Source organism: Leptidea sinapis, chromosome 39, assembly GCF_905404315.1.
Source record: "Leptidea sinapis chromosome 39, ilLepSina1.1, whole genome shotgun sequence".
NCBI classification, from domain to species: Eukaryota; Metazoa; Arthropoda; class Insecta; order Lepidoptera; family Pieridae; genus Leptidea; species Leptidea sinapis.
Window position 1 is genome coordinate 554566 of NC_066303.1, and position 269375 is coordinate 823940.

Genomic DNA, 269375 nt, shown 5'->3' on the forward strand with positions numbered 1-269375 from the left:
TAAAATAAGTAAATACACTGCAGGAAGATCAAAATACGTGTTGATAAAGAATTGGATATCCACCTCGAGCAGGATCAAACAATTTTTGTATTTAAATAACGATCTGTGAGTAATATTATATATAGCTCCAGCTATAAAAAAAAGATAATACATATTCCAAGAATACATTAGCGACTGTTTGGTCCTCAGCCAGACATCTTCTGGAAAACCACACTGTAGACGAACGTCAAATGGGGGGGAATATATCCTTGTCTCGAATAAGGCCAAACAGCTCTTCGGAACACTCATCGTGATAAATGCGGTAGAAGACGCACAATGAATAGATGTCTCTACGCAACGTCAGGTGATCCAACCGTTCACAGAGCACTGGGTCCCCGACAGCTGGAACAGCTCGCGGTGACATGGTTCAAGCTGATATGGAGTGCGCCAGGCCAGACATACACACAGCACAGTAACACATGTATTAGAACAGTAGCATAACTCAGCGGTCTCCTTGAAATATATACCTACGTCTGGGCGGAGCGCATGGAGGTTAGTACATACAAAAAGATCGTGTCGGCGGCGCACAGTCTACTTTTTGTCTATTCAAGATTGCTTAGCGGATGTGTAAATCATGTGTATGTGTGTGTGCGTCAATTCGGACGATCTAGTATGAAGTTAAAGTACTGTTCTATTACTGTACTGTGGCAATACTTCTGAATCCTGGTTGTAAGCTATTATGTTATTATGGACTTCTTTCATTTTCCTGCCCTGTCTTGAAAGTAGAATTCACGCTTATGTTTATAGCACAGTGTGACAGAGAATTCCTTTAGAATACACTATGCAAACGGAGTCGGCGAAGAATTATATCAAATATTACCTCGTATTAATCTTTTATTCATAAAATCGAAACCAAGTCTCCAACTAGACTTCAAGATAATGTGAACATCTGTCGTATATGTTTCGAATGTAAATTGTTCGCTCCGTATATTATAAAGTTAAATGATTCCGCGAAATCGCCTAATTTTACATAGAAGCGACGACCTTTATAGTGCGGAAGTTCCGAATCGCTTTACACGCTTTATAAAGAGTGCGTCTTATCTACGACAAGTTCATGGTCTTTGAGTATTTTCTAGAGCTGTATCGGAATGATGTGAGTAGGGTACTCGATGGTTCTTAGAATTTTAGAAAGTTTAAGTCTTGATTTAGTGCAATTACAAGATAAAAATATAATTTTTAATGACAGAATTTTAAAGACAAGGTTATCACTTCGTAGCATTTCAGGACGAACACAACCGTTGTATTGTCTTATAATGCTTTAATCTATGCATTTTTCCAGCTGAAAATTTAGTCTTAAAGTACACTAGAGAGCCCAATAATGAAAATATGGCGATAATATATTTATAAATCATTATTTAAAACATATAAAATTTATTTTATGTATTTTCTGTCATATTTACGTACCCGTTTATTTTACACAATTATTTTAAAAACAACAAATTTTATCCCAGCGGATACTCCCAGGAGTACCGCTCGCGCCTCTCCCTCCCCAATAGAGATATGGTCACAATTCATAAATTTTTTACTTAAAATAGGTTTTGTTATGATTTTAACTATTAAATGGAGGCGATTAAATATCCCGCAATTTTTCATTTCAAATTAAATTAAGTATTTTTTATTCACAACAATATTTATATTCACTCACTGAACGTCAAAATCTACCACCCGTTAGAACATTTATACTTCAGACCTGACATGCACGTGTCTCTATCAGCTAATTATATCGGGAACCCTTTTAACCTCATATACAGCAGTCTACTAACTGATCCTTTAATGTGAGCGTTCAATTGTCTTTTGAAATTAAGATTATATATGTATGTATACAGAATAATGTAACGATAGCGAAATTAAGGAAACACACGTTTTCAAACAAACAAATTACATATTTAAAAAAAAAAACTAAATTTTGATCATCCTTAAGTGGGCGCTACTCACCTACGTTCTGGATGACGGGCCCGGCGTGGGACAAGTAGGCGTTACAACTCTATATTATGGAATATTTAATTAATAAGGTGCATTTGCTCTGTGCTTTCCTGGGACATAAAAATAATAGGACAGTCCCAGCCCCCAGGGTGTCGTAAGAGGCGACTAAGGGCCAAACCAGTGAGAGGCTTTTTATCAACAACGGCAGCGCGACGCAACAATGTGTAAGCATTACTGTGTTTCGGCCTGAAGGGCGCCGTAGATAGTGAAATTACTGGGCAAATGAGACTTAACATCTTGTCTCAAGGTGACGAGCGCAATTGTAGTGCCGCTCAGAATTTTTGGATTTTTCAGGAGTCCTGAGCGGCACTGCATTGCATTGTCTCGTCCCTTAGTGTCATAAAAAAAAACATTCAAATGCGTTCATTTAATATTTTCAATACTTTTTGTACTTACTACTTCTTTTTATATTAGTGTCAATAAACTTCGAGTGGCTTATTTGAGCGTTAGCTTGCAAAGCAACCTCCAAGGTCACCAGCGCCGTCGCGGTGAGTAGAAGAACTATGTTTGACATATCTTATATTCACTGGAGGACGTTCGGAGTATGATCTGCGAAATACAATTAATAGATAAATAATAAAGTAAAGTAATATACAAAAATATCTAAAGTTGTGTCTAAAACAATATCGATACCTCAGTGCCAAAGTGTAATAAAACTGAATTTCAGTAAGTTTGAGATAACTATAATTATTTCATAAGCGATAACCCATCATTACCACAGTGAAACAAGTCCATAAATGAATGTAGTTTAATTGTTACTTCCATTATTTATTTATCAGTCTACAATATATTCGTTTCAAACAGTAACAACCCGTTTTTTCTAATTGGCATCTTTTGAACTGAGATATGGAAATCATCATCATCATCATTTCAGTCGGAAGACGTCCACAGCTGGACGAAGGCCTCCTCCAGAGATCGCTATTACGATTGGTGCTACGCTGCCCTCATCCAACCTACTCCGGCGATCTTCGCCCGATCGTCGGTCCGTCTTGTGGGGGGCCTACCAACACTACGTCTCCCGGTACGTGGTCACCATTCGAGGACCTTACTGCCCCACCGGCCATCTGTCTGTCAAACTATGTGCCCTGCCTACTACCACCTCAGTTCCGTAATAATTTGGGTTATGTCGATGACTTTGGATCTCCTACGGATCTCCTCATTTCTGATTCCATCTCGCAGGGAAACTCCGAGCATAACCCTCTCCATTGCCCTCTGAGTATTGAAATAAACCCTTAGTATAGTAAGTACTTCACAAACCGTCATTAAATTTTAAATAATAACCAAACTGTATGTTGTCGATAACGTTTTTTCATCTCATCAAATATAAAAATATTTATTTTATCATTGATGAAACTTTTTTTCATCAATGATTGCGGAACAAATATGCAGCAAACACACTAACATTGAATATTAGGGTTCCGTACAAAATAACGAAAACAATTATTAAATTATTCATAAATTAATAGTAGACTATTACCGTGTTATTTGTTTTAGCTTTTTTCAATCCGTGCCCGACACCAGTAATAATATTATACTTACAGTTTCTTTTTATCACCAGATTCCACATCTTATACATTTACAATGCTGGTTAACTGGAATTCGTTTATTAATTTTTTATTGGACGTAATAAAAGTCTGTAGACTCCGATAGTTTTGAATACATATTATATAGAGATAGCAATTAAACGATAATTACACTATCGGTCTATTCTATTCATAATGACTTATTGGAGGTTTAAAACATCGCTAATATATATCTTAAAATATTAGCGCTTACCTAACGCTCGTTATCTCTTCGATAGAAGACCTGACTTTTAGTACCTAGGACCCTTCTATAAACCTATTTTAAGCCCTCGATAGCAAAGAACATGAACGAAATGAAAAATAGGAAAGAACGTTTTTCGATGTCAGTCAGTTCATAGCTGTTATTAGTTATCATTACCGACCTACAGCACCTGAGTAATTAAACGGTACAGAGACTAAGCTTCACACAACCACGCGAATAGGTTGCACTACTACAATGATCCGCGGCATATGTGAGTGTCCACTGGCTTATTGCGTATGCGGCAAAACTGGTCTTAATCGGTTAATGATCGCAATGTATCATAATCTAACTATACCAAATACTTCAATAGATAATTAAATATTTATATTTGAGTTTAAGTTCAAATATTGCAAGTAAAGTTTATAACACTTCCCGATAACTGTTTGAGCTTAAATTTTGTACACCTACATAACTTCGATGGCAATGCAATAATATGATTGATAATGATACGAAGTAATTATATTATTATACATAATCTGACGCTGCAGCCAGGACTATCTCTTCAATACTCTTCAAATACTTTTTAATGGTTAGTACATTAGCATGGTCACGACATTTTATGTTTAAGTTTAGTTATGATCACGTTTTTTTACGAGCTGCTGTTGCAGTGATGACTGTCACCTTACGAGAGAACTCCTTATTAGTTAGTAGCAAGGATGCGAAACTGTACGTTTGGCAACATTGCGTAGTATAGAATCGTATTATTTATCGGAGGTTTATGAAACGATTATGAATCAGGAACTTTATCCAACTTTCGATAGGCTTCAAACACGTTTTAACTAATATAGGTTATACCTTCGACAAGCGTTTCATTATGACTAGTTGTTTGCCCGCGATGAACTCCCTAAACTGCTGAACCGATTTTTATCAAAGTTTGCGCACTGTATGCAATTTGATCCAACTTGAGAGTTGGTTGATTTTAATATCAAATTTTATTTCTGTAAATAGTTCTGAAATCAATTTTTTGAGACACAATTTGACAGTTTTGCCGTGATTATTTCAGAACAAGAAAAATCTAAATTATTGTAATGTTTGAACTTCTATAAAATTTCGTTATAAACAAAAAAGATTTTATATTTGGATAAATTTTTACTTATAGCTGACCCGACAGACGCTCTTCTGTCAATAGAAAAATGTTGTAAGTATATGGGAATAATGTAGTTTAAAGCCATTGGAAATGTACAATCAAAGTTAATGAGTTAAAAATGAATCAAAAACGCATTTTTGAATGATTTTATAACATGCAGTTATAAATTATAAAATGGTAAGGATTAATAACAACTTTTACAATACCGCTTTAAATTTATTGCCAATTTTTAAAAGTATAAAAATGGATATAGTATGTAATACATAAGAGAAAGATATATGCCATCGCGGACTTTATTTGTAATAAATTATTTTGTTATATCTCAAAGGGCTTTCGTTAAAAGCTCCCAGGTGGCTTATTTTTTTGACACCTTCCACTAATATCATTAATGTATACAAAATGTATACAGAAACTTAACAAATTATATATTAAAATCTTCCTCGAGAATCATGCTATGCATTGCTGAAATCATGCATTATAATCGGTCCATGAGTTATTGAGTTTATCGCGAACCGTCGCGGGATGGAGTCCACATTGCACATAAATTGTGTTTATAAATTTAGTTTGTGTAAGTAATCCCACAAGTAGGGGCTTTCCCTTTAAAAAAACACAAATTGTTCAGCTTAATAGCACATAAAACTCATAATTATTGTTATATTTAAATAACCAAAGTTACAACAAAAAGTATTAGATAATAATATTATGTTTCATACTCTGCGACGTTTAAGAAAAATAATATAATATGTGATGTCCAAATAATATAATATGTGGTGGACTATCAATAAGTAAAATGATAATCTTTATAACGTTTATAACATTTTTATGTATTTAATTTTAGTGTTCTGCTAGAAATAATCTTTTTATTTCTCAATTCATTTTTGTACATGAAGGAGTTAAATCAGATTGTAATTATTTTGTTTACATAGGACAAATTATTTGTTTGTTTCCTTTATCTAAGTAAAAATGGAAAAAAGTAATGGAAATTTAAAAAAACATTATTTGAAAGCGCGTGATAAATATATAATAAATACTTACAGTTAATTAATATGTCAACGTACGTTCTGTTGTTGACACTGAATAGTTCTCTCCGTTCTCGTACAACTGTTATCAACTGAACACTGAAGTACGGGACAACCCCTTTTATAGTGAGCTTGAGATCAATTTACACGGGTTGGTTTTCCCGATGGAATTATTTGACTGCGATATCGGGATATTTTGAACTGAACACTTCTTTAGCCGCGTCGGGCACTTTTTGGTAGGGATAAATTTTGAGTTCGCGTCACCGACATGCTCATGACTGGCGCACGCAATAAATAAATAAAAAAAAATTTTGAAAAATATATAAATATAAATATAAATAGACACGTTTTGGAAAGGTGAAATCTCGTGAGTTCACGTCACCGCAACCCTTATAGCAGTATATCTGTAGCTATACAGCTGCCGTATTGTGTAACATTAGTGCTGTGTATATGATATAAGTGAAAAGTTCAATGTGTATATTGTATAGTGTGCATTGTTGAACGAGTGTTCATGTTTGATAAATATATTATTGAAAATTAAATTTAAAAATAAATTAAAAATCAGTAATTTAATACTTTTTAAACATTATGAAATTTCTAATTTTAACATTAAAACTTCTAAGTTGTCACTTCTATCAGCAGTCTCTACAACTGCCAGTTTTTTTTCTTAACAAAGTGAAAACTAATAAATATTGTTCCAAAACGGAATAATGCCGTATCAAATTATGTAGGTAATACGTATTGTCATTATTCCTTTAAAATTTCATTATGTAAGAGAAGGTCGTCCTAGCCTTTGCCTGATGTTAAGTGATCACCGCAACCCACTCAACTCAGCCACAACACCAGAGGAACCACAGGAGCGTTGTCGGCCTGTTAGAAAAGTGTACGCGCTTTTTTTATGGTACTCATGTCGTATCGTATCGTATCCTGCCAACACCGCACAAGGATCTTTATTCCACAGCATGGTTGTAGATGGGATTTCTTGAAAATTGCACTGTGGAGTAACGCTGGACATCCAGCTACCAGCTGGGGATGATATCCTATTTTGTGACCGGTCGTCTGCGGCAGGAATTTGCTTATACAGCTCTTCGGAAGACTACCCGTGGTGGAATACGCCCACACTAAAGCGACGTCTCTACGCAACGCCAAGTGATCTAGTCGTTCACAGACGACTGGATCTCCTACATGCCTAGCAGCCCCGCGTTGCTCGTGGTTCAAATGGTTCAAGGTGATGCTGTGAGGGTAACGCAGACCAGAGCCTGCTCACACAAGAGAGTATTTGCTATGTTTCGTGTAAGACTACACTTGTTCTTCTACAATTTACACTTGAAAGTTTAATGGTGATTATACAAGTATTGTAATTCTAAATAATGGCAATTCATATGGGGGGTATCTTATGAAAGGGCTTCATTGACACAAACTTTAACATGTATTTTTATTTATTTTTATCATATTGAATAGTTTTCCATTTGTGACGAACATTGAAAAAAAAAACAACACTTTCCCTTTTTTATAAGTATAGATCTATAGAAATCTAATTAAAATGTGCGGAACCCTCGGTGGACGAGATCGACTCGCATTGGTCCAGTTTATTTTTTTAATTATTTAGATACTTAGCTTTCCTTTCCATTTGATTGCTAATCTGTCAACATATAATTTATCACGTGGTTTTAAATATGGCCGATGTCACGACGTAATGTAAACACATGGTCAGATTTGGTGCGGCCGGACCATAGAACGGTCCGGTGGTCGCCTCGCACTTCGGTTCGGTGTTGTACTCGGTACGTTCCGGACGGTAATAATAATAATTGTGTGTGATGGACAAGGCAAGCTCATTCCACTGTTTGGTTGTAAGTGGTTTATTGCCCTGTGCTTCCCTGGGGCATAAAAAGAATAGGGATGTCCCAGGCCAAAGGGGGTCGTAAGAAGCGACTAAGGGCATCTACCAGTAGGAGGCTCCCTTGCACAGGTACTAGAACGACGCCCTTTTCTGCCGTGATACAATAATGTATAAGCATTAGTGTTTCGGTCTGAAGGGCGCCGTAGCTAGTGAAATTACTGGGCAAATGAGACTCAACATCTTATGTCTCAAGGAGTACTCTACCAGATGGAGCGATCAAGTGAAAGGGTGAGTTTAACTAAGCTACCATCGCTAAGTTTTGCTCGGTTGTCAGAGATGCAGTGGACAGACACTAATGGCGGCAGCTCATGAGATGTGTCACAGTACCGCTAACCTCCGCCGATGATAAGCACGATCCTCAGTCACGAGGGAGTGACCACAAAGAGAGCCTCCTTACGGTATATTGTTGATACATACAGTGTGTATATATATAATTGTAACTAGAATTAGATTAATTAATCATATTAATTAGATTGTATAAAAATACGCTATTATTTTGTACTTTTTAGTGCATTTTGTATCTATTGTTTTGGAATAGTTTTTCTTGAAGCCGGTAGTTCTTTTTGTTAATTTATTGATTTTTTGAAGTACACTAACTAATAATTTATCTCATTTTGTGTAGACCTACAAAATTTTGCAATGCAGTAATGAACGTAAACGCATTGCAATTTGATTACAGACAGAAATTCTGTCACGGTTCGCAGGGATTACGACAATTATTTGACCATAACAACGTTACGGCAGGTGACTCAAATATCCGGATAGCATAAAAGAGAGGCTGAGTTTTGTTAATTTGCTCCTAAGAATTGAAGAGTTCCGTTACTTTTTTATGGATCCCTTTATCAGACTCTAAACCTCACCAAACTATCTTTGAAGTACATCCTTTCCAATAAAAAAGAATCATCGAAATCGGTTGGCGTGATAATGAGTTATTTGTTGCGCACATACTTCTAGAAAATTTAAGACTTTTATGGTTTTGTCTGACCTGACAATGGAATCCATGAGATTCCATTGTCAGGTCAGACTTGGACTATTGCTAATTGCAATGGTCACGGGAAGCACCAGCTTTCAAACAGTAAAAGAATCATCTAAATTGGTTCACCCAGTCGAAAGTTGTGAGGTAACAAACATAAAAAAAGTACCGACGAATTGAGAACCTCCTCCTTTTTTGAAGTTTGTTAAAAATAAATTACGACAGATTCTCAGACTTGCCAAATATACATATATATATATATATTAAATTATAACTGAAATGTAACGTTTTAATTAATTAAAATTAAAAGTTTTATTTTCATATAGTTTTATATAATTATATAAAATCATTACGCAACAAAATTATAGTAATTCAAATCCCTACCCTGGCTTAAGATAATATGATATTAAGTGAAAGATGAACGCGAAGCAGTTGTGTTATAAAATATAATTAAGAGTACTTACATGAACAGTATAAGAATCAGATCTGACACTGCTAACAAAAACGTACACAAAATTACAAAATGCAATCAATAATCACGCGATTGACAATAGATGCAACCCAACAATAATTCAGATTTGCAATAACCAAAAATGCTGAATCAATATAACACCTATTTAAACGAAATAAGATTTAATGTAAGTCCTAGCACGTGTCAGACATCGCGAACAAGAATTTGATTACTACGAATTTATAGTTACGGTGTACGCGATCAGCGGAAATCAGTACTCGGTAGTATTTGGCGATATGAGTTTAGAGAATGACGCAGATTCAATGGAATCACATTCAATTGGTACGAATTGGTTATTAAAAGGTACAGGAAATTAGTTCTTGCAAGAATGTAATTGATTGTAATGGGTCAGGCGTTTTCTCGTTTAGTACAAATATACAAAATGCATAGGGCTTTCAATTGAACGCTCTACTTAAATCGAAATAATACAACAGTCAGCCTTGGGTAGAAATAAATATGCAAAGATTTACATGGCGATTTGCGTTTATTTACTATAAAGTACACACATACTTAAAAATTGAAGTACTTTTTTTAAGTTTCAAATTTCTTTGGGAATATGATTCTATAATTGAAAAGTTACTATTGTAGCAAGTTTTACTTATTAAAAGTTGTTAAATGAATGCTGAATGTTCTCCAACTAAGATAGAATTTTAAGAATAATAAATTATAAAATAATAATCAAGCTTATTTTGTTGCATGTTCTATTGGTATCATTTCTCATTTGAGAAAAAAAGTTATTCATTGCCCGCATCGAAAACATGCAAAACAATTTAAGCGGATATATTATTAATGCGATTTACGTTATTCGTGAAACCTAAATAGGTATTTAATCTTCATCTCGATTTTGATTTTCTGTGATGTATTTAATCAACAATCTTTTCAAATGGATAATAACCCCTGATCCAATGTAAGAAGTTTTTTCCGTAACAAGCCACTTTGTATATCTTCTGTCCCGCGCAAGTTTCCGAAGGTCAGCCTTCACGGTTTCTTTCAGCAATCATCGTCACATAAACTGTGTTTTTCCAATTGATCGAATCAACATTTCGATCTACTGCCCCAACACATCGTCACCAACTCTATTGGCCCCATCTCATACTAAGAGTCCATTAATAAGGCATTAACCTTTATCGATACTATTTCCACGTCAAAATCGCATGATATAGTTACAGTCAGAAAGCAATTAAGGCTTTAAGAATGGCAACTGGTTATTTTTATATATTCAAATGTCAAACCGAATACGGTCCATTATTTAGCAAATGTCGGATTGATATTCTTCTACCTCCATTTTAGTGATGTAATCTACATAAAAATGTTATTGTTTTACATATTTACAGATGTTTTCAGTTTGTTTTTTATTTATATCCATTTCAACATAAACAATGGCAGTGGCTGTTAAATTTAGTCATTTTACTCGCTATGAAAATATGCACACTAAACAACAAAAATACATTCTGTTGACAAAAAAACAGGACCTAAATAACCAAACCTTTGTAAGCCACAAACACAAACCCCTCGCGGACTTTCCTTGACTTTCTTTATTCAAGAGTTAATTTCGTTGTCAATTTAGTGCTACGTCTGATTCGTTATGTTATTTGATTTATTCAGGATGTTTACAAATGTGAACAAATCTATTTTATAGCTCGAAAGTAAGTATTCAGCCAGAAAGATGCCATCTAAAGTAAACTTTATTCCTGTAGAAAAATATAGACAAAAAAGTTCTTATTTATTTTACAAAATTGTTACAAACATTAAAACTACATCAACGTCAACACTCATCCATCATCATTAAAAGTATTAGAAGTAACGTTTAATTATCTAAATTTGTTCGAGTGACGACATTTGGGCTACCATTTCCTTAAAACCTACGAAAAAAATAATCTTCGCGGTAAATTTCAAGTCTTTTTTAATTGAAGAATTGAATTGTAAGATATTGGCAAAGGTTTTCGTTTACACGTTGAGTTTTATAAAACCTAGCCACATCGCAAAGGGCCCATATCAAAAATATGACTGCCGCATCACACACGTGTAGACGATCGCGATGTACTTTCTGCTTTTGCGCATCAACTTACCAACCTACTTATAACCAAGGTTATGTTACAGTCAGCTTAATGCAGGGGCTCTCAAACGTTTTTACCGGGCCTTCCTGTATATAAAATAAAAATTTGGACACTTTTACTATTTGCATATATTACGAATAAAAGTTCATACCAAAATTCTGTCTGAAGAGTAAGAAATTTAGATGACAATTGACGTACAGGTAGACAAAGATCTTAACTGACAGATGGCGTACCAACTTAATATTGTATATTAAGTACGTACTTAGAAGTGTGTTGTTAATAGTGATGATTTGCGATACTCAGACGTGGTCACTCAGAAAGCAATATGCTTGAAGTTTCACTACAAGTTCGAATCAAAAATGAGAAGATAAGAACATAGCCCAAAAGATTGCAGAACTGAAGTGGCAGTGGGCAGGACACATATGGTAGGTGTGCATATTTTCATAGCGGGTAGGACAAGATGGACCGATGATTTGGTCAAGATCGCCGGAATACGTTGGATGAGGGCAGCGCGCGATAACAATAATAAATACCTAAATAACCGTCAGACATAAGACATTAAGGTCTATAAAGCGTTAAGTACGGCACTACTAACGAAAAACATAGCTAATAATTAATAAATAAATTTAATGGATGGTGTGGACCAACGAGCCGATGACCTGAAAATAAGTGATCACCGCCGCCTCCTCTTCCATACAAAAACCGGCAGATTATTTGTTTACTTTGGCAAATCTTTACTTGCGTCTGGAACTCGCATGAATTAATCTTCACATTATTCCTAGAGGAAGTTAATACAACCTCAGTACTCGTTTAAAACGATTTGATATTTAAATTCAAATATTTTTATTCAAAATAGGATATGAAATCACTTATTAAAAGTCAACATCTGTTATTATTTAACTTATTGTGTGGTATACCTACAGTCCTGGAAGCAAGACGGAGTCCAGATTATCTGTTAGGGTTTCATGTACCTGACACCTTCTACACAGTTGTATTCATATACTATATTATGCAGTTCCTCTGTATCGCAAGTAAGTCGCCATTGACTTAATAAATAGGCATATCCTTTCCATTGAGAGCGTTGCCGGCTATTAGTCGTAATTGGGATTTGTTTAAAGATTGGTCTCATTTCTTGTATTTGTTTAACTTTCTTATGTATCTGTATATACTATGGCACATTATTTTATGCAAGTGGTGACCCAGCATATTTTGTTTTCCCAATTGTTTTCCCATATGAATGAAGTACCCCGCGCTCGCACATTGTATATCTTATAAAATGTCATTGACTAAATTATTTGTATTGAGGATATAATAGGTATCAGGTAAGTAAAATATATAGGTTCTGGATAAGTGATCACCAATATATAATATATTAAAACCTTCTCCGAAACACGTTGAATTTTATGGTATACGTTTTATTCCGATCAGCTAACGTACTAACTTTTGGCAGAACTTATAACCGAAGGAAATAAAATGGTTCTCTTTGTATTTGTATCTAGATATAACTGGTATATGATCGTACTATTCAATGCAAAATTAAATAAATAAAATATTTGTATCTAAACTAATTAATCATTTTAATTATAATTCAGTTTTATATTAAAAAAGGCCCTCTGTGATTCTTGCACCCGTTCCTTAGGGATGATTTTAAAATCCTTTAAGATTATTTGTATTAATAAATTCATAAAATTTACAACTTTGTATTGATTAGTTGCCCTAATCTATAACTGTCTCCAGTTCAATTCTCAGCAGGTCCAAACATATGTATATATATTAATAGAATAATAAGAATTCGGAAAGTATTAAAAAGTAAAAATTCACCACAATAATATATAGATAAAATACTTTTATTCAAAATCTTTTCAAAGTACTCTCCACTATCCTCAAGTGTCTAAGCCAGTTTACGCACACATTACACATTCTGTCCTCCGCAGACATCTCTCTCTACGGCCTTCTCTAACGCTGTGAGCGCATCTTCGGAAGTGAACTCGTGAACGCGTGCTGCTTGTGGTGCCAGGTCGACCTGTTATAATTAATAAATTATTGTATTTGTTAGATGCAATTACTAATAATTGTAACAATGATCACGACTATTATGTTCACAAAGCATCCTTACACAAACAATGAATTCAAGCTCTAAAGGTATTTTTTTATTATTTTAACTCAATTCATATATTGAATGCAGCATCTTAGAAACCATATATGTATATTAAAGCAACACTCTATTTTATTGAAAAGAGTATCCGTTGAGTTTCTTGTACGTTCTTCTCTCGATTTGTACTTTTTCCGAACATATCATAAATTCCGTAATTTAAAAGAAATATTTGTAGTCACGATTCAAAAGCGCTTAGTATAAACCTAATTGAATAAAATTTATTTGACTTTGACTTTAACAATAGCCCGTAGAGCCCGGTATTCGGTCGCTCATGGCAGTGAAAACTTCTGACGGGCATTTTGTAGTAAACCATTGGGCATTAATGCAGCTTTGTTTTCGTGATGGAATCGATACCAGTTCTTCTATGTTCTAAGGGTTCTTAGTCGCTTCACTTTGGTAGAAAAACACTTCCTTCGTAAATAACATTATTCAAGAAAAGAATCGTATTACATTTGAAGAAAGAGATGATTGATCAGGTGCCCCGTTTGTTCGTTTATTTATAAAAAAAAGTGTTATTGTTTTATACACGCTACAACCCTAGGAACCCCCGAGTACCTTGTATTATAACCCCAAAAATATCAAAACATATATTATCATAAAATATGAATTTACAAAAACACCCAGTGTGTTTGCTTCATATTATTATAATGCGATTCAGAATCAAACCGGATACTTTCGGTTTGCGAATAATAAATATCATCCCAAGGTCGGATGGAAGAAAACTTTTAGCTTACTTTGTAACTGTGGGAAAAATAACACGGAATAGAAATGATATAAACTATAACCTTTGATCAATTAAACGTATAGATAGACTGCGACAGCTGGGAAAATGCACGCACACTTAAACAAAATGACATATGGATCACGAGTGTAACACGTAGCTTGTCACGCACACTAAAGTAATAAACCTGGCCTGTTTTCATCGGTTACCTAGCAGCAAGAGACTCTATCTCGATGTATAAATTAAGTAAGGTCATCAAATTGTTAATTGTAATGTTTACAGGAGAAGACTTTTTTTTGAACAAAAATCGACTTTATCTTCTTTCATGATCACACAGGAAACATTGTACAGCCACGACAGAGATACCAGATGAAAAAAATGTTACCAGGTAATAAATATTAAGTATTAAAAATTACTGTTGCCTTTTTAATAGTAATTTTGAGATTCACAATCAGGTTACGTTTCCATAGCAACAACAAACTCCTTATTGTTTCTGATATTCTAAATGCCCAAAAAATAACGAATATAACAATAATGTTTAATTATATAGAGTAGCACTGCAGTCGACATTACGCCACAGCATGCGGACATGAAATGAAATAATACATTAGCTACACATATTATAATTAAATAGTCACAAAGTAAAAACCGTATTCTAAAAACAATCCCGACTCAAATAATACTATGCTTCTACTCCTCTACTTTTATCTGTCATCACGATCCCAGCCTCGATCACTAATATAAGAACCTACTTGATTGAGTCTTTGAAAAAGTATATCATTATGTACTGTAAGGCCCAAAAAGCATTGTTACCGTACCATAATGTCGCCAAAAAAGGTTGCACAGTTGTTTTGGTGCCACAGACAACTAAATCTAGGTTAGGCATGGTAGGTTCATATAAGTATTAGGTAATTCGTAGTACGTACTAAATTACTTTATTATTTTCATATTTAAATCATTAGACTAATCATTTAAATGTCAACTTCAGAAAAAAACTTGTAAATATATTTTACCGTGATGCTGCTCGGTATATTTTGTAATTTTAAATTTTCCGACGTTGGCTGTATGGTTGCCATTATTTGAAGGAAAAATAAAACCACTCATCAGAGATGAGTATGTATACAATGTGAAATATCACATTGTATACAGTCTAGTACAAGTCAATAGACTTAACTCTCTAGATCAGTGTGATCAAAGTTTAAGTAGGAACCAACTTAAAGGCCTTGGACTAAGGCTAAAGTACTGTTTATACCTAAAGCAGGCAGAAAGGACTACTCCCTGCCACGCTCTTTCAGGCCCATAAACCTTACCTCCTTTCTCCTGAAGGCTATCGAGAAAGACTTGGATAGGTACATAACAGGATGTTCCAAGCCTAAAGCCCAATCACAATTCTCAATACGCCTATTATAGAGGAAGGTCTAGAGAAATGGCTCTTCTACAACTTGTCGAGACAAACAAGTAGCACTTTGTGCGTTCCTAGACATTGAGGATGCTTTTGATAATACACCGACATACAAACTAGTAAAAGGACTAATTAACAAAAACGAAGACTCCAACACTGTCAAATGGGTTAGGTCAATGCTCACTAGCTAACAAAGTGTCAGTTAACGCAGGAAAGGCTGTAATAGTGCCGTTCACCAGCAAAAGAACGCTCAATAAACTGAAGTGTCCCACTCTGAACGGCTTGACTTTAGAATTCTCAGCTTAGGTGAAATATCTGGGGTTCAAATTCACACATCGACAAAACAGTTAAAAAGCCAATAGCCTTGGGTGTATATCGACGTTTGGTAGGGACACTTGGGAGCACGCCCAAAGCTCCTCCTATGGCTATTCACAGCAGTTGTGAGGCCTACAATCACCTATGCCTCCATTATCTGGTGGAACAAAGCCAGCTAGAAAACTACTGCAGACAGGCTAAACAGCCTGCAGACACTTGCCTGTATCTTGGTATCCGGAGCTATGACGTCCACTCCAGGTGCGGCCATTGAGATTATGCTTAACCTACCGCCACTTCCACTGTTTCATACACGCCCAAAGGGGGTCGTGTCACTGGATATCGCAAACACTTAGGACTCTAGAAGATTCAGTTTTACAAGACTACATACTACGAGTAGGCATGATAGCAGTTTAAATGACTCCACAAGTAACAACTGCAAAACACTATATTGTGGAACTACCTTCTAGGGACGACTGGATGAACAACGAAGTCTCGTGGAAGGACGGGAGCCTCTTATGGTTTACCGATGGGTCCAAAATTGAAAATGAAGTTGGCTGTGAAGTCTATGGAGAACGCCCCGGGTTTAATCCAGCATAAACCTGGGGAGATTTGCCACCATATTTCAAATATAACTCTCTCTACGCTATTTTAGAATGCGCGGAAATCAATATCCAAAAAGGCTTCTTCAACCAAAACATATACATTCACTCAGGCAGTCACGCAGCACTGTTGGCTTTAGACGCAGACTTGACGGCCTCAAAATGTATACTGAGTGCCTAAATACATTTTTTTAATAAAAATAGGGATGACACAAGCAGGAAGTTCAGCTGATGGTAATTAATACGTAATATCCATTACAATGCAGTGCAGCTCAGGATACTTGAAAAACCCAAAATGCTGAGTGGCACTACAATTGCACTCGTCACCTTGAGACATAAGATGTAAAGTCTCATTTGCCTAGTAATTTCACTAGCTACTTACTGCTTCACGGCAGAAATAGGCGCCGTTGTAGTACCCATAATCCAGCCGGCTTCCTGTGCATGAAGCCCCCCACAGGTATTAGGTTTAAAATATAAAGTGATTCTCAGATGAGTCGCAGGGCATGCCGGAATCATAGGCAATGAAATGGTCGCCAGAGCTGGAGCTAAAACAGTCCAATACGATCTGGAACCTATTTGTGGACTGCTTAAGAGCGCCATACGGCACACCCTGAGGAACCAATGTCAACTAGAAGCACTTAAGCGCTGAAGCAAATCAACAGGTTTAAACCATTCTAAAGCACTGATAAAGGCATTCAATAACAGAAACGCGAATGAAGCTCTATCATTTAGCAGGAAAAACCTATGCATACTAACCAGGATGCTAACAGAGCACTGTCGCCTAACTAAGCACCTCAGTGTGGTCGAAATAAAAAACGAAAGAACTTGAAGATTTTGCCTTTAGGCTGAGAAACGCCTCTTCATCTCCTCTGCAATTGCGGCGCACTAATGCATAAGCGGAACAGAATTACTGGGCAAATGAGGCTTAACATCTTATGTCTCAAGGTGACGAGTGCAATTGTAGTGCCGCTCAGAATTTTTGGGTTTTTTGAGAATCCTGAGCGGCACTGCATTGTAATGGGCATGGCGTATCAATTACCATCAGCTGAACGTCCTGCTCGTCTCGTCCCTTATTGTCATATAAAAAAATCATCCTTGGCCACTAGAAGATACTGCGGTTCGTAAATGCAGCAGGGCTAGACAACGAGCTATAAGTATGATTGGCGAACACAATAGTTCAATTCTGGACGCGGTGCTACTAGGACCTTATCTGGACTAGCTTTATAGCCACCCTCTGGAAATAATAATAATAAAACTTAAAGGCCGGAAACGCATCCCTCGCACCTGATTTTGTGGATGTCCACGGGCGGCTGTCTGAACGCTTCTCATCACGTAAACCTCTTGCTGGTTAGCCTCCTCTTAATTAAAAGAAATCAATAGCCACAGCGACAAACCAAATTGTGCAAAGAAAAGTCGAGTCATCTCAAAATCATTGATATTGCATGCTAGTTTGTCATTCCCATTACAAGAATTCAACGACGTTCTACACATAGCACATAATATCATTCGCAGTCTAATAGTGGAACGGCAAAAGTGTGCTTAAAGACAATGTAAGCACACTTATCTCCTTAGTCGTGTGTCAACTGTCACTGTCCGAATCGGGTTCAAAATTCAATATACGAAACCTGAACTGAATAAATGTCTTACATTGTTGGTCATTGATCAAGAATATTTTAAGCAACTAGAGTAAGTGAGGCAATGATGAATATATACGAGTTGAAGTTTATATGGTGTAATTTGTGGCGTGTTCCATGTGTGTGATTTGTCTATAATATGTATAGAAAATCAATGCAATTATTTCATAATTTTATTAATATTATAAGTTCTAGCCTAATAATGTAAACAGTGTATTTTTAGCGTCTACATCACAATAATTTCTCAGTATAAATTGTCTGTTATTACTGAACAAACCGTTACTATTAATTAATAGCTGTTATAGCCCACTGCTTTTGATCATTAGTAGCTGTTTGTCTGCGGGGCGCCAATTATTGGAGATAAACAACATTATTATGACAGATAACAATGAAGTTGGATCGATGTCACCACAGGATTACTACTTGCGAGAAATTTGTTTTAGAACAAGTTCTCAGTTTGAAGTGAACTTGATCATTCTGTAGTGTTTTCACGTGGAATAGAAGTGAAATGCCCTTCAATACCCTACCCCTCAAAAGCTTTCTACCAGTGAAGACCCTGTATAAATTGGTCAACCTGTTTCAGAGATTTTTATTCCTAGGGGGTTGATGTCTAGAGTGGTCGTGATGGATACTTCCAGAGTCATTTGAAAACACTTCGAGTGTCACTGCCAACCACTGCCGACCTCGTACATTAAAATAAAACAAAATCAGTTTAATCGTCTACGTCCTTGACGTAAATGACAATTACGAATGTCAAACATTTTTTCTTTGTACCATAAACATAACAAGTGGGAACTGTACTCTCGAAATTGTCGACGAGTAGGCAGGTCCAATTTCGCGAAAGAGGTCACTCGTTGAATCCAAATCGGATGTGTAGTGTTCGGGAAGCTCCGTAAAATCTTCTCGTACTAAATACCACAGTGTCTGAGGACGAAGGTTTTCAACCAGTGTGTGTTGTAGACGTAGTCGCTAACTATGGGCCTCATGAGAAAGCGCATGGTCGCCCAGAGGGCAATGGAAAGGGCTATGCTTGGAGTTTTCCTGCGAGATCGAATCAGAAATGAGGAGATTCGTAGGAGAACTTAAGTTACCGGCATAACCCAAATAGGTGCGAAACTTATGTGGCAGTGGGCACATAGTTCGACGGACAGATGGCCGTTCGGGCAGTAAAGTCCTCGAATGGCGACCACGTACCGGACCAATGTTGGTAGCCAAGATTGTTGTAACAAGATGGACCGACGATCTGGTCATGATCGCCCGAATTAGGTTGGACGAGGGCAGCGCAGGACCAATCATCGTGGAAATCTTTGAGGGAGGCCTTTGTGCAGCAGTGGACGACTGATGATGAACTAGGTGTAGCCTGTACTATGGGTGTTAGGCAACCATATACTTAATACAACGATGGAACTAATATAATAAATACACATGAATTCATAAACTCCACTGTCCTTTGGAGTCGGTTAAAATTTGAGAGTAATAACTGTATTTCACTAGACTGTGACGTCAAGAGATAATCTTATTAAGTTTGTTAAAGAGGCTTAAGATCAATTAACAATGTATGATTAGATCTCTCACTAGAGTAACAAATTAGTCAGCGATCCGTCTGTAGTCTAACCATATTTTTTCTGAATTTGCAACTGAACTAAATCTGTTATCGCAATTAAGTACCCAATTGTATAAGTAAAAAACTTAGGTAAAGTCGCACATAATATCGAGAGGTTCAATACGTCGTCCGCTAGGGAACATGTTACCGTTTATAAACTTGAAGATACTTATTCTAATGCTTTCCCGGCTGGTAACGCTACGTCCCTGCATTTTAAATCTGTTATATCTTTGAATATTCATTTAAATTACATGCTATAAATTGCCATAATAATCTATATTAAACGAACAATATATTCAAGGGTCTTAATTGGATAAAGAAATAATGCTTAAATCACTTCGTAAATAATCAATTATTATGTCTCGAAAAAAGTAAAGAACTAAAAATGGTTATTGTAGGTTATCCAATAGAGAAAGACATATTATAATATGTATGACATATAATAAATGGTATACCATTGCACACTTTTTTTTGAATTTTTAATTGTGAGCATTAACTTAGTTGTTCTACAATGCCATGTCCAGTGTTACAAGGCCAAAATCAACCTTACTGTAAGTCGTTATGGAGTTCCATTGATTATCATATTTGACAACGAAAATTATTTGACCATAACGACGTTACGGTAGGTGACCCAAATATCGGGATAGCATAAAAAAGATTTGGCCTAGTATCGTTAATTTGCTCCTAAGATTTGAAAAGTTCCGTTACTATATCATGGATCCCATAGTCAGAACCTAACTAAACACTCACCAAACTTTCTTCGAAGTTTATTCTTTCCAATAAAAAATAATTATTGAAATCGGTTGATGCTATATTGAGTTATTCGTAAAGTCGCGCACATACTTATAGCAAATTAAAGATATTTATGGTTTTCTCATTGTTGCCATTGTCAGACCTGGGATTGCCGAATTCGACGCGGGAAGCACCAGCTTTCAAATAAAAAAAGAATTATCAAAATCAGTTCACCCGGTGCAATTTGACAACAGATTTGACGTAACAAACATATAAAAAAATACATACCGACGAATTGAGAACCTCCTCCATTTTTTTGAGTCGATTATAAATACACCAGGCCGCCTTGATAATTTTACGGATCCCTAAAATACCTCAGTGTATTTAAATGGTGCTCTGTTTCAGCCGCGGCGTGTTAATGTTTCAAACAAATATCCGCTTCAACTATTCACACATCGTGAATGGTAACAATATAATTGAATTAATACATAATATTCAAATATCTTACACATTCTTCACGATCTTGGCTCTCGGCTGGTTGATGTTTGGTAAGAGCAGCTTTCGACACTAACCCAAAACTTGTGTGTTCCAGTCGGGTAACTGGAAAGCTGCTCATCGATTTTGATGACGTCCTTCGATTTTGCACGGGCGATTTTTGCGCTAAAAGAATCTGGCACGGTTATATTTCCTCTTTAGAACTTCGCAGTTCGGATCCTTTGTGCCCAGCGCCACAACCAAAGTTCAATACGCCTGTTTTTTGCAGTCAGATGCTGCCTTAACTGACGCATTGAACCAGGGCTGTGATCTGCCACCTATCGGTACTACAAGGCTTTGTATAAAGATATCCATGCCCTGCAGTATCAGATCGGTAACTGCAAAGGCGTAGGCACTGGGATCATCCGAAGTGAAACAAACCTTGCCTCAAGAGTAGGATTTAAAAAAAGGAACACATCCTATCCCAATCTGCTGACTTGTAGTGCCAAACGCGGCGGGTCGGTGGTGGTCTGCGACGTGAGCGTTGGATAAGCACTACACTCCTGACCAGGCAATGTTCGGACGTCCCGAGAGGTGTGTCGACAGAGACATGGTAACTATCGGGATGTGTAGACAGCAGAAGGTCTAATAAGGACGGCATGTGGCTATTCACATCCGGGAGCCGCGTTGGCGACTCAAGCAATTGGGACAGTCCAAAATTATGCACAGATCGCCCTGCGTAGTCTGTGGGTACGTGACCCAAGCCATTCGGCATTGTGCCCTTTGAAATCACCCAAGACTACGATATCAGCGGAGGGGATTGAATTGCACGTCGTGAATTGTCCCTTGAATGCAGCCCATGAGATGATCCGTTTCTGCGTTACCACTACGGGACCTGTAGACACACACATAGATGCGGACGCGGTCCTCTAAATCTACGCGGAGCCAGAGAGTAAACAGGTCCCTACCCTCAAAATTGCCAAGACGGCGATGGCAGATATTATCAGAATCAGAATATCTTTATTCAATAAAATCTCGGGGATCACATTGAATCGTCACAAAATAAATTATTCTAATAAACAAAAATACAAAGTTGTATCCATAATTATACTATTGCACTATATTATACAAAAACTAGTCATAGCTCTACACCGGTTTACAAGAACCTAAGGTATTGTCAAGCTCTCATTGCGAGATGGAGCGACATCTGGCCAGGCTATCTTAGCATCTATAAAATCATCTATTCTATAATAGGCTTCCTTAATTAATTGTTTTTAATATGAGATTTGAAATGACGAATTGATAGCTCTGCCACTTTTGATGGGAGTATGTTATAGAAACGCACAGAGCTTTCCATAAAAGAATCGTTAAGTTTTTGTAGTCGGTATCTGGGAATCAACAATTTATTCTTGTATCTTGTATTAATGTTATGTATATCATTTCTTTTCACCAGATTATCTTTGTTTCTATGCGTGTACAATAAATTTTCATAAATATATTGGGAAGTTACTGTTAACATATTTATATCTTCAAAACGGTCACGCAATGAGTCGCGAGATTTCATATTATATATGCCACGAATTGCCCTCTTCTGTAAAACAAAGAATGTATGGATAGCTGCCGAGTTACCCCATAGCAGAATGCCATACGTCATAACACTATGAAAGCAGGTAAAGTACACAAGTCTAGCCGTCGATTCGTTAGTTAGTTGTCTGATTGTTCGAACCGCATACGCTGCTGAGGCAAGTCTACCTGCAAGTGATTCTATTTGGGGACACCATTTTAGTTTTGAATCAATGTGAAACCCCAGAAATACTGTAGAATCTACAAGACTAAGTGACTCCTCCTTGAGTTTAATATTAGTTGGAAATTGTTTCACATTTGGCATAGTAACACAAAATGTTTTATCGGCATTTAGCAGAATATTATTTATATTAAACCAATTTAATATACATGAAAGTGATTTGGTTACATCATCAAAGTTTTCTTTCGATCTATCCACTTTGAAAATTAAGGAAGTGTCATCAGCAAAAAGGACTATGTCGCACAAATTGGTAGATCATTGACATACACTAGAAACAAAAAGGGACCCAAGATAGCACCCTGTGGAACACCCAGCTCAATACATGACCAAAGACTTCTCACCGCCAACATCTACAATCTGGACTCTATTGGATAAGTATGATTGTAAAAGATCAAGAGCTTTGTTTCGAACTCCATAATGTTTTAACTTAGCTATGAGGGTGTTATGGGTAACGCAATTGAATGCCTTTGACAAATCACAGAAAACAGGCCTGTACTATGTGTTTAAGAAGCGCGATACCGGCATCAGTTGTTGATCTACCTCTTCTAAAACCAAATTGATTGTTGTGAAGAAGCCCGTGTGTAGTGAAGTGAGATGTAGGCTGAGTCAACATTAGTTTTTCAAAGACTTTACTTAGAGCGGGCAGAATAGAGATAGGCCTATAATTTGCCGGATCATTATTATTTCCTGACTTAAATAAAGGGATTACCTTGCTATATTTCATAAGATCAGGAAAAACTCCTCTGTCAATGCAATTGTTAAATATAACAGCCAGACAAGGAGCAATACAAGCAATAATGGCAGTCGAGACTATGGTTGAAATTCCATTTATATCTTCAGTGTTTTTGATATTTAGTGATTTAAATGTTATAATAATATTGTCTTCACTGACATAGCTAAAATAAATGTCTCACATTTTGGAACTGCATTTTCCAATGATGTAGTTGCTTTATAAGCTGAAGAATTCAATGATTGTGTTACAAGTTTGGGAATACTAGAAAAGTAACTGTCAAATATGTCTGCAATATCCCTGTTATTGGACAAAATATTACCATTTATTTTTAATTTTATGTCATTGTTTCTAAATTTGGATTTACCTGTTTCACTATTAATAATATTCCATGTTATTTTAATTTTATTGTCTGAATTAACAATCTTCTTATTTAAGTATATTGACGTTGGTGTTCGGCACACCTTTTTAAAGATTTTGCAATATTTTTTTAAATACTTGATAAATTGTAGATTGTGAAGCATACACTCTCTATCAGCATATAATTCATATAATCTATTTCCACTCTTGTATATACCTGGAGTAGCCCAGTCAGAAAATCCAGTTTTTGGTTGAAATTTACCTGTTTTTAATTTAAATATCTCACAATAATTCTGGTTAATGATAGAAGAGGGAGATGAAAACATTTCGTTAGGATCATCCAAGCATGGCAATAGTGATATTTCTATATTTATGCTTCTCTGAAACGACTTCATCCTGCTTTCTGTAATTGGGCGATAAGTGTATTTATTTGGTTCTTGAGAGTCAATAATTATGTTATGTTGAAATATAACACTTTGACCATAATGATCTGAAGTAAGTTTCTTTATAATTGATTTACTAATAGGTGCATGGCTACAGAATACATTGTCAATGCAATTCGCTGAAGATAATGTCACCCTGGTTGGTTCAGTGAACAGGTGATTCATGTTAAAAAACTTAAACAAGTTTATCAACCTCTCAGACAATGTATTCAACGGAATATCTATATTAAAGTCTCCAAAGACTATAATAATTTTGTCACGGTTAAATAATTTCAGTAGAACTTCTTCCATAATGGACTCAAATATAGCCTGGTTAGCATCGGGGGGACGGTAAACACACACAATTATATGTCGTTTTAACTCCACACAAGACAGCTCAACAGTCCTCTCAATAGCTAGACTTGTAATATATTTACGTTCCTTACATTTAATATTATTCTTTATGAGAATCAAGGAGCCACCGCGAATAGTGGAACTACGTTTGAAAGAACTAGCAATGTAATAGTTATTGAAATGAGGAAGTAACTCATTTACCACAATCCAGTGTTCAGTAACACACATAATGTCAACATTTAAATAATTTAAAAATAATTCTAATTCTAGTGTTTTGCTGGAAAGGCCTTGCAAATTGTAATGAACTATATGTAATGTCCCTGGCTTTCCCATTGTCAATGCAGTCAGTTAAAATTCTTGTAAATCAACTTCCCTGATTTTACATTCTTATTAGTACTAATAGACCAGTGCCGAAGCCTTTGAAAATGATAAAAAGTGAAACAAAATCATAGTAAGATGAAACCCATTGGAAAAAGACGAGAATATAACAAAAATTAAGGGAAAAATAAATTACGGACGATCTGAGTCGGGAAGTGGAAAAGGGTTTAAGGGTAAAAAACGGTTTATTTCGATTTCCGGCAAAACTACAAGTCCTATGGCAAAAAGTTAATTGGCAAAGTTGTAGGTAATAAAGAGATCTACAACTTTTGTAATCACACTTTTTTCACATAACCTCAAAATTTAGGTGAAAAATTCAAAACACCAAGTTTTTGGTTTTTTATTTATAACTTTTTCAAAAAAATTTTTTTTTCTACGAAATTTGGTGAAAACTTACCTTATTATGTTCCAAATACACTGTAATTTATTTGATTTAAAATATTTATTTTTTCGCCTTATTTTAATATCAAAAAAGCACCCTAATTTTCAATTGAAAATTCTAACGTCAAGATATCAGCTTTTTTCAAAAAGTTTGGGAGCTTTTTGTTCGTTGAAATATCTACTTTCTGACGGTATAAAAAAAATATAAATTACAATTGTAAATGTTCGGAAAATTTAAGTCCAACAAAAGGCATTTCATAAAGAGTTCATACCTGTTGTTTCGTAGCAGCAAAAATATGGATGAAGATTAATCAAATATATTTATAAATGTAAAAAGGATAATGATTCAGTGTTAAATTAACCTTTTTTTTCAATTTTATGGATTTTCTAATCCATATTTTTGCTACTACTTAATAACAGGTGTGAATTCTTTATGAAATGCTTTTTGTTGGACTTAAATTTTCCGAACATTTACAATAGTAATTTATATTTTTTTTTTACACCATCAGAAAGTAGATATTTCAACGAACAAAAATCCCCTTTACCAATGGGTTTCATCCTACTATAATTTTCTTTGGTTTCAAAAATTATCGACCCTGGTCTATAAGACTAACTACAGATTTGTATGTATTCAGTGTCATATTGGTTCTGTTAGTATCTAAAATATTGTTTGCTAACAGTTTAGCAAGAATAATTTTATTTTTTTTACTGAGACATACAGTATTGTTTGTCATAAAACTATTACTATTATTACTAAAATTATTAGTATCAATAAATAAAACATCTCTATGACGACGTGTCATGTTGTAAAATAACATATTAAAATTGTAAATTCTACTATTTTCTTTTACATTAAAAGACTTTGAGTAAGGGAAGGAACATAGAATTAGTTTCCCTAGTCCAGATTCTACTTTTCCTAATAGGCAATCTACAAGTCTAATTAAATACTCTAACTAAATTCACAAATTTACTCTAACCTTAATCAACCTCCCTAATACTTACTTATTAAATATAATACTACAACAATAACATTCACGATTTTAGCAAGTGAGTAAGCCTTTCATTAGCTACCTGTCACCTTTTTTAGAGATTGTATCGACAAGGGTTTACTTCCATATTTCAGTGACTATTCACTAAGTACGAGTGCTAAGATAAACGCGTTAAAAAGCCACAGATCTAAAAAGACCCGAATCAAGAAACACCGCGCACACATTTTTCGTAGGTTAGGCTGATCCACCAGGCTCTGAGGTAAAGGTTCGGTCGGGATCACTTACAACCAAATTATGAATTGAGCAAAAGCATATAAATTTTACAGTTTTTCTAGGATGAAACGACATGGGCACCATCAAAGTATAGGTGTAGACATCCCTGAAAGAACAAACGGAAACAAAGAGAAAAATTATAATTACTACCTAATTAATACATTTTATTTTATAAATGTTTTTACAACTGTCAAAACAAAACTATATCGTATTAAAGTACTTTTTTCAGTATTTCTTATACTAAAAAGGTTTAAACAGGCTTCGAGATATAACTATAAATAAATTAAACTCACAAAAAAATCCGATTATGAATTACAAAGTCAAACCTTCTAACATTTATCTCTACTCCTCTAATAAGGTTTAGTGAGAAGAAATCTCAATAAAATTATTTTTACCCATTTACCAAATCTTAATGTGATGCATAGATGCAATAAAACATGTAACCTTTTGACTTTTGCTAGTGAAAAATAAAAGGTATATAAATAAAAATAATTCAAATATGCATACAGCAGAGACTCATACACTTTATTGTATATAAATCCAGTGTTCTGATGTATGTTTCCAGTGAACACCTAAACTAATGAACTGATTTTAATTGGGATTACTTATTGGAGTGCAGTTTAGTCCTGTTACTTGAGAGATAGGATTGTTTTTATTTCAATTTAGGACCCATACTTATTTTTATTTTCATTATTGGTATTGTATGGACATTTTTTTATGAGAGTTGATAGTTCTGCCGTGAAACAATTTAATTATGATAACAGGGAGCATAATATTTTACGAAATATTATGAAATATTAATGACAAAATTCATAAAAAACAGTATTTTATTTATAATGTACAGAACAACGTCTGTCGGGTCAGCTAGTTTATAAGTACGAGTAAGTACTAGGTGACCCGACAGACTTCGTCCTGCCGCAATCGATAAATAAAATACCTAAACTTTTGTATAAAACCGCCGCAAACGCTACGTCCCGCAATTTTTAAATCTGTAATATCTTCGAAAATATTCATTTAAATCATATGCTGTAAAGGGCCATATAGATCTATATTAAATCAACAATGTATATAAGGTATTTAATTAGATACGGATTAATGCTGTATTGGTTAAAATCGCTTCAAAAATTAGCCATTATTTGTCGTAAAAAGTAAATGACAAAAAAATTTATTATGGGATATCCATAAGAGATAGACATAACCCATAGCGGAGTTTTCTGTAGATCTTTCCAATGTGTACAATACTTAGTACATTATTTTGATGAATCTCGTAGGGTTCAGCCTGCGTTTGCAATGTAAGCGGAAAAAATGTTATTATTTACGACATCACATTGGAAACCTCAAAAATAACTGTATTTCTCCACAATAATTATTATGGATGTTATTATACATATAAAACTTCCTCTTCCGCATCAAAATCCGTTGCGTAGTTTTAAAGATTTAAGCATACATAGGGATATAGGGACAGAGAAAGCAATTTTGTTTTATTCTATGTACCTACCTACTTAGTGATTTATTTAAATAAAACACTTTTTAAAGGATTAAAACGCGTGTAATTGTAACTGTGTATTTTACATTCGATTTTGTGTAAAAGTTACATTTTTATTTCTTTTTAGTTAAACCGACGTTTCGAGACCTTTCCAGGTGAAATTTTAAGGGGGGTCCTCTTTAAGAAGTGTTTTATTTACATGTGTAATACTAGCGGTAATCAAAGAGAATACTATATATTTATATGCGCAAAAATCAAAATTTGAAAAGATTTTTAAGAAATGTATACATAGATCTCTAGATCACTTATGTAGAAAGACTGTGACAGCTGTGGAAACGTCAAAAAAGATCAAGGTTGACACTAGACCTCTATTTTGAGCAATGCACGCAGAATAACACAAAGTTACAAATCGAGAGTGTAAGACAAATCTTGTCACGCACACTAAAGTAACAAACTTGACCTGTTTTCATCGGTTGTCTAACAGCAAGAGGTGCTGATCTAGATGTATAAATTATCTAAGCCTTTATCGATCTTTCAATTGCCATCAAAACCAGAGGTTTCGGTGACAGAAACTACCAGTTACCCCAAGCAGAATCACGGAAAGATCAGCTGTTCTAAACATATCAGCATAAACATAATTAATTATAATAACTGTGTTTATTTATCTTTGACCGTGCTCCATTAATCGACTAAAGCCGACTTTACCCAATGCCCAGAGGTGTAATTTGGCTTCTGGCATTATCCTGAATAAATCCTACAAACACTCTTTTTATATATTTATACAGAGTAGATATAGAGTGATCTAAGTGATGTTAGCGTGGGTTTATTCATGTCGGAAGACTGAGTAAAAGTAGGTTGCAGATACTTATAGAGCGTAGTGGAAGTGTGGGAAAGTCGAGTTAGAAGTACACGATATGATTATATAGTCAGGATGTAAGAGGCCAGACCAGCCTGTGCATTGAAGCGGAGCGAGGGACTAGTGCGGAACAGAGTTGCAGACTGTCTGTTCACTGATAGGTACTGTAACACTTTGTGACCCTTGATGACAAACAAATGTTAACGTTTCCATATACTACATTATGAATATGGATCTTATATTAATGTCATCAATACCATAACATGTAAAAAAACAAGTCTCACAACTCATTTCTTTTACCGTAAAATATACCGTAAATCAACACATGATATGGGATGATGATATAAAGAAAACTAGTGTTATTTTGACCAAAGGACAGTTAATGAGAAGAACTTGTAAAAGAAACTGGAGGAGGCCTATGTGTTTCTATCAGAAATATTAAAAATCTCACTGATGTTAACACAGAGAGATTGATTTATTTTAGTTTTTTTGCACAGCATACGCGGTGAAAATAATAATGCATAAGGAATTTTGCTAAAGGGGAAAGCAGCTCATAGTGAAACTATCAATAAACTAAAGAGAATCCCTTACAAATCATTTTAAACAATAAAGTAACTTTACAGTAGCAACCGGCAACCCAATTCCTTAATAATATAATTCCTATATATATTGATAGTTTATAACAGAACAAATCAATTAATTCAAATTAAAAAAAAATAGTTATTGCAAAAACGAGTCTCCGTAAAATACGAAACTCATTTGTATGTCTCAGTGTCTCAGTGTGCTGTTCTATAATGAAATTCCAAATAATATAACATGAAGACCCATACAAACCCACAAAAATATATAATATTTATTATTTTTAATAACAGTTTTATTTATTTATAACAGTTTTTAACTTGGAACTTGGTATTATATTTCTTGCAGCACTTCACAAACAAATTTGTTAAGTAATCTATATGATTTAAAAGAGTGGACGTTGAATTTCTTGTATTTTTCCTATCATATGGTGAATTTAGCAATTTAAATTTTATATTTATAGTGACAATTTAAAAGCTCTTAGTTAAATTATTTTTTTATTACTTTATTTTTCAAAGGCGTCTCCATACGAAATCCGTGATAACTTTGTTTCGCCTTATTCCTGCACAGTAATAATTGGAGTAACAGATGAGCAAGCGAGACGAAAGCTGGGAGAGTTGAATTTTTGTTGTAAATACTGTAGTAAGGATCACTTGGCTGGCACCAGCACGATGGACTGACCAGCTTAGAGGCGAGAAACTATCCCTTAAGCTTTATGACATGGTGAGGATTGAAGGACTGCTTTCCTGCCCAGATTACAAATACCTACCACGATCAGTAGTCGTGATGGAAACGAACAAGAAGAAGATGATGAAGGCATTGATCAGGGCTAATGTGTAAACATTATTGTGTGTCGGTCTGAAGGGCGCCGTTCCTAGTAAAATTACTGACCAATGAGACTTCACATCTTATATCTCAAGGTGATGAGCGAAGTTGTAGTGCTGCTCAGAATTTTTGGGTTTTCAAGAATCCTGAGCGGCACCGTATTTTAATGGGCAGGGCGTCAGCTGAACGTCCTGCTCGTCACGTCTCTTATTGTAATATAATGTTGTATCATAATAATATTACATGTAATGTACTGTTTAATAAATGAAGGAAAACATAATCCCAGTCGGCATGATAGAAACTTCAAGTTTAGGTCGTGGTAACGGAATTATCATTTACGCAAATATTTTATGAATTCATTTACATGGACATAATATTCTAGGACAAATAAAGGTTATATTTTGTCCTGAAATTCTGAAGAGTTGAGCCTATTGAGTTCAATTTTACCGAATTCTACACGTGGAGGCTACAAACTATCAGCTATCTGGGCTTCACAAATTGAAGCCGAAACATGCAATCCGCAATTCACCACTTTTATATTTGTAAGAATATACATATTATAAGGATAAGAGAAAACTTTTTAGATATGAATCTTATTAGTTTAACGACAGATATGAAAATGTCAAAAGGTTCGAGAGCTAATCTATCGTAACACACAGATAGAAGCATCACGACACACCCACGCTTGTAACTAGTGACGTACTGTTATTCGATAATTTGTAACATAGAAGAAATCTCAAGTTTATAAAAAGGAAATAAATTGATCAAGATTCTTATTTGTAGTAGCTAATTATAAACTTAATTTAATTAAAAAAATATTAGCAACATAAACACTGATATAAATATATTATTAAAATAGTCTCTTTTTATATAAGAGGGGTAAATGACTGAGAGGCTCATGGAGAGTGGTGAGGCAGCCGCCCATGGACATCCGAATCAACAGGTGTCAAGAGATGCGTTGCCGGCCGCAATTTGATGGCTTTTTTATCAAACGTTGGTATAGTTTTAGCGGTTATTCATTATAGTTCAATAATATCTTACAGGATGTCTGTCGTATTGAATAATTATGAACTTTCGATATATTGGCACTATTGCAAGTAGATGCCGTGAACTCAAATAAATGGTGGGTCCATTCACGGTAATATTTTAGGGCTTTTATTATCTTAAAAAGTTTTTAAAAGTGAACAGTAATAAAAAATCATTACATAATAATATAAGGGACGAAAATATAACAAAAAAAAATGAAATACCGATTAAGTAATCGTTTATATTGTATTTCATTTCATTTACAAGCACTTAATATGTAATTATTAAAATAAATTTATTATTATATTATTTTAATAAGCCCAACACAACCAGATTAATCAAAAGCTATGGAGCAATATACACATAAACCCAGCGTCATTTTTTTCAAGTAGATGAATATATGAGTATGGTTGAATTTCAATATGATTGAAAGAATTATTCAGTTAGGCGAGGAAGAAGAATGGTTAATTTGACTGTTAGAATTAAACATAATAATGAAATTGTTACATAGAATTTATAACCACAGGCTTTGATGAGTGTTATTCACATAATAAAATACAAAAACGCAATTTAAATACTGTTGTAACCGAACCAAATCAATTTGAATTAGTCACAACATTTTATTTAAAATTAAAATTTCTTGGATATGATGCAATATTTGTCGATAAAAGTACAGCCCTAGTTATAATAATGTTGATACTACATTCTTAATGTTAAGCTGCAAACGTAACTGATAAAATAACTTCACAGTATATTGTGACATTGGTTGTCGCGCACGTGGTGAGCGTTCGTCGAAAAAATATATCGATAACCGACTCTTATCGCGCCTCACTATAATTTAATCCGAGCGGGATCTACCGCGTGTTCCTTTTTTAAATTTCGCGCTTTGTCTAGGTTTTTTTTGTTTTGTTCCAGTTACATGATTGTGAACCTTTGAGACTATAATAAAAAAAAATTCCGCCAAAAACAAAATGATAAATGTGCATCGGTTACAACATTATATGTACTTTGCCATAAAGTAATTGTTTTGAAGAAAAAAAAAACACGTGCTCCATCAAGTGGTGTATCAAGGTAAGCGAATTTACTTTTCTTTTTTATTGATCGTAATTCCATAATAAATTTAATGACAAACTTTTATACGCCAACTTTTTTTTTCCAAATCGTCATCTATTACCTATTCGCACCAAACTCGCACTAATAATTTACACAAATAATTCTAACATTTGCAACGGAGTGCCCTTAATATTATTAAATGTAAGTTTAACATTTGTTAATATTAAGTATGTTTAGTTGACTACTGCTTATTCGTTTCTTATTTCTAGTAAAACTGTCCCAAATTTAGCACCATAGAATTAGGTACTGTCGTGTTCCCGTGTGTTAAGGAACTCTTAATACATTTTGAAATTATATACAATATGCGTCCGCTTAAATCAGACGTCCAAGCAAAATGTCATGAAAATTAATTGGTTAGCTTAACCTTCTACTCAAAAAACAGACAGAAATATTTTAAGATATTTTATATGCGTTCCACACTAAATAGAGCCTGAATCTATATTTCGATGGTGATTATATTCGACCTCTAATTTCAGACGGTCACATAAAGGATGCACGGGATGAACTAATATAAAATACATTAACGATTAATTTTAATTTATTTTTTTATTAACAGAACAGGAAGAGAGATGGACCAAGATATTTCCCTTGTGGAATGCTTTGTTTGTTAACAGCTATACATAACCAATTTTACTTATTCAATTAATAATAGGGGTTAAAGTCCGAAATTGCCGTTTTATTGTAAAAGGTACTTCGAATTAACATAGAACCTTCATGGTTTGAGATTTTAGACTTAAATTTTTTTCACATGGCACCTTTGTAGTTCTTCTTTTAAAAAAAGACGTGTGGCACTTGGGGATTGATGCGGTAAAGCTATTGCATAGCATTTTTTATCAACTTATGCAATTATAATTATTTATTTATGCAGTATTTTTTTTTTGATAAAATTAATTTTAAAAAAAGCAAACGGGAAGTGGGTAAAATTTAACTTGCAAGATTTGATTACAGACAGACAACGGGACAGGTGAAACTAATTAAAAATGCTAGTCATAATAATAAAAATTAAAAAAACGTGATACAAAAAAAAACAAAGAAATTAAAAACAATCAAGATGTACCCCAGGCTCGAACGTGGGACCTTCTGCACAAAAAGCATGCGTGATAACCGCTGTTCCACAGCAACTGTAATGACCGTGCCAAAATATCTATATACATCTAGTAAGTAAGTGTTAGGTTATTATCGTTACGGAATTTCTGGATTCGGTCTCCACGCTCAAGGCCCGCGATAGAAGCTATGCAATAGCTTAAAAATATTTATCATAAACATTCGTATATCTACTTTCAGTTGTTTTTTTAGGTTAGACTAGAAAGATGAATACATCGAAAATTCAAGTGATTTTTGAATACGATTTCCGACGCGAAACTAACGCGGCAAAAAAAAGCTCGCAATGTCAATGTTGCGTTCTGAGAGGGGGGACTGCTCATAAACGCACCGTGCGAATTTGGTTTAATCGCTTTCGTCTGAAGACGAACAACGAATTGAAAGAGATGGTGGAGGCCGTTCCGAGCCAAACTACCCAGAAATTAGCGGCATGGTTTAACATTATCTTAACAACAATATTGACTCATTTGCGTCAAATGAATAAAATAAAATTATGAAAAATGGGTGCCTAATGATTTGACCGATCTGCAGAAAGAAAGGCGTATTGAAACTTGTGTAGCCTTGTTGAAGTGATACATCAATGAAGGAATATTGGATCGAATTGTGACATGTAATGAAAAGTGGACTACAAAATAATAAAAATAACCGTAAGCAAAAAATGCAATGGCTGACCCCAGGTTAAACGCCGCAATAGTGTCCTAAAGAAGAGCTTACCAATAAAAAGGTTGTTCACTGTAGCTTTCTCCGATCCGGTCAAGCAATAACCGCAAATGTCTACTGTGCCGAACAATAATATTGAAACAGCCCCGACTCATGAAGCGATCTTTACCATCATTGCTCATGATAACGCGAGACCTCACACAGTTCGAGAAACCGTTTTAACTCTACAGGAACTGCAATTAGAAACCATTCGTCACCCTCCGTATTCACCAGTCCTTGCTCCGACGGACTGCCATGTTTTTTCCTGATTTGAACAATTTTCTATGTGATAAAAAGCTTTCTTCTTAGGAGGCAGTACAAAATGCTTTCACACAGTTTGTCGTAGATTACCAAAGTTCTATCAGAAAAGGATAAAGGACCTTTCCTATTAGATGGCAGCAATATATAGACAATAATGGTAAGTAATTATTTTGATCAAATAAATATGTTATGTCAGGTTCGAATCCCGGTAGGTGCAAGCATTTATATGATGAATATGGATGTTTTTTTCCGAGTCATGAATGTTTAAATGTATTTATGTATGTTTATGTGTATGTTTATATGTACTTATATATGTTTCAGTAAGTATATTGTATTAAATATATCATTGTCTTGCAATCCATAACACAGGCTTATATATGCCTAATTTGGGGCAAGATAATTAGTGTAAAAAGTGTGTCAATATGTTTAAAAAATAAACGTTAAACGTAACGAAAACGAAACGTTACGTAAACGAAATTTCAATTTTCAGTACAAACGGCAATTTTATATTTTAACCACTAATATTTAATGCAAACGTAATAACAATATGAATAAATGAAATAAAGGTTTTCATTTTCATTTGATTTAAGTTTATATATATATACGTATACATGTAATATGCTACGGAAGGCGTAGCCCAAAATGTTTAAAGCTTTTTGGTTCAGAGGGTATGAAAGGTAGGTTTTAATTTGAACTTATGTCGTCTTTATAACTTAATCTATTGGCTTATGTAATATAATTCTAAAATAGATGATGTGGAAGTACACCTTATAAATCGAATCAAGAGGCATTTATGTCATAGTAACCTTTATCACACGAACGATGTTTAATAATTATTTTGGATTTCGTAACACATTTTATTTGTACATCATTTGTTTTCCGTGATAATGACGTAATAACAGCACATGCATTGTTTAAATACGTTGTACGTTCATTTCTTACAGTACCTACGAATATCATTATCAATCTGAATGTACGCAAATAGATTCATTTTGTAGTTGAGTTATAACCTATATTACTGGGCAAATTAGACTTATTCTTTTGTCTCAAAGTGACGAGCGCAATTTTAGTGCCGCTTAGAGTTTTTAAAATGGAAAAATGGTTAAAATAAGTATGGCTTTTTCAAGAATCCTGAGCGGCACTGAATGGTAATGGGCAGGGCGTTTCAATTATAGCAATTAGCTGAAAGCCCTTCTCGTCTCGTCCCTTATTGTCATTAAAAGAAACGCTAAACATGAAATGAGTTTATTGGACTTAATAAATTAGAATATAAGGCACTGAGTTAACGTGTAAAGTAACTGTAATTATATAAAGCCTTGCATTCACATTTCAAGTGTCATGAACAACCGTAGTTATTGCATCAGTGAGTTTCTAGACATTTCTATTACATGTTTAGTATTTAAAATATACAAGAACTATGTCATCTATCAGTACTTTTGATCACCTACCTACGACGTCCTTATATTGTATCGAGATATTTATCTAATTCGAATTTTTTCCCTTACTGCTTTGACGCCAAAATGAGAAAACTCAATGAACAATCATATAAAAATGACAGATTCCAAATTCAAATGTAATATTTTGTTTATTTTTAAATGTAACAGTATTTATGGGCAGACTAAGTTTATTAAATAGGCTAAGTTTTTAAATGATTTAAAAGATGTCCTGGGAGTTTCATGTCAGTTCTTCTCCCCATGTCAAAGCCCCTTTAAGAACTGATGTAGCTTCACGATTTTACCAAATGTTGTTGCAGTATGTTATGTTATTTTCACTCCCTATGGTAAATATATTCTTCTTTCTATTAGTTTGAATATTAAACCGCTAGTGGCCAATTAAAAGTGGTCACACATCGGGCTGTCAAATGGTCTAAACGATTGTATATTCTAATTCTATGAGCTACACATCTTCTGTCACACTTTCGGCCTTTATATGCAAAACCTGCCTTGAGACACACACATACAAATAATAAGTTATTTAAACAAATATGGCCTCTTACCCCACTTAACTACATCACGCCACTTCTTTCCAAGTATTGACATAAATATGCCCTCATTATAATACGATGACGCTTGATTCAAGCTAAGCATTTGCTTAACAATATCGCGCCTTTGAAGGCTTTGCTGAGAATTACTTAGTTAGAATTATTAACTTAAGCAACTGAAGCAATTTGTTATTTAACAGGAAATTTTAGTGTCCATTTTTCCATACAAACATTCAAGTCTAATACATAGTTGTTAGTATATTATAATATCTTGTAAGATGTCGTGAAAGACTCACTTTGATGGATAATTTTGACTTTTGTGTGGCTAAAATAATACAAAGTGTATCTTTACAAATATACAAAAGTTTAAGAAATCATAAGCTCTTTGAAAAAGTAACTTTTGGAAACAAGTTACTATTCCATTAATTAATACTTAGAGGGAAAAATTTGTGAATGTCTGCCCCTTACGACCTTACGAGGTGCGTGTAATTTAGTTCTTTAATTTTGTTTAGTAACTAAGTCACATGTAATGTTATTTTTATTATAAAAAAAATTAAGAGCTGGTTTTTTTCTGGTCACCTGCCTGAGAATCAGCGCTGTTACCTTATTATACCAACACAGCGTGAAGCTGAGTCAGTCAATCTCCTTTTGATAACAATCACTACACTACACAGTAGTTTAAAATAAAGAACATCACTGTAATATTATACATATAAATTTACGTTTTTTTTTTTGTTTTTGTAAATTTATTGTTTTTTTTTTCTCTAACCGCTTTTGCAGCTCTTATTTACTTCTATTAATCTATGTGGCTTGTTTTGTTATAAATAAAGTTTGCATTCATATAATATGTTTGTTGGTGATCGCTTATCCGGAACCTATATTATTATTGTATCTCTGTTGGAGATGTTCTTCTCTCTCACACTTTGTTTGTCTATACGCTAGTATATTGTAACTCTAGAAGCTCAGGCTTTGAAAAATGGAGACCTGATATGTTTGTATTTACTCTGGCTTCAAGAATCAGAAACATGATAATAATACAGGACGACACCACTGCTTTTGGCAGTAAAAGATGTGGTGGCAATAGTGCCCCTGAAGAAATCGAATCAGATCAAATTTAATCAAAGTTATACATTTTGAGAAGAAGTGGCAAGAAACTCATTGCCATTCTCTTCATAATCACAATTCTTTATTAACTAAACCTTTATCCATAATACAAATATAATAAAAATTAAATTAAATAAACAATATAAATAAAAAAAATATTTTGGTCAATCCAAATGTGCATCCTTAAGCGGTCATAATATTATACGTATTTCTATAAAGTAGTTTAAATACAGAAAAGTTTCCATGAATTTATTTATTTATTTGCATGTAATCTACAGCGTCACAATTTATATACAATATAATTATAATATAAAATAGAAAAATAAGGCCAAAACTGATTACAGTATATAGGTATTAAACAAAAGAAGTAACATTTTATGATTTAAACAAGCCAGAATAAAAAACAAAATATTTACAATTACTATAATAAGCTACTTAGAAGGTAAACTTTACAAAATAAGGTTACAGGAGTGTGTGTGCGTGTGTGTGTGTCCAGACGTTGCAGAACAGAGTTTTGTGTGTAGTTGGTGTTAGCTTTTGGTACAGCCAGAAGGTGCGTGTGAATGATGGGACGTTCAATGAAAAACTCGCTAATAAGGAGGGACAATCAGTTTTACCATTTAGGATTGCTTGCAATAGCAGCATATCGCTTAGCTTTCTGCGATTCTCTAAAGTGTCAATTTCGTAGTGTTTACAAGCTTCTTCATAGCATGAAAAGTTTTTAAACTTCTTGAACGCTAGATACTTTAGGAATTGCTTTTGTATGGATTCAATCCTTTGTGTGTGTGTGATATAGTAAGGTGACCAGATGTTACTTGCATACTCAAGTGCACTGCGAACATAACTTAAGTACAGACTTTTTATGCACTCTATGTTGCTGAAATTACTTGTTACGCGCTTGATGAATCCTAGCTGTTTATATGCTTTATTTGCTACGATATTAACCTGGTCGTTTATAGAAAGCTTAGTATCAATTTTGACCCCCAAGTCTCTAACAGAGCTCACTTTAGATATTGATACGCCGTTTATCTTATAATCGAAAAGTATTGATTTTACTTTACGTGTCGATGTTATGTAGTGGCATTTTTTAACGTTAACGACAATCCTATTATTACTATAATATTCAGACAAAGCATTCAGGTCTGTTTGCAACTTGTAACAGTCATCAATGTCACGTATTTCGAGGAAGATTTTTTTGTCATCAGCAAACATTAAATATTGGCTGTGAGTAAAGCAGCTTCCTATGTCGAATAAATAGGCATTATACAAAACCGGGCCTAGGATAGAGCCTTGTGGCACACCTGATGGTATTGACACGAAGTCGCTTCTGGCGCTACCCGTCACAACAGCCTGCATACGGTTCGTGATATATGAGGTGACCATCTGTGCAGATTCCCACAAATTCCGAGTGTATTTAACTTCTGGAGTAATATTATGTGATCCACGCGATCAAATACTTTTTTGAAGTCTGTGTAGATTACATCCACCTGATACCTCTCATCCATGTACTTTAAAAAGTAACCGGTGAATACTGCCAAGTTAGTCACGGTGGAACGATCCTTCATAAAACAATGTTGTTCGAAGGGGATAGACCTAGCAATTGCTGGGGTAATGCGTTTGCAGATAACTGTCTCAAATAGTTTGCTTATCCCATTAAGGATTGATATTGGCCGGTAGTTCTCAATTTTAGTTTTTGATCCACTTTTATGAATGGGAACTATTAAAGCTTCCTTCCATTTATCAGGGAAGGCACAGAAAACGTTAAGGGATAGATTAAAGATTATGGAAAGGGGCTTAGCCAAGGAAGAAGCACATTTATGAAAAAAAGTTGAGGGAATGCCATCGCTACCGGCTCCCTTATTTGTATCCAATGACTTTAGCAATTTGAGAGTTTCATCTTCTCGAATACTAATATTGCATATCGCTTCGTTGTGTGTAATGTTTGTGAAACTTGGCGTACCGTTTGAATGAGCTGGTTTTACGAATACGCTTTCAAAGTATTTACTAAAGCCATTGGATACTGAGATTTCATCGGGATAAGTAGATTGTCCCAACGTGAGTCTTACAGGGTACCCATTGTTATTATTTTTCAGTGATTTTATTTAGGAGTAAACGACTTTAGGATCTTTACGAATATAATCTTGCATGCGCTCTGTATAATCTTTAAAGCACTTCTTTTGAACAATTTTTTGCCTTCATCAATCACAAATTCATCATAGTCGCGAGGATTGTTAGTTTCCTTCCGATTTCTATGTTTTTTAAGTTTTTCCTTTATTATGTGAATCAGAGATTTTGAATACCATACAGGGAATTTAGATTTGGACTTAACTTTAACTGGGATGTAGTTGTCTATAGATTCTTTTGAGCAAGCGTAAAAAATATCGGTAATGTCGTTAATTGAATCCGCTGATAGAATTTCGTCCCACTTAATTGAGGACAACGTATCGTTTATTTTAGTGTAATCACCTTTAAAAAAATTTGGGCCTTTAGTAGGTTTACGCTGAGTATTACGAATTAGCAAGTAAGACAGATCGAATTCAAGGCATGGATGGTATTTATCTTCAAAGACAAGAGGCAAGGAGCAGTGGTGAACTTCAAAATCGATGTTACTAAACAAGAGGTCCAACGTATTTTGTTTGCAATTACAAATTATATTCTGCTGTTTCAGGCCTGCCAAATTGCATATGTCGTAGAAATTCATAAATGCATTTTGTAATTCTACTGAACCTCTGCTCTGAATAGCTGGCCCGGACTGCAAATTCTTAGAAGCACATAATAATACTCCACCGCCTAATGTCTTTTTGGAGGTTTCAGGATTTCGATCATGACGCAAATTATCGTATCTACTATCGCAAATTTCACGGTTGTAGATACTACTAGTTAACCATGACTCTGTGATAAGGATTAAACTAAAATTATGATTTTGAATATTAAGACGTACTTCTTCAGTTTTGGTACGTAAGCCACGCACATTTTGATACAAGACACTGAAAGGATTAGCGCCCGTGAATTTTGAGAATGTACCTAATAATGTAATTAATAATATAATATTAAATCTTATTGCTTTAATTAAAATTTTCTTGACGTCAATAAATTTTGATGTTAATTATAATAAGTTGGTATTATATCAGCTGTCTTCAAGCTCTATTTACAAATATAATATAACATATGGCTGCTCAAAGACAGACGAAAATTTCGGCATGTCCCAGCCGAAAAAAAATAATTATAGCTAAACTTAACCACATTATACTGCCATTTACATTCCATGGCTTCCCACATAATTAACAAAATAATGCCGCTAAAACCATTTTTAATGTAAAAATAGCAATTAATTGATTTTATTTCTTTAATAAGATCAACAATAATTTATCTATCTGACTATGTGTTTTTACATCATTTATATCCACAATATAAATCTTATATATGATTTAACACTGATATTTTAATTTTTAGGCCCATACATGTAGTAGAACATACCTACGCGCTTTTCGCTTAAGACATGCAATAGAAACTAGGTGACAATATCGACCCAGCGTTGGTACATGATGCTGATGCCGTTATGACACGTCCCAAACCTGGATATGAACGATGAAATTATTTTACGTTGAATGGCGTTCAATGAATCGACCCTAGCCTTTTTAGATCAATATATTATACAGCTTCATCATTTTACAATTTATTCTAATTACAATCTATAATAATATTAATCTTTATTTGCATTTATTTTATTTAGATTACGTTTTCTCTTATTCTACCTACAAGACATGCAAATATATGTAGTATAAAATTTTACTTTATACAAAATTGAACCTAACCATTAAGTATTATAAACTTAGCAATACAATTATAATTCTAATAAAACATAATATTAATGTCAGATCTATATGTCAATTTTCCTTAAATTTAAATAGTTAATTATGGAAAGCGATACAAGATAAACACTACGCCGTTATTAATTACACCAGTAAGTTAAAAAGAAAGAAAATGTAAATTAATTAATAAACGAAACTCCTGAAAGAATAATTAAAAATTTTGTTTAAGCCAAATTAATTGTAGGTCAGCAGAAAATAACATAGAAATTTTTATCACCTTGAGATCGAAATATACGTTTTAAGTGGCATAGACAGCAAACAACAGCAAATTTCAAGAGACTGTAGACTCAAGTATATGATTTTGATTTGACCTTGATACTTCCACGAGTACCCAGATAATGGTTGACAGACAGACAGATGGACGGGCGGACAACGAAGCAGCGTCCGTTGACGACCAGCCAATATAATACAACCTGTGTCAACATTAATGTTGCAGTTGTAAAATATAATATAGTCCGCTGACAGCGCGGAGAAGAGAAACTATGCGAAGAGAAATACAATACTTAGTCATCACAAGCGATTTTATAAGTATTAATAAAAAAACATCACATCGCTGCATCAACTTAGAACTTAAAGAAATGACTTCCTCATCCGCCCATTACTCCTAACCTTGACTCGTGTGGCTATTAAAACTGCGATGCCCAATTATAAAACCTTTGTCACTGAAATATTATATTATAAATAGGTATATCATCAAAACTGATCGCATCATTCTTGACATAGATATTACAATTTTTTTACAAATTTGTCACGTTCAGAATAAATTACTGAAAAATAAATATGTCACACAGTATGTTATAGGAAACCGACATCTTAGTTCATCGATCACCCTAATATACTGCAGTCAGGATGTTTTGTAATGTGGTACTATTAAGATCATGTTGACTCTGTTACGAGGAGATTTTGATACCTCTTAAAAATACATATATTTCTTAACTCATTCTCATATAACTCAACGAGCATAGTATACGCCACCATCATCATAATTTCAGCCGGAAGACGTCCACTGCTAGATAAAGAACTCTCTCAAAGTATACTTATATCATATTAATAACGTTACAAAATAGATGTCGTATGAGTCATCAATGTACTTGTTAACCATCTCAAGAGATAATTACATGAAGAAATAGGTAAAATATCTTCTTTATAAAAGTATTTTCGTCACTTTTTTCATGCAAAGCATGAGCTCTTTGAACACTTAATATATAGCGGTTGTTCTTATCAATTTTAATGAAGTTTTTATCATTCATCATAACCCTGTTCACAAGAACGAACAAGAAACCATTACAATTATCACTAAAGAACAATGCAACAATGTCTGGAAAACATTTTATTTTACCATTTATAATCATCTACTAGTTTTCTTTTAACAATTAAAAGACTTCAAAAAAGGAGGAGGTTCTCATGTTTGTTACTCAATATCGCGCCAACCGATTTCGATGATTCTTTTTTAATTGGAAAGCATACACTTCAAAGATAGTTTGGTGAGAGATTGGTTAGGTTCTGATAACGGAATCCATGACAAAGTAACGGAACAATGTCTGTAATCAATTTGCAAAGTACTTACGTTCATTGCTGCATTGAAAAATTTTGTATATTTACACATATTTAAACAAATTGTTAGTAAGTGTACTTGAAATTCACTAAAAATCATAAAAATAACAAAAAAACAACCGCCTTCAAAAACACTATTCCAAGACAATATAATATATAATGTGCACTAAAAAGTATAAAAAATAATTGCGTATTTTATACAATCTAATTAATTAATTCTTCTTTTAATTAATTTCTTATTCTAGTTAAGATTATTGTAATTTTTGGAGTCGGTGTCATCCAAGATAGGTTTGTTACTACATACATAGTTATAGGTGAGATGTGTTAGAGTCGTGAGGAGGCGAGAGGCGAGAGCGGGTTGCGGCGGAATGACACCGATTCCAAAAATAACAATAATCGTAACTAAAATTAGATTAATTAATTAGATTGTATAATTATACAAAATTATTTTTATACTTTTTAGTGCACATTATATATATTGTTTTGGAATAGTGTTTTTGAAGGCTGTTGTTTTTTTGTTAAAAATTTTTTTTAATCAACAATTTAATACAGATTTCACAAATTTGGAGTTATAATCTTACTTATACTAAATAGCCGAAATCAACAACTAGTTTCAACTTTATATATAATATTTACTAGATATAATAATATTTTAAAAAAGTAGAAAACACTTCACACAAGGGAATGTGATTATTTTATAGATACTGACATAATTCTAGATTGGAGTATAGCAATAAGCCAGTAAAAATTTAATGACTTTAAAAAAAATGTACTATACAAATTTATTTAAGGATGGTTTTGTAATTATTTTATGATTGAGGTTAGGCACTAGCTGATTAAAATCGATAGTTTAATGGCCACAATACTATGGCCTGGCGGAAGGCGTTATCACATTTCCATTAACGTTAATTTCCCGTTTAAAATGAACGATTGTGGTAAATTAAATCATTTTGTCAAAAAATTCATGATTTTTGATTATTAAAACTATTTTTATACTTTTTTTAAATAATTGGACTTGTGTCTATCTTTTGCCATAATTGTGCACTTTATTCTTTATTATTAAAGATGTTAAAGTAAGTCAAAAATCTACAGGAGGCAGAGTCAGGGTTGCCACTTCTGACTTATTATCATAATAACATTTTACATGATATATATTAATGATTAAGAAAATTGAAATAATTTCAATTTTCTTAATCATTAATTATTTTTATAATACATAATATGTGAATGTTTGCTTTTGTGTAGGAATTAAGATATGGTATGGTGAATGGGCTTCCGTTTCACATTTCACCACTTAGTTGAGGTCAGTTTAGGTACACACCTACCTAGGTTACGATCGCTAGGGGTTGACGCTTGGGGCTATCACTTCAGAGTTAAAAAAATACTGTTTACTGTCCTGTCACTATAGTTCGGTAGGTGTTAATGTAAAAAAATTAATAAGTTAGTGACTTTTTAGTAAGAAGGTATTAAAAATCGCCTGGAAGACGTGCTCTGCAAAATTCAGGAAACGTCGGGTTAAATAAATAATATTTGAAAAAAAAAAATCTGTTGATGAATCACACCGATAACTAACTGCTCCTATGCATAATTAGGTATTAATTGCAGTATGATTCACAATTATTTAAACTACGTGATAATATGTGAATATTTAAACAGTTGTGTCATAGGTGGCGTCATTTTAACTATGTATTTATAATTAAAGTTATTTAATATATTTATTGAACTAAAACTTCTTTACGCACGCTTCACTTGGAGAGTATGCTGGTAAGTGCGGGATGAGAGCGTTACACGAACGGTGATCTCTTGACAAGGATAGTATTCTGGTGAATGCATGATGACAGCGTTACACGAACGGTGATCTCTTGACTAGGATAGTATGCTATATAGTATTCGTGTAAACGAACGGTGATTTCTTCACTTGGAGAGTATGCTGGTGAGTGCGTGATGAGAGTGTTACACGAACGGTGATTTCTTGTTTATTTCGTAATTTAATTTCGTTCTTGAACAATTTTATAAATTAATATTTTGTTTTACTTCAGTCGTGTGATCTAAAGGACATCATCGTAACTATATTTTTTTATAATCGCCCGAACTCAGATCGACCGTAATTTATTTTTCCTTTGATTTTTATCATATTCCCCTCCTTTTCTAAGGGGTTTCATCCTACTGTAATTTTTTTTGGTTTCAAAAATTATCGACCCTAGTCTATAAATAATAAAGTGATTTTTATTTGATTATGAAGACCTTTGTTTTTTCCTTCGTATCTTTGTATAATATTGGTTAAACGTGTTTTTGTCGGAATGCTCTGAACTCCATGATTCTTCAATCAACACCACGCGGGCTCGTCATTATATAAGTAGATGAGAAGTCTCTACTGACACGCGTCTTACCTAATCCTTTAAAAAGTATTTTCTATAAATGTAACACACGCTGTGATTAAACAAAATACTAAATATAGTTTGCTTTTGTAGCTATATACGAGGGCAGCACTGAAAATTTCGGGATACAAGGAAGTGACACAACATTATTATTTAAAAATGTATTTATTGCTTTTCGAAGTATTCTCCGCGAAATTTGACACATTTTTCCATCCGATGGAACCAATCATTGAAGCAACCATTCCATTAGGAAGTTGGGGTCTCCAAAATTGCCGTTTTGTAGGCGTCCACAGCTTCTTCAGGTGATAAAAATCTCTGACCACGCAATTTATACTTTATTTTAGGGAAAGTATAGAAATCATTGGGGCTTAGGTCGGGGCTGTACGGTGGATGGTCTAACAATTCTATGTTTTCTTGCTCTAAAAACTCTTTTGTTCGGTGCTCGGTGGGAGAACTCGCATTTTCGTGATGGAGGATGATGCGGCGGTTGCAGTTCTCTTTACGGAGTTCAGAAACGACATGTGGCAAACAAATGCTAGCATAACATTCTGCATTAACCGTTCTTTGTCCCTCAAGAGGAATAGTTGCAACATGGCCGCTTTTGGAGACAAACGTGACCACTTTTTTATTGCTACACTCCGTGAACGAACAATTTTTGTTAGCTTTAACTCATTTTCGAACACCCAAACTAGTGACTGGTTTTTTGTTTCGGGTTCGTACGCGTATATCCAGGATTCGTCACCTGATATGATGTTGTATACAGCATTTGAGCATCCTGCGTGGAATCTTTCGAGAGTTCTGACGCACCAAGTAACGCGAGCCGCTTTTTGTTCTTCACAGAGCAAATGCGGTATCCATCGGGAAAACAACTTTTACACCTAATAGTTCATGCAAGATCATTTGTATTTGACTCATGCCAATGTCTAAAGTTGCTTGCACGGTATGTCACATGTCGATCTTCCTCAATCAGCTTACGCACAGCTTCAACGTTTTCTTTGGTGACTGCAGTTTTTGGACGACCTTGACGGGGATCATCACTAAGCTTGACACGTCCACGTTGAAATTCAGCAAACCAGCGATAAATTGTGGTTTTGGATGGGGCTTCATCACCAAATGCAGAAATCATCCGGTCAACACACTGTTTTTGTGTTAAACCACTTCGAAAATCATAATAAATCATCGCTCTAGAATTTTCTCGAGTCAATTCCATTTTCTCAACGACTGAACAAGTTTGACAAGACCTTGTGACAAGACCGAGAATCGTTTTTTAAATAAATAAATGGTATTCGATTTTTAAAACCAATGAGTTTTCAGTGAAAAAGATTTTAATATGACAGGAACAGTGGAAATATTCCATTCCCGACACTTTTAGTGCAGCCTATGTATACACTGCATACACATAATTTGTTTAAATCTCTCCATTTGTAAATTGCGCAATAATTCACATCTTTTGTCTTGGATGTGTACGACGCTTTATATATCTTTTGTGTATTATAATATTAGCGTGATAAAGTTAACAGGCTGTTTTAGTAATAAATAATATAAATATTAATGTGATTGTCTACAACTCCTCCAATGGCCAAATCAAAATATTATATTCGTATTTATTTAAGGAAAAAGCATCTAAATTGAAACAAAAAAATTATTAAGAATTTTGTGTGGTAAAGGTTATTATAACATAAATGACTTTCTTAATGATACCACAGATTGGGAATGAAGCAACTACCGTCAGGCTATAAAAAAAAATATATAAAAAAGAAACCCGCTGAGTTTCTTGCGCCGGTTTTAGCCATCAATTTTCGAATGGGTGGTAGTTTTTGATATTTAGTAGGTGATTTCACATACTATTTTAAATATAATTATTTGATTTTAAGTTTAATTACACCCTTAACATCTAATGACAGAAAGAAGAGATGCCAGGAACGAAAGAGAAATAAGGCGTGTGAATGTATATTTTTTTTTCAAAATGTTCTGTTCAGTAATGATGATCGATGTCAGAACAACAAATATTTTTTTAAGCACTATGTGCTCTTGAATGTACGCGGACGAAGTCACGGGTATCAGCTAGTAAATAAAACAAATAAGAGTGTTATTTTCGTAAATTAAATATTTTTATTCGAAATTTTGCTGTTTGTCGTTCTGTCTGTTTGTTTGTGTCTTACAATCTCAAAAACGGCTTAATTGAATGCGTTTTGACTGATGTAGTGTGCCATGCTCCCGTACCATTTAATATATTTTGTTTCATTTCAATCAGCTTAAAACCAAATGGTTGAGTTAATATAAATTACACGCCAAAGTCTACACGCAATGTCGTGGGCTCCCGCTAGTCTTTTACTAGTAATATGTAAACACCCTGTATATAAGATATATCATAGTGGGTGACCAAAGTGACAGGAACGGATGAGACGTATTGTAGCCATGCGGCACATTCGTTTAGCACATGTATTTTTTATAATACTTTCTGCGATCCAGTTGTAGATATTATTTTAATTCGCTCAAGGAGAGAGTTACTGCAAAAAGCCACCAACTCTTTGCAAAAGCGACAAATTTATAAAACTAATCTTCATCAAAATGATCTACAAGACAAGTGATCTACGAGTCTTCCTAGACGTAGTTTGGTAGTACTAGTAAACAAAATATTGTCACTTTGAGACTTAATATATTCAAAGTCAAAGTCAAATAAACTTTATTCAATTAGGCTCAAACTAAGCGCTTTTGAATCGCCAGTATAAATATTTCTTTTTAATTACTGAATGAACCATATGTTCGGAAGAAGTAGAGCTCGTGAGAAGAATTATTAGTATTTTACTGAGTCTCGTTTTTGTAATAGCGATAGCGAGTCTTGAACGTCACGCGCGGGATCTAATCAGACCCCACGCGTTGTTTTTTATCGGTATATTTTCAAATTGACTACCTTCAATTTCGCGCTTCCAGCTAATCTACTACTACTACTAGCTAATTGAGTCAGTGCACTACAGAGTCTCTCGACGGATCACAGTGATTTTTGAGACTCAAAAAAGTGACATTTGCTTCTTATTGAATGTATTAATTCAATAATTCATTACACATGCACTAAAAGATCTTCAAATGTGTCAATTTAGAATACTTTATTTTTGTAAAAATCTTAAATCTTAAAAGTAAAACTTGTGAACTTCGAGGTGAAAATACTGAAAAAATAAAGAAAATTCGTCAAAAAAACTGTTCATAATTGAGTTTTGTTTGTATTGCACGTATAATATTATAAATCATTTAATCAGTATATTTTTTTCTAGCTCTAAGTAAAACCTGTGTCTTGTATTAATAGATTCCTTATTTCAAGGCTTATCATCCACTAAAATATTACTTTTAACTTGAGCATAGGTTTTGAGAAAATATTTTTGAACGAAGTTCCTTATGGGACGATGCGGAGGGGTACCCTATCCGGGAAAAAACGTCCGGAACGTAACTCCCTTCATGTACGTCGAAACGTTGCTACGCGACAATATCTTGCTGGTTAATCTAATATATAAAATTCTCGTGTCATGGTGTTAAACTTTGAACTCCTCCGAAACGGCTTGACCGATTATCATGAAATTTTGAGTGCATATTGGGTAGGTCTGAGAATCGGACAACATCTATTTTTCATTCCCCTAAATGTTAAGGGTGGTCCACACAATTTTTTTTTTTAATTTTTTTGACATTTTTTTAAAAATTGTTTGATTATGAGTCAGCATTAAAAAATACATACATACAACTTCAAATTTTCACCCATCTACGATCAACAGTTACTTTTGTATCGCGATTTTAATATCGGCAATACAACGTTTGCTGGGTCAGCTAGTATTTATATATAAATAATTGACAAGTAACAATTACGCCAAAGAAGTTAACTTCTTGCGTACATACATTAGTATACACATACTTTTTTTTATTTTAGACAGAGAAATTTAGTGGAAAATGCCTAGTTTTTTAGTAAATAATAAGGAACTTTGTTCCTATCTGGTATCCCACGTGACACCACACGGTTTTTTTTATGTAATGGGGTCAAAACTCCACGCTTGGGGTTGTCACAAATAGGTCAATTGGCTGTTTTATAATTAAGTACAATTTTATTCAGCGGTATTATTGAAATCAATCACGGTACATTACAAAATGTAATTTGTTGAATCGCAAACAACGAAGCTGGGATATGCAAGGTAAACATTACATAAAGTTTGTTGGTAGAGGTAGCCGATTACTCAAATAAATTATCTTTATTTGTTTCTTTTGCAGAATTAGTTTAGTGTAAATCGAATTATGAGTCGCCAACTAGCACACAACTCCATTGCACAAATACTGCAGAATGTTAGTGATTCTGAATGTAAAGAAATTTGTGACAAGCCTGAAGAGAACACTGGGTGTGTCTGATCACTGTTTTGATAAGGTCCGTCCATCGCGTGGGTGAGCGTCTCTCGCTCTTTTCCCCTCCACCTTGCCCTGCACTATCAACCGCTCAATCGACCCTTCATTTCTGGAGATGTGACCAAAGAACTTCAGAATTCGTAGTCGACGATAGCCTTTCTTATATCTTCAGTTCTTTTAAGATGGAATTGTTGGTTCGGAAAGCCGTCCAAGGGATCTTCAGGAGTCGTCTCCAACACCACATCTCTGAGGCATCAATTTTGCGGCGGTCTTGAAATCTAGGGGAGCAGGTTTCAGCCCCGTAGAGGAAGATTGGAAACACAAGACACCTCATAAGTGGAACCTTGGTGGTTTTGGTGATCCTTCTGTCCTTCCAGATCTTATTGAGCTTCTCTACCGCAGATCTGGTTATAGCACATCGCCTTTGGATTTCCAGCTCGCAACCTCCGGTATTGGAGATAGTAGAACATAGGTGTAGGTTGGCACCACCTCACAGTTGGTATTGTATTGAAATTCCACCCTGTTGTTATTTACGCGGTCTACTATCATCATCTTAGTTTTAACTCTGTTGATGGCCAGTCCGAATTCAAGGCTGGTTATTTCCAAACGTGTTATTTCCAATATCCTCCTTTGATTGGGCAAGTAGTGTAGTGTCGTCCGCATATCTGAGATTAGAAATTTTGCGCCCTCCGACAGATATGCCTTTATCCCAGTCCTCGAGAACAATCCGCATTATGTGCTCGGTGTAAATGTTAAATAGTAAAGGTGAAAGGATACACCCCTGTCGAACGCCACCCTCTGTTTTGAAATTTGTCGAGTCTATTTCGTCCACCCGAACAGCTGCTGTACCATCTATGTATAATCTTAAGATCTTTGTAAGATCTTAAGATTTGTGATAGTACTCCCATTTGTGATAGTACGTGCCAAAGTTTTGTCCATTTAACAGTATCAAATGCTTTCCGAAAATCAACAAAGTAGATGTTTGGAGGGGTACTGAACTCCCTAGCTTTCTCTATGATTTGACGGATCATAAGTTTTTACTCTCGTGTTCCTCTACCTTTAACGAAACCAGCTTGTTCGGGTGCGATTTGATGTGACAAATAGACCTGAAGTCTTGTATTCAAGATGTAGAGTAGTACCTTACTGGCATGGGATAAAAGAGAAATCAGTCTATAGTTATTGCATTTTTTCGTAGAGCCTTTCTTATGCAGCGGAATGAATAAGGAATGTGACTATTATATTAGCCAAGAGCCTGTTTCCCAAATTTTGCAGCAGATGGTGTGTAAGACCTCAATCCCCATTTCTCCCATGGCCTTAAAAACTTCTATAGGCAAGTCATCAACTCTCACGGCCTTATTGCTCTTAAGACGCAGGACTGCAGCACGTACTTCATCTTTCAATATTGAATGTTCTTTTTCATCAACACAAAATACCGCGCCGATGTCGTTCTGCATAGTGTTGCCATCGGAAAACAGTGATTTACAGTAATTCTTCCATATAGTAACAATTTCCTTTATTTCTGTTATTGTTACACCAACGGAGTTCTCTATAGCCCAGGTTTTTGGCTTAAACGTGCGAGTTAGATAGCGTATCTTATTATGGAGATCCCTTGTTTCATACTTAATGGAGTGCTGTTCAAGTTCTTCACATATCTTTGCTAAAGCACTGTTTCGATCGCGTCTACATTCAGCCTGTATCAAAGCACTTATTTTATTAAGTTCAGATACTGTTGCTCCACTGGCTTTCAAACTTCTACGTTCTTCCACTAGCTTCCATGTCTCTTTTGACATCCAATGCTGTCGTTTGGCGTTAGGGTTTTGTGGTTGTGTCTCAGTAACTACCTCTTTGATAAATTTCTTTGCGGATAGCCATAAAGAATTGGGGTCCATTGAGTCCGTAGTTCCTGCCAGCCACGTGCTATGCTTTGGTACAAGTGATTCTGTGAATGATCTTTTATCTAGTATTTCTATTCTCTTTGTATGCTTAGTTGGTCTCGCATTCTGCAACTTCAATTTCAGTTTGCCGATTAATAGTTGATGATCCTAGTGACAGTCAGCACCTGGCAAGGTATGTACATTCGTAACTGAGCTCCTCCATCTAGATCTTATTAGGATGTAGTCGATTTGGTTTCGGTGCTTACCATCAGGCGAGACCCACGTGTATAACCGTCTTGCGTGATGGTTGAAAGCGGTGTTCATAATAGTCAGGTTGTTATTCGCAGCAAACTCTATCAGTCGTTCTCCTCTTGAATTCCTAACACCAAGTCCATATTTTCCAACAATATTTCGGAGATCAAAATCATTTATGGTGGTTCCAACTTTTGAGTTGAAGTCTCCGATGATGATAAGCAGTTCTCGTCTAGGTATCTTAGTTATACAGGTTTCGAGATCATTATAAAACTTTTCAACATCATTATCGTTGGCATTGCTTGTAGGAGCATAGACCTGGATTACGTTCAGTGGAGCTGGTGATGCATATAGTTTCATGGATATTATTCTATCACTGACGGGGTAATATCCTAAAACAGACCGATTCAGTCTTTTTGGAACTGCAAGGGCAACCCCAGAGTAACTGCTTGTTTCATTTCCGGAGAAGTAGAAGGTGTATTTTTCGGAGTCACGGTGGCCACTGTTTTTCCAGTGTGCTTTACTGATTCCAGTTATTGTCATATTACAGCGCTCAATTTCATTTTCCAGAATGTGGAGTTTCCCGTCTTCTAGGAGTCCTCTAACGTTCCAGGTACCAAACCATAGTTGTTTGCGTAGGCTAATGTGTTAATCTTCCAGTAGCATATTTTCCATGGGCAGCCTCGTTGCCTGCTACACCATGGCCGGTAGCCAATTTCCCATCCTGAGCCCCGGAAAATTCAGGACGCCGGTCGCTACGCGGGTTGCTAGGCAAACATTCTCTTTTGACAACTTGTATATTCATCTTTGCAACTCTCATGGGACAGTAGCCGCAGTGGTTTCCCGTTGCCTTCTGCGCCAAATATTTTTGGGGTAATTTATACTCCAAGGTCATTGTAACCTCTACCAGCCAGTTTCCTGGCCAGGTGTATGGATATACCGCCGTCGTCTGTTGTCTAGCAGGGGGTACCACGAGCAGGTGAGGTTGGCAGTTGGGGCCGATTACATACTATCATCGATTTCCCCCTTACCTCCCACTTAGTTAAGTACCTACCAGAAATAAATGTATGTACGAGAAGTTTGCTTACTAAACTAGGTATTTCACAATTATCCCACTTCCATGCTGTCACCGCGACACGCTTCATGTGGCATGACGTCACAATCCAAAGTGTTCAAAGTCCACGCGGAGCAGAACAGAACTGTCGCCAGGCAGTCTGTTTTAGATTTAATTGATTGCTCGTTCAGTGGTTAGATATATCTAGTTTAACAGCTGCTCGAATATATTTGCGTGCCACGACTATTTGATTATAATAAAATAATGTATTATAATACTATAATATTATATGCCATATTAAATACGATTGTATTGATTGAACTCGCAAGCTGTGTTACCGAGTACCTGTACATCATCTCTCTAGGGCTCATCAACTTCGTGTCGTACAACTGCTGGCATGCGCTCTCCAACTCATAGGATGGTCTCATCTTACAACCAAAACTTCCTTGAGATTGACATGCTTGTGTACCGGGCTATTAATAGGTACAATGAGGCATCCTCTGTTTGTGACAGAAAAAGATCTGGCCGTCCACGTAATGTTCGTACGAAAAAGGTGGACAAAGCAGTAAGGGAAAGAATTCAAAGAAATCCTGACCAAAAGTGTCATTTCTTAACTGATAATTTAAAAAATAATAGCAATTAAAAATCGAAACCTCTACTGAAGCGGTACGCAAAGGGAGGTCACAGAAAAATTTTGTTTACGCATGAAAAAATGTTACAATTAAGCAACATTTAAACAAACAAAATGACCGTATTTAAGCTCAAAGCTCTAAAGAAGCTTTCCCATGGAAAGAGTGCGTGTTTCTATTGATAACTGGCCTGAAAATTTTAAAGGACTGTATTGCAGCCAATGGAGACCACTTCAAATTTGCTATTTATATTTTAATTTGTTTTATATTTATGCAGTAAAGTAATACTATAGTTTCAGTATTTATGCCAAGTCTAGGTAGGTATATATATACATGTGTATTTTAAAACCTTTGTGATTAGTTGATTTTAGTGAATTTATTCTCCAACACAAATAAGTAATCTGTGGATAACGTAGTTGATAATACATGCCTTTATATTATGAGAATTGTAATTATTTTGTTGTTCCCATTAAAATAAAACGAACAATATATTTTTTTATGACATTAATGAACAGTCCATTACAATGCAGCGCCGCTCAGCTTCCTGAAGAACCCAAAAAAAGCCACCGCCTGCAACTTTATAAGGCGCAAATTCGGCCTCACATGGAGTACTGTTCTCACCTCTGGGCGGATGCTCCCCAGTACCAGCTTCTTCCATTTGACTACATACAACGAAGAGGGGTTTGAATCATCGACGATCAAGTCATCTCCGATTGGCTTGATTCTGGCATTGAGTAGAGATGTGAGTTCTCTCTGCATCTTCTACCGCATTTATCATGGGGAGTGCTCAGAGGTGCTGTTCGGGTTGATTCCAGCGGCCGAATTCCACCACCGGACATTACTTGCAAAGTACCATCCGCATCACGTAGACGTCTGGCATCCCACAACCGCGCGTTTTGTTAGTAATTTCTTGCCTCGCACAGCCACTTTGTGGAATCAATTACCGGCTGCGGTTTTCCCGAACAGATACCTTACATTACATTATATTACATTAGGGACCTTCAAGAAAAAAGCATAGTTCCCACCTTAAAGGCCCGCAACGCATTTCTTGACACACCTGTTGTTGCGGTTGTCCATGGGAGGTTGCCTCACCTCTCCCCACCCCGTGAGCCTCTAGCCCGTTTGCCCTTTAAAATATATTTTTTGAGAATTATAAACAGTTATCATAAATAATTGTGATTAAACTTCTTATTTCACACAGCCATTGGAATTAATTACCGCTTGTGGTTTTCCTGAATATAAACTTAAAATAAACTACGTTTAAAAAACCAACATCAAAAACTAAAATAATAAACAAATAAAATATTAAAACACAATTTTATGAACAATGCGGGACTCAAACCCACGACCTCTGGCGTTCCGTGCCAGTGCTCTGCCAACTGAGCTAATCGTTCGAATATGTAACCGACCGACGATGTAAAGTAGATCCTGTAGATGAAGCCACAACCTGAGAGTTGATCAAAGCATACAAGATTTTATGACGATACATCACTCGAACGGTTCGAGTCCCGCATCGTTCATAAATTTTTTTTATCAAATTTATTGTAACAATACATTGCGTTTGTGTCACACAGACAAAGTACTTGAAGCGTGCGGCCCCGATTGAGGAGGACATATTCCTTACCATTTCTTTTTATGTAAAATATCAAGAGATTAACACAGGACATCTACATATTACAAAACATAGTCATCCGCTGCGTCTGTCTGTCTGTTCGCGATTCTGTTATACTCAAAAACTACTGCACTGATTCTCGAGGAAGGTTTAAGTATATAATTTGTTAATTTTTTTTTATACATTAACGATATTTGTCGGAGGTGTCGGAAAAAAATAAGCCGTCTTTCAATTTTTGTGGTATAAAAATAGATGACGACCGATTTTTATCGTACTGCAATAATTATTGTATTTGATTGCCATCTCGCAACCCTGTTGTGGATCTGTGCACGGAAGAGAATAATATAATAATCACGATACAAATATAGTTGTGCATTGAAGTGCGTTGAAAATTTGAAGTTGTATGTATTTTTTATGCTGAATCATAATAAAATAAAAATAAAAAATTTTGTTAAATAAAAATATTTAGGCTTGGGTTACCCTAATCAGTTAGGGGTATGAAAACTAGATGTTTGCCGATGCTCAAACCTACACGATATGCACACAAAATTTCACACAAATCGGTTTTGCTGTTTCGGAGGAGTTTGGTAATAAACACCGCGACACGAGAATTTTATAAACTAGGATGCCGCAGTCAAGCAATTTAGAATAATTTGTAAATCATCTTTGTTTTTAATTAAAATAATTGAATCAAGTCGAAGCTTTCTATTAGTTCAAAAATTTGATCTCTACACATGTATTACAAGTATATATTAGTTTATTACTAAAGAATAAATAAAATAATAAAAGATGCACTGATCTGTTGCTATTATAATTGTAATAAATTACAGTGACAATGGGCCAATCATACCACATTGACATCAACATTTGAATTAATAAAAAAAATACTGAACATCACGCTTTCTATTGAAATTGGTATTCCAATAAAAGCAAAGTTTGCTATGACAGGATCCACCAGTGACACCAAGCAGCATCTTTTCACGAACATAGACTAGAATGACCCACCCCACGACCAAGCCATAAGAGGAAATTTTTAATTATCGAATTGTGTTATTAAATGGATGAAAACCGTCTTCATATCCATTACTCTTCTACGACTCTTTCCCACTCAAACAAAAAATCAACCAAGTAATATATACCCATATATTAAATTTAATATATCTTATAAATAAAATGATAAACGTTTCATTTGTGCGCGCATTACGGAATTCTCAGACACTTGGCCCATACATATTAAGAAAAAAAAATTTGCGATATCTTCATAAAGTTTTAAGAACAATTTTTTTATAAGTACTACGTGCTTAGTCATGTCCGTACGCGGACGAAGTCGTGGGTATCAGCTAGTTTATAATATATCTCTCAAGTTGGATCAAACCGCACACAGTGGCAAAGTTTCAGTATCGGTTCAGTAGTTCAGGATTTCATCGCGGACAAACAACCTGACACGAATTTTTTTTCATAATATAAAGACAGGTAGGCAAATGTTAAATTTATTTTGTATTATAGTTAGGTAAGTGTTTATGTGCAAATTTAATAGGTCATTTTTATTAAAAAAACGTTTGCGTCTCGGGACGCCCGGAAGGAGCGTAGGACTTATATTAATATAACTTGAACTATTGAATATTGAAATAATTTAAATTGAGAAAAGTTCAGGTTAATTATTAATTAAATCTTTTATTGTTTATACAATATATTTTATTCTTAGTTACAATTCTTGAATATGTGCATTACAATTTTGTGAATATACATTATTAGTATCATTGTTGAAGCCTGTAAACGTAACAATTGGTAAGAGTGAGAGAGGAGGAGCCTGCAAACCGACAGATGTGCACCGTAACCGTTACTGTGTCCGTTGTACCGTTGTCTGTGTGACGCAAACACAATGTATTGTTACAATGTTGCACATAATGAGTAAGGCGCTTAGGAACAGTTGCATCGCGGGCGGCCGATTGATTGTTACCAATTGTAGCCTCATTGATTCAACTGCTAAAGGGATTGCTACGAACTTTTAACCTTGTGACCGTTGCAGTATGTTTTGACTTACGACCTATCGCAATATGTCTAGGTTCTTATGACACGCTGTGGCGAATCGGAGTTCAGTAAAATAAACCGTGTGCGTCTCGACACGCCCGACAGAAGTGATCACTTAACTAATCTAAGTTGCTTAAGAATTATACTTTATACTTAGTTACAATTCTTAATTATATGCATTACACTTTTATGTATGAACTTTAGTAGTATCAATATTTAATCCTATAAAGGAAATATTGGTTAGAGTGAGAGAGGAGGAGCCTGTCTACCGTTGCTGTAAGAGAAAGGGAAGCCAGATAGACTGGCACCGTAACGCGTTAAGTTACAACTTACGAAGTGGTTCACCCTCCCATAAGAAGTTATCACTTAAGATCATTACGAATACGTGTTAGTCGCTATCCTTTTGCGTCTCTATGAGGGGGAAAAAGTAATACATCTACAGGCATAAAAAAGGTCCACGGTCCCACGTCGTTGGGCGGGTCTTTCTCCTCTTAATAATATAGTCTAGGGGAGCGATGACTGGGCATGGTTCGTGCTCGTGAATCTAAATGCTGTTATCGTCTTGTTATAATTAAAGTAATTTTATATTTTTAAAGTTATAAATACCTTTGTTATCGTTATTATAATGTTTACGTATTAAAACTACGAGTTTTTATTTAATCTAAACTGACTCGTGTCAGTCTACGAGCATTTGATGTTTGAGAATTTTTTTGTATTATTTTAAGTAGATGGTAATTAAAATTATTTGTACAATAATGAAGCTGTAAATGTTGATTTGAAATAGTGTATCATATATTTTTGTTTATTTATGAAGGTCTAGGGATCGAAGTAGCGTCTAGATGATTTTTATGTCAATAAATATATATATAATATATAAATTGTCACAGTAATCAAAGATCCAACTATACTTTCGTCATATTATAAGTTTTGACATTCACTACTTTATATTGTAATTTATACAATTAAATGCTAATACAAAAGTAAGGTGGTACTTATCACAAAAACCAAAACGTTGTAGTAAGGACTTTACTTTTAAGTGAACCAATTTTAAATTATATTCATGTCCGTAGCCACTATTAATTTGAAAGGAATTGTCAAAAACTGTCAGCCGTAGGAATATACCTCAAAAGTGAAAAATATAGTCGAAATTTTTTGAACATTGGGTTTTAAAGTAATATTTAAAGATTTTTTTACAAATTATATATATTATGAATGTACTACTATTTTTTAATTATTTATTGTTTTAGAATGATTCATAACGCTATGGATAAAAACATTTTTTCACTGATTATTGATCGGCGAATACTAATTCCCTTAAAACGTTTTAATTATCAAAATCCACCATCTCCTGTACTATAGAGTTAAACGATCGAAAGTACCTAATAGTTATTAAAAGTGTATGCAGCAACGGACGTATGTGTGTTAAGTGAATGCTGCCACCGCTATGAGTGTGGACTTAGGAAAAAAAGTAGTTTTTTAATCTCTCACGTTTTTAAACACGCAGTTCAATTTTATCGGATTTCTCTCTACAAAAGTCTTGTGTATCCCAATATTTCCAGGGCGATATGACATAGTTATCCTCACAATAAGCCGTAAGTTTGTTATAAAATGAATATGTTCATCTGAGCAATCTGAAGCAATCCTAATATTCATCCAAAAGAACAAGATGGATGAGTGGAGGTCATCCTTAGGAGGTAAGCTTCTCAAAGAACTTTCTTCAACGTAAAATTGTGTGGCAATCTTAATCAGTGTCTCTGGAACAGTCCAAGTTAATAAATACACGAAACACAATTTATTTTATTTATATTCACAAAGTAATAAGAATAATTATAAAAAAAGGGTGTATAATATAACGAGTCTTCCCATAAATACTGGAACAAAGAAAAAAAAATTCTATTGCAAATAACATTTATTACTTTTACAATGTGTTACTTTAATACATAAATATAAATAAAATTAAAATATAAAAAACTTATTCGAAGGGGACTCCATTGGCTGCAATGCAGTTACAATTCTTTATTAATATTTTATAATAATCTAGCATTGAAAAATACATACCCTTCGATGATCAACTCCTGTTTTTAATCGTGATTTTTATATTCTTCAGTTCGATCCACAGATCCGCAATAGGGTTGCAAGATGTCAATCGAATACTTTTTTTTTTTGGAATAGGAGGCCAAACGAGCGTACGGGTCACCTGTTGTTTAGTGATCACCGCTGCCCACAATCTCTTGCAACACCAGAGGAATCATAGGAGCGTTGCCGGTCCTTAAGGAAGGTGTACGCGCTTTTTTTGAAGGTACCCATGTCGAATCGTCCCGGAAACACCGCACAAGGAAGTTCATTCCACAGCTTTGTAGTACGTGGAAGAAAGCTCCTTGAATACCGCACTGTGGAGGACCGCCACACATCCAGATGGTGAGGATGATATCCTAACTTGTGGCGTGTCGTGCGAAGGTGGAATTCGGCGGCAGGAATCAGGTTAAACAGCTCTTCGGAACACTCCCCGTGATAAATGCGGTAGAAGACACACAATGAAGCGACGTCTCTACGCAACGCCAAGTGATCCAGCCATTCACAGAGCACTGGGTCCCCGACAATTCGAGCTGCTCTGCGTTGCACGCGGTCAAATGGATCGAGCAGATACTGGGGTGCGCCAGACCAGAGATGACAGCAATACTCCATGTGTGGCCGGACCTGCGCTTTGTAGAGCGCTAGTATGTTAGCCGGGTTGAAGTATTGCCGTGCTCTATTAATGAGAATGCAGTTCGGATCCATTGTGCCCAGCGCCGCAACCCAAGTTCGATGCGCCTGTTTTTTGCAGTCAGATGCTGCTTTAACTGACGCATCGAACCAGGGCTGTGATCTGCCACCGATCGGTACTACAGAGCTAGGTATAAAAATATCCATGCCCTGCAGTATCACATCGGCTACTGCAACGGCGCAGCCACTATTGGGACAGACCATACGCCAATGCAAAATTATGCACAGATCGCCCTGCGTAGTCTCTGGTGCGTGATCCAAGCCATTCGGCATTGTGCCCGTTGAAATCACCCAAGACTACGATTTCAGCGGAGGGATCTTTGCAAGCACGTCATCAATTGCCGCTTGAACGCAGCCCATGAGATGATCGGTTTCTGCGTTACCACTATGGGACCTGTAGACACACGCATAGATGCGGACGCGGTCCTCTAAATCTACGCGGAGCCAGAGAGTGGACAGGTCCCTACCCTCAAAATTGCCGAGACGGCGACAGCAGATATCCTCCCTAACGTACACACATACCCCGGCATGAGGCAAAAAATTGTGCTCAATTTTGTACCCGGAGTACGTTAAATATGACGTATCGCTAGGTTGAGATATTTGCGTCTCCGTGAGGAAACACAAGGCCGGCTGCGCCGCCTCAAGGTGGTGGTGGACGGCGTTTAAATTGGAGTGAATCCCCCTGATATTGCAAAAGTCCACGTTGAATGTGGAGCGGGGTGCCGTGGTGTTACTGCCTCGTTTGTCCTTGGTCATGTGCGGTTCTGTGCCCTCCCGAAGGGCAGCCTGAGCTAGAGTGCTCGGGGAGGGATTCTCCGGCTCAGGTAGAGCCGGTACCCTCCTGGGGTAATTTCTTTTTCGAGACCGCTCTCATATTTTGTTGGTGGGACGGGGGGGGGGAAGGGATGGCCTCCGGTCCTCGACACTAACCTATGCGAAACATAGCGGCACTAGGCCGCTTCTTTACGCCGGTATTCTGTGCGAGTGTGGTAATTAACCCGGATGAGTTTGGCCCGATTGTGCTGACGTCAAAAGATGGCAACGTGACTCTCCCACTTCTAAAAAGCCCTTAGTCGCCTCTTGCAACACCCTTGGGCCTGGGACTCCCCTATTCTTTTTACGCCCCGGGGAAAGTACAGGGCATGTATCTAATTGTGGTATGATAAATTTTCATGTATAGTTTATAATGAGAATTTACTTTAATTATATATTTTCTCAATATAAATATTAGTTCAACCCTTGGCGGTCGATATCTAATGAGATATCCTCGCCAGGTGAATTTACCAATCAGTCGTTTCGGTATGAGTTCACCGAATCGAAGTACATCTGATTTAATGATCACACATGATATCTGCACAATCATCAACTCGCAAAATACTCTCATTGACCACATATTTCCAATATACCTACCACATATATCGAATATACCACATATTTCCAATATACTACATAATATATCGATGTACACACACAATACAAAAACTTGAATGACTGACAGAAACAGCGACTTTAGCAGATACTTTAGATAGAAACTGTCATAACCATAATGTTAACACAAACATAAACTTATAACGCCTACTACTCGGCTAAGTCAAGTTAGTACTTAAGTCTTTTGTGGGGCGTTGTATAGGTATGCTTTTAAAACAAATAATGTTTTTAATCATTTGTTTTCAACATAATTTGGGTTCCAAATAATGTTCAAAACAAATGTATTACGAAATTCAAAGGAATTGTAAATAAACATTTGGTTGGTAAAGGTTACTATAACATAAATTACTTTTTTTAATGATACCACAGATTGGGAATTGAGCGACCGCCCACAGGCTATGAAATAATAAATTTTATTGTACGATTTGACATTATAATCATATTTTTATATAAAAAAGGAAGCCCGCTGAGTTTGTTGCGCCCGTTCTTCTCAGGTCATATGAGGCATACATTTTGGAATGGGAGGTAGTTTTGTGATACAACACTAACTGACAATAAGTGATTTATATCCTATTTTGAATAAAAATATTTGAATATGATACCTCAGTTGTATGCAGGGGACTTGGCGTTATATAAATATTATGTCGTTTTAGAAAGTTAAAGTTTGAGATGCCAACAAAGCTGTGAATTATCCAATTGAGTTTTTGAATTCATTAGATATGCCAGGCATGCAACCTCACCATTTACTTTTGAAGGTTGGATCTCTAGTTATTTTGCTTCGTAACTTGAACCCACCACGGCTTTGCAATGGCATATGATTGGTCGTTAAAAAATAAAGAAAATCGTTATGCGACTGCGACGTGAAAATGTATTACTGCGACGAATCTGTATGTCTGTATGAACCAATATTGTACCAATTGAATTCAATTCCAAATTAGATTGGCATTCGAAAATTGCAGTGGGGCCCCCATATTGAAGGATTGGCGAATAGGCTTAGTTCTGCAGCATATGCGGTTAAGAAAATTAGATGGTTAACTGACATAGATACGGCGAGATTAGTATACTTTAGTTATTTTCATAGTATTATGTCCCATGGTATATTGTTATGGGGCAGTGCGACCGATATTAATACTATCTTTGTGCTGCAGAAGAGGGCTATTCGCGCGATTTATAACCTAGGTCCTAAAGAATCATTAAGAGAAAAATTTAAAGAAATAAACATTTTGACTGTTGCTTCTCAATACATTTTTGATAATGTTTTGTATGTTCATAAGCACATTGAGGAGTTTTCTAGAAACTGTGACATTCATAATGTTAACACGAGGAACAAACATAAACTTGTTATGCCTACTACTCGGTTGGGTCGAGTTAGTAAGTCTTTTGTTGGGCGATGTATATGCTTCTACAATATGATCCCAAAAAATGTACAAAGCAAATGTGTTACGAAATTTAAAAGAATTGTTAAAAAACGTTTGTGTGGGAAAGGTTATTATAGCATAAACGAATTTCTTAATGACACCACGGACTGGGAATGAAGCGAACACCCTCAGGCTCTTTAATTATAAATGTTTATTGTACGATATTACATTGTAATACATATTTTATATTTAAAAAAAAAAGCCCGCTGAGTTTCTTGCGCCCATTCTTCTCAGGTCTGAGGCAGTCTCTTTTGAATGGGTGGTAGATTTTGACGTTCAATAAGTGATTTTAAATCCTATTTTCAATAAAAATATTTGAATTTGAATTTGAATTTGATTATACATAAGTCACGAGGCCAAACGTTGTCTGTATGTGGCTTAGATTTGAGTACAACATGGTTTTTCCACCGACAACTATATGTGGTATGTTCTCGCGTGAGAAAACCATCCAGTTTATTTGTATTGGCTAAAGACGGACAGATCAAAAATATTGTACACTTTATTGCGCTGAGAGATTAATCTTTGTTTATTTTTTAATTGCCATAATTATTAATAGAAATATGAAAAACTTTTTTCGGTGTATAGAGAGAGAGAGAGAGATAAATAGCTATCAAGACTTGTAATTTTAAATGTATTTGTTGCTTTAATAAAGAATAATTAACTTTTAATTTTAACTAACTTTAATTAAATATTAACTTAAATAAAATATACTTTCATTGACAGGAATACTTCATTCCTCTTTCAATTATAATTACGTCCCACACACACTTATAGTGTTAGCTATTTTTTATTGAAATAAAGAAATATTTTCTATAAATAATGGCAAAATAAGCAAACGATTTTTGTTGGATATTGTTAAAAATAAAGTAAAATCATTAATTTAATTTTATAAATGTTACAATGCAATGCACTTTAACCGCTAAACGTTTCCTCGTAAGAAGCCAATGTTTTACTCAGTAGTCATAAGAATAATTTAATCAACATTTATAAATCATCAAACGGTGGATAAAATATTTGAAAAATCATTGAACAATATCGGTATCGTATAGAAAGCTAGTCTCGGTGTTGCCATCCACAACTCAATTACACTTGCCTGGTACATATTTAAGTCAACACCATGGTCTACGTGGTCGCAGTTCGCACACATTACAAAACGTGAATCTGCCAATCTCGTTGATACAAAAGGATGCCACGCGTTGTCACGCAGTAATGCGTCATAGATAATTTGCGTTCGAAAATTGAATTGCAATATTCTATTTCACTTTTATAGCTAACGGTTAATGACGTCAAGTTTTGTTACCACTCCTATAGAGGCCATGATGGCAGCTTTGCTTATCAAAGAGTGTAATAGGGTTTGATTATAAATTTATGATTTTTAATAGAATTATTGTGATTAATAAGATATATAGGATGCGCTAACAATAACACCACTTTGAGTGATTGACGTCACGGCTCACGTATTGGTAGTAATATTTTGTTACGTGTTTTCATTATTTTGTAAGGTATGATGACATTAACGAGCGTTGTGGCTCGTCACTTGAGCCGAAATACATCCACTGCTGGACAAAGGCCTCCCCCTTATCGGCCTCCACGACAATCAGTCCTGCGCTGCCCTCATCCAACCAGATCATCGGTCCACCTACCATCACTACATCTTCCAGTCTGTCGTTGCCATTCGAGGCTTTAACTGCCAAAACGGCCATCTGTCCGTCGATATATGTATCCCGCCCACTGCTACTTTTTCAAGCAAAGTTTTTAGGTAATAACCAATTAGGTAGTAACCAAAGTATAGAAGAGGAATCTAAATTTGTATTTAGGGCCAAATAAGTTAATTTATTTATTTAGGGTATTAAAAAAAATAGGGTAAGATGGGAGAACTGTAGATGGCATTGAGCACGGAAAAGTGCCAGCTAAAATTGACCGCAATAATCAAATATATTCTGAAAGTTTTCAGCGTACATATATTTACTACCCGGCTACATTATCTCTTGAGCTGACGTCCGCGTCGATGACGTCACATCGTCGTTCTGTTACGGTATGTAAAACAAGCATCACTACGATATTATTATTACTAATTTAAATTAAAACAAAATTGTATCATGTGAGGTGTTGTGTTGTGATGATGATTATTATTACAATTATTAAAAAACAATGAAAAAATCTGGGTTAAGTAAAAAGTATTTATTTTTCTGTTAGATCTATTATTATTACAACATTGTTGAACACAACTGTATTCCAAATGTTTTAAGTTTTCTTAAGTGTGAGTTCCGCCAAAATTTGTCTTTAAACAATTCGAGACGTGTTTCGCCTCTAAACGAGGCATTCTCATGACATATTGACTCGCCAAACTCTGGCACGAGACTGATATTATATTCAACATTAATTGTTGACATAGTGGTGAACAACGAGCCGATTTGGTTCTGGGCGTTTTCATTAACAGTGTCAATTTGTTTTTGGGACCTACTATTACTACCCTACTACTACTGGTAGGTACCCGTGACATTACAATGTCACATAAACCAGGTCGTTAAATTGTAAGAAATAAAGTCGATTGACAACCTACGGTTAAATGATAATATCACTAGTGAAATGATAATATCACGGCTTTGACAATATACCTGCGACATATACCTACAACGTTTATATATATAAATTATTTTAGGGCTCAGCCGTTTTTTCTCCGACTTACTTTTGTTATTCCTACTACCACGAAAAAGCTCAGTTATGTTTCGGGTTAATATAGTATATTACACAAACACTTCATGGGGCTTTCTATTGGTAAGAGAATTTTCAAAATTGTTTCAGTGGAGTCCAGACTCCTGAGATAACCCCCACAGAATCACAAACTTTACCTCTTTTATTATTAGTATAGATTATGGAATGGGTGCTAGTTTTAGTGGTTTAATAAGTACTTGTAAATCCTATTTAGCATAAAAATATTTGAATTTTGAATATAGAATATCACTGTTGCGCGGCGAAACGAAAAGAGCAAATATTCGAATCGGAGGACGAAGGATAAGTTTATTTCGAACAACTTCGAACGTGACCTTGAACTCTTTCAAATTCTGTGTAATTCGACTGCAAAAAGCAACTTAAACGATGACGTTGGTGTATTACGTCAGCAGTCACGACACAGTGTCAAAGATAATTGCAGCAACATTGAGCCAATTGTTATCGGCAGTCACTTATCAATTGTAATACTTAATGGAACTTATCGAGTACAGACTCTATTGCTGTAAAGCTTGATATAATAGTCTTACGAACTTACAAATAAACTTAGTATAAATTTATAAAAGACAATCAGCTCAACGGGTATTCATTTTGAGGATCGGCCAACTAAGTTAAAGAAAGAAAGAAGTCAAAGAAAAAAGATGATTGCCTCATTCTTTGGTCGGAAAGGTCATTTCGCGACAGTTGTGCTAGAAGATGGAAGGACAGTTACTGCAGACTGGTATGTCAATCGCTGTTTGCCTGTTGTCTTGGAAAACATTCGACAGCAGCGGCCTCGAAGCAGGATCCTCCTTTACCACGTCAATGCTTCAGCGCACTCCGCAAAACGGACTATTGAATACAAAAAAAATACAAAATCATTTATTTCGCTCTTTTCATGTACAAATTAACATTTTATACTGACCCCACACTAGGCGTTGCCTGTCTCGTGGGGAAAATAGTAGAATTAACTGAAAATAAAGATAAACAAGCTGATTACTAAAATTTAACTTATCATATAAAGAAATAAACTAAAAGTAATAACTATACAAGTATTAATTGTGTGTATATGTACGTGAAAGTGTGTGTATTGTGTATATGTGTATGTATGTATGTTTTAGGATTGTACCTTAAGAAGATTTTCAGTTTCCATATAGGATAGTTGTATTAAATATTTTGATAGAAGCTCTTTAGCCTTGAAGATGGAGTGTTCTTTAAAATTTCCTAGCTGGACCAGTTTATTATAAATCCGCGGCTACAAAAATGTTGTAAACCGACATGCAAAGGCAGTTTTGACAGTAGTAACAGGCAATTAATTGTAAACTTGGTTTTTAAGCAATGTATTGTACTCTTTTGAGTTCAGAGCTATTTGTGAACATTTGACTATTGCAGGTGTCGCGATAATGAGTCATCCACCATACAGTCCTGGCCTGGCGCCCTGCGACTTTTATTTATTCCCAAGAACTAAAGATATAATTCGAGGTATCCGCTTTACATAGAAGAGACCCCTAAGGAAGAATGGGCCCACTGCTTTTCTCAGTGGTTCCATCGAATGCGACGATGTGTAGAGAGGAACGGATATTACTTCGAAAAACAATAAAAGTATTGGCAACTTTCTCCTCCTCAGATACTTATACTATCCTCAGATATATCACGCGACGTGGAGAGCATGCCATAGAGAGACTTGTTGTTGAGGGAAGGGTCAACGGCAGTAGGACGCTCCCCTATGCGCTGGACAGACCAGATCAAAGCCCTAACCAATACTCCCCTCAACACATGTGTCAGAGAAGCAACAGCCAGGGATAACTGGAGTAGAATCGTTTGTCATTCGACGTGACCCCGACTGCTCTGTCAAGAGTAATCCGACGAAGAAGAACGTTTTTCATTTTCTAAACCTTTTCAGTGTTACCTAGGTATAATCGATCAACGGTTAGCTGAGTGGAAGAGCGATCTGACGGAACTCTAGAGTTTGCGGGTTCGAGTCCTGCATAGTTCATAAATTTTAGTTACAACTTTAATATATAATACATACTCTCAACTGAACGGCCGGCAACGCATCTCTTGACACCTGGTTTGTCGAGCTTGTCACTGCTGTATGCGTGAGTGAACGGGAAACCAGACTGACTGGCGCCGTAATGCGTTACGTTACGAAGCAGTTTATCCTCCCAAAAGATAACATTTCAAAAATGCCTATTTGGAACGATAAGACTCAGACGTAAGAGAAGATCGAGGGCATACAACTTATCTTGCATCTCGTTTACAATCAAATTTCGTTACACTCATAAGCTTATTCATTAAAAAGCCAGGGGTCGCTACACTCCCAATCTGTGGTATCATTAAGAAAGTCGTTTATGTTATACGAGTAGTACCTTTACCACATAAACGTTTTTAAGCATTCCTTTGAATTTCGTAACATATTTGTCTTGTATATTTTCTGTGATCATCTTGTAAAAGCAAATACATCGTCCAACAAAATACTTAATTACTCAACCGAATAGAAGATAAATGTTCCTGGTGTTAACATTAATAATATTTTCACAGTTTCTAGAAAATTCGCCAATGACTTTGACACACAACATGATCAAGAATAAACTGAGATCCAGCATACAAATTCTTATACTAAAATTGTTTCCAGGAAGTACCGTGAGAATTACTCTTACTTAAATCTGAGTATAGCTGTAACTAGCGCGAGCTTTGTCAGGCTTCTGGAAAAAGCGGGACATTGTAGAGCATATAGGCTTTTAGATTGTGTCCTGTCTGCAGTATGTTCACCTTTTGTTGGATTGTAACTTTAATTTAAAAATGTTGATAAGCTTTTATATAGTTATATTATATATATTTTATATAATTTTTACCAATTACTTTATTAAACTTATTATTAATAAAGTATCTATTAAGACTGATTCGGCATTTAATTTTAAATTACATTAGAATTTAACAAGGTTTAGCAGTAATAAGGGAAGCTTGAATACTGAGACACAAAATCCTCAATAACGAGCCGACATTATCTCAGTAGTCCGGCCTTTTTATCCAAATGTTCGACCAAACTGGCTGCTCTGTCCGGACATTAGGTCTGGCCACCTGGCAACCGTAGATGTGCCTACAACAGATGATGCCAAAAGAAACATAATAACTTTACTGAGACATATTAAATATGATCATTATCATTATGGATAGATCATATACAACAAGATGTATTCAAATCAGACAGTTTTTTCAAATAATTCAGCTTAATAATATTATAGTAGTATTATATTATTATAAATACGTAATTTATATTACCTTGTATTTACTCGACTCTACTAAATAGGGAGCAAAGCTTATCAAGTCTTGTGTAACACAAGGTCACAGAACCTGTTTTAGAAGCTTACATCATAGTACGAATTTCTTTTGTGCAGTGTCGTGTTATAAAAGAAATTGCGTGCAAAACAATGTTTTGTTGTTTGCTTTTGTGGTTCTTAAAATGTTGTTTTATAATCCTAAAGCATGACAGAGGTTCCGTAGCTTAATTATATTATTTTGAGCCTTAAATAGTGTATTAATCCGGGTTTAATGTAATTAATATTAGATTTAAAAAAAAGTATTTTCCGGAAATAAGACGATAATATATTTATGTGTGTTTTATTAATAAATGAATGTATTTATATACCTACCTATGTTATATCTGTTGTTTATATTAACAGTCATTTATAATGATACTGTGAAAAACAATAGTATTTTATGCAACAGTTGTTTAAGAACTGTCAAAAAATGTAACTGGTGTGGGTTGCGTTGAAGAATGACGCCACGAGCGTTTTTGACCTAGTTATGTAGCGTGTCGTATACAATAATTTTTCTACGACTTGGTAATTTATTTTATTAATAAACAAACTAATACTGTCAGATTTCGAGTTACCTCTTAAATGGGCGGGAAGTGTATTGTATACATAGATACTTATTAACAAGTTTTGTTTCTTAAGTTGACATTAAAATGTTTAGTCTAATGACATTGAAAAAATATGTATGTAATATAATATGTACTTTTTTTTTTGCGCCCAAGCAAGGGAAAGGGCTACCCTCCGGGATAACGACGGGAGGGAGGTGGTGAATGCTCATGCATACCAACGCAGCCTAAGTCTGCGTTGGTTATGTGGGACTCACGTGAAAACCTAGGTGCCTACCCACTAAACACCACCTGCAGTTGGCTTTGGGCAGGTGCCCTCTAAGCCTACATCGAAGGCGACCTTCTCTTGGGGAGAGAGAGGCGCAAGCGGCACTCCCTATGGAGTTTCCGCTGGGGTAAATATGTACTACGTATTACCCAATATTTATATGAACCTACCATAGCTAACCTAAATTTAGTTATCTGTGGCACCAAAACTGTGCTTTTTTGAAGATTTTGTACTGTAATAGTAGGTAATTATAGTACGCTAAACAATGTTTTTTAGGCCATAGAGTATAGACTTTTTTGACTATAGAATAAAGCAATCAGCCTTTCAAATTGAATCGTAGTTTTTATTTAAAATCTACAATTACTGTTATATTTTTATAGTTCTTAATTAGAATAAAACTTAATTGATACTGTGAAAATAAACTAAATAATAATACTCATAAACACAGTTCCATGTTGAGTAAAGAAGGTTTAATTCGATGAATGCATTGCTTTGCTATTCTCCCGCCAACTTCGAAAGCTGTTTTAAATATTAATCTATGCAGAAAACTCGACAAATTTTATAGAAAGCAACTGTAAAGAATAATGTAACCTTCGATTAAGGATTGGTCTCGACTGTTAAACTTTGCTAAAAATAATAATACAAGAAATAACAAAGACACTGGCATCTCAAATCATCAGTAGGTAAGTATTTTGTAATTTAATAATTTCAATGAAAAATAACACGATCCGTATGTTACAAAATTTGCAAGAGACCGTTGAGTGTCAAGTTGCCGCGCACACAAGCATCTAATAGTTGCCGTAATAAAAAAGCTAGTAGTTCTTAGGTAGTGCGGTATCTAAATGGAGCGCAGCGGAGATCAATCCTTAATCTAAGGATATAAAAATGTTCCAATGGTAAAGGAATATAGAAAAATAAATACAAAACGTAGTCACTATGTAACTAACCAGACAAATTCATTATTTCGTTAAAACAGTTCATATTATTGTCATTTCTGGTAAATTGCTAGTCATTTCTGCTCCAAATAAATCGGTACTATCCAGTTCAATCCAAATCCAAATCGTAACCGATAATACTGGCCGCAACCAAATTTTAATTCGATCAAGCGGTTCGTACTATACTCCCATCTGTTCTAAGACGCTTCCTTTTTAGTTTTCCGTAAGCTAAAGTTGACGTCCGTCACTCAAAATATCAAATCATAATGTGGTGAAATATGATGGAACGAGATGTTTCTGAGGCTTTTTGTAGCCTAGAGGCAACGTCCTGTACACCACACAAAAAATGATTAAATTACTAAAGAACTGTACTGCATTTGCTATTTCGAATAACTTTACTGAGTTTTTGACTAGGAACCTGTTAATTTGGAAATAGCAATACCCAAAATGGCGGCTACTTTTGATATTCACTCTGTTGCTGAACAATTATTTATGCTTAGATCATTTATACGTCTAAATAGACTGTGACAGCTGTGAAAACGTCGAAAACAGGAGGTGACAGTTAACCTCTATTTTGGGCAATGCACACACATATACACATCAATTAAATCAAAATCAAATCAAATCAAAATCAGTTTATTCAAGTAGGTCACGAAAATGACACTTATGAATGTCAAAAAAAATAAAATATTTTTCTTATTGAATCTACCGCTACTTCGTAAAGGGTTGAGCTAATGAGAAGAAGTAGCAAGAAACTCATTGCCACTCTTTTATATCAATATTTACAGATCATTTCAATTACAATATAATATGTAAAATGATGCAACAAACATTCGCAAGTGTAAGATGTAGCTTGTCGGTTGTCTAGCACCAAGAGGCTCTCGACGTATAAATTACTTATTATACATATTAATATTATTATTAATTATTATATATATTATTTTATATTAATTACTTACTATAATTAATTTTGATGCTGGATTCTGGACTCTGGAAGGACGTAATGTGGTTTTTATTACATCTCTAATATATTTTCTTTATCTCTCAAATTTGTGAAGTGGTGTACAATCCAAGCCGACTCTGAATTTCTTTTTTTAAATAACTATAGCACCTATTGGGAACCCTAACTGACAATCTACAAAACGACTTTCATTGGCACTCGGCCTTCGAACGGAGCATCTGCTTGCATTCCCGCTTTTTTTTTCACTTTTTTCTTTTTCCGCGATGACTCATATGACTGCGGTACTCGCAAACAACCAGTTCAAGTTTTTATTAATTGATCTGTAGGCTGACTCAGAGTTGTAAAAAATGATTATGTAATTCCGTGATGCTTTATCTGACAAATTATTTCATTTCTCTTGAACGAGCGCTGGTTTTTTATGGGAGTTTTTTTTTGTATTTTGGATTAAGAGATGACGTAAGATTTACCAGCGATATAATTTGAATTTATAATTTTTTGTAGAGCCTAGTAGCTAGATAATGTGGCGAGTTTTTTTTATATCCGATTTGTAATAAAGTGTATAAAGCTGTATAAGTGCTTTTTAATATGATAAATTAGTGATTAGATTTCATTAATTGTATATACCGTTATAGTTGATTTTCTTAGCCTTCTTAGTATTTTTTTGCCGTTAATTAATCCGTAAGATGTTAGAGGCGTAAAATATGGCGGATCCTCTTGTTATGCTGTAAGCTTAGATAAGATTTGTCTCAGTCAATCAGAAATGAGGAGATCTATAGGAGAACCAAAGTCACCGACATAGCGCATAGCTGCTTACAAAACTGAAGTGGCAGTGGGCAGGGCACATAGTTCGACAGACAGATGGCCGGTGGGGCAGTAAAGTCCTCGAATGGCGACCACGTACCGGACGACGCAGTGTTAGTAGGCCCTCCACAAGATGGAACGATCTGGTCAAGATCGCCGGAATACGTTGGATGAGGGCAGCGCAGGACCGATCGTCGAGGAGATCTTCAGGCGAAACCTTTGTCCAGCAGTGGACGTCTTCCGCTGGATATGATGATGATGATGGTGACCGTGATCAAGAGTATTCAAGATTTGTATTCAAAATAGTTTTAATTGTTATGAGTAACAGCTGTTTCTTATATACTCTACGTGTTGCTGCGGTCAGATAATATATTGAATTTTATTCTAGGATTGACCCTACCTAACAAACCACCTTAGCCTCTTTTTTATATCTACCTTTAATATACTAAAAAAAGAGGATTGCTGAGTTTCTTCCACCTGATGCGCTGGATTCCCCGGGGCCATAAAAAAGCGAAGTCTCAGGCTCAAGGGTGTCATAATTATCTATACCTTTGGGAGGCTTCTTTGCACCGGATGCTGGCTAGATTATGGGTACCACTAGCTACGGCGCCTATATCTGCCGTGAAACAGTAATGTGTAAGCATTACTGTGTTTCGGTTTGAAGGGCGAGGAGCTAGTGAAATTACTGGGCAAATAAGACTTAATATCTTATGTCTCAAGGTCGACACCTTGAGACATAAGATATTGTATGGCCGCTCAGAATTTTTGGGTTTCTGAATGAGAATCCTGAGCGGCACTGCATTGTAATGGGCAGGACATATCAGCTGAACGTCCTGCTCATCTCGTTCCTTATCTTCTAAAAAAACCACAACGGCTCCTTTTTCTGCGGTGAAATAGTAATGTGTAAGAATTATTATGTTTTGGTCTGAAGGGCACCGTAGCTAGTGAAAGTACTGGGCAAATGAGACTTAACATCTTGTGTCTAAAGGTGACGAGCGCTATTGTAGTGCCGCTCAGAATTTATGGGTTTTCGAGAATCCTGAGCGGCACTGCTCGCCTCGTCCCTTATTGTCATATTGACCATTCTACTCAGGTATGATCCATAATAATAAAAGAAAAGAAAAGGGTATTTGATTTGTGTGGGTCAGAAACGGAAAAATATATACTCGCAAAGACGAACACTCTTTATCAATTCTCATTAAAACAATGAATCACTTAACAAATTATGAAACTGAAAGTGACGCGATCATTAAAATATGACAGATTAATAGCAAAAAAAAATTCAATATTTAGAAAGTAAAAGGAACAAAACATCCAATTAGGTATAAACCGAATCTCATTAAATTAATTCGTAAAAAGAGAAAATCCGCAATCGTTTCAAAACATATATAAACCCAAGAGATGAACTTGAACTCAATTTACTGAAAAAACGTGTTGCTTCATTACTTAAAGCCTGTTAGACTCTAAACCTCAATTTTTCCTGACTTGTGGAAGTTAGCAAATATAGTTCCTATATATACAAAAGGACCATAGAGATAACATCAAAAACTATCGTTTCAATATTAAACACATTTTCCAAAATTTTTGAGCGACTAATTTTATCAGCAGTAACTCCCTACTCAAGTAATATAATAACAGACAATCAACATGGTTTTTTAAAACATCGCCCAACTACATCAAACCTACTTCAATTTACAAACTACCTAAGTAAAAATATAGATAATGGTAATGAAATTGACTCTATTTACACTGATTTTAGTAGTGCATTCGATAAAGTGAACCATGAGATACTACTAATAAAATTAAAACATTATGGGTTTCATGGAAATCTTCTGAATTGGTTCAATTCTTTTTCCAAAAAATTTGAAAAATAGGACTCAAAGAGTTGTTCTGGATGGCTATAAGTCCAATGATTTCACTGCAACTTCTGGCGTTCCACAAGGGTCCCACTTAGGACCGACCCTATTTTGTTTTTCATAAAAGATATAGCAGGCCATATAAGTCATAGTGAATGCTCAATTTTCACTGACGATGTCAAATTATATCGTACAGTAAGCTGTGCCAGAGATGTACACCTTTGCAACGCGATATTGATTCCAATTACAATTGGTGTTCAAATAATAAAAAAAGATGTGGTGTCGTGGGACACCAGGTAGGAACGAAGTTCCTTCGGCTAATGTAGAATCGACACAATTTGTAAAAAAAAATCGTGTTCAATTTTATGTAGGTTTTCTTGATTTTTCTCTTAAATTTTGCAGATTACTTTTTATTTAAGTACAGGAAAGTATTTAGGAAATTCAGTATTTTAGGAAATAATAAATTACGTAAAATAAAAAAAAAATCGTAATCCAAACTATCAATTAAAATAACAAAATATGTCTCTTTATTTTTGTTTGACAACATAAAATTACATACAAATAGGTATTATACACTACTCGCTTGTGTATACGACTGTCGCGCCTGCGCACGTCTCTTTTAACGGTTTTATTCCACGGACTTTTTCTTACGGTTTTACTATCACATTTTTTTCAGTTCGGTCCCGCAGCAAAATCCCTATCTCCTCCAAGCCTGCCGTAAGGAACTTCGTTCCAAAATGGAAATCAATGCGAACAAGTGCTCATACATTAAATTCTCCAAGCGTAAAAAAAAAATTGTCTCCTCTTACAAAATTAACAAGGAGATTGTAAGTCAAGTAACAGTCGTTCGTGATTTGCGAGTACTATTTGATTCCAAGTTAAGTTTTGTCAATCATTATGATCATATTATTATAAAGGCATGGAAAATGTTAGGTTTCCTAAAACGTAACTCTAGGGAATTTAGAAACTCATATCTGTCTATTTAACACGCTTGTTCGAAGTACTTTATCGTTAATAACATAATATGGAACCCTTTCTATAAATGCCACATAAAACGCATGGAAAAATTTCAAAAATCATTTACAAAATTCTTGTCATTCAAAGATGCCGGCCTCTCAAATCGATCACGTTACTGACAGATTAAATCATTTTAAGATTGTTTCTCTGTCCAACAGACGAAAGTTTCTGGACCTTTGCGGCCTTTTTAAAATTATACACGCATCCTTAGAACCTAACATAATATCTAACTTAAATTTCTCCATTCCAAGATGTTTACCAAGACAACCGATTAATAAAATATTTTCAAATAATTACTCTAGAACGAATGTGTAACAATACGGTCCTTATAATAGAATATATACAACATTCAATGATATCAACGATCATGTCGTTGACATTTTTCACGCCACGTTTAAGTCATTTAGAAATAAAGTTTTAGAAAAAATTATGACCACTGTAGATAATAGTTTGTATTAGATTGTTAATGACTTATTACTTCTAGAATTCTAGAATTAAGATTTATTACTAAGTTAGTTAATTTTTTCATAATTAAAATGTTGAATGTACCTGATTGGAATAACCAACCTAGAATTAGTATGTAAGTGCAAATCAATTGTTAATGTTAAGTTGAGTTATTGTTGGTTCATCTTAAATAAATAATGAAATAAAAAAGTAATAAATTTCTAATGGGTGGGAGTAATAAATATTAAGCTTCATTGAGCTTTAGCCATATCTGTTGTACTAACAATAATGTATTAGTTACAATAATAATAATAAAAACATTAATTTCGGATCACTTCACTATCTTTGTTAGTACCTATATAGTTACAATACGCTCAGTATTTTTTTGTATTTATGAACATTATGACCACATAAAATTCAACAAAAGCATCACAAAGTTCCTAATGTCAGAAAAAAAATTGATCTCAGTTTTCGATAATTGCCTGGCAACAGCCAACAACGTACTAGTGTTGTAATGCTTCAATATCGACAAATATCCTAATCAAAAATTAAAGTTTTCTATTCTTTTTACATTTACCGCCACTTCGGAAAAAGGTTAGCTCTTATGAGAAGAAGTGGGATGAAACTCATTGCCACTATTTTAAATCAACATTAAAAGCTTCATCGTTTTACAAATGTAAAGTTTTGCATGAAACATTCTCAAACGTCAAATACTCAATGCCAACACGGGTAATACAAAAATTAAAAATAAAAACGTGCCGTGTTTGTTATACAAAAACAAAATAACGAAACCTAGCGACGCCCGACAGAAGTGATAACTAAAGTACTTATAACTTACTTACGTAAAACTGAGCGTTGTATTTGATTATGTCAATTGTCTTCATTGTCAATTGACATGTGAAATAATGCTGAGCGACGAATACCTGCTTTTTTCTTCTCACTCGTTATGATCGCTTCGTCATGTCATTAGACTCTGGTGCCTGTTCATTGCATCTCTGACAACCAGAACTTAGCGCGCTTCTTATATTACATAAATATAAAAGTCTTCTCTTATATTACATAAATATAATAATAACGCAAAATTGCTATTTTAATAACTGATGCAAGTATATTAAAAAAACCTTTGATCACTTATACGTCTAGATAGACTGTGACAGCTGTGAAAACGTTGAAAACGGTTCGAAGTTAGTCTCTATTTTGAGCAATGCACGCACATTAACAATTAGCTTGTCACCCACACTAAAGTAATAAATATGGCCTGTTTTGATCAGTTGTATAGCAGCAAGTGGCTCTATCTAGATGTATAACACATACACTAAACAAATTTGAATTAATAATAGCGTAATGTTTTTTTTTATAAATATAAATTAATAATGATGAAAATAAGATAACAATAATGAATTTTATTGTAAAAAAAGCGTGGGGTTCATGGTGTCAATAGTAATAACAGATAATATTATGAATAGAAAGATTATCGTTTTGAAAATATCTTAAAGATCACCCCACCCTTTTTTTTTAAATTTTTTTTTAATTTTTTTCTTATTTACATTATTATTAATTTATATTTATTATTTCTTTTTTCAATATTCTTGTTTAAAATTTATTTAATATTTTTTTGTTTTGTTGTCTATAAAAGAGTGTTTTTTTAAGTTTCTGTAAACTATTATTTTTATAAGAGCACGGTATCTCACTCATCAGTTATTACAATAGCGAACAAGGCTCTTTGCTCAGAAATTGTAAATTTAAATTCTTGCTTATTTTTGGAATCGCTGTCCTTCCGCCGCGACCCGCTCTCGCCTCTCGCCTCCTCACGACTCAAGCACATCTCACCTATAATTATGCATGTAGTTACAAACCTATCTTGGATGACACCGACTCCAAAAATTACAATAATCGTAACTAGAATTAGATTAATTAATTAGATTGTATAAAAATACGCAAATATTTTTAAACTTTTAGTGCACATTATATCTATTGTTTTGGAATAGTGTTTTTGAAGTCGGTTGTTTTTTTGTTAAAATTTTATTTTATTTTATGATTTTTAGTGAATTTGAAGTACACTAACTAAAAATTTGTCTAAATATGTGTAGATATACAAAAATTTTCAATGCAGCAATGAACGTAATGCTTTGCAATTTGATTACAGACAGTTAGAAATTCTGCCACAGGTCGCACCCTTACTGTAAGTCGTTAAGGAGTTCCATTGATCATCATATTCAACTACGACAATTACTTGACCATAACAGTGTTTTGGTAGATGACTTAAATATCCGGATAGCATAAAAAATAATCGCCGAGTATAGTTAATTTGCTCCTAAGAATTTAAGAGTTCCGTTACTTTGTCATGGATTCCGTACTCAAAACCTTACCAACTATCTTTGAAGTATTTTCTTTCCAATAAAAAAAGAATCATCGAAATCGGTTGGCGCAATATTGAGTTATTCGTAAATTTATCATCCACCTTGCTATACGTATGTATAGCAAATTTAAGACTTTTATGGTTTTCTCATGGATGCCATTGTCAGATCTGGACCAAATTACAATGGGACCACACGGAAGCACCAGCTTTCAAAGCCAGTCGAAAGTTTTGAGGGTTACCCTTTGTTAAAACATAAAAAAAATAACGACGAATTGAGAACCTCCTCCTTTTTTGAAGTCGGTTCAGCATTCATTTTTCAAATCAATAAAAATATGTCGCACAACTTGACGCGTGCCGGCAAGTAGTTCTATGTTTCTTTTGACACCATGGCAATATTATGACGAGAAGACTACAATACGTAAGTTTTCATCCCTACTCTGTGCTGCAAGTCATAGACTTAGACTATAATAGTTGATGAATAAGGATAAAAAGCCTACCGTGGCTGATTGTTTATGACTTGTCCCAATAATAATATCTTTTTTCTATCTTGCTGCAATCCCGCTACAGATGATCTTTTCTCTCGTACGCTGTGTGTGTAATAATTTAATTTAATTATAAATTATAAGTCTTTGGCTTTTATTATGTTCTAGTGCATAACTAAGGGTTAAAACGTAAAAAAAAAAATTATACGGGTAAAGTCGAGGGCAGCCGTTCATAGCTGTCGAATATCGATACAGTCTTGCCGACATCACTATCATAATATTAATGCTCACCTAATTACAGACTTACTTTTATAAAGTAGCTATTTTGCTACATTACTTAAATTACGCTAACATTAAACCGAACCAACTCTTAATTATATAAACCGTAGAGTTTAATGTCGAATAATTTCATAAATCGTAAATCAGTTTTATAGCGTGAAAATAATATTTTTTAAATAATTATTGATTCAGAGTAATTTAGGTATAAACTGATTTATGGTCTTATAATTATTATAAGAAAACTTGTTCTCAAAGTTTCGATGGAAATTATATTAATATTATTATGTATTAAGTAAGAGATCTGGTTCATTGCCTGTGTACGTCTAGAAGAAGCATATTATATAAAAATTTCTCGAATAATTATTCAAAAACTCGGTAAAAACCCTTGCAGCAATCCACGATATATTTATATATGTGTAAGTATACATCCCTTCTTCTTCGTCGGATTACTCTTGACAGAGCAGTCGTGGTCACGTCGAACGACGAACGATTCTACGCCAGTTATCCCTGGCTATTGCTTCTCTGGCACATGTGTTGAGGGGAGTATTGGTTAAGGCTTTGATCTGGTCTGTCCAGCACATAGGGGAGCGTCCTCTTGACCTACTGCCGTTGACCCTTCCCTGAACAACAAGTCTCTCTATGGCATGCTCTCCACGTCGCGTGATATGTCCGAAGTATCTGAGGATACGGGCTCTGACTATAGATGAAAGCCTTTCTTTCACCTTGAGCTCTTCAAGTATCGAGACGTTTGTGCGGCGTTGTGTCCAAGATACTCGTAGCATTCGTCTCCAACACCACATTTCTAGTGCGTCAATCCTTTGTCTCTCTCGTTCTTTGACTGTCCATGTTTCGGCACCATATAGTAGTATGGGAAACACTAGAGATCTTACTAACTGCTACATCCCTACTCTGTGCTTTTAGTGTATTATTATCATCATTAACGTTAAAGCAGTTTAGAACAGAGCAGGGGTAATATAAAGAATTTGTTATATTTTGATAACCCTCACTTCTAGGATTAATACACAAATAAAATTTGTTAAACAGAATTTTATGAACGAAGCGGGACTCGAACCCGACAAGAACGACATTTCAAGTCAATTTCCTAATATGCAAATATTGGGGTTGAGCAGGTTATCAACTGTAAAGTAGATTCTGTAGATGTAGCCACAACCTGAGAGTTGAACAAAGCATACAAGATTTTATGACGATACGTCACTCGAACGGATAGCTCAGTTGGTTAGAGCACCGGTACGGAACGCCGGAGGTCGGGGGTAATATATTTATCTACAGAACTGAAAATCATTAATAATTTTTATATATTTATTAAAGTCAAATGCTAATAAGGTGACCTTGAGTGCGTAGTTTCTACAACATAATCTTTCGGTACCATCGGTACCGAAAGAGTGAGCTATGCGTTTGGTGTGTCTTTCCTGTGAGCTATGCGTTTGGTGAAACCCAATTTTAATTTGAAATCCTTCTATTTTTGTTATGGCAGTACCACTGAAGATTATTGTCAAGAAAATTTTGGACATCACACTTGCCGCGTCTCATTGAGTTATAAGATATTAATTCTTAGTAGCTCAGTAAATTTTCTCTTTGAACTGAAGCAGAAATAGTGCTTGCATAATACTTACTGGTTGACGGCAGAAAATAGCGCTGCTATCGTCTTCCCATATCAGCATTCTGTGCATAATAGTCTCCCGCCGGTCACGTTGTTTCTACTACAGACCTTTTAAATGAAAAGAATGAACAAAGTGAATATTCCAGTCATTATAGTATGTTCACCTCGGAATTCCAGATACCCATCTGTAAGTCTGCAAATACTTGTATATTTACAAATATTTATAATCATTGATTTATCGATAGTTCATCAACTATATATGGTGCGTTTTCGACCGGAGGCACCGGTTGATCTGAAGTGATGCTGTGAGCGCGCGCTCTCCGCCCTCTATCTCGAAAACGGTTCATCGTATAAAAATTTTTTTGAAACAAAATTTGTAGAGAATTTTGTATTCTACTATATTGATACTGAATACAAATAGGAAAAACCCATAGGAAATGAGATATTTCCAAAAAAAACGTGAAAAACCGATTTTTGTGACCTTTAACCTTGAAATTTGATAGTTGCTTTCACCCTACTATATGTATGTTTTGAGACAACTTTTAGGGTGTCAATATACAAGTATTTACAGACTTACAGCTGGGTATCTCCAATTCCGAGGTGAACATACTATAATGACTGGACTATTTAGTACGAAGCGCTGTTGGAGTATACCGCCAATTAATTTTATTTTCTCTATGTAAGTGCTTCTTTATATACCTACAATATTAGCTGTGGAGTTTTTTTTTTTACTAATCTGATCGGCTGCTCTCGTCGTTCGATCCTATATACAGGGCTCAGGTATATTTGAAGTACTTTACAAGGTGCAAGTTTGTCCCTCTTATCTGTATTCTTAATTATAAACCAAGGTATTGGAGGGTGTCGCCTGTTACTTCATAAATGGGCGGACGAGTGACGTTGTCGAGACAGGATATTATATAATTTGCCACTGCTGTGAGTCAAGCGTCTTTCATTTATATTCTTGTACGTCATAATGGTATCACACAGACAAATAACAGATTATTATTTCAATGATAAATATTTATATTTTTCTCGTAGTTATGAGCTCAGAAGTACGTTTTCTATTGTAAGCTTACTTTTGTAGTGAAACTCTTAGCATGGGATCTTTGTAATTCTGATCCACAACCTTATTGTTTGCGTTTGTTTGGGTAAAAAGGACTCGATTCAACTAAACAAACGTAATCAGTCAATGCAAAATTTACTAGAGTAATTTTTTCACAATCATAATTACCTATAAATATTGAAAGTGTATTTTATGATTATAGAACAAACAAGTTATATATATATATATATATATATATATTTGGTATTTTAATAACCTCGTCTGCATGGAGGTTTCCCTTCAGTGTTGTTTGGCATCATCAAGATTAAACAGTGCTGAAAATAATAATAAGAATAAACGACAATCTAAAAACAAGACCATTAATTTAATTAATTTAATTTTCAATAACAATTCCTCTTCGACAAGTGAAGAGTTCAATATTCAAGACAGACGGGCAGAAACGTAGTATTATATAAATATGGTCATGATTTTCATAGATATTACATACACTAGACATACTATATTTTTACCCTCGCATAAACTTTTGTTTAGCTTTATAATCTTGATTTGACCTGTTTAAGTGTATCCTTAGAATTCCACATTTCCTCTTTACCCTTATTCCCCGTATACCCTTTTCAACAAGGATTCTACATCTTATTTAAGACAACTGTATGGATATATATAAATATATTATTAGTCTAAACAAGGCCAAAATCATTAAAACTAAGCAAGAAAAGTGACTAGAACATGTCAGTGTAGCAATTGTGAGAAGATTACGCGAAATTAGCTCAAATGGAAGCGTAATTGGGGCTCAATAATCAACAATTTCTCTTCGAAATACAACTAAACAAATCCGCTTAGGGCCAGTACTTATCATGTTTGGTCTAAATGTAAGCATGTGGCGTTTATAATAAATACATACTTATAATCTTAATTTTACTTCTTTTATTATTATTGTTATTACATAAAATCCGAACACTTGATTTGAACAAGTCTTTGCAGTTCTGTCAAAAATAAAAAGAGATGCATTTATGCTATTAATATCGAAATATAATCCAAAAAACATGCAAGTATGCAAATGCAGAATAAAATCTGACATTTATGACGTATTCTTTGATGAGCGCACAATACTCTTCCGTTTTCTAGGAATCGATAAGCAGTTACAAGAGCTGGCATTTTTTTATAAATGATAAAGACATGCCTAATCGAATAATAATAATAATCTTGTATAAAGTGTTTAATAAAATATTACTATTTATTAATTGTTATTAGTTTAGAGCAGAACAATAGAGAATAATATTGGAACTGTTAATATTTAGCAGTAGTCAACATCATTAGTAAGAAGAAAGATATATTTTCAATTTATCGCACAAAAATTATTATTCGAAAATACTTATTTCGTCAAAAAGTATAAATCCGGTATAAGACAAAAATTAAAAGTTCGTTACTTAAGTCAAACTACTAACAAGTTTGACAAACGCTTGTATCACGCGACCCGGCCGTATAAAAGAAATCTTCAACTCTAGTTAATCTCTAGTATCTGTTTGTGTGTATAGGAGTTTCGTCTTAATAATTATGGTACCGTTGTGCTATTTTGCTGTGACATAATAATGAGTTTGTGGACTGTATTAATTAGGTAAGTACAATGGCCAGATGTTTCGAGAAATATCTTATAATATTGTTGGTGACAAATCATTTCATATGGGGATTTCGATAGAAATATTAAAATGCATTCGCCATTGCTAAGACTTGATTTTAATACAAAAGGAATAATTATGTAAGTGCTACTATACCTAATAGAAGAGGTTTCTTGAGGTTTTCTAATTCCTCTGAATAACACTCAAAAATATAATTTTTGACCTAAATAAAGTACTTGGGGAACACCAGCATTCAAGTTTTGTTACCCACTTGCAAAAACTCTCCGGAGGACTGTTATTATACATTTTCGAGAGATCTTCCCTATGCCATTCTAGATCAAAGGCAGTCGTTAAATCAAAGCTAACTGCCAGACTTTTTGGCCAATTGAGAACAATGACCAACGCTACGGTAGAAGGTATACTAATTAATACTTATCATTTTGCAATTCTCTACTAGGTTATGATAGACTTTAAAAATGTTCGCGTTTATTTCATACAAATGGAAATAAATTACTTCACATGGTCAAAGCTTTATTGTGTTCATGAAATATGCAAATAGTCCATATTAATTATGCCTTGTATAATTGTAAAGACAGTACCTGATATCATCATCATCATCATCAACAACAGCCGGAAGACGTCCACTGCTAGACAAAGGCTTCCCCCAAAGATCTCCATGACGTTCGGTCCTGCGCTGCCCTCGTCCAACGTATTCCGGCGATCTTGACCAGATCATCGGTCCATCATGTGGCGGGTCTACCAACTCTGCGTCTTTTCTGTCCATGGTCTCCATTCAAGGACTTTTCTGCCCCACCGGCCATCTGTATGTCGAACTATGTGCCCTGTCCACTACTACTTTAGTTTCGCAATACCTGATAACATTATTTTAATTCAAAATTTTAACCCGAGCAAAGTCAGGCAAATAGTAGAGTATAATTTTTCCAAAACGTTAAAGTTTCCACGAGTCATTTATTCTGTAACTACAGGATGCAGGTGGAAACTGAATATTATTAAAAATGTAATGTTATCTAGGAATGTCATATCTATTGCTTCTGAGAATGAATACCTTCTCACTGTGAATGAGTGAGTGTGACCATACTTTTCGACAGCTTAGGACAATTTATGTGGTCTAATTACAATTATTTTTATGGACTCAAATATCTAAAGTGGAATCACTACAAGAGTTAGATAACATATTATATACACGCATGTCTCCCAGATGGCTGACTGAGAGATCTGAATATAAATCAATCTTGATTTAAACCCCTGACTTTCTAAATTTGCGTTAAATTATATGCAAGTTTCGTATTTTGTGCTCTTGAATTGGGCTTGTCTTATTGCATCACTCTATGAATTTGTGCATTATGGCCAATCTTTTTCACTTGCTGTCACTTTAAATGGAACCCTTGTACTCCATCTGCCCGTCAGTCTATGCGTCTGTCTGTCAGAGGATTATACCTCATAAGCTGCAATATACAGTTTTGTCAAAGTTTAATTTATTCTGCTGCTATATCGAAATATTTTGAAAACCATAACGGTGAATTCCGATTTTTTTTTTTATTCTTACAAAACTTAGCGTCCCCTCAAAAGATAATATCATGATCCTATCATTTTATATTGATAATATGAATATTTATATGATTTTTATATCTAGAATCTCTTATCCATACATTGATAGCTTCACGTTCTCACAAAATACGGAAGTAGCCAAATGATGATTGTAATTATAACATAATATAATAATAAAATATACTCTATTAACTATTTTTTATTTCTATTTAGATATTCAACAATTGAGTGGTACATGTGTCTATCTTGTGAACAGACTTAATCATAATAATATCATTATCATGGCATATAATTTTTGCAACTACTAATAGCAATGCATTCACTTAATAAGAAACAAAGAGTTGAAATGAAAAAATATATCTGAACGAATGTATTCTTAAAAATATCGTAAATTTAATTTTCTTTACAAGACAAGCTACGAAGCACCAGTATCGTAGTTTTAATTCATGATAAGTTATCAGTCCGTTGACTAAGAATTAGACTGCGTGGATGATGATAACCTTTTCATGATAGTAAATTCTAGTGGATTTTATCAGTAAGTTATTACGTGCATATCAAATATTGAGATATCAAGTATTAAAGGGGTTTGGTCTTTAGAAAGTACCGATGAATGAAGACTAACTGCACAAATTTATCAAGGCCAGGTAAAGAATATGCGAATAATAAAGCTTATACTAAAAGATTAATTCATTAATAAGACGAACAGCCTAATGTAGTTTTTTTGGTTAGTGTGACATGGGAACTTTGAAAAACGCATGCAAGCGGCAGAATTGATCTTGGCAAATAATCAAATTGTGTGGCAAATGGTCTGCAAGCACTGATCACTAACCCGTATTTTTCTACATTTCCCATCATAAAAGTTCCTACCAATATACAGGGTGTCCCGTAATCAGTGGACCAACGGGATACCCGTGATAGGGGTGGTCATCATCTATCGAAAACACCAAATTTTACTGTTCTAGGGCCAGTAGTTCAAAAGATATGATTTTTTAAGCATTATTTTGAAAATTCTACCCTTATCAACACAAAAGTTGAAAAAAAATATTTTTTATTTTTATTTTGCCCTGTTTCTTAACTTAAGGTGGCTGAGGAAACATGTGTCTTCACAATTAAATCCATTTTTGTGAATAAATATTGCCAAATTAAAAATTAAAAACCAAAACATGCGCAAATATCAAATAACTAAATTTGCAACGTGATGTTTGAAGCAAGCTAGTGCAAAAAAAATGTATGACAGCCTTGCGGACCATTATTTAAAAAACATCTGCAGTTCATACTGATTCCAAAAAGGTATAATTAATCATTATTGTGAAACAATAAAAGACAATAATTATTTTAAATCAACATTAGATAGCAATTTCTTGGCGGAATTTACAATAAAACAAAAGTAAATAGTTAGAATTTTTTTATTTATTTCTTATAATAAATGTTCGAAATGTCTTCCTCTTACTCTAAGGCATAGCCGGCATCTTCTTATAAAATTTCTTTTTAAACTTTTTAACGCCCTTTCATTATTTTTGACTTTTTCACTCACCACATTCAGTTTTTGTCTTAGCTGTCTTTCGTTATCGTTAACGGTTTCATATACGGATTCTTTAAAATATCCCCATAAAAAATAATCCAATGGATTAAGATCAGGTGATCGAGCTGGCCATGGGATTGTACCTCCTCGTCCAATCCACCTACTTGGGTAAGACTCGTTTAAATATTCCCTCACTTGTCTGCAATAATTAATAATAAATAATAAATAATAATAATAATAAATAATAATAAATAATCGTTGAATATGATAAGGGTATAAACTGTTTCTTTTTAAAATGCGATGTACTGTTGTTTTTGCTATACCAGTACGTCTTGAAATACGACGAACACTCGTAGAAGGTTCTTCTGTCACTTCGGCCAGTATTTGAAGTTCATCGACTCTTCTAGGTCTTCCCACGTTGTTTGCAGCTCCGGGAATTCTGCCTTCTAAATACGCGTTATTTACACGGAGAAAAATTCGATGATCCGGATAGCGGTCGCGATTAGGATAGCGCTCACGATACGTACGGGCTGCTTGCCGAGCGTTTGCATTACACAGACCGTAAATAAAATACATCTCAGCATATTCACGAGGAGTATAGGTATTAGGCATTTTATAAAATCCGGGCAAACAGTATCCAAATCACAAAGACAAACAAGGTCCAATTCAAGCGTCAGTCACCAAAAAAAAGAGTCGTAATGGTAGCGAAGTAAAAAACACGTGTGCAGCTACGAGCTATGAGCAAGTCTCTGATGAAACTAAGAATAATTTGAAAAATTAGGGTGTGGGGATCATAGGCGTCGGCCAATAGGACCCCGTAAACGAAAAAGGTACCTGAGCGAGAAAGAGATAGCATATTGTGTTATCTCTCTCTCGATAACAAAATAATTCTCAGAATAGATAGCGCTTAAATGTTTCTCGCAATTGGAGTCTAAAATTGGATATTAAGTTATTTTTTTTGTAAAATGTAATATTGTTATACCTTTTTGGAATCAGTATGAACTGCAGATGTTTTTTAAATAATGGTCCGCAAGGCTGTCATACATTTTTTTTGCACTAGCTTGCTTCAAACATCACGTTGCAAATTTAGTTATTTGATATTTGCGCATGTTTTGGTTTTTAATTTTTAATTTGGCAATATTTATTCACAAAAATGGATTTAATTGTGAAGACACATGTTTCCTCAGCCACCTTAAGTTAAGAAACAGGGCAAAATAAAAATAAAAAATATTTTTTTTCAACTTTTGTGTTGATAAGGGTAGAATTTTCAAAATAATGCTTAAAAAATCATATCTTTTGAACTACTGGCCCTAGAACAGTAAAATTTGGTGTTTTCGAGAGATGATGACCACCCCTATCACGGGTATCCCGTTGGTCCACTGATTACGGGACACCCTGTATTACTAAATATGTGATGTTATGATATCATTAGATTGAGTAAAAAAAACCAATGATTATTTTTACGCATTATTTGTGTGATAATTAACTAATTATTATAGTCTTGGCACGGTTTTTAAGATTTGTCATTTTATGCAAAAATGATTCAAAACTTAAGAGCATCATTGCCGCAATAGTAATACTAGGGATGGTACCGGGACATTTAAACATTCCTTTACTTTATTCAACTTTCATTACAATTAGGCTCCAAACTTTGATGAGATATTATCAAGTAGTGCAATGTACAATTTGATTCAGTCTTAAAACAGTATCATTGCGACTTCTTATTATACAATAAGTCGTTATCGCTAATAATTATTTAGGTTATGACGTCAATGTATGCCACTGTCATGAATTAAAATATTATAATAATACTGTACATCTATGTATATTAAGAATAATATGTTGTGAAAAAATTTTGGGGTAAAACTTTTTCAAGCGTGATATTCTAGTAAATCACAGATTTCGAGGAGTGATCAAACTAAAAAAAATTACTTGATCATAATTCTAGTTGGGCTATATTTTTCTATTTAATTGTTCGATTTCATACACTACTTTTGACATGATTGTTTCTTAAAATTTGCTTTAAGAGTGGTTTGCTTTTTTCAAAATCGGCTGATACAATATGGATTTGTAGTTACATAAATCTCTCATGCAGCTTGTTTAAGCATCCATTTGATGTATTTTCGCAGGGTCAGATTATTTCGGTAAAGATTACCTTTTGACAAGGAGAAGCTATGATGCTCTTATTTGTCTTCATCGTTGAAATATATAAGTCAAGTTACATCGATTGTTTATTGTTGAAATTGTTATGTTATAAAAAATAAAAGTTGCACTCTGGGAGTGCCGGCAGAAGTGAAAACTTGAACATTAACTTTTTATTATTTTTATTAATTTATTTATTTTGGAATGGTAAGGAAATAATTTCGCACGAATTGCTTTATATCAGTATAATAGTACTAGAATATATATGGTTAAATACAATATTCAAATATTACGCTATCGTACACAAAAATGACAATTTATATTACATATAAAAAATTTAACATTTCAGAACTATTACAATTATTTTACATTAAAAAGTATCTCGCAGAAAAATCGAAATTTAACATTTTATTCCCATCCCAAGAAAAGTGCTCAACGCCGCTAAAGAAGTTTTTACTTCAAAAGAAAATAATAATAATCAAATAGAGGTTCAATAGAGGAGAAGTATGAAGCTCTCCAGCGCATAAAATACGGCTTTAGTACATCAGCTGCTCAAAGATATGTATGCTGCGCTCTTTGATGATACCATGGAAGAAACTTAGCACGAGACAGTAGCTAAAGCTTTTATAAGTAACTAGTCTCAACAGTTAATATTTGTTTACTTGATTTCATTCCAGACCAAGGAATGAAAATCTATTAGCCACATAATGATCCGATGATCTAAAGTATTTTAGTCTTTAAAATGATTTTGTCACACATAAATATGCCCCTGAAAACAAAATATCGATATGCATACGTAAAATACACAGCCATATAGACGACACTGCCTTGTGCCTATCTTTTTAAATTGCGTATTAAATTTAAAGTGGTGATTTTAATGACACACAAATTGTTATCGGAATAATCGGGAAACATTAGCTTTAGATAACGATATATCTGAATATAAACAAATGCCATCATAAATATAACTTGTAAAAAAGACAAGTCTCGCAATTCAGTTTTCTACGGTAAAAAATTGTGAGATCCATGTAATACCATTTCGGTCAATTTATTCAGTCCCTACTAAAGGGCCCTTCTGTCTTAAGTTATTACATAATTAGATAACCTAACAACATCTCTTAGTGACCATATCAATATGGAAAATATATTATGTTTTAAATAAATAGACTAACTCGGCCATCTCATGAAAACACAATGCATCTTTTTTTTTAATTAAAAACACAAACAAACAAGTGATACACATTATATATGCATAATTATATGCTTAGTGTATTCTGCGTACGTGAATTCTATATTGAAACCAAAATACTGTGCGGCGTCACAATTGCGTTAATCACTTTGCGACATAGATGTTGAGTCTGTTTTTAGTAATTTACCAAAATATGGCCCCTTCAAACTAAAATATATGCATGCACATTATAGAAAAAGGCACCACTATGGGACCCACCTACACTGCGACCTGTACAAGAAGTTTCTACTATTTAAATTATTATTAGAACAAGTGCTGATCCGGCAAACTCATAAATCGCAATACGTATCTCTAAGTCAAAATAATAATAGATTCCGGAGAAGTCATAAACAAACCCTTTAATACTAAAACCTTCTGCAAAACACATGGTAAGCATTATTCCGATCGGTTCAGAACATTAGTTATCTCTCTATTTATAGGTATAGATTAATAAAAATGATAACATAAGTAAGTATATAATATGTAGGTATATACTATTGCACTGTTTTAGGCTCATAAAGAGTTATCCTAAAAAAGTCGTTAAAAACTAAAAGAATGGTGTTCCTAGTTAGGTACTAGAGGTTACTCTACACGTGGCCGGCGTCCCTATTCTGACGCAAGTCCTCGCTTAATGGCGTCAATTAACAGTAGGTTGCGTCATTCATAGTCAAAGGCCCGTTGGTCGAGTAAACGTGCTACTAAGACCAGGCTTCATCTCCTCTGCTGAACTTAATACAGGGCTTACTCCTTAAGTGTGACCATGCCGGGTATTCCGTAACTACATATTACAGATATCAAAAACTTTATACTGATACTGAAAGTACCTTACCAGTAAAAAAATTACATCAATAACTTTTTAAAAATTATTTACAAAATAATGTTAATGTTGTTACATACATGTATGACATTAGAAGAAAGGTCATTGTATCGTACAACAAGCACGTCACTTTGAACATCTGCTTTGAAAACAACAATTCGTGCTTCTTAAAAAGAAATTATTATTTTATTAAGTTAATTAACAGTTTCCTTTAAGAACAGTACTAGAAATAATAAATAACCTTTTAAAATAAGCAAACTAAAACCTTTCTACTAATCTCATACTAAATGTATGAGAATGTTTAAAATCAAAATTTTGAATTGTTTTTGATTTTTAAAATATTATTGCTATTATTTTACGGATTACGTAACGCACTTTCCATATAAATTTAAAGTGTTTTGATATCTATAATAGTTACGTAATCATCGCCTGGTCACACTTAATAATTATGATGTCACTTTTTTTGGTGGTGAGTTATTTCTCACATCTTATATTAGCTAAATCTGTTTGTAAACCAGCAAAGGACTATTCCATATTAGGATTAAGAGATCCAACTCGCCTTCTGATGCCATACTGTAGAACAGGGCTTCATCAAAATAACGCAAATGTTATGTGTATTAGGGTCTTTAACCACCTTCCAAAGAATATTAGAGAGATGCCTAAAACATTAATGCATAAAAAATTAAAATTATGGTAAATAGGTAAATGCTTTTATAGTTTAAAGGAATTCTTTAGCCAAAAATAATAGTATTTAAATGTAATTTTTTGAGAGGTACCTACAAACTAATGGTCCGGTCAGTCCATCTTGTGGGGGGCCTACCAACACTGTGTCTTCCGGTTCGTGGTCGCCATTCGAGGACCTTACTGCCCCAACGTCCGCCGTACTTTGTGACCTTCCCACTGCCTTTCAGTTTCACCATCATTTTGGCTATGTCAGCGACTTTGGTTTTTCTACGGATCTCCTCATTTCTGATTCGATCTCGCATAGAAATATATCCGATCATAGCCCTCTGCTGACCTTCTGAACGACACTGAGCTTTCTCACCATCCATTCTTTTTATTACAGTAAAATAGTGGACTCATACGGCCATATCATATCTAGACCAAACTCTTCACAATCAATTTTTCAGTACTCAATGTCAATTTTTCCAAAAAAGCCTTAATAGCAAAATAGATAACGTTTTAAATCATGATACCTCGGATCGGAAACAGTTCTTAAAACAACATCAACTATTGTTCATCTGTGATCAACTTACTAGAAATGCATATCCTCGAATGTCTATGCAATTAACAATCTCAAAACAATTTCAGCCTTAAATCACAGCGTTAGACTAGTTTTATCAGTGCAACAAATTATTATTAGAAACTCCATTGAAAATTAACTCTTATATATTTGCACATAAGATCGTTTTTTAAAGACATTGATGTTGTCGTCTCGCCGTCTCTTCGTGTAATGGGTCACGTAATCTTAGTAGCTAGCTTGTTTCCATTGTAAAACGATTTTTAATATGACAATTAGGTGCCATAGTATGATAAACATTCATTAATACAGTTTACAATTAATAAGTATACAAACTCAAACAAAAGGAGTTTTTACAAATTGTATCCAGCGTGGCGCTGGCGATATTAAATTAACAAACGGGTATCTAACATTAATCGTAAAAAATAATTCTAAGATTAAAAGTAAATAATTAAAATTTTCAAACAAATCATATTATATTTAGTAAACAAAATTTTAATCAAATTTAAAATTTAAATAAATAAAACTCTCAGAAACGTACTTGACTATCTTTCTTATAATCTTCTGATCGTGAATCAAATTAATCAAGTTAATCAATTACGAAGACTACTTACTTAACCTTTTTAATAACATCTCCAGGTCAACAAGAAATGTTCCCGTTAAGGTTCCATCCTCCATCAACCGTTTCTCACCTTCTTCGTGTGATTGCCCAACTTCATCTAGGTCTTATAATATCAAATATCTTGGAGTCTATATTGATGATAAGCAATTAAACTGGAAATTTCACCTGGAAAAAACTCACCTCGCGTATACGAAAATTAATAATATACATATATAAAAAGATAAGATCATCCGGTCATAGTGATAAGCTAAAATTAATTTACTTAGCTATCTGCCAGTCCATCGTCAGCTATTGCATTTCAATGTGGAGGTGCCTCTAAGATCAGATTTCTGAAACTAGAACGGGCACAAAGAGCTGTCAATGATCAAGGTAATGATAATGATGATGCAATGACGTGTAAACCTCTTACATACTCTAAGAGTTTGCTTTACAAAGAATATGGAGATCTGACCGTTCGACAGCTCTTTATACTTCATTGTTGCAGATTGTTCCAAAATTATATTATGGAAATTTGATTTATGTAGGTGAATTATTATATATATTGGTAGTGTTATTTTATTGTTACCTTTTTGCTTTCTGTTATACAATTAGTTGCTGATGGATCATTACCTTAGTAACCTCTAGTTTACCTAACCTCTCAACCTTATTATGGTAATTTAGTAAAATATTATTATAAATATTCCGTTCAGTATTGATATAGTGTTTGCTCTTCAAAAGAGAGTTGTTCGTGCTATATATCAGCTTGGTTATAGACAGTCTCTCAAAGAAAAAATTATAAAAATAAATATTATGACTGTTCATTGTCAGTACATATTTTATGAAAATTAAATATACGTTCACAAAATCGTCACCTTTTTGCTCTTAATAGTGATTTTCATTATTATAACACTAGACATAAGGGAAAATAATGAGCTTTTTACTGTTACACCATAAGTACACTAGCATTTGATTTTGAATTAAACGCTTGAAAATAAATTGTTTAAAAATCATGTTAAATGTATATGAAAAGAATATATAAATTGTTGGGGGTGTCCGGGAGAGTTTACCCGCCTTCGACTAAAATACTCCTAAATTTTTCTTTACCTACAAATCGCTATTTTCTATAAGTTTTATCATAAGCTGCATTATTTCGCTACATTTTATCCCAATAAAGTTTGATACATAGTAAAAATAATAAAACAAAAATTAAAATTACTGTCACAATTAAGACAAAATTTAATTCAAAACAACATAATTAAATCTACATCACTTCCTTTTCTTAATTGTAGCAATCAGGATAAACAAACTGTTCTGATGTCAATCTTTGGACACTCCAACGCAAATTTCATGGACATATTTGCCACAAAAAAAATTTTTAGTTCTAGTTTTAGTTTTTCCGAGATATCTACCAGGACGAAGATTTTTTCTAGTTGCAGCTTTTGAAAATGGACGAATCATTTAATTTGAGTAAAACTATTTTTGGTTTCGTCGTGACTCAGAATCTATCATTGTCATTTGACTATTCTGGATATCCAGATCTTGAGATGTAGAAGCTACCTCTGCTGATTGTCTGAATATTGCAATTGCTTGCTCCAATTCCTCCTCATTCGAAATTGATGGTGAATTGGCTCTAGGCGCCGCAGTTTCATTTATGAATGCTGATGCTGATGTATAAGACTCTGACTGACGTTGTACGGTAGAGGATGAAGGTCATTCGATCTAGGTCACATCTGGAAGTAGTTCTGCAGCTCCTGAGGGCAAAGCAATTGAAGAAACATCTAGCTCTTGAAGTTCACTACTCATTTCCTTCCATCCTTCATCTGTAAAGATGTCGGCTAAAAACCTGCGACATAATTGTTCTTACAAATGGGTATATTGTAGATCTTAACAGTTCATCCTGGGTTTTTCAGCATCCATTCATTAATTGCTGAATTATATCTAGTATTTTATTTATTATATTAATTAATTTTGCGTATTTGACAACTTAAACTTCTTTGACGTTTTCGAAGAAATCAGAAATATTTTTTCAATTAAACCTGATTGATCTAGAAAAGTTGGTTGCTTCTGGGGTTCTTAAACTTATTTCAGAGTTTCTTGTCTTAAATCCTCTGAATCAATCATTGCGCGTACAGTTGTAGGAAGAAAAAAATATTATTGTAGGAGAACGGGAGAGATTACCCTGGATAAAGTCTCCTCCCAACGGCAGGGTAATGTCTCCCACCCCATGCCAAGCTGTCCATTAGTACATTTTTATAAAAAACTATGACACTCAAGTAAAAGCTGTCTGCCGCGAATGTTACTAGGATAACTATACTAACAGTGTGTATAAATGACATGCTGAAGTATATTCACAGTAAGCATCAGAAATCAAAAATCGAAAATTGAAAAATATTACAAACCGAGCATGAAATTGTCTCGTCACTTCTCGCTCCTAAGTCAAACTGCCGATTGCAAAGGCGCCGCATGAGTGAGATGGGAGGCGTCTATGGAGTCTAAGAAGTATGGTAATGTCGCAATATCCAGTTCCACAAAAATTCTATGAGCAGTGGCTATTGTCTCCCTCCTGCTAAACTCTCCCGGACTCCCTCTACTCATAATTAATTACAAATTTGATACTTTAGAGTACTCATTCAATTAAAATTTTGATATTCTAAAGTACTCTTTTTCTAAATTATAGTTACAATCATTTTGTATACATTCTCAGACCTTCAAAATTATTACAAAATAATAAATAGCTTCATATTACCAATAACAGAAAAAAAGTTTTAGTTTTTATATAATCTCAGTGTTTACTATATATAACAGACACATCTAAGTGACACAATTAAAATTAAGTAATAGGAGACTTACTAAAATAAGTAATAAAAAGTTCTCCAAATAATATAAGTTTCAGGTTGCGAAGAAATAAATTTCAAATCTGTTGCTATGCAAGAATGGAAACGCGCTTTGAATCTAGGGCGAAGGGACTTTTTCCTCAATAACTCTATACGTTTTTATTTAAACATGCTAACCATTTCTTATCTTATTACTAAGAGTATTGTTTCCTGGAAAAAACCTTTTTGGACCACACCCGCGCCTAAAAGTTTCACCGCGGGAATTATGATGATTAAAATACAAATTTTGAGGTAGATATTAATGGAATTCTGTGCTGCCTTAATATAAAGTTCAAAAGAAAAATTCGTTTGGGATTAGAAGATTTATTATTAAAAAAATATTTCGAGTTAATCTTGTCGGTAAGAATAGGGCCTTCCTATCCCTCCAAGCCCCTGGGCATGTTACCACACGAAGACGGCTAGATGCGTACCACAGCTGTGAGGTTTTCTGTCACCAAGCAATATTTGTACTATTTTTAAATCACGGTTTAAAGACAGACAATAATGTTTGGTGCTGTTCTGAAACCATTAAATAAGAAAATATCCATCCTATACCGACGCCGAATTCCTCCTTCGCACGACACGTCACAAATTAGGATATCATCCCCACCATCTGGATGTGTGGCGCTCCTCCACAGTGCGGTTTTCAAGGAGCTTTCTTCCACGTAACTACAAAGCTGTGGAACGAGCTTCCTTGTGCGGTGTTTCCGGGACGATACGACATGGGTACCTCCAAAAAAAATGCGTCCACCTTCCTTAAAGGCCGTCAACGCTCCTATGATTGCTCGGGTGTTGCAAGAGAATGTGGGTGTTGTATGTGGCGGTGATCACATAACGCCCAAAACTTAAAAGTAGAAAACAATTTTTTCACCTCTTTTTTTTTTTTTTTTTTTTATGGAATAGGAGGACAAACGAGCGTACGGGTCACCTGGTGTTAAGTGATCACCGCCGCCCACATTCTCTTGCAACACCAGAGGAATCACAAGAGCGTTGCCGGCCTTTAAGGAAGGTGTACGCGCTTTTTTTGAAGGTACCCATGTCGTATCGTCCCCGAAACACCGCACAAGGAAGCTCATTCCACAGCTTTGTAGTACGAGGGAGAAAGCTTCTTGAAAACCGCACTGTGGAGGACCGCCACACATCCAGATGGTGGGGATGATATCCTAACTTGTGGCGTGTCGTGCGATGGTGAAATTCGGCGGCAGGAATCAGGTTAAACAGCTCTTCGGAACACTCCCCGTGATAAATGCGGTAGAAGACACACAATGAAGCGACGTCTCTACGCAACGCCAAGTGATCCAGCCGTTCACAGAGCACTGAGTCCCCGACAATTCGAGCTGCTCTACGTTGCACGCGGTCAAATGGATCGAGCAGATACTGGGGTGCACCAGACCAGAGATGACAGCAATACTCCATGTGTGGCCGGACCTGCGCTTTGTAGAGCGCTAGAATGTGGGCCGGCTTGAAGTATTGCCGTGCTCTATTGATGACGCCCAGCTTCTTCGAAGCCAATTTGGCTTTGCCCTCCAGATGGCCACGGAATTGGCAATCGCTCGAGATTTCGAGACCCAGTATTCCGATACTAGGCGCGGCTTTAAGAGAAGTGTTCTCGAAGAGCGGTGATACGACAAATGGGGTTTTTTTAGTGGAAAACGCGCAAACTTGAGTCTTCTGGGGGTTAAATTGGACAAGGTTCAATTTACCCCATTCCGCGACCTTCTCGAGAGAGGACTCGATAGAAGACACAAGTTTCTCCCGGCACTGGTCGACGATTTCCCGAGAGAGACCTGCATGGCCCGTGTATACGGCATCACCAGTGCTGTCATCTGCATAGCAATGCATGTTGGAGGTGTCCAACATATAATTGATATGCAGAAGAAACAGCGTAGGAGATAGCACACAGCCTTGGGGCACTCCAGCATTCACGGGCTTCGGGTTCGAGCAATATCCGTCGACAACGACCTGTATGCTACGCCCAGTGAGGAAGCTGGAGGTCCACTTGCACAAGCTCTCGGGAAGCCCAAATGATGGAAGTTTTGAGAGGAGCGCCTTGTGCCATACACGATCAAAGGCCTTCGCTATATCCAGGCTAACTGCCAGGCCTTCCCCCTTGCTTTCAATAGCCGCCGCCCATCTATGTGTTAGGTATACCAGAAGATCACCTGCCGACCGTCCATGGCGAAACCCGTACTGTCGGTCGTTGATCAACTGGTGACCCTCTAGGTATACTAAAAGCTGGTGGCTAATTATGCTCTCCATGATTTTGGAGAGCAGGGAGGTGATAGCAATAGGCCTGTAGTTCTCCGGATCCGAACTGTCTCCTTTTTTTTGGATCGGATGGACAAGGGCTGACTTCCATGAGTCAGGGACTACGCCTTTGGAATAAGAGTGCCGGAATAAACGCGTTAGCACCGGCGTCAACTCAGGGGCACACGTTCTAAGCACGATTGGAGAAATGCCATCCGGCCCGCTCGACTTCCTGACGTCCAACGAAAACAGAGCTCGCCTAACAGTTTTCTGTCTGAACTGTACTTCAGGCATAGAGCTCTGACACCGCGGGATGGTCGGCGGTGTTTTTCCGTTGTCGTCAAGAGTCGAGTTGGAGGCGAAAAGAGCGCACAGGAGCTCGGCTTTCTCTTTTGCCGTATGGGCCAGGGTGTCATTCCTCATGTGCAACGGCGGCATGGACGGCTGGTTGAAGTTACCAAGAGCAGCTTTCGACAACGACCAGAACTTGCGTGTTCCGGTCGGGTAACTGGAAAGCTGCTCGCCGATTTTGACGACGTGCTTAGACTTCGCACGGGCGATTTGCCGCTTAAAAAATCTGGAGGCACGGTTATATTTCCTCTTAAGAACTTTGCAGTTCGGATCCTTTGTGCCCAGCGCCGCAACCCAAGTTCGATACGCCTGTTTTTTGCAGTCAGATGCTGCTTTAACTGACGCATCGAACCAGATCACAATCTGCCACCGATTGGTACTACAGAGCTTGGTATAAATATATCCATGCCCTGCAGTATCACATCGCCTACTGCAATGGCGCAGGCACTAGGATCATCCGAAGAGAAACAAACCTTGCCCCAAGGGTAGGATGCAAAAAAGGAACGCATCCTATCCCAATCTGCTGACTTGTAGTGCCAAACGCGGCGGGTCGCTGGTGGTCTGCGACGTTGGCGTCGGATAGGCACTACACTCCTGACCAGGCAATGGTCGGACGTTCCAAGAGGGGCGTCGACAAAGACCTGGTAACCATCGGGATGTGTAGTCAGCAGAGGATCTAATAAGGACGGCATGTGGCTATCCACATCCGGGAGCCGCGTTGGCGACTCAACCAATTGGGACAGACCATACGCCAATGCAAAATTATGCACAGATCGCCCTGCGTAGTCTGTGGTACGTGATCCAAGCCATTCGGCATTGTGCCCGTTGAAATCACCCAAGACCACGTTTTCAGCGGAGGGGATCTGTGCAAGCACGACGTCAATTGCAGCTTGAACGCAGCCCATGAGATGATCGGTTTCTGCGTTACCACTATGGGACCCGTAGACACACGCATAGATACGGACGCGGTCGTCTAAATCTACGCGGAGCCAGAGAGTAGACAGGTCCCTACCCTCAAAATTGCCGAGACGGCGACAGCAGATATCCTCCCTAACGTACACACATACCCCGGCATGAGGCAAAAAGTTGTGCTCAATTTTGTACCCGGGGTACGTTAAATATGACGTATCGTTAGGTCGAGATATCTGCGTCTCCGTAAGGAAACACAAGGCCGGCTGCGCCGTCTCAAGGTGGTGGTGGACGGCGATTAAATTGGAGTGAATTCCCCTGATATTGCAAAAGTCCACGTTGAGCGTGGAGCGGGGTGCCGTGGTGTTACTGCCTCGTTTGTCCTCGGTCATGCGCGGTTCAGTGCCCACCCCAGAATACGAAGAGCAGCCCGAGCGAGAGTGCTCGGGGAGGGATTCTCCGGCTCTGGTAGAGCTGGTACCCTCCTGGGGTAATATCTTTTTACGGACCGCTCTCATAATTTGTGTGGGGGGGGGGAGGGGGAAGGGATGGCCTCCGGTCCTCGACACTAACCTATGCGAAACATAGCGGCACTAGGCCGCTACTTCACGCCGGTATTCTGTGCGAGTGTGGTAATTAACCCGGACGAGTCTGGCCCGATTGTGCTGACGTCATAAGACGGCAGCGTGACTCTCCCACTTCTAAAAAGCCCTTAGTCGCCTCTTACGACACCCATGGGCCTGGGACTCCCCTATTATTTTTACGCCCCGGAGAAAGTACAGGGCAAACTACTCTTTACCGCAATAATGGTGCCTTGGGTACATAAAAAGGCAAAAGTCGTTGTTGCTCACACACACACACACACACAGTCAACAACAAATAAAAACATGTTTAAGTTATAATATTATTTTGTTTCATTAGCGCGAGTGTTTCATTTTGAAATAAAATACTTTTTAAATGATGAAAACGTGTGTACTTGTAACTGTATTAACATTATAACAGTATTTTAGTCTACCCGAATACTTGCTCTGTAAAGGCCACGAAACGTCGGGTAAAATAAAATTATTATAACAAAAATGTAACTTTTACGCAAAAACCAAATGTAAAAATACAGTTACGTTAATCCCATTAAAAGTATATTATTTAAATGTTTAAATAATTAATGTTATTCTTACAAGTTTTTTTTTTCGCAAGTGAAAGCAGATAATTTTGTTTCTTGTGCCTTTGAACCCCTTCGTAAAAGCAATACTTCACTGACATTTTTTAATTACTATAAAAGTCGAAAAACTAAAACCTCTTTTGTTTTCGTCAGTGTTAAAGCACATTCATCATTAGGGCGGATACACACGTAACGAAAGAGAAATAGAATATTATGTTTAGATCGTTTGCCCACGTTCCTTTTATGTGGCTGTGAATGGAACGTGACGCCGTAGTAACGATAATAACGGTAATGTTGCATCAGATATTGTGAAGCCATTCCCACGTGTGAATCTACTTTTTTTGTCCTACTTATTGCGTCCGATCCAAGCAATCTATCTGGTTTATGGCTCGTCCTAAGAGAATGTTTAATAAAAATACTTTAGATAATTTATACGTCGAGATAAAGCCTCTTGCTATAAGGCAACAAGTGACAACGTACCAGGCTTATTGTTTTAGTGTGCATGACAGCCACGTCTTACAATCGCTTTGTTAAAATAGAGACTAACAGTTCACCGCTATTTTATAGACATATTTATAGCTGTCATAGCCTATACGATAATTATCTAAGAAAAATACATATAGGTGTGTGATTATTTTTAATAAATATATGATTCTTAATGAATGCCTTCCTATGAATGTATGCTTCTAGAGCATTGCAATTGTTTTTGAGAAAAAATTTATATTAATAAATACGAGTTGGGGTTACAGGACTATTCAGGAGAAAGTCCCGCGCAACTTTGTGAGCACAGTTTGACTGTGAGATCCAAAATAAGATATAGATTTTTCTCATGAAAAATAGCATATAAGACACAATTTTCCGCATTTATGTAAAAGCTAGCGATAAACCGACGCCGACTCCGATAATGATCGAGTGATTCTCTGAAGATTGACCACTTAAAACAACGATGATCAAGTCATCTCCGATCGGCTCAATTCTTTGGTGTTACGTTCAGATGTAGGTTCTCTCTGCATCTTCTACCGCATTTATTATCACGGAGAGTGTTCAGAGGAGTTGTTTGGGTTGACACCAGCAGCCGAATACTACCACCGGACATTACGTTGTCGTCTGCAATTCTAAAAGCTCGTATTGCGGGAAACTTCTTGCCTCGCAAACCCACTTTGTGGAAATAATTACTGGCTGTTGTTTTCCTAAAACGGTACGACTTAGGAATCTCCAAGAATAGATCATAGATATGGACATCAGACGAGCGGTTGCCACACCACTTCCCACGACATGAGTCTCTTGCCTGTTTGCCCCCTCTTATGGAAAAAAGAGAGTGTGGTGGCCTTTCACCAAAAATACATACGCTAGTTTATCCTTCACATAATGAGTTTAAGCCTAAAAGCAAAACTCTAACCTTTGTCCTTCAGGTGTACAACTTTATATCGCTCAATCGAGACGTAACAATGTTCTCTGACAGTTTACTAAAACTATGAACGATCATTGAAACTTTCATAATTCATCACAATCCAGATGTTTCCAATATTCAGATTTATTGAGAGGGGAACAGAAGGTTATAATACAGTAACTATGAAATGTTTCATATTTATAAGGGAACATTTAAGTTATGCCGCGTTTGTAGGACAAATAGTGTAAGTAGGGTTGTCATGTGTAAAATCTAACGCACGTATTAATGCTGTTTTGTGAAACGAGATATGATAGTAGATTGACTGCACTAAAACATACATAATTATCATGATCATATCTGGTATGAAAAAATAAGCTGTACGCTCATAAGTTTCAAGTGATTTAACACATATAGAGGTCACGTGGAAAAAGGGGTAAAGTTTAAGATTAGTCTTTATTCTCATTGCCACGTAATGGAATATAAATGAATTTTCGTGAACATAATATAACGCCTTATAAGAATTCTGACAAGTCTGCAAATACCCCCTGTGGAGACCTAACATTATTTTAGGCATAAAAATCTTCGTTAAAAAAACTGCTTCACTTGCATTTCGTGGTAGTAATAATAATAATAGCAATATTGACATACTTTTACACAAATTATCTTACCGCAAATTGAGCAGAGCCATGAGTCCTGTACCCAAAAACAATATATTCATTACAATATACATACTTAAACATACATAAATACTTATAAGCATTCATGACTCGGAAACAAACATCCACATTCATGACATAAATGTTTCCACCTACCAGGATACGAACCCGGGACATCTAGCTCTGAAGGCAGGGTCACTAACCACTGGGCTATATGGCTTTATGGTAATTTAAACAAAGCCCTATTTCATTAAGCCTGATGCAAACATCCAGCACCTGACTAAAAGCCACAAGACTTACGATTATAAACATGTAAATGTATGGTTTGTTTGGTTCGTTTGTCGTCCTATTCCATTCAAAATTCTCTCCTTTAGTCCTCTTATATAACATAAATACTTTGTATATACTTCGAAATAATTTTATTTTTAATAAATACTTGCAAAAGTTTTTTTAAAATCACGCTGAGATCTGGACAGAAGTGAGAATAAGTTTTAGGACTAAGATCACTACGGCAATGTTGCGATTATCGTTACGCTGACACCCTTATTAAATTTATGGGCAAAGGTTAACTACCGGGCCTACAAAAATCAAATTACATATATGCTACTTGTTCTAGAATAACAGAGGTTTTAGAAAATAATTAACCTTAGGCGGTAGGCTAGACGCTACTTCTTGGAATATCTGAAAATAAAAAGCCCTGAATTATAGCATCCATAAAAAAACAGAGTGTGATTTTGGACAAATAAGAGCAATTCCAAAAATAAATAAAAAAAACTTCGTTTAAAAAAACCGACTTTAAAAACTCAGAAGTATAAATTAACTTAATAGAGGTTTAATTTAATACACCTCTTATGCAAATATTATACTTTTAATATGAATATAATAATATTATTTGTATGTGCTACCTATTGATAGGTTTGAAGTCGGTGCCAAGCCAAATGATATAGCAGGTACCTACACTCGCCACGCGTGACTTTCAACGGGCTTCGCCTAGAACAGTGTTGCCCAAACTTTTTTAGGCCATTAAGATTACTAAAATTGTTATGCACCCCATACGTCATTTTTAACCTTTAAAAATGCTAAGATAGGCCTACGAAAAGTCCCGCGTGCGTTAACGACTAGTGCTATGTATGACAGGTAGCCTATGTCCCACTTTTCAGCAAACGGGTTAGTAAAAATAATAAATAATCAAACTAAATGAAAACTCCTAAAAAGCAGTACACAAACTTAAATAACATCATCCACGTAAATAAAAATATTTATAAAAAATGTTCAATAACTACTGGGCCAAACTATGTAAAATTTTTATGGGACCAAATGGCAAACATTCTGCATCAAACTAAAGATGAAAAATCACGGAAATCAGAGCATAAATCTCAGCGTAATCGGTGTACATACATAAAAAAGTACCAATCGAATAGAGAACCTCCTCCTTTTCGAAGTCGGTTAAAAAAGAATTGATCACGAAGTACTTAGTAGAAATAGAAAATAATTATTTAATTTTTTAATCAATGTCTATAATAATTATGACAACTTTAAGATATTTTTTTACAATTTAATCTTATTCATTCGCTACGGCGCCTTCCAGACCGAAACACAATAATCCTTATATATGGTGCCCATAATATATTGCCTCTTACGACGTATATTACATATACCCCTTAGTCTCCTCTTACGACACCCTTGGGCCTCGGACTTCCCTATTTTTTTAATGCCCCGGGCAAGGGCAGTTTTATAACAATGTGAGTAATGGTTTCCATATGCGTAGAAAACAAACAAAAAATTGATTTTTATTTATAAAGATAGAAAAACATAGGTAGGTTATAATGGACACTATCAACCTTATTTTGAATCCATGTGAGAGCACTATTTCGAAGCACAACCTGAAAAGTCAATGGGCAGTTGCGTATCATTTCCCATCTGGTGAGCCTCCTCTATAATATAATATAAATAATCTGAGACATACAACAGTATCAGCTGTACAAATTTCAAATGTCTGCAGACACAGTGCAGATATTTAAATAGAAGTTACTCGGAACCAATAATTTTTTTAAAAGTTAGATCACCTCCAAATAAAAACAAAAAAAAATATATAAAAATATATAAATATATAACAGTATTTGGAACGTCAATCGAATCTATAAATTGCAGTTACAGAGTTTATTAAATTGACTGAAATAAATTTAGTCTCACAATAATTGGCTGCTTCGTTTAGATACGTGTCCAATAAAGGCGAGTATGCGGGATAGTACTAGGGAAGAGATAGGCACACTAGATAAATATCACTATGCATGCTAAAATAAAAAGTTACGGTAAATATGGTTATATTAACAAATCATAAATGATACTAAAATAATCCCACAACCAGAAAATACTTGGATATAATAACAAGCATAGAGAAGTCAGTAGAAATATTAAAATGGACTAAAATAGAATGCCGAGAAAGAGAAAAAGGTATAATTAAGAGCTTAATCCATTTCGTTGATTATCAAACATTGTGGTCTCATAATGATTGTGATATGATTCACGAACAATTTGAAATGCTTTCCATACCTCCCCAATTAGAAAGTTATTAGCAGATTTATTGCTTTATTTCCGGCGATTTTGTGACACATGCATTCAGAAGTCCAAGGTTGCTATTAAATTGCAATGTAATTTTTGACGAGAACAATGTCTTTTTATTTGCTTTAATAATAGGAAGCAATTCAAAAAATTCAATAAAATAAAATCAAGGACTACAGTTTTGATGTTGTAATTACATATCCTTACATTACATTGGCTTACGCCGTTTTATTAAAGTATAAATAAATAAATAAAATAAAAAAATATCCATTTCTCTCATCCAAAGTTAGATTATACCTATCACTTTATAGATAAATAATGAAATAAATCGTTACTTTAAATGAGGACTATAATCTATTGCGTCCAGTAGAGAGGTAGGCTCCTCTATTTTAAGGTAATTTACTGTATTACAAACATCCGCTAAGAAGCTATCGTCTTGAAGAAGCTAACGATACTCTGAATGTTTCAGTTACAAAAGTTGAATTATCTTGGTTGCGTTAATCAAATATTAGTGTAAGAAAGTGATAGAGACAATCAAGGTGTTAAAAAATGTATGTTTTTAATTCACATAGTCAAATAAAAAATTAGAGGTTACTAAAATTTAGAAAACGCATCTATGCAATGTAGTTATTACCCATAAAACCATAGTGTAGAGTGAAGTGGTTCCGGAAATGTTAAGGAAGACTCAAGAAGCGTCAGAATATCTGCGGCTGAAGTAAATATTAATTATTTCTAGCTCTTTGAACATAACGAGGAATTACATTTATTATTGCTTAAATAAATTTAAAAACCTATATCGGTAAAATACTGAAAGATAATAGACTTGTAACAACAATACCACAGCATCATACCGATTTTGTGACAATTACGGACCTAAATTATTGGTAGAGTTTTATCATAGTTTTATTTAATACCTATTGCCTGCAGAGATTACGATTCGATTTGCTGCAGACCTGTTCAATCACATTATCCCTTTCGTTCAAGTCTCTTATTCTGGAAAACTTGACGAAACTCCTATTATATTATCAATCCTATGAATGTATTTATCTCTACTCACGTACGGCAATCATTCTCAATATTTGGATTGACAATTATTACTCGATCAATGTAGTTAGGTAAATTATACGTTTTTTCCAACGGTCGCTTTTTATATACGATTTCTTGTCCTGTCGGCATCTTATAGGGAAAATTATCACATTTTATGAAAAACACACTTAACTTCAATGTGACAATTGTTCCCTGTTTCAATTTCAAGCCGAATTTTGTAATTAATAGTAAATTTGTTTTTATAAATGATCTAAAGTATCTATATTTTTTTAATAAGAACCAGATTAAATTTCCTATGCTTCAGCATATAAATATAAAGTCTAGATACCTACTAAACATCTATTCATAAAATGATTCATAGTTATGAAAGTACGGTCTTTAACGCGTGCAATCTCGGTGTCAATTTCGTGGGTGAGATACATACGAAATGCCTCTGTATGAATATGTCAAAGAATTACTATAAGACACATGTATATTTTTGTTTTTAACTAACAAATAAAATAAAACCATTTATTTTCATTTCAAGTATTCAACTTTTTCAACATTTTGTCGAAATAAAGGTCTGTCTATAACAGAAAAAAACACAATATAGATAATTTGATAGATTGTTTCAATATCGTTCAGACGCATTATCTATTCCTAAATCATCCAAACTATAAGCATGTACACGCATATTGTATCTGACAGAAATGCCAAAAGATTAAATCATTTATACGTCTGAATAGACTGTGACATCTGTGAAAATGGCAAAAAAGTTGTGGTTGGCTGTTAACCTCTATTTTAAGCAATGTACGCACACAATCACAAAGTGACACCCAAATCGCGAGTGTAAGACTTAGCTTGTCACGCACACTAAAGTATTAAAGCCTGGCTTGTTCTCATCGGTTGTCTAGCTCAAGATGCTCTATCTAAACGTATAAATTATCTAAGGCCAAAAACAGATTTTTTATAAAATACGAAACTCGGGTAAATCCTTTTCTTCTTATAAATTCTTTTTATTGCACACCGGACAAGGACTGATTTCGATAAACTAATGCGTTTAACACCGCCGTCAACTCAGGGCACACGTTCTTAGCACGATTGTAGAAATACCATCCGGCCCGCTCGACTACCTGACGTCCAACGAAAACAGAGTTCGGCAAACAGTTTTCTGGCTGAACTGTATAAGGGCATACAGCTCTCATACGGCGTGATGGTCGGCGGTGTTTTCCGTTGTCGTCAAGAATCGCGTTGGAGGCAAAAAGAGCATAATAGATCGGATTTCTCTTTTGTCGTTTGAGCCAGGGTGTCATTCCTCATGCGCAACGGTGGCAGAGACGGCTGGTTGAAGTTACCAAGAGCAGCTTTCGACAACGACCTGAACTTGCGTTCCAGTCAGGTGGGGGATATCTGCTCGCCAGTTTTGAAACCTAATACCGACGGTTCCTAAACTCAATAATGTTTAATGTCGTATGCAATGTTAACAATTGAGTAAGTGACGGGCGATTATCGAACCGGGGGCTCCGTGGTGAGAATCAACGGTTGAACCTATTGAGCCACCGGAGCTTTGACATCTAGGCTTAATTTAAAGTAATCTTAAATTAGATATTAGTTATTAAGCGCAGCCGTAAGCCGGTATTTTAGATATAGATTAAACAAGCCAAAAGTTCAGAATGCACATGTCTGAAACACGGGTTCAAGCTCCTTAGCCAATAAATATACTGATTTATATGTTTATACTCTAGTCTCTCAACACGGATAAACTATTTACCTGTGAAACACATGTTAACCGACATAACAAATAAATTATCCAATATAAACAGGCAGCTGAAAATGCGTGTGTATTCTTGAAAGATTTGCAGACATAAACTTATAAAACGTTTTTTGGATCATGACTTTGTTATGCGATCAGATATTTTCGATCACGATACAATAAATATTATAATAAAACACTTGTATCCACTTCAATAGAATATATACATAATAATTTAACTATAATCACAACTACATACAGAGTATCACTAACTGATTTTAACACTAGGGCAGTCGGGTGACCAGCACGTCTGACACTTTCGACTGCTCCAAAAGAAGTGCCTAAATGCTGTTCTAAAAAAGTTCTAAACAGTAACCATACTAACCAACTTGTTATATTAAATTGATAAATCCTCGCTTCTGGCTTGCTACCAAAATTTATGAACTATGCGGGACTCCAACCCGCGGCCTCTCGGGTTCCGTTTGTACGCATGGATTGTAAATTGTGGAATATCTTGTTCAACTCTAGTTCTACTAGTGAAAGTTCCAAAAGTTAGAAAACAGTTTTAGTAAAAATGTAACGATATAAAGCACGCATTAAATCTGTTTAAGAATACGGTTGACAAAGCTTGTTGTACAGTAACTATGCGTTGTTCATAACTACATAGACAAGCCCACAATATTAATTTATGACCAAAAAATTTTCTGTTAACGTTAAATTTGACTTGAGGCTTAACAGTGTAACAGCTAATAATATAATATAACCCAGCCTACTGTTATTTAGCTTGCCCTATTTGATTTAAGTTCAAATTTTGTAATTTAAATGTTACCCATTTCCTGTTGTCAGATTGATCTAATATTTGATATTCACCTATATTTTCGTTGCCACTACTATATTTATTAGTTCACAATAAACCAATATTTATATTTGCAATACTTAACATGATTACACTAAAACTTTGACTATGAGGAGGTGTACCAACAATACTGGCAACACTTCCGCGTGTGATAGCTAGGCTGATCTGTTGGTCGAAATAGCTGACAGAGCTTGGGTTTCCAGTACATATACTCATAAAACATTGGAGATTTAAAGGCAGGACCGTCAGAATGAGTACATTTTATCTAGTTTTGAAAAAAAAATATTTTTCTCGTACACTGTACCACATAGAACTCATTTTTTGTTTAAGGATAGGTTAAGTTGGGATCTCTTAGGAATATTTCATCCCAAAAATTCTCAATGTCTCCCTCCTTTACTTTTATTTCAATAGCATAGCGCTAACAAACTGCACATCCTGTTTGCTCACTATTCCTTGGCGGAAGAAAAAAGCATCGTTGTGATACCCTATGTTGGGAAAACTTACGCATTCTAACCGGCACACTAACGGGGCACTGAAGATTAAAAAAACATCTTTCAATCCTAGGCCTCAGAGATTGCAGATCGAGTTTAAGGACCGTCCGCATCGTAACGCAGAAACGGATCATCTCATGGCGGATAAACGGCAATTGACGACGTGCTTGCACATATCCCCTCCGCTGAACTCGTAGTCTTGGGTGATTTCAACGGGCACAATGCCGAATGGCTTGGGTCATGCACCACACACGTTTTGTCGATCCCATTGGTTGGTTTCCGACCATTGTCTGGTCAGGAGTTAAGTCCCTACGCGTGTAGATTCTGAAATAGTGCAGATGAAACCCCATAACACATCCTCTCTGAATATCATCCTTTAACGCGTAAACGTAGCACCTCTTTGGAGAGATCAATTCTTCAACTACTAGAGATACGTCAGCTTACTGCAAAAGATATAAGATTCATGAAAATAATCTTAGCAGTGAGCTATGTATAAGAGTAGCTATCACAATAAAATCACATTGGTCACATATAACAGGGCTACCCCGAACATTAATAAAGCAGCCCATACCATACCCATAGTGCCGGTATTTCGTGAAAAGTGGTCCACTACTGTTAAACTTGTTGTCTCTGTACATATTTTCGATGTTTTTTTTAATTTACTGTGCCAGTTTTGTTATTATCAGCGTCAAACACTATAAATATTTTTTGAGAAACTAATTCGCTTTTATTGATAAAATCATTCATATTCACGCAAAAGATAACGCAAACCTAGACCTTGAAATCTGTCGCGACTGTTCTAAATTACATAACGTAGTTTGGAGCAAAGTCTACAGTTCGAGGTGTTGAAGATTTACTACTGTTCCGTCGGCTTCTAGTTTATTCGCTATAACAGATTCAGTTACATAATCTGTTTGGTTTTATTTCAGACTATCACTGACACGTAATTTGGCATGAGTTATTGACATTGAAATAACACACACATTAACCAGTGCGAGGCTCCTTTGCACAGGAAGCCGGCTAGATTATGGGTACCACAAAGGCGCCTATTTCTGCCGTGAAGCAGTAATGTGTAAGCATTATTGTGATTCGGTCTGAAGGGCGCCATAGTTAGTGAAATTACTGGGCAAATGAGACTTAACATCTTATGTCTCAAGGTGACGAGCACAATTGTAGTGCCGCTCAGAATTTTTGGGTTTTTCAAGAATCAAAGAAAAAAACATAAAAGTTGTTTTTCTTGGATGAACACTCTTTTTCCTTCGTCTTTTGTTGTTGGATTATCATTTTTTTTTGTATTTTCTGCAATAAAACCAGCTTAAGTTTTATGTTTACTGGGCCAGACCAGAGATGACAGCCACATCCAAATGTGACCGGACCTGTGCTAGAATGTGGGTCGGCTTGAAGTATTGCCGTTCTCTATTTATGACGCCCAGCTTCTTTCATCTGGAGTGGCAATTGTTCGAGATTTCGACTTAATATATTTTGTCTTAAAGAGACGTCATCTAAACTATCATATATCTAACTATCTATATCTACTCATCATAACTTTATTCCTGAGCGGCAATGCATTGTAATGGGTAAGGCGTATCACTTAACATCAGGTAAACGGCTCATCATCATCACCACTTTTTCTCTTGAAGAAATTTGTCAACATGGAAAATCGTCTCCTAAAGACTAGAAGTACTATTCGCCTTGGTACTTAAACTTTCCGAACACAAAATAAAAATCTGGACATAATGAAACTAAGCTGGAGCCACGTGACTTTGTTACTACAAAATCATTCACAAACGTGATCGTCTATTCATTACCATCTTTTAAACTTTCATTCTCATTATAATTTCTTTCTGCTTAGAAATCTTTGGTGTCGTATTATATCGATGAGGGGCCAAATCTTGCAACAAAATGTTGCCTCTATAAATCCCACTGAGCTGATTTTTTTGTACTTGATTAAAACATGACGTTGCATTTTTATGATAAGCCTAGCCTAAGTCGATATAAAGCATAAGCTCCACATAAAGGATCTTTTAGTAACCAGTAATACGTTGTACCCATTTTTCATATACTAGGGGGAGAACGGGCAAGAGACTCATGTACTGAAAAGTGTTGAAGCAATTGTCTGTGGAAAACCGCAAAAGCAGAAGAGATGTGTAGCCGGCCTTTAAGTCGGGAGTATGATCTATGCTTGAAAGTTACTAAGTAATAAGTACGAAGAATACTGCAGCGGTGATGGATTCCACAAATCGGCTCTGCGAGGTAAGTAGCTCCTCGCAGTACACGCGGTTGTATAATGATTTGATAGATGATTGCGTAGACCGAGCTTTATGACCCGGCGCCGAGTCTTGCTGGAAGGACCATTCTTGGTAATTGAACATGTTGTTAAGGGGCTTCACTACCTTCTCAAGACTGGTATCTTACCCCACCAAACCATCACTGAAATCGGTATCGGTAAAGCTTTCTTAGAGCTTTGAACATTAATACGATCATTTTGTTTGTTAAAAAGTTGCTCAATTGTAAAGAAAATCCCCTAAAGTAAACAAATTTTTTCTGTGACTTATTGCGTGCCGCTTCAGTAGTTGTTTTGACTTTACCACCCCATTATTTTTTAAATCATGGGATATATCAGTTAAGATATCACCAGTACGTCTCTTATAGGCTTGCAGTCGTAAGTAAACTTTTAAATACACGACATGATTCTAGGTGCTATCTTCATCTCTATCTTCATCTTTTGCTTTCAGACAGGATTTCTTCGAATTCTTTCCCTTACTGCTTTGACCACCTTTTTCATACGAACAGTACGTAGAAGGAGAGATTTTTTTTGTTCCCTTGTCACCAATACCAAGCATATGGAGAGTTTTCAAAATTTCATTTGGCTCCATACCTACTTTGTGTAATGCAATAACAGCTATTCGGTTCTTTTTATCACTCCACTCCATTTTAATATCGCAAAATATTGTACAATGTAGTGGCGCCAAAATGAGAAAACTAAATGAACAATAATATAAAAATGACAGATGTAATATTTTGATTTTTTTAAATTGTAACAGTATTTATGGCCAGACTAACTACATTTATCCCTTATACTCTTGGTGAGATAGCTAAGTACCTTTTTGTGTAAATGAATGTACATTTTACGAATTTTACCTTTGATGCCATTGAAACAAAATGAATAATAACTGGATTTTTCTAGATAATCTAACAAAAACACATTGATAACCATCCAGGTTAATGAAATTCAGTGCGTGACAGAGTTTCTTACGAGATTCACAGAAATTCTTTGAATTAAATTTTGGGGAATGAAATACGCACTTACACGATATTTGTTCTAAAGCATTGACAGTAGAACTCTAGCGAACGAATTTCTATAATATGATATGTAAAGAGCAACCATAATACAGTAGTAGAATAGTAGTTTAACTTCATACTAGAGCGACTGAATTGATGCACACATACACATGATTTATATGGCGGCTAAGCAATCTTGGGGAGACAAAACTATTGTGTGCCACGCCGTACGCTGCCGAGACTGGCCGTCCGCATCGTCAATGTTTTTACATGTACCAACCCTAGTGCTCCGTCCAGATAAATTTCAAGAAGACCGCTGAGTTACAATACTGTTCTATTACTTGTATTATGGAGTAACTCTTGTTATACTTCACACTCTAACGATTTTGATATTACTACGTAAAGGGGTGGTTTTTATTAACAATCGTGCCCTCAGTATGATCTTCTACCGCCATCACCAAAACACGTTTCCGAATTATTCATATGTACTTTTTAAAATAGAATTTTATGAATACCTATGTGACCGTGTCCGTACGAAATTATCTCTATTTTCATATTAGTTCATGTAAACAGAAGAGGTGTAATTCTTTACCTGTTTTATACCTGCCAAGCCTTGATATTTTCAATTGGTATGTAGTTTGTCTCTTAAACGAATGAGTGCAATATTATCATTTTTTAATTTAAATAATTTCATTTCATTTTACTTAATAAAAAATGATAACAATATAAAATAGTCTGGACCATTTAAAAAAAAATAGTCTTATAAATTGATGAACGCCGGCTACACGCACCAAAAATTGTAACGTTCCGCCCGAGCCGAGCGTGTGAGCGAGTGAGAGGAACAAGCGATACAGGTGCGCGATCGGCTTGCGACGCATCTAGTTCTCTGATTATTGAAAAAAGTAACATCGGTCAGCAAGTGCAGTGATAATAGAATATGTTACAGTTTTGACTAAAACATTATTATAAGCATATAAAATTCTCATGTCTGAGGAATTCGGTAGTTTATGACTTTCAATTATTAAATGATTTAATATCCAATTTTGAATAAAGATATTTGAATTTGGATACAAAAAAATCGTTTCTACGCTTAAACATTGGAGGATAGTTTAAAAACTTCATGAATTAATCGAGCAGTATCCGGCTTTGAACTATTCATTATAGAGCGCTGTTGACTACGAAATTGGGAATTTAAATTCTAGGTAATAGCCAAGTATGGGTTTGTTCCGTAGTCAAGTTAGTTCCTCAAATTTTACATCATTTTTTTTATAACAAAAAGAGACGAGACCAACAGGACATTCAGCTGATGGTAATTGACACATTACTGCTTCACGGCAGATAAAGGCGCCGTTGTGGTACCCATAATCTAGCCGGCATCCTGTAAGAAAGTAAAGAATCCTTCCACTGGTAAATGCCTCCTCTTACGACATCCTTGGGCCTGGGACTTCCCTTTTCTTTTTTTTGCCCCGGAGAACCACAGGGCACTATGATATGTAAATTACTAACATTTCTAAACATGCTTATGTTTCTTTCACTCAATTTTAATTTAATGTTATTGTTGTTAATTTAATTTAATTGTTGTAGGTTGTAACCTCTTTTTGTTCTTAGTTCTGCTCACTTGTGATTTCAAACATATAAAACAGTTTTAAAATGAACAAAAAGTGATTTCGTTAATATTGACCATCAATAATATGAAGCATTTTAGTGCAGCTTATGTTTATAAGTAAATAATGTACAAGAACAAGTTAAGACATTATGGAAAGGTATGAAACGGTAGTAACAATGTTGAAACTGAAGTGGAATATAAAATTGACTTGCAAAGAAAAGGGAATTTAAATGGACATATTATATAAGAATAAATAATTTCGGATACTGATGTTTTAATTTCTAAATATAAAGTTGCGAAATATGTGACATCACACTAGTTAGTAAGGGGTCTGACAAGGACGGGGGAGTGACGTAGTGTATGAATCGCTACTCACAGTAAAATAGCTTATTTCGCTTTCATGTTATTTTGGCTTCTGTGGAAGTGGTCTTAAGATTTTTATGTAATAATTTTAGACTTATACAAACGTAGCGATATCTTACAAAGGATCTCGATTCGAGATTTAGAAACGGTATCAGATCTGAGATATTTACAATTCAAATCCCTTTGTGTTCAGGGATTTTTGCATGATTTGAATTAATGTCTCAATTCAAGTCCTTGCAGCATTAGATAATTTATACGTCTAGATAGGGTCTCTTGCTGTTAGACAACTGATAAAAACAGGCCAGGAAAATTAGTGTAGTGTGCGTGACTAGCTTAAAATAGAGGCTAGTTCTAAACACATTTTCTTCTACTTTTCACAGCTGTCATAGTCTATCTGGACCTGGACGTATAATAAATGGTGGAAGGTGGCAGCTGGCATAATATTATTAGCTCACTCAGCGATTAAGGATTTTTGGAGGTTAGCGTCAGTTAAACGATTACTTTTAGTTATAATCAATATCAAATACGTTTTAAGCATTTCCGTAAAATTGACATTTATGTATTGCAAGTTATTGTTACATTTAACCGTTAATACACTTGGATGTTGTTGTTACACTTTTAAACTCTTTAATTTTATATGATGATTAATGATTAATTTCCACTACAGAAATCTACAGAAGAAGTTAATAGAAATGTTATATGTGTTAATTAATTGTGAAACGACTCTCGTTCATATAATATATATATCGCAGATATATATATTATATTATACTGATATTATAATTAACGTCTATCACCCGTGGTACGGTCGCGCACGAGGTTGTCGTACTAAAGTGAGTTAATTTAAAAAAAAATAATTAAAGCTTGTATGTACGTTTTACAATATTTTGTATCCCTATAACTTTATCAGGGATAGCACATTATTATTATTCCAGTTATTCTCATTTTATACACAATCATTGCTTTATTTGCATCAAAATTAAATTATAATATAAGTTAACAAAACAATGTTAATATATAACAATATTTACAAGACTATGATCAGATTTTATACTATTTATTTTTATTATATTTAATATTTTAAACCTATTTTAATTCCGCGAAACGCAAAATTAAAATTAGTTTTAAATCGTTTTATGAAAATCTGTCTCCATACGAGTAAAATACAAATAGTCTATTTTTTTGCGTCCAGACAAAGGGAAAAGGCTACCCTCCAGGATCACGACGGGAGGGAGGTGGTGAATGCTCATGCATACCAACGCAGCCTAAGTATGCGTTAGTTATGTGGGACTCACATAAAACTTAAGTGCCTACCCACTAAACACCACCTGAGGTTGGCTTTGCCCTCTAAGCCTTCACATCGAAGGCGACCGTCTTTTGGGCATATATTCCAGTGGATACGAGTATATGCCCATAGGGAGTGCCGCTTGCGCCTCTCTCTCCCCAAGAGAGAGTCGCTACTAAGATTACTTATTAATAAGTTTGCGTCATATACAGATAATGCCATCTATTGTCAACACGCTGAATCTTATCAAATATTATATAATTCTGTTTAGTTTCAAAGTCCAAGGCATGCCATTCACTCAGGATTAAAGGCCCATTGGACGTTACATTGTAATTGAATTGTTAATAAGAATATTGGTTCAATTTTATTTCGAGTTCATATTTAAACTAAAAAATATTCAAAATGTTATTAAAATCGCTTTCTCTCAGGCCATAGGATACATAATAGTATATACGTATGTTGTTTCTAAAATATTAGCTGTACCCGGCATGTCGTCCGTCTCCAAGGACACTCTATTAACATTTCGTAACGCGTAGGGAATAAACATACAAAATTTAATTTGTATTAACGTGTAAAGAAGATAATATATATATAGAGTTATTATATCGCATTTCTACCTACATAATAGATTTTATTCAGTAGACATTTAAAGATATTAAGCCTCATAACTCAGCGCTCAGTTTTTTCCTTGTACAGCACAGCGGTCAAGTGACCTCTACTAATAGAATGACGTTTGATGCGGGTTCAGTCGCCATTCAGACACTGAACGTGCAACGCGAGACGAAAAGCGGAAAAATCCAATTTGTTCCGTTTTGTGGTGAAAAAATCGAACAGTTGTTTTTAAACTAAACCTTACAGAAATTAACCAGTACAATTGACTTATTAGTCTATTAAAACATGATATTGTATATAATGTTATATTGTATATAATGTTATATTGTATATAATGTTACCAAATCATGAGAATAACTGCTGCAACATAATTATCATTGAACTTAGTCAATGTCATGTCCACTAATATGTTTGTCTCATTTTATAAATGAAATAAATATTTATCAATTTTCAACTTTTGAATTTACGTAATATTACGAATACCGGTTTATTCGATTATACGACGGTTTCCTTCAGTTTTCCTTAATTATACATATTAAACCAAAATCTTTATGGATCTTCGGTTATAGAACAATGCTCGGCACTAGCGTTAAAAACACCATTTTGTTAATAATTTTCTTTTTTGAACTGAAGTCTTTGGAGCATGAAGGTAAAATTTTAAAAAGTCAAACGCAATAAAGTGACACGAAAATGTGGGACGTTTTTGTCCAAGGAGAGGGAGGGAGCGATTGAGAGAGAGTGAGAAAGGGTGAATGTAGCATGTAGCACTTAGCGCCGTTAGTAAGTAGAATATCTTCCCTACTAGCGTTCTATCAAACAGGTTAAGAGCGCGTCCGCTAGTAAGTAGAAAATCGTCCCTAATAGCGTCGTATATAAAATGTATATATGAAAAAATAAAACGCCTTAAATGAAGCTTTGATATAAAAGCTGTCAGCAAAGGAGGGATTGATGGTGAAAAAACACACGTACGTAAGTCATGCGTAAGTCTATCAATGGCTAGTTGCGGCCAAGACTTGTAATGTACTTTTATCAAATAATGTGCAGAAATTAAAACTACCGTTTAGTTTGCTCTTGCCGCCTCTTGTATTTCAGATGACGTTAATAATAATGAACTCAGGGTGTCAAATACAATTACTTTTCAAAATGAACAACGAACACAAACTACAATATTTTTCTCGCGTTACAGTGTTCATTAGTTTTTTTTTTTTTTCAATTACCAACTTTCTATTGGCGAGCAAGTTCCAAACTTAAATAAAACCTTTGTTAAATAACCTATCAGGCAGCCAGTAGAGGATTGTTCAATTTTTAAATTACGCGACAGATATGAGTTCACAATGTAATTTATTTCATCGTTAAAACACAACATATTATATATATTTACATACAACTATTGCCGGCTGCTGCTTGCATGTGTTTGGTTAGTGCAGTAATTTCCAATTATCTAGAAGAAGATTGTTAAAATAAAGCTCAAAATTTCAAGCATGTCTGAAAAAATGTTTTTATAGAATTTTCGTACAAAAACCTCTAAATAAATTTTTCATAGATAATCTATGCGCTATTCACATTTTGGTAACTCACCAACAGATTGCGTTGCACAATTTCTGGTTATCGTTTCAAAGATTTTCATGAAAATAAATTATGCATTAGAATTAAGAATGATATAAAAAATAAGCAGTTATTATTTTTGTTATTTTATTAAATAAAAACCTAAAAAATTAAATTTAACATGTTGCCGAAAATATACATTTTTGTAAATGTATCTGAATTTTACAATTTTTTTTATATATTTTCAACATTTCAAAAATAGGTGACTGTTTACAACTTGTCAATCGAATTCAGTCAATACAATTAGCTTTAAAATGGTACGATTAAGCAAAAATGAATATTATTGTTGAGAAGCCGTGAGATGCTTGATGACAATTGTTATTAATTTTTTTATGGAGAGATTGAAGTAAAAGTTATTTTGAAAATATCTTAATTATTGCAATCATGGTTTATTTTTATTTGTATGAAATTGTTATTCTAAATAACAATTTCATACAAATAAAAATGGCATTTTTTTCTTATTTATTTAATTATAAAAGTACGGACAGTTGGTACATAAATTATACATCTCGCCAAACTCTTGCAACAGTTGATAAATCAGTTCTAAATGACTAGAGTCTAGCTAACGAAAGTTGGCACTGGAATTATTTGCAAACTTTTACAATATGGCATCTCTAATATAACGTCAACGACAATTTAACAAACAATATCGCTATTATTTAGCATGACCATTTAGTTTTGATATTATATTATATATATTGATTCTTATTCGTGTAAATTCAATTGAATTAATTACGGGCATACCTTCTTTTTATAACAAATTTTGTCTTGACAAATTACGAACACAGCAAAACGACGATTATAAATGCGACACGTATTGATAATAATTCGGTATTTAGGTATACCCCACCATTTTAAAAATGAAAATGATTTATATTTCATTTCAAATGTAAAAATAACGTATAAATACGAATTTCAATAAAACAATTTTTATAATTCGTAATGGTTAAAAATAACAAGATTTCCAATTTATCATTCATCCCATTTTGGAATTATTCCAACTCCTTAATATTGCTTCAGTATATGGTACCTGACGCAAGAAAGAAACACGAAAATATCATATTAATACACAAAAATATCTTAAAATATTAATAACAATAAAGAGGTTTTTAAATTACATTAAGTGTTACTCATAGGTAGAACCTATCGATTTGATTCCTCGAACTTATGAAAATCTAAAACAAAATATAAAACAAAATATAAATCGCATGTCTATTGGTAATATAAATTTAGCTATTTTTAATAATAGGCATTATAATTGTCAGGCATTATGAAATCGTAACATAAAAATTCAGAGTTATTTCGGTTTATTTAGGTGTTCGTAACAATAGTATCAACTTCGGTTATTCATTGTATATCCAGTGGCAATGCTACGAACAGTGCAGTCACTTAAAATAAATAAAAAAACACATTAACGTTGATATATTATATTTAAAAATAGTACTGAGGATAATGACCCCTGGATGACCTTTACAATTAAATTAATTAGTCTTTCTTCTGACTAACAATTCGATATTCTAATATAATATATTACTTTATGCTATTCCCATAATATTGAAAGTGTGAAAAACATCTGTCGATTTCTCGGCATAGCCTTATAAAGCATCGTGTATCGTAATGCATTTATATGATCTGCGTACGTGACACATAGCACACCGTTACTCCTCTACGGCAATAAGTCGGAATATGGAAACTTTTAAGTAAGTTGATAGATAGAATGAGACTGTATTACATATAACAAACAGATTTAAAAGTAAAATTTATAAAAAAAAGTCTAAAGCTTATTTATTATTTTACTTTATGAGCAGTCTGACTTGAAGCGACAATATGATACTGGATTTAATATATTATTCAAGACAGGCAATATGAAATTAGCGTATTAAATCATGTTTTCATTTTCATCATAATTTAGCTTAAGAAATAACATTTTACAATAATCAAGGAGATTGTCCAAAACTGTATGGACCGCCGCCTAGACTTGCATCAAATTCGTAATTCTTTTAGACGATACGTAAACATTCACTGATCACCTCCCAGATATCATTTTTGAAATTAAAACCCGGGTGTACATGTTATTTTATAAAATGTAATATAACCTCAAAATCAAAGCAATTCGTGTGACGTCCAGGTAATTAATAGCATAGATTACTTGTTTATATTCAATGATATGTTGACATAAGTGAACCTATAAACTACGAAATGCTTTTCAATAAATTAATTTCATGACATTTTGAAAAGAATTTACTGGACCTACCAAACTAAAGACTGCCTCATTACATATTTACCTACCTACGTAACATACTTGCAGATTTAGTAGACTTTCATTATGTAAATACAAATAAATTACGCTACACTAAGCTGTGGAATAAAACACATTGGTCATAAAAAAAAATATATTTTATTATTAATTCGGTAAACAAGGAACATTTTTATGTGCAATAATATTTATATACTTGAATAAAAATACATTTATTAGGACAAAAATGTTTTGGGTTGCACTATTAAAAAGGTAGTGAGTACAACTAAGTATTTCAACATTTGGAAATTTTATTACAAAACCACACAAACTAAATAAAAGAATTGTGTGGTTTTATGAAACCACGGTAAAAGTGAAACTTTTTTTCACATTATAGACATTTAACTAAACATTTTGGAATAATATTTACATTAAACACTGACAAAAACAAAACAGCGTGGAGCACTGGCACAAATGAGTAATAGTCTATACACTACTGGATCAGCTGCTGCGAACTATAGGCGCCACCCGACCGTCACGCGACATGCAACACACAGACGAAAAAGTTTGAGACGATGTTATTAAAGTTTCACTTTAAAATCAAAATGTCCTATCATAACTATTCCTAAATTATGCAAATAAGTCATTTTGTAAATAACGAAAACATCGATTCGAATCAATAAATGTCAATAGTACATAAATAATAATCATTTCTTAAACCACAACACTAAAAGAAATTGATGGGTTTATTTCCGTCACGGCCGAATGAATGCCGAAATGGGCATTTCCCTTTATAAATAACATTAAAAAATAAAAATTAATAAACCGTTTAAGATAGGGTTAGGAAAGTATAGTCCATACTTTCTGACACCGTGAAGCTTGTCATAAATCTTCCTCTAGTATAGTATGAAATGTTAACTATATATTCAAAACCAGCTGAAACCCGCGACTTCGTCCGCGTACATACTTGACATCACGTAATGCTTATAAAAATCGTTTTTGTTAAAACTTTATTAGCTCGAAAATATCGCAATATTTTTTTAGATAAGGGCCATGTTTCTAAGGGATGGAACTTAGAAGACTTAATTGAAATCTATCCAGTAGTTTTCCGTGATGTGCGCAAAAATGAAAACCTGTATCATTTTTAAATATATTCATTTGGGAAGTACCACTGTCATTACATAATAACAGGTGACTCTGATACTTAAGAAATAGAACCTGGGGTAATGTGGTTAGATGACGAATACATAGGACGCTTCCCGGCGATCACTATGTGAGTGCCGGCAGACAGGGCTAGGACACTTCTTAGTTTTATTATTAAATTAATAATTTAATATTTAAATAATCTCGTTTCAATCTACTTTTTAATTAATTATAAAATATTTACAAATATGAAAGTCAATTATTATATTGTTCAAAGTTACTGTTTTTTAGAGAGTGAGCTGGTAAATAATAAACATGAATGATTTGTTAATATATGCGATGTTAACATCCCTACACGCGTGAATCAACGCTTGTTGTTGTTGTTCTACTAATTTATTTACTTTATTATGTACAAACAAGAGAATTACAACAAATACAAGAGAGGCTGCAACTCCACGAGGGTGTGCACGGCATGCTTTGCAGAAATATTATATAACTTTAAAATACAATAATTAAAACTAGTTTAAGGTAATGTTATATTATAAAAGAAAAAGAGAGAGATATAATATGTTTGTGCAAATAGACGTGAATAATTATGGTAAGGGCATAATATAAAGATGGCGGGCTGGCGCTCCAAGTGTTACAGGCTAGATAGTTTCAATTTTACTGGTGTCTGGTAATGAACCCGGACGTCTACAAAAGATAGCCAAATTCCCATAGTAAATATATTTTGAGAAGCTCGGAGTTTTTTAATTTTAATATTTCCACGCGAACGATGTCGTGGGCAATAGTATGTATTCTATATATTGAATATTATAAGACTGAGCTCAAACAAGACATCTATTTATTTTAATATCAAATAAAGTCTAACGCATTGAAACCTAAATAAAATTATTTTATATGTGACGCTTTATAAATCTTTGAAAAAAAAATTAAAACATCAAAACTTTGAATTTAAATTTAAATGAAAATAGGATTTCAAATTATTTATTTAAATAGAAATGACAATACCGTTTCGATAAAATCTCGCTACTTCGTATATAACCACAATTTCTGGAAAAAGCTGGCTTGGAATATTAAAAGTTTTGTTTGGTAAAATCTTGATAACTTACATTTTGGTTGTGTGAAAGTTTAAACCTATATTAATTTCTAACTTTTTAATGCTACCACAAGACTCAAATTTATTTGACATCGATCGATTTATTTAACCTTTTACACATTCAATACTTTCAATCTCTAGTTTAGTATATAAAAAAATATAATTTGAGCAGTCTGTGCAATATAGAAATGTGAACTGGATAAGGCCAGTGTTGCCAATATCTGAAATTACCAGTTGCGGTCTTCGCGCGCTTTTTTAATTTGTTATTCATGCTCCGGCTATATAAGCTTTAACCATTTGCGACCCATTTTAGTCCCGGTGTATACTCCCGAGTGGCCGCGCCATTTGAAAAAAGAATAATATTTTAAATTTTGACAGCTCTAGATCTGTGTCTGTGAAAAAAATAACGTGCTACCAATTATTGCTGCATAGAATAAGCAAAGGTTTATGTAAGTATTTTTTTTCTTTTTAAAGGAAAGAAAAAGGCTATTAACTTATTTTAATCGCGATTATAGCTGATTGAATAAACAGTTTCTATTCAAAACCGTGAAAAGAGTCTATGAACTTTTTTGTTATATATTTAATATGATCATAGCTGACTGATTAAAGCTTATTACACAATAGTTCGAATAGTCGAGAATTTTCTAGGAAGACCTATCTATGTATAAATAAATATATAATTTTAGCAAAACAAAATTCTCATATCCAATAGAATTTCTTCTGATAACGAAAACATTTTTTTTTGTGTGGAAAATTACGTAACTGTTAAAACTAAAATGAGAGCTATATTTTAGCTTTTCACATTATATTTTCTAATCGCTTTTATTTTATAATTCAATATTTAAATATTATTTACTTTTTAAAGTTTAAGAGAGGAGGTAAGTTTATTTTAAATTATTTGTAAAACTTTTATTGCAAACTGAATAAATCAAAGTATACTTACTTATATTTTTTTTACTAACTCGTAAATATAAATACAAAAATTTCTTAAGTTCACTACTTTTTTTTTCGGCTGTAAAATGGCCAGTGAGTTTGCATATTTTTTTATGAGAAATAAACTGTTGCATTGCAATTTTCTCAGTAATCGTCTTAGTACGATTCTGTAAGTTGTTTGGCAGTGGTATTTATGTCAACCTATCAAGCAAGAGTTTGTATAGTTTCATCATCATTTCAAAAGCTATACATAAACATATTATTTATTATTAGATCTTCTTTAAATACAACAGTTTGTGATGGTTTTTTTCCTTTTTTGTTTGACGGTAATAACTAAAAATTCGAATTCATATTGCTTTTTTTCAATGATTTCTAATCATTGATGTTTTTAATAGTAGATTAGTAAGGGCAGTTTTCTTCAGTACCGATTTTTTATTTATCCATTTTTTACTTTATACATTTCAATAAGAAATCTATGTCATAAATTTGATAATTTTTGCGAGTATGTATTGCTGTAATATCTATAATCTTATTTTTTAAATGTAATAGTTAATTAATGTAAAGGGCCTTAAAACAAATAATAATAAAATATAATAGTATAAGTACCCTATGGGCTATGGTTCCATGTTGGCCGTCCACAAATTAAGTCACACAAATTATATAGTTTTTTGACTCCGTTAATTTTGTCTTTAGTATTTAAGATTTTATCATGTGACTTCATAATTCTTTTGGTCCCTCTTGTCACACATTGATGGCCCGTGAGGTGCCTAAGAAGCTGGCAACGTTACCTGACGACTGTTTGGTCAAACTTTGTCAAAAGGCCTGTTACGTAGACCTTGGGTCACCTGTCAGATGAGTGAGGCGCCTGGATAATCCTGTTATGAAATTTCTGCTGATAAATCCCAAGGACCCATCGTCTCACCCCAAAGAAACAAAAAATTCTTCCGCTGTAGGCTTTCGACAGTTTCCACCACCGCATCTGCCGCCAAAGATTTATGTTTTAGAATTTCATTAGATTAATTGTAGAATAACTAAGACAATGGGTGACTTAGAACTCCGTTCTTAAACACGATTTATGAATAATTTTATTTAAATTGTAGTACTGGTAACGAGTTACTACGAGAACTACAGAACTAGGGTTTCGGATCGAGTTTAGAAAGCAGCGGTTGCGAGAAAATTAATAAATAAATTATTATTAAATAATAATATTGACAATTGGTGCAACCGTTTTGTCTTTTCGTTTTGTCGTTTGTGTTTTGTTTTTTCAATTAAATTATTGATAATACGATTTATGACGTATTAAAAAAAACTACTTACTAGATCTCGTTCAAACCACTTTTCGTTGGAAGTTTGCATGGTACATCATATATTGTTTTTTTTTGTTGGAATTTGAATTGGATCTAAGAAAACAATTCTCTAGTATTATTTTTATGTGTCTCTTAAGGTTAAGTCTCATTGCTTCTTCCTATTAAGGTTTTTAACCTCCTTGGCGAGTAAAACTTATTTTACATGGCAGCTAGAATATTCTAGATAAAAAAAGTGTGTGTGTACTTATGTATGCACGCAACAAGTTATACTTGTTTGGCCTAACAAAGCAAAAACCCTTAAAATTATTTATTCCTCGTGCTATTCTACCTTTGTAGAAAGAACAATATTGTAAAAATAATGCAACGATGGCTTTGACAATTAATTGTTAAATAAAGAACATGGCTGTAAGGGCTTGAACCCTTTGCCTATCCTAATAATGGACGAAAAAACCAAAAAAAAAATAACGAATGTCGCTAATGTCACAAAATTTTAGGACCTAACTACACCCTGTTACTTTTGTGTTACACTGATGCGCGCGCATCTTAAAATTTCACTCTCATCAATTTCATAACGCGCCTAAATAAGTATTACTTTTTAATGACTGACCCATTTATATCAAATCGGCAGATTAAAAAACCTTATAAAATATGGTCACATTCTAGCGCTCTTCAATGCGCAGGTTCTGACCATTTGACCGCATGCGCCGTCAGGGATCCAGTGCTCTGTGAATGGCTAAATCACATGACCTTGCGTAGAGACGTCGCTTCATTATGAGTATGTGTCTTCTACCACTTCCTGACCTGATTCCTGCCGTCGAATTCCGTCTTCGCACGACACACCACAAATTAGAAATAATCCCCACCATCTGTATGTGTGGCGTTCCTCCACAGTATGGTTTTACAAGGAACTTTCTTCACGTACATCAAAGCTGTGAGAAGATGTACGACATGGATACCTACAAAAAAAGCGCGTACACTTCAACGCTTTTGTGATTCCTCTGGTGTTGCAAGAGAATGTGAGTGGCGGTGATCACTTAACATGTGAACCATACACTCGTTTACATACATCCTCCTTTTCTATAAAAATAGGTATCCCATGATTTATGTAACCTACAGAGAAGCACGCGTTGAAGCTAACCTAACCAAGTTGAACCAGAAATGAAGGAAATTTGGGGCGAAATAATTTATAAATTATAAAATAATAGTTAAATTGTAACAATATAAAAAAAATGGAGTAAAATTTGATACAAGCGTTCCTTTGGGAGGAACTAACGCAGTAGAAACATCTCTCAATAGAGGTGTGTTTGAAGAGAATATTAAAGGGGATAATTAATGCACCCTGCGTTTTTAGTTCTTGTAAGGGCTTCGGTACAAGAAACTTCTTAGAAACTTGAAAACTTAGCATAATGTTACATTTTGTTTTTATTGTCACTTGACAGCTGAAATTATACTGCGCTTAAGCTATGTCAGCCCTATACACGATTCACGTTCTATCACACTCTGCTAAGTTTTACGTAAGTAAGGTCTGAGCAAAGTCTAAGTACGCTCTGTAGATCTTAACGTTCCGACCTAGCGTCTAGCGAGTCTATATTTCTACAATTCTTTATATGATAAAAGATTTTCATCTCAATATTTCATTTGTGTTAACGTGAGATGTTCTAAAATGAGGTGAGCTTATGGCAATGTTATTGCTGTCGTGTCGTGTAAGGCTACGCCCTACCCCGTGTAGTGATGTGTCACATGTTAGATGCAGATTTATGAACGCTGTTAGGGAAATATTATACTTATCACTTATATTTCAGTTATTAAGGAGTAAGCTTCCATAAAGAAGTATTCCATTTCGAAACAACACTTCTTCAGAAACTGCCTTCATATTGAAATGTAAAGTGCGCCTGCGTCTTTTCTTTTCCAAAAATATGTGGGTGGAAAAATTGTACAAAAATCCAATTGTAAAGTTTCCTTGATTTGATTTGTTATGCTTTAGAATATTTTAACGGTGACAATAATTATACCACCATCTTGAATATACCAGAGTACATAGATGACGTCACGGTCGTCACATTAATTTAATTTAAGAATTGTAAATGTAAACCATAGAGAGACCCATTTTGAATTAAAAGAAAACATATATATATATTTCTAAAATATACTGATAATTATTTTTTATTATGTGTTCACAATTGGTGTATAGCTTGTTGCTAAATTTAATAATGTAATTATGCAGCAAATAAATAAAGAATATTTGTCAAATTCAAGTTGGCGGAAAATTCAACAACATCAAAAGCGTATTAAAAAAAAACAAGTGACTCTTAAAAGATACAGCTGTCAAGTTTGAATTCCAACTTCAAATTCAAAAAAATGTTTCCAGCTATGGCTGTTGAGTGACTGCTTATAATCATTCAAAATTATAAAGTACATTTTGTCAGTCTGGAATTCCCTACCGTTTCGCGGAATTCCATTGACATAGAGTTGTCAAAGGAATAGATGGCGCCACAGAATTTGTGAATCGTCGCCACGTGTCTATTGACTTGTGCTTTGATTCTATTCAATGTTTATAAAGGCAGCGAAACATATAGCTGGAGTTTTATAATTGTCTATGTCATCGTTTAATATCATTTCCTTTAAAAATATACATCAACAGTATATTTTACACAGATAAAGTTAAATATTAGTAAACATAGGTTTATTATATTCTTGTATTGCGAATATTTTCCCAATGTATTGCTTCTTCTTCTTTTTATGCCCACTACCCCATTTTGTATTTTACTTCTACTAAAATAATAGTAGAATAACGAATTAGTAGTAGATAGTATTACTATTTCGTTATTAAAGTAATTAACAAAAACTTTCTATACTCCTTCTTCTAGAATTTTACAAAACTTATGGAGCTACAAGTATATTCTACTTTGAGGTCTCAATAAATCAGGTAGTCAACAAGTTCAAAAACGAATTCATTCTTGACAAAGCTCCTAAAATATGAGCGGTGGGTTATTCTATTCGAAATAACGGCTAGAAAAATATACCATAACTATGTATTAGGTATCACATGAAAGAATTGCCATTGCAAAAAAAAATAAGTTGAAAAGTTAATTTTTTGTTCATAATTAACTATGATTTATTTATTAAATAAAGCACGCATACTGTTATTCTTATTGCAGTATCGATTAGAATGTCTGATCAGCTAACATCATTGAGTGAATGCACGTTGCGTATAATAATAATATTGCTATGAAAGAAAACGCGATTGCACGTTGGGCGCAATTTGTGCGTATAGTCTTTGAAAGAATATCACTAATAATACAATTTAATCCAAACAACAACTTTATTATTTCTTAGGACATTATTTTGAACAAAAATGAAAAAAAGTGCAGTAAAATGCAGCAACAGGAATTACACACATAATAATTCATTCGTTACATTTCATCAAAACTTAATCCGAGCGAATCTAACTGACCCATTCACTTCTAGATTACGTTACACCTATATGGAAACATACCTTTATATTCTTCGAAGTAGTAATGACGTCATAACCGTTGAGTATTTGAAATATTTAGTGGCAAAAAATATACAGGTTTCGTTATGCGGAACTTTTGTGAGCTTTGAAAGTGCGAAACACTTCCTATATCGAACAGTTAGCAGTTACCAACCGTTTTTTAGATGAACATTAATCATATCTATGATGTAATCGTTTTTATTTATAATAAAGTCAAGTTTTCCTGTTATTTTTTTAAATGTTAATAAATGAAGCGAATCAAAGAACGTCCGTTTTTATGAATACACATACGTGTAAACAGGTTAAATGTGCTTACCGAGGTCCAAACTTTCTTATAACACCAGAGGAACCCACAACATCATTACCGACCTCTTAAAGTCTCGAATATCAGTTCGAAAACTCATTGGCACGTGGCGGGCGAACATCGAACCGGGGAACGTGGTGAGCTTCATATGTTCTTCTACCTACTGAGGCATTATACGCTTTTAAACTTAACAATGCAATAACCAACTTTGAATTGTAATAGTTATGTAAATGAAGACAAGTTCCTGATTGTCCTCCATAGTTGCATTGATATCGGTATTCAACAACAGATACGCGAATGAAGCCCTGTCGTTGAACAGGAGAAAACTATTCATACTTACCAGGATGCTGACGGGGACTGTCACCTAAAACAGGCGCCTCAGTTTTGTCTGAATAAATAACGATAAAACTTGCAGATTTTTTCTGATGAAACGACTGTTCATCTCCTCTGCGAATCCGGCCCACTGCATAAGCGTAACACTATCCTTGGCGACGACGTACGTCGTTGGTTAGTTAGTTATAAGTATGAGTGGTGAACACAATAGTTCAATTCTAGCCGTGTTGTTACAAGGACTCATCATGACTAGAAAAATAGCCAACCTCTCTAAATAAATAAATAAAATAAGTACCTCGTTGCAATTCTCAATGGTTATGTTGAAAAGTCCTGAACAACAAATAAACGGGAACCATGGCGCCTACCTGCAACCCTTTTCTTTCCAAAAGTGACCACAAATTATCGCCAAAATGCATTTTTTTTCAGAGCAAGTACATAGTTCATTTTATAAATTTTGTATATCTCATAGAGATTTCGATTTGTTCTCGACACGTTACAAATTCTGTTGTAAATAATAGTGATATGTAGTAATTATGTAAATGGCATGTATAACTTGATTATATTATATTATTCTTTCATTATATTTGAACATTAGTATGAACTTGTAATTGGCCTATAATTATACAATTTTTTTGTCATTTTGTTATTTAGCGCTGTAAGCTCATCTGTGAGAAATCAAATGATGTATAAAATAAATGGTTCCTAATTGTAAATCTATGAGAGTTACCTACAGATGATTGTCAAATAACTATTATTTGTTCATCAAAAATTTATTTGTTTACGGATTTCCACTTTATATACTAACTAATAAATACATTTATCCTCCTTTCTGTGGCCCAATATTATTGTGTAAGATTTAAGACACACATTGGTTCATGCGTATTTTTCCGCATTTATAACTAGGTGTGTTACGAACAACTATTACCCTATTACTGAAATCTTTTATATCATACTTTTAAATTAAATTAACGTAATAATTTGTTACAATGACACGTGTTTTAATCTGAATATAATGTATGTTATAAAAATATTATCGAATTCAAGCTAAATTGTGATTTGAATTAATTCGATTCTAGAGAACAGAACAAACTGGACGTGCCGTTTAATAAGTTAGCTAGAGTTAAAACTCCTTCATAGGTCTTGACATTATAAGTTCACGATATATGATTGCTTTTTGCTTAAACGCATCAAACATATCTGTTGGCTAGGAATTAATTCGGCTCCTAGCCAGTACCGACTTACGTAGTAGCTCCGGACGGACCCTCCAAATCCAGTCCTGGTATTAAATTTTATAATAAATCATCAGACAGTATACCAGGACTCACTGAGTACAAATTTAACAAACATATTAAATCTTCTTTGACAAAGATGGCTTACTATAGTATAGTGCCATTAAATAGAGGATAATGATGAATGATTCTCCGTAGGCCACCTCAAATTGTATAATATTATATAAGGTAGGCTAACTTGTTATATGTGTTAAAAGATGTGCTGAGAGTGTCTTATCAGTTCTTCTCCCCATGTCAAAGCCCCTTTACAAACTGATGTAGCTTCACGATGTTTACCAAATGTTGTTGGAATATTTTGTGTTATTGTAACTCTTAATGGAAAATAAATATATTTCTAACTAAACTAATTAAAACATATTTCTAGCGAATTGAGAGAGATTAGGAATTACATAGAAATGTAACAGAAAGAAGACCTACATAAATAATGTTATTATTTTTTTAAATTTGTTGAGTTTTAAGAAAGTAGTCATTTTTAAAATTTCAGTGTTAACATAGCAAACCTTATACTTGCACGAGACTGCATATCGTATCCATATCATTGCTTAAAAATATACAATGGTAATAAGAGGTGCACGCGACAGGACTTTGAAGTCATAAAACCTTCATGCTCATCTACTGTCAAATTGTATTTGACAAGATGTGTCTTAGTCGAATATAATTTTTATAATTTTTTTAAATTAAAACACTAAAAAGCCAGTCAGACAGAAGAAAAACGTAATGCTTTAGAGGTAATAGATGACATAAAGCCACGGAGATCAACCTTTTTTGAAGTGCTGATAAATTGTGTACATTATTTTACGTAAATACTTTGAGTTTTACTTAGTTTTGATTAAAAAACGTGTTCCATATTAATGCTATTTTCTTTTTTTTTTCAGTTAAGCCATACCGAAGAATCTCAATCTACAGAATGTATTTAGCGTTTCTGGTTGCCGCCGCGGCGGTGGTCTGCGGAGCTGCCTCGTCGAACGTCAATAGACATATGAAACTACTAGATGTGGACAATCGCATACAATCTAATTGTAAGTATACATACTATTATATGTACTATTTGTATGAAATATATTTGTTTTAATTTAAAGAAGATGTAGTCAAGTGTTTAAATATTCGAGAGTCCCAACTAAAATTATAATTAGAACTTAATATATTATATTTGTTTGGTCGTCATAGGAAATCAGTTAAAATAAAAAACTGTACGAAATGGAGAAAAATATATTAACTTTGATAAATTACAAAGTAAGTAGTTTTTACATGTATTGAAAATCATTTCATATTTTTCACTGCTTATACCGAAACTGAAAAACTCACTATGTAGTTTTAAGTCTTTGAATTAGCAACAAATTTCTATTACATTTTTATGTTAAGAAATTGTATATAGAGGCCTCTTGATGTTAAGTGATCACCACTGCCCCAAATTATCTTGCAACACTAGAGGAATTACAGAAGCGTTTTCAGACTTTTAGAAAAGCGTACGAGTTTACGCAAAGGACACCCTAAACACAAGGTAAAATAAGTAGCTTATTAACTCGTATTGATCGTAGTAAATATGTGAGAGTTCATAAAGAAACTTGCTTTCAGTAGCAATCTCGCGAGTACCACCGAGACGCTCAATTACCTTCACGAAGCGACCTCCGGCCAAGCTGGTCCACAGGCCTGGCTCCACTGTTGAACTGACTTGCGAAGCTATCGCCGCACCAGCGCCCTCTGTGCATTGGTTTAGAAACGACGTACCTGTCTATGAAGTAAGTTGATCTATGTATTTGAATAATTCCTTTTTTGCTTTAGATTTATGTTTCACATAATTAGATAGAACAGCCATTATAAAATCATAACCAATTCAATGAAAAGTCTGGATAAAGTGGTAAATAATGTTAAACTTACGAAGTAATTAATATTTAAATCAATTATATACACGAGTTTTAACGCCTTTTAAAAATTATATGTAGACCTACACTAATTTGAGAAGTGATAATATTTAATGGTAAGGCGTTAGAAAAAAATAACACATTGCCTTTCTCATGGCCATGCGTACTTTTCCCAATCTATAGGTATTTGACTATCAATTAACTCCAACCAACGTAAATGTATTTGTATGAACCGGAGAATATAAACATTTAAAGTCAAAAGTGTTGATAAAAATATTCTGCAAAGGTACCTACTCTTTCTCTAAACAGATAAAAAGAGTTAGTTTAAATAAACGTATTAAGTAGAGTAATCTCATTATTTGTATTTATAACATATATCCTTTAGGGCTCAATAAGAAACACAGTAGTATTTTGTGTCGCGAGAAAAGTTAAAAAGCGAACTCAGTCTAAATTTAACAAAAGTGATTGTAAACATAGTGTTTTATTTTGTAGCACATTGTCTATTGTTATTTACATGACTAACAGTGAATCCGTGGAGATATTGTGTTTTAACACCGAACAATTTCGTACAACAAAATTAAATTTACCTTCAAATTTTAAATAATTATATAAACAAAAGCATTTCAGTACAAAAAAATTACCGAATTGACAAGTCAGTGTTTTTTTTTATGGCTACTGGGACCTTTAGTCAAAAATAACGCATAGGCATTACGGACTACAGCCTGTCTAGTGGAGTTACGAACTTTTTATTTTTTTTTGCCACAACGACTACATTAGTGAGACCAGCAGCGCAATTAATTACTACGCCAGGTAATAAATTATAATCTTAATACTTAAAGCAAGATGAACGTTATACGCTCACCTGGAGGGACGAATACGCAGTCGCAAACGGACCTATCGAGAATAAATGATAATACTAATGAATCACCGCCCTCTCCCGCATCAAGTATTACTTTTCGTAAAAGGAAATTTGCCTACATCGACCAATACAATAGTTCTGTCTGTAAGAAGGAGATACAAACGGTTCGTGACGAGATATTGAGCATGAAATACATATTAGAAAAATTTACAGCCGTGCACAACTCACAACAAACACCTTAAAAACCATCAGTTCAAGTATTTCGGAAATAAAGGATGAATTAAACAGTATCAAGATATCGAACTCCAGCTTGATGGCAGATCAAAACAAAGGTCCAAGAGTTGGAAAATAAACTTGACTTGAATTATCTCAAATACCATGCTACTGAACATTATCTACGGGAGCTACAAGATCGCAGCAAACGTGCAAACAATATTATCATGGCCGGACTTATAGAATCCAAGAATACCGACAGCAAAGCACGATTATCTGATGATGAATCAAGATTAAGGGATATACTTTCCCGAGTCATCAAAGACTGCCCAAATCCCATAAAATATCCCGGCTTGGCAAATATGACTCAAACAAAACGAGGAGTATTAAGATCTACTACGACTCACAGCTTACTCCCAAACAGCTACTACGAAACAAGGAGAAACTGCCTGATGGTATAAAAATATACTCAGATCAAACACCACAGCAACAAAACTATCTCAAGAAACTAAAACTAGAGCTAGAAAAACGTTTGGGTCAAGGTGAAACTAACTTGATAATAAAATATATAAAAGGAGTTCCCACTATCATTCAAGATCTAACAAAAAACTAATTAAAAAAAACTCTAATTTAAATAATACTTCTTACGAAATTATAACTAATTATAACGACCTCACGGCTCACAAAAGTCGACTAAATTTTTTCTATGCCAATGCACGAAGTATATGCAAAAAAGGAAAACTAGAAGAACTCAAATGTACCCTCCAGGCTTTGCCTACAAAAACCCATATCATCCTCCTAACTGAAACTTGGATAAAATCTCTTGATCAAGCACAAAGACTACAATTAAAAAATTATACGCACTATTACAACTACAGACATGACAAAATAGGAGGAGGAGTCTCACTTTACGTTTATAATGACTTGGAACATAGTTTGATAATGTCCTTATACAAAAATGGTAATAATTATTTATGGGTCCGATTACAGAACTACGCTTTAGACGTAGGAGTAATATATTATCCCGGAGACACAGACTTTAAAAATTTCTTGGAGGACTATGAATCACAATTGCTCCAATCCAATAATGCTATGGTTTTTGGAGACTTCAACACCAATCTATTAGAATCAAATACATCAGTAAAGCTATATAAAGAACTGGTTTACGAATCTGGTTTTAAAATTCTAAATAAAGTTGAAACTAATTATTTTACGTTTGCACAAATCTGAAACATGACCATTTCCACGTATCACTTATAAACTCTTCCATGTCAGATCACCGGCAAATGTATGTAGAAATGAAAAAGTTTAAAGCTCCAAAGAAACGAAAACTGGAATATAAAGCTATAAATTATAAGAAGCTATACAATGCAGTAGACGGAGCTAACTTAGACCAACACCAATATTTCACATCTCTTTTAAATGAAATAAACGAACAAGTGGAGGCAAGCAAGGAATATAAAACTAGATTTCTGAACTTACCAAAAGAGGAATGGATAACGAGAAATGTTATAAATAGTATTCAAGAGAGAAATCTACTTTGGACTGCATTACAAGCTGACCCTGAAAATGAAGAGTTAGTCGATGAATATAAGAAACAAAGAGCCTTGACAGCGATTGCAATAAGGAATACAAAGGATAGTTACTATTATAAGGAGTTCCAGAAATGCGTTAAAAAGCCAAAAAAATGTGGCATTTGATCAACAATCTTAGTAAAAACAATCTTAAAACTGTGATAACTCCCTCAAAGCTTGTCATCAACTCTAAATTAATAACGGATTCTATAGAAATTTGTGAAGAATTTAACAAATACTTTTCAATAACCGGCACAATTCTGGCAAATCAAATTCCATCTCACTCTCATAACACGCAAAAAAACATTACGTCTTGCTCAAGTGCAGACACCACAAAATCATCACTTTTCTCCCTAGAGCCTTGTAGTGTAGATGAAGTCAACCAAATAATTGATCAGCTTGACCCAAATTGTATTACTGGTGTAGATGGTCTTACTACAAAAATGCTTAAATGTTTTAATGATCTCATGCTTATCGGCATCTTTCCTGATAGTCTGAAAATTGCGAAAGTTTGTCCTATCTATAAATCTGGCTCAAAATCGGAACCGGGAAATTATCGACCTATATCCGTTCTGCCCGTACTATCTAAAATATTAGAAAGAATACTCCATAAACGATTACAAAACTATCTTAACTCAATAGACTTTCTCACCAAACATCAATATGGTTTCAGATCACAATCCAGTACAGTATCTGCTACTATAGATTTAGTTACTAAAATAAAAACAAACATTGGCCAAAAAATATAGCTCTAGGGATTTTCATCGACTTAAAAAAAGCATTTGATACTGTCAGCCACACACTTTTACTACAGAAATGAGCAAATCTGGGTATTACAGGAATAGCTCTAAAAATTTTTGAATCATATTTGAGTCAACGACAGCAAATTGTCAAAATAAATAATCGTCAAAGTAAGCCTTTATCACCTTTATACGGGGTGCCTCAAGGCTCAATCTTAGGACCCCTTTTATCCTTAATTTATGTCAACAACATTCATGAAATAGGTTTGCACGGACAGATTACGCTTTATGCTGATGACACTTGCCTTTTTAACTTTGGAAAATCAATTAATGAACTTGTTTCTTTGGCACAGGTCGATCTTAATACTATTTTTCCATAATTTCAAAGTAACCTTTTAAATATAAACATATCTAAAACCTCGTACATTATCTTTAAAACAAAAAACAAAACTATTCCTCCTTTCATACATTTAAGAATAAATAATCAACAAATCAAAGAAAAAAGAGAAGAGAAATATCGAGGCCTCATTTTGGACAGTGATATGGCATGGATTCCACATATCGATAAAGTAAGAACAAAATTATCATCTCTAATTGGTATGTTGCGAAACATTGTCAGATCTATTCCACGCCGTGTCCGATTTACAATAATTTATAACTCAATAGTTAAACCACACCTATTGTATCTCATAGAAATATGGGGTTGTATTTCAAAGTCGAAATTAGTTAAACTACAGACAACACAAAATAAACTAGTAAAGCTACTGTTTCATTATCCCTACTTAACTTCAACTGAAAAAATCTATACAGAAACAAAAATTATGACAATCAGACCATTATACACACACACTACATGCATACTCATTTACAAGGTTTTAAATAAAAATCTCATAATCAGAATCTGAGAAGAATGGTCACTAGAAAGTCAGTTTATATATATAGTTCATTTATGTCCCATATAAACGTTCTTGACACTTTTCTCCATTATTCCTAATTCAAAATATTTTCATAAGGTCAACATTTTATTATCTGTGTCTCTCTGTTTTTGTTTTTTTTCATAGGTTTATATTTTTGTAAGCGCTAGAGTACTTAAAAATGTGTTTAAAGCAGCTTAATCATATAGCCTGCGACCAGAGGTCAGTTGGCCTATTTTCGTAACAAAACAAGAAAAGATCGAAACGATCTTATGTCAAAAAGTTTAATTTCGTATTCTCGTAACACAAATGGACGGCTCCGATCCGATTGTGATGAAGTTACGTTCCGATTTCGAAAAATCATTTGTTGCGGATTCTCCTAACAATATCGAACGTCAATTATTGTTGGGAGATAAGTATTCTGCAAAATTTTGACGTTTGGTTGTGATGCAATATAAAATAATCATCACTTTATATAGCACAGATAATCCTTTAAATCTTAACACAAATATTTTAGATTTAGTTTTTAACTCCAGATTCTTAGTCAGACCAGTAGCTGTCCGTATCAAACTAATGATTGTCTCACCCGAGTGAGCGAGACGTATGTTGTTTTAGAATTCTTAAATTATACCTCTGTAAGATGTTTTTTTGCCAAACCTCCTCAGGACTTTTAGGAGTCTTACCAAAAAATGCTATATTTGGACAAAATAAATACCTACTGAAATATATTTTTGAAGTAAAACTTACTCTTGTCTTGAAAATATAGTCTAGATAGGTATTATAAGAATAGTAACATAACAAATATTGGGTAACACTTCGAAAAAAAGAACAAAAATTCTGCGCACTTCAATATCACGTCAGCGGCCGATAAAGACTGAAGTCTTCACACCATTTACCGTTAGTATTTGTATGCCAACATCCCACTGTCTATGTTTTTTATTTTACGGATTTAACGGACTTTTATTCCATTATATTTTGAAAGGAAAATAGCACTTTCTAACAACAAAATAAGTCAAGATATCGAAGGCGGTCATGTGGGTTTCGTTGTTGGGCCATAATGTGTACCTACCGGTGGGAACGCTGACAGGTATTTTACAATTTAAACAGCTCTACATCAATTTGACAGTTGAATTAAATTAACATCAGTTTCATGCGTTCATTTCTCACACAATCCTTTTTATTTCCAGTATGACAAAGAATCAAACGAAATATTAGACTCGAATCCAACGTCTCTTGCTCGAGTTTCATCAACTCTGCTACTGTCGCGGGCTGAGGAGACGGCCAAGTATACCTGTCTGGTAGTGTCTGGCTCCAAAACTGCTAGAAGATCTTCAGTTGTTTTTAATATAGGTATGTATGACAATTACTAACAGTAAGCCAGCTTATTGGAGCTAGCAGAAAGATATCGAGAGTATGAATATTAAACTAACTAGCAATATCTTTACGCAAAGGTTATCTAGTCTGATCATTAGTCGGTATAGCTCATTAGTTGAACCCTTTCTCACTCACGGATAAAGGCTTTTCGTATTAAATATTGCTTGTCAAAATTATAAATCAACTCCAAACTCCACAAGAAACAAGAGATATCTGAAAATTTAAAAACCAATGTTAAACGTTTTGAAACACTCCCTTATATCACTCGCTCGCAATCTGATAGATAATTCTGCCACCAACAGAACAAAAAATATACGCCCAAAATCTTATTTAACATGTAATGGATGTAATAAAAATGGATTTATCACTGGACTAAATGGACACTGTAATGATACACTAGCTAATGCCAAGTAATTAGACGAATGCAAGACAATACTTTAAATTTAAAAAAAGAAACCAAACGCCCAATAAGATTCAATAGAAAAAAAAACATATGCTCCCATGGCTGTTGATGATATAAAAATAATTATTTATTTTCAATTTACTATAAATGCTCTTTTTAGTATTCAAGGTAAAAGTTTATTGCATCGCCGTTTGTCGCTTAGCAACAACCGTTTGTCCATTATTATCTCGTCAACATATTTTTTATTACAATATCTCAAAGGGCATATCAAATGCTGATCAATACAATACCATACCATACCATACATCCTTTCTTGATTACAATTTACCATGTCTTCAATATTTACGATTTTAGTGTGCCTTGTTGGTTTATGAAATATTATGAAGTACGTAGGTATTAAAGAAGACGAACCTTGGTCGTTTGTAACACGAGTTCGAATCAGTACTTTTCTGTGAAATGTTTCTTTTTTTGGATTGTTGCTGTAGATGACTGTCAACACAATGTAACACAGAACACGATACCATTATATTTTTATATAATATCCGTTAAAACAGAGAACAATTACGATAAAAACACCTAAATGAAAACGCGGTCCAAATTAACAGGAGATTACTTGACACTAAATTGTTTCAATTCGGTTTCACCGTCCATATATTCAGTCTCTTTCTCATACCTAGGTTTTTATGTAAGGATAGTTATCTCACTCTGACACAGGGTTCGTCTATTACGGTAGTATATTACGTTTATGGTTTTAATAATACAGAATTACACAGTCAATGACGTTCTGTAGGAACACATATAAGGACATTATATTATCACTTGGAGTCTGATAGTGGAATGGCAAAAGTGTACCTAAATACAATTTAAGCACAAGGTAAGCACACTTTTCTCCTTAGTCGTGTGTCAACTGTCACTGTTTGAATCAAATCTGTACTGAATAATTTTTTTACATTGCTGCTTATTCACCAAGAATATTTTAAACAACTGGAGTACTTAAATGTGGCAATGTATATATACCAATCGAAGCTTACTGTGGTGCTATTTGTGGCATGTTCTATATTTCTGCTTTGTTTTAAAACTACGTCATTTGTGTATATTATGAATAGAACGTCATTGTACTCAGTAAATAAAATTGTTCCAGATGGTGGAACTGATCTCTCGGAACGGTCCAAGCTGGCCCCGCTGTCGCCCCGTGTGCTGGTCTGGTACAAGGTCTTTGTCGACGTCATGGGTAGCAACGTTGCGTTGCCGTGCCGCGTCCGTGGCCATCCGCGACCCCATATCATCTGGAGGGACCATTACGGAAATGACGTCAAAAGCGACCCCAGGATGAAGGTACTAATTTTGAACTATGAACAGAGTATATATATGCAGTCATATGACTGTCATATTCATTTACTGCTCCTCTGTCTGTACATTTGGTTCTTCTTCAGTAAGGAGTTGAGCATTGACTGTTCTACCCATTGATTGGCGAATCTATTTATAAGATGCGGAACGTTTTTCTTTTTTAGGTTTTGCAATGTACACTAATTGTTCGCTGCCGCGTTATGAGCAAGTTACTCTACGCGACTTATGGCTTGACTCAACTTTTTGGGTGTAGTTAAGCATCAAAATCCTTTCTAATATAAATTATTTTAAAGAAATTAAAATATATCATAATTTTAAACTAGTTTTTATAAGTTACAGTATTTTTCTACTCGGTCTTTCATATTTTCTATGAGAACTAGAGGTCAAACAAGTGATCACCACGGTCCACACTCTCGTGTAACACCCTCTAGTGTCACAAGAGAGAAATGTTTATATGAATTAAGAAACCGAAAACATATTGGCACGTTGTGGTTTACGGTTTTGTGATTTCAGCAATTATTACTTGCAGTCATTTGAGACCATCCAATCTTAAAGTTCAGGGTGATGTTATCAGTGTTACATCTGCTGCCTTACGTCCCTGAATATATTATCATTGTTATGTGCACATTATGTTACAACATGAAAACAATACAGTAATAGAACTGTACTTTAACGTCATAGAGCGCCCGAATCGACGATTCGACGCACACAAACACATGATATACACTACCGCTAAGCAATCTTGGGAAGACAAAACTACCACACCATAGGCCGCCGAGACTGCTTGTTGTCCGAGTTAAGTTAGCTACGCCGCTCCGTCCGCGTCGTCAATCTTTTTATATGTACCAACCCTAGCGCTCCAGCCAGATGTAGGTATAAATTTCAAGGAGACCGCTGATTTACGATACTGTTCTATTACTTGTATTGTGCTATGATGGATGATCTGAATGTAGCATTATTTGACTCCATAAAAATGTGCGATACTCTATTTCAGGTACTCAGATCTGGTGAGCTGGTGATATCAAATCTTAGCTGGAGTGACATGGGAGAGTTCTCGTGCACCGCTACTAACATGTTCGGCTCTGCTGAAATCACCACCTTCTTGTATCCGGCTAAGGTGAGATAGATTAAAAAATTGCGCGTGCTTCTATGATGACATAAGTGTTAACTTATTACATTATTATTATTTAGTACATTAACTCTGTCATACTTCTCTTTTTTTAAGCCATTTGTTGCCACTGTCCCCAAACAAATAATACGAATAGCGAAGGAAACCCAGATATAAGTGTAACTTTTCACTGACCTCGCAACTTTGTTTCCCGTTACATTATGTCCCAAAATACACCCAATCATTCGCTTCAGGCCGTGACTACAAACATAGAATGAATAATATAGAATAGGGCTATGAAACCCCGATAAAGGTCTCACTTCTATTTCACTCAATTCGCTACGTTGTCATTCGTTAAAATATTATAATGAATTTATATTTTTTATGCTGGGTATGCACCATTATAAATTCAGTTAAGAATTAATTGTGATTCTGTTATGAGAATAAATGGGATTTTGTTTACTGTTTGAAAAAATAATCATTTCTAAAAAAATATCCTTTTTTTTTCAGCCAAGTGACACGAGCGACTAATACCAGTCTTCAATGCGACATATTTACTTATCTGATGTTCCTAATGTAACCGACATTTTACACCGAACGCGTGAACGCTGCGATTTAACGGCAAGATTATTTCTATTTCATATTTATTTTGTCAGTAGTTGTTAAATGTTTTATTAAATATTTTGTAACCAATATTGTGAGTGCAAGTATCTATGCACGTGATAAGCACTTTAATCATGCATTTAAATATTAAATAAACATTATAGTGAAATACATATTATAGAAATAAATATTTACTTTATAACAACCAATCTAGAATATTATTAAAGAGGCTCATTGGATGGAATTTACAATCTTAACGTAGGGAATGTGTGAAATACTTAAAAATTCAAAATAATATCCCAACCTCATCAAAAGAGGCATTACTTTTAAACCATAATAACGATAAAATTCTGTTCTTTACAAATACATTTAAATAAGAAAAGATCCAATTATTTATCCATCCAATAATCGATAGATCAATCAATAGGTACTTTCTATCAGTTGAACCCCATTCCAAGCTATTTTTGTCGAATAGTTTCACAGCTACATTTTATTATCAATGCTGAAGATGTACTTACAATATAAGCATAAGTTACTATTGACATAATTTTGTATTATTACCAATAGCATTACAGTATAAAGTATTAGGTACATAATATACTTGTATAGTATTTTTATTAAATAGGCCTAGTATGGAACTTGAGTGGTGATCCAACCTGGATAACATGATATTATTTTATTTGAGCAACATTATTAACGCTAAATAAAAATTGGAGTTGAATTCAATTGAACACGATGAGATGGTTCAGTTCATATCAGTTAAACATTGGTTGCCAAATTATAAATAAGAGTAATAATTTAACGCAAAAAGATTAAAGTATCAATAGGTATATGACATAGAGCTGATAGTACGATTAAAATTGATATCCAAAATTAGTAACAAAATATTTAGGTCACTCAAGAGTCTTTCACCTGATAGTTCTTTGATGGTAATGTGACAGTTTACAGCGTAAAGTACCGCGGTCACTATTGTTCGATACCTGAAATACGTTTAAATTGGGATAAAATTAATCTAAGAAAAATTTGCCATTGACAGCTCTATTAACACATATATCTCTTTAATTAGACACATGTACATCAATATGTACATGTGTCTAATTCACGTCTCAATAGACGTGTAGAATTTAATTCAACAAGAAAGTAGAGACGACAATAATGATCATTGGAAAGTGTCTCAACGCTTGTTGAATCTCATTTTACGACTTTTATAAAACATCTGATCAGACGATTCAAATCGCAATCGAATTCGTAGTTAATGAAGTAAAAGTGAAGCGTAAGATACTACTAAAAAGGATTTGGAATATACGCCAGTTGCCCTTCGCTATTCCGTACTTCGCCTTTCTGCTTGTACGAACTCACTGATCAAGATCACACTCAAGAACCATGCCCTAGAACCTTATTATTAATTAACAGATATGATTGTTAGACGATGATTAAATCGGATCAAAGTATTAGTAACGGCAGGCCCGTTGACGGTTGAGGCTAAAAGCGGCTTATGTGAAACCGCTCTTCATGTAGTAAGTTATAAAACAATGTAAGAAAATATTTAATTGTGATTTATACTTATGTAGAACTGTGATGAAATAAATACATTTGAAAATTTTTGTTTTATTTGTCTATCGATATAAGTACCGATCAAGTGCTTGACAGACTCACTGACAAAGGGTTTCGAGACCACCTTATAAGTTTTAAATAAAAAACTAATCAATACGTGAACATAAATAAATGTTTTTTTTTAAATCTTCAAAAACTATTTCAAGTTTCAATCAAATTGTATCAAAATAAATTGCATCGAAACTCCTAACCACGTATGCTTCTTATTGGAATTGTTATAAGACATTGTTTTACACATAATATAATATACATAATATCTGTAACTTACAACAAGTTACAATGTTAACTAATTGTTGATATTAAATATTATTGTCAATTCGCAGCTAAGTATAATGCGCACATTTCAGCAATCAACCTATGGTTTTCAAGATTCTCTAATAAATCTCTAAAGTTATATTGGCTGATAAATATCGTGTGTACTTAGGTGAATATGCTAGAAACTGTCATAATCATAATGTTAACACCATGAACAAACAAAAAGTCTTCTTGTGCCTACTACTGGGCTAAGTCGAGTTCGTAAGACTTTTGCGGGGCGATGCAAATAAATTACGCTTATATTACAACAATATTCCAGATAATGTATTATGATATTGAAAAGAATTCTTAAAAAACGTTTGTGCGGTACAGGTTCCTATAACAATAGTGACTTTCTAAGTTTCTCTCTTTTTGGGGACTACAGTCCAAGAATGATGGTCTTAAAGACTTTGATTGTAAGAGCACATGCCTACTATGTACTCACTTAGGTAACTTTTGTCATATCTTGGGGCAGTGTAGTCTAATTGTATTAGAAACGGAACAGGGAAAATATTCGATTTATTAATAACTAACAAAGAGGTCGATATCACTCAACCAATGGTTCCACTTTCACCCATAGATAACTATCACCCCCCATAATGTGATTCTATTTATTTTAAGGTTGTTTCTTATCATATGCCACGGTGTTCAATACTAAAGTATAATTTTCATAAGGCCAATATTGACAACAAGGACCTGAACAATCTTGACTGTCCTACCGACGATACTCATAACAAGCGATGTGGACGAAGCTGTTGATATTTTTTGTAACTCAATTTTTGGTATAATTTAATTATACACTCCTCTGGCAAAGCACAAGACCCTAGTCTACTAGATACCCTGTTTGGTTTTCATCATCCTTAATACACATTGCTAAAAACAAGAAAAAAACATTGGGTCAGGTGGAAGAAGCATAAAAACGCTTCTGATTATGAACAACTTTCTTTATTCAGATCTAAATTTAAATTAGAATGTAACAAATGTTTCAGTACATATTTATCCTCACTTGAAGACAGTATAACAAAAAAATATTAAACACCAGCTGACCCGGCAGTCTTCCTACTGCCTCCGTGGATAAATAAAAGACCTAAACTTTTATATTAAATAAACTTAAAAAAAACAAAAGGAATGCTTTTTTTATTAAAACAAATAAAAAATGCTCGGTACGAATGACATTTTATTATTATTCTCGATTAATTACACATGATGTTGCATATTTACAAAACAGAGTTTTCCTTAAATACTGGCTATTTATAAGGTTTCAATTTGATATTGACTGACACACAGAGTTATAATACAGTCTGTTAATCAATTTAAAGCTTTCTGATAAACTATATTTTTTGTTTTGTTTTGTGGTGCAGTTAAGTTCAGAAATTTTATTTTTTGAAAAAACTTAAGATTTTTCAATCTGCATAAAAATAATCTGATAAATTGTTACAACTGTAGTTAATCTACCTACTATTATTACCTAAAATTAGTTTATTTTTTCCTCCTGAGAAAGTTAGAAAGATATAAAAATTCTAATTAGTTATTAATTTTAAACTATTATTTTAATTTGATTTCTGAACGACGGGGGAGACATCAAAGGAAAAACAAAATCGTTGTTTTTATTTAATTCCGAGCATTTTCATATTTATTCACCTTTTAAACCTTCTCTGGACTTCCACGATTAATTTAAGACCAAAATTAGCCAAATCGGTCCAGCTCTTCTCGAGTTTTAGCGAGACTAATGAACAGCAATTCATTTTTATTTATTTAGATTTTTGGTCATTTATATCAAATAAAAAAACAAAATGTAGTACCTTCCGTCGTACATGCGTTACAAAAATATTTAATCGATTGATCCTGACATAATTTGTAGAATTTTTCTGATATTTTCCACTCTGTTTATAAACCTTCCTCTCTTTCTCTGAATACATGGTCTCTCCCGCCAGAATCAACGGAGAATGATATAACATTAGATTATGTACACCTCACCAAAAATAAGGTTCTAGCAGCATTAAAAACTCTGGATTCATCAAAAGGTACCTCGTTAGAACCGCTAATGCCACTTATAAACCTTTACACTTGATTTTTAATAAATTTATCTTATATGGTGTTTTCCCTGAAGTATGGAAACGTGCAAACATTGTACCAGTTCATAAGAGCGGCTCTAACCATTTCGTGGAAAACTATCGTCCCATTTCTATTTTATGCGAAGTAGCAAAGGTTCTTGAACGGCTTGTTCATAATGAACTTTATCCTGTTGTCCATAGTACAATTTTAGAGAAACATGGTTTTGTTAAAAAGTGATCTACTATTACCAAACTTATTAATTTCACTTCTTTTCTATTTAATAATATGGACAATAACATTCAAACAGTTGTTATTTATACTGATTTTATGAAGGCATTTGACAAGGTGGACAATGACATTTTGTGAGGTAAAATTGCTTTCAAGGCATACGTGATAATTTATTACGCTGGTTTTCTTCTTACGTTACAAAAAGAACTCAAAAAGTAGTTAGTTATTAATGGGTTTAGGTCTGAAAGTATACTTGTCGCTTCTGGCGTACCTCAGGGCTCAATACTAAGGGTTTTAAGCCTTTTGTATCATGATGAAGAGCGCCATTCAGTATTATGCAAGTACCATTTATTTTTAAGATCTGAAGACCATGATAGTAAATGAAATTAATGAGCTACTGTGAACACCTTGTGTTTTATGATGAAGAGCGCAATGGCTCATGCTCAGAATTTCGGGAACTCAAGAAAACGAGTCCTTCCTCACATTACATTGAATAATAAGAATAAATAAAAGAAGTAATTTAGTTAAACTATATACGTCGTTAAACACCAAATTAGATCCAACGAATTATTTGATGCAAATTGAATCGCACATCGATTTGCACATGAAATAACTAGAACAAGTTTCAATTATAGAAAAAGCAATTAAATAAATAAGTCTGCACTTCGCTATCAATGTTAATTAATAGGAATTACTTTTATATTCCTTTACTTTCTATGAAATTGTAAAAAACAATTGAATAATTAATTGAAATCCTGTATTTTTAATTATTTTCAAACTCATCCGTTTACCAGCATAGTTGTAGATGAAATAAACTACAAATATTAAGGCGCTATAGTACTAAAAAGTAACATTTTTAAAAATCTACGATAAATACATCTACAAATACTACGGTTCCAATTTTTTGACATGTTTATCTTCATTTCTTTATCTAAATTATCGCTGTTTTGAAAACACGATTACGAAAAAAAATCTCGATAGATTTTTTTTTTAAATAGTCTTTTTTATTTGAATTGTTTATATTATCATAAAACTATGATAGCTATAAACACAAAACTTATTTTATTCGATAGATTATTAGTGTTTATAAGTTTTCACTGTGGGATTTATCAAAACGCTTTATCAATTATTTTATATTAATTTTTTTCGTAATAAACCAAACGCGACGCCTTGGTTGCATGCACGCACAAGCCAGCAGTACGCCCGTGACCACTGTCAAGGAAGGTATTGTGTTCGTGTCTCTCGGGCTCACGTTACGTAAGATTTTAGCAAACAAGTACAAAGCGGGAATCATAGTAAAAAATAATGATGATGCGACAGCGTATTTGTTGAAATATATAGGTAAATGTAAGTCGGAAAGTACTAAAATAAAATTTACGTAATATTATTTTGAATATTATGCCACGCGGGATTTTTGTATATATGTACTTTAGAGAAGTCAGATAAACCCAAGATGACCGCCGCACAAAATTATGATTTCAGCAATATGGATATCGTGTCCGAGGTTCTCGAGGGTGCAGAGAACGATTTTGTGATCGTTTTTGAAATCCAATATGGCTGCCGTACAAAATTATGATTTCAGCAAGATGGATATCGTGTCCGAGGTTCTCGAGGGTGCAGAGAATGATTGTGTGATCATATTTGAAATCCAAGATGGCCGCCGCACAAAATTATGATTTCAGCAATATGGATATCGTGTCCGAGGTTCTCGAGGGTGCAGAGAACGATTCTGTGATCATTTTTGAAATCAAAGATGGCCGCCGCTCATAATTATGATTTCAGCAATATGGATATCGTGTCCGAGGTTCTCGAGGGTGCAGAGAACGATTGTGTGATCATATTTGAAATCCAAGATGGCCGCCGCACAAAATTATGATTTCAGCAATATGGATACCGTATCCGAGGTTGTCGAGGGTGTCGAGGACGAATTTTGAGCGGTGGCCATCTTGGATTTCAAATATGATCACACAATCGTTCTCTGCACCCTCGAGAACCTCGGACACGATATCCATATTGCTGAAATCATAATTTATTTTATACTTTTACACTATCTTTTAATTGACTTTTTTTGAGTGTATTCATTAAAACCTTGTGTAGTAAGCAAGATATAAGTAAAGCGAGGAAACGTTCATTCTTTATTTCATCACTAACATGATAAATTCTGGGATCTATATCGCTAAAAGAAAATCGTCAGTTAAATCAAAACTTTCCATTCGTATTTAACCCAAGGTTCCGTTTACATACAGGATGCCCATGTAGATCGGTCAGTATGGACAAGTCTGAAACTATAAGACATACAGAGATCTGAACGTACGAACCATCTCACCGATTTTAATAATAGAAAACTGAATTCGTAGATTTAAGAAAAGTGTGTGTGTACTAATGTATGCACGCAAGAAGTTATACTCCTTTGGCCTAACGAAACAAAAATCATTAAAATGATTTATTTCTCGTGCTATTTTACGTTTTTAGAAAGAACAATTTTGAAAAAATCTTGCAAAGATGGCTTTGACAATTAATTATTAAATTGAACCCTTTGCCTGTCCTAATAATAGAAGAAGAAACCAAAAAAAAATAACAAATGTTGCAAACGTCAGAAAATTTTAGGAACCAACTTCAACTTGTTACTTTTGTGTTACAGTGATGCGCGCGCATATTAAAATTTCACACTCATAATTATTCCATAACGCGCCTAAAGAAGCATAACTTAAAACTTAACGTGTGGCTTAAATGCGTTACCGGTTTTTAAATTAGGAGTACGCTTTTAGCTTGACAATCCCTAAGTCGTATCGGTTCTGGAAAACTGCAGCCGTTAATTGATTCCACAAAGTGGATGTGCGAGGCAAGAAGATCATCGCAGCCCGCGCGGTTATAGTAACAGTAGTAGTGAACCAGATACTGAAACAAATGAATGATATTTGTGGATATTTTAATTTTATTTTAATTTATTGAAGTATGCGTTATTTTGCGGAAATCCATTATCATCAAAATGTTGTATCATGTAAATTCCGTTAAGTTTTAATTCTTTAATAAATTCAACACGTTTTTCGCCTCGAGACACTCACTTGATGTTGACTCGCCAAATTCTGGCATGAGACGCATCTTTTGGATTTTAATTCATCATTTCTTATTGCATTTAATGTCATAGTATACTCCATCGATTTTAATGTGACTTTAGATAACAAAGTCACGGGTTACTTGTCAGCAATATGCGACCAACGATGTATGTGAATTTCATACGAATGTGTTGAAAATGAACAAGCATTGCTGGATTAATTTGCAAAATCATTACAAGTTCCCATATCAATACTTAAAGTTTCCATCAGTATTGTAACAATTTTGTCTATACAATAATTTCTACTAGACTAGGGTCTCTAATTCTTAGATCTTTCACTACTGTTAAGTTCTCTAGAAATACACTTGTTATGCTAGGTTATAGTTTATTCTCATAAATTATGTTTAAAAAAACCCACATAAACATGTATTTTAAAATAATTGCCAAAACTTAGGTGGTGACTATTTTTATATATTTTACTTTTTTCAAAATTGTTCTTTCTAAAAACGTAAAATAGCACGAGAAATAAATCATTTAATGATTTTTGTTTCGTTAGGCCAAAGAAGTATAACTTCTTGCGGGCATACATAAGTACACACACACTTTTCTTAAATCTACGAATTCAGTTTTTTATTATTAAAATCGGTGAGATGGTTCGTACGTTCAGATCTCTGTATGTCTTATAGTTTCAGACTTGCCCATACTGACCGATCTACATGGGCATCCTGTATGTAAACGGAACCTTGAATTAAATACGAATGGAAAGTTTTGATTTAACTGACGATTTTCTTTTAGCGATATAGATCCCAGAATTTATCATGTTAGTGATGAAATAAAGAATGAACGTTTCCTCGTTTTACTTATATCTTGTTACTACACAAGGTTTTAATTAATACACTCAAAAAAAGTTAATTAAAAGATAGTGTAAAAGTATAAAATAGCTAAATTCTACAGAGATGCTCACTTTTGGACAAGATGAGGAGAGAAACAATGTTCTCGATAATAGTGTTGATTTATCTCCAAGGTAATAAATAAAATTACTTTTTTATTACAAAATTAATATTTAATTTATAAACTATAACTGCAGCTATGTTAAAATCAATGGATGAATCATCAATGGATTTTAAGCTGAGTTTTTAAATTATTTATATATTTTATATTGCTTTACTTAACCACGAAAATATTATTTACAGTATTAAAACATAAGCAATGGCATAATCTAAGATTAAGGATTGGTCTCCGCTGCGACTAGATTTAGCACCACCTTAGAACGATAGCTATCACGGCAACTTTTAGATGCTTTTGTGCGTGGCATCTTCAAAGTCCTATCCTAGGTCCTTTGTTATTTATTTTGTATACATCCAACATCATTACGACCATTGAACACTGTAACTTCCACATGTATGCAGACGGCTTACAGCTCTATGTCTCTTTTGACCTTTCCAATACCCTTGATGCTATTTCAATGCTAAATTCAGACCTTTCTCGAATATTAAAATGGTCCTCATGTAACTCTTTGGTGCTCAATGCCATTAAAACTAAATATATGGTCTTAGGTACACCAAACCTTATCAATATAGTCTTAAATTACAATTTGGATATCATAATAAATATCCAATTGTTTTTATAGAATTAAGGTTTTATACCGGATCAGACCATATATTACTGAAACATTGCATCTTAAACTTTGTGAGACTTATACTCTCCAAGTTAAACTATGTTGAAAATGTTTACGGACCTAGACTTCAGACGTTCGAGGGATGCAGTACAGCGGGTCCAAAACGCTTGCGCGAGGTTTTGTTGGGACATTCCTCCAGGAAGTCACATAACTCCGTATCTGATCAAACATAAGGTTTTATAAATGGAGTACTTTTCAATGTGGTCACCTCTAAAGCTCCCGCATATTTATATAAAAAATTTAAGTGGTTGAGCAACACGAAAACCTTATACCACACCAGAGCGGCTCTATACGGTCTTTTATCTATTAGTCGGCATCATACTGCTGTCTTCAAAAGAGTTTTAGTTATAATGCAACTAAGTGCTGGAACAATATACCACCACCTCACAAAGTTATTATCAGTTAATTTCTTTAAATTAAAAATGAAAAAATATCTCTTAAATGAATACCAAAGTCAGTATTCCAGCCTTAGTTGCGTTCTATTTGAACTAGAACTAGGAACTTTTAATTTTGTTTTATTTTATTATTTATTATGACTATGACTTTGTTCTATTTTGTAATTACTTTTTATAATCTGTATGTTTTGTTCTATTTTTTAAGTTTAGTAGTAACTGTTTTTATGTTAATTAGTAAAATCAATTTTATTCAGGCGAGGTGTCCCCCTTGAAGTCATGTGTCACGCGGGGGCCACAGAATATCAGCACATGCTGAGTGGCTCCTTTTATTTAAACACCACACGTTTATATATATATTTAAGTTTTTATATTTTTAAAATGTTTCATTTTTGTTATTTGTGTGTGTGTGTTTATAAATAAATATTTTTCTTTCTTTCTTTCATCATGACATTGAAATGATTACTAGTGTAATAAATACAAAATACTTACTGATGATAATTGTATAATACTAATGTCTTTGTTATTTTTTGTATTACGACGTTAACGTTTTTACGTTAACGTCACACGTTGTTAGAGACTGCCTTGAGTACGCCCACTTGGGCGTAGTATTAGTTGCCGCACTTTGCGACTACGCCTGCGGTTTCTATTTGGGGCGCAGCGGTGACCAATTCTAAATCTAAGGCCACAAAATCTCGTAACATGAACTATGATCGGGATAAAACTGATTCCGGAACTACTAAACTGATTTTAATGAACATTTATATATAATAGTACAAGTACGGATGTCTCCATCCTCAAAATCAATTAAGAATTAGAGACTCTTGCCGCCATACAATAAGGTGTAATTCAGATCGCACAGCGCTACTTACCTACATTTACATTCACGTAGAAGTTGCCTCTCTTTCTATCGCGTGACTCTTACATCTTCTGATAACATTAGGGTTGACTTATTTACCTAAAACTGTACCTACCTAGTATAAGGTCATCCTATAAAAAATATTCTTATGTTGTCAAACCTACATTAGTTGCACTTAATACTCCGTAAATGTATACGTTGGAAGACCACGACATAGTTAACATAGTAACTAGAAGTAAACAAGCAGCTATTATGAATGGAAATTTCATAATAATAATAATCATAGTGTACTTAGGAGGAAGCTTAAAAAAATTTGTATCGCAATGACCTTTAATATGCATTGCTCTATTAATGTTTCTCCTTTTTTAAAATATCGGTCGGATCTGTGAAGTAAGTGACAACAAAGCTCGCACGTGCGTCACTGCTCGCTCGTGAGTCCCTACTGGCTGGTCTACTCCGTAGAGGCCGCCGCACGTACTTACGATTTCGATTACTACACGGGGAGTGAGACAAGCCTGGCATAGCGCAGTTTGGTCCAACTTGAGAAATAAAATCGTTTTTTTTAGAATCGTGACCCTCAATAATATTTAGTAAATTTTTTTATGAACATTTATATCTATTATACAAATTTTTGACGCACAGTTTGACAGTTCTGCTGTGACATTATTAACAAGAACGAGAACAACGAAATAATTGTTGATGCAATAAGGAATAAAAAATGTTTTACTTAATAGAAATTATTAGTTTAAATTTAATTTATTTATCTGTATTTTATTATTCATATTCATTCCTTTTTAATTTCCTTTTGAATGTATATAAAAATTAGTCTAGTACCGCGCCCGCTCATTGTATGAAATGTCATTCATTGACTGAACAATTTGTATTACGAATGTATGGTAGGTAGGTTCCGGGTAAGTTACACTATCAACATATTATATACTAAAACCTTCTCCGGAACACGTTGCATCTTATGGTATATAAAATATTACGATGGGTTCCATAGTTCTCGCAGTATAAACGAAGGAAAATCCGGCTCTCCAGTTATTAATATAAAAGTAAAATAGTATAAGTATATCTATGTATATACTAAGATATGCTAGCGTATATACAATCTGACAGCCCGGTTATACTTGACCAATTTGTATTTGTCAATGTGTGCGTGTATACCTACAACATGCTAAGGAGGTAATGCCACGCGTGGCTGACTGTCTACGACTTGTCAATAAAAATTGGTTATAGTAACAATAGTTTCGCTTGCCTTTTCTATCTTGCTGTATTTCTGTAAGAGATTCTCTTTTCTCTTGTACGCATTGTCTGTCGATTTATGCTTATTTTTCCCATGAAAAGCCTTAGATAATTTATACGTCTATATACAGGTGATTTTTGAGAAGGGCGGTGATGGCCATGTCAGAAACTACGAGACTTAGAGGAAAATCGTGAAAGGAGTCATTCCCGTGCTTTATAAAAACCAATAACTGCATATTAAGTTTTTTAAAATTTCATGAAATTCAGACGGAAATCGACCCGAATAATTTAAAAAAAAATACATCCTGTATTATTGAACCAATGGACTCTTTTGCTTTTGCAAATAAATGTTTTACCAGAATTGAAACAAAGTACCAAATTTTCTACGTTATTATTTTTACACGAAAGAAAACTCACCTCCTATTCAAACTTATTGTTAGATATCTATTCAAACTTATTGTTAGATATCTTTTTTTTTCTTGACATTCTATTGAGGATAAATCCTGTCATGGTATCAAATGCAGTAAGATCATTAGAGAGACGCATAAACTTATGCATTGGAGTCAACTGAAATCATTTTTGACCAACTTATTAGTTAAGTAAAAGTGAGATAAGAAATGTAATTTGTAGAATTTTTCTATTTGCTTTCATTTTAAGCAATACATATCTTTGCAAAATTTGATCCTTATCAGCAACAGAGTCCATTGGTTCAAGAATACATGCTATATTCTTTTTGAAAAATTTTGCAGGTCGATTTCCATCAAAAGTTTAAGAAATTTTAAAACAGTAAATATGCAGTTATTTGTTTCTTATAAATCGAGGGCATGACTCCTTTCACAACTTTTCTCTAAGTCTCGTAGTTTCCGACTTGGCCATCACCGCCCTACTCAAAAAACCATCCTGTATAGCCTCTTGTTGCTAGACAACCGATGAAAACAGGCCAGGTTTATTAATTTAGCTACATAATGACAAGCTTTGTCTTACACTCGCTATTTGTATTTCACTTTGTGTTAGTATGTGTGCATTGCTCACAATAGAGGTTAACTGTAAGCCCCAATGTATTTCCACGTTTTCACAACTGTCATAGTCTATCTAAACGTATAAATTACCTAACATTTAAGGCTTTACTCTTAAAATATTGCCTAAAAATAATACATCAACACATAAAGATGACATTGATAACATTATTCATAATTTTTCTTTTTAATGTCGGAGGCTATGAAACCACTGCTGAAGACTTTCCCTACCAAGCATATGTTTTGGTCAAAAGTGGGAGATACACTACGTACTGTGGAGGCTCTATTATCAACGAAGAGTACGTTCTAACAGCTGCTCATTGTGTTCACAGGTTTGTATTTAATTACAATATCTTAGAAAAAAAATGCATTTGATTTTGTCACGTATATTTAAAATGCATCAATGAAAGCAGTTTGTTATTTCTAAGGAATTGTCCCTCACAAACTTTCGTTATAAATTTAATTTAATACATACAGAGGTTAATTTTGTTCAAAACATTTTTGGAACGAAGTTCCTTACGGCAGGCTTGGAGGAGATAGGGATTTTACTGCGGGACCGAACTGAAAAAAATGTGATAGTAGAACCGTAAGAAAAAGTCCGTGGAATAAAACCGTTAAATGAGACTTGCGCAGGCGCGACAGTCGTATACACAAGCGAGTAGTGTATATTTTGTAATTATTTCTATTTCTATGTAATTTTATGTTGTCAAACAAAAATTAAGAGACATATTTTGTTATTTTAATTGATAATTTGGATTACGATTTTTTTTTATTTTACGTAGTTTATTATTTCCTAAAATACTGAATTTTCTAAATACTTTCCTGTGCTTAAATTAAAACTAATCTGCAAAATTTAAGAGAAAAATCAAGAAAACCTACATAAAATTGAACACAATTTTTTTTTACAAATTGTGTCGATTCTTCATTAGCCGAAGGAACTTCGTTCCTACCTGGTGTCCTAAGACACCACATCTTTTTTATTATCTTACAATACATGTAGCTATAGGTTTATGGTAACTAGAATAAGAAACATAAGTTTCAGACTTGATATCTTCTAAATATCTGGAAAATACCGCGTCAATGGTGGTTCCATATTTTGTTGTGGATTCTTGTGGATCACTATTCATTTTCAAATTCAATATTTTTGAAAGAAAAGTTGTCAACCGCTCTGACTTTTTATCAGCGAAGTTGATGTTGAAATCGCCAGCCAAAATAAGTGGAAATTTATTACCATTTGTACTAAGTATTTACTATTTTAAGAATTATCGGCTGAGATAGAAAAACCGGGTTTTACAAAAGAGTTTACATGAAATAAAAGATGCCAAATTATAATTTCTACATTAATGGTACGATAACTTATATCTTAAAGTGCATAGTCATCGGCCAAAAACATTTTTCTAGAGCACCTGGATCTGCCAGCATTTTGTGATGATACTGCTCAGTAGTGCGCAGTGACCCTAAGCCTTCCAAAATTAGGGCATTGTAAGGCTTTGGGCCTTGAATCTAAAATTAGTGCGATTAAACTGTATTTTAACTAGCCTACTTGATTTAATCCGCTTTTGTTGGGTTTTGGAACGAAGTTCCTTACGGCAGGCTTGGATTTTAGGGATAGGGAGTTTGCTGCGCGACTCTGAAAAAAATGTGAAAGTAAAACCGTAAGAAATAATCCGTGGAAAAAAGTGCGTGGAATAAAACCGTTAAATGAGACGTGCGCAGGCGCGACAGTCGCATACACAAGCGTGTAGTGTATAATACCTAATTGAGCACGTCTTTTGTGCAATTTGTGTCGATTCTACATTAGCCGAAGGAACTTCGTTCGTACCTGGTGTCCCACGACACCACATCATTTTTCTTGCTGACAGTACAGCCAGGTCCCGAGTTAAGTTGACAGTGTATGTGGATTGATGCATATGCGATACTCAATAACTCTTGTGATGTTTTGAAATAAATTTATGTATTATATGTAAAATTATGTAAGTGACATTTGAGTATGTTATGGTTCAACCTTTTCCAAAGCGGTGGTAAATGGTAGTACCTTAAAACTTGTCCGTTGAGGCCCGTTGTCATGTTTTGTCTAACAGCAAGAGGCTTCATCTGCACATGTAAATTATTATCGAGTAAGATGTAAAAGTATTGTCATCATAAGTGTAATTTTATGACAAAATTGAATGAATCTGGAGTTGAATGACTTTAAAATATGGCCGTCAGAACTTTATTTGATGAGCTTAACAAAAATAAAAGTGTAGTGTCGAACCAATCTGATGATATTACTTGATTATCCCTAATTTTATCCATTTTTTTATTTTTTTTTTTATTTTTGTAACTTTAACATTTTAACACTGCAGTTGCGCTCGTCACCTTGACACATAAGATGTTAAGTGTTAAGTCTCATTTACCCAATAATTACACTAGCTACGACTCCGTTCAGACCGAAACACAATTATATTTACACATATTAATGTGAAGCATTAGCTTCACGGCAGTAATAGGCCCCGCGTGGCCTGTACCCCCTGTGGTACCCTTAATCTAGCCGGCATTCTGTGCAAAGGAGCCTTCCACTGGGGTTCCAGCACTCCCACGTTTATTCTCAGAATAATAAATGTGTAACATTTATTCTCAAAGTGAAACTTTTATTAATACCCAAAATATGGAATTTGCACGATTTGTCAATAGAGGTACAACACGTCTTAAAATAGTTTTTAATCAATTTTACTTGTTCTATTTATATCTAGTTTCGAAATTTCCGTGAGGACTGGTGTGACAGATATAAGGGAATCTGACGAAGTAAGTTAAACAAAAATAATTATTATGATAGACTAGTTACCTAATATTAAATATATTGTATACATTTTTAAAACGTTATACAAGCAATCACAACAGCTCCAATCGCCCTCCTCCTCTTTAGATATTAAGTCCTTTCAAAAGACATTTAAACAGATAAACCAACAATCAGTCTGCTACTAAGTTTTCCACTTGAACAGCGGTCAAGTGACCTCTACTAATAAAATGACTTTTGATGCGGGTTCAGTCACCATTCGGACACTGATCGTGCAACGCGAGACGAAAAGCGAAAAAAAAGCCGAATTGTTCCGTTTTGTGGTAAAAAATCGAGCAGTAGTTCTAATTAAAGCTCGCTGTAACATAAAATATCACCGGTTAAGTATAGCTTACGTAATAAATATAAATATTCAAACGCGACCGTCAAAAATTGGTTTCAGGGTCATTGTAATAGTCTGTTTTGTCGGTCTAATCTCATTAAATATCCTGGCTTCTTAGACTCGCATCAACTCATTCTTGGTCTCTCATTCAAATTTACTCTAAAAAGCACATACACCCGGTTTCGCTGTATAATTATTATGTGTACTAAATCTATTTTTCTCTTTGACATTATCTTATTAATAAATAACACTAGGTTGAATTTAACTCCATAGTGCCATCCTCTATTCACATTGTTGTTCAAAGTGTTTCTTGAAATAGCTTTACACACCCATCATATTATGGTAATACTTTTCTTTGTTTGCAAATAAACCTGAATAAAAACTTGTCTCTATGAACAGGGAAATGTGCCATAAAATTACTATTTTTTATTCCAAGTATGAGACTTCTATAAGCAAAACGAAAAAGGGTATTGTACTTAATTAAACAAAAAGATACAATATATGGGCTATGAAGTAGGTTTGCGGGTGGGTTTAATAATTCAATTAAAAAACATGAAATCCGTGACGTGGTTATGGGGTATTTTAATATATTTAAACTTCTAATATTAAATTTATTTTATTATTATGCCGCGTAGAATATATTATATTCGAAGATCAACATTATGCACAACAACTGTTTCACTTGCTCCACTGTTTGATTCATCCGTCATATTATTAAATTCTGTAATTACATAACGATTACTTACGTCTAAATTATATTCCCTTAATTTCTGACGATTCCACAGCATTATTCATTTATATAATTTGAAATATGAGCTCAAAATTGTGGATGACCTGATTAATAAATGATTTCTGTTACTTTTTTCATCATTTTATGATTACTTCCTTAAATTAGAGCATTTCCCTGGAAACAAAGTGAAGGGAGGTTCATTCCAAAGTTTGATGGTTTGCGGAAAAAAGTAAGTTAAAGTACTTCATCAACTTATCGACAAATTGCTTAATCTCAACTATCATCTGCTCATTACAATAACAATCACAATATTATATCGTCTGATTTGTAACGTGTGAGAGTTGGTGAAGTCACATTACCACTGTTCTGGACAGTTGTTGTTGATACGCTGCTGCATTCCCTCACTGCACAAGGCATAGTCCCCTTTACGCGCAGGAGGAAAACCAACTTCAAGCCTATTACGGTAGATGGTAAATCACTTGAATAGAAAACAGAAGTGAAATATCTGGGCATAACCCTTGATAGCAAACTCAATTTCCACACACACGTGCAGGAGGTGTCATCTAAAGCCACCAGGGCACTCATGATCTGCAGACGTTTAGCTGGAAGGAACTGGGGGCTTTCCCCCAAAATCCTTCGTGAAATGTATTATTGGTAGCTAGGTCTACTATCACATACGGTTGTGTGGTGCAAATAAGACATCTGCCGTAACGATGAAACTATGCCTTACAAAACTTTTTTTTTTATGGAATAGGAGGACAAAGGAGCGTATGAGTTACCTGTTGTTAAGTGATCACCGCCGCCCACAATCTCTTGCAACACCAGAGGAATCACAGGAGCGTTGCCGGCCTTTATGGAAGGTGTAGCGCTTTTTTTGAAGGTACCCATGTCGTATCGTCCCTGAAACACCGCACAAGGAAGCTCATTCCACAGCTTTGTAGTACGTGGAAGAAACCGCACTGTGGAGGACAAGGCACTGGTCAACGATTTGCATGGCCCGTGTATATGGCATCACCAGTGCTGTCGTCTGCATAGCAATGTATGTTGGAGGTGGCCAACATATCATTGATATGCAGAAGAAACAGCGTGGGAAATAGCACACAGCCTTGGGGCACTCCGGCGTTCACGGGCTTGGGATTCGAGCAAAAACCGTCCGGCCTCCGGCCGTCGACACTAACCTATGCGAAACATAGCGTCACTAGGCCGTTACTTCACGCCGGTATTATGTGCGAGTGTGGTAAGTAACCCGGACGAGTCTGGCCCGATTGTGATGACGTCAAAAGACGGTAGCGTGACTCTCCCACTTTCAATAAGCCCGTAGTCGCCTCTTACGACACCCTAGGGCCTGGAACTACCCTATTCTTTTTACGCCCCGGGGAAGCACACCTCACTCTTCCACCTCTGCACATAGCAGTTACAACTGCTGCCAGAATGGCTTTAATCAGAATTAAAAACAGCTGGATTAGAACGGGTATAAATGCAAACGTGACCTAAAGCTACCACTGGAATGCGAAGTCATTGCCAAAATCAGGCTGGGGTGTCTTAAAACACCTTAACTTAAAGCAGAGGACGTGCCTGGCCTGGACCCACTGAGGATCCTACGCCTTTTGAAAGTAATAGGTCTCGAGGATATAATTTAAATCTCGGCACAGTAACACGTATCCCAGTTAGTAGCCTCAATTCTCCTCCTTAACTTTTGAGTTGAGGGCAGGCGCGCTAGCGCAAAAAGGGAGCACAATAGGTCCTAAGATTTTAGTGCATTGAAATCCCCAAATAATAATAATGACACGGGAGTGGGTCAGAGATTGGAAATAATACTTCGCTTATAGGAACGAGTCTTTATTTGCGTTCACTTTTTCTGAACTTGCACTTGCCGGTCTGCCGCTGTTCCATTTGTGGGCGGCAGTACCTTCAACGCGTCACACTGCACCGAACACTAGGTCTCTTCTATCTTCTTCTTCTTGGAACACTTCCACTTTTCACTACTTCTTTTTTTCTTCTTCTTCTTCTTCTTTACACTTTCGAGTCAGATTTAGAACTGCTGTAGGCCACGCTTAGTACGGCTTATATACCCCCGGATCTATTCCATTTTCAAAATGATTCCCCCATTCCATCTTTAAATTTAAATTGTACTAGAAAATTCTTTTAATAATTTTGGTCCTGCTTACACATTTTCCATCCCTTTTTTTCTGTTCGATTTGATCCTGAACTTACTAGAAATTTCCATTAACTTTATAAAACCCAAAAAATTCCATACACTGGTAGGTGTATCGAACCCGAGTCTACAGCGTCTAAAGTAAACATTTTTCCGCTGAGCTACGAATATTACTGACGGATCAGTTGAAATTAACAATGTCTTGAAGTTTGACAACTCTCGTCATATACTTCAAAGCGTTGCTACGCAACACTACCCCTCCCAAGACATGATCGTCCCGATCATCGTTGCTTCCGTAGTACTTAGCCACCCGATCGACATGTACGATTTTCGGGGGACTTCGAGGGGTCGGTATGGATCCTGAGAGTCACATCATTTATCCTTGTGATTACTTTGTATGGTCCCTCCCAACTTGGTTGGAGCTTCGGAGACTTCCCCTTTCGCGTTACAGGATTGTGTAACCAAATCAGGGTTCCCTCTTCAAAACTAAGAATATTAGCTCTTCGATCGTAGCGGGTCTGCATCCGTTGACTCGCCTTAAGCCCAGTTGTTCTAATTTCCTCGTAGATGTCAACCATCTTTTTCCGTAACTCATCCACATATTCTGTTATACTTTTCGGAGTATCCGGTGGACAGCCTGAGAGTAAATCAGCTGGCAATTTCAATTCCCTTCCAAAATTGGCGTACGCAGGAGTCATCATTGTCGTCTCGTGTATTGCGCTTCTATACGACATAAGAAACAGTGGAATGTACTCATCTCAGTTATCCTAATGACTGTCCACTACTTTTGCTAAATGTCGCTCCAATGTTTGGTTAAACCTCTCCACCATCCCGTCCGATTTGGATGATATGGCGTAGTTCTGGTCTTATGGATTCCAAAGATCTTGCAAACTTCTTGAAATACTTGTGACTCGAAGTTCCGCCCTTGGTCACTGTGCATCTCCAAAGGCACACCGAATCTGCAGAAAACTTCATTCACCAGCTTCGTCGCAACGGTAACTGCTTCTTGATTCGGTAGAGCAAATGCTTTCGGCCACTTCGTGAAATAATCCATCACCACCATTATGTAACGGTTTCCAGCTTTGGTGATTGGAAACGGTCCGGCTATGTCCAGAGCTACTCTCTCCCATGGAGACCCAACATCATAAAATTTCATAGCTCCTCTGCTCCGGGTCTGAGGTCCTTTGACAGCTGCACAACTCTTGCATTTACGGTACCAGTCTTCCACATCATCACGGCAATGCAACCAGTAAAATCGTTCTTTAATTTTTATGAGAGTTCTTCTTATTCCCAAATGTCCACCTGAAGAACCATCGTGATAAGCTCTCAGGACCTCGTTCACCTTCTCCCTGGGAATGACCAATTGCAGATGGCAATCCTTTCCTTGCGGGGTTTCCCATTTCCGGCAGAGCAGCCCGGCATGCATCACCAAACTGTTCCATTGTGCCCAGAGACTCTTAGTAGCCGTACTGTGTCTAGCCACTTCAGACCATTTTGGTTTAAGTGATCCACTTGCAAGCCAATGTAAAAGTGGTTGAAGATCCTTATCATTTTCCTGAGTTCTCCTCATTGCATCATTGCTCCAGTTCTCGTCGATCGAATCTGTTCTGATCAGCCGGATTATAAAATTCTCTTTCTCCTCCTGACGAATGCAATGTTTGCATTCCATCGGAAAAGGTCTTCTAGATAACGCATCTGCATTTCCATGACTTTTTCCTCCTCGATGCTCGATTTCAAAGTCATACTCTTGAAGTTGCTCAATCCATCTGGCCATTTGTCGTTCCGGATTCTTGAATTCTAGTAACCACTTCAAGGCGACATGATCAGTCCTTACGAGGAATTCGCGACCCAAGAAGTACTTTTTGAAATGTTGTAATGTCTTTACCACGGCCAGTAACTCCCTACGAGTTACACAGTAGTTTCTCTCCGGCTTCGATAAAGATTTGCTTAAGTATGCAATTACAACTTCTTGATCTCCTCTCTTCTGAGATAGTACTCCACCGATTCCGGTTTTGCTAGCATCAGCATCCACTATGAATCTTCCCTCTGTGTCAGGATATCCGAGGATAGGTTATTCACATAGTCTTTTCTTCAACTCTAAGAAAGCTTGTTCGCATTCTTCATCCCAGGAAAAGGTTCTTTTCTCCTCCGTCAGTCGATGTAAGGGCTTAGCATAATCGGAAAACCCTTTCACAAAGCGTCGATAATAAGAGCATAGTCCTAGAAATGCTCTCACATGTGTCTTTTCTGTCGGCGTCGGCCAGTCCTTGACAGCACTTATCTTGGCAGGATCCGTCGCAACGCCTTGCTCCGAGATAACGTGCCCCAAGTAATTCACCTGACGTTGAAAGAACGAACATTTCTTTGGACTCAACTTCAAGTTAGCACCTTGCAGTTTTGCGAAGACGTTTTCGAGCTTCTTAAGATGATCTTCAAAACTTCGTCCCATAATGATTATGTCATCCAAGTAGACAAGGCAGGTTTCTCCCAACATACCTGCCAGCACATGCTCCATCAACCTTTCGAAAGTAGCTGGGGCGTTGCATAATCCGAAGGGCATTTTTTTGAACTGCCATAACCCTTTTCCGGTTGAAAAAGCCGTCTTCTCCTTGTCTTTAGGGTCCAGATCGACTTGCCAGTAGCCACTTTTCAAATCAAGTGTAGAGAACCACGTCATGCCACAAAGTGAATCTAATGTGTCATCGATTCTTGGCAATGGATAACTGTCTTTCTTAGTTGCATCGTTCAAACGCCGATAGTCTACACAGAATCTAGTTGATCCATCCTTCTTCTTCACCAGAACCACTGGAGAACACCATGGACTCGATGACGGTTCTATCACACCATTTTCTTTCATATTCCGAATCATGTCTTCCATGCTCACGTGCAAACGGAATACGTCTTGGTCTTTGCCGTATCGGAACAGTGTCTCCTGTGTCGTTCTTGTGTTTCACTAAACCAGTTCTTCCGATGTCCCCGTCGTTCTTCGAGAACATCCCGGCGTAGCGTAGCAGGAAATTTCTCGCTTTTATTAACTGTAGCTTGGTAAGATTATCCTTACAGCCATCCAGAAGTTTCTGTATGTTCACATCCTGGCTTGCAGCTACGGTCTTCCTCCCTTCTTCACACTTTCTTAACCAAGCTATCTCCTCACAAGCTCCTATCACTGTTCCTTTCCTAATGATTTGCTTGTCCTCATGACGATTAAACACGGGAACCATCGCAATGTGGGAGTTTCCCACAACAGTCCTGGCTGGGATCCATGTCGTCTCCGATGTCTCTCTTTCTATTATAGCGCATTTACAAGGTCTTCCTCTGTCATCCGTGTCTGTCAGGACTACCGGGACAAGGGTCTGCGATCTCGGATTTAAAGTAGTGTCTCGTAAGCACAACACTTTCCCAAAAGTTCCGCCTTTTATTGGAATTTCTTCACCTCCATGCTTCAATACACCATGTTTCATGTTAATCGTACACTGATGATTTCGAAGAAAATCCAACCCAATGATGCAGTCATCTGTGATATCCGCGATTACCACTTTTTGCCAGTACAACGTATTCCCGATTTTCATGTCCACGATCTTCTCTCCCTGGACTGGTATGCTCTGGCCGGTAGCTGTTGTGAGTGTTAAGTTTACATTTTCTCGCATATGTCGTCTTCCGATGCTCTCTAGTCTTCTTTGGCAAGACTGTACGTGAGGCTCCTGTATCCAAAGTGAAACGGCAAGATTTTCCATTTATCATTCCTTCTATAACTAAGGTGTTTCCGTCACATGTCTGCTTAACGAAGATCCTTGGGGCTTTGCTTCTACCGGCCAGCGCCCACCCCACTGCCCTGGCCTTTTCTAGTTTTCCTGCTGCTCCAGCGGTGACGTTGAGATCGCCGCATCCTTCCTACCTTGCGTTATGCTCTCACGCCTGGGGCAAGTGCTCCTAATGTGTCCTCGCTCCCCACACCCATAGCATACTGGGCTATATGCTTGCCTTCGGCTGGAATCTGCTGGTACAATTTTGCAGAGTCTCAACGTCCGAGAATCGTGGCGAACCGCTTCCACTTCCAACGCATGTGCCACCGCTTCCTTCAAGCTAGTATGATGACTCAATCGTACGGCTGCTCTTACTTCGGCGTCCCGTATTCCATCGATGAACACTTGGAGCAACATTTCTTCTATTGCAGCTGGCGACGACTGATATGCTTTACGAACTAGCTTCTCAGCTTCCATGGACCACTGCTGCAGAGTTTCGTTGGCCCTTTGACTGCGGTCCTTAACCTGCGCCCGATACACATGCTCAAGGTGTTTATCGCCATAACGTGCCTCCAACGCGTCCGTGTAGGTTACTTCCTCCTTCCCAGCGCCGAGTGCTTCCAATACGAAAAGTGCTTCGTCACGGAGTGCTAGTGTCAGGGCAGAGTGTGCTTCTAGGTCACTCCAACCACTTGCCCTTCTGACCGTCTCTAATTGTAGCTTGAAGGCGGCCCAGGAAGACTTGCCGACGTAAGGAGGTACTTTCAAACTTCTGGTCGATGTGATTCCGCAGGCTGAAGACTCCTTCCTATTGAGCTAATGAATGGTTGCTTCCATCTCCTCCATCTTCCTTTCCACAGTGTCAATCCGGACAATCTCCTTTTCTACAGTATCAATACGGGCGATCTCTTTTTTCTGCACCACGGATAAAATTTCCTTGGAGAGGACGCGCTTGCTCTTGCATCATGGCGGTCATCTGCTGCATGAGCGCGCTGATGTCTACGGCAGGTGTCTGCGGTGCTGACACGGTCGCACTGAGTCCAGAGCTGGATGCTTCTTGTGACTCATCCTCTGCCGCTGCAGCTGCTCCCGCTCGCGTGGCCTTCTCGTTCCTGGGTACTAATGGCATCTTTCCAATCCCACTTCTGACACCAATTGACACGGGAGTGGGTCAGGGATTGGAAATAATACTCCACTTATAGGAACGAGTCTTTATTTGCGTTCACTTTTTCTGAACTTGCACTTGCCGGTCTGCCGCTGTTCCTTTTGTGGGCGGCAGTACCTTCAACGCGTCACATTGCACCGAACACTAGGTCTCTTCTATCTTCTTCTTCTCGGAACACTTCCACTTTTCACTACTTCTTCTTTTCTTCTTCTTCTTCTTCTTTACACTTTCGAGTCAGAACTAGAACTGCCGTAGGCCACGCTACGGCTTATATACCCCCGGATCTTTTCTATCTTTAGCTTTCCTGGTCTTGTCTGGTATTGTTCTCAGTTCATGTGACCATCTTCTGTTTTGGCCTCCTTTTTTTCTGTTTACATTTCTAGGATCTGAGTCTGTTATGTATGTAGGTACTTTATTTGTTTTTACCCTGAAGGGTGTGCCCGTTCTGCGTCATTTTTGTTTTCGTATCTAACTTTATAATTTTTAATTTTTCTCATCTATTTCTGTTTTGATAATATGTGTTTCATTAATGTTCGCATACTCCCCTCCATTGATATTTGACACAACTCGAGTATAACAATTCGTTTTATCTTCATTTCTATATTTTTTATGACAGTAAGGGACGAGACGAGCAGGACGTTCGTAATTGATTCATTGATTGAACATTATTAATTGATACGCCCTGCCCATTACAATGCAGTGCCGCTCAGGATTCATGAAAAACCTAAAAATTTTGAGCGACACAACAATTGCGCTCGTCACCTTGAGACATAAGATGTTAACATTGATGTTATCATTTGCCCAGTAATTTCAGTAGTATTAGCTAGTGAGCAATGGCGACTTTCAGACCGAAACACAGTAATGCTTCCACATTACTGCTTCACGGCAGAAATAGGCGCCGTTGTGGTACCCATAATCTAGCTGGCATCTTGTACAAAGGAACCTCCCACATTTTAAATTATCTATTTACAATTAACTTTTCTAAACTGCTTTGATTAATATTTTTCCACACATTTATTAATTGTATCAATTTATTTGCCTTTATCTTTCGTGATATAACTTGCTCTAGATAAGGGTATTGCTGTACATATTCAATATTATTATTATTCACTACAACTTATATTTTGCTAAAGGTATTAATTTCACTATTTTCAGAAGGCACCAATTGTACCAGGAACATATACTATTCATCCGAAATATAATAGTAATAATAACGACTATGACGCAGCCCTAATAAAATTGAAAAGAAAATTGACATTTGGGAAGAACAGCAAGGCCGTTGAACTTGTAAAATCTGGTGAAGATATTCCTGCTGGTACTAATGTAACTGTTAGTGGATGGGGTAGTACTAGTGTAAGTATTTTTAAGGTTGCGGACCCAAATTGTATCTGACGAAAGCCTATTCTACTCAAATTCTAAAGCCTATTACTAAAATTCTGATGGTCGTTTGTGTCACATACGTAGACCGTTAATATTTGGACAGTCATGTAGACGATGACTCGCTGGTCCATGATGCGAAAGAGAAAACTGATCTCCTGGACTCTCTTTTAGCATCCAACTCGATTCTAGGTGACCACGATGCTGCACTGCTTATACGGCGGTGTTCATTCATTCCGGAGGTAACATTTCAGCATTGCGCCATGCTCACGGTGCTTTTCATCTTTGGTCATTTAAAAACAAAAAGGCTTAATAACATTTTCCAATAGTTCTGTACTCCTGAATTGGCGCTGGTCCTTAGCCGTCTTTCACGCGGTCTTTTCTGGCTCATCAATTTAATTTCAAAATGATGGAAGGTGGCTTTAGTGCACCAGATTCTTAAGAAAGCTTGACTCCCGTGGCCTTCCACCTACCACCCTATTCCCATTTTCTCCAAAGGTCGCCAGCTTTTGAAATACCTAGAGAAGTGTTAGGTTATGTTCAATCACCGGTACGGGTTCTGTCAAGGTCGCTTAGCTGGTGATCTCCTTGTATATTTACAGAGCAAAAAACGAGTCAAAAGAAATGGCGTTAGCAGCGACATAACGAAGGCCTTCGATCGAGTGTAGTACAAAATGATCATAACGAACCTTCCCGGGAAGTTTTGCAAATAAGTAACTAACTTTTTGGCTGATCAGAGCATCAAGTTAATTATTGAAGGTGCATGCTTCGATTTTAAGCACATATACATTGTAGTACCTCAAGACTGTGTGCCATCCCCTACACTGTTAGATTACAGCAAAGAGTATGATTCTTAAACCAACCGTGCCAACATCTCTCGGGATTACATCGACAGGAAATTTTGTCCAAAATTGATACTGTGCTATGCAAGTCAGTCAATTATTCTTGAATATGTACATGAGAATTGTATGTATTTACATTATTTATACAGAATTTTATGTTTCATTATTTAATGCTATATCCATAACAATGCCTCCCCTGCCGTATGCGTAAGAGATAGGAAAGCAAGGCAGACTGGTGCCGTAACGCGTTACGTCACGGTGCGGTTTACCCTCCCATAACAACTTATTACTTAAAAAAATTGGAAAAGGTTTCAATCAAATCGGGTATAGAAATAGGTCCGGTTGAGAGTATAAATAAAAATAGTACGAGAGCTTGAAATGATAGTCAGCTCTCGTACTATATAGAGATGCAAACGTAAGTGGTAGAAAAGTGTATTGGTAACTTCAGTAATTCCTGCGTAAACCCTGGTGTCCGCAGTAATTTTATGATGATGATGATAAATGCACAGCACAGTTATTCTTTAAAACATAATTTTTAATTTCATTATATTTCAGGATGCTGGAAGTGGAAGTAAGATCTTGATGGCGGTGACTACAACAGTGCAATCAGATGAAACGTGTTATCGTTCATTTTTTTCAAGATACACGTCAAGAATGATTTGTACGGAGAGATCTGGAGGAGGATATAACCCTTGCGATGTAATTAACATCAATTTAATATTCCTCTTATTTTTTGAAAATGTGTTTCCTAAACCATGTAGCATCCTGATAACATTATATCGTAAAATGGTTGACGGAAAATTGTTGGTGGTTGGTAACCAACTGGTTGGTCCATGTAGAACTATAGTCTATCTGTTTTTAAGGTAGGCTTACAAAATTGGGTTAATTTTTTCGAAATGTGAACTTTTTATAAAATTTCTAAACTTCAGACCAGGTTGATAGTACCAATAAAATGAATATTGTGGTCGCCAATATTAAAGTTTTAAATAATAATTAATTTAACTTTCTTGGAGCAGCACTATTTCCTGTTTCAATCCCAACAATCTGAAATGATCATTCCTATTAAAAAAATTGAATAGGACAGATTTTTTAGGTTTGATTCTCGTATGGCCTAAGAGTGAATAACACCCTGCTTATTTTTACGGAAGTTTTCTGTTTTCTGTTGCGGTATAGCCCAATAAGATAATTTCCAAATTTACTTGATGTGATAGATAGTCCACTTAAATAAATTTTAGAGACGGTTTTGAATTGCGGGTTTACAGATCGTGCTTGGACTCAAGAACTCTTTGCCAATACGGTTTGGTGGTGTAGGTACTCGTTAAGTTTCGGGCGTTGCCTTACCAGAGTTTCTATCTTTAGTTCATAGTACGCAGCCTTTGGTTACTAGATTTGTAAATCTTGAACCAGGTAACTCAGATATTGCGTATTTGCTGATATAATGCTTGACATCAAATTTCAAATATTAATTATTTTCCAGACGATTTAAAGCATCGATAAGCGTGAGACGCACTTTATAAGTCAAGCCTTTGATAAGTTTTTGATTTTATGTACTGAATGAATAGAGCGTGCTCGTTTTATGGCCACCAATGCCGTGTGGCGTACCTACAGGTATCTTGGATGTCAAGGGCTATTTTGCCTAAGCCGTGCAGGCCGTATCAGTCATCATGCTATCATTAATTATATCATCCACAGGGCATTTGCCACTCTTTATTTAATATATCAGCTATTTTGGAGCCAGATGGTATTACCGTCGCAATGGCAAGCTTCCTCATCGAATGATGCCGATGGGGAAAGGTGCTCAGTGTAATGATTAATATCTATATTATATTCGGATTTAAGGAAAACCTTTCCCACCGGAATCAACGACTGCGCTATTTCATTAATTTATTTCTATCTGTGTTTGTTTAGGGTGATTCAGGAGGTCCCCTTGTTGAAACAGCATCGAAGAAACAAGTGGGTATAGTATCGTTTGGCATCGCCGACAGATGTGCATCTGCCCCGCTTGCGTACATTAGCATGGCCAATCCAGAGATAAGGGACTGGGTAACATCTATAACGGGTGTTTAAAACATAATCTCCCTGACATTCTGGTAAAAGATTCAATAAATAGTTATTAACATTTTATGTGTCTCATTTAGAATACCATCTCATAAATAATACCACAGAGTAAGTCCTTACTGTTAGTGTCCACTAACGTGTTATTGTAATGTGTAAACATTACTGTGTTTCGGTCTGACGGGCGTCGTAGCTAGTGAAATTACTGGGCAAATGAGACTTAACACATTATGTCTCGAGGTGACGAGCGCAACTGTAGTTCCACTCAGAATATTTGGGTTTTTCAAAAATCCTGAGCGGTACTACATTGTAATGGGCAAGGCGTATCAATTATCATTAGCTGAATGTCCTGCTCTTCACGTCTCTTTATTTTTACTTTCATTAAAATTAAACCGTTTGGTGTCGTGGGTCACCGGATAGGAACGAAGTTCCTTATAATAAAAAATATAAATTTTAATTTAAAAAATAGGCAGTTTCCACTAAATTCCACTGTCTAAAATAAAAATAAAGTTTGTATACTTATGTAAGCACGCAAGAAGTTGTAATTCTTTGATGAAACAAAACAAATCCTTAAAATAATTTATTCGTCGTATTATTTATTGGATCTATTCTACGTTTGTAAAAAGAACTAGGTATATTGTAAAAATCTTGGTTTGATTTGGCCTTGTTACCAATGCTCTAAATAAATAAAATAAACAATCAATGTAATTTGTCAGAAATGTGTCAAAATGTCAATAATTGTTACTTGTAAATTATTTATATATAAAAAAGTGTCGTTACAACTTTTGGTCTTAATTTTTCCCTCTAGCCCCCTTACGCAACGCTTGATAAGGAACTTCGTTCCAAAAAAAAGAGGTACTGTCATTTACTGAGTATACTATTAGCGATGCTACCGTAACTGACATAAAAGGAGTGATAGTGGTGAGCGGTAGGAACATAGAAAAATAATCCTGCCACCACAAGCAGCGCCCGTTCACGAGCATGACGCATGAGCCAGCCATCGCCTCCCTCAACCATATTATAGGGAAGGGGATGACCCGTCCCATGTTGCCGCCACAAGCAGTGACATTTAAGCGAGCATGACAAAACCTGTTACGAGAACTCAAGCAAACAACAATAAAAGAATCCTAATCTACATATCATGCAATACTCACCAAATACCTCTACTTACATTTCGACAAATCTGCTTAAACTTGTAATTAATATTATATTTATACTAACAACAATCAAAAGCTCAATCTTTTAGGGTAATCAAATCAAAATCACTTTATTCATACAGGTCAAGGAAATGACTTTTCTTTTTATATCCACCGCCTTTGAGGGTTGAGCTTTAATAAGAAGAAGTGACAAGAAACTCATTGTGACAATCACTTACTCACAAATCATTTCAGTTACAATATATGTAAAGTGATGCAGCAATAATACTCAAAAAAATGTAAATTAGTACGTAAAAACAAGAGTTATTGAGTACAGTCATGGCCGACTACTACTGTATCAACAATAATAGTAGGCCATGGTACAGTAGATGCATCAATCGACACACACCGTAAATAAATAAAGTTATTTAGCGACCATTTTATTAACAATTATAAAAAATATAATTTTTAATTTTAGAACTATGAAGCAGAGTTTCTGGCTACAGGATCATCCTGCCACCGCAAGTAGCGCCCGTTCACGAGTATGACGCATGTGCCAGCCATCGCCTCCCTCGACCATATTTTAGGTAAGGGAACGACCCGTTCCAAGTCGCCACCACAAGCAGTGACATTTAAGGACTCAAAACAGAGAGGTATCGAATCGCACCACTACACTGACACCGCTCAAACACAGACACGTACTTAAAGTTAATTACGGGAATCAAATGAATTTGATACTTTAGCAAGTTTGAATTTTGTTTTTTTTAATACCTATGTATTTTTGATAATTGGTTGATGTATTCGTTTAGTAGTTTAATATTAGAACTTTCGATGGCAATTCTGTCGCATAACGTCGTGTGCAGTAAACGCAGTTTTTTATAAATCCAAGATGGCCGCCGCGAAAAATTATGATTTCAGCAATATGGGTATCGTATCCGAGGTTATCGAGGGTGCAGAGAACGATTTGGGATCATTTTTGAAATCCGAGATGGCCGCCGCGCAAAATTATTATTTCTGCAATATGGGTATCGTATCCGAGGTTATCGAGGGTGCAGAGAAAGATTTTGGGATCATTTTTGAAATCCAAGATGGCCGCCACGCAAAATTATGATTTCAACAATATGGGTATCGTATCCAAGGTTGTCGAGAGTGCGGAGAATGAATTTGGGATCATTTTTTAAATCCAAATTGGATGCCGCGCAAAATTATGATTTCAACACTATGGATATCGTATTCGAGGTTCTCGAGGGTGCAGAGAACGAATTTGGGGTCAATTTTGAAGTGAAACTTCTTTGCCCGCATGAGGGTAAAATTTTTACGGATGAAACGGAATAAAGTGTCACGAAAATGAAGGACGTTTAATCCAAGAAGAGGGGAGGGAGATTGAGTCTGATTGAGATAGAGTGAGAAAATTTGAATGTAGTATGAAGCAGACGGTACCGCTATGAAGTAAAACACCTTCACTGCTAGCGTTGTATCATGTAGGTTTAGCGCGCAGCCGCGAGTATGTAAAACATCTTCCCTACTAGCTTTGTATCGTGCAGGTTTAATGGTAAATAATAATTAGTAAAACATCTAATAATTTCTAATATTGACATAAATCAATTGGTTTAGAGAACAGATTAGGATAATTATTCATATAAACGAGATTTAAAAATTGGTTTTCACAAATAAGTTTCACTTCTGACATGTGTACTTTGTACGCACGCCATTTTATGTGTTGTTTGGTGCTTTGGACGTAGCTTCCCCCCAAAGGACACCTCCCCTAAAAGTGGAGTTGAAAAAAATACTGGAGACTTACTTTGTGGGGTATCGTTACGTCGATTGGTTTTCGAAAGTTAGATTCAGGTTTGATACATGGCATTTCCTTTGGTATTTTGAAAATAATAAGGGATTAAGGAAGATATACGTTACATTTATGTAATAGCTTATACCTTATGATTACAATACCTATTGAAATAACTCTTCTTTACATAATATGGTGGTAATAATTATCAGATAAGAAGGGTAGAGCTTCTTGTGGTTAAAAAGGGGATGATATATTTTTTTGCGTGTCATAAGATAGATCTTTTAAAATCAAATTTCCAGATTTTTTAATTGGATTGGTAACGGAATGTGTTTTGTAAATATTGTGGGTGAAAATTCGAAACGTAAATATTTCTATATGAAGAATTAATTTAGCATGTGGGATATTATTAAAATATTATTGGGGATATATTAGTGGGATATTAATATATTGTATGACAGGCCTTTTATAATATAATTTACGTTTATAAATGAATTCTAATTTTGACGATGTAAATGACACCCATGAAGAAAATTTTGTAGATTTCATAGGCGCCATCATGGATTTCGATTTTGACCCCATATTCGTTATTTATGACCCCAAAAACCATGAAAATGACACCCATGATGAGAAGTTGGTGAATTTGAAATAGGCGCCATCTTGAAATTCGATTTTGACCCAAAATTCGTTGTTATTGACCCCGAAAACCATGAAAATGACACCCTTTTTTATGGAATAGGAGTACAAACGAGCGTACGGGTCACCTGTTGTTAAGTGATCACCGCCGCCCACAATCTCTTGCAACACCAGAGGATGACCCTCTTATAATATAATTTACGTTTATAAGTGAATTCTAATTTTGACGATGTAAATGACACCCATGAAGAGAAGTTGGTAAATTTCATAGGCGCCATCTTGGATTTCGATTTTGACCCGATATTCGTTATTGTTAACTTCGAACCATTAAAATGACACACATGAAGAGAAGTTGGTAAATTTCATAGGCGCCATCTTGGATTTCGATTTTAACCCGATATTCGTTATTGTTGATCCCCAAAACCACGAAAAGGACACCCATGAAGAGAAGTTGGTAAATTTCATAGGCACCATCTTGGATTTCGATTTTGACCCGATATTCGTTATCGTTGACCCCGACAACCATGAAAATGACAAACATGAAGAGAAGTTCGTAAATTTCAAGGCGCCATCTTGGATTTCGATTTAGACCCGTCGTTATTGTTGACCCCGAAAACCATGAAAATCACACCCATGATGAGAAGTTGGTGAATTTCATAGGCGCCATCTTGAATTTCGATTTAATATAGACCTTATATTTATAGATGAACTCATAAATCACTTATTCTTCAAAAAAATACAGTAACATAATTTTTTGAAAATGTAACTGCGTACAAAATATGTAAAGTATCAAAGACAGTATTGTACAGCTTATAAAAAATATTCATGTTCGTACAGCGAGCTTTCCGAGTACGAGCTGCTGCTTACAACCGACACAGTGTCTACCCACGACAGCGGCCGAACGCGGACTGACGTTGTTACTTGTTTCGATAGATCTCTCTGTGCAATGCGTACGGAGTGACAAAATAAAATAACCCTTAATACCACACTTTAAAGCTCATGCTTATCAGAAAAATATATGAATTTTAGACGATTCACCTTTATTTTTTTCTGATATTATTTATAACATATTCATTAATTTATTTCCCGTGTTTTTGAAAATATTATATCTGCTTTCCTTACGTAATTTTTAAGAGACAAAATTATGTAAGTAGTAGCAGAAAACTGATCCTGAATGAAGCCCCATTTCGTCAATTTTGTGTAAAGAGAAAATATCAAAATTTCAAAGCAAAAATTTTCCGCTTATTGGAGATAACGAAGTAATATATTTGTGGCAATTTTTAGTTTTGTTAGATTTAGTTTCATTTCATCACAAACTCTACCGAAAAATATCTTATTTTTGTCGGATTCGTAAACGCGTGCTTAAGCGAGCATGATGAAAACTGTCAACAGAACTCAACCAAATAACAAGTATGTTCATCTACAATATATTCAACAATACTCACTAAACACCTCTACCTACAATTTGACCATTTTAGAGCAATTAATACCCATGCTTTCTTATCATCTAAAATTATTTAGGATTACCTTTAAATTTTAATATGATTTTTCCATAAGTTTATGTTTAATATTGGCTTCGAACTTGTTGAGGTACATTTCCATTATGTTCTCAGGAAGCTTATTATAAAATCGAACAACAATTAGCGATAAATGACTTGTCGAGTTTACTAAGCCTAGAAGTGGGCATTAACAGTTTAATTTTGATTCTAGTATTAATATTATGTTTTTCATATACCTTTCGAAATTGATTGCCATTTTTAAGAACATATACTAAATTTTCATATATATATTGGTTAGAAACAGTACCACTTTCAAATACCACATAGTCTATACGTTCTTGTTACAATATATGTAATATTATGCCGTAGGTATATTGTCAAAGCCGTGCTGTTAAAATTTCACGAGTGATAACATACTGAAACGGTAGATTATTAATCGACTTTATTTCGTCTAATTTAACGGCCAGGTTCTAGTGATATTGTAATAAATCTAGGTTCCTATATCACAAATGAAGTTAACAGTGTGAGAGGTCGAGTGCTCTGATTGGTCAATTTATTTATACACAATTTTCAAAACAATAATAGTAAACATTGGAGCGTGTATGCAATTTTCTAGTACGAAAGTAATCAGTTTAATGACGTCACTTAGTTGACTATGATATTTTTTTAAAGTTTACTTTGAATAATAATCGAATAAGTGACACGAGAGTGAGTCAGGGATTGGAAATAATACTCCCGCTTATAGGAACGAGTCTTTATTTGGGTTCACTTTTTCCGAACGTGCACTTCGCCAGTCTGCCGCTGTTCCTCTTGGGGGCGGCGGTACCTTCAACACGTCACACCGCACCGAACACTAACTCTCTTCTATCTTCTTCTTTTATCACTTTCCACTTTTCACTACTTCTTCTTTTCTTCTTCTTCTTCTTACTTTACACTTTCGAGTCAGAACGAGAACTTACTAGAAATTTCCATAAACTTTACAAAACCCATAAAATTCCATACACTGGTAGGTGTATCGAACCTGGGTCTACAGCGTTTAAAGTAAACACTTTACCTCTGAGCTACGAGTATTGCTGACGGAGCTGTTAAAATTAACAATGTCTTGAAGTTTGAGAACTGTCGTCATTTACGTTGCTGCACGATGTGAAGTTTGACAACTCTCGTCATATACGTCGAAGCGTTCCTACGCAACATAAGTTATATACTGTTTACTAAAATTATATAGGTTAAGAACCTGTATAAGTGTGGTTTTCTTATTGTTATATAGATTATTATTACTATTAATAAATCATTGGCTCGTTGTCTTTCGTTGTTGATCCATTGGCGAGCAAAACAATCTCAATCAAAATTAATGGCGTGATCCCAAGCAGATTGACTTAGTTATTTGGGATTCTGTTACATCAGGAGAAAGAATAAAAAATAAGAAGAAAATAAAGATACTGTTGGGATAATGTTTTTCATATAGTTTATTGTAGGCGGACATTTAAAAGATGTTTATTTTGATAGTCTCTGTTAATGTACTTCCATAGACAATCATGTTCTATACATTGGTTCTATATAACATTGTATAAACTCCCTCCACACTCGCGACTGGACGTATTTCACACCGCGGACTGTACAGGCATTCACAAAGAGCCAGCGAGTATATAACATAATATTATTATTTTATTATGTTTTAAAGTGATAACTCTCACTTCTAGGATTAATACACAGTTGTTACATACATAGCTCAGTTAGTTAGAGCTCCGGCACGGAACGCCGGAGATCGTGGGTTCGAGTCCCGCATCGTTCATAAAATTTTGTTGTTTTTCAAATTTTATTTGTGTAAACATATTATTGTTTTTTCACCTAGCGAGTTTCGAACCCGTGACCTCTAGCTAAGTCACTAACCACTGAGCCAACAATTTTTTTGTTCATTTGTTAAAATTTTCACATTATTAAAATCTAGAAAGAACTTTAGTAGTAGCCACTGAACTGACTCAGACAGTTTGGTACTGAAATGTTGACCAACATATGACTCTGACTGTACCAGCAAGTAGGTAGCTGTTGAAGATACTTATTTGACTTATGGATGGGGTATACTATATCCCCCCATATAAAGGAGTTGGTTTATAAGAAACAACACACTGCACTTTAGGACAACTGTTTAAATTATATTACTGAACACTCCCTTAATATACAATAATTAACACATTAAACAAGTTAGACTAGATAGTATAATTATAATTCTAATATAGAAGCTACTAAGTAAGCGCGTAGGTGCGTAAGCGATAGCGCTTGGTAGCGATAATAAGTGACACAGGTCTTACGTTGGGAAGCCGGCAAGATACTGAAGCTAGTAGCTACAATACAATGACTGACTGCTGCCATTTCTACCGCAAAATTCTGTGACATATGAAATTGTATGAAGCTGCACGCACTTGCACTTATCTATTAATGTGCCTAATTTCATTTCATTACATTATTCTGTCGTCGACACAAGTCGTATGAGTAGTATGGGCGGAAAAAAACCGACATTTAAAAAAAATCAGTATTTATCTTTTAAACTGTCTTAATTTCCGTCCATATTTTTTAGTAAAAAGGTACGTTTTACATTATTTTGTACACCAGTATTATTGATATCATTTGCCACGCCTTAATACTTAATACAATACTTGTTCTGTTGTCCATTTAGATGCGTCTCGGCAGAGAACTGAGCACAAACTGACTTAAATCGCGCGGATTTTTTACCGCAGTGCGTGCTAGTTGAAACTAACTACAAGGATTTTATTCCGCGAAAAAAATCCACTCGGATTTTTATTCGCAATGCGTGCTAGGTCTTACGGTTTGCAGCGGGCTGCGGGACGAGGCGGCGGAGGTAGATAGAATAGCAACTGGTTCGCGGCGTTTTGAATAATACATTCCACCGTGAATAATAAATAAAATATACTTGTAACATATTATTAGATAAATATTATATATTATGTAAATATGAGTGTTACTATGTATTGTGTAAATGTTATAAAATGGATTAGTTATTTTATGTTGTAATTTATATTATAATATATTTAATATCTTGGTAAATAATGTTAAACATGTTGTATACATACTTATATATTATATTGGTGGTGGAATAAAAGAAACCAATACAGACATTACATATAATATTATAAATTAATTATTTTTTACATTTTTATGCGCATTAATAAAAACATGAAAGAGTATTAACACAAAACATCAACGATGTTTTAACATAGTTTGATATTTACAATAATATATAAATAAAGAGAACATAGATTTGAATCGGAGCGCTCCGACACAATACAGTAATAGAATCAACGCACGCACACATACACATGATATACACGGCCGCTAAGGAATCTTGGGAAGACAAAACTATTGAGTGTCACGCCGTACGCCGCCGAGACTGGTCGTTGTCCGAATTAAATTAGCTGCGCTACGCTAGCGCCGTCCGCATCGTCAATCTTTTTAATTTACGAACCCTAGAGTTCCACCCAGATGTAATTTTTCAACGTTCATTTAGCATTCAAGTCTGCTGAAAATTTATATTATTGTATTTGTTGGATGATATTACTTATTATTATGACAGTAATCTCCTGTTTAATTAAAAATTAAATAATGGTCCTCCATTTATGAGATATTAGATCTTTAATTCGCTTTTAATTTTTAACACGAATCATATATTGGATGCAGCACTTTACAAATTATTTTGTTTTGTATATTACAGCCATTGTAAAATTTATTGAAAAGAGTGGTTCTTGAATTTCCTGTATGTTCTTTTTTTGTTATACTTTTTCCGAACATATGGTACATTCAGTAATTTAGGAAATATATAGTGACGATTCAAAAGCGCTTAGTTGAAGCCTAATTTGATAAAGTTGATTTGACTTTGACTTTGATTCAAAGAGGTACATTGATCTGAAATTTTGAATTTGAATATTACATGATTGGTCTGTAAGGTCCCTACGGTTCGTAGGACCAGTTGAGCGACAATTCTTTGCATTGGCCTAGATACTTGATGATTAAGTCGTAATAATATTATGTCGTTTCTTAAGCAATTATTGTCAATATTTTAAGTTAATAAGGTCCAGATCTCGCCAGGTCGGAAGCGTTGTCATCGTAACCTTGGAAGCCAGCCGGCTCCACGGAGATTCTCGGCTTAAATCCTCTTTCATCGGCTTCATACTCCACCACCTTTAAGAAACATTATTTCAGTACAAAAGCAAAGAAAGGTTCAGATTTATTGATGTAAACTTGTTGAGTACCATTTACGAACTACAGAAGTCAATCCCAACAAATAATAAGGCGCAACTTGTTGGATGCTAGTTTAGTTTTCACAGCGATAACAAGATGTCACCAGTTATATAAATAAAATGTAAATTAATTAAACATCTTTAAGGGGACCCTTTCCGGTCCTGTCTATCGTCAACACAAACATGGACGAAGAGCATGTTGTTTCATTCAACACATACCGCCTGTTGGCGACAAGCAAGAGAAAGAGATAACATTGAACGAAAAATAGTGTGAAGAATTTACATAAAACATCTTCCAGGAAGTACGGGTTTATGAGTATTCCTTACAAATTTGTGAAATAAATGTTCATCATATAGAATCTACATTACTTGTGCGAGGTTTCTATTCAACGGCCAACGTTCAAACAAAATTTGTACAAAAAAGCGGATATTTGGAAGGTTATGCTGAATTTGTTTCTTGTAATATATATATTCTGCTTTCCAGAAACCAGGTCCTAGCTGGCACCTAATGCACATGACGATATTCTTTTAAGATACATTAAAACGCCATAAACACAGGCGTTTGAAAGCTTAAAATATAATAATATTATGTTGAACTTATTAATGAAAAGTCACTCCTTGACTTTTACTTGTCTTTTGAGAGTTATTACAGCCGTATACATATTTTAAATAAAACTCATCACTCAAATACGTGTTATTGCCATAAACGGTTAGAGTAAACTGAATGAGTTGGTTACAGCTGACCACAATTTATGTTACAAACAATAACAGTAGTACATTAATTATACTACGTAATAGAGAATGTTCTTAAAATGAAAACAGAGTGCGAAACGGAGACATCTGAAGTAAAACTAGAATGACCGATGTACTTATTGGCACGTGGCCAGATACACTTAGGACACACAGAATAATTTAATGATCTGGACCTCGAGGCATTAGAAAGAGAGGCAGGCCTTGTGGTAGGTGGACAAATGAAATAGTGGCGGTGGCGGGGAAAAGTTGGATAGAGACTGCAAAAACCAAAATTAAATGGAGTTTTTTGGAGGAGGCTTTTACCCAAAAGGGGTCCATACAAACCAGGGATAGTAACTAAAAATTAAGATTATATATACTGTAATTTTTGCATGGAATCAAATAAAACTTTGTTATAACGGCATCTCGCCCATCCAAAAAGTGTGTAACCATATACATTTTTAATATTCATTTATCGTGTGCGCCAGTCATGTGTATGTCGGTGACGCGGACTCATAAGATTTTTCCCTATCCAAAAGTGCTCAACGCGGCTAAAGAAGTTTTCACTTCAAAAATTCTGAATGGCATCACAATTACGCTCGTCACTTTAACACATAATATAACACTTTAACACATAATATAACACAGCTATCTGCATATCAGGTAGGTCTGGTCTGCTCATAAAGTCAGTTATTCCAATAAGAAAATCATACCTGTTTAGTGCCATCGGGAAGAACCACGAAATACGATCCTTCAGCTTTATTCTCTTGCCTTGTTTCCTTGTGACCAAAGTCACTGCCAGATACAATGTCGTTTACTTTATAATCGAAGTCGTAGTAAGCTGGCTCCTGAAATAATAAACGCCTTGCAAAAAAATCGGGCAGCATTTGCATAAAGAAAATATTATGAACTCATTAAATAGAGTTAGATTATGTGGAATAATCTACTATAGTAGATGGGGAAAGAAAAGCATCAAGTGGCTCCGTAATGGAATGTTAAGAGAAACAGACCAAAGACATCTGCAATGTTAGATGTTAAGAGATTCGGCCTTTGAAGTGATAGTGACATGATCATTAATTTGGTTATATATTGTGACTTAGTTCGGTTAGGTTAGTTGACTCTGACCACGGAGCCCCTGGTTCGATCCTCGCCCGCCACCTGCCAATGTGTGATCACTGTTCAATTATTTAATGCAGATGTACGTTTATTCCACACTTAATATCTGTTGGCAACGCTCTTGTGATTCCTCCGGTGATACAATGCGATGATGCGCTGGTGAAATGTCAGATGTAAAAATGAAGGTTGTTACATTGTGCCCAGTTGTGTGTTTCTACTTATAGGTCTATATGTACCTGATTTCGCAGTTCGTCTAAGGCATTCCGAGCATAGTTGTAACCAAGGCTGGACTGAGAGTTATATACATCTGGTGCACCGTACTCCTCTGATGGCATTTTAGAAGCTGATGGGCCATACTTCTCTGATGGGTTTGACCTGTAACATGATATTCAAACAAATTAACATACAAAACAAATTAACGGTTTTTACTAAATTTTCAGTCATATGGCAAAAACCGAGCTTGGGAATTTTCTACAGAATATAAATTAAATTTATTGAAATTCTAACTAGAAATATTGCCAGAGAAAAATAAAGATGAAAAATTTTAGGGCATGGCTTATCTTTTCTTACATCTTGTAAATTGGTAAGAATATGTGATTGCACCAATGATAGACTAATAATAGCTTAGGGTATTACAATTTATTTCTCATGATGATAACATTAAATATGAGTTTGTTTGTGACTCCTCCACGCGTTCACAATACAAACAATCTTGACTTACACAGTGAGGGACACAAGAAAGAACATCAAATACATTTCAATCCGATATTTTTCACGATTCTCGATAAGTTAAGTAAGCAGAATCTTGTTGTGAATAAGGCGTTAGGATTGAAGGAATAATACGCAAAAAATTCAGATGATTCGAACCGTCACATATTAAAACTTACCTTACAGAAGCATAAGACGAAATAACTGCATTCGTACTTTTATCGGGTAAACCGTATTGAGCAGATAAGGCATTATTCCGAGCACTATAAGAATCAAATTGGCTTGGCAAATAGGAAGATTTTGGGCTGGCATAAGATTCAAAGTTTCTTGAGTTTGGTGCACCATATTGAGTTGATAGTGAACGAACTGGGGCACCGTAGCTTTCAGACAGACTTGATCGAGTAGCAGCAGCTTTGAGTCCAGCTCTTCCGTAGTCTGCTCGGGTAGGAGCTCCATAAGAGCGAGATACTGTTGCATGAGATTTCTGGAAACTGGGTGCACCATACTTCTCGGAATGGGAAGCAAAATTTTTTTGCGACGGTACTCCGTATTCTTGATATAGGGACTTTTGGCTATCCAATTGACTCCTATGAGTGTCATAAGATGTTAGTGAAGGATCGGATACGCTATTAAAGTCTGGAACGCCATATTCTTGAGAAACAGATTTAGGGACACCATAACTTTGGGATAGATTGGGACTATTATACGAAGATCGGCCAAACTCTTGCGATAGTCCAGATTTAGGTACATCATACGTTTCTGAAATGGCAGATGTAGAGCGTGTGTTTGGTGTTCCATATTCTTGTAATACCCTGGACTTAGCTTCATAGCCAGAGCTTCGGGAGCCGAAAGCTGGTTGACCGTATTCTTGAGAAAGAGAGCGTTGTTCCACATCAGAATGATGCAGACCTGCTGAATAGCCGTTTCTGAAAATAAATTGATGCTTCAGTTCAAATTCAAATATTTTTTATTCAAAATGGGATGTGATATCACTTATTGATAGTAAAATATTACCACTACCACAATCCAAAATGTGTGCCTCAGACTGAGACGAACGGGATAAAAAATATGGTTACAAAGTAATGTCGTACAATTAAACTTTATATTTAATAGCCTGAGGACGGTCACTCCATTCTCAATCTATGAATATAATCAGAGTGGCAATGAGTTTCTTGCTATTTCTTCTCATTAGCGTAGCATCATAGAAATCGGAATAATAAGACATTTATTCCGATTTCTATGGTACATACTTAGAGTTCAAAGAAAGTTCATTTGAAAGATAATATATTTCATGTAATATTTGCAACAGTTATAGAAGAATCGCACCCACAATCGATTTAAGAAACCTTATTTTGTTATTCTGAAGATCAAAAATAGTTCTTGTATGACGTGTACTAAATTTAAAATTATATATTCGCTGAATGTTAATTTGTATTGATTAAATTGTTTCAGTTCATATCATCATAGTCACCGTCATTCATAATGGTACGTAAATATAAAAGACATACAAATAGAGGTGATAATGATAAAACTCAACTACGTGAAGCCGTCTTGGCAGTGCGTAACGGCACGTTAAGTGCTTATAAAGCTGCATAAATATACAAAATACCAAGAATAACAATAATGGATCACGTACATAAAAAAAGAAGCTCTAATATGATTGGGAACCACTCTATCTTCCGAAGTTGAAATGAGTCTGGCATTGTGTCTTCATACCATGGAAACTTATGGCTTTGGATTGAGAAGAGCAGAAGTGTTAGGTATGGTTATGGTCATTCAAAAATGGGATACCAGGCAAAGATTGGTTTCATTCATTTTCAAAACGCCATAATTTATCGATTAAAAAACCCCAAGCTGTGGAGTATGCTCGTAAAACTGCCATAGATCCGTATATAGTTTACCCATATTTTGATTTCTTAGAAAAAACTATAAAAGAATTAGATTTACAAGATAAACCTCATCTGATCTGGAACTTGGACGAGGCAAGCTTCTCGAAAGACCCATCAAAAACAAAAATTTTTGGTGTGAGAGGCTACGCAGCTACAAGGGTCATTGCAACGCCGGGAAAAGATAATACAACGGTTCTTCTAGGTGCTAGTGCGGCTGGACAAAAAACACCACCACTCATTATTTTTAAAGGTAAAAACGTATGGGATGAGTGGACTTCTCCAGACGCTTCCGGGCACAACATATGCCGCTACTAAGAATGGCTGGATGGAGTCTGAAGTCTTCGAAGCATTTATAAAAAAAACTATTTTGCCTACGTTAGGCAACCACTGCAGCACTTTTAATTTATGACGGCCACTCTACGCATATTGGCTTAAATATCATACAAGAAGCTCGCAGAGCTAACGTGATGATGTTAAAAATACCGGCCCATACCAGTCACATCTTACAACCACTGGATGTTTCAGTCATGAAATCATTTAAGGATCAATGGGATATAATGTTAGTCCAGTGGCAAAGGCTAAATATTTGTAAACCATTGCCAAAAAAGGATTTCTCCAGATTGATTGGATCAATATGGACCAACATAAATCCTCAAATTTTACGAAATGGGTTCAGAAAGGCAGACATCTATCCAACAAATCGAAATGAAATTGAAGAACGGCTATTCGATCCATTACAACTAAAACAGTGGAGAGAGGATCCTCAGATGTTATTATGCATCACTCTTAACAGTATCAATAACCAATTTTGTAGTAATAAAAAACAAATAAATTTATATCTCTTTTGAACAGCTACTTCTCCAAAAAGTACAACGCAGCGAAAATATTTCCAAACCATAAAGACGAAAAGTGGCATCAGGTGCAGAAGTAATTACTCACAATAGTAAAAAGTTCTCTTAAGTAATTTAGCAAGGGACAGCTCTCAGTCAAAACCTTTTACCGCAATAAATAGCCAGGATATGCCTGATTGTTTTGAAAATCACGCACTTGATACCCCTAAAGTTAAAATTACATCCAACGTAATTATAAAAGCCGCAACGACACCACATGAGGATATAAAACCAGGAGCTTCAGGATTAAAATCTGCAAAGAAAACTAAAATTATTAATACTAACGCTACTTCAATTCAGATTCCTGCAAAGAAAATAGTAACAACAGTTAAAGGAAAAGGAATTGGCAAAAAGAGCAAAGGAAAAGAAAATAAAATACCTCACCTAGAGAAGAATGACAAGAATTTGGACCATAGCAAGCACGCGAAAATAATTAAACGAGAAAAACAAATTTCTCGGCCAGTGTGAACATGTAGCAGCCATAGCGATTCTGATATAGTGTGTGTAAGTTCTGATTATGTATATGATGACGATGTTTATTCAGATACGTTAATTAAAGTACCTGATTTTGAGAGTCAATCACATCACTCACAAAGAAAAAAGCAACGAAGAGACTGAAAAAAGTAAGGCTAAAATAGTAGTTTAAGAATCAACTTAAGAAATAAGCGTAACGTTAATAACAATGAAACAAAACTCAAGACACCTGAATACTTATATTCTATAAATGACCATGTTTTAGTACGGTACTATAACAGGAATAAGTGGACATACTATGTTGGCATTATAGAAAATAATCATATTCAAGGTGAAGAGATTTATTATTCTGTCAAATTTTATAAAACTATTAAAAGTCCTAAGCTTTTGTTTAAAATGGCTAAAAGAATAGATCTAGATAATGTGCCCGATGGATCAATCGTCAAAAAGGTCACTTTACATAATGATGAACAAATTTTAAATGCCTTTATTTTGTCTTGTGAAGACGGTGAGCTATATTTTCATTAAAAGAACATATTCAAACAACATACTAATACTTCAAGTAGGTACATGACAGTAAATAGTTACCTAAAATTATGATAGTAGTAAGTACTACATGCCGAGTACAGTATGCAGTCTCGACACAGTTTAAAAATTTCTATAAGTAATACAAATTTTGACTTTAGTCTATTATTTTAGTCGCTAAGCGACCGTTATGTTTACTTAATTTTTTATAAAGTTTTGTTTTTGATATTGTTTATCTTTGATACTTTTCATTTAATATTTTGTTGATTTTATAGTTTCTATAATCAGACTGATTGTTAACTTTTATAAGACTAAGTAGGTAAATACCATTTGTTATTGTTAGGTTTAAAGATTATTACTTAAATAAAACTATTTTCGATACCAAATGTGTGCTATTTTTTATTAAGAAGGTAATACTGGGCTATACCTATAGGCTAGGCTATACCTAACCAAACTAAACTACCTAAAAATGTTGACAACCACAGCTTGTTAAGATATGCCGAAATTGCCCCCGAAAATGATTTTTATTTATGTAATATTACATAGATCTTATTTATAAGATCCTTAAGCACAGAATTGACTGTTTTCTGATAACGCATGTCTTTATTACGTGCTTCCGTAAAACTACAAAGGATTTCAATAAATACTTCTAGTGTGACGGATTTTCCCGATTTCGAAGGGAAAATCCGTCCACTGTTCAAGTTTTAAAAAAAGTTGTATATTCTAGTACTAGTGATAGTTTAATTAAATAAGATCACGGTATTTGAAACTTTAAAACATTATCATTTTCATTGAACCATAACGTTGATCCTAAATCAAAACATTTATCGGAAATGGGCATTCCAATATAAGGTGAAAAAAAACTATGCCGGAATTAGCCACCCTGACTATTTATTTTTCTTGCTATTTATACATTAGGAAGGTTATTAGCGCTAAACTAGAACACGATATAGTATATACTTTCCCATATTATTCTATCGTCAGATAGATAGACAGTTCACTCCTACTGGCAGTTTTGTTGTGCTTCTTCTCATGGTGGTAGTCACTATATCTACCACCAGGTGAACCGCACGCTCTGTTGGCATTCTCTTCCATAAAGAAGAGTGTCTCTGACGTCTACACTACATCAGACACAGACGTGACCGCTAATGAAAGCCGTTCAGAAGCCAGACATGTTCGATGAATGTTTTCAATTGAAACAATTTTTTTGATCGTGTTTCAGCTCTCATAACATGCTCATGAATTTTATGTTAGAAAGAAACCACATGAAAATAATAAACAATGTTTATTTAAGGACTTTTCCTGCTTCAAGTAATTCAAGTCTATCTTGAATTACTTGAAGCAGGAAGAGTGGGTATGATATGCCAGATAATAGTTGTGCGGGAAATACATTTGGAAATGATGCAGTTTATTTTTATCAAGAATATATATATACTGAAACTAAAATTTATAATTGCAATAACTTGAGGGAAGTCGCTCCATTCTTAATGTGTGGTATCATAGAGAGAGTCATTTATATTACTCACCCTATTGGAGCCTCGGCCAGTGTGTGTCCAAATAACGCCAGTGCGATGAAAACCTTCAAAAATAATGCTTTCATTATCAGTCAATATGGATGTTTGAGTTAAGTTCTGAATTTATCATATTATGTTCGGCGAAGTTAAGCTCGTGGGAAGAACATAAACGAAACTGAACGGCCACTCTTTTTAATCAATAAGTATTTTAATATAGCTTTAATACTTAACAAATTATGTAAGGGACTTATGTATAGGATTAAGATAATAATAATGATAATTGATGCATATGTAATATACTAACTACTACGTATAATATGTATCCCATACATGAATAGTGTTCAAAGTTACAAAGCGTTTTAAATATCAAATTTTACATAAAAAGTACTAAAATTCAAAGGTATAATTAATATAAATTATCGAGGCATCCAATACTCGTTTTATTCAATCAATTTTATTCTTTAAACAGTTTCCCATATCTGCCGACAACACCAGAGATATGACAGGAGCGTTGCCGGATTAAGGTTGCACGCGGTTGTTTTGAAGGTACCCATATAGTATCAATATTGATTCGTGCTTTTATGACGATACGTCACTCGAACGGTTAGCTCAGTTTAGATAGCACTGGCACAGAACGGCAGAAGTAGGTTCGACCCGCATCGCTCATAAAATTTTGTTTTCAAAATAATATTTGTGTATTAATCCTAGAAGTGAGGGTTATCACTTTAAAAACATAAAAAAATGTTTAGCTTTACAAGAGCGACATCTCAAGTCAGTTTCCTAATATGTAAATATTGGGGTTGAGCAGGTTATCAACTGTAAAGTAGATCCTGTAGATGAAGCCACAACCTGAGAGTTGAACAAAGCATACAAGATTTTATGACAAGATTTTATTTGTGTATCAATCCTAGAAGTGAGGGTTATCACTTAAAAAACATAACAAATCGTGCTAGGAAATTTGTAACTCGTAGAGGAACGCTAAACATCCACATGGTGAGATTGATATTGTGTTTTATGACGTGTGGTGTGAATATGAAATGCCACGGCCGGATATAGTAATAGTTAAGGCTGGGGACCAAGCCAATAGCTTTGAGGAATTAGGCAGAGCTAGGCTACCTCCGGCCGCGTCGAATGGAGAAGGAGTCAATGACGGCGTTTCGGTCGCGTGACGCGTCACGGATTACTCACGGTCACGTAAATATCCATCCCGACTCTGTGGTAATAGTGATTAATACAAATATTACCTTGAGAGCCATTCTTCGATCGACCTCTGATTACTGAAAATTAAAAAAAATATGTTAATGATTACTGAATTAAGTGTCATCATTTCGGAATAGACGAATTTGATAAACTTTGTTACGTAGATAATTTATACGTCTAGATAGACCCTCTTGCTGCTATTCAATTGATGAAAACAGGACGTGTTTATTACTTTAGTGGGGGTGACATGCAGGATCTTTCATTTGCAATTAGTATAGCACTTTGTGTTATTGTGCGTGTATCTAGTTAACACTGACAATGTTTAAAAAATTAAAAACGGCTTAATGTAGCAAGTTGCCAATACTTTTATTGTTTTTCGAAGTAATCTGCGTCCCGCTCTACACATTGTCGCTTTCGATGGAGCCAATGAGTAAAGCACCGGGCCCATTCTTCTATAGGGGTCTCATCTATGGCATTTTCGTACGTTTTCACCGCATTTTCAGGGCTCGTAAAGCGAATACCTTGAATTTTATCTTTAGTTCTTGGGAATAAATAACAGTCGCAGGGCGCCAGGTCAGAATTGTATGGCGGATGACTCATTATCTCGACACCTGCCATAGTCAAATATTCAATAGTCCGTTTCGCGGAGTGCGCTGAAGCATTGTCTTTGTGAAGGAGGATCCTGCTTCGAGGGCGCTGTTGTCGAATTTTTTCCAAGACAACAGGCAAACAGCGATTGACATACCAGTCTGCAGTAACTGTCATTCCATCTTCTAGCACAACTGTCACGAAATGATGTTTCCAACCAAAGAATGAGGCAATCATCTTTTTTCCTTGACTTCTTCTTTTTGTTGGCCGATCCTCGAAAGGAAACACCCACTGAGCTGATTGTCTTTTGACAGCCGTCAAATAACGGCCTAGACAAAAACACCGGAGAGAATCTTTTTACTGGGTGTATTATTAATTGCTCTTGGTTCTTAGAACCAAGCCATAAAAAGTTTAAAAAAACCGACTTCAAAAACCGAAAAGTATCAAATAACTAAAAATTAAATTAAATACACCTCTTGTGCAAGCCTTTACCTCTAATATTAATAAAATACTATTATTTATTATATGTTCTACCTATAGATAGGTTTTAAGTCGGTGCCAAGCCCGATACAAAATAAAACTTAATATTATAAACAGCTTACTAACTGTTAGTAATTATTAAGGTTGTCTGGCGACGCATGTCCGTCCGCTCGGGTTGTTTTGTTCTAGACGAAGCTATCCCGCCAAAGTCACGCATGGTGAGTTTAATATAATAATAATAATAATAATAAATTTTTTATTTGCGAAAAACTGCCACCAAATTTTTTACAAGTACAATAGATATGACAATTAACATTTTATAAAGAAAAGAAAAATAACAATACAAATGTTTACCTTAATTACATTTGGCTATTACCTAATTGCATCTATTTTGCATCAAACAAAAGAATAATTACATAAATCAGATCATAAATCTCAGAGTAATCGGTGTAACACAAAAAAATAACCATCGAATTGATAACCTCCTCCTTTTTGAAGTCGGTAAAAAAATCAGTGAATTTGAATTTAAAATGTAAAAAGAATTATCAAAATTGGTTCACCCAGTCGGAAGTACTGAGGTAACAAACTTAAATAAAACATACTGACGAATTGAGAACCTCCTTTTTTGAAGTCAGTTAAAAATACGAGCAACGCCTTCGAAGACAAAATAATATATTAGTATTTATTTGGCTTTGGCTGGTGGCGACTATTTTTGTTTAGCACACAACGGGAACATTACTTTGTGATTTTTTTTTAGAAATAAAAATTTTTTTTTGAAAGAATTCGTTAGATTATATAACGTTTCCTCTATAAAAAAAATACAAATAATTCAATTGCATTATTTTTATTTTGACGCGACAAAACCAAACAGTCACAATTTCTCGTACAACTATAAAAAAGCGGTGATATCACAGCACGAACCTATCGTAAATCACGTTTTTTGCTTACAATAACCAAGCTTGTTTATCTAGCATCCCGTAACATAAACCGCATAAGTTATCATCCTTGACTAATGTAAATACAAGAGGATAATATAGCGTCTCAAGTGGAGGCCCGGGCTCGCCGCCAAAACAGCTCAGCAGGTGGCTTCTGCGAGCGTGACGGACGTGTTGCTATATCAGAGATAGTGTTGGCATTTCATTATTATTATTATTTATTATTACCAGCTTCTGTCGACTACTTCGTCCGTGTTTAATACATCACGCTCCCATGGGATCTCACATAAATTTCCGGATAAAAGATATCCATTTTATGTACCTCTCTCAGCGTAAAAACAAATAAAAAAACAAACAATTTAAAACATTAGTTACCCATCAAGGACAGTACTTTGCCTATTTTTACTTCACTTCACTGGTCACAAACAACAGAACAGCTTGAGAGAATATTATTTTAATACGATAGAGATAGTATTAACACAACTAGTACCTACCACAAAGTGTTCAACTACCCTCAAACTGAGCCTTAATTAAACTCTCTGCCTCTACATCAAACACTGAATGGTATCACCATCCTGTCACCACCTATTTATACGAAGCACAATTCGACAACACCACCGATAGACAAATTTAGAAACGAAAATTCAAAACTAACAGCTACATGATTTAAGTCCTTATGCCTTTGTGTTAACAGTACCAATTCATAAGTAGATGGCAAATCTTTGTGACGAAACTCGCGTGAACATGATGTATTGTTAGCTAAATAGCCACATTGATTGACATTGTGTTAAGTTATAGGTAGGCCTTCAAGATTCACGACTCTATATGCTTTAGTATCAATAAAGAAGTTCCCAAATAATATATTATATCGGTCAAGTTTTTTTATTAAGATCATAATGTAAGTTCTACGGGATAACTCTGACTACTGAATGTTGGTACTGGAAAAGGGCGGCCAAGTTAAACAATATAAGCTCAGTATTCAGCTTTCTTCCACGTACTACAAAGTTGTGGAATGAACTTCTATGTGCTGTGTTTCCGGGATGATACGACATGGGTACCTTCAAAAAAAGCGCGTACACCTTCCTTAAAAGCCTGCAACGCTCCTCTGATTCCTCTCGTGTTGCAAGAGAATGTGGGCGGCGGTGATCACTTAACACCAAGAGACCCGTACGCTCGTTTGCCCTACTTTTCCATAAAAAAAGAGACGTCTCACAGTAGGCATATCCTGCTAAAACTACACAACAAAGGCGTCACACAGTAGGCATGTTCTACCAATACCAAAGCACATGCCGCGATGGAAGCACACGTAGCTCCTCACATTGCTCCACGCCTCTTCTGTAGACGGTACGCATCACGCCAAGATAAACAGCAAATGCAGTTTCCACTTTGTTGCACTCCGAGCCAGTGACACATCGTTGGATCCATTTAACATGAAAAAAAATCATTGTAACTTATTTCATCAAATGCAATAAAAACATGTTTCAGTTATCTTCTTGCTCGGTCTAGTTAAGCCTTTTATTAACGATAGCGTGAAGTTATTTTCAAAAAAAATATCTTCTTATAAATTCAAATACTTAATGAGGGTGGCGAGTAATAATTTTCTATACACGGCTTTGTTAACAGTAGTTATTAAACTCTTTTTTGCTTTGAAGGTAGTTTCAAAAGATCGAATAATCGCTAAATTTAAGTCTTAACTAACTAGATAGATAATTATGATTACAGCTGTAAATGTCCAATGCACGCACACTAACACAAAGTAACATATTATGAATCGCGAATGTAAGACGTAGCTTGTCACACTAAACTAATATTCCTGGCCTGTTTTTATCGGTTGTCTAACAGCAAGATACTCTATATGGACGTATAAATTATCTAATAGCTGTAGATACTACGTCGACTCAACGAGAGAATCGGGCAGCGGTAGTTTAACGAATAAATTTGTATGAATAAAGTATTTAATTTTTTAAATAAATCACTTTTCAAAGGATTGAATCACGTGCAATTATAACTGTGTTTTTACATTAGTTTGTTAACATTTATATGTGTTACACTGGCGTTACTCAAAGAAAATACTATATTTAGTATTACTCAAATTGACTGCCTCTTATACGAGTAGGATACGAAACCACTATTGAAGACTTTCCCTACCAAGCATTTGTCAGGTCCCTCTTAATGTGCCGCTTGCCTTAAACAATATAAAACCCAAGAAGCGAGAACGGAAAAAAGGAATCGACTCCGAAAAAATACTGTTCAAAACTATCTCACGTTCTTGTGAGACAATGAAATATCGTGAAGAAGGTTTGTTAGCTTTGAATGACAGGTAGCCTAAGACCCACGTATCGGAACATGGATTGATACTTTATCTATACATATAAATAAAATTGGAGTATCCGTTTGTCATATTGAAATAACCGTTTTTTTACATGTAAATGAATATACTTATATACGGTACATATACCAAAATTAAATTTTTTACAATTTTTGTCTGTCCGTCTGTCTGTTTGTTCCGGCTAATCTCTGAAATGGCTGGATCGATTTTGACGGGAATTTTATTAGCAGGTAGCTTAAGCTTATTTTAGAAAAATTCTTTTATTATAGAATAATAAAGTAATGTTGCAATGGCCACGAAACGGTTTAACTCTAAAAATAATTTATACTCGTATGGCAAAACAACGTTTGCCGGGTCAGCTTGTAGTAAAATACATATAATCAACCTTAATGAAAACTCCTAAAATAGCCGTAAACAAACTATAGTATATTTTTATTTATAGGATATATATCCTCCACGTAATCAAAAATATTCATGACAAATGTTCATCAAATGAAAAGTACTGGGCAAAACTATGTCAAATTTTATGGGATCAAATGGCAAAGATTCCGCATCAAATTAAAGAAGAACTATGTAAATCGGATAATCAATCTGAGCGTAATCGGTGTACGTATATAAAAAAATATCGATAACCTAGTTAGTGTTGTATGGTTGTAAAAATGTGTGTGTGGTGTCGCACCAGAATATCACAAGCCCATCTCCTCCCGTGGGTGACGTAAAAGGCGACAAAGGGATATAAGGAACGGAAGATGGGCAGCATCTTTCGTTAAAGCACACGAGCACAACATCTGCTGTGATCGGCAACCCGCCTGCCAAGCGTGGCGATTATGGCAAACACCCCCAAACATGACGGACGCTACTAATAGCGGGGCCGTAGCCCCGACTCTCAGTCCCCAACGCCCCCGCTCGTGGTAGCCATGGTAGCAGCCACATAAGCGACTACCACAAACGAAGACCATTGGCCCTGGCAACATACAATGACAAGACACGCGGACCGACCAGAAGTTGGAGGAACTGGAGGAAGCTGTGAGCAGATTCGGATGGGATGTCGTGGGGTTATGCTAGATCCGAATATAGGTTAGCGACTCGATAATCCTAAATTCCGGACACATGCTCTACTTCCGGGAGGACGACCAACTGTCCCAGGGTGGTGTCGGGTTCCTCGTTCATAAGTCTCTCGTCACCAACGTAACTGAGGTGGGGAGCATGTCGACTAGGGTAGCGTACCTAATACTCAGAATTACTGAATGGTATTCGTTGAAGGTCATACAGGTTAACGCTCCGACTTTGACACACTCAGACGAGGAATTGGAGTCCATGTATGAGAGCATCTCAACAGCCATTCACACTCCGAAGACCCACTTCAACGTTGTCATGGGAGACTTCAACGCAAAACTGGGCAAACATAGCGGCGCTTAATTGAGAGAGGGGCAATTTGGTTATGGAAACCGTAACGCCCGAGGCCAGATGCTGGCTGCATGAACTCTTTCCTCTTGAAGCCAGAATAACGCAAATGGACTTCGATCAGCCCCGATGATGCCACCAAAAATGAGATTGAATTCATTACGTCGACCAAAAGACATATATTCAATGATGTAATCAACTCAGTGAAAACTGGGAGTGATCACCGCATAGTAAGAGGCATGTTGAATATAAATCCAAAACTGGAGCGGTCTCCACAGGTAAAGTCTACACTCTGATCCGCATCCATCCAGATCCAAAACTCTGAAAACTTTCAACTCGAATTTTAAAACCGCTTCGAATGCCTCGGTGACTGCGTAGTCGTGGACAAGTATATTATTATACTCGGTCAGTCAGATATGAGGCAGCTGTTCAAACGGCTGGATCGTTCCCTCTTAACCCGTACTTTTGAGGGAAGTCGGGAAGATCTACGAGTTATTCAGTTATTCACGACCGCACGGGTACCTGTTACCAACAAGGCTGAAGCCCCAAGATCCAAATTAACCCGAGACTATGCTGATAGCATCCCAGACATTAGCCTGTACGAGATTAGTAAGCATGGCACAGAAGTATAGTGGTGCTGTTCTTCAAAAAGGGCGATAAAATGACAGTGTCTGAAGACAAAGGTTTTCAATCAGTGTGTGTTGCCAGTGATGACTGATGATGATATATATGTTTTAGTTTATCATTAAAATGAATATAATTGTTATAGATGTATCTGAAATATATAGGATTTAATTACAAATAGCTATTTGTAAACATAAAACCGTTATTTATTAAGGTCTGATATTTAATAGACACTGTTTTGACTGTTTGAATGTTTTGAAGATGTTTGATATTTCATTTATTGTTAAAATACTTAATTTAATTTGTAAATGTTTAAATTAATTTATATTAGAATTATATCATTATTCTGTATCAAATCTTATTATTTTATGCAATAAGTCTTTCTTAATTGCATTTCGAATTTTGCTTGCAGCGCCATCTTCTTACTTACTAATGTTTATTCAAATTTAATGAACGAACCATGTCTACTTTTATCAGTTCTATACTAGCAATTGTGAGTGAACAAACTGAGAAATTCTTAGTGTGCTATTTCACCGCGGTGGATCCTGATCGAGAAATCCCTGGCGTAACGCCGACGCAGACGTTGTCGCTAACTATGGGCCTTATGAGAAAGCTCATGGTCGCTCAGAAGGCAATGGAGAGCTATGCTCGGAGTTTCCCTGCAAGATTGATTGCGAAACTGAAGCGGCAGTGGGCAGGGCACATAGTTCGACGGTCAGATGGCCGTTGGGGCAGTAAAATCCTCGAATGGCGACCACGTACCGAAGACGCATTGTTAGTAGGCGCCCCATAAGATAGTCCGACGATCTCGTCAAGATCGCCGGCATACGATGGATGAGGGCAGCGCTGGATCGATCGCGATCGTCGTGGAAATCTTTGGGGAAGGCCTTTGTCCAGCAGTGGACGTCTTCCGGCTGATGGGGATGAATGTAAAACGTACGTTTCGTATTTACATAGATATTTTTTAATCAAAATTTTCACGACTTAAGTCTAAGTAACTTTAAGAATGACTGTTATTAGAAAATAATTTAGGGTGAGATATTATAAATACATGGAATTAGAAGAGGTTGAATTTTTTAATAAGTTAAAAAATAAAATAAGTTCTTATTTATATTGTTTATTTATTTATTACAAAAATATATTAACAAATCGAGAAGAGCATAACTGGCCTTTACTAAACTAAACTTAAGCTAAACATAAATAATATATCAAAATCCATTTTCATAGCCTCTGTCGTTAGCGGTACAACTATTTATTAGTACTAAATTATGAATAATCCAGTTATGCAATCATTTTGTAAAAATAGCTAAATAATTCATCGAGAGTAGATAAACATTATCGCTTTGTGGTAGGAGAGAAGCAAATCCAAGTTTGCCTGCGTCAACGACCAATCAAATCAAATTATTTTAAACAAAGATGGCAGACTATTAGGAAAAAAAAACTCTAATATAATATTTCAAACTTTGTTTGCATTTGTCAGTTATTGGCAAAATTCAGTGAAATATGTTTAAAAGATTACTCACATAATTTATACGTCTAGATAGAGTCTATTGCTGTATTATTATTATTATTGTTGTATATTCTAGACAACCGATGAAAACAGGCCAAGTTTAATAGTTTAGTTTGCGTGACAAGCTACGTCTTACACTCGCGATTTGTATGACACTGTGCTAGTGTGCACAACGCATGCATTGCTCAAAATGATCTTAGTTTAAAAGTCACTAAAGTAAACCATTATTAGACATCCACCAAGAGATGCAGATTGAACCTACATAAGACTTTATATAATACCCCAATGAAAAAGATTTACGTACATTAAGTTACATTTAATAAATTATTTGGGATGGGAAAATCGGGATGGCGCCTTCCTTGTATATCAAACCGTTTTAATACTGATACCCTTGCTGGTTGTATCCTTGTTGAGCGTTCCTGTTGTAGCCATTTTGAGCCAATCCTGTATCTTCGTATGATATTGTTGGCCTGTAACCGTTGGAGTCAGCTACATATTCGACGGTCTGAAACATAATCAAGTAAAACAGTTAAATTAACATTAATAACGTGGACATATAGCTACTTTATTATTAAAACTTCTCTGTGTTACTACACATGTGTGTGACTATATGTTTTTAAATAAAATAATTAAATTATATAATTTATTGTCATTAATTGATTCAATTATTTAATCCAGTCCATTTTTTCTCGCATTTCGAAGTTGTAAAACTTAAGATCTGTTATGGTTTAAGATGCGCGCGCATCACTGTAACACAAAAATAACGGGGTGAAGTTGGTTCCTAAAACTTTCTGACGTTTGCGACATTTGTTATTTTTTTTAGTTTCTTGGTCCATTATTAGGACCAGCAAAGGGTTCAGTATATATGGGCATACAGCCATATTTCTTATTTAATAATTAATTGTCAAAGCCATCTTTGCAAGATTTTTACAAAATCGTTCTTACTACAAACGTAGAATAGCAAGAATAATAAATAATTTTAATGATTTTAGCTTTGTTACGCCAAACAAGTATAACTTCTTGCGTGCATACAGAAGTACACACACTTTTTTTTATAAATTGACCTTTGCAGCTTCATCATTTTTTTGAATAATTACAATTACAATGGAAGTGTAAAGTGATGCACCAAAATAACACAAACGTTTTGAATACCTCACTTGACGATACACAACACTAATGTTGTACAATACGTCCGCTGTATAGCTACAGCTATAAGCATTTCGGTTACGCAAGATCTCACCCTTCCAAAAAGTGTGTGCCTAACTATATATATTTTTGTTTTTTAATTAATTATTTATCGCGTGCGCTATTCATGAGCATGCCGGTGACGCGAACCCATAAGATTTTCTCCTACCAAAAAGTGCCCAACGGGTCTAAAGAAGTTTTCACTTCAATAACTCAGATTGGCATGCGTAATATAAGCTCGGGTTATTATTTACCTGTTTCCTTCCATCAGGCAGTAATACGTAATAAACGCCGTTGGCCACGTCGCCCTGTCGCGACTCGCGGTGACCAAAGTCTGTTCCATACTGGTCATCCTTTACCATGTACTCGAAGTTGTAGTTAGCGGGTTCCTAAGAATACATTACCGATTTTAGTTACACAATTTTAGTTCTTGCTTATTAAAACATGCAACGTGAATAAATCTATCCACATAGTTATACATATTCTGTGTTATTAATAAACGCGAAGTAAAGTTATTCCAAATTTAAAACTTTGTCACAATTTAACACATATTCACGTAGTTTCAAAATGGAATGATCTTTTACTCCGAAACATAGTAACGAAGGCGTTAACATATCTAAGGTTTTATTAACATTTCTAAAAGGGCTTGTAAATAGAAAGCTAAATATTGAAAATAAACAAATGATCATATTAACTCAGGAAAAAATATTGTTATTCGTTATCCATCTTTGCTTTAAAAAGTAATTGTATTTGACGAAACGTGTTCAACTGTAGACACTAACTATGATGAACTAAAGCCACCTGAAACTGTTAAAACTGTTTTTCAATTAAAAGGTCAGCTAAGGTAATTTTTTTTAATTGAGCTTTAATTTCCGTGCATTATTTTAGAAAGGTACTAAACAAGCCTTGCGGGCCTACCATGAACTCTTATTGCGATTCAATTGACAACCTAAAATGAACTGCTTTGCTATTTCGTACCACGACGTGATTAGAGCTATCTAATTTAGGTTGACGTCAAATCAACTGAATAAATCGCAATGATGTCAATTGAATTTCAAAAATGATATCAACTGAATCGCAAACTGATTTAGTTCGTTCATTCATTCGTACCTTGAGGTGTTATTTTAACCTAAACTGGATAGCTTATTTGTCAAAGTGACCGATTCGAAAAAAGTTGCTACTTCCTTAGATGAAAGTGAATCGTGTTGGTAATAACTTTTAAAAAATAGTGAAAACATAGAAAAGAAAAATTATATTGATTAAAGATGAGATGAGAATACTTTATTGGACTTTTTTGTAAAACAAAATACTGAAAATAAATACCAAAAATGTAAATACGAGAGTAAGACGTAGCTTGTCACACACACTAAATTAATAAACCTGGCCTGTTTTAATCGGTTGTGTAGCAGCAACAGGCTCTATCTAGATGTATAAATTATGTAATGACTAACGTATGTTTGCATTATTTATACTTTCGTCGATCAAAGGTTCTTTTGCTGGCCGCTAACTTAATAATAAACATACCATCGCTCTACTTACTCCATTACTTCCGTCATCGTAGCTTCCTTGTCTCCCTTGACCAGAGTATCCACCTATAAATAAGAGAATAAAGTTCATTCATTACAGGAAACCTTACTGGCTGTTCCTCCATACAAACGTTCTCGACTATTTCCTCCGTGATATTTAACCCTAGATCAAAATTATTAAAGTTTAAGCTTCTTTTGGCGCGTGAGGGAAAAATTATCAGGATAGAGTGCGCGCGCAAACCATCACGCAAATTCGAAACCCTGACGTTAGTTATTAACTAGACTATATATACTATACTAAGCCTCTTGTAACACATATTTCTATTGGACCACAACCAATGGACGAGAAAGAAATTTCAATATGTAATTTCAAATTATATACAAGTTTAAAAAAAATCACTCTAATTGAATATAAATAATTTAATAATATTTAATTATACGTTATTTAAGTTAATTACTCGTATGCCATATAATAATAATTTCATTGGTTGTATTTAATACATTATTTATTACTATATTGTTTTTTTACAAACGTAAAATATATTTTTGTTTTATTAAGCTAAAGAAGAATAACGGCTTGTGTACAAACACATTTTTTTTACAAATAAGATCAATATCGTCATTATCTGTGTCTCTCTGTTTTGCTTTTGCTCGTCACCTTGAGACATAAGATGTTAAGTCTCATTTTCCCAGTTAATTCACTAGCTACGGCGTCCTTCAGACCGAAACACAGTAACGCTTACACATTACTGCTTCACGGCATAAATAGGCGCCGTTGGGGAACCCATAATTTAGCCGGCATTCTGTGCAAAGGAGTCTCCATTGGTATACCCATAGTAACCATAGTACAGACTATGCCTAGTCTGGGGCAAGATCGTGTGTGTTATGGTGTGTCAATATTATATTATTGTGTTTCGGTTTAAAGGTCGCCGAAGCTATAGTCCGGAAACTAGGTGCGCGACCGTCCCACGTGGTGACAGACGGTGGCGGCGTAACCCGGTATCAGAGATATCAGCGGGTGGTGTTGCGGGAAGGGCAACGCGTGAGACTGACGTAGCCCGCTACGCTCTGATATGTTTGGGACGTTCGCGCACGTAGTTGTCGGACTATAGTGATATGACTGGGCCAATGAGACATATCTCAAGTGACGAGATTTAGAATATTGGGATAATTATGGAATTCTGAGCGGCTCTACATTATAATGTGCAGGGCGTATCACTAACAATAACATGAGGGGATTTTTGTGTTTGTCTTATGACTTTTTCTCATTAAAAAAACCATCAATATTATTCAGGACTTGGTATAAAAACTAATGCGCAAAATAATAACTTTCTACAAACCTGTGTTCCCAAAACCAGGGACGCCGTATTCTTGAGAAAGTCCTGCCAACTGCATTCTGTCAATGCCCTGGTTGGGTGTTCCGTATTGTGTTGAAGGCTGATTCTGAGGGGAAAGGTACTCCTGCTGGGGCTTACGGCTTGGTACTCCATATTCTGTAGATGGCCGCCGGCTAAAGTTGTTTTTTGGTCGACTGTTGGCAAAACAATGTTTACAAAAATAACTAAAGACTTCTATAAGACATATAAAATGTGGAGTAGCAAAGTGTATTATTTATTTTATGTTATAAATACATTATGTGCAAGTAGCGCTCAATCCGGCTCGAAGGACCAATAACAAATTTGACCTGGATTATAAGTAGAAAATATAGAATTGTACATAATATAATGTGAACTGTTTCTTTGATGTTAGTTATCTACTTAACTAAGGATCAGAATGCAAATTTGTCGTGATACATAAACAATTATTAGCTAACGCATATGTGGAGAAGTGCAAATAAAAGAAAGAATATAAAAAAATATTTAATTATATACAGTTCTTCACTAAGTAACCTACCATTAACTTAATAATTACTTAAGTTTGCCAATGCGTGGTTTTTATGCACAGAATGCCGACTAGGCGGGTACTTATGGTGGTACTTTTCTGCTGTGAAGCTGTAAGTGAAACTATTGTCCTAATGAGTTTGGACATCTTAAAGTGACGAGCACAATTGCGATGCCACTGAAAATTCTGGGTTAATCATAACGTCAGTCTTGATTAACCCTGTTTATGTCAGTCTTGTTTTGTTTGTGCAAGTTTTTTACAAAATATAATAGGGGAGGTTTTATCAGTGGGAGGCTTCTTTCCACAGGGTGCCGGCTAGATTATGGGTGTCACAATGGCACCTTTTTCTGTCATGAAGCAGTAATCTATAAGCATTATAGTATTTCGGTCTGAAGGGCGCCGTAGCTAGTGAAATTACACGTGAATCCTTAGCGGGTCTGTATAGTAATGGGCAAGGTGCGTCTATCACCATCAGCTCAATGTCCTGCCCTTATTGTCAAAACATAGATGCTGACTTCTTTTGGCGTGCAACGCAAGACATTATTATATGTTTTACCATAGATTTAACTTTCTGGGCACACACCCTATGTTACGTAAATGTTTGGAAACCCTTCTGTAGGTTGTGCTGTTTAGTACTCTTGTTTGGCCTCAGCTTCAAAAGAGTATTTTTAATATTGCCTTAGAGAAGGTCTTTGGTTGCCAGTTGCCTTCAATTTTCTGGCGTAGAGTACCCAATTTATATTTTCAGTTCCTGATAAAGTTTACAATTCAGCATCAAAATTAAACTTACCCGATCAATGCTTGAGTCTGTCGCTGCCCAAATCTTGGTGCTCCATAGCTGGCTGACGGAGCCGATAAGCCGTTTTGTGGGGGTAGATAGCTGAAAAAATAATTATTGAAATGTTGCATATTTTAAATCTATCATGGTTATATAGAGATTTTGAGATACTGGAATTTCCTTTATGTTGTTCCAAGGCAATTCAAATACTTGAAAAAAATATCGAAAATGCAATAATTACTGATAACAGTGTGGAAATTGTATTCAAATAGAATCTTAGACTTGTTCGAATGGCCTCTACCAGAAGCGAGATAGTTATTCCATATGAATTTCAATATGAAGATCTGATCTGTATCTATAGAAACCTTTAGGGTGTATCTAATAACGTTTTTAAGTATAAATAAATATGTCACTTTGATCTAGAAGCTTTGTCGAAAGAAGCTCATTCTACAGTATTGTATGTACGTGGAAGAAATTTTCTTGCACAATGTACTATGGAGAAATGCTACGTGTATCGACTCGTGCGCTCTAGAACGAAATTAAATTACTATTCTACTAAATACTGTATTATGCCAATACTGATGAACCGTGAAAGCATGCATGCGATGTAAATAAATAAAGTTAGAACGATTTTGTGAATGTCTAAGAAACTGATCTTTGTATAACCATTTTTTATAACCTATATTTTGTGACATATACTTATCTAAGCATATTTATTGAGAAGATATAAGTAGTTTTAGTTTCCTTACTTAATAAATCCACCATTACCAGTTTAACGTAAAGTTGACCAGTATTTTATAGTAAGCAAATATTATAGTCAACACACTTCTGAAGTCAATTTTCTTTCAAATCTCACCTATTAACTGGGGGCTCTGCAAACGCCGAAGCAATCAACAAACAGACGGACAGTAACTGAAACATACAGAAAATATTTTATCAGTTTTGAATTAAGGATCACTAAAACATCCGGAAACATTATTTGATAATAAATTCAATGTCCGTATGGTTTTCAAACGACTGGGTCTCTACAATCTCGTCCTACTCCCGGGAGCCCGGGCGACCTCTCCTCCTCACGCCACGCGGTCCTTTTCATTTTGTGTTGTAAATTGTCCATCGACTGTCATCGTGTTTCCAACATTGCCAGCCTATCTCCATTTGAGCCTTTTAGCGAAGTGTACAGCATCCTTTACCTTGGTTATTTTACGAATTATTATGTTTCTGTATATCATCTCAGCTATATATTTAAACAGCACCTTTCCATTGCCCTCTGTTTTGTCTTGATTTTGTGTCTTGCCTCGTGATCATAAATCCACGTTGGGCAGCCATAGGTTAGACATGGTAGAATTGTTGTATCTTAAATTATTCTTTTCAATTTAATTGGCAGTTGCGATTTGAGAATCAACTTTTGCGCCCAATGCGTTCTCCATGTACTCTCATCCCTATTTCCTCTATTTCAGCTATGTCTGAAATTTGTTTTCCAAGGTAAGTGTAATTCGTTACATACCCGGCCCTTCGTTAACCAGTACTGGCGTCATCTCGCTGTTTGTCATGATTTTTGTTTTTTCTAAGTTAATTTCCAGGGCTACCTGAACACAAGCAGTCTAATGTTCGTTAATCATGGTGTTGAGCTTATATGGATTCTCAGTAAGTCTTCCATTACATTTTGTAGGACAGCTATAAATAGTTTTAGTGATTAAACTAAGGGACTTAACTAAACCTGAAAAACTAGACGTGACTAAACTAATTAAGGAACCCCTTTGTCTGACTCCTCGGTTGATGATGATCCTGGTGCCCCCTTTATTAGAGTGACACTACTAGTACAATTAAAATATATTTTTTGATAATATTTATGTAACTTGCGTAAGTATTTTGTTTGTTTAATGCTTCCCATATGCTATTATGAGCTATCGCTCATCGCGACTCTATCGAGTCGAAAGGTTACTTATTGTTAACAAAAGTATTGCTATTGCTAAAATAAAACTATTATCTTTACCTTCATGATTTGGCGTAGAGACGTTGAGATCTGTAATTAAACCAAACATGAATTTATTGAAAATGTTTCCGTGTATAACATGGAAATAAATAACGCTAAGGAACGTGCTAGAATTATTTCATTGTTCCTGTTCTGTAAATAATGTCACAGCAGAACTGTCAAAAGGTGCTTCAATATTTGTATCATAGAAATAAATGTTCATAAAAAATAGATATAAAAAATGTAAAGAATCGAAATAAAAACTATTATTTCTCTCAAGGTGGATTAAAATGCACACAATGTGCAAAAATTGATTAAAATTGGTTTCGTACTGTAATATGAATTTTTTATATATTAAGATATAGATAATTTGAAATATTTTATATTCGCGATGTATTCACCTGTTACTTGCAGGACCACAGTTTTTGGATATTGCAATAAATTTGTAGAATTGACACGTGTTTGTATCCTGACTTGTTGATGGACAAATAAATAAATAAAAATAAACTGATCTTGAAAAAGGTGCACAAACAACGAAACATACATACAAACCGACAAACAGCCAAAAATTTTAACAACAACTTTTAGTTAACTTGTATAATTTGCTTTTCATACAGACAGTATTTGACGCTTACGACTTTGAAAATATGAAGTTTGTATCTCCAATCTAATGTAAAATATAATATATTCACTCAAAATGATATTAAATATTTTATAAATACCTTTGAGATAACGTTGGCTGTTATATTAAATGATGGATACAGTTCGAGTGATGGTCAGTAAGGATATCTCGCACTTATATACTAAATATTTCTAATGTATAACTAGATTGTTTATGTGCGCAAGCGCACATCTTGTTATGACTTAGGTGAAGGGTACTCTACTCATGATTAAATATTTATAACGAGTGAAAAACCCGCGATTTCGTCTTCCAATGCATACTGTATATATACTAGCTATCCCGGCAAACGCTCTTCTGCTAAATTTATTGAAGTAGGCGTTCCTTTGCGGAAATCCATAATGATTTGAGTTTTCTTTAGTGTTAATTCCGCCTTAGCCTTAGCTTTAATTAACATTGGCATCATTTGCTCTTTTGTTATAAATTTAAATATAAATTTATAAAAAAAAATGCCAATAAAAATAGATTACGACCGATTCTCATGCCTATGAGATACATAAAAAATTATAAAATTGGATAAATCCAGGGCGTTCCACTTACTACCTTGTTTCGTCTTGTGTCTTTTTTATAAAAAAAATGAAAATCGATAGACTTAGAATGGAAAATTGTAACCAATAGAAAAAAGGCATAAAAAGGCATTTATTTTCTCAAAATTGATTCCTTTAGAATTCTTTTTGATGTCATTTCTAATACTAGATACTACTACCGTTTCAGAAACGGCGAGAAGAAGCGGCGCAACAAACTCTCCCAGTATTCTTTTTTTGTGCTCTTTTTAATATATTCATTTTAATTTGTCAATGTATACATTAACTAGTGGTTTAATATTGAAAATAATAAGGAGCAAAATATGTCTGGCGCAGCTGACTTTTTACGACTTGTCAATCAGAATCGGTAACTGTAATATTATATGAGCTTTCCTTTTCTATCTCCGCTAGATATGTTCTTCTCTCTCGCACGCTTTGTTCGTCAATACGCTAGTATTTTGTGTCTATGTGAAAATCAGCCCTTGGAATATTAAATTCTTAAGTAGAGCTACCATCAGTTGGAACTCACTACAATCGCCAAAACCTAAAATGGCGAAGCGTGCTTTTACGTACTCGGTCGTTAGACATTGCATCTGATACATAATTTAACTACTACTAGAATTTAACACGGCTTTACTTGCGTTAATATCAAAATAACGTACATCGTCTATCTGTTCTATCGGTACACTTTTCAAACTTTACGGGTTTTCTATGTTAAGCTTAATCATTACATTATTTATTTCGCTTTGTACGATATTCGTGGTATAAATTCAAAGTGAAAAATCATTTATTTAATTAGATTCTTAAGACTTATGAACCAATATCTCGAGAACATATGCTCTGAAATTGAAGACCATGCCGAGAAACACCAGGCAGGGGATCTTTTTAAGAAGATCAAGGAAATAACCCGTAAATTCAAGCCATCGTCATGCGTAATAGATGATGAGGATGGAAATACAATCCATGAAGTCAAGAAGAGAAGAAAGATGGAGGGAGTTTTGCGAAGAACTTTATCAGAACCAGTCAAACCGGTCTACACTGGCACCCGCAACACCAATTGATGCAGAACCATCAATACTCCGTACGGAAATTGAATATGCCATCCGGAAACTGAAAAACAACAAGGCTCCGGGACCAGATTGTATCACAGTGGAGGTTCTAAAGGCCCTGGGACTTAGGTATAACCCAACTGCACAACATATGCAACGCAGTATGGCAAACTGGACACTGGCCATCGGACTGGACACACTCGTCTATACTCCCTCTTCATAAAAAGGGCAGTAAGAAACTGTAATAACTACAGAACAATCGCCCTGGTGTCACACGGTAGTAAGATTCTACTACATGTAATCAACGCGAGATTGCGATCCTTACTCGGCTGGCGAATACCGCAAGAACAAGCAGGTTTTGTAAAGGGCTGAGGAACGAGAGAGCAAATCCTGAATCTAATAGAAGAAAAATGCTACGAGTACAACACGCCGACCTTCATGTGCTTTGTTGACTACCAGAAGGCTTTTGACTGCGTAAAATGGGAAGAACTGTGGCATGTACTCTCAATGTCAGATGTTCCAGCGCATCTTGTTATGCTAATACGCAGCCTCTATGAGTCAGGGTATGGCACAGTTACGATTGAGGATGTCACATCGAGCACATTTAAGTTCCAAAAAGGTGTTCGACAGGGATGCGTGATCTCCCCTATCCTATTCAACATATACGGAGAACAGATAATGCGACAAACGCTAGAAAACTGGGAAGGTGGCATTAAGATAGGTGGAGTCATAATATCGTATCTCCGCTATGCCGATGACACCACCCTATTTGCATCATCCGAAGTGGAAATGAAAGAGTTGCCGGACAAGCTATAGGCCACCAGCCTCAGGATGGGTCTGGCAATAAATACGGCCAAAACCAAGGTCATGGTCGTCGAACGCTTCGCAGCCATCCCGCGCACTGAACTCCTACAGAGCTATGAAACCGTGGATCAGTTCAACTACCTTGGCTCAGTGATCACGAACAGAGGCAACTGCGAGATCAAAATAAGGAGGTGATTTGGAATGGCCAAAACAGCAATGACACAGCTAAGCAAGGTGTGGAAGGACAGAAATATCACCAATCGGATGAAAATTGGTCCGCTCTCTTGTCTTTCCCATCGCGCTCTATGGAGCTGAATCTTGGGCCCTGAAATCCACTGACAGGCAACGGATTGACGCGTTTGAGATGTGGTGCTGGCGCTGCATGCTAAGGGTACCATGGACGGCTTACCGCACTAACGCCTCGATCCTTAAACAGCTTAAAATAGGGAGTAGTCCACGTCTATCCACTACCTATCTGCAGCGGATCATGGGATACTTTGGCCACATTGCACGACGGGGTGCTGATAACCTTGAACGTTTGATGGTCACCGGGAAAATTGAGGGGAAGAGACCAAGAGGCCGGAGCCCACGGCGCTGGTCTGACCAAATATCCGAGCAGACTAAACAACCCATCAGCATCGCACTCCACCATGCGACAGATCGAAACAGATGGAGGAAAGCTGTAGACGAACTTAAGCGGAGTCACGATCCTCAGCAATGAGGGAACCACTGTGAAGATGAATGAAATTTGAAATTAATTTTGAAAATTGCTATACACTTACCTCTATTTTTTTTTATGGAATAGGAGGACAAACGAGCGTACGTACTACTTCAGTAGATTTGGGCTTTAATGAGAAAAAATTGGTAAGAAAATTTTCCTTCTCTCTTTTAATCAAATATAAACAACATCAGGAGTTTAAAATATATTATTTATCTTGTATCTTGTATGCCTTATATCTTGTATCAAAAACATAACTTGTAAAAAACTACGTTTAAAAAACCGACTTCAATAACTCTAAAGTATTAAATAACTTATTAAAATTTAATTTAATACACCTTTAATGCAAATCCAATATACTATTAATATTATAAATGTGAAAGTTTGTATGTCTGGATGTATGTTTGAACTTCCTTAACGCAAACACAACTAAATGGTATTTGATGAAACTGCAATAATATAGCTTACACACCAGAATAACATATAGGCTATAATTTATAAAAATATTGTGTGAATTATCTATACATTGAAATAAAATTGGAGTGTCTGTTTGTAATATTGAAATCACCGTTTTTTACTAAATGTATATTATGAATACATATACGGTACATACACCAAAATAATTTTTTTTACAATTTTTGTCTGTCTGTCTGTTTGTTTCGTCTAATCCGGCGACTTTTATTGGCAGGTAGCTGATGTAATAAGGAGTAACTTAGGCTACGTTTATTTTAGAAAAATAAAGCAATATCCAAGAAACGGTCTAACTCTAAAAATAATTTAAATGGCAAAACAACGTTTGCCGGGTCAGCTAGTCTTTAATATTAATTAAATAGTAATATTTGCATGTGCTGCCTATTGATAGGGTTTAAGTCGGTGCTTGCCCGCTTAAAGCGGGATAGCCGCTCAAAGTCACGCGTGACGAGTGTAGGTGCAGGTACCTGCCTTTTTTATTATATTTGGCTTGGCACCGACTTTAAACCTATCAATAGGTAGCACATACAAATAATAGTATTTTATCAATATAAAAGGTATTGGATTTTCATAAAAGGTGTATTAAATTAAATCTTAGTTACTTAAGTTATTTTATTTTTTACTGTTTAGTGTCATTAATCAGGCACACTATAGGATTTCGTTGTCTACTGTTGATTATAAGTCCTTCGTAATGTGCCGCGCGCCTTAAACAATAGTGATCCCAAGAAACGGTAACGGAAAAAGAGATTCGACTCTGAAAAACTGCTGTTCGAAACTCTATTACACGTTCTTGTGAGACAGTGAAATATCTTGAAGAAGGTCTGATAGTTATTAATAACAGGTAGCCAAAGACCCACTTATCAGGACATGGATTAATAATAATAATATATAATCAAGTTAAATGAAAACTCCTAAAAAAGCCTTACACAGAATTCATTGTCTGTGTAAATATTCTTCGTGAACATTCTAGTCACAATGAGTAATTGCATCTAGCAAATACGATGATTTATTATCTGGAACAGGTCGACCTGGCTGGCACCACAAGCAACACCTGTTCATGAGTTGGCATGGACCAGCCATCGTTCCCTTCGCACATATTTGTGGGAAGGAAACGACCCGGTATCATTATTCAAAATCCTTTATGTTTTATATAAATAGATATATTATCCGAAAGTCGGTTCTTTGAAAAGTGAGGAGTGAGGAGGTCAGGTATAATGCAGGTGGCAGGTGCCAGGTGCCGCGTCTCTAGACTGTATACAGTTGTTGTTACGTATGCGGTTGGCGATTGGGTAAAGGATAGTAATCATCACTCCTGTAAGGAACAGTTTCTGTACTTACTCTAGGAATATAAATAAAAATTCAAATTAAATAGTTGATTACGTCCCAACTCTCAATGCCTTATCACGATATAGCTGATTGAATTAAATGTTGTTAAGTCTTTATTACTACATGATTGAGTTTTCTAGACTTCAACTACAACTTCAACTACAAGCTGACAACGAACTTCGTGTAAATTTCTTATCACGAATCCTAATCGTCGAAATGATTCCTTCGCCAACGCAGGTACGCCATACGACACATACATTTTGATCTCAGCCAAAAGGCCAATAAACCATTACCATAGACAACGCAGAAATATGGTCGTGGAAAGAAATCTTTCGGACGAATGTAAGACCCTGCGGGACTCTACCTGTAATGTTCAGTTCTTGTCATGTGTTTGTTATGTTTCCTTGTAATAAATATAAATAATAAGCAGTAATGTGCTTCGAAATTTTCACAATAATTTCGATTTGAAAGTCCGTTCAAGTGGGCTAATTAGACTTGCCACCTTATGTGTCAAAGTAATGTTCACGATAAAGATGCTGCTCAAAATAATGTATTTTTCAAGAAAAAACTTGACAAGTTTTTTAAAGAGTTTGAGTTTAAAATTACTTCTCCCTGTCATGTACTTAATTCTGTTGTAAGAAAAGTAAGATAAAAACAAAATCTTTTAAATTTGGAATAACACATTTTCGCGTATTTTTTTAATAAACGCTTCATATATGTTATTTTAATATACAGATAAAGTTAAGCGCTATTTGTTACCTTGGAGGTGATATCTACTGTAGACAGGTGGTTTTGGAAAAATTATAAAGAGCTCACGAAACGTCGGGTTAAATCAAATAATAATTAAAAGTAACTTTTACGACAAAACTACTGTAAAAACACAGTTACATTTACACGCGTTTGAATCATTTGAAATGTGTTTTATTTAGTATAAATAATTAATATACAAAGAGCAAGCGGGAAAGTATTTGTATTATTAGATTAAACTCAAGATCATAATCCTTTGTAATAATTTGAACACAAACATCAAACTGGTATTGTGTAGTTTATTGATTTGTGCGTTGTGCAAGTTACAACATACTTGATATAATGAGACCGCATAAAGCGATTCTTGCATTATTTGATTCTCTCGTGACTCGTGAGTATACGCACGAGTGCTGTATACAAGTGAAACGTAATTAAGATGAAACTTACAACTTGTTAAGTGTTATGTTGGCACACTGAGCCTATTTCATCGTATAAACCGCACTATCTGTTAACACGTCGTTGGTGTAACCAACTCACGGTAGTTGGACTCCTCTCCGCCCCTTGTCACACAACGTCACACTTCGTCGACCCCCTCCCACCCCCATAACGTGTGACATGTGTTATGGATGGCCCCTTAAACAAAGTGTTAGAAATATATGTATATATATATGTAATGTGTACACTACAACAATATATTAATAGAACAGTAGCCTAACTCAGCGGTCTCCTTGAAATCTATACCTTCGTCTGGGCGGAGCGCTAGGGTTGATACAAACAAAATGATTAACGACGCAGACGGCGCGGAGCAGCTAATATAATTCAGAGAGTGTCGGCGGCGTACGGCGTGACATTCACTAGTTGTGTCTCCCCAAGATTGCTTAGCGGCCGTGTACGTCATATGTATGTGTGCGTGCGTCGATCCGAGACAACTCAGTTCTTTTGGGTCTTCTAATAAATACCGAATCGGTCAATTTATGTAGTCCCTACTTAAGCATCCTTCTGTATTAAGTTATAACGTAATAAATAATATAAGTAAAGAAAAATACAACATTTGTATTAATCTTAGGTTTAAATGGATCAAAGTTGTGTTGTGTCAATAAAAGCGACATATGACAGCAAAGCTTTGCATCCATAAAATGGAATTATTAACGACATGAAACATTGCCTTAAATGGTTCATAATTATATCGCAATGTCGGCATCAAGTATGCTCCAGTTAAATTAAAACCGTACACAAAATACATCACGAACTTAAAGCAATCATTTCTGATGTTACGCAAATTAATCGAATCAAGAACAATGCGTCACTGTTGTTGGATTTTTTAAGGTTAGTGATGGGATTGTTGATGTCGATATTTGTTATGTAATAGTTATTATTTGTGTAAATGTTCAGATATTTTTATATGAATATAGATGGGTGACCTCGTGGTATGTCATTACCGCGGCCCATACTCTCTATTTATTCCACAAGATTCACAAAACTGTTGTCAACCTTATTAGCCGTCGCATAAACGTACATATTTTATGAATTCGAAAACTCAAAACACGTGGCGGGTGAGGAATGAAGTTCTACCCCACCACTGATTATAACAGTTATGTATGTATATAGTAATGAAGTAAACGAAATAAATAAGAGATAATTGCCTCAGAATTTTGTAATATCAGATAAAAATAAATTTAAAAAGAGCTCAAAATGAGTTTTTAAGCAACAAATCTGAAAAAAAAAAATATTTTTTTTTTATATCTGTAATTGTCATTTTCTTCAAATTAAACACGCTTAGACATGCTTTTTAAAATTAGAGTTACAAAATGATACTTAACAATTTATTCAAACAACCTAATAATATTTCAAACGATTCAATACCATCACTATTTTGCAACTACAACGCGCTGTCATGTTCGATTAACTTCAAGATCTAGACGTCGATATAATTTATGCATATCACTTAAATGAGCATCCTCAGTCAAATGGTCTCAGTTCTTTTCTTATCGAATTATTATTCTTAGCGATGGGTTTTTTTTATTTGGATCGTTATTGGATCTTTTCTTTCCTTTCTTATCCATGTTACAGTATCTCTCCCTAACCTACTGCTATCATGAATTGGATAATATCACTGAGAGTAACTAATAAGTAAATGTGTCCCAGATTCGCGCTCCCTTTATCAGGAAATGCGTTAGATTCGGCTGCTATATAACAAGGTGTCGCATTCTTTCCACACCAGATTCATGATGATGATTAAAAGCCTCGATCATGTTTTTATAGTGGGTTAAACGCGGGTTTTGGATCCAGAGATTAATAGATTCTTGTCAACATCCCTATGTTCGGTTGATTTAACAGCACTCTTTAAGACAGCAATGTTTCTGGGACAAATTGAGTGTTGTTAGCATTAGTTCGTGCTAGTTGTTCTCAACGCATTTTTTGCTCTCGACCCCTGTATGTCATTGGTCAACGAGCTGTCTCCATCGGCTTCGTTCCTTCTCCTGGTGGAGTGCGGCGCTTATAAGGATCTTCAGATGATATTACTAGCCTTTCTCATAGAGTTCTCTGGGGAGTCTCAATCCCATTACTTTCTAGGTGAGAATGCTCAGGGGGCATTTAATTGGCAAGGTCACTGAAACTTTAAAATGAGTAGGTTAATTTACCGTCGCCTAGCACTCGGCATTGGTGTACTATTAAATCTGCGTTTACTCCAGATGATGTTGGATGTACACACTACGGTATACACAGCTCAATCCTCCTCCATTCACAAGCCGGGCTAGGGAAGGTCAACAGTGTAGTTAATGTATAAGTGTAGCTCTGTTAATTTCTCCCAGACTATTTATGGTAGTTCTAGGATGTCCACGTGTTGCCAGACCGTTTAATATATTGTGTATAGATGATCTGACAGCCCGGTAATGCATGACTAATTTTGAATTAGTCATGCATTACCATGTGTGCATCAGCCGGTGGTTTAATATTGAAAATACTTAGTAGCCAAGCGTGGCTGACTAATTACAACTTGTCAATCAAGATCGGTTACACTCACACTAGATTCGCGTACCATTTCTACCTTACTGTATATCCGTTAGAGATGTTCTTCTCTTTTACAACAAGATCCCAGAAAATGTTCAAAACAAATGTATTACGTTAGTCAAAAGAATTGTTAAAAAATGTTTGTGTGGTCAAGGTTACTATAACATTATTGATTTTCTTAATGATACCACAGATTGGGAATGAAGTGACCGCCCTCAGGCTATTAAATAATAAGTTTAATTGTGCATTATTACTTTTTAAACATATTTTTGCGATGAAAAAAAAACACCCGCTGAGTTTGTTGCGCCCGTTCTTCTCAGGTCTGAGGCATTCATTTTGCAGTGGGTGGTAGTTTATGACTTTCATCAAGTGATGTCATATCCTATTTTGAATAAAAATATTTGAATTTGAAATAATTAATTAAACATTCCAACGATCCGAAATTCACTCGTATACGGACGTAGAAAAGTTTCCAAGCCTGAATCGAACTCACGCCGCTAGAGAAGCAGACACGTATGATTCCCAACCATTGGGTTTGTTGATGGCTGACATATACAAGTGTTACAATAATATGTGGGTTAGAGTCAGGTGTTTGAAACACGATAGCTCATCTGTTGGTCAATTGGTCGTGAGCTGTGCTTAACTATCGATCACTTATGGAGCGACACAAGCGATAGGCGGTAGCGGGTAACCGCATTCTAATTTAAATCTATTTTCTGTACTTAGAATTTCAATAACTGATGTTTGGACAATTTTTATTGTGATAAATTTTGTAAAGTCCATATTTGGAAGGATTCATTATTTTAACATAGATATTTGTATTTTAAAATTTGTTAGATTGATGGTGTGGTGGACTGATGGTTGGCTCACCAAAATTGAAATTACAAATAGCATAATACAGAAACAGTACGAAGCTTGAAGAAACAAGAGCCTGCATGGGCAATTCCCTAAAAAGGTCCTCGACCTTGCCATTGTGGATAAAGAGCTTATCTTTAAATGGCTGAGTCTTCTCTATTTGCTACACAAGATTAGGCAGTGCTAACGTTTTTTATTGCTAATAAAGTGTTTCTATTTCTATAAATGCCGCTTTTGTGCAAATAAAGACGAAAACATCCAACATCTTCTAGAAGAATGAGAAAATCTCGCCGGGACATATTTTGTAAAAAGACACAATAATTTAGTTCATATTTATTCTGGTAATTGGCTAAGATGATCAAAATCGAAGTGAAGAAGTTATTGTGGCAGGAAGAACTCAAGCGGCCATTTTTAAAAGAAAAAAGTAAAGCTAAACTTATGTGGCAAATCCCTGTGTAAACTGATGTTAAAATCACTCACAATAGGCCAGATCTTATTTACATAGAAAAACCCAACAACCATACTCACCTTATAGATATCTCAGTACCATCTGACTATAACATTGTAGCTAAGAAAAAAAATAGGAAATATCACCAGCTAAAAGTGGAACTCTCCAGGTTATGGAACACGGCCGTCACAACTATCCTGATTGTAGTAGGAGACACGGGTGCAGTGACGAAGAGCCTTAAGCGGTATTGTGATAAATTAGATGCAAACATTATCATCCACATACTATAAAAAAGCAGCATTACATTCTTCCACCATAATTAGTAAGGTGCTTGGGGATACCGTTTTCGTTACACAATCATCGCAGGCACACAGACAACAACAGCACACTCAAACACACACAACGTCAACGTCTTCAAACCATTCATCCACATCTCAATCAACGACCATCCATCATCCCATCAGCACTCATTTGCAAATCTTTTATCCAGATTTGACGCTCATCCTCAAGAATCCACAGATGGACCTTACCAACATTAGCTTCATATTTTAAATGGGGGGATTGAACAGGATCATTACACTAGTAGATTACACGCCGTAGCTAGTGAAATTACTGGGCAAATGAAAGTGCCCTTCAAAATTTTGGGTTTTTCAAGAATCGTGAGCGGCACTGCATTATTATGAGCAGAACGTATCAATAACCATCAACCGGATTTGTCTCGTCCCTTACTGTCATAAAAAATGCCTTACGTCACCCAATCTTGAATCTTCCTTTCAATGTGTCAATCTTAATTTCCAAATCCATGTAATATAGTAAATATTATTCTATCACATACATACAAATACTAAGCTAAAAATAACAATACGTCATATTATTCACCCTCGGAATTGGGAAATACTCATACATACTCGTAGACTTCCTCCAAAGTAAATCTTGAAAGACATATATTGAATAATTATTATAAAAATATTAGTTAAATTAGTTGCGTTATTTTATGTCTTTGCTCAAATTAATTTTTACTCATATTATATTGAATTTTATATATAATTAATAATCTATTCATTATTTGTAATCATTTTCTATTTTTTCTGATGTACGCAAGAATACAATATCTAATAAGAATAATGTTTATATAAACCACCATATTTCGCTTGTAATTTGGACCATATGTAAGCGCAGAGATCGTAATTTCGTAGATCACGATTTACCACGGGCTTGGAATGTTATACATGTTACTGTGAATCCTTAGGGTATATCACCACTTACCTAGCAGTTTTATTTTTGTCGACTTCAAAATAGAAAGGTACAGAACAACGATTCACCTAATGTTAAGTGATCACTATGCATACACGCCTTTTTGAAAAACGTGGCATAAAGATTGAACCGCACTGTAGAGGTTCACTATAGTTCACCTCACCATACATTTATCGTGAGGATGTGAACCAAATTTCATGTAATGGCATTGGGAAAGTGGAATTCAGCGCCTGAAATCCGTCAAACAGCTCTGGGAAATACTTCCTGTGATTAATGAGGTAGAAGGGATCATAATACACTCTGTATTCTTCTATTATATAACTATGAAGTCTGTGTCTGCCCCTCTGGTAGATGGGCGGGGTTCTATGACGTATGATATTATTTAAGGGGGATTGCATAATTTGCTATCCTGTAAAATAAAATTGTTTTAGCATTGTCCTGTGTTTTTCTGCGCAGTTCTTTTCCCAGTAGACATTTAGTTTTGTTAACTAACTCTATATGAGTTTAGATTTTTGATTTGTTATTGACATACCTAACTGGGACTTTTTGTCCTACGGGTAAAAATAAATACGTTTGAATCTTTGAATCATTTCATTTTGATTTTAAAATAAAAGTTATAAAACTTGACCCATCAACGAAAATTGTTAAGTTCGACCGAAAGAGCAACAATCAACAGACACTACATGAAATTGGTTAGAAAATTTTACCCATGCTGAAAGAATCTAGCTGTGACCTATTTTAAATAAGTATACGACTTGAAAACGCGGGTCTATTGCGAAAATAAAAAAGAATTATTATTTTTTTTAATTCCATGTAATAATAATATTATGTGTGACCAATCGAACAGTACCTTTATATTACTCGAATTAAATTATTAGCGATTGAATATTCTGCTTAAATTAAGTATATGTGCTTTAATTAGGTAATCAAAATGATTGATTATAAATAATTTAAAAGGTTGTATAGGATGACTTGCAGGCTTTTAAAAGACACAATTGGATTTAAAGGTCTTACTTTGATTGACGCTCATCCTCAAGAATCCACAGATGGACCTTACCAACATCTTCATAAAAATCTTCATAAAAAATACCTACATTCATAAACCCGGCGATTTGAAGGTATGTTTTTATAGGAGAAAACCCAAGTTGCTTCTGAGACAATGCAATTGCGACTGTCACTTTGAGATATACCTAAAATGTTAAGTCTCATTAGCCCAAAAAACTTCGAACCCTATTTTTATGGAAAAGGGGGCAAACGAGCGTACGGATAACCTGATGGTAAGTGATCACCGCCGCCCACATTCTCTTGCAACATCAGAGTAATCACAGGAGCGTTGCCGACTTTGTAAAAAAGTCCACGCGCTTTTTTTGAAAATACCCAAGTCGTATCGCCATGGAAACTTAATTTCACAGCTTGGTCGTACGAGGAAGAAAGTTCCTTGAAATCTGCTGTGGAGGAACGCCACTCAAGATGGTGATATCCTAATTTGTAACGCGTCGTGCAAGTTCAAATAGCTCTTGGAAACACTCCCCGTGATAGATGCGGTAAAACTCACACAATGAAGCGACATTTCTGTGCAACGCCAAGTTATCTAGTCATTCACAGAGCACTGGATCTCTACAATTTCAGCAGCTTTGTGTTATCTGATCTGTCCATCGCATAGGTGACCTTCCACGGTGTCTAATGCCTTCCACTTTACCCTGGACGAGAAGTCGTTCTATTGACTGGCTACCTCGTCTCGATACGTGTCCAAAAAAGGTGAGTAAGATAAACACTGTTTGATTTTACGAGCAGTTCCCCCAGTATTAAAACATTCGTACGAAGTTCAGTCCACGATACGCGGAGCATCCTTCTCCAACACCACATTTCGAGAGCGTCTATCTTCTTCTTTTCAAACTCGCGCAATGAACACATCAGGTGACCTACAAAACTACGTATAAGATTAGCGTTCGCATAAGCCTGGTCTTTGAGGCTTTTGCAATGGTTCTGTTTCTCCATATTTTGCTCATTTTGTCTTCTGCAGTTCTTGTTACACGGTATCCGCAAAAATGATGATTATATACTTCTACTCGCGTTGTAGGTACACGCTACGTAGTGATCGCTACTTAATTAATTATAATTATAATAATCAATATTTGAACAGACACGTTTTGACACAAAACCAGTTTCTTAAGAGGTAAGAGACTTATTTTCCAACTCCTACTCTGTGAAATAAGTACGATATTTTTCTTTACGTATCAATTGTTACAGAACGCCTTACGATGAAGCGAACTAAATACTCGCTCAACTATTGCAATACATGCATAATGGTCCTGTCAAACAAACGTAACTTTTTTTTTTATGGAATAGGAGGACAAACGAGCGTACGGGTCACCTGTTGTTAAGTGATCACCGCCGCCCACAATCTGTTGCAACACCAGAGGAATCACAGGAGCGTTGCCGGCCTTTAAGTTCTAACTTAAGATATTGAAGTTAATACTTGCAATAATCTGCAATACTATGATCGCATTAAATCAAGATGTGGAACAGTTTGCTATCGAGCGTGAAATATATTGCAAAGTCACGAGCTAGCTCATTCTAGTCGTAAAATAAGCCACATTATAATAATTACTGTATAATTCCCACGAATTCATTTTAATGTAATGATATTAAAGCAGGAAAATTAACAGGTTGAACCGTTGACTCTCACCACGGAGCCCCCGGTTCGATCCTCGCCCGCCACCTACCAATGTGTGTTCAATTATTTTATCTACACCCATGCTTTAAATCCTCTATTAAAGATTCTGAAACAGTTAGCTTATTGCCAACATTAAAACACCCAATGTTCTAATAACCATTACATCATCAAAACGAGTGTTGTACTGAATTTAATAACAACACTCCTATGTTTTTTTTTCGATCCCTTCATGCGCAAAGAGTTTCAACAGACAGCCACATTCTTATTGCTCGATGCGTGGTATCTGTATGAATTTCAAAAAAAGAACATTTTCGTTTACGCGCGTTCTACTACGCGCACTACCAGAACGTCGCGCGCCGTAAAAAAAGTAGATTATTCGAATCCCCGCCATTTTTCTTCGATATTTTTATTGTTTTGTTTACAAAAAATGAGCGATTCATTTTAAACGTTGCAAAAGAATATTATATTTGAGTGAATTTTAATTATTGCACTATACAAAATGTAAATTACTACTAAAATAAATAATTGTTTCATTAGTACTTAGTTTATTTCTATATAATCAGTAATGAATGATATTAGGTTACTACTAGGACTGGTGTTTTAATGTTAGCAGTAAGCTAACTGTTCCAGAATCTTTTAGAAGATTCATATTCTGGGTGTAGATAAAGTCTTGTATGCAACTGTTGATAATTAGGTATTAAAACACTCATGTGGTACTATTATCACATTAATCCGCATTCGTGTTTTAATACCCCTTATTACACAACAGTTGCATAAATAACTGTAATTCAGATGTACGTTTATTCCACGCTTTATAAGGGCGGCAATGCTCTTTTGATTCCTCTGGTGTTACAAGATAATGCGGGCGGCGGTGACCACTTAACATTACGTTACATGTACGGTCGTTTGTCCACTCTTCGATAAAAAACTAGCGATTTGAACTTTGACAATATTTCTATTTTATATAGTTTTAACCTCATTAATTTTCTAATAATTAATAATTCAAGTAGTCAAAGTAGCAGATTGTCATAGGCTAGATAAATTAATGGCTAGACAAAAGTTCGAGATAAAACAGATTGCGTTTCACAATCACTTCACTCCATAACCGTCATAATATAAACAAACCATTATAGTAGAGGAGCCCAAGTGGGGATTTTGGGATTTATTCGAGTGCGTAGAATAACATAAGATAAGAGGGACAAACTTGCACCTTGTAAAGTACTTCAAATATACCTGATACAGGGCGTATATAGGGTCGAACGACGAGAACAGCCGATCAGATTAGTAAAAAAAACGATTCTTAATGATATGCAATAAAGTGTGCATTTCAATAATCAACAATACATTAAAACAAGGACATCAGTAAGGCACAAAGTTACAAACTAAAAATTTAAAACCGTCAAAAGGTTAAGGGAAATCCTCCACATAATTGTAAGATTGTGGTTCAAATATCGTTCATAACTTTTGGTCACGCCCAAATCGTCAGAAACACATGGGGCGCGTTCAAATATCTGAAGCGTTTGAGTATTACTTTGTGACTATTTTTTTTACATTCTTGTACTCCTTCCCTCCTCAAGTGACAGGGTACACATCATATTATAAGCTTTTTTTCTCTTGGACCACGACGCTCGAGTAAATCTCTATTTAGCTCATGGACCTACCATTATATAAATTGATATCATTTTGTCAAATGCTTGTCACTCTGTCAGGCGATACTAATTTGGGCGCGATTTCAACCCACTTTAAACACATAGATTTCATTAATTCGTAGATTTCAATTCTTCGTAGATTTATAGTAAATTTATAGAATAGTTAAAAAAAATAAAAGAACACGCTTTTACAAAAATACTAAATAAACTTAATTCAATGTTAGTTATCTTTTTATTAAAATATTACAATTTATATGGAAGAGGAAAACAAATTTGATGTTTACTGATTAGCGTCGTCCCTGTGCTCGCCCCATAGTATTTTACATGCTTTTTTGCAATAAAATACATTTTGTTTGTTAATCACACTATTCCTAACAAACTTAATGGAAATTATATTCCACTACTTGATGTGCCCGCGATTTCGTACGCGTGGATGACTTAATGTGTTTTTTAGTCCAGTCATTTAAGCTTAAATTATGTAAGAATCTCGGAATTCGAGATACCCAGCTGTAAGTCTGTAAATACTTGTTATTGACACCCTAGAAGTTGTCTCTACTACTGTCTTACCTACATATGGTAGGGTGTAAGCAACTATTAAATTTCAAGGTCAAAGGTCAAAAATATCGGATTTTTGAGCCTTTTTTGGAAATATCTCATTTCCTATGGGTTTTTTGCTATTTGTATTTATTGTCAATATTGTAGAATACAAAATTCTACAAATTTTGTTTAAAAAAAAGTTTTTATACGGTGAACCGTTTTCGAGATAGAGGGCGGAGAGCGCGCGCTCACAGCATCACTTCAGGTCAACCGGTGCCTCCGGTCGAAAACGCGCCATATATAGTTGATGAACTATCGATAAATCAATGATTATAAATATTTGCCAATTTTTATTAACTATTATATTATATTTTATAATTTTCTTTCGCATTTGAGGAAGAAAATTGTTCGGCCCACAGATTATTAGAGAGTGGAACTCAAACTTTATTCGCAGTATATAATGCTCCGAAATCTGTGAAAAGTCTCGATCATCTTCGTTATATGCATTACGTCAAGTCTACAAAACTTAATAAACCTGTGCAGCCTTCAAATATTCCACCAACAAGTGCAGCTGCTCATCAACATTTCAACCGTGTATTATATCAAGTTCAAACTTGGTTAGGGCATGATTTGGAACCTTAGGTATGGGGTTGGGCGATGCGAAACGATTTTATGTAGCATCATGACAATTTTACCACCTGCTCCAGAAGATTTGCTAAATACAATTTTCTGCAAGAGTGGTTGTGGTTCGCGAAGCGGATGCAGGAAAGCGGGCTTGCAATGCTCTTTAGCTTGTGGCCAATGTAATGGGCAAGCTTGTCTCAATGCTCTACCATATCAGAGCGACATTAAAGAAGATGGAACCTTTGACCCCGAAATCATGGACTTGAGACAAATGTCTTTGTAGACGATAATGAAGACCAGTTTGAAATTTACCTGCAGCCAGAAGACGACGATGAAGAGGAAAAAGATGATTAAAATTATAAATTGTAGTTTTTGTACCCTTTATTCCATTTTTTTACTTTCAATAAAATGTATTGAATAATATTATTCAATACATTTATTTTCAAAATAAATGTATTGAATAATATTTTTTAATAAAAAGATTAATTCATAATTTATTTGTTTTATTTTTCCTCATGTGAGAAGTTATTAATATTAATAAGTTAAAATTCAAATATTATTCCTATATTTTAATTAATAATTAATTATAGTTGTTAAATAAATTAATACTGAATAAAAAGGGAATAGGTTAGGACACAAATGATAAAGTATAATATAATAGTTAAAAAAAATTGACAAATATTTATAATCATTGATTTATCGATATTTCATCAACTATATATATGGCGCGTTTTCGACCGGAGGCACCGGTTGACCTGAAGTGATGCTGTGACCGCGCGCTCTCCGCCCTCTATCTCGAAAACGTTTCACCGTATAAAAATTTTTTTGAAATTTGTAGAGAATTTTGTATTCTACAATATTGATAATAAATACAAATAGCAAAAACCCATAGGAAATGAGATATTTCCAAAGAAAGCGCAAAAAAACGATTTTTGTGACCTTTGACCTTGAAATTTAATAGTTGCTTACACCCTACCATATGTAGGTTTTGAGACAACTTTTAGGGTGTCAATATACAAGTATTTACAGACTTACAGCTGGGTATCTCGAATTCCGAGGTGAACATACTATAAAGACTGTACTATTTAGTACGAAGCGCTGTTGGAGTATACCGCCAATTAATTTTATTTTCTCTATGTAAGTGCTTCTTTATATACCTACAATATTAGCTGTGGAGCCGTCTGGAGCGAACACAAAAAGGTTATGGGAAAAGCATGCAATACTAGGTCCACCTCAGAGTTCTATATAGCTTTATCAATTTCATATATGCTATCATTTTATCAATTTCGCAAAGGCGACAAATGCCAGCAAGTTGGTTTTCCTCGGGTTGTGCAACCTTTCTGTTATATTTTAAGACTGAAAATACACTCGTTGCCTTCAAGGTGCATATTAAGATGGATTAGTGGTGGATGTCATTCGTGTATTGGGAAACTTAAAATGCGCCAAACTGCTTCCGAAGACCTAATATATCTGCCAGATTAAAACCTAGTGACTTCATCATCTTCATTACGATTTCTCAGTGCGATCACAGCTTGGGCACTGCCCTTATTGGCATATATATTTTATGCACCCAATATGTTATTTATAAAACTGGCAAATACCACTCATTTATAGTCCAATACTATTTCTTGTCCTCGGAACCTGCTAGTAGTTGTGAAACCACCTTGCGATGGTACAATGGATACCCATTTTCCCGTGATACGGTTTCTTCTATGAATGATTTGGGGTATCTTTTTGAGCACTTACCATCATGCATGCAATGGGGATTCCCTATGCCAATATGTATTTAGTTTCTGTGGTGACTGATCTTAGCTTTTTGCAAAAATTGCGCAATATATGATTGCGGCACTCTAATTTTTCAACCGTCAAATTTTGACTTTCATAAGGATTTGAGATAAGAATTTTAGAGTAGGTCGAAGAATCACCATCTTCTACCATTCTGCCATATATTATACCATACGTGGAATTTGAGCTTCTGAAACCTTCAACGATTATGTCGGCTTCCATTGAACTAGACGATCCCTGAAAATTTTTGAAACACAATTGGTCTTGAGATGCGGTTTTTTTCTTTTAGGCTCGGGCACATACGAGACAATATTTATTTTTGACACCGAAATACAAAGCTTCACCCGTATTTCTGCCAATTATGGCTGCTGCACCTGATGAAGCTTTATAGTTTGAACCATATGACCTGGCACACCATGCTCCATCCACAAAGGCATCTATGACATCCGTTTTTGGTCCGGCCATCTGCTAAAGCAATCTCTTTTTCTTTATTGGCAGCAGCTTCCATTGTTTCACATGTAGTTTCTTCCCATTTCTTATAAAGTTTTTTTTTGCATTTGATTAAAGAATTTTGCAGAAAATATAGGAATGTTTAGTGCTGAAAATATCTCTTCAATCTGAGAAAAACCTATACCAGAGGCTACAACTCCAGTGGTAGCAGCTATATTAGCATCTACATGCTCGGTATCTTTGGTGTTTTCAGATGAAATAGAACAAATTTCTTTACAAATATTACATTTAAATTTAAAGATTGAAATCAGTCCATGTCTTCTTTCATCAACTAAGCAGAAGTTGCTTGATTTACAATCAAATAGATCATTGTGGCGTGCTATTTCTTGGAATTTTCGTAAAAAAATATTTATATCAATTATTTGCCGTCCTGAAAAGGGTTGGAAATGGCTTTCCTTGTTATCCATTTCAGTTATGAATGCGTCTTCATTTCCATCATTTTCTCTGTAACAATATAAAATAAGTTTTTGAGATAGTATAACGTGGAACCTACAGAACTGATGTTGAAAAACAATTTTATAAAAAATGTCATAGACTTATAGAACTCCGTCGTCATTATAATTAGGTATAAAAAACAATTTTAAATAGACAAGTCATACAAGTCAAAGTTTATATACGTTGATCATGAATAATAATAATAATATAAAAATAATAATCGTAAAAACGTGTGTATTTGTAATGTCAGTACTGATAACTTACTGAGTAGCTTCAGAATGTACTACTGGTCCTTCCGCAGATAACGAAGACATTGGTAGGAGTACATCTTGTATAGTATCATAATTCGGTGTTTTCGATATCCTGGAATAATAATTATTTGTTTAATATTAATGTTTATTAGATACTGCGTAAAACAAATTTTATTTTTTTATGCCTCTGAACGACAACAGAAAAAAACTTATTCGCAGAGGGTTGCAAATCAACAGGCTCTAATGTTATATAAGATGCATGAGTCTTATTAGACGTATCGTTACACGGTTTTCTGAAATAAAACACTTCATTATAATACTGCATAGAAAAAATGAAGTTACTAAAAAATATTTAATTAATTTTTGCCTGAGTCGCTAAAAGACATGCGGGGCTAGTTTCGGCGAATGACGAAATATTTTTTATCACAATTTCAACTTGTCTAAAGAACAATCCCAAAATTCGTCGAGATCTCTCTGACTACGTTAGTTGCCATATCAACGTTTATATCATGATTGTTGATGTGTTCAGTGTTTCCAAAGTAAATATTTGCTATCATTGATGAATGTGATTACAAATACTGGCAGGGATATATTCTTGAAGATCAAACACGGGCGCAGAGTTAGGTGTCTTGTGCGCTTTCTAGTAGGTGCTTTCTACTATATATTCTGAGGGAGCGATAGTGAGTGAGAAAATAAAGAGAGCACTTACTGTTCCTCCTTGCTTTTTTTTTCCAACAAATAAACCTTTTTTATTTCGTGTCATTTTTGAACTGTAACAATAAAATATAGTATTATAAAAGATTGAAACCCACATCGAATGCGGACTATATTTCCCTCCGGACACTACTGGAGGGAAATATTTTTTTTAATACTGTTACTATGGTCAATAGCAATAAATGAATAAAAAGTATAACTCACCATATTTCTTTCGCAATTCTTTTCACCTTCAAATGTGATTTACACCTAATTTTATTTCTTTTATTTGCCATTTTAAAAAACAATCACAAATATACACTCTTAAAAGTTGTACGTACCTATACAAAATATTTACACAATAACTAATAAGAAATAATCACATAAACTTAATCCTTACAAATACAATAACGCAAAATAATAAATTCACAATCTATTTTATATCGTATACTATTTACGGAACAGAAAAGAAACGCGCGCGCAATAATTTGACACAGGTCTCACCTCGGTAACGTCCTGCGAGACACTGGCGAACGACACACGGATCAAAAATCACTTGAATAATCGATAAAAAAATGTATAAATTTAATGAAAAAAACGATCAGGTAGAATCTATTCCAACATTAATTACATATAAAGTGATATTAATTATAGGAGAATAGGAGTTTTATAACATGTTTAAAATGGAATTTGGCTTGAAAAAAAACTGTAAATCGAAGTGCGTTCGGGATTTTTTTCTATCGAGAAAATTGTATTGTATCGTGTATAAAACGGGTACATGGTAAGAAGAAAGAGTGGATCCTAAAATCTACATTTATTTCAGTTTCTGAATGTTATTATTTACCTTTCAAAAATGAATTCTAAAAGTGGCAAAAACGGGATAACCTGGCCTTAAGGCTCCACGTGGCCCGTGAGTCACGTGTTAATTATGTCATACAAAATTGGATCTTTACTTTGTTTTGGAAATTGAGAACTTATAACTAACTTCAAAATACGAAGTAAATAAAACTACTTGACCTAAATGCAAGTAATAATATCATTTCCGTCGTCTTCAAAATTAAGGCCGCAAAGTAAACCAAAACTTTTAGGTAATACTTTTTGGAAGACCAAACGAACGTTAATATTAAGACAATTACTTTTTTGACACCTATAAACCTAATAAAATTTCGGCAGACATGAGTGAGGGTCCTTTTTTCATGGAAAATCTTAACACCACGATTAATAAAATGACGTCAAACACACATACATTATAGATATCTACTGCATGCAGTCCTAGTTTGATAGATGGCGTTGTAAAATAATGTTTATATTTTATATTTACAATACACTAATTCTTAAAAACTTCATCAAATAATTCAAATAAATTTGTGATAAAGAGTGGATCAATTGCGATGAAACAAAAACTTAATGTTACTACAATTACAACAACTGTTGTTTATAAAAGTTATAACTACATTAGAGTTCAATATTGCGTGCATAGTGATACAAAGTGACAGTGGGACCAAATGCGCATAAACCCAATTTTACTTCTGGAATATTTTAAATTCAAATATCTTTTGATATAGTGAACCGATTGCAATGAAACAAAAACTAAACCATACTTCAAGTTACGCACAATTGTTGTACATAACAGTTATCTACATGGCTCTCGTACATTTTACGTGATGCGCGAAAAAATAAACCGACAAACAGACAAAAATTCTTAAAATTATGGGAATAAGGATGTCCTTTACTACTCTGGCTATTTTTATTTGTAAATATCTTCGATGTACAAAAATGACTTTTTAACAGATTTATTATATTCCATTATTTTGTTTGGTTTACTATTAAACCGCGCATTTGAGTTACTTTAACTATTATTTATTTTTGCTTTTTTGTGTTAAGACGATGATAAATTTGTAGCAACGAATAATCGACTTTGTGGTGTGCTACACAAAGACACTATTACGGGGGTTATTAAAAAAGTTGCTTAACCTGTTGTTACTGTTAAATAAGTAAGGTTCCTGATATGGGACAAGCTATTTAAGTTATTGTATTACTATCGGTCCCCTAGAAGTCCCCTAGCAAGATCGCCGCAAAATTGAGACATTTGGTGTTTGAGGCGACTCCTGACGATCCATTGTACGGCTTTCCGAAGCAACAATTCCATTTTGAAAGAACTGAAGATAAAAGAAAGCTATAGTCGACTGTGAAACTACGAATTCTGAAGTTCTATAGCCACATCTCCAGAAATGAAGGATCGATTGAGTGGTTGATAGTGCAGGGCCAGGGGAAAAGAACGAGAGGACGCTCACCCACGCGATGGACGAATCTTATCAAAGCAGTAACCCAGACAACTGGGGTGGAGTGCTCCCGCAATGCTTCAAACCGCCAAAAATGGACTAACATTGCGCGGGAAGAAAAACTATGGAGACCAACTTCGACAAATGTCCGATAATGTTAGCGGCCACGAGCTCTCTGACAAGAGTGATTGATTGAGAAGTATTGCATGCGGAACTTGATCAGTGTTCAATGCGATATATATACTTTTACAACATGATCTCAGAAAATGTTCAAAACAAATGTGTTACAGGTAAAGGTTACTGTAACATAAATGATTTTCTAAATGATACCACAGACTGGGAATGGAGGGAAACGCCCTTAGGCTATTTAATTATTAAATTTATTGTAAGATACTTCATATTATAATGTAACAAAATTAAGCAGAAATAGCCCGTTGAGTTTCTTGCACCCGTCCTTCTCAGGTCTGAGGCATACTACTTCGAATATGTGGTAGTTTTTGAGTGATTTTAAATCCTGCACTTGCCCGTATCGCAGTAATAATAATAAGTCGTTTAATTAATCCTGTCTAGCAAAAAAAATCAAATAAAATCAGTCTTCCTCACCGCTACTGAACAAATCCGAATAAATTTTTGTACATTTTAAATATGTAATATACTATAGTTAGTAAGTTTGTTTGTAGGTATGATATTATATTTTGGTTGAATTTAATTAATCTTTTAATTTTGTTTAATTAATGATTGGAGCCCTCTTGAGACCTTCTCCTCCAAAGCTATTCATATGGTTCTATTCACTCCTCTCTCTACCCCAGTTTTATCACTTATATCTATCATGACACCATCCATCTATAGTTTGTCTACGGACATCTCTCTTTCCTTTTGCTCCCTTCCCTGTTGTAGTATGTATTGTCCATCTTGTATCTTTTGGACGGGATATATCTTTTTATGACAATACGATGAGAGACGAGCAGTACGTTCAGCTGGTGCTTGGTCTTGAAAGACCCAAAAATTCTGAACGGTAGGTACTACAATTGCGCTCGTCACCTTGAGACATAAGATATTAAGTCTCATTTGCCCAGTATTTTACTTTTTTACTACGGCGCCCTTCAGACCGACACACAATTATTTTTACACATTACCGCTTCATGGCAGAAAAACGTACCGCCTCCCACTTGTAAATGTCCTCGTACGACATCCCTAGGCCTGGAACTTCCCTATTTCTTTTTACACCCCGAGGAAGCATAGGGTAAATATGTCCGGACTATTATTTATTTATTTATGTATCTATTTTATTATTTTTTCTTGTTCATAACATACTTCTCTCCATTACTGGTATAATTTAATTAACTTTACCATTTAGTTTGTAAATGTCCAAGTTAGTCAAGGATGAATGCAAGTCTCCATGACTGTTGTAATCAACTCCGTTCCGTAGTCTGTGTTATATTTCTTTTTGAGTTTTTTTTTATTACATTTACAAATCATTAATTAATAACGACGTATCAAAATAGTTTAAAACAAATATCTCATACCAATATTACTTTTGGTATTACTGAACTTAGATTGTTTAACTTGGCCGCCCTTTTCCAGTACCAACTTTCAGTAGCCAGAGTATATCCCGTAGAACTTACATTACGATCTTAATAAAAAAAAACTTAACCAATATAATATATTATTTGGGAACTTCTTTAAAGCTTATAGAGTCGTGAATCTTGAAGGCCTACCTATAACTTAACACAATGTCAATCAATGTGGCTATTTAGCTAACAATACATCTAGTTCACGCGAGTTTCGTCACAAAGATTTGCCATCTACTTATGAATTGGTACTGTTAACACAAAGGCATAAGGACTAAAATCATGGAGCTGTTAGTTTTGGATTTTCGTTTGTAAATTTGTCTATCGGTGGTGTTGTCGAATTGTGTTTCGTATAAATAGGTGGTGACAGGATGGTGATATCATTCAGTGTTTGATGTAGAGGCAGTGAGTTTAATTAAGGCTCAGTTTGAGGGTAGTTGAACACTTTGTGGTAGGTACTAGTTGTGTTAATACCATCCCTATCGTATTAGATTCGAGTTGTTTGTGAATTGTAAAGTGGTGCAAACTCCGGTCCCTGATGATTAAATTAATAGTTTCAATATGTGTTTGTTTGTCACTCTGTCACGCCTTAACTCTTTACGATCGTTGTGAAACAATCGACATGAAAAGGGTGGTACATTTTTACCTGAATGTTTTAAGAGATCCCGAAGTAGTGGACAGAAGCTGGTATTATTCAAATATAACAATATATGAAACAGGACCTAAATTAGTCATCAGTAAAAAGCGCACTTTTCATTTTATAAAGTTTATCAAATTCGTCTATTTCGAAATGATGACACTTAATTCAGTAATCATTAACATATTTTTTTTAATTTTCAGTAATAAGAGATCGGATCAAAATGGCTCTCAAGGTAATATTTACATTAATCACTATTACTATATCAGGCCGTATTATTTCATATTCACACCACACGCACACCAACCACAATATCAATCTCACCATGCGGTTGTTTGGCGTTCCTCCACGTGGCTGTCAACAGGTTGATGATCACGTGTGATCTCTCTGGTACTGTCGGAAGCTATGAGTAGCTGTTTATAGAATAAAATTGCATATTGGATGCTTCGATCCAATATACGATAATATGTATTAATTATACCGTTGATTTTTAGTACTTTTTATGAACTGTGTGATATTTAAAACGCTTTCTAACTTTGAACACAATTAATATATTATATACATATTATATGTGTTAGTATATTACTTATGTATCAATTATCATTATTATCTTATTCCTATACATACGTCCCTTACATAATAATATGTTAAGTATGGTTTACAGATATATTGATATACTCAGTGATTTAAAAGAGTCGCCGATGAGTTTCGTTTAAGCTCTACTTCCCCGAACATAATATGATAGATTCAGAATTTAACTCAAATATTCATATCCAACAAGAAGATTGACTGATAATTAAAGTTTTATTTTTGAAGGTTTTCATCGCACTGGCGTTATTTGGACACGCACTAGCCGAGGCTCCAATAGGGTGAGTAATATGAATGAGTCTCTCTATGCGAGCGACCACCCTTAAGCTATTAAATTAATAATCCTTATTATAATGAAATTTGTCTGAGAACACTGGACCACTGAGCATATAACACTGGACTAGCGGCTGTCAAAGTGCTTTTGTGTCTGTTTGATATTCGTCATTTTGGCGCTGTTGGCCATGTAGCGAGAGTCTGCGGTACTAAAACTAGTGATGACAACCTAGTCGACAACATAGATGGTGGGAAACTATTAACAAAAAAAATTGTGTTCTTTATTACGTTGATTCTTGAAATATAAATAACAAGAAAAACGAATGAAAATAATTCAAATAGTAAAAATACTTCAGAGTATTAATGTACGTTCCTTCGCAGCCATTTGTATTATACGTCAAAATTAGTTCTCTGGACGCTCGCGAGTGGCGCTTCAAATACGCACAAAAATTTGCTGTCAAACATAATATGTAACAGCCTGTCCAGTGGTATTTATGCAGGGTCAGTGTCTAAGATTTTTTGACGTTCAATAATTTGTGATTTGAAATACAGTTTTGAATGAAAATATTTGATTTGGAAATTATATTTAGCATCACCTTTATCAAAAGTAAAGGAGAATACTTCATAATTGAAAAGAAAAATCAATAATAATCTAAAACCTTTCCAAATGGATTTCCGCACCACTGTTATCTGGCGTGTCACAACCGCTCAATTCAAAAGAAATCTCATGTCTCGTATTGTGGAAGTTACTTGAAGCATGATAGGTCCTTAAATAAACAGTGGTTTCTTTCTAACATATAATTCATGAGTATATGATGGGAGCTGAAACAAGATCAAAAAAGTCTGAACGGCTTTCATTAGCGGTCGAGTCTTGTGCCTGATGTAGTGGAGACGTCAGAGTGATTCTTTTTTATGAAAGAGAATGCCAACAGAGCGTGCTGTGCACCTGATAGTAAATAGTGACCAGCATCATGAGAAGAAGCACAAGAAAACTGCCAGTCGGAGTATACTGTCCAATTTTATTCTATCGTCAGATATGCTATAGGCATCGTGCACTGGTTTAGCGCTAATAACCTAATGTTAATAGCAAGAAAACGAAATACTTATATAACCTTACCAAATGTCAAATATGTTAATGTAAGTGTTTTGTTAAACGGAGAGGTGATAAAACCGGTGGAATCTGCTATATCTCTAGCATTACTCTGGACTCCAAATTACAATGGGGCCACAGACTTAATTAAAGGTAAGTTAGTTTGTTAAAAGATTAGCCAATTAACTGACTAAGATAAGGCGCGACTAGTTTACTTTAGTTATTTCCATAGTATTATGTCCTATGGTATATTGCTATGGGGCAACGGTGCCGATATTAATACTATATTGGTGCTGCAGAAGAGGGCTATTCGCGCTATTTATAACCTAGGTCCTCAAGAATCATTAAGAAAAAAAAAATTAAGGAAATGAACATCTTTACTCTTGCTTCTCTTATATTCTTGATAATGTAATGTATGTTCATAGGCACATAAGTGAATTTGCTAGAAACTGTCATAACCATTATGTTAGCACCAGGAACAGACATAAACTTATAATACCTACTACTCGAGTAAGTCGAGTTAGTAAGTTTTTTGTTGGGCGATGTATAGGTATGCCTTTACAACAAAATCCCAGAAAATGTTCAAAACAAAAGTATTACGAAATTAAAAATAATTGTTAATAAACGTTGTGTGGTAGAGGTTACCATACATAAATGTCTTTCTTAATGATATAATAGATTGGGAATGGAGAGACCGCCCTCAGGCTGTTAAATAATTATACGAAATTACTTTGTTACCTTATTTTTTTTATCAAAAAAAAAGAAACCCGCTGAGTTTGTTGCGCCCGTTCGTCTCAGGTTTGAGGCAGACATTTTGGAATGGGTAGTGGTTTTTCACTTTTAATAAGTTATATCACATCCTATTCTGAACAAAAATATTTGAATTTGAACTGAACTAAATTTATTTTCAGAAACGGCTATTCAGCAGGTCTGCAGCATTCTGATGTGGAACAACACTCTCTTTCTCAAGAATACGGACAACCAGCTTTCGGCTCCCGAAGCTCTGGCTATGAAGCTAAGTCCAGGCTATCACAAGAATATGGAACACCAAACACACGCTCTACATCTGCCATTTCAGAAACCTACAGTGTACCTAAATCTGGACTATCACAAAAGTTTGGCCGATCTTCGTATAATAGTCCCAATCTATCCCAAAGTTATGGCGTCCCTAAATCTGTTTCTCAAGAATATGGCGTTCCAGAGTTTAATAGCGTATCCAATCCTCCACTAACATCTTATGACACTCCTATCCAAAAGTCCCTATCTCATGAATACGGAGTACCGTTGCAAAGAAATTTTGCTTCCCATTCCGAGAAGTATGGTGCACCCAGTTTCCAGAAATCTCATGCAACAGTATCTCGCTCTTATGGAGCACCTAACCGAGCAGACTACGGAAGATCTGGACTCAAAGCAGCTGCTGCTACTCGATCAAGTCTGTCTGAAAGCAACGGTGCCCCAGTTCGTTCACTATCAACTCAATATGGTGCACCAAACTCAAGAAACTTTGAATCTTATGCCAGCCCAAAGTCTTCCTATTTGCCAAGCCAATTTGATTCTTATAGTGCTCGGAATAATGCCTTATCTGCTCAATACGGTTTACCTGTGAAAAATTCGAATGCAGTTATTTCGTCTTATGCTTCTTTAAGGTAAGTTTTAATATGTGACGGTTCAAATCATCTGAAATTTTTGCGTATTATTCCTTCAATCCTAACGCCTTATTCACAACAAGATTCTGCTTAGACTTTGTCATTAATCTCCTATGCCCCTCGGGAACTTAGCGAGAATCGGGAATCCCTCACAACGTAAATCGTGATTGTTTGTATGGTGAACGCGTGGAGAAGTAACAAACAAACTTATATTTAATACTAGCTGATGCCCGGGACTTCGTCCGCGTATCCAATTCCTCCTATTCCAGTTCCGCTTCCCAACATATTATATGAATCTTTTTTCGAGGAAGATTGCTATGACATATTATATATGGCTACTATTGGTATAGTTATACTACTACTATTGTTTTTCCGGGATAAAATCTGGGAATATTTCTATTTAGAATTTCAATAAATATAATTTTTCTTCTGTAGAAAATTCCCAAGCTCTGTTTTTGCCATATGACAGAAAGTTTAGTAATAGCCGTTAAAAAATGATTCACTTATTTTATTACTGTAAGTGTCAAGAATTTAATTTTGTATTGTTTAACCTATTATATTTAACCTATTGTATTGTTTAATATTGTTTAAACGTCATGTTACAGGTCAAACCCATCAGAGAAGTATGGCCCTCCAGCTTCTAAAATGCCATCAGAGGAGTACGGTGCACCAGATGTCTATAACTCTCAGTCCAGCCAGGGTTACAACTATGCTCGGAATGCCTTAGACGAATTGCTAAATCAGGTACATATAGACATCGAGTCAATTGCAATTATTTTGTGCATTTTACATGATAGGTACTGATAGTGCATTTGTCCTCAATTTTGATTGATGGCACGTTTGATTACTCCAGCCTTTCAAAGACCCAGATTATATAGTTTGGTAATGACAAAAGTGAGAAGGTTGTTTTCTGTGCTTGAAGAAACATCACGTCGTCATGTCATCATAATCATTATAAAAATAAAATATGTATGTTAGATTATAAGGTATTTATTTTATGGGCCTTGTAGCCTAAAATAAAATGATTTATTATTATTATTATCATGTTATCATTACACCACAGTAAGCTTCGACTGATATATCTATATATTGCCGCATTTACTCCAGTTGTTAAAAATATTCTTGGACAATAAGTAGCAATGTAAAACATTTATTAAATTAAGATTTGATTCGGACAGTAACAGTTGACACATGACTAACGCGAAAGTGTGCTTAAATTGTCTTTAAGCACACTTTTGCTGTTCTGATAGTAGACTGCGAATAATATGTCCTTATATGTGTATAGAACGCTATTGATATTCCACATAATCTTACTCTATTTAATGAGTGCATAATTTTCTTAATGCAAATGTTGCTCGATTTCTTTACAAGGCGTTTATTATTTCAGGAGCCAGCTAACTACGACTTCGATTATAAAGTAAACGACATTGTATCTGGCAGTGATTTTGGTCACAAGGAAACAAGGCAAGAGAATAAGGCTGAAGGATCTTATTTCGTGGTTCTTCCCGATGGCACTAAACAGGTATGATTATGGGAATAACTGACTTTATGAGCAGACCAGACCTACCTGATGTTAAACAGCATATCTGCAGATAGCTGTGATATATTATGTGTTAAAGTGACGAGCGTAATTGTGTTGCCATTCATAATTATTTTTATTGTAATGTGCCGGATAGTAAATGATACATTTACTAAATGGTGAACTTTTAAGTCTCGTCACTTTGTTTTGATAAAAAAATACACAAGCGTCACGTTACAGGCCCTGGTTTTATTCAATATATGCCTTCGTATCTATTGAAATACTGTTCTGATAACTGTCAAAAGGCAAGTAAAAGTCAAGGAATAACTTTTCATCAATAGGTTTAAATGGCAGATACCATGAAAGACTTAAGCCATATGCTCGATGGCCTCAATACGGCTTCCCAAGGAGTAGGTCTCAAAATGAAAATGGACAAGACGAAGATCATGTCTAATGTCCGTGTCGCACCTACTCCCATAATAATTGGCAACTGTACTCTCGAAATATGTACATCGCACAAACAATCAAGTTAGGCAGGTCCAATTTCGAGAAAGAGGTCACTCCGTAAAATCTTCTCGTCCCAAATACCGCAGTGTCTGAAGACGATGGTTTTCAACCAGTGTGTGTTGCCCTTGCAAGTGATGTCTCACGGTACGCAGACGTGGTCGCTAACTATGGGCCTTATGAAAAAGCTCATGGTCGCTCAGAGGACTATGGAGAGGGCTATGCTCGGAGTTTCCCTGCGAGATCGAATCAGAAATGAGGAGATCTGAAGGAGAACCAAAGTTACCTACATAGTCCAAATGATTGCAAGTGTTAGTAGGCCCCCCACAAGATGGACCGACGATCTGGTTAAGATCGTCGGATTACGTTAGATGAGGGCAGCGCAGGACTGATCGTCGTGGAGATTTTTGGGGGAGGCCTGTGTCCAGCAGTGGACGTCTTCTGGCTGATGATGAATAGGTTTAACAAAATATTATATTTTAAAGGCACTTCAATTAATAACATTATATTTATTAAACTGGTGACGACATATCAATGCCATAACAACTGACATTCATCAAGTTGCGTCTTATAATATGTTGGGATTGACTTCTCCAGTACGTATTACATCTTTCTTAAATGGTAACAAACCGTTAGTCAACAACTTAACATCAATAAATCCGAACCCATCTTTACTTCTGTACTAAAATAATGTTTTTTAAAGGTGGTGGAGTATGAAGCCGATGAAAGAGGATTTAAGCCGAGAATCTCCGTGGAACCGGCTGGCTTCCAAGGTTACGACGACAACGCTTCAGACCTGGCGAGATCTGGACCTTATTAACTAAAAATATTGACAATAATTGATTAAAAGTTGACATAATATTATTAGGACTTAAGTATCAAGTATCTAGGCCACTGCAAAGAATTGTCGTTCAACCGGTCCTACCGACCGTACGGTCTTACAGACCGAGTCGAATTCGAATTCAAAATCGTATCACATCATCATAGATAATGATGAAGATGAATGAGGATTATACGTCTAGATAGAGCCTCTTGCTGCTAGACAACTGATGAAAACTGGCCTGGTTTATTTCTTTAGTGTGCGTGACAAGCTACGCAACTACACTTGCAATTAAGGTATTAGCGTGCGTGCACTGCTCAAGATAGAGGTTAACCGTAAACCTCAATTTTTTTGACGTTTTCACATCTATCACAGTCGATCTAGATGCATAAACAATCTAAGGTAACATTGAAACGTCAAGCTTAAATGATAAATAAACTATCAGTTATCAGTTTCATCATCGCGATTTAGCTGAGAAGAAGCAACAAGAAAATCACAGCAAGCAAATTTTTTTTTTACAAAAAAATCAAGATAAAAAACGAGCTCAAAATACAACATTTGTGTGACGTGGTACTTTATGGATGGCCCTTTATAATATTATGATTTTACACATCAGATGGACCTCCACTCCGTAATTAACATTAATTGTAATACCTTGGGGTTAATTTTAGGTAATATCTACCTTCACAATTTAATATGTTTGTTAATTAATAAGATTTTGATTAAATTGATTGTAGTCTGTGTACTTCATCTAAATCATTAATAATTGTTGTCTTTTATTCGTATATTATTGTAAATATCGAAATCTTGAGATTATGTTAAAAGGCTGAGGCATTAAAGGTATCGTGGCGGTTGTATGAATACTCTTTTCTTCTTTTATTATTGCGCATAAAAAATGTAAAAAATAAATAAAATATTTGAAAAATTTATAAATATATACAATGTCTTTATTGATCTCTTTTATTTCATCACCATAGTTGCATTTGAAATTTATTTTATATAAGCGGTGGGCAAACTGGCAAGAGGCTCACGGGTAAGTAGTGCGGCAGCCGCCCATAGACGTCCGCAATATCAGATGCGTTGCCGGCCTTTAAGGTGGGAGTAACTATGCTTTATGCTTGAAGGTCCCTGAACCGTATCAGTTCGGGAAAACTACGGCCGGTAATTGATTCCACAACGTGGCTGTGCGAGGCAAGAAATTTCTTGCAAAACGTGCGGTTGTGGAATGCCGGACGTCAACATGATGCGGGTGGTACTTAGTATTTTGACGTCACGTCCGATGGTGGAATTCTACTGCTGGAATCAAGCCGAACAACTCCTCTGATATGCGGTAGAAGACGCAGAGAAAACCCTCATCTCCACGCAACTCATACACAAATATATCTTGTTTATTAGATTTGTCTCCAACAGCTCCAACTTGCTAGCGACAATTAATGTTGGTAATCAGTTTAGAACCTCGACAGCTGATTCAGTTGAATGGATACTTCCTGAGCTCTTACTGAATCACTATATATTATTACAGTGACAATCTACTCGAATAAAACCTATACCTATCATTGTCATTAGAATCTGGTCAAACCGTTGTGAACACTCCCCGTGATAAATGCGATAGAAGACACACAAAGAAGCGACGGACGTCTATACGCAACGCCAAGTGATCTAACCGTTCACAGAACACTGGATCCTCGATAATTCGAGCAGCTCTGCGTTGCACGCGGTCAAATGGTTCGAGCTGATACTGGGGTGGACCAGACCAGAGATGACAGCAATACTCCATAAGTGGCTGGGCCGCTTTGAGTTATCTTTAAAATAAAGCTTTACAAATATAATTAGAAGACTTGTCATTTACACATCCATTACACATTTCATAATGCCTGTATTTCAAGTTATACATAATAAAAATTGTTAACTGCAATATAACATAAGTATAAATAGGTCATACTATGTTATGGTCATATTATTAGCGGTTTTTATAAATTATTGCTGTTAAAGCTATTGTTATTAAAAAAATCTTAGTTAAATTTGCTACCCTGCTGTAGATTTTATATTATTTATGTCTAGAATTAACCTATGTACCTTGTTTCAATACAGAACAGAAAAAAAACTAGTAGAAGTGGCATCATGTCATTTTACTATGGAAACCGATGTTACCAAATTCACACATATATCTATAAAATATGTAATACACACAATTCCTGCTTTATGATAGGCCTAAATTCGCAATCACGAAGATGAATAAATAAAGAACAACGGAATGAATAAACATATCGATATGTTAGTGAAAACGATAAATGATGTAATCAGTAAACATATCGATATGTTAGTGAAAACGATAAATGATGTAATCAGGGTTGATAAAGTATATACTAGTAATAATAGGCTTAATTTTCTTAGGTTTAGTTTTATTTAAAAGGATGGAGAAAATTTAGCTTAAGGCCCTTCACTGAGGTATAACCTTGAGCATTCGTTCCCTCTTTACCGCACCTCACCTCTACAATACTTCGTAAAACGTTACTAGAGCGTCATCTGGCGAACAATTTACGAATCAAGTAAATTCATAGACCTTAGAATCCGCAGACACGGCATTCACTATAAAATATATTTATTTCTAAGAAAGAAACGTGTATTACTGGGCATAAATAATTTTGAGTCATGAATTCAGTGATTCTACTTACGTTCATGAATACTTTCAACGTTTATTCAGGTACACACGGCTACATTTCAAGCAAGCTTCATATAAAATGAGTTTCCAGTATAAGCTGATCTTGCATTGTATATCATTTTGGAACAATAAGAGGTAAGCTTATGATGGATTTGTATAGTTTCATATGTTAGCCGTGTACATTCATGGTGATCTATAATAAAAACTGTGCGGTGTTTACTTTTTAGATTGTAGGTGAGTTACCTGTTATTCAGACCATATAAAGTAGAAAAATAAAAAATATAAAAAAACAAAGTCAATTTTATTATCATTTATTATTTTACAAAGTAGGTATCTAATCATTTTAGGGTAAAATTAAATTAGCTTTTTTAATCTTTTTAACCGCGTATGCTGCAGAACTAAGTCTGTTCACCAATCCTTCAATTTGGGGGGCCCATTGTAATTTAGTAAAATGTGAATCCAAGGTGGCGGCTGCGGACATTTTGTTTTTGTTTCTAAATTATAAAGGCATAAAAATCATTTATTTTCTCAAAATTGATTTCTTTAGAATTCTTTTTGATGTTATTTCTAATAACTACTAGATACTACCTACTACCGCTTCGGAACAAATGGTGCTCTGAGAGAGAAGAACGGCGCAAGAAACTCTCCCAGCATTCTTGTTTTTTGCGCTCTTTTCAGTAAAAATATACAATATTGTACAGTCATTTCTATCGCTATAAAATAATCACAATCTAGTCCCAGGCTGTCCGATCATTTAGATATTCAGCAGTGGAGTAATAGGATTTACGACAGAGCCATTTTTTTGTAAGACATTTAAATTTATTTATAGATAATGCCTGAACAGTGGCTGGGACATTATTATAGAAGTGTATACATTTACCTTAAAGCTATTATGTATCATATGAAGCCTACTAGAATTAGTTACAAGCAATCCCTTATTTCTAGTGTTATAATAATGAAAATCACTATTAAGAGCAAAAAGGTGACGATTTTTGTGAACGTATATAAAATTTTCGTAAATGTACTGACAATGAACAGTCATAATATTTATTTCTTTAAATTATTAATTTCAATTTTAATTTTTTCTTGCCTTTCTAATTGCTTGGTGGCAATGTTTTCATTGTCTTTGCCATGTTTAATTGACGATGCATGGTCAATATTGGTTTTGTACAATAGGTCTCTTACAATGTTATGACAACTTGTGTCGTTTCGCCGCGTGACAACTTTTCCAAAGTTGGATGCGGTTAATAACGACCTACGCGACTCTAGTCACTCGCTGCATTCACTTTGTAATACGGTTGCCCTTTCGATTAAACTTCTTTCCTCGTCAGTTTTCTTAAGATTTAACATAAAGTTTTCTTTAATTTTATTAAAAACATCGATCGGTATGTCAGGTCTTGTCTTAAGACCATAATTGTGGTCTTTCGATTTCTTTAAGAATAAGGCTCGTTTTTTTGGTTTCCTATTTATCTTGTTTTTCGCATTTTTGTTTATTCTTTTGCTTTCTAGCCGTTATATTTTTCCTTGAGGGCTGTCTCCTTTACTAATTGCTTTGTATAGCAGAGATATTGATTTTTTTTTCATTAAAAGCTACGGCAGCGGCGTGACACCTAGTTTGATACGAGTTTTTTAAAGAAAAATTCACCCTTTTGCCCTCAACCAATTTAGCCACCACGCTATTGAATCCTTCAACCATGTTGCTATCAACGTCATATAATAGACTCCGAGCATGCCCTGCAACATTTTGAATGATAAAACATATTTTTTGCCATAAAGGGCTTAAAATGAAATCATTTGGCAGGTCCATTTGGCGTATTTTATTACAGAAGTATGATCGGCACTTAGTGTGATCCCCGAAACCATAGAGGTGACTAATTAATAAGTCGTCAAACAGAAGTTGAACATCAGAGTTACACTTATGTTTTTTAATTAATATGCAATTAGTAGATCTTGTTCGTAGTATAGCTCTTTTTGTTATGAATTTTCGGTATTTTATGTTGTATTAGTGTCTGTAGCAAGTGCTTGTAATTTATTGCAAAAATTCCTTAAGATCTGGTTACGGCACTCTATTTTTTCAACAGTCACGTCAGGATAGGGGCGAGCCTGTTATATTTTGGAGTAGGTGCTGGCATCACCATCGGATATGAGTTTTCCGTAAATCAAATTGTACATTCTTATAGATTCTTTAAATCCTTCTACAATTATTTCACTCTCCATATTTGTGGATGGACCGCTGTAATTTTTGAAACATTTGTGTTCTGACGGATCGACATTTTTGTTTTCTGCACGGGCACAGATGAAGCAGAATTTATTTTTTATGCCTAAAAACAGAATTTCTCCTGTATGTTTGCCAATTATGGCAGCTGCGCCCGAAAGAGCACTATAATTGTTTTTATAACTACGTTTAGACCAGCAACCATCAGCAATGACATCTATTATGGGAATTCCATCTTTGTTCACCCTGCCGATAGAAATTGCGAATTGCTTTTCTCTTTCTGCAGCCTGACTCATAGATTCTAATAAAACATCTTCCCATTTCCTACTTATTGATGTATATATCCTGAACTTATTAGTTCATGATAAGATAAGATCATTTATTTGTAGTCATGAGTATACATAGATGTTTCAAATCACAATAAAAGTTCTCCATTCCTTGCCCGCATGCTGTGGCGTACAAATAGTAATTAATAACAAGTCAAACAAATATATTTATACACAATGACAGTTAATTGATGTACATATCAATAATTGAATATTTTGAAATAATATATAACAAGTGAAATTAGTAAAAAGAAATTAAATTAAGTAATATGATATTTAAAAAATGTTAATTGAGTGTTGTATCTGAAAAGAAGTCTTTTATGGAATAGTACGATTTTGTTACTAGCACATTAAATAGTTTCTTTTTAAAACACGTCAACTTAAGTTCTGTGATAGTTGTAGGTATCTTGTTAAATATTCTAGGCGCCATTTCAAGAACACTATTGTATATCGAAGCTGTGTTGCTGCCATGTAAACGTAATCTATACTTGCGTCTCAAATTAATATTGTGGATTTGGTTCTCTGAATACGTCTTTTCAGATAACAACGGGAGATTGATTGCTGGCATAAGTTCATCCAGCTGTGAATGCCCCGCACCTACTGCAATAGTACCTGCGACAGCGCACGTATTAATATTCAGGTAGTTTTCACTGCAATTGTCTCCATTTATGACAAACTTTAGATTACAAAACCGACATTTAAATGTGAATTTTGGCTGTAGACCAATTAGGGTTTCAGTTATGAGGTCAAGTTCTGTGAAGCTGCATCCAAGAGGTCCATGGTTTGAAATACGTTTTAATTCGGAAAGGAAGTGGCTGACATCAATAATTCTTCTGTGTATTATTTTTTCGTTAGTTTTTGCTTCCTTTTCATACGAAATTTGAAACTAAAATAAAAAAAAAACATATTTAGTATGTACTTACTCAAAAAGCATCTATATATTTATCTGAAAATGTTTTTCAAATAAAAACTACCTTTTCTAACTTTTATTCAAGTTTGAAACACACGAGGAATGTATCAGAAACTTACCTCTTCAATATTTTTATTGGTTTCTTCAGTGATTTCAGTTTCCGTGAAGTCTCCTGCAAAGTCCCCTCGTAAACTGTAAAAGAAAAATATTTTGCATAATGATGATATACTTTCTAGGTTCGGGTGATTAGCATAGTGATGATAATATCAAATACGATGATATTGCAAAATTAAAAAAAGCCCGGCGCCTTCGGCTTCCAGAGTTGAAAATACTTGCACAGAAAAATATAAATAAGGAGCACAATCGTTTCTGCGACAAAAAAAAATAATTTGGAAGTTCAAAGTATTTTTTATGCAAATACGAGTATTTTTTTCTGAAGTATTCCAGCTCTGCAGCACCCGACTAGTTAATACTTTCACAATTTCAATTAAATTTATATATATTTCAAAGTAATTTGATAATCATTTGTAAATAATTAAGATATAGAGAAAAGGATTATAAAATACTTACTCATTATTGCTTATTTCCATGGGTTGTATATTAGAAATATCCATTATTGGTGGTGGTTCATCACTTTGGTTATCTTTTAACCTAAAAAAAGATAATTTACTTTAAAATACAATAAATCTCTAAAATTTACACACAAAAATAGTTACATAACAAGCGCTGAGCCACGTAGGAACCGAATCAATTTTATGTATGTATGTTCATGTCTGTAGTTTCATAACTCTATGGCACACGCATGATGGAAGATTTGTGAATTCATTTTTATTTGTTTATAAAAATAAATATTAATTGATAATGATGCGATGTTATCACTTTACTAATTATTCATATCTTACAGAAGTACTTAGTATCATTAATAGTAGTTAGATACATACCTGCTATCAAAGTAATTTTGTTGAGCATCTTTAGAAGTGGTTGGCGTTTCGTCACTATTTTGTCTATTTCTTTTAGCCCGGCTACAAAAAAAAATTGACTAATAAATAAATTGCTTTGTTTATATTTATTATTGTATTATAATATATATAATAATAAATAAATTATTACAATACTTTAATACTTAAAAAACATATTCTAAATAAAGTACCTATGTATTTAAAAATATACGATACATAATGACGGACAAATAATTTCAATGTTATTTCGAATATAACTAAAAGACAGCTTAGCGAGCTTCAATCATCTTTGCTACTTTTGCACGTCCTTGTCGCACAATTTTCTTGTATTTTGGCATTTTGAGTGCTTAAAAAACAGTAGCGTCTTTTCGCAATACTCAATAGTTCTTTCACACACAAAGCGTCCTTTCGCAATAAATAACACAATAGGTCTATACTAACACAAAAAAGCTATAAACTAAACAAACGTAAATATCAAACACAATAAGCTAATGTTATTATCTTAAAATAATGTGACGTGTCACGTGACTCGTGAGTGAGCAAGTGCGATAGCCGACGCGGTAACAAACAGCACGGGTTCCACCCTCGAGACCTTGCGGCAGACTGAATCCCGATCCCTGGCGCATGAGTTACAGTAGTGAATACGCCCAAATTTTAGAATAAAATTTTAAAAAACTCAAATGTTGGTCTTTGGATTTTTTTTTTTTTTGCAAAATGTTGATTATTAAATTGTCTATCCATTAGTGTCAGTAGCAAAATAAAATTATGTTTACTTCAAAATATAATTGAAATGTATGAGTGGCTCAGGATTCGGAAGGAGACTGACTGCCTTTATATTTTATTAAGTGACGCCTTGGTCTTAAAGTGCTGACGCTAATGTTATGTCTGCATTAAAGCATACATATGTACATATATAACAACCCCCCCTTTAAGAGGAAACTTATCGTAAATAATAAAGATAAGTTTTCAGAATATTTTAACCAACTCTTAGTTGCGGTGGAGGTGGTGATGATTGAAACTCAATATCTATTTCTTCAGAATCCTTAGCCCTTACAAAATACTTTGAAAGTAGGATACATAATTTCTTACATATAAAAACTACGATAAAACATACAACTAGAAATAGTGAAATTATACTTGTAACAGAATTATTTGAATTATCACTAAAGGGATCAACAGGATTTGCAATATATAGGTCATCACTGATATCTTTTATGTTAAATTTAAGATCTTTTAACTGATGTAGATTAATATTACTAATTTCAGAAAAGTTAATTTTGGACATATTGAAGCGGTTAAGATTACAACATTTATCAGATATTATATTATAAGTAGGTTTTATGAGTGGAATATTAATTTCTGGATTAGATACCTTATTAAATTTAATATTCTTAAAATAAGCTGTACAATTATATGGAATGGTAAGTTTTCCTGTTCCTGAAATGGTTGTTTCAAATAATACATCCTGATTACATTCTATTGTTATTTTATTTAAATTTGATTCTACAAATATCCAATCAGCATTATTGAGTTTATGCCAAATATCTATATCACCATGTATAAATTTAGTTTGGCAGGTATTTGGAATACTGGATACAGCTTTTGTCATAATTTCTATTTCACAAGACGGATTACCAGGAACAGAGAATATGTTAGTTATTTGACATATGTGTACTTTGGGAGAAATAACTTTACACTGATTAAAATCCTTTAAATATGTAAATGTAGACTTATCAGTATTTATTGCCAGATATCGTTCTGTAGGTATAATGCAAACATATGAATAAGATGAATTAACTTCATGCGGAATAGGTAAAGGAACAGTATCATAAACATTATAATCTAAGGCATTAACTAATGGAATCTTAACAATAAAAATCAGTTTACCATTATAATAATATGAAATTAAATCTGCTACATTAATCAAAACATGAATATTACTTAAATCTAAATTAATAGGTAAGTCCTTATACTTAGGTATATTTTTATAGACATTTAATAAATCGTTATATAATTGTTTGGGTGTTAAGACAGATGGATGTAAAGTATTGCTTTTTATGAATAAAATATAATTCAATAAGTCTTCAATTTTAAACGCAAGAGTAAACAAATGTGATTGAAGACAATTTAAAATGTTTATTAGTTTTACTTTGAAACTATCTATAGTAACTAAATTCGATATATTTCTCACATTTGTAGATAAATTATTAATGGCATCATTGAGTTTAAATTGATTCTCCAATATTTCATTGACAGAATGGTTAATATTAGAAATAGTAGATTTCGAAACTAGAATAGTTTTCTTTATCGAATTCTCTAACCGTTTATCATTATCATACAATGTTTCTATTGCTCTATTGTAATTTATCGCATCGTGTTCATCAAGGGTGCCGAATATATGCTTAAAGACTACACCGACGCCAGAGAACCATGCAGATCTTTTGGGTCTCTCGCTAGAGATGATATGAGATATGGAATTATAGTCACGAAGTATATCATTATAGAGTGAATCCAAGGGTTGCATTATATTTTGACAGACGGAAATATCTATCTCTATACTTTCCTGACACTGTAATTTAACAATGTTTAAAACATCCTGGGTGTACTTAATATTTTGATCAAAAGAAGTAACATCTATCGGAATAACTATATGAAGATAATCGTCTATGAGCTTCAGAGTGCCCACTGGGTCGAAGAGCAAGCCAGGACCTTCCTTGATGTATTTAATAAACAAATATTAAATATTTAATAGACAAAACTAAACTAAACTATCATGCTTATGTAAATAAACCTATAACTTTGTATATGATAAAAATATAATATAGTAAAATATAGCTGTATAAAATGAAATAAGTATTAATAAACTTAACTTAATAATTAATAAAAGAAGAATTAGTTACGTATCCGCGTTGTATGCAGGTTTTACTTCATCATAATGATGTTTTACATATCTTCGGTTTATAAGAAGAGATAAGGTGTTATTGCCATGTATTTTGACGATCTTATATGGACCTTTCCATATAGGAGATAGCGCCTTCCGAAGTCTTACATGATTTTTAATATAGACATATTCACCGACTTTATATTGTACTGGACGAGTATGTTTATCATAATAATGTTTTGACTTTTCTTTTGAAGAGTTAATATTTTGTATGGCCTTTTCTCTAGACAGTTTAAGGCGATGGTGAAGCATCTTAATATATTCTGGGTATGTGACGTCAGATCGTAAATCAAAAACGGAATCGGGAATGTAGGGCTTGTGCCCGAAAATAAGTTCAAAAGGTGTAAATTGGGTAGTTGTATGGACGGTGCTATTATATTTGAGCATGGCAGTAAATACATATTTATGCCAATTTGTTTGGTTTTCGTTAATATAAGATTTTAAATATTCTATTAAAGTGGAATGACTTCTCTCCAGAGCACCTTGCGTCTGAGGGTGTTAGGAGGAGATGACCAAATTTGCTTGATTTTTAAAAATTCACAAGTTTTCTTAAAAATTTCGGCTGTAAAGTTTGTTCCTTGATCTGTTAAAATTGATTTAGGTATTCCAAATAAAGATATGAAATGAACGAGACATTCACATGATTCTTCAGCCGTAGCATTAGATATTGGGTAAGCTATAGAAAATTTTGTCAAGTCATCTTGTAAAGTAAGTATATATTTTAATTTATAAATTCCAGCTTCAGGCAAAGGTCCCACTATATCGAGACTTATTCTATCGAAAGGTCTAGAAGATGTTGTTGTCATTTGCATAGGTGATATATTAATTTTACTTAAGGCTTTATTGGTTTGGCAAAACTTGCAATTTTTTACATAGTTTTCTATGTCTGATCTCATATTTTTCCAAAAATAACGTTCTTTTACGCGGCTAAACATTCTGTTTGACCCTAAATGGCCCGCTATTGGTATATCGTGGTTCTCCTTCAAGATTTTTGTAATTTCTGTAGGCACGGGATATATTATACTATTGTGTTGGATATTGACTGTTATATTTGTACCATCAAAAAGATACATAAGCATACTATATATTTTTACAAATGAATGTTGTTCAAATGAATTCCTAAAGTCGGAAATAGCTATCTCATTGATTGTGCCGGTAAGTAGAATACTGTCTCTAGCAGATTTTAATGCTTTAAATATATCAGGGTAGGTACAAGTATCAAAGAAATAAACTTTAGTAAATAGGAAATAGTAAATTTTACCATTGATTTCAGATATTTTAAACGAATGCAGTTCACGTTCTCCTTCTACAACATTGACATTCTCTGAGGCAGAGATTAAGTCAGAAAGGTAAGGATTCGACTCATCAAAATCTATTGATACTGGAAGAAGAATTACATTTGCAGAACTCTTAAGAAGGCTCTCGTTGTGCTCTTTTATATATGTATTAAAAATCTTGTTTTTATCTTTAATACATTTTAAATAATTGGAATAATCTTCACTAATATTTGTTTGATTTTCAGCTATCTGGCTAGTGACGCTAGTTGATGGACTAGCGGATACTGGTGAGTTTTGAGGTAAAGATTGAAGGAGATCGGTGTCATTAGGAATATGTGAAGGTAAGTTTTCAGGATTTTGGTTACTAGTAGAAGGTTGTGGATCAGAATAAGTTTCATGAGGTGAATTGTCTGACGTAATGAATGGAATCGCAGAGGGCGATAAATTTAAAGGACTCAAATTAGCTGGGTCAAAATCTGTTGATAATAGATCTTCAAGGTTTTGATCTGGCAAACTAGGGATAGATAGATGGGGTGAATTTGGTCTTTGATCTCTCACTTCATCTTCAGCATTATCAGTTGGATCTTTAGAAATTAATGGATTAATTGGGTATCGTGACAATGCATCTGCGTTAGTGTTTATTTTACCTTTTTTATATTCAATCTCGTAGTCAAATTCTTCAAGTTTGAGCCTCCATCTAACGAGCTTGGAGCCCGGGTCTTTACAATTAAAGAGCCACTTGAGTGGACGGTGATCTGTTATAATTTTGAATCGTCTACCATAAAGGTAGGGAGGGAAAACTTTAGTACCATAAATGATCGCTAGACATTCTTTTTCATTGACGCTGTAATTGCATTCAGCTTTATTTAATGTTCTTGAAGAAAATGCAATGGGGCGATCTTTGCCAATGGATCCTTGTGAAAGTATAGCAGATATTGCGAAATTTGAAGCGTCACATGTAAGTAAAAAGGGTTTAGTGAAATCAGGATAAGCTAGAACAGGTGCGGAAATAAGAGAATTTTTTAATTTTTTAAAAGATAATTCCTGTTCATTATTCCGCAGAAATGGGACGTCCTTTTTAAGGAGATTGGTTAAAGGTTTAGCTAGTTTTGACATATCAGGAATGAACCTGCGATAATAGGAAACTAATCCAAGGAAGGACTTTATGTCCTTAGGGCACTGGGGTGTAGGAAAGTCTGCCACAGCTTTGATTTTCTCTGGGTTCGGTTTTACCCCGTCATCAGTAATGATATGTCCAAGGTAGGAAACTTCCTTGCGGAGAAATTCGCACTTGTCAGGTTGCAACTTTAACCTGTAGGTGCGGAGCCTGTCAAATACATTAGAGAGGTTGTTTATGTGCTGATCAAGATCGAAGGAGTAGATTACAATATCATCCAAGTAGAGAAAGCATTGTATACCTTGTAACCCAGATAGGGCAGAATTCATAAGTCTTTGAAATGTTGCAGGTACATTTTTAGTCCAAAGGGCATTCTAGTGAATTCAAAATGACCTTGTGGAACTGAGAAGGCTGTTTTGGGTACATCCTGGGGCGACATTTTAATTTGATGGAAGCCCGACGCAAGATTAAGAGTACTGAAATATTTACATTTGCCCAACTGGTCTAATATATCGGATATGTTTGGGATAGGATAAAAATCACCGATTGTGATATCATTTAGTTTGCGGAAGTCGATTACTCTCCGCCACTTCCTTATTCCGGATGCATCCATCTTTTTTGGGACGACCCAGATTGGAGATGACCAAGGGGAAGTTGAAGGTTTAATAATTCCTTCTTCTAGCATTTTGTTAATTTTTGATTGAACCTCACCTTTGTGAATGTCAGGGAATCGATAGGATTTTGTATGTATAGGGATTGAGGTGGATGTTTTAATTTCATGCTGAATACCTTCTGTAAAAGTTAACTTATCACTAGGCAAATGAAATATATCAGAGAATGTGGAACATAAATCAAACAGAGCGTTTCTTTCTTCGCAATTTGAATGGGATACTCTCAAAAGATCTAAAACTTTATCAGTTCTATCTGAAATATTTTGATCATTAATATTCGAATAAAATATAGAGTTATTTTCATTGTACTCTAAAGGATTAATTATTAATTTGAGGTCTGAATTTATCTCTATTTGATTTTCGGATGTATTTACCACGGATATATTAATTCTAGAATTAGGTTTTACTTTTACAATACAGTTAGTGATTAATAGAGAATCTATTATATGTTGATCTAGAATGAGACCTTCTTTGATTTCGGGATTATGTACTGAGCATTCTATTACCGTTTCGGTTCTAGGCGCAACGGTATAAATGGGGTTATTAAATTTTAAATTGAATTTTACGTCATCAATATTAAGTTCCTTCAAAGTATAATCTATTTTACTTTTATGTAAAGAAAGGATATCATTTCCGATAATACCGTCGTATGGAAAGTCGAAATTAGGTATGAGGTGGAAATCATATTCTATTGAATTAATTTCGATAGATATACAACCTAACGAATTGATTGGATTGTCGGTATTTCCTAAGCCACTGAATGTTTTGATTCACCTCGGGCATATTTTCTATTATATGCATTTTAATAAGACTAATTGTAGCTCCACTGTCGACAAGCAGTCGAAAGGGTTTTGAGGAGAGAGATGTTTGGATTTCAATATAAGGTAAGTAATTTTTTAATGGATTTGTGTTAACGTTGTAAGATTTTAATACTTTTTCTTCTTTTTTAGGTATTGGTTGCTGAGGATTTGACTTCAGGCTTCCGTTTTGGGGCTGGTTACCCTGTTGTGTAGCCTTGAGAGTTAGGCTTCCGTTTTGGGGCTGGTTACCCTGTCGTGTAGCCTTGAGAGTTAGGCTTCCCTTTTGGGGCTGGTTACCCTGTCGTGTAGCCTTGAGGGTTAGGCTTCCGTTTTGGGGCTGGTTACCCTGTCGTGTAGCCTTGAGCGTTAGGCTTCCGTTTTGGGGCTGGTTACCCTGTCGTGTAGCCTTGAAAGTGGGAGTGATGTCGAAATAATTTTTTGATTTGAGATTTTTATTGCAGGGCTTCGCGTGACACCTTCGCGAGCCCACTAAGCGTTTAAATGGAATTTGCACAACACATAAAAATAATAATTGTATTAAAATCGGAAAATTAAAATTACCGATGATAGGAAATCCCTTCGTTGGACATATTTCGATTACGGCTATGATTTCTACAGTAAAAATGGCACAATAAGGTATATTTGTATTTTTTTAAAAGACAATCATGCTTCACTTGACATCAAGTGACTGATCTCACTTGAGCGTCGAGTTTCGTCGAGCGTCGACATTTGTACACAATAGAGGTTTACAAATTTCTGTTCGTGGTTTCAATAGCTTTCAGATATTTCAGATGCCATTTAATTGATGTTTTTTGTGGTAATTTTCTTTAACTGTCATAATAATATATTCAATAGATTTGTACAGGTTCACAAAATTATAACCAGATTTTTAACTCGGCTAAAAAGAAGTCTCCATATTGATTTCACTTTTCAATATGCTCTGCAAATAGTTTCTGAGACAATAATGGAAAATTTAGGTTATTAAAAATGTGTATTACCGACGCTAATAATTTTAACATGAATCATTTTATATTACATGCAGTATCTTACAAACTAATTTGTAATGCATATTACAGCCAGTGTAAAATAATGTATTTGATTTAAGAGTGACCGTTGAGTTTCTTGTATACGCTTCTCACCAGCACTACTTTTGCCGAACATATGGTAGAGTCAGTAATTTAAATTAAATATCAAGAATGACGATGACAAAAGCTCTAAGTTTGTCTTTTTGAATAAAGCCACATCCTGAGAGTTGAACAAAGCATACAAAATGAACGGTTAGCTCAGTTGGTTAGAGCACTGGCATGGAAAGCCAGAGGTCGTGGGTTCGAGTCCCGCATCGTTCATTCATCAATTTTATTTGTGTATTTGAAATAAGTTTAGTTAACTTTGACTTTGAATAATAAAAAAATCCAAATTGCGAAAATAATGGTAAGCCCAAGACTACCTAGTCAGAGCATGCCAGGGTACACTTTTCTAATAGGCCGGCGACTATATAATATTTTGTTAATAAATTACAGTTTCAATATAAAATTATTCAACTTATATTAGTTTAAGTGATCACTTCTGTCGGGCTTTTTTAAATTACAATATATTTATTATTTTTGTTGTAATAGCGGTCATACCAACACATAATTTATCAAATATTCAGCTATCTAGTTCTTGCTGCTTGTGGGAGAATACAGCCTGACTGACAAACTGAAGTACGGACGGAATCCTATTGATTGACCTTTGGATATGATATTCTTAAACGTGTGAGTTCAGCAAAAAGCCAACGCAGCACTCATTCGACATAAGATTATATTATTATCATCCTGTTAGAATATCGAAAGAGGTTTTGAATGTTTTATCTAGAGCAAGGTCACCTACACATAGAGGAAATTAAGAGTCACGATTTGTCTTTGTGGATGCACCCTAGTACTTAGAACAATAAAATCAATGGAGATATTTTTTTAATATTAAAGTTTAAAGCAAATATCTCCATTGGTTATTAAAATAATGAAATAATAATTAATTGAATTATGTGTTTTTGTCAAAAAGTTATCAAACTACTCAAAAGAAGCAGTGCTTATCAATCTATTTTTATTTTTATTTATTCAATGAACAAAATTATCTTTTTTATTATATATAATAATAAAGAAATACCTACTCGCAAAACCTCTAAGGTTTATGTGCCTGATACCTGCTAAATAGAAGCAGGATAACGGGTTGCCAAATAGGTGGCAGTGTTGTAGAATAAATAATAAGATAGCGATTTTGCTATCTGTCTTTTATGAACATTTGATAATTAGTGTAACCTATCAGATGTCAATATCTCACATTTGTATTTAATTATATTATTTACATCAATTTTTTGTATTTTATTACATAATGTATTATCATTATATGACACATAATTACAAATCAATTGTTAGATACGTGTCAGAACCACAGGTTTCATAATAGGGACTATTAATAAAATTGTTACGATGGTTATGTGAAATTTTGAAAATGGGTGACGGAATATCCCTTGTCTGCTAGTGTTGAAGGTTCCAGCTTTATAGGTAATATTTGAATTTTTTTTCATCATTTGACTGTACTCATAGTTACTGATGCAACTCAATGAATTAAACTATATCCGTCAACTCGCAACCACTGAACATCATGATCTTCTATCGATAACTGACACAAAAACTTCTACCATTGCGTACTTACAAAGATATCCATTAACAATTATTGTTCTGTTTTAACAATATTACATTTGAATACAACTCCATCCCACTCGTTGGCCATAATCCGCGACTGCCTTGAAGAATCTTTTATAACTTAATGACATGTGATTTTTCAACCCCTACCTAGTCCATTATACAATTTATATATAAAGTTTGCGTGTCACAAACATTATAACATATCCAACATATCTCTACACTTGCAACATGAAGGTGAGATTAATTCGTTTAAGTAAGCTATATAGTAAAATCATAAATAAAAAATACTAACAAATGCAAATGAAACATAATAGATATAAGTATTAATATTATGTTTTAGTGACATATTTAAAACGGGGAAAATTGCAGGTCAGGCTCGCTTACTACCACGAGTAGTAACGGAAATTTTAGAAGCTTCCGGTTAAGCCTAAGCGTGAGTGCTAACAACAAAAAAGTTTTATATATACATATTATATATGTATGTGTGTGTACGGACAAAAATGTACATTTTGTTAACATCGTAATGTTTATTATACTTTTTAAAGAGTTTAAGCTGTTTAACGTTTTGGCTTAAAATAAAAATTTTTGGCTTTTTTTAACACGTACTTTCTATAAAGATTTTGGCTTAATTTCTTATTTTTTTATGATTAGGGGTTGTTAACCGTTAACAGTGGGAGGCACCTTGTACAGGATGCCGGCACGATTGTGGTTACCACAACGGCCGCGGCGCCTATTCCTGCCGTGAAGCAGTAATGTAAAAGTATTACTGTTTCGGTCTGAAGGTCGCCGTAGTTAGTAAAATTACTGGGCAAATGAGACTCTCTAGAGAGAATCTAATGTCTCAAGGTGACGATCGATTCATGAATCCTAAGCGGCACTACATTGTAATGGGCAGAGCGTTTCAATTACCATCAGCTGAACGTCCTGCTCGTCTCGTCGTTATTGTAATACAATAATCCGTTGTTGGTCTTTGAAGTACATGTAGTACACTCAATACATTAACATGTCAATATATATTTTCAGTCTGTCGTTGTGTTCGTCACTGCTATCATCATGGCCGTTGCTGAGCCCCCTATCTCTAAAAGGTAACTTGACCAATATATTAATAATACTGCGTGTACATAAGGTATTTATTTGAATAGTCCTTATTAATTTAGAACACTTAACCATTTGTTATTTATAAAGTGATATCCGTCACTTCTGTGACTAATTATACAAATTAAATTTGTAACCAATTATCAACGATGCGGGCCTCGAACCCGCAATCTATCGGGTTCCGTCCGAGCGCTCTTACCAACTGAGCCAACCATTGGATTTGAGCAACCAACTCAAATTTGTAGACTACTTAAATTATTAGTCACATACTGACGATTTCGTCTGGTACTTAAGCTTAGATGGTAATTTTGCACACCGTAACAAAGTGACGATGTGATGTGACATCAGGTCCAGGGATAATGTAACCAGGTAGTACAATCACAGCACTGTACGACTCTTTTGTTAGTTAATCGCAAGCGCCGTCATGTCCGTGTTTTCGCCTTCTTGCTTCCTATTTCCGTGCCCTGCGATTAGGGTCCTTACGTCCGCTGTTGTTTAATTTTCATCTTTTTATTTATAGTTACCTTCCTCCACCAAGCAATGGCTTCTCTCAGGGACCTGCGGGATTTCAATCAGGACTTCCACAAGTCGTAGCTGCCAGAAGCCTGGCTCAAAGTAACAATCTGGGATTATCAAGGTAGTATTTTCTTTAACACGAGTGTTATATATAAAAAAAAAAAAAAAAAAATTTTTTAAAGGATTGAAAGCTCCCCTGAAAACGTGCACTGAAAAGGTCACGAAACATCGGGCTAGCTAAAATAATAATAAAAAAGTAACTTTTAAAAACACAGTTACAATTATTCGACACGTTTAAGTCCATTAAAATTTTTTTTATTTTAACTGTGGTAGCTTTCATTTATCGTTTTAAAACAATTGCAAAGGGATAGAAGACTAAAATAAAATTAGCACAAACAATACATAATAATTAAATATTTCACCAGTCAAAATCCTAAAGTTCTTCCGCACCACGTTAATGTCTGGCATTCCATATCACCATCACTTTGTACACAGCAGACTATTGACTATTGTATTAGAGAACCGTCACAACTTAGTACTTCTGTACATATTGAAGTGTAACAATATACTCGGTCAGTCTTCTTTATTCATCTAATGTTTTTCGATATTCGTTGTTAACATGGCGTACTTTCGGAGGTTAATTATGATTCGAAAATCAAATAATTCACATATGCATCTTTTTCGCGGTCGTGACATTCAGCCTAGCGAAAGTCTCTTAGAAAAAAACGATTACATGAGACGTGAAGCCATTGATAGATTGACAGATGACAGCTATAATCTTATGAAAAAATCTTTGAATTTGAATATACTTCGTCGTCATAATTATTGTAATTCTATTTCAAACTTATGTCAAATCACTGCACATTTCATACTAAACTAAATTTCATAGGTTACATTATTTGAGTTTTAGATGGTTTTAGTAAGGATCTCTTTATTTATTTTATATTATATCCATATTATAGTACTTATTATCCTTATATTACTTGAGGATAGTATAGCTTCCCAACAGTGAAAGAATTTTTCAAATCGTTTCAGTGACTTATAAGATTCAAATTCTAATATTCTTTGAAAATTCGTGACATGGTTCGAGCTGCTATATATATATTTAGTGATATAAATCTTTTGCTTTCGTATGGGAATTCTTCAAATTATTTACTTTACTGATTTAATTACCTTTTCAATATGAATACTACTTGAAAAGATAGGTACCTACGGATGGCCGGGTTTTTACTGTATTGGTGTCTACAATCATTAGAATAATAAAGCGGATGAAAAGTTTCAAAAACTTGCTTGGTACTTTGTACAGTAATATGGTTGTCTTTATTATTTATTTATTTGGAAACAAATTTAGAAACATCCTTAAAGACAAAATTGGCATAGTCAGATAAACTTAAGGATATAAGTATGTCTCCTTGAAAATTTTCACTGTTCCTAATATTTCAATTTATCACTTAATATAAATATTTTAATTTCACCCCAATACATTTAAACATCACAAGAGTATTTAACACAGATACACATATACGCGAAAATTACAAAGCTATTGATGAATTAGGGACATATATATATTATGCCGATGACGGTTTCCAAATACAAAAGTTATATTTGAATTTGTATTATTGTCACCGTAATTATCGATGTCCAGTAAATATTGTGTATTACTTGACTCCATTTTTTAGTTCAAAACACTTCAGTAGGTAGTTACCAAATATAATACAATTAGTAATAACATTATCTTTATACTCCAGAAGCACTAACAACAATGCAGAACGAAGATTTGTGAACTCGAGATCAGGATACGAAGAAAATAGGCCCAGTTTGTTTGCTGCTAGAAATTCACTAGAATCCGATGTAAGTATTTATAATCATGCTTGTCTCACAGAGTTTCAAATTTTATTTGAATTAGATCTTTCGCATCCTCTTCACCTAGTAACGTATCTATTTCAGTATTCTATTTTAATATTACGTAGCAACTTTTGTAAATAAAATGTTTTATAAAGGATTAAAACACGTGTAATTGTTACTGTATTTCTTATATAAGGTATTTGCGTAAAAGTTATTTTTTTTATTATTTATTCATGACCTTTGCCGGTGGACAGTATCAGGTGACTTACGAATAAAGATTTAATCCTTTAAAAAGTATTTTGTTTAAATCACAATAACAAATAATAATAATTTACACTCGGGTTTATCAAAGAAAATACTACACTTACTTTTAACTTGAAAAAAAAATGAATTACTTTAGAGTTATTCTCCGATTAACTAGATTAGATTTATTATCCTTATTACACTCAACCCTTCAATTAATGCACTTGAAACTAAAAGAGGAGTATTACAAATACAGATGCAAGATTTAACCCGAACAGACGCAATATTGTGCGTTAAAGACCAGCTTGTGAAAAGGGCACATTAAATGCGATCATAAGTTTTCTGTGGTGTTGGTCAAAATATATATATGCCATTGTTTAAATCAAGATGGATGTATAAGAACACTAGAATTTTTAAAAATTATAGATTTATATGACCTTGTTGTTAAAAAGCGACCTTATATAATCGAAAAAATATATATACCATCTAGAGATGCCCGATAGAAGCGAAGTATTATAAACGAAGGTACCTCGTGTTACGCTAAAAGCCCGCGCCCGCGCAGCTGTACCTCCGTATAATAGCTTCGATTCAAAAGGATTTCGTCTATGTGCTTTAGTTTATCTGCTCTCTCTTACCCCCCTACTCTAAGAGTTAATTCTATCACTCATTTGTCATACTTAATGCGATTTAAGTCATAATATTCTTTATTTCGATCATTCATAAACATAGGAGCCAGCTTATTACAACTTTGGCTACATGGTGAATGACTTCGTTGAAGGAACAGATTTTGGGCACCACGAGGAGAGGCAGGAAGAAAGAGCTAACGGGGGATACCATGTGGTATTGCCTGATGGTAGAAAACAGGTAACACGAACATTTTGATCGTTGCACTTTAATTTCTCACTTAGCGTAATTCAGCTTACTTTAATTTATATAAACCAAGCATCTACCAAATACATATTCTCAAGGCGAATAAGTAAGTTGACTCTTGGGTTACTTTGCGATATTCACTTTTTTATGTTTTACAATGAATCTGTTATAAAATGTTATGTTACTAATACTAAGACTACTACGGCTAGCCTTTTCTAACAAGTAACACTCCATCCATATTTTGTAATTGTCAGTAATAGACATCATAAAATCAGTTGATACTGAAATCGCATTTCGCCGTCGTCCCAGCAATCTCTTTAAAGAGCATTTCCTTGTAAAAATACATAAAGGGGCTACTAACATAGATGGGCGGCGGCTATCGAAAGCATGTTGGAAGGCTTGGCTTGGTGAAAGTCGGTCTGGATATAGTGAAGGCCTTGCAAATACAAATATGGCACAAGACGCTTATCTCAAAACTTCCATCATTTGGGCTTCCCGAGAGTTTATGCAAGTGAACCACCGGACTATTATGCAACAGATATTGTTCGAACCTGGAATTCCACTAGGCTGTGTTCTATCTCCTACACTGTTTCTTCTGCATTTCAATGATATATTGGATGCCTCCAACATGCATTGCTATGCAGACGACAGTACTGGTTATGCCGTATACACAAGCCATGCGGGTCTTGGAAAATTGTGTCAAAGTTCCGTTCGAAGAAGCTAGGTTTCAGCAATAGACCACGGCAATACTTTTTTTTATGGAATAGGAGGACAAACGAGCGTACGGGTCACCTATTGTTAAGTGATCACCGCCGCCCACAATCTCCCGCAACACCAGAGGAATCACAGGAGCGTTGCTGGCCTTTAAGGAAGGTGTACGCGCTTTTTTTGAAGGTACCCATGTCGTATCGTCCCGGAAACACCGCACAAGGAAGCTCATTCCACAGCTTTGTAGTACGTGGAAGAAAGCGCATTCACACCAACTATATCAGAGCCTAACTATAAATACATATTTCTTTACAGACTGTGAGCTACCAGGCTGACCAAAGCGGGTTTAAGCCTCGCATCACTTATGAAGACCAAGACTCTGAAGAGCTGACACGTTCCGGTTATGATGCAAATGCAAATAATTATAACGGCTTTGGTAGACAAAATGGCGGACACGGTAACCATGGCAACGGACGCAGCGGTTACTACTAATAACGAATATTTTATTTGGAATGTATCATCATTAATAATTTTATATAACTTAAGAATACAGTATTATTAGAAATTATTATATTCCGTACATATTTCAGCAATATTTTAATGAATTAGTTTTACAAAAGTTAGAATGTATTCACTACATAGGTACCTAGTAAGAAAATATTTAATACCTACTCTGTAAAGCAGTGTTTTTGTTTTAATAAAATGTAGCTTTATATTTTGTTATGGTTTTTTTAGCTGCCTGCCGCAACATTGATTTTTTCAGACATTTTTAACATAATATTACTACCATTATACCTACAATGTATTGTACATTAACATATTATGCACCTAAGCCTTCCTCATGTATCACTCCATATTTTAATTAAAAACGTATTTAAATCAATTGAGTAGATTTTAAGGTTATCGTGAACAGACAGATATATATGGGCGGAGCGGTTACTTTTACGTTTTTTATGACAATAAGGTATGAGACGAGCAGGACGTTCAGCTGATGGTTATTGATACACCCTGCCCATTATAATGCAATGCCGCTCAGGATTCTTTCTTGAAACACCCAAAAATTCTGAGCAGCGTTAAGTATAATAATAACGCTCGTCACTTTGAGACATAAGATGTTAAGTCTCATTTGCCCAGTAATTTTACTTTCTATGGCGCCCTTCAGACCGAAACACAATAATGCCTACACTTTACTGCTTCACGGCAGAAATAGGCGCCGTTGTGGTATCCATAATCTAGCCGGCGGCGTCCCACAGAAAGAATATTCTTAAAACAGAATAAAATCTGAATTAAAAAAGGATTTTTGAGATTTTTAAAATCTCACTATTATATTAATATTTTTCGTCGAAATCGATTGAGAAATGAATCAATTCAATAATCTCAACGTCATTCTTCTCGAGTTTATTTATTACAAACAATAATACATACATAAGAATGATAATGATGGGTTTAATTGAAATCTATGGACGCTGCGTGGCTGGCTCACTAAGTCTCACTCATAATGTAATAGCGCGGCCTTGTAATGAAGTAATTAGGAACGTAAGTCGACGCAATCATTTTATTAGACCAAATCAATTTGCTAATATTTACACTCCAGTTCAAGAGTAAACGGTCGTAGATCAGTCTTATAAATAGTATAAGTATATATGACGAGATGTTTAATTAAAATACTTTTCATTTCTCATACTCGGAAAGTCATGTTTTTTTGATCTGATTATTGGGTGGAAAATGCTGCTTCCCTCCATAGAGAGGGAAAAACTCATACAAATTACTTCCCACCTAAGGGCCGGAATGAACTTTAAAAATAGAACTGCTTTCAGCTATGCAAAAAAAAACTAATTTTAAGAAATGCCATGTGTCTTTCTAAACAGCCAGTGTGAACTTAGCGCAAACTTCTTTGAACGGAATAAGCCGCAACAATTTCGCGGTGAGTTCTATATTTAAAATTTAAAAAGTCCACATAAATTGGCGAGATACTGATCTGTAATGTATCTGTGACAGAATTAGAAAAATAGGTAATAATCTTTTATGCTAAGATTTGAATATTAAAAATGAGTTCAAGCGATTCTGAAATGTTAACACCAGATTCAATTAGAGACGAGGCAAATTGTGTTATTGAAAATCTTTTGCCAGAAATCTCAAAAGAAAGATATATATACACATACAATGATTTTATGAAGTGGCGAGTAAAGAAGAATATAAAATCGTTTTCCAAAAGTGTATTTCTTACATATTTTAATGGACTGTGTAGCAAACTACAGCCTTCTACGCTATGGAGCCGATATTCAATGCTCAAGAGCACACTTAGTGTAAAACACAATGTAAATTTGAAAAAATTCCATAATTTAACATCATTTTTGAAAAGACAGTCTCAGGGGTTCAAGAGTAGGAAACCTACGGTTTTCACTTCTCATGAAGTGGATTTTTTTTTTAAATGATGCTCCTGGCGAGATATATTTGGCAGTGAAGGTAAGTTTAGCTAAGTATTTATGTGTTTAGTCTAAAAATGAACGTATTTATTACACAAATACTAAAAAATTACGTGTGCCACAGGTGGTATTGATACTCGGTATAAACGGCGCTTGCAGAAGCAGTGAACTCACAAATTTTTGACAATTAAGGACATTGGAAGTCAAGGCCAATTATTACTAGTAAAACTGACTAAAACAAAAACAAATATTGAGCGCTCGTTTGTAGTACAAGAAGAGTTTGCACAAATAGTAAAGAAATATCAAAAAATGAGATCTAGTGATGTAAAAACGGACCGTTTTATTCTCAACTACCAGAAGGGAAAATGCTACAAACAAGTGATCGGTAAAAATAAAATCTCAAGTATGCCGAAGCAGATAGCAACATATTTGAATCTACCAAACCGGATATTATACCGGACATTGTTATAGACGAACGTCAGCAACACTTTTAGCCGATGCTGGGGCAAACATGACAACGTCAAAAAGACATGGAGGCTGGAAATCCAGCACAGTCGCCGAAGTCTACTTTGAAGATTCAGTCCAAAATAAAACTAAAATTTCAAGCAAATTAACTGAAACTATAAAAATACGCCCTAATTCGCCTCAGCCGACAACTTCCAGGGAGTACCCGCCATGGAATCCATCCTCTGGTGAAATACCAGAGTCTCCCACTTTTACAGAACAGCCAAATTTGTCATAATAATATATCAAAGAGCATAAACATTCCAAACAAAAATGTAACTTTTAATTTCACAAATTGTCCTAATTTGACAATTAATTTTAAATAGGTGTTACTAATATTATTATATTATGAGTAAATAGTTTAGATAAACAACTAGTTTTATTTTCCTCATATTCGAAATGAAAAGTACAGTGCTTAGCACGGGTAAAAGAATCATTTCCTACTCGGACTATAGCTAGTCTAAATGCCTCGGGAAATGATTCTTTCTACCCTCGGTTAACAATCTACTATGATTTGTCATGGGTAGACCGCACCAATTGGCAGGCTATTTCCGCAGACACTTTCAACCAGTATTTTAAGGATTTTTGTCGATCACGGTTTTCTCAGGCAACGAAAATTATTATATGTATATTTCAAAACTTCAAGCAAAAATTAAGTTCTCAAAAATGATGTACATAATATGAAGAAAGTATGTTTTTTTTTTCGAAAGTAGACAATATGAACTAAATACTGAAACATGATATCTAAATTTACACAATTTTTTCAGGGTAAAAAAATTTTTAATGAGACTCATTATCATGTGACATTTTTGTTTCTTATGTCAAGCTAGTTCCGCACTGGATATTATATTATTTGGTAAAAACAAGTTGTAATATTCTTTAAACAAACCTGCAAAATTCATAATATAACTACGCTCGGTTGTTCAATGTCGCGCGCACAGCTTACCTCTGTGTATGGCCGTGCAATCATCTTTATGAAACGAAATTGCATTTTTGTTTTGCGATATGAATCCCTTTACCTTTAGAGGGATTCATATCGCAAGAAATTAAAAGGTTGTGTAACCTATTAATTTTTTGCAGTTGTGTGTAGTTTTTGTGCACTGTAAGAGCGTCGGATTACCTATGTTTTTTTCATGGAAGAGAGGACAAATGCGCGTACTGGTCACCTGATGTTAAGTGATCACCTCCGCCCTCATTATCTTAAAACAAGAAGATCACAAGAGCGTTGCCGGCCCTTTACAGAAGTGTACGAGCTTTTTTCGAAGGCACCCATGTCATTTCGTCCTCGAAATACCGCTCAAGGAAGCTCATTCCAAAGCTTGGTCGTACGTAGGAGAAGGCTCCTTGAAAACTGCACTGTACGAGGATGTGGAGGTACGCCAGGTATGGGTACGTGGAGGCCATCCAGAGGGTTGGGATGATATCCTAGTTTGCGGCGTGTCGTGCGAGCGTCAAACAGCTCTTCGGCACACTCCCCGTGATAAATGCGGTAGAAGACACATAATGAAACAACGACTTTACGCAGCGCCAAGTGATTAGCCGTTCACAGAGCACTTCACGTTTCCGACAAATCGGCCAGCTTTGCGTTGTGCGCGGCCAAATGGTTCGAGCTGATACTGGGATGCGCCACACCAGAGATGACAGCAATACTCCATGTGTGGCCGGATCTGCGCTTTGTACAGCGCTAGAATGTAGGCCGACTTGAAGTATTGCCGTGCTCTATTTATAACGCCCATTAGGTCTACTCTTATGCAACGAAAAACGAATGATTTTCGTTTGTGTGGACTTTGTTGCATATTTGCTTGAAATGGCTTCAAGAATGTTTCATATTAAGGCTGCTTTACGTGAAGAACGTTTAGAACGTAGATGGAACCAGCTTCGCCTGTGCAACCTATATAATATTAGTTAAATTCATGACTTAGAGTTTGTAGGTTACTGAAAAAAAATTATAGCCTGCTGTGTTTCTCATAAGTAATGTATAAGGGGTGGTATTGATATTCTCGAGATGCCTCTGTCTGAACTTCAATCTGAAAGAAGCAGGCGGGTTCCCTGTCAATCAACTGCTTCTTCACCTCAAGCTCGACAGGCAGGTCGAAGGGCATGAGCTGCATTTGTACAACTTTTAGAAAGGGTAAAAGTAGGACTTTTTCCTACTTATTCCTTTCCTGTAGTGGTATTCCTATTTTTAGTGACATTTATCATAGATTTGATTTGATTGTGTTCAACATTCAACGCTGGTCAGGAAGCTATGCCACTATGGTATAAGAGGATCTGCGCTCGATCTTCTGATATCATATTTAAATAATAAGATTCAGAGGGTCGATGTGAATGGCAGGAGATCTCCTGGGACTCCTCTCGGTATGGGGGTACCATAAGAATAGACATTCTTGGAATTCCTCTTCCTTAGTTATATAAATGATCTACCTAACCTTGTAGAAAAAAAACACAAGGTGGTATTGTTTGCGGATGACACTTCACTTATATTCAAAGTGAAACGTAGCCAAATTTTATATGACGAAGTAAACAATGCTCTATCTGACATCGTGTACTGGTTTAGCGCCAATTACTTATTGTTAAATAATCATAAAACCAAATATATTAAATTCACCGCGCCAAATGTCAAAAATGTAGATGCGAATATTTTATTAAATGGAGAGGTGGTAAAACCAGTGGAATCTGCTATATTTCTTGGCATTACTCTTGATTCCAAATTGCAGTGGGGCCCCCATATTGAAGGATTGGCGAATAGGCTTAGTTCTGCAGCATATGCGGTTAAGAAAATCAGACGGTTAACTGACATAGATACGGCGAGATTAGTATACTTTAGTTATTTTCATAGTATTACGTCCTATGGTATATTGTTATGGGGCAGTGCGGCCGATATTAATACTAGCTTTGTGCTGCAGAAGAGGGCTATTCGCGCGATTTATAACCTAGGTCCTAAAGAATCATTAAGAGAAAAAATTAAAGAAATAAATATTTTGACTGTTGCTTCTCAATACATTTTTGATAATGTTTTGTATGTTCATAAGCACATTGAGGAATTTTCTAGAAACTGTGACATTCATAATGTTAACACGAGGAACAAACATAAACTTGTTATGCCTACTACTCGGTTGGGTCGAGTTAGTAAGTCTTTTGTTGGGCGATGTATATGCTTCTACAATATGATCCCAGAAAATGTACAAAACAAATGTGTTACGAAATTTAAAAGAATTGTTAAAAAACGTTTGTGTGGGAAAGGTTATTATAGCATAAACGATTTTCTTAATGACACCACGGACTGGGATTAAAGCGAACACCCTCAGGCTCTTTAATTATAAATGTTTATTGTACCATATTACATTGTAATCCATATTTTATATAAAAAAAAAGCCCGCTGAGTTTCTTGCGCCCATTCTTCTCAGGTCTGAGGCAGTCTCTTTTGAATGGGTGGTAGATTTTGAAGTTCAATAAGTGATTATAAATCCTATTTTGAATAAAAATATTTGAATTTGAATTTGAATTTGAACCCAGCGGATTAAGAACGGGACCATCCTTCAGCTCTAATGAAATCCAAAACGTTCGTTTCCAACCAGGACTGCGTAGACCGAGCTATATGACCCGGCGCCGAGTCTTGCTGGAAGGACCATTCTTGGTTATTGAACATGGTGTTGTTAAGGGGCCTAACTATCTTCTGAAGATGGTATCTTGATAAACTTGTGCCGATGTTTTGATACCTTTTTCGTAAAAGTATGGCTCTGCCACTCGGTTATAGCTAATAACCCACCAAACCATCACTGAAATCGGATAGTGATCCCGTTGTACTCTGTCGACTAATAAGGAAGCTTCCTAAGAGCTTTGAGCATAAGTTTAGTCATTTTCTTTGTTACCATCACACAAATTTAGATTGGGCTCATTATTTCCAAAAACTTTTTACCGATAAATATTTACTATGTAATAGTTTTGTAATAAAACTGTAATAGAATATTTAAATTATTGTATCGTCGTCAGTCTTTGATAAGTGTGCAGAGTTTTAATTCAATTTCAAAGTGGGTGAAAATCATGTTCATAGTTTCCGTTACATACTAACATACGTTTAAAGCTATTAAAAACATGTTAAAAAAGTGGCAAAGCTTTTCTTGCCACTTCTTCTCATTTAAGCTTGAAGTTTTCCGAGGTGGTAAATGGTGCAAAGTATAAGTTTTGACATTCATTAGTGTCATTACTTTGACCTAGATGTAATTGCATATGATTTGATTTGTAGTTTCCTAGTTGCTTTTCTAGAAGCCCCTTGCCTACTTAAATGATGAAAATTGTAATATAAAGAGCGTTATCTACCGTTTAAGTTTGACGAGTACAATTTGTTAAGCTTAAAAAAACCCGATCGTTGAGGCACAGTACTCAGTGACACATCCTTGAACGAGAGTCGCATTACCTAATTATTAATTGGATCTCAAATATTTGCTTAACTTATTTGATTGTAAATCGATCATGTCTAGTATAAAATGGTGTTCCACTTTGGCTGATCATCATTCACGTCTTGATTCAAAGGATCTCAATTACAAAGCAAGATGAAGGTATATATATATTTCTCTAAAATTATTTTACTATACGATCAATTTTTGTATATTTATTTGGAAGTAAATTTATCTTAAAATACCTTGAAAAGGGCTCACAAGTTTTCCATCAGAATTTGTTCTTATATCAATTATTTTGTAAATAGATAACATTCCTGAAACGCCGTGATGTTATGTACTTGTACTTGTGGGACGATGTACATGCTTTTAAAATATGATCCCGGAAAATGTTCAAAACTAGGATACTATAAAATAAATGACTTTCTTAATCATTGGGAATGGAGCGACAACCGTCAGGCTATTCAAATTAAAAATTTGATTGTAACAAATCTTTATATATAAAAAAATGTAGAAAGCCGCTGACTTTCTTGCTTGGTCTCAGGTCTGCGACATATATTTTCGAATGGGTGGTGGATTTTGACGTTCAATAAGTGAATAATATAAGATAATAATATAATAATAAATATTTGAATTTAAATAAGCCCAGCCAGTTTAATAAATTCGGGTTGAATTAAACAATATTTCTGTCGACAGGTCGCAGCTTTGGTCATGCTAGCTCTAAGCTCTGTGTCCGCACTTGGTTCTGGACCTTATCTACCCAGCGGTTGGAGGCCTGAAGGTCCGGCTTTCTATCTGCCTTCAGAAACAGTGAGTTAAAACAGATCAATAATATTATATAAGATTAATAAAAACTAGTTATGTGGAGAAACATTTATTACCTCGCCTCAAATTTTCGTTCATCTATCGCATGAATCATTAATTTCAACTACTGCTTTCAAGTCAGGTTGATTTAAGCTCTGGTTCCCGAGAGGGTTCCCTGATTATCTCGAACCTAGCGTAGGTTCGAGACCACAATAATCAGCAAATAGTAAAATCAAATTCAATAAACTGAATTTTTTAGCAAAGACCTGCTGAGAATCCAGTTGCAGGCGTAATTCTTCATGAATCTGAAGCGTCTGGTTCTGACGCACTTCGTGAATACGGCCCACCAAAGGTCGGTGAGATTTCTCTTGATGTGTCCCAAAATTTGGTTCAACAAGGCCTTCCAGATACTGTCATTGAACAAGTATTTGGAACTATTGAAGTAAACGAAGCACGAAATATTGCTGATGGAGACTTTACGGCTGACATCATAGGTATGTATTTCAAAAGCTTATTTCTAACTATATGTATAATTGGTTTTACTTCATATATGCTTGCGAGATTTTTAGTTCAAAAAATATAAGATGTCTTTAAAAACTTTATATCTTATATATTTTGATAAAAATTGTAAATAATAAAATTATATATTTCAGCTGAAACTGCATTAGACATTGAAGGAGCTGTAACTGAACCGCAGTTCATTCAAGAACAGACAACTCTCAGTGCCGAAGTGCCAATTTTAGTGATTCAAGAAAGCACTGGAGAAAAATTATATTCAACTTTTGAATATGATGTGACACAAGTTACTGATGCTTCTGTACAGGAAAGGGAGTTGCAAGAAACAGACAGCTCTGCAAATGAATCGCAAGATGTTGAGAAACAGAATTACGAAATTGTACAGTTTGGAACTGAATCGAATGTCCCACGTATAGATGGAATAGAAGAACAGGCTGTTGCTGAAGTTGCTGAAAATATCCCGGAAGTTTTAGCGAATTTGGAAAATGAGATTTCTGCACAGGTACTTATTTTCCTGGTTGTTGTGTAAAACAGTTATATGATGAGTGATAAACTTCAAAGCGATTAAGCGCGTAAGTATTTTTTTTATGAAAATAAGGGACGAGACGAGCAGCACGTTCAGCTGATTTCTGAAAAACCCAAAAATTCTGAGCGGCACTACTACTACGCTCGTCACCTTGAGACATAAGATGTCAAGTCTCATTTGCCCAGTAATTCCACTAGCTACGACGACTTTCAGACCGAAACACAGTAATGTTTAAACATTAATGCTTCACGGCAGAAATAGGCGCCGTTGTGGTACCCATAATCTAGACGGCAAAATGCAAAGGGGTCTCCCACTGGTGCACACAATATAAATGATCACGTGCAACCTTTTCTGTTAAAAATCGTCGTGATTTAATACAACTATTCCAACTGACCTACAAAAAATTATTAGTGGGCTATTTTAAAAGTAAGCTTGTGCTACATTTTAGTCGTAGTGATCATATTAAATGATGAATGGAGCGCTAAATTTTTTTCAATTAGAAATATAATCAAAAACCCACAAATCAGTCTAGTATTATTTTGCATACATTATTTTAGAATCGATATAAAATCACATAATAATAAAAACTTTATTTCAGGTTGAATCTAAATCATCACAAACATCGATTGAGGAAAATGCGTTTGGGTAATACTTTATATTATTTTTCGCCTAAAATTCTAATTCTAGTAATTTCTTCGTTAAATCTTTACGTTGATAGTAATACTTTGAAAAAAATTATGACTAACATTCCAGATTAAAAACATCTAAATTTTTATATAATATTACCATTTCAAGATGAGAAATTTAACACAAGGTATCCTTGCTTCTTCGTTCAATTTGTGAACTAAATATTTTGATATTTAAAAAGACTTTGTAATTGGTGTTTTAGATCCTTAAAGCAAGCTCCTGAAGGCTTTCTTGAGTATGGACCTCCAGGTTTCAAGGAATATGGACCACCCAAAGAACTGAGCAACCTGGTAAATGTTGAGGTATAAAAAAAATTATTTTTGGATTTGATTCATAACAGTGATTCCAATGAGATGCATAATATGTTATCTAAAATAATTTAAACTGAGTTTGCTTCTATATTAATTACTTCTAGACATCATCAGTCTTCCTTATTAAAAATAATAACACCATAACATACAACTTTGATAACCTTGTTCAGTGTGGAAGAATGATTCATAATAATAGTGTGATTTAACGATAAACATCTCAATTGTAATGATAATGTAGATAATCTATACTATTGATGAGGTAGTTTCAGAAAATTCCAGATACATGCAGCAGAAGATACACATAAATATGATATTTCTAGGCAACTTGATGGAACCTTATCATAGAGTACTGAATCCATAAAAATTCGGCCAGATCTATCAAATTTTTCAAGATATCGAAAGGTCCCGCATATATCTAATGTAGAAAAGTTAGTTATATAAGATTATAAACACACATCTGGTCTACTCTGGTCAAACAAATAGTGCAAAAAATGGGCTAAAAAGACCAGAAATTCTTAAGCTGGACTAAAAGTTCTAAAATGAAAGAATCCTCATCGCTAGATTGGGATTCCAACTATCAACTTTTTATTTTGCTGCTCACATGCAGTTTACATTTTAATAACTAATTGCAGACAAATAAAGAACAACAGAAAATATTTTTTTATATGAAGGAAGTATGAGTTTCTGAAATATTTTCCTAAGAATATGAAAATTAACAAATTTTTAAACATTTTCAGGAGAAACCAGTAGTGGCACCTATTTTTGAAATAAGTAATCAAAGTAGAAGAAGAAGATTCTCACCAAAATTTAGGTAATCAAAATCTTTATGAGCCATGTTCTATTTTCTAATAAGAAGAATTCTATCGCTAAGTATTTTTAGATAAAAAATATTAAATGTTAACTTAGTAAAATAATGATTGCTGGCAGCTTGTCCGCGTGAACACGTATCATCTAACTGCGATTTATTTGAAGACGAATGGAGTGATACCTATAGGTATCACTATAGTGAGAAAATACTATGTTAGTCAGATTTATGTTTTGTCTGTATTTAGTGTAACTGGTCTACAACCGTACTTAACCGTAAAAAACCTAAAACTAAAGGCCTGGCGTCATTTGTGTTGTAAGCGTCTTTGCAGTTATTGCAATGTATAGAGCGTAATCAATCACAAAGCCCGAAGATCCGAAGTCATCTCGCACTTTTGCACACGGACAACCAATGGCCTATGTAAAGAATCGTTTCTTATTTCAGGATTGTCAAAATTTCTCCCAAGCACTAGGACCCTTCTTATCTCAGCGAAGCAACAGGAGTGATTTATATATTGACAAAGGATTTTAATTTTATTATATGGTGTATTTTTTGTAACATAACAACATACATAACATGAGTTAATTATATCGAATAAATGATTGTAAATGATTTATTTTGTTTTTTTTTTCATACAGTAAGTTAAGAGGGGGCATTAAGAAAAAAAAATTAATAATGCTCAAAAAATTGAAGAATTAAACATGATTGCGGGGAATGGGGATACCCCTTTTCGCATTGGATATTCAGTATCATTTATTAATGTTAACTAGCAATTTTTCTCAAAAAATTCTAAGAAATTCCGTCGAAAACAAAAGATTTTATGTCGGGAGATGATGATACCGCCTAGAACCATGTTGCGTATTTTGAAGATGATTTAGAACTTGGGGCCTATAAAAGACGTAGTTGTCATTTCTTAACTGTTAATATAAAAAAGAATAGGATGGAAAAAATCGAAATAGCTACTGAAGATGTTCGCAAAGGGAGGTCACAGAAAAATTTTGTTTATGATGAGATCTTTTTACAATCGAGCAACATTCTCACACACGAAATGACCGTATTTATGCTCAAAGCTCTAAGGAAGCTTCCCAATTAGTCGACAGAGAGCAACGTGGGCACTATCCGACTTCAGTGATGGTTTGGTGGGGAATTAGCTATGAAGGAGTGACTGTGCCATACTAATATACCATCGGCACAAGTGTATGAAGATACCATTCTTCAGAAGGTGGTCAAGCCCCTTAACAACACCATGTTCAGTAACCAAGAATGGAGCTTCCAGCAAGACTCGGTGCCGGGTCGTATAGCTCGGTCTACGCAGTCTTGGTTGGAAACGAACGTTTCGGACTACATCAGAGCTGAAGACTGGCCGTCGACTAGTCCCGACCTTAATCCGCTTGGTTATGAATTATGGTCAGCTTTAGAGAGTACGGCTTGCTCTGAGCGCCATAATATTTGGAGTCCCTAAAACAATCGGTACCATTGGTAGTGAAGAAGTTTCCCATGGAAAGAGTGCGTGCTTCTATTGATAACTGGCCCGTATTGCATCCAATGGAGACCACTTTAATAAGCTTTAATATTTTAAATTGTTTTATATTTATGTATTAAACTAACATACTGTAAAAGTAATAAATGTTATTTGCAATAGAAAACCTTTCTCTTTTTTTCAGTATTTATGGCAAGACTAGGTATATAAATCCAATATCCTGAGGTTTGTTTCCAGTGGACACCTAATCTAATCAACGGATTTTAATGGGTATTATAATTGGAGTGCAGTTTAGTCCAACTTGAGAGATAGGATAGTTTTTATATCGAGCATACAGGGAGCATATTTTACGAAATAATTCTTGATGTTACGAAATACTCGTATAATGGACAAATTCATAAAAAAAACGTATTTTATTTATTATGTACAGAACAACGTTTGGAAGAGTACTAATGTAAAGAAACCCGACCTCTCTCAAATTCAGCAAACCATCGCCTCACGGTGCTCAAGCAAGGTGCTTCTCTCCCAAAAGCATTTTGAAGCCGAGCGGCACAGTCTTGCGGAGAGAGAGAACTTTTAAAATCATAAAAAATATCGCTCTAAAACCTTTTCGACTTAATTCCATTTTCGTTGCTTATGTAGAACTTTAATGTGTGATAAAAAACAATTGATAAATGATTTCCCGCCATTGGTTTTTTTTTATAACTAAGAATGTTGCAACGTTTCAAAAAATATAATATTCGAAATTCAAATAGTTCCGAATAGCTAGAAATGCAAAACTTTTAGTGTGCCCCATGTATTAAGAAATTGACTTGAGATGTTGCTCTTGCAAATTTAAACAATTTGTTATTGTTACAACCTGAGAGTTGGACAAGACATATAGAGTACTCGCACGGAACGCGAGAGATCGCGGGTTCGAGTCCCGTATCGTTAATAAATTTAAGTTGTGCAATTAATCCCAGAAGTGATGGTGATCACTTGAAAAATAACAGATTGTTGGTATAACAACATAATATTCATTAACGTAGTTATAGTAGAAGTTTATTTAAGGTACCCAGTATCTATCTACTAAAAGTAGCTTAGTAGCCCTATTGTTAAATGCCGGAAACTCGTTAAACAATGCATTTCTTCGTGCTCACAACTTGATGAATTATAGAGAATCGTAAACCTCAGGCGTTCAATCGTAAATTCTACGTTGCTAAGAGCTCTACATAATATCGAAGAGCAGTGGTACGATGAATGGAGATTTTTCTACCTAAGATCGAATCTTCTGGAATTGAAACTGATTAAAACAATGATA

The 269375-nt window shown here is 35.0% G+C and overlaps 7 protein-coding genes, 1 long non-coding RNA gene and 1 other non-coding gene across 15 annotated transcripts in view; 6 read left to right on the forward strand and 3 right to left on the reverse strand.

Moving 5' to 3' along the window:
* LOC126976092 (neural/ectodermal development factor IMP-L2-like) overlaps positions 1-9357 on the reverse strand; it is an 18823-nt gene extending 9466 nt beyond the window's left edge. The window contains exons 1-2 of one of the 2 annotated variants that reach the window (XM_050824285.1): positions 9290-9357; positions 2419-2571 (exon numbers count right to left, since the gene is read on the reverse strand). In XM_050824285.1, the coding sequence (XP_050680242.1) occupies positions 2419-2536 (118 nt within the window). In that variant the 5' untranslated portion in view covers positions 2537-2571; positions 9290-9357. Of the gene's footprint in view, positions 1-2418; positions 2572-5968; positions 6041-9289 lie in introns of those variants that run through there. The other variant, XM_050824284.1, reaches the window with a different exon arrangement.
* A 22896-nt stretch (positions 9358-32253) lies between these two features.
* On the forward strand, positions 32254-142170 carry LOC126976091 (neural/ectodermal development factor IMP-L2-like). Of its 5 annotated transcripts, none has more exons than XM_050824279.1 (7): positions 32254-32562; positions 130447-130590; positions 131147-131310; positions 136921-137083; positions 138652-138845; positions 139852-139974; positions 140476-142170. In XM_050824279.1, the coding sequence occupies exons 2-7, from the start codon at positions 130479-130481 to the stop codon at positions 140494-140496; spliced, it is 777 nt and encodes a 258-aa protein (XP_050680236.1). In that variant the 5' UTR covers positions 32254-32562; positions 130447-130478; the 3' UTR covers positions 140497-142170. The 5 variants fall into 5 exon arrangements, with proteins under 5 accessions (XP_050680236.1, XP_050680240.1, XP_050680239.1 ...); XM_050824283.1 differs by having other exon boundaries at positions 131150-131310; XM_050824282.1 differs by lacking the exon at positions 32254-32562 and adding an exon at positions 69750-69982.
* Positions 142171-153157: 10987 nt separating this feature from the next.
* Positions 153158-168293, forward strand: LOC126976040 (trypsin-7-like). Its single transcript, XM_050824182.1, has 5 exons — positions 153158-153336; positions 155737-155788; positions 165111-165308; positions 166730-166873; positions 168083-168293. Exons 1-5 carry the CDS (start codon positions 153158-153160, stop codon positions 168239-168241), a joined length of 732 nt encoding a protein of 243 aa, XP_050680139.1. The 3' UTR covers positions 168242-168293.
* An 8982-nt stretch (positions 168294-177275) lies between these two features.
* On the reverse strand, positions 177276-180495 carry LOC126976041 (pro-resilin-like; the record flags this gene model as incomplete). The annotated part of the gene is made up of 4 exons (XM_050824183.1): positions 177276-177480; positions 178985-179119; positions 179624-179762; positions 180275-180495. Coding segments are annotated over 4 exons (612 nt in total), but the record flags the coding sequence as incomplete, so codon positions are not given.
* Positions 180496-195940: 15445 nt separating this feature from the next.
* LOC126976105 (uncharacterized) lies at positions 195941-202564 on the reverse strand. The gene is made up of 7 exons (XR_007731836.1): positions 202522-202564; positions 201821-201850; positions 200684-200739; positions 199840-199929; positions 198509-198699; positions 197182-197234; positions 195941-196031 (listed from the first exon to the last, which is right to left on the reverse strand). It is a non-coding gene; the product is annotated as an uncharacterized LOC126976105 (long non-coding RNA).
* A 24531-nt stretch (positions 202565-227095) lies between these two features.
* On the forward strand, positions 227096-234639 carry LOC126976084 (pro-resilin-like). Its single transcript, XM_050824270.1, has 7 exons — positions 227096-227151; positions 227541-227572; positions 228154-228206; positions 230200-230934; positions 231540-231678; positions 232322-232456; positions 233661-234639. Exons 2-7 carry the CDS (start codon positions 227561-227563, stop codon positions 233775-233777), a joined length of 1191 nt encoding a protein of 396 aa, XP_050680227.1. The 5' UTR covers positions 227096-227151; positions 227541-227560; the 3' UTR covers positions 233778-234639.
* Positions 234640-248927: 14288 nt separating this feature from the next.
* Trnas-gga (transfer RNA serine (anticodon GGA)) lies at positions 248928-249001 on the forward strand. Its single transcript has one exon. It is a non-coding gene; the product is annotated as a tRNA-Ser (tRNA).
* Positions 249002-250553: 1552 nt separating this feature from the next.
* LOC126976096 (pro-resilin-like) lies at positions 250554-256331 on the forward strand. Its single transcript, XM_050824289.1, has 6 exons — positions 250554-250576; positions 251366-251427; positions 251958-252074; positions 253702-253804; positions 254771-254905; positions 255935-256331. The coding sequence occupies exons 1-6, from the start codon at positions 250571-250573 to the stop codon at positions 256109-256111; spliced, it is 600 nt and encodes a 199-aa protein (XP_050680246.1). The 5' UTR covers positions 250554-250570; the 3' UTR covers positions 256112-256331.
* A 6744-nt stretch (positions 256332-263075) lies between these two features.
* Positions 263076-267207, forward strand: LOC126976089 (uncharacterized). Of its 2 annotated transcripts, none has more exons than XM_050824275.1 (8): positions 263076-263108; positions 263643-263756; positions 264010-264244; positions 264404-264768; positions 265391-265437; positions 265682-265781; positions 266528-266601; positions 267040-267207. In XM_050824275.1, the coding sequence occupies exons 1-8, from the start codon at positions 263103-263105 to the stop codon at positions 267065-267067; spliced, it is 969 nt and encodes a 322-aa protein (XP_050680232.1). In that variant the 5' UTR covers positions 263076-263102; the 3' UTR covers positions 267068-267207. The 2 variants fall into 2 exon arrangements, with proteins under 2 accessions (XP_050680232.1, XP_050680233.1); XM_050824276.1 differs by having other exon boundaries at positions 265682-265769.
* The last annotated feature ends 2168 nt before the right edge of the window (positions 267208-269375 follow it).

What these genes read in the sequence shown, in the direction of transcription:
- LOC126976089 (XM_050824275.1), top strand. An exon ending in CTTTACGGCTGACATCATAG is followed by an intron (nt 264,245 to 264,403) that starts GTATGTATTTCA and finishes TATATATTTCAG; the next exon opens with CTGAAACTGCATTAGACATT. An exon ending in GCAACCTGGTAAATGTTGAG is followed by an intron (nt 265,782 to 266,527) that starts GTATAAAAAAAA and finishes AAACATTTTCAG; the next exon opens with GAGAAACCAGTAGTGGCACC.
- LOC126976091 (XM_050824279.1), top strand. Translation starts at nt 130,479, where the DNA reads ATGTATTTAGCGTTTCTGGTTGCCGCCGCGGCGGTGGTCTGCGGAGCT. An exon ending in CAATCGCATACAATCTAATT is followed by an intron (nt 130,591 to 131,146) that starts GTAAGTATACAT and finishes ACTTGCTTTCAG; the next exon opens with TAGCAATCTCGCGAGTACCA. An exon ending in AAAGCGACCCCAGGATGAAG is followed by an intron (nt 138,846 to 139,851) that starts GTACTAATTTTG and finishes ACTCTATTTCAG; the next exon opens with GTACTCAGATCTGGTGAGCT.
- LOC126976096 (XM_050824289.1), top strand. An exon ending in GAGCCCCCTATCTCTAAAAG is followed by an intron (nt 251,428 to 251,957) that starts GTAACTTGACCA and finishes TTTTATTTATAG; the next exon opens with TTACCTTCCTCCACCAAGCA. An exon ending in TGCCTGATGGTAGAAAACAG is followed by an intron (nt 254,906 to 255,934) that starts GTAACACGAACA and finishes ATTTCTTTACAG; the next exon opens with ACTGTGAGCTACCAGGCTGA.
- LOC126976040 (XM_050824182.1), top strand. Translation starts at nt 153,158, where the DNA reads ATGACATTGATAACATTATTCATAATTTTTCTTTTTAATGTCGGAGGC. An exon ending in GTGGATGGGGTAGTACTAGT is followed by an intron (nt 165,309 to 166,729) that starts GTAAGTATTTTT and finishes ATTATATTTCAG; the next exon opens with GATGCTGGAAGTGGAAGTAA. An exon ending in GAGGATATAACCCTTGCGAT is followed by an intron (nt 166,874 to 168,082) that starts GTAATTAACATC and finishes GTGTTTGTTTAG; the next exon opens with GGTGATTCAGGAGGTCCCCT.
- LOC126976084 (XM_050824270.1), top strand. An exon ending in CTAGCCGAGGCTCCAATAGG is followed by an intron (nt 228,207 to 230,199) that starts GTGAGTAATATG and finishes ATTTATTTTCAG; the next exon opens with AAACGGCTATTCAGCAGGTC. An exon ending in TCGTCTTATGCTTCTTTAAG is followed by an intron (nt 230,935 to 231,539) that starts GTAAGTTTTAAT and finishes GTCATGTTACAG; the next exon opens with GTCAAACCCATCAGAGAAGT.